The sequence below is a fragment of the Ovis aries genome, chromosome 2 (genome assembly GCF_016772045.2).
Source record: "Ovis aries strain OAR_USU_Benz2616 breed Rambouillet chromosome 2, ARS-UI_Ramb_v3.0, whole genome shotgun sequence".
Taxonomy (NCBI): Eukaryota; Metazoa; Chordata; class Mammalia; order Artiodactyla; family Bovidae; genus Ovis; species Ovis aries.
The window spans coordinates 64,331,234-64,596,534 of NC_056055.1; the positions used below are offsets into that span (position 1 = coordinate 64,331,234).

General features: G+C 39.8%; 1 protein-coding gene across 2 annotated transcripts; it reads right to left on the reverse strand.

The window, feature by feature from the left end:
- Positions 1-16,112: 16,112 nt before the first annotated feature.
- Positions 16,113-144,985, reverse strand: GDA (guanine deaminase). Of its 2 annotated transcripts, none has more exons than XM_027964502.2 (14): positions 144,741-144,985; positions 71,178-71,266; positions 58,316-58,487; positions 50,402-50,489; positions 47,709-47,814; positions 45,648-45,675; positions 44,487-44,594; positions 41,337-41,444; positions 40,013-40,110; positions 36,299-36,366; positions 27,538-27,684; positions 23,939-24,069; positions 21,015-21,042; positions 16,113-20,033 (listed from the first exon to the last, which is right to left on the reverse strand). In XM_027964502.2, exons 1-14 carry the CDS (start codon positions 144,861-144,863, stop codon positions 19,963-19,965), a joined length of 1,365 nt encoding a protein of 454 aa, XP_027820303.2. In that variant the 5' UTR covers positions 144,864-144,985; the 3' UTR covers positions 16,113-19,962. The 2 variants fall into 2 exon arrangements, with proteins under 2 accessions (XP_027820303.2, XP_060265352.1); XM_060409369.1 differs by lacking the exon at positions 16,113-20,033 and adding an exon at positions 20,411-20,613.
- Positions 144,986-265,301: the final 120,316 nt, after the last annotated feature.

The window sequence follows — 265,301 nt, forward strand, 5'->3', positions numbered from 1 at the left end:
ATGGTTTTGGTCACCACCTCCCGTACAATTTTATGAACTTCTGTCCATAGTTCTCAGATACTCTGTCTTTCAGATCTAATCCCTTGAACCTATTTGTCACTTCTATCATATAATCATAAGGGATTTGATTTAGGTCATAGCTGAATGGCCTAGTTGTTTTCCCTACTTTCTTCAACTTAAGTCTGAATTTTGCAATAAGGAGCTCATGAGCTGAGCCACAGTCAGCTCCAGGTCTTGTTTTTGCTAACTGTATAGAACTTCTCCATCTCTGGCTGCAAAGAATATATTCATCAGATTTCAGTATTGACCATCTGGTGATGTCCATGTTTAGAGTCATCTCTTGTGTTGTTGGAAGAGGGTATTTATGATAACCAGGACCTTCTCTTGTTAAAACTCTGTTAGCCTTTGCCCTGCTTCATTTTGCACTCCAATGCCAAACTTTCCTATAACTCCAGGTATCTCTTGACTTCCTACTTTTGCATTCCAGCCTTCTATGATGGAAAAGACGTCTTTTTTGTTGTTGTTAGTTCTAGGAGGTCTTATATCATAGAAATGTTCAACTTCAGCTTCTTCAGCATTAGAGGTTGGGGCATAGATTTCGATTACTATAATGTTAAATAATTTGCCTTGGAAATGAACCAAGATCATTCTGTCATTTTTGAGATTGTACTCAAATACTGCATTTCAGACTCATTTGTTGAATATTCCAATGAATATTCAGCATTGATTTTCTTTAAGATTGACTGGTTTGACCTCCTTGCAGTCCAAGGGACTCTCAAGAGTCTTCTCCAGCACCTCAATTTAAAGGCATCAGTTCTTCAGCGTGCAACCTTCTTTATGGTCCAACTCTCATATCCATACATGATTACTGGAAAAACCATAGCTTTGACTATATGGACCTTTGTTGGCAAAGTGATAGCTATGCTTTTTAATATGCTGTCTAGGTTGGTCAAGGCTTTCCTTCCAAAGAGCAAGCATCTTTTAATTTGATAGCTCCAGTCACTGTCTGCAGTGATTTTGGAACCCAAGAAGTATACATGTATCCAAGTTCTTTTCACATTTAGGTTCTTGCTTCTGCTATCTGCCTCCTGGTGGATGAAGCTGTCTAAGAGGCTTGTGTGGGGTCCCTAGTGGGAGGTTCTGTTTCCTTCCCTCTAGTGGGTGGAGCTGAATCTTTTCCCTCTGGTGGGCAGGGCCATGACAAAGGTTGTGTTTACCAGGCAGCTGTGTGCTCAGAAAGACTTTAAGCAGCCTGCCTGCAGTTGGGTAAGCTGTGTTCTCATCCTGTTGGTTGTTTGGCCTGAGGTGTCCCAGCACTGGAGCCTACAGGCTGTTGGGTGGGGAGGTCTGGACGAGAAAATGGTGGCTTTCAGGAGGGCTTAATCCAGTGAAATACTTCTCAGAACTGCCCCCACTAGTGTCTTTGTAGCCACAGTGAGCCGCAGCCACTCCCCACCTCTGCAGGAGACCCTCCAAAACTAGCAGGTATACCTGGCCCAGGCTTTTATGAGGTCACTGCTTTTTCCCCTTGGATCCTGGTGTGCATGAGACCTTCTGTGCCATCCAGGAGTGGAGTTTCTGTTTCGCCTAATCCTGTGGAAGTCCTGCAGTCAAACCCTCCTGGCTTTCAAAGCCAGATTCTCTTGCGTCTCCTCCTCCCATTGCCAGACCATCAGGTTGGAGAACCTGACCTAGGGTTCAGAATTTTTACTCCCATGGGAGAATTTCTGTGGTACAATTCTTTTCCAGTTTGTAGGTTGTCCACCCAGCAGGTTTGGGAATTTGACTGTAATGTGATTGCACCCCTCCTGCCATCTCGTTGTGGCTTCTTTGTCTTCGGATGTTGAATATCTGTTTTGGTAGGTTCCAGTGTTTCTTTCTTTTTATCAGTGGTTTTCAGCAGTTAGTTGTGATTTGGTGTTTTTGTAAGAAGAGGTGAGCTCACATCCTTCTGCTCCAGCATGTTGTCTCCATCCTTAGTTGGCCTATATTTAAAGCAATTGGATATATAAACATTTGAATTTGGTGATGGTGGACTTTGGGCTAATAGACTTAAGCTGCTGTGAAGAAGTAAACTCAGAGACGGTATGCAGAGCTCACCTTTGGTCCATCTGTATTAACCATGCATTCAATTTCTGACCATGGATATCAGAACATACATCATTCCTGCTGCAGCTCTGACAGTGAGAACAAGGACAGTCCTGGGCAGATGACTTTCTGCCTCCACCTCCTTGCACTTCTGTTCATCCTTTTTTAAACACCAGTAAGTATTGTCTCTCATGACCTTGGAAGAAAGATCTAACATAAAATGGAAGGAAATGGTAGTTTCAGGGTGGAGAGTAAAATTACTGGCAGATCAGGAGTTCTGGGGCTTCGGGAGGAAGGCGCTGAGACAGTGCATTTGATGTGAGGGAAAAAAACATTGCTCTGGGAGATAAGAAGAACTATAGTGGGACCTGTAGTCTGTACTTGCCTACACTGTAGAGAGAACTATTGTAGGCAGTTTTGACTTTATCCAGACCGTCATCACAGCCAACCCCCTGTGTTATTTGCAGGAATCCCCCATTCAGCGTGGTGTACCCCAGCTTCACTGAGGAAATTCAGGATGAAGTCTTCTGACTTATGCCCCTTAGAGAGGAAGGAGCATGTGACATGACCTGGCCCATCAGATGCCCAGGAACCCAGCAGAAGGGCAGGTAGAATCATTCAGCTTGCTGGCATTCCACAATGGCAACAGCACCCAGTGGTGGTCAGCATTGGCAGTGTCCACTGAAAGTGCTGTCATCAGGGCCCTGAACAGACCGTTCCCATTTGGTTGTGGTTCCAGCCAGTGAGACATTGGATAAGGCCTGATTTCTCAGCCTGGTTCTTCATGATGAATTTTTAAACAGCTACCCTTAAATTAGCTCAGGTCAGTTTCTGTTGTTTATAATGGGGAATCCTGATCAATACCAATGACATAGCCTCTTTTTGATCAAGAAGTTGTAAATGTCTACCTCTCTAGGCAAACCCACATCTGTCCTCAAAGCCTTAAAACACAGATCAGGTGCATTTCTTTTTTTTCCCTTAAAAACAAATCCTCTCTAAGATAACCAAGTCTCTAAATAATAATGAGCAGTTTTCATTGCAATAAGTAAATAATATACAGTCGTCTCTTGTATCTAAAGGTATTGGTTCTAAGATCCCCACAGATACCAAAACTGTGGATGCTCAAGTTCCTTATATAAAATGGCCAGCGCAGGTGGCCCCCTCTATCCCTGGGGTCCCATATCCTTGATACAAAGGCCTGACTGTATGTATCAACCTATTATCTTCATGGACAGAAAAAAAAAAGTGAATTAGCAAATGTGAAAACATTTTTATTGACCTTAAGATATAGTCATTTTAGGAAAGCAGATAGTTGACATTGTTTTCAGTTATTGTCACAGCAAGATGCCTGTGAAACTCTTTTAATTGGACTGAGTGGCCCATTAATGACACTTGAGATATATGCAGAGCTTGTCATATACTTTAAAATTCACAAAGGCAGATCAGTTTAATATGCTTTATTCATTTTCTTGGTTGAACACTGGGTTATATCCCAACTGAATGAAGCATCTGATGTACTCCGATTTGCATTCTTGCACACAGCATACTTTCCGATTCCACCTCATTCGCATCACTGTGATTGTGCCAGTTTCTTACACAGGAGGACATCAGTCACATTCACTATCAGCTAAACAGTTTGACCCAAATGACAATAGTAAATCATGCCCAACTTAGACAATTGAAATGTTAGGATTTTTAACTATGACTTGCTTAAGTGAAAGCGAAGTTGCTCAGTCGTGTCCAACTCTTAGCGACACCATGAACTGCAGCCTACCAGGCTCCTCCATCCATGGGGTTTTCCAGGCAAGAGTACAGCTTGGGCAAAAGACCCTTGGTTCTAGCTATCCTAACTGTTCCTCCCTCCCAGGCAACATAATATCAGACACGTTAGGAAGTATCACTCTGCATTGTCTTTGTTAAATTAGTATGTGTGGACGATTATGTATATTTAATTTAGTAATAGAATGTGGATTTGTGTATGATCTCTAATGAACAGCTTATATGTGATCATCAAAACAAAAATGTACAGAAATGTGTGTCAGTAACAAGCCAAAGAGAGTGTGAAATTTTGGATCAGTTTGAAGCCCAAATCAAGAGTGTTCGCTGTTACCTGCCAGCAATTCAAACAGTATAGAAGTATATAAAATATAATTCAGTAACTAACCTGTCTGCTATTTATGCTTTATTGACTATGCCAAAGCCTTTGACTGTGTGGATCATAATAATCTGTGGAAAATTCTGAGAGAGATGGGAAATACCAGAATCACCTGACCTGCCTCTTGAGAAATCTGTATGCAGGTCAGGAAGCAACAGTTAGAACTGGACATGGAACAACAGACTGGTTCCAAATAGGAAAAGGAGTACATCAAGGCTTTATATTGTCACCCTGCTTATTTAACTTCTATGCAGAGTACATCATGAGAAACACTGGACTGGAAGAAACACAAGCTGGAATCAAGATTGCTGGGAGAAATATCAATAACCTCAGATATGCAGATGATACCACCCTTATGGCAGAAAGTGAAGAGGAACTAAAAAGCCTCTTGATGAAAGTGAAAGAGGAGAGTGAAAAAGTTGGCTTAAAACTCAACATTCAGAAAACAAAGATCATGGCATCTGGTCCCATCACTTCATGGGAAATAGATGGGGAAACAGTGGAAACAGTGTCAGACTTTATTTTGGGGGGCTCCAAAATCACTGCAGATGGTGACTACAGCCATGAAATTAAAAGACACTTGCTCCTTGGAAGGAAAGTTATGAGCAACCTAGATAGCATATTCAAAAGCAGAGACATTACTTTGCCGACTAAGGTCCATCTAGTTAAGGCTATGGTTTTTCCAGTAGTCATGTGTGGATGTGAGAGTTGGACTGTGAAGAAGGCTGAGTGCTGAAGAACTGATGCGTTTGAACTGTGGTGTTGGAGAAGACACTTGAGAGTCCCTTGGACTGCAAGGATATCCAACCAGTCCATTCTGAAGGAGATCAGCCCTGGGATTTCTTTGGAAGGAATGATGCTAAAGCTGAAACTCCAGTGCTTTGGCCACCCCATGGGAAGAGTTGACTCATTAGAAAAGACTTTGATGCTGGGAGGGATTAGGGCCAGGAGGAGAAGGTAACGACCGAGGATGAGATGGCTGGATGGCATCTCTGACTCGATGGACAAGAGTCTGAATGAACTCCGGGAGTTGGTGATGGACAGGGAGGCCTGGTGTGCTGCAATTCACGGGGTCACAAAGAGTCGGACACGACTGAGCAACTGAACTGAACTGAACCTGTCTGCCCTCTAATCTTCCTTCCTTGAAGTAAGCAAATATTCACAGCATGTATGTGTATGTATGTATATACATATATATGTGTGCATGTGTGTGTATATATACAGGAAATGGCAACCCACTCCAGTATTCTTGCCTGGAGAATTCCATGGACAGAAGAGCCTGGAGGGCTACAGTCCATGCAAGAGTCAGACATGACGTGGCGACTAAACAACAACGTAAGCTGTGGGGCTGAGGAAGGCCTGTGGGAAGCGGCCCAGGCTGGGATGTGGGTCTGCACTGTCAGGGGCTCCTAGCCCAGTCACCTCAGCCTGAGTCAAGAGCTAGAGAAAATAACTGACGCCCAGTTGTGGGGAAAGCTGTGCTCCTTGGAGTTCCTCTTAGAATGTCCTCCAGCACTCTCTACCAGTGAAACTTAATATTGTGTCAACTGCTAAAAGAAGAACATTTAAAGGGTCAGTTGCATTTTCAAAGATTAGGCAACAAAGGATGAATTTGAGGTTGACAGGCAATAAATTGATAACTGCCATAACTGTACATACTATTCTGCCATTTTGAGTTGTCAATTAGACTAAGAAAAATTCCTCAAATAGAATGGCTTAAAACAACCACTGTTTTATTTTCTCTCTTGAGTCTGTGGGTTAATAAAGCTTAGCTGGAGAGTTCTCCTATTCCATATGATGGCATCTGGGCCTGACTGTGGTCATCTGGAGGCTCTCTTGGGCTAGAATAACCAAGGTGGTTTGCTCACATGTATGACATTAACTGGGATGCTGGAAAAATTGTCTCCCTCTCTCCTGTCTTCATGTAATCTCAGGACTGCATCTGTATGTGGTCATTCCAAATTGTTTCCTTAATAAATTTCTTCAGCCATACATCTTAAATTGTGGCTTAGAGCTCTCTCAAAGCACAAAAGCAGAAGTTTCCAGGCTTCCTTAAGGCTTAGGCCCAGAACCAGCACAGCATCACTTCTACTGCATTCTGTTGATCAAAGTAAGACAAAGGTCTAGCCCAGACTCAGTATATAAGAGGCGTGAATACTGGGGGGCATGGTTCATTAACATCTAGCTTTGGACACTGGCTTGGCCACCTGATTTTTTTTCCTATAAATAGGATTAATACTGCCTGACTCTCAATTACCATCACTTTTGAGGTATCATCACCTAATAATGTTGCAAAGATGAAATAAGGCATGGTGACTGCCTGCTCAGGATGAAAGGAAGCAGGCTCATCAATTTGAAGATGGCACAAAACTGGTGTGCATGTAAATTCTGGTTCTAAAGACTAAGTTGAAAATATGAACTGACTCTAACACCATGCAGTTCAGTAGGGGTTAAGGAAAAGTTCAGTAGTTGGATCTGAAACTCCAGTGATAAGAGGATGATAAGAGGACATAGGACCTAACAGAGCAGTGTGAAAGAGAATTAAAAGTTTAGGTGGATGATAAAGCTCAGTTTTTACCTATAGTGTCATGTGGTTTAATACCAAAAATAGATTAAAGTCTTGTATCTAAATTTTTTTTTAAAAAAGTCCTTAAATATTAGTGGAATATTAGTAGGCATCTTATGCAGAAAAATGTCTGGAAAATGGTTCTGTGGCCTAAAAGTCTCATAAATAATGTATAATACAAAGGTAAACGAAATTAGGTCACAGAATCACCTTCCAACCATGTTGAAGAACTCCTCAAAATCAGTAACGTGCTATTATAAATAGTAAATCTTTAGGGGAAGGGGGACATGGATAAAGGTTGTGGTATTTCCCAAGTTTATTTGGCCACAGAAATGTTTTTTTTCCTGAGGCATCTCCCAGGGCCTGTATTCTAAGGAAACGTACTTTGAGGGATATTGGTCCAGAATGAAGGATTTGATATTTGTATCTTTCTTTGCTGGGCCACTCAAGTTTAAAAACCTACCTTTAATTTATGGCAACGTATTTAAAGGAGGTAATGGACTATCTGGATATTGTTCAGGGAGAGGAGAAGATCTTTTTTTAAAAAACTTGTTATTTTGTATTGGGGTATAGCTGATTAATGGGCTTCCCTGGTAGCTCAGCTGGTAAAGAATCTACCTACATTGCAGGAGACCTGGTTCCTGGGTTGGGAAATTTCCCTGGAGAAAGGATAGGCTACCCACTCCAGAATTATTGGGCTTTCCTGGTGTCTCAGACGGTAAAGAATCTGCCTGAAATGCAGGAAACCTGGGTTCGATCCCAAGGTTGGGAAGATCCCCTGGAGGAGTACGTGGCAACCCACTCCATTCTTCTTGCCTGGAGAATCCCCATGGATAGAGGAGCCTGGCGGGCTACAGTCCATGGGGTCGTAAAGAGTCAGACACGACTGAGCAACTAAGCACAGCACATAGCTGATTAACAATGATGTGATAGTTTCAGGTGAACAGTGGAGGGACTCAGCCATATATATACATGTATCCATTCTCCCCCAGAGAGAGGTGGTCTTGATGATGAAAAGATGAACAATGAAATATAAAATACTGGGGCTGCTTCATCTGGAGAAAAAAAAGTGCTTCAGGGGGACATAGTAGATATCCTCAAATATGTGAAGATTGTCACATGCAGATTGAGTAGCCTTGTTTTTATAAGGGTTAACAATTGAAAGGGTTAACGGGTAGGAAGGCCAGAGGTCCCCAAGCAGCAGGAGGAAATAAACTGCAAGAGGTAGACTTTTTTTTTTCCTTGAAATTTTGTGTAGAGAAAAAAAAAAGTCTGCATAGTTTATTTCCTCGTACCACTTGGGGACCTCTGGCCTTCCTACCTGTTAACCCTCTCACAATGGGATGGGGTAGGCCAAGCGGTTGCAAGGTTTTCTCTGTTCAAGAAAGGATTTTCCAACTTGGAGGTCCAAGAATAGAAAGAGCTTTGAGATGTAGTCTTGAGCTCCCCATCACTCTCCGGGCTTACACAAAGTTGGATCTCCATGGTTGGAGATGTTAAAGAAGGGATTCAGGCTCCAGCTAGCTGGCCAGACAAGATGATCTTTAAAGTTTCCCTCCAAATCTGAGATTCTAAGACTTGACTCTTAATATCCTTCTTGGGACCATCACAAGCACCATTCCCCGTTTCTCAGATGATGATTTCATTTGACTATCTAACCCTAGTAGACGGGTTGATACCTTTAACTGGTAACTGGTTTGCATAAGCCAGAACAAATTTTACGGTTTGAATCATGCATCTAAAATAATTGACCAGACTCTAAGCAGTGCTGGTGAATTTTATTATGGTGAATGTGTAGAACAGTTTGTACTGCATTCCTGCTTCTGAGCCAGCTTTAGTAAGCCCGTGGAAATTCATCATTTTGCAGTATTTCCACAAGTAAGATTCCTTTCCGATGGATACATCTTTGCCTTTTATCTTCTAAGTACCAAATTCATTCAACAAGCCATTTTGGATGTCATATTTTTTTCCTTATGAAATTGCCTTTATTAAGGACAGTAACTAAATTACATTGATATCTATCAAGAATATAATTTTATGTGGGGTCTATTATAGAGTCTGGGTTCAACCTAAGAGATTATTTGTTAATTTCCTTGTACAGGAAAAAATTCCAACTTCCCGCTAGAAAAATAATACTCTAAATTTTCATGTCTTGTTTTATTACTTTATTAAAATTATGAATTTATATTTTTCTGGATATCAAGATAAAATTAATTTAGCCTCTTTTTTCCTCTGCAACTTGACCCTTTTGGAGGGAGGCCTTGTTTCACAGAGCAAACTGTTCAAGTTTTGGCCACTAGGTGGTGCACTGGTTAAACATTTTTCTCCATCTTCTTGGCTCGCTTGCAGTCTCAACTTGAAAAAGACCAATTTGTACCTTGAACCAAGAGGCCAGTTTCATTCACTTTGAACTAATCGTATATATTCTTGCATTTTGGCAAGTTACTCAGTTTTTTTTGGCTCTCTCCCATGTTTACATGTTATTGAACATTTTGTTTGATTTTCTCCTGTTAACCTGTCTCAGTCTTGTCTGACTCTTTATGGACCCTGTGGACTGTAGCCCTCCAGGCTTCTCTGTCCCTGGGATTTTTCAGGCAATACTGGAGCAGGGTAGCATTTTTTACTCCAGAGGATCTTCCTGACCAAGGGATGGAACCCACATCTCATGCGTCTCCTGCATTGGCAGACGAGTTCTTGAGCACTGTGCCACCTGTCTCTTCATGTCAATTTAATTGTTAGGTCAGGCAGAAGAACCTCAGAGACTAGAGGAAAGTTTATTCCTTCCTGACAAAGTGCACACAGTTTGCTATTGTTATTATCTCAATCTTAGTTTTACTTGTCACTTTTAAAAGAAAAGTAGGAGAAGGCAATGGCAACCCACTCCAGTGTTCTTGCCTGGAGAATCCCAGGTACGGGGGAGCCTGGTGAGCTGCCATGTATGGGGTCACACAGAGTCAGACACGACTGAAGCGACTTAGCAGCAGCAGCAGCAGGAGAGGAAGTCAGGAAAACCTGTTCCCCCTCAGAGTGGGAAGTAATCTAGTTGGGGTGTCCCACCTCTGGAAAACTGGTGCTGTCCTATCAAAGACTGCAGAGTCCACTCCATAAGTCACTTGTTTGTTCCCTCCTCTTGTAAACCATTAGAGACATTCAGCTCTTATTGGCATGTAACTGAGAAGCAGGCAGGAGGTGGCAGCCATTTAAGTGCAGAGGATTACTCATAGGTATTTAGTGAAAACATAAAGAATATTAAAAGGGTAATTAGATCAACTAATTGTAACAGAAGCTTGTTTCACCTCACGTGTGAAGACTTTTACCTCTTAACTTGTTGTCAGAAGGGTGTAAGGAACCCCTGATACCTCTCACCCCTCAACTCCCATAGTAGCCTTAGGTAATGTTTGCTAGGATAACAGCTGCCTGAGAAGGAATTTTAAAATTCCATTTTAATATGGCGGACAAGTCTTTATTAAAGAGTTGTGTGATTACCAGAAATAAGTAAATAAAGCCAAATAGGATTTAATAGAATAAATTTAAGGAATTTTATGGGACCCATAACAGGTACACACAGGCCCTATGGGAGCCTCAGCTGAGGGTGAAAACAAGTTATCAAGAGGCCAGCATAGCTGTTCTCCTATGGGGCCACAGTCTCTTGGCTTCTCTGCACAGGTCTGCCCTGTTCTACAGTATCTCTTTATAGACTGAATCTGCCTACTCATCTGGCTCACTGATGGCTTTACACAGCCACTCCCAAGTGAAAGTATATACTCAGCCTCTGAAAATAATCTAGTATAAACCCACTTGGTTTATTTAAGTCTTGAATTATAATTCTAGGAGCTTCCCTTGTGGTTCAGCTGGTAAAGAATCCACGTGCAATGCGGGAGGCCTGGGTTTGAGACCTGCAGTTCTAGGAAGAGATCTTTGGATCTAGCTTGAATCAAATACAAGTACTTGGCCAACTGTCTGTGATGGTGGCGAGGCAGAGTCACAGGAGAGCATCCTGTGTGGAGGAAACGACCGTCACCTTTTGTGTGGGACAGTACAGCAATGGCCACCTGCTGGCAGGAGAACATGTCCAATTTTTTTTTTTCCATAAGTGAAGACTTGACTGCATAAAATTTAGAAATATTTGAATAGCAAAGAATATCTTAAGCAAAATAAGGGCTAAGAAAAGTTACAAAAGAAACAAACAGTTGTAAAATGTCAACTCCCCTAAAATAACCAGAAAATTCAGGATTAAATTAATAAAAATATTACTAAATTTAGCTGGGGGTGTGGTTATTTAGGTCTTTTGTTTGGGGGGGTTGCACTGTTTTTGAAACCAATGAAAACTTGATATAAATATTAAGTAACTTTTATAGATTTCTAATAAATCTCATAGCAGATAGAAATGATCTTTATTATCTCAAATGTCTTCATCCAGTCATGTCAAACCTCTCTCAATTATGGTTTAGTATAGTGGACTTTTTATTTCAATCAAAATAAAGTACTTATACCTTCTGATTCTAGATGATATAAATAAATAATTTTTTGATGATGGCCATTCTGACTGGTATGAGGTGATACATCGTTGTAGTTTTTATTTGCATTTCTCTAATAATTAGTGATGTTGAGCATCTTTGCATGTGCTTTTTGGTGATGTATATATCTTCTTTAGAGAAATATCTGTTTAGGTCTTGTGCCCATTTTTTGAGGAGAAGGCAACGGCACCCCACTCCAGTACTCTTGCATGGAAAATCCCATGGACAGAGGAGCCTGGAACGCTGCAGTCCATAGGGTCGCTGAGGGTCGGACATGACTGAGTGACTTCACTTTCACGCATTGGAGAAGGAAATGGCAACCCACTCCAGTGTTCTTGCCTGGAGAATCCCAGGGATGGGGGAGCCTGGTAGGCTGCCGTCTATGGGGTCGCACAGAGTCAGACACGACTGAAGCGACTTAGCAGCAGCAGCCCATTTTTTGACTGGATTGTTTTTTTTTTAAATTGAGATACATGAGCTGTTTGTATATTTTGGAAATTAATCCCTGTCAGTCATATCATTTGCAAATATTTTCTCCCATCCGGTGGGTTGTCTTTTCATTTTGTTTATGGTTTCCTTTGCTGTGCAAAAGCTTTACAGTATAATTAGTTTCTATTTTTTAATTATTTTCATTAGGAGGTAGATTCAAAAAAGATACTGCTGCAATATTTATGTTAAAGAGTGTTTTGCCTATGTTTTCCTCGAATAGTTCTATAGTATCCAGTCTTACATTTAGGTCTTTAATCCATTTTGAGCTTGTTTTTGTGTCTGATGTTACAGAAGGTTCTAACTTCAATCTTTTACTTGTAGATATTCAGTTTCCCAGCAACACTTACTGAAGAGACTGTCTTTTTTTCATTCTGTATTTTTGCCTCCTTTGTCATTGATTAATTTACCATAGGGTGCCTGGGTTTATTTCTGGGCTTTCCATCCTGTTCATTGATTTCTGTTTTTGTGCCAGTACCATGCTGTGTGTTTTTTTTTTTTTTAATTTGTTTATTTATTTGGCTGTACTGGGTCTTAGTTGTGGCATGTGGAAGCTTCAGTCTTCACTGTGGCATACAGGTTCTTTAGTTGCAACGTGTGGGATCTTTGGTTGGGGCATGTGAACTCTTAGTTGCAGCATGTGGGATCCAGTTCCCTGAATAAGAAGTGAATTTGAGTCCCCTGCATTGGAATGGAGTCTTAGCCACTGGACCACCAGGGAAGTCTTACCAAACTGTTTTTATTACTGTAGCTTTATAGCATAGTTTGAAGTCAGGGAGCCTAATTCCTTCAGCTCTGTTTTTCTTTGATTTCTTTCATCAGCATCTTACAGTATTCAGAGGACATGTCTTTTGATTCCTTAGGGAGATGTATTCCTAAATACTCTTTTTGATGCATTGGTAAATGAGATTTATTTCCTTCATTTCTCTTTCTGATCTTTTGTTGTTAGTGTAGAGAAATGCAACAGATTTCTGTGTATTACTTTTGTGTCCCGTAACCTTATTTATCCTGTAACTGAATTCATTGATGAGCTCTAGTAGTTTTGTAAGTTTCTTGTTTCTGAAAAGTGAAAGTTGCTCAGTTGCGTCTGACACTCTGCAAGCCCATGGACTGTAGCCCTGCCATGCTCCTCTGTCCATGGGATTCTCCAGGCAAGAATACTGGAGTGGGTAGCCATTCCCTTCTCTAGGGGATCTTCCTGACCCAGGGACTGAACCCAGGTCTTCCTTCCATTGTAGGTAGATTCTTTACCATCTGAGCCGTTAGGGAAGTCCCAAGAATACTAGAGTGGATAGCCATTCCCTTCTCGAGCTCTAGTAGTTTCATAATTTTCTTGTTTCTAGTTGTGGACTTTTCTTTCCTGCCTTTACCGTTTGCTGTGAAGCTGATTTGGTGGTGCTGAATTCTTTTAGCTTTTGCTTGTCTGTAAAGCTTTTGACTTCCCTGTCAGATCTGAACAAGAGCCTTGCTGGGTAGAGTATCCTTGTGTGTAGGTTTTCCCCTTTCATCATTTTAAAAAATATCATGCCACTACCTTCTGGCCTGCAGAGTTTCTGCTGAAAAATAAGCTGATAACCATATGGGGTTTCCTTTGTATGTTATTTGTTGCTTTTCCTTTTTTGCTTTTAATATTTGCTCTTTATCCTCTTGTCCATTTGATTACTGTGTGTCTTGGCGTGTTCCTCCTTGGGTTAATCCTGTATGGGACTCTGTGCTCCTGGACTTAGGTGACTGTTTCCTTTTCCATGTTAGGGAATTTTTCAGCTATTATCTCTTCAAATATTTCCTCAGGTCCTTTCTCTCCCTCTTCTGCTTCTGGGACCCCTATAATGAAAATGTTGGTGTATTTGATGTTGTCTCAGAGGTCCCTTAAACTGTTTCATTCCTTTTCAGTCCTTTTTCTTTATTCTGTTCCACAGCAGTGATTTCCATTAGTGTCTTCCAGCTTTCTGGTCCTTCCTTCTGCCTCATTTATTCTGCTATTGATTGCTTCAAGTGTATTTGTCATTTCAGTTACTGTATTCTTCAACTCTGGTTGTTCTTTATATAAACTTCTTGTAACTTCTTGCTATGTACTTCAGTTCTTTTCCCGAGTTTTTGATTGTCTTTACAATCAAAAGTAAAGAGTTCCCTACTGTGAACTCTTTCTCAAGTAGATTGCCTATTTGCAGTTTACTTAGTCATTGTTTTAGGGTTTTATCTTGTTCTTTCACCTGAAACATATTCCTTTGCCATCTCTTTTGTTTACATTTTTATTTGTGCTTTATGTGTATAGTAGCTTAGTTATGTGTCCTGACCTTGGAGAAGTGGCTTTCTGTAAGGGATGTCTTATGTGGCCCTCCCAGAAGTACAGTCTCCTCTCATCACCCAAAGGCCAGGGACCAGGGTCTCAGGGTAGGTTCTGATGTGTTTGTGTACTCCGTTCTGCAGGCTGCAGGATCATAGTTTTCTTGCTTCTGGTATCTGCCCCTTACTGGGTGAGGCTGGTCTAGAGGCTTGTGCAGGCTTCCTGGTGGGAGGGGCTCAATCTGGCCCTTTGATGGGCAGGGCCATGTCAAGGGGCATGTCTAGAGGTGACTGTGGGCTCAAGAAGTCTTTAGGCAGCCTGTCTGCTCATGGGTCTATGTTTCTGCCCTGATGGCTCTTTGGCCTGAGGTGCCCTAGCCCTGGAGCCTACAGGTCATTGGGTGAGGGCAGGTTTTCATGCTAATGATGCAAGCAATATGTCTGCCTCCTGGCAGAGTAGGTGTACTCTCTTCATGTAGGTGTACATCCAACAATATTTCCGCCACCAGGTTTTATGACCCCAGACAGATCCACAGTCACTCTCCTCCCAATTCCACAAGAGACCCTCCAAGACCAGCAGATAAGTCTGGCCCAGGCTCCTAAGAAGTCAACTGCTTTTGCTCTGCGTGCTGGTGTGCACGAGAGCTTGTGTGCACCCTCTAGAAGTGGAGGCCCTGTTTCCCACCATCCCCCACCCCTGTCCTGTGGAGCTCCTACAGTCAAGCCCCACTGGCCTTCAAAGCCAGATCCACTGAGGGCTCCTCCATCCAATGCCAGACCCCTAGGCTGGGGAGCCTGATGTGGAACTCAGAGCTCTCAGCTCTGTGGGAGAATGTGATGTAATTAGTCTTTAGTTTGTGAGTCACCCACCCAGGTAGTACGAGATTTAATTACATTGCAAAGTACACCCCTCCCATTGTCTCATGTGGTTTCATCTTTATGTCTTCAGATGTAGAGTATTTTTTGTGGTAGATTCCAGTCATATGAAATATCAACTATGCTTAAATCAAAGGCAATACTAATCTGAATCTAAAGGGATGAACATTATAGCTCAGCTTTTTTTTTTTTTAATTTTTTTTTGTTGAACAGCAACTCTCCACTGTCCTTTATTTTTTTTATTTTTTATTTTTTTTAGCTTTAGGTTACTGTATTTTATTTTATTTTTTTTAGTTTTTTATTTTTTAAATTTTAATATCTTTAATTCTTACATGCGTTCCCAAACATGAACCCCCCTCCCACCTCCCTCCCCATAACATCTCTCTGGGTCATCCCCATGCACCAGCCCCTAGCATGCTGCATCCTGCGTCAGACATAGACTGGCGATTCGATTCTTACATGATAGTATACATGTTAGAATGTCATTCTCCCAAATCATCCCACCCTCTCCCTCTCCCTCTGAGTCCAAAGGTCCGTTATACACATCTGTGTCTCTTTCCCTGTCTTGCATACAGGGTCGTCATTGCCATCTTCCTAAATTCCATATATATGTGTTAGTATACTGTATTGGTGTTTTTCTTTCTGGCTTACTTCACTCTGTATAATCGGCTCCAGTTTCATCCATCTCATCAGAACTGATTCAAATGAATTCTTTTTTATGGCTGAGTAATACTCCATTGTGTATATATACCACAGCTTTCTTATCCATTCATCTGCTGATGGACGTCTAGGTTGTTTCCATGTCCAGCTCAGCTTAATTTTTAAAAACCTATGTATGGTGACTATTATAGGATAGAAGACACATGTTGGCCCACAGCTAAATATTCTATTTTTTCTACAGTTTATGATATTTCTTTTTTTATTGCAATAGTTTTGGTTTATAGTATTATGTTTCATGTTTACAGCATTATATTTCTACCTCTGTATACAACATGCTTACCACAAAATTTTAGTTTCCATCCATCACCATACAGTTGACCCCTTTCAATCTCTTAAAATTCATGTTAAAAGGAGAAAAACATTGTAAAATGAATCTCACTTCTATCAGACTGACAGAACTCACAACAACAGAAACATATAAACACAGAACCTCATTTATTTTTGTTTGAAGCAGAAAGAGATCACTTAGCACAGGAACAATGAACAAATCATATAAATATTGAGGGAAAATGTTCCCATGAATACATACATGTATATATTCTTAAGAGCAGCGATCAGAAGTTTAATACAATGTAAAGTAGTTTTCAATTTTGAGAAGATGCTTTCTGCCAGACTTTTGAGTAGGAAGTGAACAGGTAAATCAATACCATATATCATCTATGGTTCAAGTCACTTGAATCCTGTGGACTGTGGGAACCATCTTGGGATTTACATTTAGTGCCATGGTTGGCCTGTTCAGCTTTTGAACAGGCCAATTTCACTGTTACATTTCACTCAGTCTGGAGCAGATTTACAAATTAACCCCTCACCTCTGATCTCTCACACTCAGGACTGTAGGAGGGGAAGGAAGGAGGGGCTGAGAGTGAAAACATGCAGGAGACAAATGCCAGGGTTTCTAACATTTGTCAGTTCATTTCTGCACTTCTCCCCATGCTTGAGAGACATTAAAGTGTCAGGGTCCAAAGTCATACCTACAGTGGCTAAATAGATCTGAAACTGCAAAGAAAAAAACCTTAAAAATTTACAGTCCACCAATTGGAAAATTACTTCAAGACACTGCCCATGACACATTTTTTAGTCTACCTTTTACTAACTCAGAACACTTTTAAAAAACAAGCAAACATGTGATTGTTTGCATCATCACCTCTGTCCAGTTGGCTACAGGAGCATCCAGCTCTGAATATCTTCCGTGAATAGCAAGCACAGGGTAGAACTGATACAACGGGCCTTCTAGCTAGCTTTTAAAGCTTTCCATATGCCTGGCTGTGAGGTGAAAAAATGAAAAACAGGAGGAGTCTGGAAGGGAGTAAAGATTTTAAATTCTTCTCACAGCCATTGTTTCCCTGCTGAGATCTCAGTGGTAGCTGCAGACAGGGATATTCAAGAGCACACCTCAGATCAACTAAGTATAACAGGGGTGTTTCCCATCAACTTCCTTCCTCGATCATGCAGAATCCTCACAGAAATAAAAAGAGATCCAATGGGGTTCAATGATCATAATATTAATTTAGAAAGATCTCCTTCTAGCATGAAGGAGGCTTATTCCAAGATATTCTCTTGGATTCTAAAACATTCAGCAATTAAATCAGAAGAAGCTGGGCTAATAAATAAGGAGACAGAGTTTTCTTGGTCTCAGTTTATAATTACAAGGACAACCTTTTCTGTTCTAATCCTACATTTTACTCTCTTTTGAAAATTAAATTTACATTGGCTAATGAGCCTGCTTTTGTGTTCTGGTTGCAAAAATATTTTTAAATGTATGATAGTCTCTACTATCGAATACATTTTTACCTGTTAAAGTATATTGTATTAAAAATCTCATCAAACCCGAGGCAAATAGTGCAGAGTAGGGTGAGGGGGCTGTGAAGATGTTTTAATCCTTCCTTTGCTGTCTGGGAGCAAAATATTCAAAATAAAGTGACAAACAGAATTGACTTGGAATACTGCCTCTCTGCAATTCGAAAGTCAACCCACATTGAGCAAAGGCAACATTTCAAAGTGCAAAACATCTGGGCATGTGTATGTCTAATGCCTGCATTACCACAAAAAGCATATGCAACATTCATGAATACTGTACTTGGGGAAGTAAAACACATAAGTGGTGCAGGGAGCTCAAATTTTAACACATTCTATTTTTACTAGAAAAGAAATGCAGGTCCTAATATATTATCAGGGCTAAAGTTAGCATTTGACAGGCTGGTTGTATATGGCCATTCTTCCTGCTTCTGATGCTACACTTACATTTACTGCACATGAGAGCTAAATCTAAATGAAAACTGATGTTCAGCATCAAAATGTACATCCCTCGGGAAGGTAAAGGGTAGGATCTTTCCAAGGCTAAGAACAGCTTCTGCTGATTAGCAGATCTTGCACATCATCCAAATTCCTTTGCCCACTCATGTGGGTTAGACACTAGGGTAACCAAGTTCCTTTGGCAGGGACTGGGGAGATAGAGCAGAAAACACCTGCCAGCACTAGAGAGAAATGGAATGAGGTTTGGTGGGGCATCTTTGACATGGCTTTGTAGCTAGGAATTCTGGAAACACTGAGACTGAGACTGGAAACTGGGTTTTTACTGAGCTAATACCTCACAACACAAACTCTATAAAACCAAAATTTGTCCTGTCTTTCCGTGTAGTGTATACACAAGTCTGGAAGTGTTTCCCCAGGGATGGGGGGCTGGAGACTGAGCAGATGACTACTGAATTAGCATAACTGTATAAGAATAAAATTTGTAGTACCAGAGAAGAACTCTTCTTCATTCTGTAGATATGGAGTTAGTGATATTACATATAGTTCTCTACTATTAGGTGATAATAGAAGTCAGCTCTAAGCCCTAGGTATGAGTGTTATCATATATTAAGAAAATCTCCTTTTTCTTGTTGGTTTATAGGGTTTGGAGCTAAATGAGAAAAATATAGCATTTAAATAACATTAAATACAGCATTTAAATATCAATATTTCTTAGGGACTTCATCATAAAGTCATAATTTGTTTTTAATTCTAGGTTATAAGAAAGCACACTATATTAGGAAGCATAAAAACACTATTTGTTTGCTGTTTCTAGATGTCTAGTACAGATTAAGTACTAATTAATATAAACATTAGTGGGACATCTAAATATTTTTCATCATCCTAGAATTCTAATGTCTTGAAAATTATTAGGAATTAAAAAGGCAAGATAAAATTGAAAGTAGAGTAATTTCAATATGCAGGGTTTAAAGATTTTTAATAATATCTAATAGGATTTGTCCTTCATTTTAAAGTTCTAGCAGATTGACATGAGTATGAAATTCCCAACAACTATGGAATAGTTCTTTGGGAGGACAGGTCATCACAATGAAACCCCTCCTTTTAGTACTGACACCTCCTGGATGCCCAAAACTTGCCCCAATTTATGAAGACACCAATCTACACAACAGTGCAGTATGGAATTTTTTTCTCTTCTGATAAAAACTGAAGCAATAATAGCATCACAGAGTTATACTCTAAGGTAATTTAAAGTACACAAAAGTACAGCTATTTATGCTATGTAGTTATGTGAATAATATTCCCAAGAGATGTTAAATCTTTAATAACCAACTTCTGTCAAACATTTAAGCACAGAACTATATTAAGACAGCATGTGGCATTCGATTTCTGACATTTCATCCCCTAAGAAGGCAAAGCACAACAATAACACGTCTCTGAAACGCAAATGCCATTAAGTGCAAATTTCCGGAACACAAGGTCAATCTAGAAACACATTTTAAAATTCAACAGATTCACTTTTTTAAATTAGTATGCTCAGTATACAATTTTCAAACACAATCCGAAGTGATTTTCCAATGTTTTTCATAGTCTTAACTTTTTCTCCCTTGTAAAAATATACTCACTGGTTCATTTTCTGTTTTCCAGTTTTCACATTTACTAGCTGAAACTATCTAACCTTATAGGAATACCCTTTTTTTCTCCATATTTCCAAATGTGAAATCGATTTTATTTAAATCCCATAATAAGAACACTACCAGTAATAACATTCCCTTATGTTTGAGCTTTAAAGTAAACCTTAAACAGTTCTAAAAGGAGAAATTTTTAATCCTCCCAACCAGAGCTGAGAATTAGCACAACTTCCTTCAAAAGATTTGTCAAGCGAATACTGTAACTGGACACAGAGGGAGATAGTCACCCCAAGAACAAGGTACTGGTTTTTGACTTCCTAACTCCACCTGGGCATGAGAAGGCACAGAACTGCGTTACCCCAGGAAAACTTGTAGACGCTGAGGGCCTTACACTGAGCTCGAAAAGGGAACCACCTGCTTTCCGCCCACATACACCTCCTCAATATTTCGGTCATCTCCTGAAAGAAACATCAGGAATCATTGTTTACAACCTGAACGGGGAGATATGATCAATAGAAAATGCAGCATCTAATCTGAGGATTAGAGCCTGAAATACATGCCTAGAACAGAATTCACGTAAAGTTGAATCGACCCTCCATCACTGTCCTTTTAGCTAGAATGAGTGGTTTCCATTTCCAGCCCCAGTTGTAAAAGAAATACTTATCTTTACGCCCCAGAAGAATACCCAGCATGGTGAGATGAAGGGTTTGCAATAATCGAGCTTCACAAGAAGTACCACATGTGTCTCTCCCACTCCAAATTCACTTAGAACTCAGAGGTCACTCAATGGCGTGAGAGGAAGAATAGAGTCTTCGGTACTGTTTACTTCTCTCTCTCAGTAAATAGAACTGAATGTGAGTATGTTAAAAAAAAAAAAAAAAAAAAAACCTGGCTTCCCCGGTGGCTCAGAGGCAAAGAATCCACCTACCAATGCAATGGCTTTGATCCCTGGGTCGGGAAGATCCCCTGGAGAAGGAAATGGCAACCCACTCCAGTATTCTTGTCTGGGAAATCCCATGGACAGAGGAGCCTGGTGGCCTACATTCCATGGGGTCACAAAAAAGTTGGACACGACTTAGCAACTAAACAACAACATGTTAAAAAAGCATGCATGGAAAGACTCCACCACGTACTTATCACAAACACAACGTGGTGGGACAGACTGAAGGGTCAGAACAAGTGTAGGAGGAAGTATAGGATGATCTCGTCCTGCCTGCCATTCCTCAAGTTTAGGGTTTAATGCTATGTTCTCAAAGAGCATGTTCATTTCCAATGAACCTTTAAATATTGTACCATAAATGGGCTCAGTGCTAAGGAATGCTAAAAACAATAAGTCTAAGCAAATGATCACACATAATGCTTAACATATGGTATAATATATGTAGAGAGCATACCAAGAGACAAAAGATTTTATTTAGCATAGAGACATATATACCTACCTAGATATAGGAACTTCTGGATAACAGCCTAAAATGAAAAATAAAGATAATAATAAAAAAGAGTATTTTCTGCACTTAGAAAAGCAAATTGACAATAAATTGTGGTTGACAAAACCCAGAAATATAGACATATTTCGCGATGGCAAAAATCTATTTTTATTTTTTCTAAACACAGACTCTTTTTCTTTTATAAATATATATATACAGCCCACAGAGGAGAAAAATGTTGTACATTTCAATGCCCAAACTTATTTATATATTTACATAAAAGATGCTATCTTGATTGTCACTATCTGTTTGCAGTTCCACATGTGAATTTCTTTAGTCTTGCATTCCATATCAAGGAGTTACAGTGAAAATATTTTTAATTTAAGCCCTAAAAAGGTCTTGAGATAAGGTACATAATCCATCCATTTGACAGGTACTGTAATTCCCTCTTTTGTGTACATTAGCCTGGCTGGAACTTAGTCCAGAAATGGACACACTGGTGTCTGTCTATTCCAATAACAGAGCTGGGTAAAGGGGAAGAAATTATTTGTCCCCAACAATCCAGTATTCCAAGTCAAAATGCTAAACTATGGCCAAAAGTACATAACTCTACTCACTGGAACTAGCTTCTATGGCTAATAGTCACTGTCTCACTTAAGCTGGTATCCAATGAACACCCCAAAATCTACTTTTATTAATGAAAAAGAAATGGTCTTTTGCCTAAAAAAATAAAAGTACTGATTATTAACAAATGTTTTCCAATGCCTGAAAGTTCTATATATAACCTTGAAATCTTCAGAGGGAAAGTGTTAACATAAATTAAATAATTTAATATAATTTAAATATTTTAATAAACTCAAAATGGATTAAAGATCTAAATGTAAGATCAGAAACTATAAAACTCCTAGAGGCGAACATAGGCAAAACACTCTCAGACATAAATCACAGCAGGATCCTCTATGATCCACCTCCCAGAATTCTGGAAATAAAAGGAAAAATAAACAAATGGGATCTAATTAAAATTAAAAGCTTCTGCACAACAAAGGAAAATATAAGCAAGGTGAAAAGACAGCCTTCTGAATGGGAGAAAATAATAGCAAATGAAGCAACTGACAAACAACTAATCTCAAAAATATACAAGCAACTTATGCAGCTCAATTCCAGAAAAATAAATGACCCAATCAAAAAATGGGCCAAAGAACTAAATAGACATTTCTCCAAAGAAGACATACGAATGGCTAACAAACACATGAAAAGATGCTCAACACCACTCATTATTAGAGAAATGCAAATCAAAACCACAATGAGGTACCACTTCACACCAGTCAGAATGGCTGTGATCCAAAAATCTGCAAGCAATAAATGCTGGAGAGGGTGTGGAGAAAAGGGAACCCTCCTACACTGTTGGTGGGAATGCAAACTAGTACAGCCACTATGAAGAACAGTGTGGAGATTCCTTAAAAATTGCAAATAGAACTACCTTATGACCCAGCAATCCCACTGCTGGGCATACACACCAAGGAAACCAGAATGGAAAGAGACACATGTACCCCAATGTTCATCGCAGCACTGTTTATAATAGCCAGGACATGGAAACAACCTAGATGTCCATCAGCAGATGAATGGATAAGAAAGCTGTGGTACATATACACAATGGAGTATTACTCAGCCATTAAAAAGAATTCATTTGAATCAGTTCTGATAAGATGGATGAAACTGGAGCTGATTATACAGAGTGAAGTAAGCCAGAAAGAAAAACACCAATACAGTATACTAACACATATATATGGAATTTAGGAAGATGGCAATGACTACCCTGTATGCAAGACAGGAAAAAAGACACAGATGTGTATAACGGACTTTTGGACTCAGAGGGAGAGGGAGAGGGTGGGATGATTTGGGAGAATGGCATTCTAACATGTATACTATCATGTAAGAATCGAATCGCCAGTCTATGTCTGACGCAGGATACAGCATGCTTGGGGCTGGTGCATGGGGATGACCCACAGAGATGTTATAGGGAGGGAGGTGGGAGGGGGGTTCATGTTTGGGAACGCATGTAAGAATTAAAGATTTTAAAATTAAAAAAAAAAAAAAACTAAAAAAAATTTCAAAAAAAAAAAAAAGAAGTGTATAAGACAAAAATGCCTGGATGAATGGGACTGAACCCTATTCCCAGAAACTCACTCTAATATTCCAGGAAATTCACTCAATCAATAAAAAGTAAAAGATTAAGTAATATAAAAATAACTAATGCTATTAACTTCAAATAATTCAGCACTTTTCTTCCAAACACTTCACTATGTTACATTTAATATCACACTTATTCTCATAAGTGGATCAATTTTTAAATGGCAATAGTTAAATTTTAAGAAAAACTATCTCATAAAGAATTATTATTAAAATAAGAACCAGTTTATTTTATATACATACAAAAACATGATAAGAGGGACAAGGTAATGAAACTCACTTTCTTATAAATAAGAGAGTCAATGTAGCATTGTGATCAAGAACCCAGACCCCCAAAATCAGAAAGTCCTGGAATGGAATCCAAACTCTGTCAATTAATTACTAGCCATGAGTTCTTAGGAAATCATTTAACCTTCCTTAAGTCTCACTGCCCCATAAACCACATGGTAATATTAATAGCACATTCCTTCCATAATACGTCTGATAGTTAAACATGATGTATGAAAGTGTGTTCAATAAGTGATAACTATATTATGTTTTCTTAGAGTCAAGTACCTTCAAATATACAAATATATTCAAAATAGAAGTGTTTATTTATACCATTATTGTCATGAAATTATAATAAAAGGATCTAGCTTCCCTTATAGGAATCTCCTCCATTCCATTAAACTGTTTCAGTTTCTTTTTTTTTTTTTCCTATAGGGAAGTTGTTATGACTAGTTCAAGAAAGAAATGCTTTTACATACCTCAGAAATCTCACCAACAAAATCTCCATAAAACAGGTCAATGGGAGAGTCAGATGCTTTGGGGTTGATCAGGAGGGCATCAAATTCCTTACCCACTTCAAAGTTTCCAATCTCTTTATCCAGCCCCAGGACTACAGGGTGGAATAAATTAACAAACAGTCAGTATCTCCAAGCTTTGGACCATGTAAATATCCCAATTTACAAGGACAGAATCTGCCAACATATCACTAGGAAAAAAAAAAAATCAGTATCTTAATAGTGAAGCATTCCAACAGACCACAAGACTTCGATTTACAGAAAGCAGAGCAGGAGAGGGAAAGCAAAATCTGAGAACAGAGGTCTCTTCAACACCCTGATCATATTAATAATTCTTATGATATGTCTGTTTTGACTCTACCAGTGTCCTTCACAGTCCAGCTGGTCTATGATTTCCATTCATCCCTCTAAGAAACATGACGATTGACCTAATATCTTTCTTTTCCTCTCCTATTCACCTTCCAACATTTCAACTCCTTTCCTTCCCCGTTTTATTCTTTTGTTCTGCAAAATAGCTGATGAGATCTACTTTTGTGGCAGTGAAATGAACTTCAAATAAGTAAAAACTAATTATCTTTTTTTTTTTGCATGTTTGTCAATGCAGGCATATCCATCCTAAGTTCCTTAAATGATTTGAATAGAAAAATATTCACTTCTGAAAGTAAATGGATCCTCATAACTCAAAAAAGAGTCCTAGTGCTTTAGGAAGCAGACTAATTTCTCTGTAACCTTAAAGATTTTTTGGTTGCCAGGGAAGAATGGTTCTTTACATAGGGCATAGGTCAATAATGTCTATTGACTTGATCCATCTCACAGCTAGAATTCTTATTCCATGAATAGTGGATGTCAAGGAAGAACATCTCTCATTTTTATGGTTTACTTTCAAAAGATGAGGGTAGCTGGTTTTCCTGGCCAGTGAGGGTATTGAATTTACGCTCCTTAAAGCCAATAATGTGGATAGAGTATTCCAAATGGAAGCATGCATGAAAGAAAGGTCAACTGGAGTGCAGCATTTTGTAGTTGAATTTTTACGTGAATTTTTTTATTCTGTCACCGTCAGAATCCAGTCCTGTGTGAAAATATTAGACAATAACCGCTGCATTATATTTCTATGTATGGATATCCAAAAGTCTTTTGGCAATGCTCTAAGCACACATTTAGAAATCCTGCTTGTTCTTAAATGGCTATTTAAAGGATAACTCATTTATTCTCAGAAAAGAAAGAGACTTTTTAGCCAAAGAATTCTTATAGGAAGACAGAGGTGCAAACATAATTAGAAAAGTTAAAAAGCAGCTGGGTGACTTCTGATTGTGGTGAGAAGAACTGAATGAAATAGAAAGTCACTAGAAATCTTCTCCCCCTTCACTGATTACACTTGACATTTTTCATTTGACACTTGTTATTACACTTAACACTTGTCATTTTTCACTTGACAAATAGCATGACAAACATGAGCTTTTGATGACTATTCAACTTAAAATTATTGTATGTTTAATAGGCCAGATAACCAGGTTCATTTGCCAGGATTTGACAAGGGTGTGTGTGTTGTGTGTGTGTGTGTGTGTGTGTGTTGTGTGTGTGTGTGTTATGTGTGTGTGTGTCTGTTATGTGTGTGTGTGTTATAGCCCCACTACGCCACTATGTCAGGGCTTCCCTGGCAGCTCAGATGGTAAATAATCTGCCTTCAATGCAGGAGACTCGGGTTTGATCCCTGGGCCAAGAAGATCCCCTGGAGAGGGAATAGCAACCCATTCTAGTATTCTTGCCTGGAAAATTGCATTGACAGAAGAGCCTGGTGGGCTACAGTCCATGGGGTTGCAAAGAGTTGGAAATATATATATATATATATATATATATATATATATATATATATAAACTAACTGGATTATTTGTTAGAATCTGGAGAGTTCAGGTATGAACTAACCAAAAAAAGACACAACTACTTTCAGTGAATTGTAAATTGATCTAAATTCACATTATTGCAGAGAGGCCTAACTGTGCTGGTAAGCAACTCAAATGTACTTTAAGAAATGCAGTTTTACTGTCTCTGGAGCAGATGTTGGCTCTGTGAAGGCAATTTATGCATATCTTAATTTTGAGAGTGAATGTAAAGCTAGTAAGAGTCCAGCTTTTAACAGGGAAGCATTCATCTCATTCACTCAGACTCTTGTGGAGACACAAGCTAAGGAAAAGAAATTCTGTAACAGTAACCTCAGAGGCCCAGAAAATAGATCTGAAAGCTGTACAGCAAGGTAGAAATGACTTGTAAGCACCCCATGCCGGCCTGCTCAGATAACAGGATCCTGATGAAACAACTCACAGTCAGCCTAGAATAAAAAAGCATTATTTAAATATAAGTCGTTTACACCATGAAGTTAAGGTGGTAGGACAACTGTGTGAACTCAGATGTGAAAGTGGGGAGTGTCACACTTGTTAAAAGTACAGAACTTTTAAAACTTAGAACTTTAGAAAATGAAATCATAAGACATGGGAAAATGCAAAGCATGTGACCTTTTTCTTGAAATGTTCTTTGTGGCATTCATGATAGCAGAACATTCAGAGAAGAGCCAGGAAGTTTCTATTCCCAGGATACCCTAGCCTCCACCATACTTCATTTCTAAGATCTAGGGTATTTATCATAAATATCAAGATATATTTAAAAATATACACCTGCCTCAAGACCTGTTTTTCTTTCTCAGTAGCTACCTAAGGTTTCATGCTGTGCTTATTATCATCCATCCAGATTATATTACAATACTAAAGTGAAAGCAATACAGTTACCAAGTTCTATTTTTTCAGTAAAAATACAATTACATGTGAGAACTGGGAAAAGCTGATGAACAATATTTGCATATCAACCAGCTGTATTTTTACAACTTTCTCTTTTGAAGGAGGCTTGTAATTAGTGTACTTAAGTATATAAACAAAATACATAGTCTAGGCTAAGATTTATACAGGAAGGAAAAAAAAAGATTTATACAGGAAGATATTGCAGTGGAAAGCACTGACCTGCACTCTGGCATCATATTTTCTAGATTCAAATAATATACCGCAGTGAGGTGTGTAAGCCTCACTCAGGTACCTGGTTGGTAAAATAGAATAAATAGCAATAGTTCTGAGGATTAAATAACAGCATCCATAAGGCATGTTGCATAGTGCCTACCACATGGTAAAAAACCAGTAAGTCTTGGCTGTTATTATTATTACTACTCAGGCCAATAGAGAGCACTTGACGACTTGATGGGAAAAAACTGATTAAAGAATTCATACGCATGTGACCAATACAAGTATCCATTACAACAGTATGATAACTGCATACTGAACGTCTCTTCTGCCAAAAACAAAGAGCTTGCTAAATTAATGATTCAAATCACTCAAATAATGATTCACCACATGCTTAAATGTGTACTTTACTTGCTAAACTTTGGGTATATTATGTGAGATGCAAATCATGAATACATGGATGCCTGCTGATGTCAGCATCATGAACCTTCATACTTTAGCCACGGACATAGATTGGCATGGTTGTACATCGTGTGAGAAAGAAAGAAAATGCTCATTACCTTGGCTGCCTCCAAGAGTAGCTAGTCTGAAGACTTCCTTGAGGGTGAGGCTTTTTGCATTTATCTTATTAATTAAAAGGATATTGGAAACCATCACTGCTCTTCTGATTGCATCAAGCATGGATGATGAATAACCACCAGCCACATCTATTGTAGATAAAATAAACAGTAACCTTATGAGCTGGATTATTAGGTATATTGGGTTTTTTTCTGTTTTTAATGACAGATATTCACTCTAATATACTTCAGAGAAAAGACCTTATCTTCAAGCACAGAATAGACACAGACTAATATTTAAAGGAATTCAAAACTTGCAATTAGTATCAAATTGCACTTCTACTAGTTTTCTAGGGCTGCTGAAACAGATTACCACAAATGTGATGGTTCCAAACAGCAGACATTTAGACTTCTCTGGTAGTCTGGTGGTTAAGACTCAGTGCTCCCACTGCAGAGGCACGGGTTCAGTCCCTGGTTGGGGAACTAAGATCTCACATGTGTGGCAAAAAAAAAAAAAAAAAATTTATTCTCTCACAGTTTTGGAGAGCAGAAGTGTGGCAGGGCCACCATCCCTACAGTGTCTAGGGAAGAAGCTTCCCTGATTTCTCCCAGTTTAAGGGGGCTCCTGGTGTTCCTTGGTTTGTGGCAGTGTAGCTCCAGTGTCTGCCTCCATATTCAAATGGGCTTCTTCCTTCGGTGTCTTTATGTGCCTTTCATTGCTTGTTCTTATAAGGACATTCATCACTGGATTCACCTTAATTCACAATGACTTCATCTTAAGAGCTTTACCTTAATTACATTTGCAAAGATCTTTATTTCAAATAAGGCCATATTTACATGTTCCTGGTCGGTATCTCCTTTTGAGGGAGGTGGTTCAGGGAGCACATTTCAACACAGCACAATACTCAAATGTTCAATAAAGTTAAGAGAAGAAACATCTTCGACTATTCCCTAAACTCTCAGAGAAATTGGTCAAATATGATTATAGATAACATGAGATCTAAAATAAACTCATAGTTCTATGCTCTAAAAACTTGTCCCAACGCTATTTTAATTCCGATGAGGACTTTGAGAATTAAATAGCTACTTCTTTATGATAATTTTTTCAGGAAGAGCTTTTAGAGTGGACTTAAATATTCTGGAAAAATTAGTGTAATAAATGATCAGTGCTGATATTGACAACTATACATTTGTCACTGGCATCATTAGATGAAGAATGAGAGTTTTTATAGTGTTTTAAATAAGTCCCTAATCATAATTAAACTGAAATACTGCCTTTGACAAGAATGAATATAGAAGTTAATTTGTATAAATGTCAAGTAAGCTAACATGTTTTATTAGAGGAAAAGTACATCTATAGCTAATAAAATACACTAAATATTTCAAGAGTTCCTTTTGTCACGTCTTGGTAGACACATATAATTGTTAGTGCCTATGTATATTGCAAAGATCAAAAATAATAGCCCACTAAGTAATCTTAGATTGCAGTTTAATTTTATGTTCAGCTGTCTTACATGTCTTTAGATAAACTTGTATGATTTTTTTGTTTTAGAAAATAGTCATATTTTCATTGTGATTCTTTTGAAAAGAGAATACTGGATTAGAAGGGCCCGGGAATATGAGACCATTAGGAAGCTGCTGCTAAGCTGCTAAGTCGCTTCAGTCGTGTCCAACTCTGTGCAACCCCGTAGATGGCAGCCTACCAGGCTTCCCCATCCCTGGGATTCTCCAGACAAGAACACTGGAGTGGGTTGCCATTTCCTTCTCCAATGCATGACAGTGAAAAGTGAAAGTGAAGTCGCTCAGTCATGTCCAACTCTTCACAGCCCCATGGACTGCAGCCTACCAGGCTCCTCCGTCCTTGGGATTTTCTAGGCAAGAGTACTAGAGTGGGATGCCATCACCTACTCCGATTAGGAAGCTAGTGCAGGAGTTTAAGCAAGAAGCAATGGCTTCTTGTATGCTTGTATGAGGTGTTCAGTTCAGCTGCCATTTCCTCCTCCAAAAAAGATGGTAGTGTGGTAACAATCCAGGGTAGAAAGGACAAGGATAGTAACTATGGGTGGTGGTAAGAAGCCAGGCTGAAGTGGGTGGAGGAGTAGAAGAGTGCCTGGGACACAGTGGCAGTGTGAGTACCTACTCATTGAAGTTTTGCTGGGAAAGGGGATAGAGAAGTGGGGCAGGAGCCAGAAGAGGGTGTCTAATTAACAGAGAGGTTTTCCTCACACCTTTGCTTAAAAGATCAGGAGGTCTACAGAATGTTTGTATGCTGAAGGAATGAGCCAGGAGGGAGGAGGTAACAATGATACAGGAGAGTTACTGGCCAATGGAATTGATTTACTGAGATCAAGGGAGAAGAGAGAGTACAGAACACACTTCAGGGTATGTTTGTTTTTGACTTAGATTGGAAGAGAAATTTTTTCAGCTACAGCAAGAAAAAGAAGAGAAAATGCAAGCAGATGGAGGAAGGTATGTAAATTTAGTGGTGGGAACATAAAGGAAAGGCTTCTGATTGTGTCTGTTTTCTCAATGACTGATGAGATAAGGCCATTAGCTGGAAGCAAAGAGGGTATGATTTGGGATAAAATACACAGGAAGAAATAGGTAAGTCTGTCTTGGAATATGGGAACATATTAGAGAAACATAATTGTCTATTTGGGCCCCGAAGAATTGATGCTTTTGAACTGTGGTGTTGGAGAAGACTCTTGAGAGTCCCTTGGACTGCAAGGAGATCCAACCAGTCCATTCTGAAGGAGATCAACCCTGGGATTTCTTTTGGAAGGAATGATGCTAAAGCTGAAACTCCAGTACTTTGGCCACCTCATGCGAAGAGTTGACTCATTGGAAAAGACTCTGATGCTGGGAGGGATTGGGGGCAGGAGAAGAAGGGGATGACAGAGGATGAGATGGCTGGATGGCATCACCCACTAGATGGACATGAGTTTAAGTGAACTCCAGGAGTTGGTGATGGACAGGGAGGCCTGGCGTGCTGCGATTCATGGGGTTGCAAAGAGTTGGACACAACTGAGCGACTGAACTGAACTGAACTGAACTAAGGGCCACTTAGGATTTGAAAGCAACATTTAAAAAGAAACCACTAGAAAAAATTTTTCCGGCAACATCCAGCTGCTCAACTGTAAACACTGAGAAGGGGAAGGGCTGAGACAGCCAAAGGGGGGGGGGTGGGCTTTTCAAAAGTTATTAAAAATTAAAAAATGATGGAGGGAGGGTGGAAGGAAAGAAAGGAAGGAAAAAGAGAGGGACATGAGAAACAAGGAAGTTCCAAGGAATGATATAGTGAATACTCTGGCATCTAAGATGTGTAGATTAGGAAAAGTATACATGCTTTTTCAAAATTCATTAATCACTGGATTGGAGTCTACAAGTTGATCAAAGAATATTGCTTTTGAATTAACTGAAGTGAATTAGAAGGGTAGGAATTTGTCCCTAGAGAGTGGCATCCTGGCTCCATGTACATTGTTTTGATGAGTTTGTAGGTCTTGTTGACATAAACTTGTTCCATATTTTTTCAGGTTATTGGTTTGTTTGTTTGTTTTTGATAATTTGCTATGTCCTTTTTTTTTGAGATAAGGAAATTTTATACACTCATAATTTTGCTCCCACTTGCCAAATACATCTTCATCCTTTCAACCTTACACATAAACCACAACTTCTTGGTTTCTGTTAATCAGAAAGTAAAATAATTTTTAGTACTTGGGAAGTTCTTTCTTGCAGCCTGTACATTATTTTAAGATTTTATGATAAAATATTAAAGACATTCAAATGATACAGGGAAAATATAATACCAAAATTCAAGGATCTAACAGTTTCAAAGACAGTATTATAGATTCAGGTCCCAGGAACCTCTTCCCAGAGGGAAATACCTTGATTTATGTTGCCATTTTGATCTTTTAAATGTTTATATTGTTGTTTATTAAAGCTGTTAGACCAGTTTAAGACTCATAGTCTGATAGTTTTTTAAAAGGTATTACTTTTAACATTGTACACATTCTGTCATTTTTAAAACTCCTTTACAATTTTTTTCTTATTTCTGTTTTAAACAATTTTAGCCTTCCCTGACGTCCTGTTGTACCATACTTCCCTATACCATGACCCTTCACTTTGGCTCATCACTCATTGAATCATATAGATTTTCAGGTAATTTTTTCAAAGGATTCATGGGGAGAATATTTTCCAAACCTTTGTACATTTGAGAATTTTGTTGCCTTCACACATAAGGGAGAAAATGGCCCAATATAATCTTCTTTAATAACAACCACTTTCTCTCCAAACTCTTGTTCTTGATATTTTGCAGGCCAACAAAAATTGGTTTTTAACTGTTTTATTGATAAATGACTTTTCCCCCTGCCTCAGCATTTTAGAACTTTCTTTTCTTTTCCTTTATAATTAAATATTTTGCCACAATTGGTTCAGTTATGGTTTAGACCTAAAGAGGGTAAGTTCTTTCATTACGATACTCAGTAAGCTCAGAAAAGATTTGTTCTTCAGAGCTCTGATGGTTGCTTCTGTTCCATTAGTTCTGGATCCTTAGTCAGGAAAATCCCATTTGCTGGTGCCATGCTCTCCTATCTTCCACGTAGATTGTTCTCAAACACCCGCTTTTATCTTTGGTCAACTTCATTCTCCACATCACTGATTTAATTTTCCACAACAATAATTCTGCTTCTCATGGCTAGCTACGTGGTTAGTTTGTTTTTTTGTTTGTTTTAACGTAAGGTATCATAAGGTATCATAAAATGCTCAGAACTTGTGTTCAGTTTGATGAATGTTAATAACTATATATAACCATTTAAGTACCTTTCAAAAAACAAGATATTAAACATTTCCCTCACCCAAGCAAGGTCCCTCATGGCCCTTTTCAGTAGTTCCCCTCCCGACCCCCACCCCAAATCTTGGCAACCACTTTTTTTAATTGATGTTTTATTTTTAGCACTTTTTATTGGAGTATAACTGCTTTACAATGCTGTGTTAGTTTTTCACTGTATGGTAAAGTGAATCAGCTTTATGTATACATATATCCCTCTCTTTTTTGGATTTCCTTCCCATTTCACCACCACAGAGCACACCCCAGTGTTCACTGCATTGCTGTTTACAATAGCCAGGACATGTAAGCAACCTAAACATTCATCAACAGAAGCATGGGCAAGGAAGATGTGGTGCCTATATACAAAAGAGCACCACCCAGCCACAAAAAAAGGAATGGAACTGGGCCGTTTGTAAAGATGCGGTTGGACCTAGAGCCCGTCCTACAGAGTGAAGTGAGAAAGGAAGGGCAACACCTCCTAACAAGAAAACTAGTTAGAAAAGCATATCAGGCACTTTGGACAGAATCAAGTGCACATGGCAAATATGGACTTCTACCTGCTTTTGCTTGGCAACCATTTTCTGATTTCTGCCAATGTAGGTTAGCTCTGTTGCTGCTAACCTGGACGATCTGTTGTCCCTGGACTTCATACATATGGAACCATACAGTGAGTGCTCTTTTGTGCTTGGCTTTTTTCACTTAACAAAATGATTTTTAAGTGAGAATGTTTTATCTTATTGAAGTAGAGTTGATGTATAATATTGTGTTAATTTCTGCTGTATGGGAATGTAATACATTCTTTTTTCATATTCTTTTCCAGTATGGTTTATCACCAGATATTGAATATAGTTCCCTGTGCTATGCAGTAGGACCTTGCTGTTTATCCATTCTAAATGTAATAGTTTGCATCTGCTAACCCCAAACTCCCAGTCCATTCCTCTCCCTCGGCAACTACAAGTCTACTTTCTATGTCTCTGAGTCTGTTTCTGTTTTGTAGATAGGTTCATTTGTGTCGTATTTTAGATTCTCCATATAAGCGGTACCATGTGGTACTTGTCCTCTTCCTGACTTCTTCCCTTGGTTTGATCATTCCTAGGTCCATCCATAGAGCTTCAGGGGCATTACTTCAGTCTTCTTTAATGGCTGAGCAGCATGCCATCGTATGTATGTACCACGCTGTTTTTTACCCATTCAACTGTCGATGGACATTTAGGTTGCTTCCAGTCTTGACTATGGTAAATAGTGCTGCTATGAACATAGAGGTGCCTGTGTCTTTTTGTATTATAGTTTTGTGTGGATATATGCCCTGGAGTGGGATTGCTGGATCATATGGCAACTCTTTTTAGTTTTCTGAGGAACCTCTATACTCTTTTCCCTGTACCGCACCAAGTTACCTTCCCACCAAGTGTATGAGGGTTCCCTTCTCACCACACTCTCTCCAGTATTTTTAACAAAATATTTTTGTTTTGTAGATATCAATGATTTGTTCTTTTAAAAAAAAAAAATGCTGAGTGGTGTTTCTTTGTATGAACGTGCTGCATCTGCTAATCTGTCCTCCTGTTAGAAGGTTTTTAAACTTTATTTCCAGTTTGGGGCTATTATTAATAAAGCTATTATAAATATTCTTGTATAAATATATGTGTTTATTTCTCTAGGGTAAATACCCAAAATGGAATTACTGAGTCATATGTAGATGTATTTTCAACTTTAGGGAACTATTCGGCAGTTTCTTATAAAGTGGTTGTACCATTTAGTCTCCCTCCAGCTTATTATTTTCTCGTTTTCAATTTTCTTCTTCCATTTTCAAATTTTCCTTTTCCATCAAAACTCAAGGTCTTTTCATAGGGCCATGTCTTCTTGTCCTCTAGGGATGATAGCAATATTCTGAACTCTTATTCTAGATCCTAAAGTACATGGGAGATATGTTCATTCTCTTATTATTTTTGATACCACTTTCTCTTGTTTTGCAATGGTTTTGTGAAGCATCATGCACGTTTCTCATATTTAACAATTAAGAAATGAGAAAGTTCAGATCTGCCTCTATTTGTTATAGAGTGAATGATCCACTCTTAGACCTACACTCGGCACAATATAAGTTAAACAGTCTTTTAAAGTTCAAAGGAAAAGAACAAGTTTATGCATAAAGGTCATGTTTAGGAAATAGTTGTATATAGGATAGCTATGCAAAATGCATCAGCATCCTCCAAGTTAACACATGAGAATATATCATATTAAATCAAACCTTTAATCAGGAAACCACCATTATTCGTTCCCTTTTAAGCCAATCTTTATTGACTAGTGCAACTTGCCAGGTATCTGCAAACCACATCACATGCATTTTTTTCATTTAAGTCTCAAAACAAGCATGTAGCATAGATATTGTTATAATTATTGTTGTTCTTGTTATGGAAATTAGGAAATGAATCTTTAGAAAATTAAGGTATTTTGCTCAAGGTCTTATGGCTAATAAGTGACAGAGCTCTACAGAATCATTTTAGATCATCACTGTGCAACCCAAAAAAGACTCTGATGCTGGGAGGGATTGGGGGCAGGAGGAGAAGGGATGACAGAAGATGAGATGGCTGGATGGCATCACCAACTCGATGGACATGAGTTTGAGTGAACTCCAGGATTTGGTGATAGACAGGGAGGCCTGGCATGCTGCAATTCATGAGGTCACAAAGAGGTGGACACGACTGAGTGAATGAACTGAACTGAACGGATGCAACCCAAATTCAAGAACTGGAAGTCATGTGAGGAACTAAAGTTGTGGAGACCAAACTCCTTGAAAATCTGAAAGCAACGTCTGAGTTTTGAATTTCTACTAAATTTTCCACTGACAAAAACTCTTGACCACTTTTTTTCTTATCCATTAAAGGTTTTCTGTCAGAGTGAAAACAACTGGTTTCCTACCTTAATACCTGAAACTATATCCAAGTATTACACAATCTTAGTGATTCAAGGCTTAAATTCAAATTTTAAAAAAACCTCAATTGATTTGATTCATGTAAAACTGATGAATGAATCATTTTATTATTGTAGTCTTACCAATATTGTTTGGTATAAAAATTAACTGAGACTTGAGTTGTTGTAAAAAATGATGAAAACCATTATTTTCAATATGCAAACATCCTGGTGCTCTTATAAATCAGTAAGACAAATGAATCAAGAATGAAAAATAAGCCCTTGTGCCCCAAAGCCATTAAAAACTTTTTTTTTAGTTCATTCATATCCAATGATAAAGAAAGGTCATAGTGGATGCCTAGACTTTGGGGCCTGACTCCCTTCCAAAGTGAGCAGCACTACACATACTCAGGAAAAGCAATTCAAATGTACTATGAGAAAAAGGAGACATCACTAATTCATCAGCCGCCTAGATTGTCCTTCAGCCGAGCAAACATCAGACTGCCTGTGGGAATCAGAATCTCATTTTGTTAAAAACTTCTTAAAAGCAAAGCACGTTTTTTAATATATCTCAGAGTTCTCCATTATGGCATAGACTAAATTTGTGTTCACTATTCACAAGGTCGAATAATTTTCTTTTGAGACAGTATTTGTGATGACAGTTATTGAAGACAAAAAACATAAAAATCCAAGCCATTGAAATTTACCAAGAAGGATAAAACAAAAGGAAAAAAAAAGAACAAGGACTCTTTAAAAAGAATCTCTGAAACACTTGAGAAGGGCTTATCCTTTATAGCCCTGTGTCTGAATATAAACATGGATAATGGCTTTCAAGAGGTTAATGCCACCAAATCTTTTCCCTTTGCATATATTTTTTTACTGCTTCCAGCTTCACTATTAGCACAAGATGTGACTGCCAGAAAATAAAACTAAGTTTTTAAAATCATACAACTGTTACTTGAAAAATTATTCACAGTAGAAAGTTATGCACTTTATTAACCACTTTGCCATGGCTCTTAATGGGAAGCTACTAACCTGTTCCCAGCCCTGTCTTCACTCCATGTTTCAGGACCTCTGGCACATTGAGCAGGCCACTGCTGAGCCTGCAGAGAGAGGAGACGGTCAGAACAAGGAGACCCCCACATGGGTCCAGCAAGAGAAGGACGCTAGCAGTAACAATGGTGATATCACTGAAAATTGTGATTCCCATTGTCTCAGCTCTAATGCTGACACAAACACATTAGTCACCTCTGACCTTCTGAGTCCTGGAGTGAAAAAGGATCAAAAACCTTGAGCAGAGCTTCCTATTAGGGGAGCACAAAACAGCAAGAATTAGAAAGGAGAGCAGGGGATTATGTGTAAGGAAAAATAAAAAGTACTTAAATCTTGCAATTAGTTCAATGGTTTTACCGAGTTTATATTTATTTTTCAGCTTTATAAACAACTTATTGACCGGAGATGTATTAATACATCTTTTGTTACCTGAATGTTATTGATTAGAGATATTTCAATATTCACTTATATAACAAATCACCAGCCACAAGCATTAGTTTCTGCAAAAATCCCATGGTCAATAATGTGTTAAGATATAAATGACAAAATTATAGGCTATTTAAAGTATAGAACATGATGATTTGATATATGTATACAATGGGAGAGGATTTCTCCCCATTGAAACATCTATCACCTCACATATAAATTTACCTTTTGTTATTGTTGAGAACCTACAAGTTCTACTTTCTTAACAAATTTTAATTATACAATATGGTGTTAGCAACTTGTAAAAAAATTTTTTTTTCAAGCAGCCCATCCTTCTATGCTAGGAAGTAGAAATTATAAAGCATTGCCTTTCCTCTCCTCCTGGAATCATTTGTTGCCTTGAATGACTAGTGATTTACAAGGGCCAAGAAAGAGGGGTAAAATTGGAAGAGGGGATGCAGGCAATGCTGCTTCTGAGGACAGCAGCAACTAGGACAGATTTCAAACATCATGACCCTGAGCTCAATAGATGTGCCGCCTTTCTAAAGAGGCAAAAACTAAAGCGATCCTCAGAAGTCTGTAAAGATGCAAAGGTCAAAGTGGTTTGCTTGAAAATGCTCGTAACTATCATTTTCAAAGCTCAGTGCACGTGCAAGAAATCTCTCAAAGTTGTTGAAGAAGGAATAGCAGTGACCATTCAAACCAAAACATTAGCCATAAAGAAAAATTTAACTTCAAACCTCAGTTTGCAAAGCTGAGTCATGTTTTCATTTAAGTGTTGCGTAACTAAACTCATAAGATGTTAAATCCTTCCTCTAACTGTCACCAGACCATAATTATGGTCACTAACCTGCCTCTTGAGAAATCTGTATGCAGGTCAGGAAGCAACAGTTAGAACTGGACATGGAACAACAGACTGGTTCCAAATAGGAAAAGGAGTACGTCAAGGCTGTATATTGTCACCCTGCTTATTTAACTTCTATGCAGAGTACATCATGAGAAACGCTGGACTGGAAGAAACACAAGCTGGAATCAAGATTGCCAGGAGAAATATCAATAACCTCAGATATGCAGATGATACCACCCTTATGGCAGAAAGTGAAGAGGAACTAAAAAGCCTCATGATGAAAGTGAAAGAGGAGAGTGAAAAAGTTGGCCTAAAGCTCAACATTCAGAAAACAAAGATCATGGCATCTGGTCCCGTCACTTCATGGGAAATAGATGAGGAAACAGTAGAAACAGTGTCAGACTTTATTTTTTGGGGCTCCAAAATCACTGCAGATGGTGAATGCAGCCATGAAATTAAAAGATGCTTACTCCTTGGAAGAAAAGTTATGAGCAACCTAGATACTATATTCAAAAGCAGAGACATTACTTTGCCGACTAAGGTCTGTCTAGTCAAGGCTATGGTTTTTCCTGTGGTCATGTATGGATGTGAGAGTTGGACTGTGAAGAAGGCTGAGAGCCGAAGAATTGACGCTTTTGAACTGTGATGTTGGAGAAGACTCTTGAGAGTCCCTTGGACTGCAAGGAGATCCAACCAGTCCATTCTGAAGGAGATCAGCCCTGGGATTTCTTTGGAAGGAATGATGCTAAAGCTGAAGCTCCAGTACTTTGGCCACCTCATGCAAAGAGTTAACTTATTAGAAAAGACTCTGATGCTGGGAGGGATTGGGGGCAGGAGGAGAAGGGGACGACAGAGGATGAGATGGCTGGATGGCATCACTGACTCGATGGACGTGAGTCTGAGTGAACTCCGGGAGTTGGTGATGGACAGGGAGGCCTGGTGTGCTGCGATTCATGGGGTCGCAAAGAGTCGGACACAACTGAGTGACTGAACTGAACTGAACTGAACTGAAGATGTACATAGGCAAGATTCTCTATTAGGTTTGATCACTTTACGTCTGAAAACGAAAAGCCTCTGGAACCTCTCAAAACACTCCGGAAATATATTGCCATGGCTGATGTGCATTTCCTATACTGCCACTGACTAGAACTTTTTCATTCACGGAGTCCCCCGACTTCTGACCGCCAGAACCATCTCCTCTCTGCCTGGAGGCTCTCTCACAAAGCTGCAGCCTGCTCTGCCCTCTTTTGGGGAAGGTCTGAAATTGCAGAGACTCCATGCCCCTTCGCCGTGACCCAGAAGCCCTCCACCAATAACTGGTAAGTTTGGGTATAACTATCTCAGCTCCCCAAGCTCTTGGGCAGGGTGTCCTTGAGGTCTACACTGGCTCCCTGAGTATTCCAGGAGGATTAAATTCCAGGAGCCTGTGGTGATGACCTGCTTGGTAATGTGCTCTTTACTGACTTCCTTCCCTTCTCTGTCTCTCCCTACTAAAGGTGCTTTCTGAGATCACCTCCCAAATAAATTACTTGCACATAAATCCTTATGCCATGTTCTGCTTTTGCAAGAACTCAAAATGAGGAAGGATATAAAGTAATCCTCAAGAAAATGAAAATCTAACAGAAACTAAGAAATTTATTGGATGAATATATTAATGATCTACCACAACCTGCCTCTCGCTCTGTTGTGGGTCAACTAACACCAGAAATGAGAGATCCTTTCTGTATGAAATCCTGGAACAGGAACTCTTAGACTAGCATTCATGGGTTGGCATTTTGAGATCCATGAATTCCCCAAAATTAGACGCAGCATTTTCATGTCTGTGGGGTTTTATCCGTGAAGATACAGGCAACTTTCATCTGATTCCCTTATGCATCTACAACTTTCCAAAGGTTAAAAAAAGTTGTAAATAGAGTGTTCTCCATCCTGGGGAATTAACAGTAGGACAGGGTCCCTCCTAAGTGCATCTCGTCAGGTACGACAGCAGGGCATCTACCGAAGGGTGATGGCTTCTGGTGGCACTGCACCATTTCTGGTGGTTTGTACAACATAAAGTAATGGGAGGTCAGTACCCTCTCTTTAGAACACCTGGTTGGCATATGTACTCTTTCGGTCCTTAGCTCTAAATTCTCAGGGCTACTGGTTTTGAACTCTGTTTCCTATTGTTCTCTTTTGTGCAAACTCAGAAATTTTAAGAGATGTGGTGCTCCTCAAATGTATACTCTGTAAAAAATCGCCTCTTTTTAAGTGCTCTCAGTCTCCTCAGTGTAGTACAGACAGGCATCGTTCTATCTAGTTCACATCCCAATAGAACATAACTGCAGAAGAGAGATACTGCAGAAGTCACGGAAAACAAAAGGTATCTGGCTGCTGCGTTGCAATCCAAACATTCGTAATCTACCAGTCCATAATTGCCTACTTACGATAAGTTAGAATTGGGACAATGCGAGATGGACACTCCTCGTTCCCTGAATACATCCAGTTCTTCTTCAGAAAGGTAGCAGCCATGTGCCATCACTGTCTGGAGAGAAGAGCATTCCAGGTGGAGTCTACCACTTCAAAGTGCTAAAATTAGTCCTCACTCACAACCAGGTATTTAGCTGGTAAAATTGATTCAAGAAGGCAGGCACTGCACACATATAAGACTTCTCTTAATGTTTAATCCTGATAATATTTGTGGGTTTTCCTGAATAAGATTTTACTCTTGCAGAATTCTTTTTCTGTCAGTATAAAACCTGTATTTAAATAGCTTTCTTCTTTGGGGAGCATGGTTCAATGACCACAGAATTATCATTAAAATCTTTCCAACATTTGTGCAAATAAAATTAACATGCAAATTGAAGGCTAATTTATTAATCATATGGAAATAGATGTAGAGTAGGGTAAAAATTATGATGTAGCATAAACAAGATCTATGCAGAATATTAACCTTTGAAACCTGTCTGTTCACACAGTCCCTAAGAATTCATTTGCCATAATAATTAAACTTTCCAAGCAGTTCATACATTTCGTTAAAGGCCAAGGCCAGGGGATATATTGCTGTAATGAGATCTCTCCTCACTCATATTAATTTTAATTAACTTAAAATTATTTAATTATAAATATAATACTCATTTTTTTAAAAAAGCAGTCTTAAGAGTGTTTAAAAATGTCAAAAGCCCTCTGCTTTCTTCCTCAGGAAGGATCACTTTTAACATTCAGTGTGTGTCTTCCAGGCAGTGTTTGCTAAGTGAGCATGTACCCACATATACACAAACACACATCAAACAATATCTCTACAATTGTAAGTTTGTATACCTCATTCTTGGTGAATGTTGGATAAAATTCTAATTACCTACGTTCTATAATCTAAACAATTCCCCACTGATAGCCATTTTTTAACTTTCACATGTAATTAACATCCTTATTCATAGTCCTTACAGAATGGATCTTCAGAAATAAACACTTGCTAACTCAAAGAGATACACATTTACGTTCTAATGGATACTGACAAAATGTCCTCGGACCAAATGACATTCCCACCCTCAAAGAAGTTTTTAGATTTATTTACCAGTATATTTAATGATTTATTCATTAGGGATGAGACTTCAGGCCCATTTTTGATTGTATGGACACATGCATGTGCACAGTGTGCACTTTATTTGGGAAATGCATGTGTTACAGAATTCTGAAGATTCCTACTGAGATTTTTAAATTTGGATAAATATGCCCTACTTCATATAGATTGTGTCATGATGTGCAATTTACCTTATTTGTCAGAAGATTGTTTCTATCATACACATCTGTGTAGTTTTTATAACCAGGGTATAAGTTTTCCACAGCTTTAACTTCATCACGATTTTCACTTATATGGCTCTACAAGAAAAGAAATAACATTTTCAGTTTTTTAATGTAAGATACCATTAGAAATTATACTTCGTACCCCCAAATGATGTGGATGGTGTTTACCTTCCTATATGAAATCATGGGTGGTTCAGGTACTTTATTTAAAACAATTCTTATTATATATATATGGCAATGAAACTATGAATATATAATTACATGACCATGTACTATTCTAACCCTAACCCATATAATGCTTTCTAACAGTCTTTTCAAATTTCAAACTATAGCAAGATTAAGTAAAAATAAAAAATACTAATTGAAGAGCGTCAGGAGCCTAGCTATTCATAAGTCACCTGCCTTTTCTGGTATTGGCCATTTTAAAAAAGAGTTCATTGGCCATCAAAATGATAGAGCATGGTTTACTCATAAAAAAGATGAAATATGAATTAAAAAGTTGAATTTTAGCCCAGGTTCTGACCCTACATATGTGTCTTAGGGTAAGTCAGTTGTTTTCTTTGCACCTCCATTTTCTCATCTTGCAAATAAAAGTGTTGGGCAAGATAAGTGATTTTCTAAATTCTTTTAGCTTTTAATGTGTTATTCTTATAAAAATTCATAGATATTCAATATTTAAAAGGTATAAATGAGTTGCCATACAGAATGAAGCAGGGTTTGGGCTCTGGGACCCTGCTCCCATTCTGTCCCCTTTGTCAGCTTCCAGAATGAGTTCTTCTTCAGGAAATAGTTTGAAAATAAGAGACAGCCCTGACATCATCAAGAAAGAGAGTATAAGAATGCACATATAAGCAAACCAAGCGAGTCCTGCCCCCAACACTGTCCTTTCTGCAGGGAACCACAAAACCTGAGATGGTATAAAGTGTTTTTGAAACACGTTGTGTCGCCATACCAACCCCTCACCTAAAACAAAAATCACTTCTGACCAACCAGTGATGAGTATAGTATATGATATAAGAAATAACTCATGAGCAAGTTACTACTTCCAGAAATGGCAATGCCATTTCCCTTCCTTCCAGGAGGTAGAGCATAAATAACCAAATAAATAAAAAATAACAATGGACTAAAAACAGAATGTTCCATCTGAAGAATGAGCTCTCTCCCTGCCTTGAGGAAATCCAGACCACTGAGAAATGGGCATGGACGTTGGAAGAGAGGAAAGGAAAATCAGATGGCTTGTGTCATTTTGATAAATTTGAGTAAATATGCACATATACATGTACATATACCTCCAGCAAGTAAATACTTGATTCTTCTGTGTGTCGATAGGGTTCAGGACACACTACCCAAAATACGGCACCTTGGAATACTGAATATTTTAAGCTGAAGAAATTTGAGAAAATGGTAAAAGTAGGATGGTTCACTCTGATCTTGTTTTCACCCCCTTTTTCCTGAAACAGGTCATAAAACTCTTGTGTGAGAGGTTCCCACCCTATACCTAGAGGAAAGGAGTACCCTTATCTCTGAAGACAAAGGAAACCAAGAAGAACCAGGCCTTGCTAAGTTTTCCCCAGTTTACTATGCTTACTTCATACTCCTTAACCCATCCTGCTCCTCCAGGACTGTACGCTTGTCACCATAGCTAACATAAAAATACTCAGGTATATTTCATTGTGTCTCTGTTTCCTAATGAGGCTCCTGTATCATATAAAATTTATATAAACTTGTGTGCTTTTCTCCTGTTAATCCATCTATGTCAGTTTAGTTTTCAGGCCCAGCAAGGGGCCCTAAAAATGTAAAGGATAATTTTTTCCTTCCCTACAATTGTGTGGGATTGAATAAAAAATTTCAAATATCACAGACCACCAAAAAATAATGGGGAAAGACAAAAATAGTTAATGAACCCTAACAAGATAAATCTTAATAATCCTCCATCCTACAAAATGATAAAGGATCAATGTGTTGCCTTTCCCTGACATGCCCTTTGTTTTTGGATGGTCAACTCTTAAGGGAAAATTTTAGTGCAGGATGTAATGTAGCTCGAATGGAGGAGGGAAGCTCCCAACTCCCAAGTTTAACCCAGCTGGAAGCTTTAGAAAGTGTTTTATTCCTAAATTGCAACCACTTAATGACAAAGTAAGATATACTTTTTTTGTTCCTGACTTTAAATTAAGAAGCTTGGAACAAAAGGGCTTTTAAATCCATTTTTGTAAGGTGGAAATTAGGTTCTTTCTGCTTTTCAAATAATAGATGGTTCCTCCAAAAAGGAAGGACTAGAACACTGAGAAAGTATCAAAAGAGAAACAGGAAAGAAATGCATTAGATGTATCCTATGGAGAGCAGGTAACCAATTTGTCATTAATCCTGCCTGGTTACTTAAGATGTCCTCATCTCTGGGAGCCAGATTGGAGATGACTGAGGGCAAAAGGAACCTTCAGGTTTCTTAGCTAAAATAACAAGTTAGATTTAGGTGATGTCTCTAAGGAACCTTATATCCTATGTTGTTATATCTTGAGGAGATCGTATGAGGCTAAGGGCAGGCTGCCCCCAAAGTATGCCACTCTGGATGTAGATTAATTTGAGCTAAAAACTAATCAAGGCCCAAAAGACTCAGAAGAAGCTTTGAACTTCCTCCTTACCACCTACTTAAGATTGGAAGCCTGTCCCAGGAAAGAGGTATTATCAGAGATACCTATAGTAAGGTGCTAGGTATGTAGACAGGGGGAACCTAGCAAAGCCCACTTGCTCAAAATGGTTCAGCACATATTTGCATACCAAATAGCAACTTTTATTTTCAGTGCCTTATTTCTACTTGAAGCCTGAGATCCCTACTTTCTTCTCAGTCTAGAACATATATATATCTCATCTTGCCTTGCTGTCTTTGGAATCCTCATACTTATGTGGATTTCCTGTGCACACGTAATAAATTTTGTTTTCTCTTGTTAATCTGTTTTATGTCATGCTAATTGACAGTCAAAAGAACTAAAAGAGGAAAGAGGGGAAACCTACCTCTTCCACAGCAGAAGACTTGGAGATTATGAAATTACTGCCAGAATTTAGAGTACAGAGAAGTCTTGCAGGTCTAGACATAGGCACGAACAGGAGAAAAACGCCCACCTGAATGTGCAAATCACGGGCCTTCGCGAGGTTTCCAAGTTCACCCAACAAAGTCTCAGAGCAGGAAAGGGGAAAACGCGGTGTCACTATGGGCTGCACTCGTGGATACTGAAAATCATCAAAAACACTTGGTAAAGAAACTATGGATATCTGAATGTGTAGCATACCCCAAAATGCATTTCATACCACAACATGATTTTATATCTTCATCTCTGGGAACAGTCCTTCATTCCAAGAGTAGTGGATGAGTTTCATGGAAATGGCTCATGGTTGAGGACAAGGAAGGGTATTTCTGTACCACCAAGTTCAGTGGAAGATCCCATCTCAAATGCAAGATACATGAAAGCTCAGACTGAGCGGCTTTTATGAAGAGAATCAGGAGGCAGAGGAGACGTTTCAAAGGAGAGTGCTGGGGAAACTGAAAATAGGGTGGTAGTCTGTTCCCCTTTCTACATCTTAGGGCAGTGGTGAGGCTAAGGATCCACTAAGTTGCATCTAGGTCTCCCAAGATTAGACTGAAAGAAATACTGAGGCGCCCTGTGGTTTCCAATCAGACCTTAAAAAATAGTGAAGGAAGAGTCTGGTTTGCCATCTAAGAGACTGCCCAGCAGAGCCAGAGCCCAGCCTGCTGGGGAGGTGGGACAGAAGACAGCACTGCCTCCACAGGCTCACAACACCAGGGCGCTGTGAAGGGGGTGCCTGGCTGAGGCCTTCAGGCCGCATGACATGCCACACATCTATGGCCCAAGGCACTCTGGCGGGGGCATCTCGGCTGAACACCACCTGTGTTTCAGACCCGATCAGGGGTACAAGAGGCCAGAGCCAATGGTGATATAGCTAACAATCCACACCACAACATCTAGTGGCCACAACCTGTCTATATCAGTGAAGCCCTCTCCCACTTCCCACAGACCCATCCTATGAAATTAGAAGGTCTCAGAGGAGAGGGAGGGAAGACCACTGAGAAAGTTAAAAAAAAAAATGCCTGACTTTACTAAACCGAGTTGATGAGTTCTCCATCAAAACAATTTAAGGTTTTAGGAAAATACTTTTGTATGCATGAAATAAGCTAACCATACAGACTAACCTCTACCAAAACCAATAAATCCTACAGTCAACACAAAGGCAATCCAAAAGTGAGCTAGGAACAAGTTTACTTACATTCCTCTGGAGCATTTCTGATACAAATCTGAAAGAAAACAACAAATGTAACATTAGAAAATTTAGGCATTTTTCAAATCTTTTAAAAGGATAAAAACATGATCCTTATATTTGTCCTAATTTTAATATAAACATTTCTAATGGTGGATATATTTCACCACCACTAATTAAGGATTAACAAGTAGTAATTACTTTGTTCTCTCATTTGTAGTCCAGGAGATGGAGTACAAAATCACAGGGAAATACAGTTTTATCATCTACCATCAGCTGGGCTGTTCACAAGTATTCCCACAGCACTCAGGGCGTTCAGATACATTAAGCTCTGTTTCAGGGAATATCGCCATATGTTTTATGTTCCATGGACATTAGAGTTGTAGGGTCCTATGTACCTGGAGGTGTTTAGAAGCCATGGGCTCTGCACTTTCAGTTTCCCTAAAGTAGAAGCTGCTTGCCCACACAATCACAATGGCATCATTTATTTTCAAAGGCCAGGTCCTACTGGGCATGGATGTTGGAGTAAAGCAGAAAGACTAGGTCAGACATGGTCATGAAACAGGTAGTGACGGGGGTGTGTGATCTTACCAATTATATCAGCGGGGATGATGGTATCTATATGGCCTATGAAATGACTATTTCTGCCTTGGCTGGAAATATTTATGAACTATAGCTTCCTGCCTTCTGGTGTTACTTTGTTTAGATATAAAATGTGAATTAGGGTTCACTATTCCCACAAACAGGGCCTCCCAGCTGGCACTAGTGATTAAAGAACCTACCTGCCAGCACAGGAGATATAGGAGACCTGGGTTCTATCCCTAGGTTGGGAGGATCCTCTGGAGAAGGGAATGGCAATCCACTCCAGTATTCTTGCCTGGAGAATCGCATGGACAGAGGAGCCTAGAGGGCTATAGTCCATAGGGTCGCAAAGAGTCGGACACGACTGAAGCAGCTTAGTACACAGCACATTCCCACAAACACAGATTCCTAGAAAAGTTGAGCATATGGCCAAATGCTAAGGGGAAAATGTATGCTTCCTTCTCTCTGTGGGCACATAGGAACCTCTAAACCACTGTTTTCAGAGGACACGCTTAAGGTAGAGGCCTGGGGAATGGAGAAAAGTTGGACTTCTCAAACTTTGCATCAGGATATATTTGGTCTTCGGGAAGGTATAAAGCTAAAGAATTTTCTTCTATATTTCTTGGATGTTGAGTGTCATACAACTCAGTTCCTTGTGAAAGCCTCAAGGTGCCATGAGAAAGCCATTAAAGAAATGTAGGAAAAGGGCTTCCCTGGTGGCTCAGTGGTGGTGAGTCTGTCTGTCAATGCAGGAGGCACAGGTTCAATTCCTGATCTGGGGAGCAGGATCCCACATGCTGCAAAGCAACTAAGCCCGTGCACCACGGCTATTGAGCCTGTGCTCTAGAGCATGGGAGCCACGACTCCTGAAGCCTGCATGCCCTAGAACCCACGCTCTAAAACTAGAGAGGCCACCAGAATAAAAAGCCTGCACTCTACAAAGAGTAGCTCTCACTCACCACAACTACAGAGGGCCCAAGTGCAGCCATGAAGACCTATCACAGCCAATAAATAAATTAAAGTTATACATATATATATATATATATGTAGAAAAAGTACCTATGGCATCAGTAGCATATCCCCATGTAAAATTAAAAGAATATAACAAAAGCTCATGATCTCAAGCAATAGGATGACCTATAACCAAAAGTAATTTAATGAGCAGGCCACAGACACTCAACACAAGTTTAACCTACAGGAGAAGCCCAGATCTATAATGAAGTAGGTAAATCATTCACTTTTTTAAAAATCCTTCATTTAAAAAAGGGATTTGCTTTTCCTAAAGTATAGTAAGTACCCAGAGGCTTTCAAATATAACTTGATATACAAAAATAGTATTGACATGCAACATTTTCCTAAGGATCAGGTCAATTTCATAAAAGTTAGACAAACATAGTCAATGACGTAAGTGCACATTCTGCCTGGGTTAAAGGGGTTTCTTCTCTCCATCTGTAACTCCATCCATAAGATAAATCAAGATAAACATACCTCTCTGTTTCCTTGATTGATTCCTCAGTGGTTTCTTTGTATTCTGGAACAGCGTCATTCAAATCCATGCAAACTTTGCCCACAAATGCCCGCTGCCCAAATTTATCTGTGAGAAACACAGAATCAATTTCAAGTCATGTTTCTTTCCTAAAATGCACTTTCCTGACCCCTTTAAAAACATTTTAAATTAAAATCATTATGAAAACATAAGTGAGAGTATAAAAGATCATTATATCATTTAAGAACAATTTTTTTAAAAAGCCAGTTAATTCTATAAGTAGTAAAGATTCTCCCATTGGCACCTGACTCCTCTCTGTACACCCAGGACAAAGGATATTATTTGCTTAAGGTCTAAACTCAGATGTGTGCAATGTCCTCTACTATGTGCAAGGTTATGAGGAATATACCCAATAATGTATATAAAGTGTCTGGCACATAGGGCTTAGAAAAGATACTGTCATTATTCTTAACTATAGCAATGCCAGTATTGTTCAGTTCAGTCACTCAGTCGTGTCTGACTCTTTGCGACCCCATGGACTGCAGCACGCCAGGCCTCCCTGTCCATCACCACTCCCAGAACTTGCTCAAACTCATGTCCATTGAGTCAGTGATGCCATCCAGCTATGTCGTCCTCTCTCATCCCGTTCTCCTCCTGCCCTCAATCTTTCCCAGCATCAGGGTCTTTTCTAATGAGTCAGTTCTTTGCATCATGTGGCCAAAGTATTAGAGCTTCAGCTTCAGCATCAGTCCTTTCAATGAATATTCAGGACTGATTTCCTTTAGGATGGACTGGTTTGATCCCCTTGCTGTCCAAGGGACTCTCAAGAGTCTTCTCCAACACCACAGTTCAAAAGTATCAATTCTTTGGCACTCAGTTTTCTTTATGGTCCAACTCTCACATCCATACATGACTACTGGAAAAGCCATAGCTTTGACTAGACAGACCTTTGTTGGCAAAGTGACGTCTCTGATTTTTAATATGCTGTCTAGGTTTGTCATAGCTTTTCTTCCAAGGAGCAAGTGTCTTTTAATTTCATGGCTGCAGTCACCATCTGCAGTGATTTTGGAGCCCAAGAAAATAAAGTCTGTCACTGTTTCCACTGCCAATATTATTACCTGTGGGGAATTTTGCTTAATCCTGCTAGTTCTCAGCACCGAAGAACCTAATGCTTATCAGAGGTGCTAGAGGAATTCTATTTCAGGTAGAAAGTTGATGCTACATGAGGCAGTGGTCATTATTTTAACATCTCTACCTCTGTCGTCAGAGTCTTTCAGAAATCTTTCTACATCTCTCATTCCCCTGTAATTCATTGTAATACTTGGCCATTAGATTAGTCTTCCTTAAATCACCACCTTCATCACATACCTTATCTGGCTCAAAACCTTTTTTGAGTCTTTGATGCATATCTGAATCACTCCACAGTCTGAATCATCCCCTCTGCCCAACTTCTTCCATCCCACCATGCAATGAATCCTTCCCTTTAGTTCAACTCCTTTGTCCCTGGCTTCCTGTATCCTCTATGGACATTCCTGACCCAATATCCATACCCTCATGTCACTTCTCCTGCCTTAAAGGCATTTTTCTCTCTCCTTATCTCCCTTGAAAGTCCAGTTTAAAGGTCCCTTCAAGGAAATCTTTCCAGATGATCTAATTCTGGATTCATTCTATCTCCTCCAAAATTCACAAGATTTACTTTCAGTGTCACACTTGAGGTCTTTGGCATACACTACCTTGGCCTGCAAACAATAGTGTCAGCACATCAGTCAGTGGTATTTACTTGAGCACCTGCTATGTGGTAGGCAATGTGCTGGGTACAAGTTTGGGAATCATCAATCTAAATCCAGTCTCAGCTCTGCTGACTAGCTGTGTGACTTGGGCATGTTTCATAACCTCTCTGAGCATCAGTTTATCCATCTGTAACACACAACATGAATAACTGTCCCAGAAGGCTATTTACAGCTAAACTGAACTAATCCATGTAGAGTGCTTTGCACAATACCAGACATCTAGCAAGAATACTACAGCTGTTACTGAAGTTATTAATCTATACTGTTGTTTAGTCACTAAGATGTGTCTGACTTTTTTGTGACTCCATGGCCTGTAGCCCACCAGACTTCTGTCTATGGGATTTCCCAGTCAAGATAACTGGAGTGGGTTGCCATTTCCTTCTCCAGGGGATCTTCCCGACCCAGGGATCGAATCCACGTCTCTTGCATTGGCAGGCCAATTCTTTACCACTAAGCCATGAAGGAAGACCATTAATCAATGTGTGTACCTACTAATCAGTTAATCCTATCTGATTCCTCAAGGGCAGAGACTATTTTCCATTTTACTGTGTTCCCAGTATCTAGCACAGTGCCCTGAGTCTAGCCAACAGCCAAGAACTATCTGTTGATTATAATAAACTGTGGTCATTGCTAGAATTAGTAAATCTGCTCCAAAAAGCCCTAAATTAATACAGACCTATTTATATCATCCTACAACCAAAAACAAAAAGTAAATAATCAAATTACTTAAACAACAAGAAAAGTTCAAGGGCCACTGTAATACACAAATACCTAGTCACTTGCAAGACGTGCAGTGCTCAAATTCTAGTAATTAAAAAGCAAGGCTGTTCACAAGTATAAGTCCCTGCCATCATGGTCCACCTGTCTGCTTCATGTGCCCGTGAATCATCCTTTTATCTCCTCACCTGTAATTTCCGCAAGAAGCAGTGATGAGTCAGTGTGAATTGTTCCAAAGTAACAAGCTGTGGTTGTTCCATTCTTTAGTGTTCTCCTCTAAAAATAAATCACAAAAACTATGAATTGCCTGTGCCAAGAAAAGTCACACGGCATATACACACGAAGATGGAATTTTGGTTTTCAATTTTAAGCTATTTGTACTTAAAGGAATGCCATCTCGACATGAAACGTAATTAAGGTAAATTGCAAAAGTATTTATATTTAAAAAATGTTAGAACTTTTGATTTCCTAGATTCACAAGGTTCTATGTTGCAGGATTTATAAAATGTGATACTAATTCCTGACTTTTTAGGGTTGTTTATGGATATGCAAACTTTATTGGGAAGGAACAAATATGATTTTTTTTCTAGAAATTACAGGATAAAATTATTCAACCAGCTATGTAGTTCAAACTGGCAGATTGATCACATGTATCTATCTCTCTTCCTCAGGAAATCTCCACTAAAATGATGTAATGGAGTGTAACATTTATTAACCCATGAGAAGAGAGGAGACATGAGTAGAGGAAATATTTTAACATTTTCACAGAAGAAAAAACCTGGAGGCAACTTGGAAAAAGAGAGAAGCATGTGGTTGTTAACAGGGAATTGGCTGAAAGTGTGTATACAGATGATTAAACCTTGGCAGGACTCTTTCCTGTTGAAATCAGCAGTTCCTTGCAAAAGAGATTTGCTCTTTGCAGAAATTGGATAGTATTTAGAGAATACAGGCCCCAAAGGACAAGGTGAGGCACAAGCTGAAAGGAAGAGGCTTAAGTAGATAGGTGGCTGACTCTGGGACCCATGTCACCTTCCCCAAAATGTCAAATGTACTACTTCCACCGGTTCTGGCAGGACTGAGGACTTCTTTCTAGAGAAGATAAATGGCTCTAGAAGATGTCCTCACAATGATATTTAGGATCCACAATTAAAATGGCTATTCACCTCCTTCACTGTTCATCCTGTAATGAAGCTTACCAGGCAACTAGTGTGACCCCATCTTTTTCAGTCAACATCTTAGAGCATCACACTCAAATACTACTGTACATTTAAGGTTCTATGGACACTGGTGGAAAGCTACCACAAAAAAAAGGGGGAGAGGGGAAGGAAGAAAGAATCTGGAAAGAAATGTTGGAGGAAACAGCCAATCTGTAGCATCAGGAGGAAGCTTGACTTTTTTTTTAAAAAATTTGATTAACAATCTCAGAGAAATAAAAGAAGATATCATATCCACAAAAAGAAAAAAAAAGACAAAATGCTGTGGAAATCAGAGAACAGAGCTCTCCAAAAGTAAAAATACTAAAAAATGAAATATGGAAATCAACAGAAGGTTAAATTAGAAGAGAATTTCTCAGGAAAGAAAGATGAAAGTCAAGGATGAAAAGATAAGAAAAATATGCTCAGTCTAGGAAATCCAACATTTAGAACTAGAGTTCTGAAGAAAAAAATTTTCTTTTAAAAAAAGAAATGGAGGAGGTAAAATTGTCTGAGAAATAATATTAGTCTCCAAACTTAAACTACTCATAGAATGCTCAGTTCAGTGAATGAAAACCAGAAACCAAGTAAGGCATATAACTGTAAGCTATTAAGTCTACAAATAAGGAGAAGATACTGAAAGCTTCCACAGAAAGAAAACCATCACAGACAAATGACGGGAATCATAGTGCCACTAGCGTTATCACCAGTGATGCTGAAAGCATAACAATGCCTTCAAAATTCTGGAGGAAAGTTGTTTTATTTATTTTTTATTTATTTACTGAAGTCTAGTTGATTTAAGGAGGGAAACCATTTTTAATGTAGAATTTTATACCCTGGTAAATTATCAGTCAAGTGTGAAAGTCAAATAGAGATATGATTAGATACGAAGCCTTAAATGTTTTTCTGCTTTAGGAGCTTAGGAATTTCCTACAAAATGTGCTTTTAACAAAATGTGAGAGTGATGAAAAGGAAAAGAATTCCCAGGTTGAGAAAATGGGAATTAAACACAGAGAAGCAAAGGGAATCCTCCGATGGCAACAGTATGAGGGATAATCCCATCCATAACGAAACAGAAGAATGGGAAGATTGAGAGAAACAAATCACAACTGATATTGCCTGATTTGTCTGGACACTTGGAAAAGCAGTGATTTACCTGAGTATGGTCTGTCTTAAGCAGAAGCTTTTTTTTCCCCTCTTCTTCTTTTTAAATTTTAAAACATGTTTTAGAGCAGTTTTAGGTTCACAGCAAATTGGGAGGAAAGTACAGAGATAGCCCATATACACCCCCCCCCAACCCCCACACACAGCAGAAGCTTTTTAAAGTGCAGAGAAAAACTACATGGAGTTTTTGCTTCTTGCAGATTATGACCTGTGTGACCTTGAGAAAACTGCTTTACATTCTCAACATCAGTTTCCTCATTTATGAAATAAGTTGACTCTTTTGACTAGAATGGGACTGGGTTAGAAATGTAAATGTCTGCAGGAAGAAAACAATTTGGACTTAAGATAATAGGAAAGAACACACCCTATCCTAGCAGCCTCTACTCAGCTTCAGCCAATTGTTAGAGATCAGTGATGTCGGTTCAACTTGAAGGTCAAGAAAATTAGGAAAACTGGATTTTTATGTCAGTTTTTTCAAATTTTAAGACACTCAGCACATGAAATGCCAACCTAGACAGCATATTCAAAAGCAGAGACTTTCCTTTGTCAACAAAGGTCCATCTAGTCAAGGCTATGGTTTTTCCAGTGGTCATGTATGGATGTGAGAGTTGGACTGTGAAGAAAGCTGAGCACCAAAGAATTGATGCTTTTGAACTGTGGTGTTAGAGAAGACTCTTGAGAGTCCCTTGGACTGCAAGGAGATCCAACCAGTCCATCCTAAAGAAGATCAGTCCTGGGTGTTCATTGGAAGGACTGAAGAACTCCAATACTTTGGCCACCTGATGTGAAGAGCTGAGTCATTAGAAAAGACCCTGATGCTGGGAAAGATTGAGGGCAGGAGGAGAAGGGGACGACAGAGGATGAGATGGCTGGATGGCATTACCGCCTCAATGGACATGAGTTTGGGTAGACTCCGGGAGTTAGTGATGGACAGGGAGACCTGGCGTGCTGCAGTTCATGGGGTCACAAAGAGTTGGACACGACTGAGTGACTGAACTGAGCACGTGAAATAAAATATGTCTGATTGTAAGTAAATGATGTTTAGAACCTGTCAGCTACAGAAAAGGATGCACTAGCTTTCTATCAGAATCATATGCTGAGGAGGAAAGTTAACACCTTGACAGAGGCATCGAATTCAGTCTCCATCTACCAGGAAAGTGCTTGCATCCTGGTGTGAAGTAAAGTGAAGTCACTCAGTTGTGTCTGACTCTGCGCCCCATGGACTGTAGCCCACCAGGCTCCTCCATTCATGGGATTTTCTAGGCAAAAGTACTGGAGTGGGTTGCCATTTCCTTCTCCAGGGGATCTTCCAGACCCAGGGATCGAACCCAGGTCTCCTGCATTGCAGACAGACACTTTGCCGTCTGAGCCACCAGGGAAGCCAGGGCTTAGTGAATATTGCTGAATGAACATATGAGGAAGCAGACCAAACTAAAACAATCAGAGGCATAAAATGATCTAAAATTAGCATTGTTACGTGTATATAACAGGACACAGTATCCTTGAAAGAGGAACAGGCTACTGAGCAGCAAGAGTGAATTAATGACTTGGAAAGTTGGGATACTAGCATTCTCTAAGAATGTAGCCTAAAAGTATATACAGGAATGTCACTGTTTTTTTAAGAAAAGTTACCAAAAGAAAGAGCACATTGGAAGGGAAAATATATTAAGAGCAAGAGAAACGGCGGGTGGGGGCGGGGGGCCGGTAAGAGGCAGAGAAATTGAATGATCATGTGTGCATGAGAAAGATTTATTTCCCAAACTGGAAATGATACTATATTAAAGAACTGAGCTGAAAAAAGAAAGAACAGATCTATAAGTGAAATTGCAGAACATCAACGATGAAGAATATCCTGTAGGACAACAAATTAACTAGAGAGGAAAGAAAATCAGATTTACATTGGTACATTGGATGCTAGTGAGCAAATCAAGAATTCTCTGTAGAGCTAAAGTGCATCATTCAAGAGTCAGAACAAATTTTTGGTAATTTAAGGGTTTGGATTATCACCACTTTATTGGAAAAGATTATCATTGTCTATATTCTAAGAAAATGAATCCAAAAGAAAGACTTGGGAGCCAAATTTAAAACATTTTAAATTTAGGTGGTGGAAAAAAAAATTGGAACTAAAATCTCACATGATATAACACAGGACATGGTGAGGGAGATTCTGTCTTGAAGAAGAGAAGACTAGGTTTCTTATCCTATTAAATGGGAGACTATAGAGGAAAATGATAGGAGACTTGTAACACTTATAACAATCTAATAGATATTTTTTTTAAAGTCATTTTGACAGACAAAAAACAGTCTTTTTAAAAGTGTACAGAATTTAGAGAGATGGTAACGATAACCCTGTATGCGAGACAGCAAAAGAGACACAAATGTATAGAACAAAATCTTTTGGACTCTGTGGGAGAGGGAGAGGGTGGGATGATTTGGGAGAATGGCACTGAAACATGTATAATCTCATATATGAAACGAGTCGCCAGCCCAGGTTCAGTGCATGATACTGGATGCTTGGGGCTGGTGCACTGGGATGATCCAGAGGGATGGTATGGGGAGGGAGGAGGGAGGGGGGTCAGGATGGGGAACACATGTATACCTGTGGCAGATACATGTTGATGTATGGCAAAACCAATACAATATTGTAAAGTAACCTCCAATTAAAATAAATTTATTAAAAAAAACTAAAAACAAAACAAAAAAATGTGTACAGAATAATCATAAAAGTTGACCTTTTGTTAGGTCATAAAATAACAGTGAACTAAGAATGGAGAAGGAAATGGCAACCCACTCCAGTATTCTCGCCTGGATAATCCCATGGACAGAGGAGCCTGGCAGGCTTCAGTCCACAGGGTCGCAAGAGTTGGACACAACTTAGCGCCTAAACCATCCATCCATCCAATTAGCAAGAAAAATAACTACAAAAGTCACATTTACTAACCAGAATAAAATGAAACTCAAAACAGAAGTGTAATCTGACATTTTCTAAATTCTCACCACTTTAAACACCTTTCTAAAACAGGCTTGAAGAAGAGATCAAATGGAAAATTTCAGTTAATTAGTTATGATGACGGTGGAAGTAATACTACCAGACACCAAGAGCACTCCAGCACTCTTGCCTGGAAAATCCCATGGACGGAGGAGCTTGATAGGCTACATATATTTATTTATGTATTTATTTATTTAATTTATGTCATTCAAACACTTAGTTGAGGTATGTGGGATCTAGTTCCCTGACCAGGAATCAAACCTGGGCCCCCTGCATTGGTGGCTTGGAGTCTCAGCCACAGGGCCACGAGGGAAGTCCCTAATTCAAAAAAAAAAAAAAAAGTTAATATGACCATGAGCTTCAAAGCCATTATCAACAAGCCCCTTATCAGATTATACAATTTCCATAAGCTAAAATAGGGGAATAGAGTAGCCCTGACCTCTTGTCTTTTTACCTGGTACTTTAATGATTTGATACCTCTTTGGAATTAACTGAATTCATCTGCTGAATTTTCAATAACCCCATAGAGTAAACATATTCATTCCATTATCCAGGAGAATATGTGCAACCAGTTTGTCTTAGTATATTTACAAAGAATCTCATTCTCCTGTCCTTTGACTCATATTAATCTATATAATATACTGATTCCTGAACTTTCCAGGCTTTCTAGTTCATTCCAGTCCAAAGTCCAATTTGAAATTTCAACTTCTCACCCTATTTGCAATGTTTAAAGGGAGATATTCTAGGACTGACTTATTGGAATTTTTTTTCTTAACAATCTCAAGAGATGTTTGCTAACATATACTTTAAATTATTTTCAGATTAAATTATTACTGTGCAAAACTCTGGGGTCTTGATTGCCTATTTATAGATCCAGGACTGTTTTCTGAGGGAGACAATAAAAAAACAAAACAGAAAATGTCTTGGTTTACAGGTACTGCCTCAGCACCCTAGTTTGCATTTCCACAGGCAATCTTCAGCCTAAGGGACAGATTCTAATTAGCAAATCTCAACTTTCTTAAGATGTCAACTTTCTTAATGGATGTCCATTATACTCTCAGCTCATCCAACTCTTAAAGTCTATGGGCCTGGCTCACAATCAGAAACAGAGGATATGTACACTGAAAATACTTGAGAGTAACACCTGTTTCTCCTATTTTGTACTCACTGACAGCAAATATTTGATTTCCCTCTCTGGTTCAGTTGAAGCCAAATTTGTGACAGATTCTAACAAATGCATGGACCCCCATAGTATACATTTTTCTTGGTTTATTTTTTCCTTTGCTGTGATTTCATGACTCATTTTTCTTCTCTTGTACACAATGCAATTTTAAGATATCTCCAACTCTTTTTAGAACAATGCAAGATAAAAATAAATTTTGAGGATAAAATGATTTGGTATGGTTGAAACGATTCATTAACACAATGCACTAGCAACTTCCTACACAGCTTTAGTCCTTCTCAGTTTTCCTGGTGTCATGTGGATCCATGCTAAATATGTAAAATCCACAATTACACTGAATTTATAACTAAGCAAGACAAATATATAAATGACAACACTTGCTTTTACTGTTCAAGGCTTGGATACTGCAAGATGTGGGAAACTGGCAAGAAGGCTAGGTCACTGTATAAGGCTTATTATATTATCACCATCACAACATTACTTTAAGAGAAAACCCTTCAATGGGTCTAACAAAAATGCAGGAATGCTCAGACTAAGTGTTCTACATGACAAGAGGTAGTGGTTACATAAGATATTTGCAGCTTTAATTCTCAAATGCAGAAGTTATCTCTGGCTGCTGAATTGATTGGGGATGGGGTTGGAGTAGATGAAGGGAGCTGGTTTTCCTCAGAGAGTGAAAGGAAGGGCATTTCAGGGCCTGGAGAATCCCAGGGACGGGGGAGCCTGGTGGGCTGCCAGCTATGGGGTTGCACAGGGTCAGACACAACTGAAACGACTTAGCAGCAGCAGCAGCAGCAGCAGCATTATATACTGGGTTGGCCAAAAAGGTTGTTCATGTTTTTCTGTAAGTTGTTATGGAAAAACCCAAACAAGATTTTTGGCCAGCCCATAGTCGGCACACACTACGGCCACTCTCCTCAGACCAAACTAGCTCCGTAGTTCTCTCTAGTGGGCTAATATTCACCACATTCCCACAGGCCCTGCAACAGGGGACCATCCCAGTTTCCTTCCTTTCAAAGCTACCAAAATAATGTGATATCCTTCTAACTAATTTTAATTTTAGATTTCCTTGGATATTTCTTAAAGTAAATACATATGTTAGGCAGTATTTTAAGAGCTTAACAAATATAAACTTGCTTAATTATCATAACAATCCTAAGAAGTAGGTGCTGTCATTATTATTATTTTTTTTTTTTTTTACAGATGGGGAAAGTGAGTCACAGAACTTTCCAAAGGTTACACAGCTATTCCATATGGTACCCAGAATAGCACTGTGGGTTGGCAGGAGTAAAGGAATACACATATGCATTAAACCCAAATTTAGTTTAAAAAAAAATAGTAATGAGAACCCAGGGGATTTGAGGATTTAGATTCAGGTGTTTCTTGGCTAGTGACCAGCTGTGTTGGTGAAGTGGTCACAAACTCACTGAGCTGCGAAAGAACTAAAAACATCTCTATAGTCCATGATAATCTTAACTGCCTATTTTTAATAGCTTAAATCTGCCCCCAAGAAATGGATGTTTCTATAGATGACTGAATATAATACATCAATACTCATATGCAGGATACTTACAACAACTCTGGTATATACTTCTTCAGCAAAGTCAATGCTCTGGAATTTGTGTTCTGTAGGAAATGTGTACTTGGTCAACCATTCCAAAAGTGGGAGGTCCACATTACTCCCGGCAAAGGAGTACTGAGGGGCATGGATGTGTGTGTCGACCAGCCCAGGCATGAAGAACTCACTGGAAATTAAGATAAGAGAAAAGAATTTAATAACGTCTTTAGTCATTTTCCATATCTTTAAATCATGTTTTCTCTAGACTGTGATTTAATTGTTTATCCTACCCAGAGTAGATGCAATGAGATGAAGAAGTCAGAAAATAAAAATGAAACTCTGCTAGGGGAGACACAGCCCTAAATTGGAATGGCTTGGTGTGAAGTTAACCAAAGAAAAGGGTTTGAATACTCAATTTAGTGAATTAATATATATTTGTTACTCTGTTTCTAGGAGGGAGGGAATCATGAGAATACTTGATCCTCTGTTTTTTATTTTCTTTGGCAGAACTGTGACATATTGAACCCTGGGTTCAGGAAGATAAATTTGGTGGTGACAGGCATGCATGGGGACACTCTTTCAATCTGTCAAGCATGAGAGCATTTCTGAATAAAGGAAAAATATAAGTATGAGGGAAAGAACTTGATCTTTTATTACCTCTAGGTAGTAGAGGAGAGGAGGTCACTCAGTCATGTCTGACTCTTTGGGATCCCATGGACTGTAGTCTACCAGGCTTCTCTGTCCATGGGATTTTCCAGGCAAGAGTACTGGAGTGGGTTGCCATTTCCTTCTCCAGGGGATCTTCCTGACCCAGGGGTCAAACCCAGGTCTCCTGCATTGTAGGCAGACGCTTTACCCTCTGAGCCACCAGGGAAGCCCCTTAGTAGAGGAGAGGAAAAGTCAAAGCATTCTAAGTATATCATTTGTGGAAGGCAGTTTATTATAGGGGTTACATATATACATTCTTGACTAAGACTGCCTGATTTTGAATTTAGGCCCCACCATAAAATGTCACTCCCCTATAATGAAAAGGACATCTTTTTGCGTGTTAGTTCTAAAAGGTCTTGTAGGTCTTCACAGAACCGTTCCACTTCAGCTTCTTCAGCATTACTGGTTGGGGCATAGACTTGGATTACTGTGATATTGAATGGTTTGCCTTGGAAATGAACAGAGATCATTCCGTCGTTTTTGAGATTTCATCCAAGTACTGCATTTTGGACTCTTGTTGACCATGATGGCTACTCCATTTCTTCTAAGGGATTCCTGCCCACAGTAGTAGATATAGTGGTCATCTGAGTTAAATTCACCCATTCCAGTCCATTTTGGTTTGTTGATTCCTAGAATGTTGACGTTCACTCTTGCCATCTCCTGTTTGACCACTTCCAATTTGCCTTGATTCATGGACCTAACATTCCATGTTCCTATGCAATATTGCTCTTTACAGTATCGGACCTTGCTTCTATCACCAGTCACATCCACAACTGGACATTGTTTTTGCTTTGGCTCCATTTCTTCATTCTTTCTGGAGTTATTTCTCCACTGATCTCCAGTAGCATATTGGGCACCTGCCAACCTGGGGAGTTCCTCTTTCAGGATCCTATCATTTTGCCTTTTCATACTGTTCATGGGGTTCTCAAGGCAAAATACTTAAGTGGTTTGCCATTCCCTTCTCCAGTGGACCACATTCTGTCAGACCTCTGCACCATGACCCGCCCGTCTTGGGTTGCCCCACATAGCATGGCTTAGTTTCACTGAGTTAGACAAGGCTGTGGTCTATATGATTAGATTAACTAGATTTCTGTGATTTTGGTTTGTGTGTCTGCCCTCTCATGCCTCTCGCAAGACCTACTGTCTTACTTGGGTTTCTAACACCCAAAAAAGATGTCTTTTTCATTATAGGGGACTGGAATGCAAAAGTAGGAAGTCAAGAAACACCTGGGGTAACAGGCAAGTTTGGCCTTGGAATACGGAATGAAGCAGGGCAAAGGCTAATAGAGTTTTGCCAAGAGAACGCACTGGTCATAGCAAACACCCTCTTCCAACAACACAAGAGAAGACTCTACACATGGACGTCACCAGATGGTCAACACCAAAATCAGATTGATTATATTCTTGGCAGCCAAAGATGGAGAAGCTCTATACAGTCAGCAAAAACTAGACCAGGAGCTGACTGTGGCTCAGATCATGAACTCCTTATTGCCAAATTCAGACTTAAATTGAAGAAAGTAGGGAAAACCACTAGACCATTCAGGTATGACCTAAATCAAATCCCTTATGATTATACATTGGAAGTCAGAAATAGATTTAAGGGACTAGATCTGATAGATAGAGTGCCTGATGAACTATGGACGGAGGTTTGTGACATTGTACAGGAGACAGGGATAAAGACCATCTCCATGGAAAAGAAATGCAAAAAAGCAAAATAGCTGTCTGGGGAGGCCTTACAAATAACTGTGAAAAGAAGAGAAGCAAAAAGCAAAGGAGAAAAGGAAAGATATAAGCATCTGAATGCAGAGTTCCAAAGAATAGCAAGGAAAGATAAGAAAGCCTTCCTCAGTGATCAATGTGAACAACAGAATGGGAAAGACTAGAGATCTCTTCAAGAAAATTAGAGACACCAAGGGAACATTTCATGCAAAGATGGGCTCCATAAAGGACAGAAACGGTATGGACCTAACAGAAGGAGAAGATATTAAGAAGAGGTGGCAAGAATACACAGAAGAACTGTACAAAAAAGATCTTCATGACCTGGCTAACCACGATGGTGTGATCACTCATCTGGAGCCAGACATCCTAGAATGTGAAGTCAAGTGGGCCTTAGAAAGCATCAGTATGAACAAAGCTAGTGGAGGTGATGGAATTCCAGTTGAGCTATTTCAAATCCTGAAAGATGATGCTATGAAAGTGCTGCACTCAATACGCCAGGAAATTTGGAAAACTCAGCAGTGGCCACGGGACTGGAAAAGGTCAGTTTTCATTCCAATCCCAAAGAAAGGCAATGCCAAAGAATGCTCTAATTACTCTACAATTGCAGTCCATGGGGTTGCTAAGAGTCGGACATGACTGAGCGACTTCATTTTCACTTTTCACTTTCCCTTTTCACTTTCCCGCATTGGAGAAGGAAATGGCAACCCACTCCAGTGTTCTTGCCTGGAGAACCCCAGGGACGGGGGAGCCTGGTGGGCTGCCGTCTCTGGGATCACACAGAGTCGGATACAACTGAAGTGACTTAACAGCACCAGCAACACACACTAGTAAAGTAATGCTCAAAATTCTCCAAGCCAGGCTTCAGCAATATGTACACCATGAACTTCCAGATGTTCAAGCTGGTTTTAGAAAAGGCAGAGGAACCAGAGATCAAATGGCCAACATCCGCTGGATTATTGAAAAAGCAAGAGAGTTCCAGAAAAACATCTATTTCTGCTTTATTTACTATGTCAAAGCCTTTGACTGTGTGGATCACAATGAACTGTCAAAAATTCTGAAAGAGATGGGAATACCAGACCACCTGACCTGCCTCTTGAGAAACCTATGTGCAGGTCAGGAAGCAACAGTTCGAACTGGACATGGAACAACAGACTGGTTCCAAATAGGAAAAGGAGTACGTCAAGGCTGTATATTGTCACCCTGCTTATTTAACTTCTATGCAGACTACATCATGAGAAATGCTGGGCTGGAAGAAACACAAGCTGGAATCAAGATTGCTGGGAGAAATATCAATAACCTCAGACATGCAGATGATACCTCCCTTATGGCAGAACGTGAAGAGGAACTAAAAAGCCTTTTGATGAAAGTGAAAGAGGAGAGTGAAAAAGTTGGCTTAAAGCTCAACATTCACAAAACGAAGATCATGGCATCTGGTCCCATCACTTCATGGGATATAGATGGGGAAACAGTGGAAATAGTGTCAGACTTTATTTTTTTGGATTCCAAGATCACTAGAGATGGTGATTGCAGCCATGAAATTAAAAGACGCTTACTCCTTGGAAGGAAAGTTATGACCAACCTAGACAACATATTAAAAAGCAGAGACATTACTTTGCCAACAAAGGTCTGTCTAGTCAAGGATATAGTTTTTCCAGTGGTCACGTATGGATGTGAGAGTTGGACTGTGAAGAAAGCTGAGCACCAAAGAATGGATGCTTTTGAACTGTGGTGCTGGAGAAGACTCTTGAGAGTCCCCTGGACTGCAAGGAGATCCAACAAGTCCATCCTAAAGGAGATCAGTCCTGGGTGTTTTTTGGAGGGAATGATGCTAAATGGAGGGAATGGACATGAGTTTGGGTGAACTCCGGGAGTTGGTGATGGAGAGGGAGGCCTGGCGTGGGGCAATTCATGGGGTCACAAACAGTCAGACACAAGTGAGCGACTGAACTGAACTGAACTATAAAATGGCAGTGGTATATTCAACATATTATTTAACCTTTCTGTGAGTCAGTTTCCCCATATAAAATGGAGATAGTAGTTTCACAATAGGGCTGTTGTGAGGATTGAGTTAGCATTTGTAAATACAGTGCCTTGGTAATGGAAAGCACCAAGAAAAAAAATAGTTGTGAAGATGATATAATACTCACAATAAACACATGAAATAGTACTGTGATCCCCAGCCACTAAAGAGTAAACCTAAATCTGCTGCTGCTCCTGCTGCTAAGTCGCTTCGGTCGTGTCCGACTCTGTGCAACCCCACAGACGGCAGCCCACCAGGCTCCGCTGTCAATGGGACTCTCCAGGCAAGAACTCTGGAGTGGGTTGCCATTTCCTTCTCCAATGCATGAAAAGTAAAAAGTGAAAAGTGAAAGTGAAGTTGCTCAGTCATGTCAGACTCTTAGTGACCCCATGAGCTGCAGCCTACAAGGCTCCTCTGCCCATGGGATTTTCCAGGCAAGAGTACCTGAGTGGGGTGCCATTGCCTTCTCCAAAACCTAAAGGTAGATAAATTTAAATAGCTGGATAACAGTAATCATTCAACTTCAGCTCTGGAGTCAAACAGAGTAAGTTTTTGAGCATGTGAGGCTGAACATATGACATAAAGTACAGAGAACTTATCAGGAAAGTCTATTATGAGGGAGGGGCAATGTCATACTAAGCCTACAAAGTATGACCTCCAAGTCTCCAAAAAACAATTGAACACATGGGATAAGAGCTCGCAGAGTTACAAATGGGATTCAGATCTGACCGTCTCCCCTGATTAGGTAACCGTAGGAGTTGGTGGTAAAAGAGATTTCTGTAGAAGAAGGAACAAAGCTAAAACTAAGCCTTGAGCAGTACCCTCCACTTAAAAGAGTAAGATTGAGGATGAGAAGGCCATGCTCAATCCAGGCACAATCACTGTCAGGAAGATAGAGACTCATGATAGAGAGCTGTCGAGGACAGCAATGAAGGGAAGGACAGTGCCCAGTGTCAAAAACTGCAAGAGTCAGGACCCTGAGAGAGCACTCATTTCCATGCAGTGACTGCAGAGACACCTGATTTCACGTGGGCAAGCACTTCATTACCTAAGTGCTTACCCAGTCCAAGTATGTCTTAGTTACTGTCCTAGGTGCTGACGAGAATGCCATGAATAGCAAAGACAAGTGGAGACAGAAATGACTGGACAAAAACTCTTTGGTAGTAAAGGTTAGAATGGTAATATAGGGGAAGAGTGAAAGTCACCTTTGTTTCCCATGTAGGAGAAACCTGAGCATGTTATGAAGATAGCAGAGATGGAAGAAGGACATAAGGCAGGGGACAATGTCTTCAGAGGCAACAGGGAGTGAGGATTTATCATGTCAAAAGTTTAACTTTCGTCCAGAAACCTAGCAGTCCTTTTTTAGGAAACAAAGTATTATGAAATGCTTATTAATAGAAACATTCACTTATCAAAGGTAGAGTCCAAGATTAATACAGAAAGCAGTGTATGCAGGAATTGTGGACTGTCAGGGCTGTATTGAGATAAGCAGTCCCTGAGCCCAGCTACTCACTTTACAGAAAGAACAAAAGGAAGTTTGAGGGTGGCAATCTCATTAGTGGCCCAGCCAGGCTTACAACTCAGTTCTCCACTCAAGACATCACTTGTAGCTAAACCATCATCATCAGAAGTCAAACTGGAGGCAAAGCAGAGGAGTTTGGAGGCTGAAGCAGGATAAGATGAAAAAGCTCTCCTTTCTCATCCTATTATACTCTTCCACTTTCCTCTTTTCACTTTACTCAATCACTATCCTAATTTCCTTATAAAAATCTCAACTTTCCCCTGATAAAAACCATCAACTTCACATTCTAAATCTGGAGTGCTGGCTAGGCCTGATCAGAACCTGAGGGAAAAGAACAATATGTGCTCCTATGTATATTTATCAGAACATCCACCTGTCTTTTAATCAACTGGAAAATGCTAGTAAAAGCCCTACCCTACAATCAAGACACATGACTCTATTTAAAAGTCTGAGTTACCCAATCTGTCCGCACTCATACAATTTACTACCCTCATCAACATGTCCTGCAGGGGATGTGATGGTTTCAAGGGCCTGGGAACCCCAGGCTGTTTGAAAACCACTCTGCTGTACAAAAAAATGCAAGGGTATGATATAACAACAACATGTTGTACTTATTAAAAATTTTGGTATTTGTTCATTGTGGAGTTTTTGCATTAAATTTGATTTTTAAAAATACTGCAGTACACTATTATTTATCTTGATTACTAAGTTTTTTGCCCTCCCAGCCCTTAAATTCCCGTGTTCAAGGTGAATGCCTCAATCTAATCCTGGCTCTACCATGTCTGTGTGGTCCATGGTCACAGTGTGATCCACTCCCATCAAAGCACTGCTGAGTGCTCCAGTTATAATTTTCATTAAAAAGAAATCCACACCATGCTGATTTAATTTTTTTCTTCCCTTGTCACTTTTCTATGTGTAGTACATATAGGTCTCCTGGAATGTACATTTGTTAGATGGATTTAACTCCAAGAGCAGCCTCATAAAGAGGGAACAAGAGGATATAAAATCCACAGATGCATTCACCTCGATCCATATCCTCAGGACACTCCACCATCCTCTCACTTTCCCGACATCCATCTCATTCACTCCCAAAGCTTCTTGGGATCCTTCATGATAAAAGCATGCAAGAAGGTGACTTATAAATGTCCTTTGTTCTTCAACATATATCCTGGTGAAAATGCTCCAAGAGGAAGCAGATGGTAACAGCAGAGGTGGAGTGATCTCCATGACCACTGATTCATCTGCATGCCTGTTGGCTGCATACTTCTAAGCCCATGAGAGGCAGCAAGGAGAGAGAAGGAGGTAAGAGATGTGAGTATAAATGTAAAGTGTAATAAAACTTTAGGGCCAGTCCCCCGTCTCTCTGGACTGTCACCAGCTTTTCTGCCTCAAAGCCTTAGGGGAAACACAGTTCACAGACGTGCTGCCGTGGATGAAGGTATCTACACCATCTAGGACAATCCTTTGCTAACAGCCCAGGAGACAAGCTCAAAGAGGGGAAGAGCCTGCTTTCCATCTAACAGCTACAAAGCTGTAGGTTGAGGATTCATGCCAGGTGTTCTGATTCCTAATTGAGTGTTCTCAGTACATTATTCTAAACCCTTAAAGTGTTAGTAGAATGAAAACTATTTGGTTGACTTTGGAAGTTTTATTGACTTTGAAAACATACTTGGCCTAAACCCAGACAAAATCTTTGAATTTAAAAAAAGTATTCCCATTTCTTTTTTTAATATGTATTTATTTTAATTGGAGGCAAATTACTTTACAATACTGTAGTGATTTTCGCCATACATTGATATGAATCAGCCATGGGTGTACATGTGTTCCTCATTCTGAACCCCCCCCTCCCATCTCCCTCCCCATCCCATCCCTCAGGGTTATCCCAGTGCACCAGCCCTAAGCACCCTGTATCATGCATCGAACCTGGACTGGCGATCTGTTTCACACATGGTAATATACATGTTTCAATGGTATTCTCTCAAATCATCCCACCCTTGCCTTCTCCCACAGAGTCCAAAAATCTGTTCCTTACATCTGTGTCTCTTTTGCTGTCTTGCATACAGGGTCATCGTTACCGTCTTTCTAAATTCCATATACATTAATATGCTGTATTGGTGTCTTTCTTTCTGACTTACTTCACTCTGTATAATAGGCTCCAGTTTCATCCACCTCATTAGAACTGATTCAAATGCATTCTGTTTAATGGCCGAGTAATATTTCATTGTGTATATGTACACCAGCTTTCCTGTCCATTCGTCTGCCAATGGACATCTAGGTTGCTTCCATGTCCTGGCTATTATAAATAGTGCTGTGATGAACATTACGGTACATGTGTCTCTTTCAATTCTGCTTTCCTCAGTGTGTATGCCCAGCAGTGGGATTGCCAGGTCGTATGGCAGTTCTATTTCCAGTTTTTTAAGGAATCTCCACACTGTTCTCCATAGTGGCTGTACTAGTTTGCATTCCCACCAACAATGTAAGAGGGTTCCCTTTTCTCCACTCCGTCTCCAGCATTTATTGTTTGTAGACTTTTTGATAGCAGCCATTCTGACTGCTGTGAGATAGTACCTCACTGGGGTTTTGATTTGCATTTCTGTGATAATGAGTGATGTTGAGTATCTTTTCATGTGTTTGTTAGCCATCTGTATGTCTTCTTTGGAGAAATGTCTGTTTAGTTCTTTGGCCTATTTTTTGATTGGTTCATTTATTTTCCTGGAATTGAGCTGCAGGAGTTGCTTATATATTTCTGAGATTAATTCTTTGTAAGTTGTTTCATTTGCTATTATTTTCTCCCACTCTGAAGGCTGTCTTTTCACTTTGGTTATAGTTTCCTTTGTTGTGCAAAAGCGTTTAAGTTTAATTAGGTCCCATTTGTTTATTTTTTGTTTTTATTTCCAATATTCTGGGAGGTGGGTCATAGAGGATCCTGCTGTGATTTATATCAGAGAGTGTTTTGCCTATGTTTTCCTCTAAGAGTTTTATAGTTTCTGGTCTTCCATTTATATCTTTAATCCATTTTGAGTTTATTTTTGTGTATGGCATAAAAAAGTGTTTGAGTTTCATTCTTTTACAAGTGCTTGACCAGTTTTCCCGGCACCACTTGTTAAAGAGATTGTCATTCTCCATTGTATATTCTGGCCTCCTTTGTCAAAGATAAAGTGTCCATAGGTGTGTGGATTTATGTTCAGGCTTTCTATTTTGTTCCATTGATCTATATTTCTGTCTTTGTGCCAGTACCATACTGTCTTGATGACTGTAGCTTTGTAGTATAGTCTGAAGTCAGGCAGGTTGATTCCTCCAGTTCCATTCTTCTTTCTCCAGATTGCTTTGGCTATTCAAGGTTTTTTTGGTATTTCCATACAAATTGTGAAACTATTTGTCCTAGCTCTGTGAAAAATACCATTGGTAGCTTGACAGGGATTGCATTGAATCTATAGATTGCTTTGGGTAGTATACTCATTTTCACTAAATTGATTCCTTCAATCCATGAACATGGTATATTTCTCCATCTATTTGTGTCCTCTTTGATTTCTTTCATCAGTGTTTTAGAGTTTTCTGTATATAGTGCTTTTTTTTTTTCCTTAGGTATATTTATTCCTAAGTATTTTATTCTTTTGTTGCAATGGTGAATGGAATTGTTTCCTTAATTCTTCTGTTTTCTCATTGTTACTGTATAAGAATTCAAGGATTTCTGTGTGTTAATTTTATATCCTGCAACTTTACTATATTCATTGATTAGCTCTAGTAATTTTCTGGTGGAGTCTTCAGTTCAGTTCAGCTCAGTTCAGTCGCTCAGTCGTGTCCGACTCTTTGCGACCCCATGAATCGCAGCACGCCAGGCCTCCCTGTCCATCACCATCTCCCAGAGTTCACTCAGACTCATGTCCATCGAGTCCATGATGCCATCCAGCCATCTCATCCTCTGTCACCCCCTTCTCCTCCTGCCCCCAATCCCTCCCAGCATAGGAGTCTTTTCCAATGACTCAACTCTTCACATGAGGTGGCCAAATTACTGGAGTTTCAGCTTTAGCATCATTCCTTCCAAGGAAATCCCAGGGTTGATCTCCTTCAGAATGGACTGGTTGGATCTCCTTGCAGTCCAAGGGATTCTCAAGAGTCTTCTCCAACACCACAGTTCAAAAGCATCAATTCTTCAGTGCTCAGCCTTCTCAGTCCAACTCTCACATCCGTACATGACAATAGGAAAAACCATAGCCCTGACTAGATGGACCTTAGTTGGCAAAGTAATGTCTCTGCTTTTGAATATACTATCTAGGTTGGTCATAACTTTTCTTCCAAGGAGTAAGCGTCTTTTAATTTCATGGCTGCAATCACCATCTGCAGTGATTTTGGAGCCCCCCAGAATAAAGTCTGACATTGTTTCCACTGTTTCCCATCTATTTCCCATGAAGTGATGGGACCAGATGCCATGATCTTCATTTTCTGAATGTTGAGCTTTAAGCCAACTTTTTCACTCTCCTCTTTCACTTTCATCAAAAGGCTTTTTAGCTCCTCTTCACTTTCTGCCATAAGGGTGGTATTATCTGCATATCTGAGGTTATTGATATTTCTCCCGGCAATCTTGAGTCCAGCTTGTGTTTCTTCCAGTCCAGCATTTCTCATGATGTGCTCTGCATATAAGTTAAATAAGCAGGGTGACAATATACAGCTTTGACGGACTCCTTTTCATATCTGCAACCAGTCTGTTGTTCCATGTCCAGTTCGAACTGTTGCTTCCTGACCTGCATACAGCTTTCTCAAGAGGCAGGTTAGGTGGTCTGGTATTCCCATCTCTTTCAGAATTTTCCACAGTTTATTGTGATCCACACAGTCAAAAGCTTTGGCATAGTCAATAAAGCAGAAATAGATGTTTTTCTGGAACTCTCTTTCTTTTTCGATTATCCAGCAGATGTTGGCAATTTGATCTCTGGTTCTTCTGCCTTTTCAAAAACCAGCTTGAACATCAGGGAGTTCACGGTTCATGTATTGCTGAAGCCTGGCTTGGAGAATTCTGAGCATTATTTTACTAGCATGTGAGATGAGTGCAATTGTGCGGTAGTTTGAGCATTCTTTGGCATTGCCCTTTTTTGGAATTGGAATGAAAACTGACCTTTTCCACTTCTGTGGCCACTGCTGAGTTTTCCAAATTTGCTGGCATATTGAGTGCAGCACTTTCACAGCATCATCTTTCAGGATTTGAAACAGCTCGACTGGAATTCCACACCTCCGCTAACTTTGTTCATAGTGATGCTTTCTAAGGCCCACTTGACTTCACATTCCAGGATGTTTGGCTCTAGATTAGTGATCACATCATCATGATTATCTGGGTCGTGAAGATCTTTTTTGTACAGTTCTTCTGTGTATTCTTTCCACCTCTTCTTAATATCTTCTGCTTCTGTTAGGTCCATATCATTTCTGTCCTTTCTTTAGTGTTTTCTATGTAGATGATCATGTCATTTGCAAATAGTGATAGTTTTACTTTTTCTTTTCCAATCTGGATTCCTTTTATCTCTTTTTCTTCTCTGATTGCTGTGGCTAAAACTTCCAAAACTATGTTGAATAGTAGTGGTGAGAGTGGGCACCCTTGTCTTCTTCCTGACTTTAGGGGATGCTTTCAATTTTGCACCATTGAGGATAATGTTTGCGTGGGTTTATCATATATGGCTTTTATTATGTTGAGGTATGTTCCTTCTATGCCTGCTTTCTGGAGGGCTTTTATCATAAATGGATGTTGAATTTTGTCAAAGGCTTTCTCTGCATCTATTGAGATAATCATATGGTTTTTAATCTTTCAATTTGTTAATGTAGGGTATTACATTGATTGATTTGCAGATACTCTCAGGCAAGAATACTGGAGTGGTTACCATTTCCTTCTCCAGAGGATCTTCCCAGATCAGGGATCAAACCCACACCTCCTGCATTGGCAGATGGATCCTTTACCACTGAGCCACCTGGGAAGCCCTGTACCACTAAAGTAGTTGGAAGATAAAATCGTAGTTTAAGTGCTCTTTTGGAGATAGGTCTATATAGTCAAAGCTATGGTTTTTCCAGTAGTCATGTACGGATGTGAGAATTGAACTATAAAGAAGGCTGAGTGCCAAAGAATTGATGCTTTTAAACTGTTCTGCTGGAGAAGACTCTTGAGAGTCCCTTGGACTGCAAGGAGGTCAAACCAGTCATTCCTAAAGGAAATCAACCCTGAATATACATTGGAAGGACTGATGCTGAAGCTGAAGCTCCAATACTTTGGCCACCTGACTCATTGGAAAAGATGCTGATGCTCAGAAAGATTGAAGACAGGAGGAGAAGGGGATGACAGAGGATGAGATGGTTGGATGCCATCACCAACTCAATGGACATGAGTTAGAGCAAACTCTGAGAGATGGTGAGGAACCGGGAGGCCTGGTGTGCTACAGTCCATGGGATCACGAAGAGTTAGACATGACTGACAGATTGAATAATAACTTCCTTATGCACGCTGTCAGAGTTTTTCCTCCCTAAACTTCCTCTCACCTCCCACTAGTTCATCTCTATCATGCTCCCTAATTACTTCCTTTACAGAAGTCATCACTGTCATGCTTACCTATCTGTGCACTTGTTTATGCTCTCTCTTTGCCATGGGCCATAAACCTAGTAAGCACCAATACGCTGTATATCATTTTCACCTCCAGATCCTATTCTTGCACGTAATAAATGCAATAAATATTTGCTGAAGAAGAAAGTGAATGATGGCAGCCACTCATTCTCAAAGTTTCCATCTTTCAACTCCATATTCTCTATTTACCTTCTCTTGCCCATCTCCATCCTCAAAAAAAGAGAAAGACCTCTCTGTCTCTCAAGACAGGTTCTTAGCATTTGAGACTAGTTAATAGCATCAAGTAAAAGGGAAGAAGTTGACTCTGACTTACTGGTGGCTCAGTTCTCTTATTTCACATGACTTGAAGCACCATTCTTTGGCCAGCTTTTCTTGTTGGGATGCTTCTTCCAAAAACACTATCTTTAAAAAAAAGAAAGAAAGAAAGAAAAGAATCATAAATTAATGAACCATGACCATTTGTTGTTATTAAATATCTAAATTTTTCAAGGGACTATACCATAGCTGAGCTAATTTTAAAGGGTATTTGACACCAAATGAGATAGATTAGGGATAAAGACAGAAGTTTGTCTTTGCTTGTCCAGAGAAATAAACTGCATGAAATTTCTCTTTTTCTGCCATTCTATAGATGTAAGACTTCAAAAATTCTAATTTGAAAATACAAGGTATTAAAAATGGATAATTGATGTCTATTTCTACCCCCGCTCCCCCCCCCCAAATGATTAAGGGAAACAATTGTTTACAGAAAGCACCTCAGTGCTGATGAATTTTTGTTAGGCTATTATAGGGAACCCAAGCCCGAAGCACAACAGGAGTACATCGTAGGGCAGTTTATTAACACTGAATATAACTGCATGTGATAACTGCCTGACAATGGAGTCTTAGCATGAACTATGTTGATGTTCTGATGCTAGACATCCATTGTAAAGAGGTCTGCCATATTTTCTAGTATTGTGCATGAAACACTAACAGAATGATCTCTCACATGGGGCTTGTGAGTCCATGCACAATAGGTGAGAAATAGGTAAGATTTACTAACTCTTGGATAGGTCTCAATCCCTCTTGGTCTGGTTTTCCCATCTGCAAACTGAGGCTAACATCAGTACATACTTCACAAAGTGACTGTGAAGATCAAATATTCTTAATTTTAATTAAGAAGTTAGCATATCCCTAGAACATGTTAAATGCTAGATACATTATTTTCTACTATTTATTCTTTTTAAGTAGAGTGTGATTGCTTTCTCTACAAAAGTGGATTGTAAAGCAAGAAAAGACAAGGAAAAATGAAATATATGTGAACAAAATAACCTGTTTTATGCAATAAACATTATTTTCAAATATTTTCACATTATGAAAGTAAATGTTTCATGGAACATGAACTATTGAAAATACTTATAGAAAATGTATCTAAACAGTTAGAAGCAAGACAATATTGTGCAGGAAAGTTTGTGGAATAAAAAAATAAAATAAATACTGACTTCTCTATTCTTTGATGATATCTTTTTATAAAAAATAGGGATTTTTATCAGAAGAGAAAATGAAAAATGTAATTCCTACAAATAAGAAAAAGTAAATTGATGATCCCAAAAATATTTTTGAATCAATAAATCAAAGCAGATATAAAGTTAACTAAAAATCACAAAAACAGAACTTATTAATATATCCCAGAGCTGATCTACCATTTACCATTACCAAAAAAAAGGGAGGGAGGGAGGAAGTAAATATTTGCAAAGTACTACATTCATACATTTGAAACAAATACTTTTCAGGAAAATACAAATGATCAAAATTTACTCTGGAGATATAGGAAAACTGAATGAACCAGTAATTCTGTGAGAAACTAAGGAAGATTACTAACTGTTTAGGAAAGCTCATGGTTCAGAACCATGCTGTCTAATAGAAATAAAATGCCTATCACAAATGCAAGCCACATTTATAATTTTGGCTTCCCTGGTGGCTCAGATGGTAAAAGCATCTGCCTACAATGCGGGAGACCAGGGTTCGATCCCTGGGTCGGGAAGATCCCCTGGAGAAGGAAATGGCACCCCACTCCAGTACTCTTGCCTGGAAAATCCCATGGACAGAGGAGCCTGGTGGGCTGCAGTCCATGGGGTCGTAAAAAGTTGGACACGACTGAGTGACGAATTCAATTCAATTCAATCAAATACCACACTAAAAGCATAAAAGTATAAAACAGTAAAATTAATTTTAATGACATGTTTTATTTATCAACATAGGTAGCCATGGTAAAAGATTATCATGTCAATACAAAATCAACATAAAATTTTTTAATTTTACTTTTTTTCATATTTAGTCTTTAAAATCCAAGGTATGTTTTATATTTAAAATATATTTCAATCTGTTTGATAAATTTTCATTAGAAATACTTCATCTATATATTTTGACTTTACATAATCTACAAAACATAGACTCACATAACCAGGTTGTCCTTAAAAGACTGCAACACTGAAGATAAGTATCAATTTTTAATGAGAAATTAAATTTAAGATAAAGATAAAATTTAAAAGTTCAGTTCCTCAGTCATATTAACCACATTCCAGGTGCTTATTATATCATATTAGATAGCACACATTCAGAGAATTTTACAACAAAGTTCTTTCCAGCTTACAAAGAACATATAATATCTGTGCTAAGAGTTCCAGAGCATGGAAAACAATGGACACCTCTTTATTTCTACAAAGCTACCACAATCCTCATACTAAAACCTGACAATACACATACATATACATAAAAACAGATACACAGAGAATGAAAATTATTATAACCCAATGCCTCTGTAATATAATTATTAAATAAATAATAATAATACAGATGCAAGGGGCTTCCCTGGTGGAGAATACACAACAGAAGAACTATACAAAATGACCCAGATGACCACGATGGTGTGGTCACTCAGCTAGAGCCAGATATCCTGGAGTGTAAAGTCAAGTAGGCTATAGGAATCATTACTATAGACAAAGCTAGTGGAGGTAATAGCATTCCAGCTGGGCTATTTACAGTCTTAAAAACTGACATTACTATAGTGCTACACTCAGTATGTCAGCAAATTCAGAAAACTCAGCAGTGGCCACAGGACTGGAAAAGGTCAGTTTTCATTCCAATTCAAAGAAGGGCAATGCCAAAGAATGTTCAAACTACTGCATAATTGTGTTCATTTCATGTGCTAGCAAGGTAATGTTCAAAATATTTCAAGCTAGGCTTCAGCAGTACTTGAATCAAGAACTTCCAGATGTATAAGCTGGATTTAGAAAAGGCAAAGGAACCAGAGATCAAATTGCCAAAAGTCATTAGATCATAGAGAAAGCAAGAGAATTCTAGAAAAGCATCTACTTCTGCTTCATTGACTATGCAAAGGTCTTTGACTGTGTGCATCACAACAAACTGGAAATTTCTTAAAGAGTTCCGAATACCAGACCACTTTACCTGTCTCCTGAGAAACCTGTATGCAGTTCAGGAAGTAACAGAACTGGATATGGAACAATGGACTAGTTCCAAATTGGGAAAGGAGTACGTCAAGGCTGTATATTGTCACCCTGCTTAACTTCTATGTAGAGTACATCAGGCAAAGTGCTCAGCTGAATGAATTACAAACTGGAATCAAGATTGCAGAAAGAAATATCAACAACCTCAAATATGCAGATGACACCACTCTAATGGCAGAAAGCAAAGAGGAACTGAAGAGCCTCTTAATGAAGGTGAAAGAGTAGAGTAATAAAAGAGCTGGCTTAAAACTCAATATTAAAAAAACTAAGATTGCGGTATAATTGCAGTATCCAGTCCCATCACTTCATGGCAAAAAGAAAGCGGAAATAGGGGAAAATGTGGAAACAGTGACAGATTTTATTTTCTTGGGCTCCAAAATCACTGCAGATAGTTACTGCAGCCATGAAATTAAAAGATGCTTGCTCCTTGGAAGAAAAGCTATGGCAAACCTAGACAGCATATTAAAAAGCAGAGATATCACTTTGCTGACAAAGGTCCATGTAGTTAAAGCTATGATTTTTCCAGTGGTCATGTATGGATGTGAGAGTTGGACCATTAAGATGGCCTAGTGCCAAAGAATTGATGCTTTCAAATTGTGGTGCTAGAGAAGACTCTTGAGAGTCCCTTGGACAGCAAGGAGATCAAACCAGTCAATCCTAAAGGAAATCAATCCTGATTATTCATTGGAAGGACTAAAGTTGAAGCTTCTATACTTTGGCCACCTGATGCAAAGTGCTGACTCATTGGAAAAGACCCTGATGCTAAGAAAGAGTGAAGGCAGAGGAGAAGAGGGTGGCAGAGGATGAGATGGTTAGATAGCATCATCAATTCAGTGAACATGAATCTGAGCAAACTCCAGGAGACAGTGAAAGACAGGGAAGCCTGGCATGCTACAGTCCACAGGGTCGCAAAGAGTCAGACATGACTTAGTAACCTAACAACAACAGATGCCAAAATAATCCCAATGATATACTGACAATAAAAAGCAAAAATATGTTAAAATAATAATTCAGCATGTGTGCAGTATATAAGCCTCAATTACTTCAACCAAGCAAGACACACCTTCAGTGAACTTATAGCTGATGTTACATAGTTATGCAAGGGCCCTACTCCTCAGAGACCATCGGAATAAATCCACCTGCCTTCTTTTCTGTTTCCTTCAGTCAACATGAAAACTTGAATTCACCTACTTCTCAAATATACAGCAGGGATCCCGGTCTATACCATTATCTTCATAAAGCTCTGTTCTAGTACCTTGTTCCTGACCTGCTCCCACCACTCTCCACTCCACTATGACCTCTTGTTACTGCTGCTGCTAAGTCACTTCAGTCGTGTCCCACTCTGTGCAACCCCATAGATGGCAGCCCACGAGGCTCCCCTGTCCCTGGGATTATCCAGGCAAGAACACTGGAGTGGGTTGCCACTTCCTTCTCTAATCTTCTTGTTACTGTCCATCCATAAATAGCAAATTCCCCTGTCTTCAATATCTCCTCTTAGTTTCTGCCTCCTGATAACTGGGGCTCTTCTCTGAGGACATGGCCTCCCCTACACTTCTCAAATGGCAAGTATTCATATATCAGGGTCAGGCAATGAGTTTCCATACCCACGATGGCCATTTCTAAACCATGCTTCCTGCAGCTTTTTGCAAACCTACAAAGCTCCTTTAAGACCTGCTCCTTTTGGCTTTCAAAGCATTCTTCCTCTCCTTGTTCTTCTGCTTTACCAGCCCTTCTCTCATTGTTCCCATCTGTTAATGCCTGCCCCACACTCTTTCTGTCCACTGCAAGCCCTGCCTTCACTCCTTATCATATCAACATGGACAATCCTTTCAAGATCATAGGATTTACTTCCATGAACTCATTTTCAGTGATCTGTTTATGAACACATGAAGTTTATGACCTTCACATCATGGCTACAGCTCGGGCATTTTCATAACCTATAAATGCCCTACCTCTAAAACCACAGAATCACACAACTGACCACCATTTCCTCTTTTTTCTGTCTGCCATTTCAGCTATTCCAAACAATCATCCACCTTAAAAAGCCTTGCCTTTCCTTTCTCCTCTCTACTTTCCCCCAGTCCATCAACTGTCTTCTTTTGCCATTTTCCTTGTCCAACTTGGATTCTATCAGCTATTATTTTATATTTCTTATATCTTTTAATTGACACACATATAGTAAATTTTTAACCCTGACTACAACCAGCCCTACTTCTCTGGGCTGCACCTGAGGAGTCAAGCAGCACTGGGGCAAGCACACCACACTGTAGATGGAATATCCATAGTTATCAAGCTTGAAGGTGCTCCAACCAATGTCTGCACCTTGCTCCCTACGACATTTCTCTAGCCCTGTCTTTACTGTCAATAAAACTGACTGAAGGCGTAAATGCTTATCCACTGATAGATTATTAGAAGTATTTTTTGGTAATAGATTAATACACAGTTTTTTAATAGAATAACTCAAAAGGAGTTCAAAGAATTGAGGGCTATTGGTACAGCAAAACCCATCCCATTCCCATCTTCTTGATTTATGTGAAAATGTTTCTTAGCACTTAAATCTATAAAAGTGAAAAAAATAAGAAAAACATTGATGCTGCTTCTGTTTAATTCTACCAACAAGTAACACTTATCCATAGATACATTATGTAGTTGGAAGAAAAAAACAGCCTTTTTGTACTTTCACATTTAACAAATTACTTTTCAAAACGTGTGATATACTTTTAAAATTTTCCTTATAGTCCCCAGAAATTTAAAATATTTAAATTTATGCACAGAAATTTTATTGCAATGGCTGATCAATAAAAGACTTCAACGTGTAAAACTACACTGTATTAGCACAAACTGTAAGGAAAGGAGAATAGAATTAGTAATTCTAGATGAAAAAGGGTCTATATAGCATTTCAGATTATTAATAAGGAGCTAATTCATGATTTTTAGAGAAAGAGATTAAGGTAGATATCAAATCACTATGTTTTAATTCTATCGGACATATCTTTAAAAGTAATAGCATAGCTTAATTTTAACATGTATATATCTATAACTTGCTAAAAATTTTAAGCTTTATATGTTTCAAAATTTAATAAAAACTATATTTATCAATTTTTACAAATGCAAAAGCATATAGGTTTTTTTCAAAATTTGTTTGGGGGCATATTAGTAAAAAAAAATGAAGAGTATTTCTCAAGTCAACTCATGTTCGAGCTCTCCACCATGATAATTTAAAATCTCCCTCTCTTCAAAACTCTTACTTGCCTTACCCCAAAATATATTTATCAAACATTTGCAATAATTAAAAAATGCAAATAATTTCAAAGTCAGTCAAATAAGGGATTGGTTAAATATGACTAAACTGCAGCAATTAAAATTATCAGTGAAGATATACTTATTGAATTATTCTCAATACAATCTTAAGATTTTTTTTTAAATGCAAGTTACTAGGTAACATATGATAACAATTTTTTTGATAATAGTGTGTGTGTGTAACTGAGTGCTAAGATGAAAAATAAAGCAAAGTAAGTGGATAAAGTATGATGTGTGATGAGATGTTCTCTGAAATATGATGTTTGAGCACAGATTTGCATGAAAGGAATAAACCACTTCATATTCTTAGAAGAACATTCCAAGCAGAGGGAACAGCCAGTACAAGGACCCTGATATGTTCAGTTCAGTTCAGTTCAGTCGCTCAGTCGTGTCTGACTCTTTGTGACCCCATGAATTGCAGCACGCCAGGCATCCCTGTCCATCACCAACTCCCAGAGTTCACTCAAACTCACGTCCATCGAGTCGGTGATGCCATCTAACCCTGAATATGTATATTCGAGTTAAATTTAAATGAGATGCTTGCCCTGTTTGGAAACATCAGGAAGCCAAGTAAGAATACAGTACAAAGACTAAAAGAAAGAGTGGTAAAAAAATCAGATCGAGGAGGTAGCAAGGGGCTTTGTAGGTCATGGCCTTGAGATTTGCTTTTAGGAAACCTCTAAAACTATTTTGGAAAGTGAATGTGGAACACTTATAAAATATCATTGATATTGCCTATATGGGGCAATGGCCCTCTCGTCCTGATGTTACCTGGGCTTATGTGGCCATTCACATCATTGACTCCAAGAGTGCCTATTAAGGCCCATGGCCTTCCTCTTCATAGGCCTCAGTCTAGGTGGGCTGTCATGCAGATACATAAGTCATTAAAACCCAAGTTTCATAAAATCATAGCTGGTACCAATTGGGCAGGAACCTTCTCATCCAACCCCTTGTTTTCCAAATGAGAATACTGAATCCCTTTTGTTAAGCAAACAACTCCAAGTGCACTCTTACTGGAAACAGGGACTATTTAGGATGAATAATAATGAGAATGTCAGAAATATTAAAGCCAAAAGCAGATGAGTAATGACTGTCAGCTAATGAAAAGAATCTGTGCAAGATAGAGGCTTCAAACAGCAGATGGCAAATGTGGGCAAGAGGCTTGTTGCTATGGAACAGAGTAAACTCCTCTTTGGGCCATTGTGAAATAGCTTGGCCATCTAACAAAATAAGGTAATATATATTGCATCACAAAACCCACTCTTAGGCATGTTAATGGGAGACAAAAAGCAGATAAAAATGTGGTATCTCAAAGATTTTTGACACTTTTGGACAGAGATGAAAATTGCCATATTAGCTCGATTCACGTCAAAATGATTAATGGAAAAGAAAGATGAAATGGCACTGCCTTTAAGAAAAAATGTCAGCCTATAAAGGTAGAAACAAGGGAATTTGTGTTATGAATTACCAAAGGATAGCATGAAGGACTTAGATCTTCAGGTACGATATTCTCATTTTACAGATGAGTAAACAGACCAGGATATGTGACCTGTTCAGAGTCACCAGACAAGGCTGGAGTATCTCCTGGACTTGACCCATCTTTCCTGAGATTCTTCCAGATCTCTACGACTGCTTGTAGGGTACGGAGTTAGAGAAGGCGAGGTTCAGAATAAGAATGAGACTGGCACTTTACAGGAATAGATCACCTTTAATGACGTGAGAAGGGGCAGCAATCAGATTAGTGAGCTGCTGCACTTATCTAAGAGTAAGTATATATAGGCATGTATGTGGAAAGCTACTGTCTTAAGGGGGTCTGTTCTCCTCCAAGGTTGTTCGGAGTAGTTGTCTCTTAAATGGCTGGGGCAAGGAATTTTGGAGATAGGCCAAAGGCTGGACCAGCTGGGAGCTGGGCATAATCAACCTAACACCCATTATTTTTTCTTCCAGTCAGAGAGTTTTTTGTTTTGCATAGGAATGATGGGGAGGGCCTGGAGGGGTAACTTTCCTTCACTGCTTCTCTAATATAGTAGAAACCAGGAGTCAGCACACTTTTTATAATAGGTCAAACAGTAAATATTTTAGATTTTGTGGACTGTATTGTTTCGGTTTTAACTAGTTAACCCCATCACTGTAGAGCTAAATCAGCCATAGACAACATGTACACAAACAGGTATGGCTTTGTTCCAATAAAACTTCACTTACAGAAAATGAAATTTATATTTTACATAATTTTCACTTGTTATAAACTATTCTTACTGTCACCCTGCTTATTTAACTTATATGCAGAGTTCATCATGAGAAACGCTGGGCTGGAAAAAGCACAAGCTGGAATCAAGATTGCCGGGAGAAATAACAATAACCTCAGATATGCAGATGACACCACCCTTATGGCAGAAAGTGAAGAGGAACTAAAAAGCCTCTTGATGAAAGTGAAAGAGGAGAGTGAAAAAGTTGGCTTAAAACTCAACATTCAGAAAATGAAGATCATGGCATCTGGTCCCATCACTTCATGGAAAATAGATGGGGAAACAGTGTCAGACTTTATTTTGGAGGGCTCCAAAATCACTGCAGATGGTGATTGCAGCCATGAAATTAAAAGATGCTTACTCCTTGGAAGAAAAGTTATGACCAACCTAGATAACATGTTGAAAAGCAGAGACATTACTTTGCCAACAAAGGTCCATCTAGTCAAGGCTATGGTTTTTCCAGTGGTCACGTATGACTGTGAAGAGTTGGACTGTGAAGAAAGCTGAGCACCGAAGAAATGATGCTTTTGAACTGTGGTGTTGGAGAAGACTCTTGAGAGTCCCTTGGACTGCAAGGAGATCCAACCAGTCCATTCTGAAGATCAGCCCTGGGATTTCTTTAGAAGGAATGATGCTAAAGCTGACACTCCAATACTTTGGCCACCTCATGCGAAGAGTTGACTCATTGGAAAAGACTCTGATGCTGGGAGGGATTGAGGGCAGGAGGAGAAGGGGACGACCGAGGATGAGATGGCTGGATGGCATCACTGACTCGATGGACATGAGTCTGAGTGAACTCCGGGAGTTGGTGATAGACAGGAAGGCCTGGCATGCTGCGATTCATGGGGTCGCAAAGAGTTGGACACAACTGAGCGACTGAACTGAACTGAACTGAAAAATGTAAAAATGGGCAGACAATCTAAATAGAAATTTCTCCAAAGACATATAAATGGACAATAGTCACATGAAAAGATGCTCAACATCACTAATTATTAGAGAAATGCAAATCAAAACTACAATGAGGTAACACCTCACACCAGTGAGAATGGCTACCATCAAAATGGCTACAAAGCACTAATGCTGAAGAGTGTGTGGAGAAAAGAGAACACTGTTGGTGGGGATGTAAACTGGTATAGCCACTGTGGAAAACAGTGGGGGAGGCACCTTAAAAAACTAAAAATAGAGCTACTATATGACCTAGAAGTTCCACTCTTAGGCATATATCCAAACAAAACTATAATTTGAAAAGATACATGCACCTCCATGTTCATAGCAGCACTGTTTATAATAGCCAGGACATGGAAGCAACCTAGATGTCCATTTACAGATGAATAGATGAAGATGTGGTACGTATATACTATGGAATACTACTCAGTCATAAAAAGACTGAAATAACACAACTGCAGCATCATGAATGGACCTAGAGATTATCATATCAAATGAAGCAAGTCAGAAAGAGAAAGACAAATGCTATATGATATCGCTTATATGTGGAATCTAAAATACAACGCAAATGAGCTTGTTTTTGAAACAGAAACAGACTCACAGACATAGAATATAAACTTATGGTTACTAAAGGGGAAAGGGGGTGGGATAGGGATAAATTAGGGACTTGGGATTAAAAGATACAAACTACTATATATACAATAAAAAACAAGGTCCTACTGTATAGCATAGGGAACTATGTTCAATATTCTGTAATAAACCATAATGAAAAAGAATATGAAAAAAATGTTTTTACATATGTATTCAGTTTCATATACATTATATATTCAGTTTCATATATATACACTATATCACTTTGCTATACACCATAAACTAATACATTGTAAATCAACGATACTTCAATAAAATAAATTTTTTAAAATGTAAAACCCATACTCAATTCATTGGCTATATGAAATCAGATAGTGAGCAGGATTTGCCCTGTGGGACACAGATTGCCAACTTCTGATGTAGACTTCTAAAAAGATTCATGCAGGACTTCCCTGGTAGTCCAGTGGTTAAGAATCTGCCTGCCAATGCAGGGGACTCCAGTTCAATCCCTGGTCCGGGAAGATCCCACATGCCATAGAGCAACTGAGCCGGTGCACTGTAAATACTGAGCTGGCACTCCAGAGCCTGTGAGCCATAACTAGAGAAAGCCTGTGCACAGCAATGAAGACCAAGTGTAGCCAAAAACAATTAATTAATTAATTGAATTTTAAAAATTTTAAAAAAAGATTCATGCAAATTAAAATTGTTTAATTTGAAAACCGTCCCAGTGGTTTTATACTAGTATTTCTAAGAAGCTTTATCTTCAATTGGCAATAACTTTTTATGATTTTTCCTTTAATTTCAGAGCCTGATTATTTTGTGTGTGTGCTAAGTTGCACAGTCATGTCTGACTCTTTGTGACCCCATGGACCGTAGCCCAGGAGGTTCCTGTGTCCATGAGATTTTCCCAGCAAGAATACTGGAGTAGGTTACCATTTCCTACTCCAGTGGAAAAACTCTTGGAAAAGTGCCAATTTTGGCTGCCCTATAAGCCCCATGTACATAGAAAACATGCACTTTTTGACAGATGAAAAAGTAACTTTAGTAATTTTTCTAAAATCTACTTGCTTCTGCTGCTGCTAAGTTGCTTCAGTCGTGTCCGACTCTGTGCGACCCCATAGACAGCAGCCCACTAGGCTCCTCTGTCTCTGGGAAAGATTCTCCAGGCACGAATACTGGAGAGGGTTGCCATTGCCTTCTCCAATGCATGAAGGTGAAAAGTGAAAGTGAAGTCGCTCAGTCATGTCCAACTCTTCGCAACCCCATGGACTGCAGCCTACCAGGCTCCTCCGTCCGTGGGATTTTCCAGGCAAGAGTACTGGAGTGGGGTGCCATTGCCTTCTCTGAAACTCTACTTAAGACAGCACTAATGATTCGTTGGTACTTAGTATTTTTTAATTGGGGAAAAAAAGCAACATCCTGGATTGACCAAAAAGTTTGGGTTTTCCATAATATATTATGGAAAAATGCAAACTTTCTGGCCAACCCAATAATAAAAATATTTAAATATACGTACAGTGTGCAAGACACTATTCTATATACTTTAAACATATCAACTCTCTTAAACCTCACCAGAACCCTGTGAGGCAGGTATTGTTACTAGCCCCATTTTACAGGTGAGAAAATTGAGGCACAGAGATAGTAAGTTCCTTGCCCAAGATTACATAGCTGGTAGGTGGTAAATGTGAATCACAGCCAGAAATTGACTGTGAACCACAGTCAGCCTCAAGGTAAGAGCAATTAAATGCTATGCTATATATATATTTAAAACTTTCACACATAAATAAAACAATGCTCCCATTTCCTTTTTCTTTATAAAATATTTTGTAGTCTTTCCTCTTTCTTTCCTTCCCTTATTGTAGCCCAGGCTGGTGGGCCTGCTAGGGCCAGGAATATGGAGGCAGTTGGGGCTCAGGGGATAATCAGGACTGAGAAGGCTAATAGGGTCAAGGCAACTGGAACTGGAGAAGCACAGAGTCAAACAGTCAGGTTAGGTGGACAGAGCTGTGGCTAAAGAGATAGCAATCATGGTAATTACACATGAGGGTAGTAAGTAGGTATGTAAATACATTGTGAATAATGAGAGGCAGGCTTCTCAGAAAAGAGTTTCCAAAAATGGAAAAGGAAGAGGCTAAAACAAACTCTTCTTAGGGAACAATGCAAATAAACAGAGGAATACAATAAAATGGAAAAGACTAGAGATCTCTTTGGGCTTCCAAGGTGGTGCAGTGGTAAAGAATCCACCTGCCAATGCAGGAGATGTGGGTTCAATCCCTGGGTCAGGAAGATCCCCTGGAGTAGGAAATGGCAACCTACTCTAGTATTCTTGCCTGGGAAATTCCAGGAAAAAGGGGCCTGGCAGGCTACAGACCATGGGGTCACTAGGAGTCAGACATGACTGAGTGCACACGTGCACACACACACACAAACACACACACACAGATCTCTTTAAGAAAATTGGAGATGCCAAGGGAAACTTTCATGTAAAGCTAGGCACAATGAAGGACAAGAATGGCAAGGACCTAATAGAAGCAGAACAGATCAAGAAAACGTGACAAGAATACACAGAATAACTGTACTAAAAAGCTCTTAATGACCCAGGTAACCATAATGGTGTAGTCATTCACATAGAACCAGACATCCTGGAGTGTGAAGTCAAGTGGCCTTTATGAAGCATTACTATGAACAAAGCTAGTGGAGGTGATGGAATTCCAGCTGAGCTATTTCAAATCCTAAAAGATGATGCTGGTAAAGCACTGCACACATTATGCCAGCACATTTGGAAAACTCAGCAGTGGCCACAGGACTGGAAAAGGTCAGTTTCATTCCAATCTCAAAGAAAGGCAATAACAAAGAATGTTCATATTGCCGTACAATTGCACTCATTTCACATGCCAGCAAGATTATGCACAAAATCCTTCAAGCTAGGCTTCAGCAGTATGTGAATCAAGAAATTCCAGATGTACAAGCTGGATTTAGAAAAGGTAAAAGAACAAGAGATCAAATTGCCAATATATGCTGGGTCATATAAAAAGCAAGGGGATTAAAAAAAATATCTGCTTCATTGACTATGCTAAAGACTTTGACTGTGTTGATCACAATAAACTGTGGAATATGTGTAATGTGGTCCAGTGTTCCCATCTCACATTACCTGCCTCCTGAGAATCATGTTAACAGGACAAAATGCAACAGTTAGAACTGGACATGGAAAAACAGACTGGTTCAAAATTGGGAAAGGAGCATGTCAAGGCTGTATATTGTCACTCCACTTATCTAACTTATTTGCAGAATTCAGTTCAGTTCAGTTCAGTCACTCAGTCATGTCCGACTCTTTGCGACTCCATGAATTGCAGCACGCCAGGCCTCCCTGTCCATCACCAACTCCCAGAGTTCACTCAGACTCGCGTTCATCGAGTCAGTGATGCCACCCAGCCATCTCATCCTCGGTCGTCCCTTCTTCTCCTGCCCCTAATCCCTCCCAGAATCACAGTCTTTTCCAATGAGTCAACTCTTTGCATGAGGTGGCCAAAGTACTGGAGTTTCAGCTTTAGCATCATTCCTTCCAAAGAAATCCCAAGGTTGAGCTCCTTCAGAATGGACTGGTTGGAACTCCTTGCAGTCCAAGGGACTCTCAAGAGTTTTCTTCAACACCACAGTTCAAAAGCATCAATTCTTCAGCGCTCAGCCTTCTTCACAGTCCAACTCTCACATCCATACATGACCACAGGAAAAACCATAGCCTTGACTAGATGGACCTTAGTTGGCAAAGTAATGTCTCTGCTTTTGAATATGCTATCTAGGTTGCTCATAACTTTTCTTCCAAGGAGTAAGCGTCTTTTAATTTCATGGCAGCAATCACCATCTGCAGTGATTTTGGAGCCCCCCAAAATAAAGTCTGACACTGTTTCCACTGTTTCCCATCTATTTCCCATGAAGTGATGGGACCAGATGTGATGATCTTCATTTTCTGAATGTTGAGTTTTAAGCCAACTTTTTCACTCTCCTCTTTCACTTTCATCAAGAGGCTTTTAGTTCCTCTTCACTTTCTGCCATAAGGGTGGTGTCATCTCCATATCTGAGGTTATTGATATTTCTCTCAGCAATCTTGATTCCAGCTTGTGTTTCTTCCAGTCCAGCGTTTCTCATGATGTACTCTGCATATAAGTTAAATAAGCAGGGTGACAATATATAGCCTTGATGGACTCCTTTTCCTATTTGGAACCAGTCTGTTGTTCCATGTCCAGTTCGAACTGTTGCTTCCTGGCATGCATACAGATTTCTCAAGAGGCAGGTTAGGTGGTCTGGTATTCTCATCTCTTTCAGAATTTTCCATAGTTTATTGTGATCCACACAGTCAAAGTCTTTGCAGAGTATATCATGTGAAATGCTGGGTTGGATGAATCACAAGCTGGAATTAAGATTGCAAGAGAAATATCAATAACCACAGATATGCAGATGATACCACTTTAATGGCAGAAAGTGAAGAGGAACTAAAGAGACTCGATGAAGGTGAAAGAGGAGAGTGAAAAAGCTGGCTTAAAATTCAGCATTTAAAAACAAAGATCATGGCATTCAGTCTTAGTACTTCATAGCAAATAGATGGGGAAAATGTGGAAACAGTGACAGACTTTATATCTTGGTTCTTTATTTTCTTTTCTTCTCCAAAATCACTGCAGTCACTGTGACTGCAGCCATGAAATTAAAAGACTCTTGCTACTTTAAGAAAAGCTATGACAAACATAGACAGTGTATTAAAAAGCAGAGATATCGCTTTGCCAGCAAAAGTTCATATAGTTAAAGCTACAGTTTTTCCAGTAGTTACATATGGATGTGAGAGTTGGACTATAAAGAAGGCTGAATGCCGAAGAATTGATGCTCTCAAATTGTGGTTCTGGAGAAGACACTTGAGAGTCCCTTGGACAGCAAGGATATCAAACCAGTCAATCCTAAAGGAAATCAGTCCTGAATATTCATTGGAAGGACTGGTGCTAAAGCTGAAGCTCCAATACTTTGGCCACCTGATGCGAAGAGCTGACTCATTGGAAAAGACACTGATGCTAGGAAAGATTGAGGGCAAGATAAGGGGTGACAGAGGATTAGATGCTTGGATGGTATCACTGACTCAGTGGACATGCTGCTGCTGCTAAGTTGCTTCAGTCGTGTCCGACTCTGTGAGACCCCATAGACAGCAGCCTACTAGGCTCCCCCGCCCCTGGGATTCTCCAGGCAAGAACAGTGGAGTGGGTTGCCATTTCCTTCTCCAATGCATGAAAGTGAAAAGTGAAAGTGAAGTCGCTCAGTCGTGTCCGACCCTCAGCGACCCCATGGACTGCAGCCTACCAGGCTCCTCCGTCCATGGGATTTTCCAGGCAAGAGTACTGGAGTGGGGTGCCATTGCCTTCTCCGCAGTGGACATAAGTTTCAGCAAATTCTGGGAGATAGTGAAGAACAGGGAAAACTGGCGTGCTGCAGTCCATGGGATCGCAAAGAGTCAGAAACAACTTAGTGGCTGAAAAACAAGACAACCTATGTCATACTGGATTTGAATTGGAGGTATTTGTGTCGACTAGTGATTTTTAATATAAGTAGATCAATAAATAAGTACATGTATGCACACACATATGCAGATAGATCTAAGAAGGATATATATACACACAGGTGTACATACACGTGCACAGGTGTATCTACGCATATACACACACACAGGCTCTGCTTATGGTATGTTACTTTTCAAAAACATCAAAATCCATATCATACCAAATGCTCACACTGGTAATCTGTGGAACACCAAAATGACCAAGAAGAAAAATATGTATGTATGTGTGTCTGTTGATGTATGTATTTCCCAGGTTTATTTGCTAAAGGAGCCTTTAAACAATGACATCCTGTATTAATCAGCACCCCTAATGCTCAGATCTTGGTTTCAATACATCATTCTCCATTAGAAAAACCAGAATGACTCTAGACGTGGAGCAAAGAAAGGGCAAGATAAATCTGGAATAAAACTGTCCAAAAGTGAGGAAGTGCTAAAGATATAACAGGAGCCTCTTGAAGAAGCTCCTGCTAGCCAAATATAGGCCAATTTGAGCAACAAAATATTAAACTAAAACCCAGTGAATAAAATAGAATCTATGAATCTAAATAAATGAATGAAGAATGGACTGCTCTTCCCTACAGTAAAATACATATGGAAGGAATGAAAAAACTAGAAAATGAATGTTGGGGGAACTGTAAAGATGGCGGAGGAATAGGACGGGAAGACCACTTTCTCCCTCACAAATTCCTCAAAGAACATTTCAACGCTGAGCAAACTCCACAAAACAACTTCTGTAGGCTGGCAGAGGACATCAGGCAACCAGAAAAGCAGACCATTGTCTTCAAAAACAGGTAGGAAAAAACATAAAAGACGAAAAAGGAGACAAAGGAGGTGGGGAGGGAGCTCCGTCCCGGGAAGGGAAGCCCGTCCCAGGAAGGGAATTTTAAGAAGAGAGGTTTCCAAACACCAGGAAACACTCTCCCTGCCGAGTCTGTGGCGAGCCTTGGAAACACAGAGGGCAACATAACAGGAAGGAAAAATAAATAATTAAAACCAACAGATTACAAGCCCAACAGTAACTCCCCCAGTGGAAAAGCAGCACAGACGCCTGCATCCACCACAAGCTAGTGGGGGCAGGGCAGGGACGCGCGGGAGGCGCGGGCTGCAGCGCTTTGAAAGAATCAAGCAGGAACGCCCCACGCGCAACCAGAACGATCTAACTTGGGCTAGCAAACCAGACTGTGGGATAGCTACCACGCGAAAAGCTCGAACATAAGACACCACCAGGACCAAGCACAGAACAAAGGACGGAACGGAAAAAGCCGGCTGCAGACCATCCCCCACCGGGGACAGGCAGCCAGAGCCGTAAGGGCTGGAAAGGGGCAATTGCAGCCCCGGAGAGACTTTACTTACCTAACTGCAAGCAGGCTTCTTTGCTAAGACTTCTGGGGGTGCTGGACAGTCACCGTCTGCCTCACGGGGGGTGCCAGCAGTCCACCCAGAAAGCTGAGCAGCAGCGGCAGAAAAGGTGACAAGTCGCAGCGATTGCGCTCGCCAAACTCCTGAGCTACTCGGACCTGGGAAGGGCACAAAGCGCAGTCCCAGCCGAATCTGTGCCTCTGAGGGCTGCCTGAGCACCGAACCTGAGCGGCTGGGACCGGGGAAGTGCACGCAGCCTAGGGCCGGCCCCAGACGGTTCCCCGCTGAGCATCGTAGAGCCGGAGCGGTTTGTGCGCCGCGAGAAAGGACAGGCCAAGCGGGGCAGAGATACTGTGTGCACACGACAGTGCTATTTGTTTGCAGCATCCCCCCTCCCCACAGCGCGACTGAACTAGTGAGCCTAAAAAACCAGCAAACAGAAGAAGTTAAACAGAGGGAACCGCCTTGGAAGTGACCCCACAATGCCCACAACATCAGAGAAGGGCCAGAAATATTTTTACTATTTTTAAAATCATTCCTTTTTTTTTCTCTAACTTTTATTAAATTGTTAAGTCTTCCATTTCTCCTCTAATTTTTATTTCTATAACCTACTATTATTATTTTTTTTTTAAAAAAGGACTTTTTTTTTTTTAAGGCAAACACCATATATAGTCTTTGGATGGTTGTTGGTGGTTTTTTTTTTTTTTAATAATTCTTGTTTTTTTGTTTTTTCTCTCTCTTTTTTTTCTTTCTTTTTTCTTCCTTTTTCCTTCTGCTTCTTTTCTTTAATATTGTATTTTTTTTAATTTTTTTAATTTTAAAATCTTTAATTCTTACATGCGTTCCCAAACATGAACCCCCTCCCACTTCCCTCCCCATAACATCTCTCTGGGTCATCCCCATGCACCAGCCCCAAGCATGCTGTATCCTGCGTCAGTGTGGAGAAACTTTTCATCTTTAACCTAGATGTTTTATCATCGGTGCTGTATAGATGGAGAAGTCTAGAGGCTACTGTAAAAATAAAACTGAAAACCAGAAGCAGGAGGCTTAAATCCAAAGCCTGAAAACATTAGAGAACTCTTGAATTCAGGGAACATTAAGTAATAGGAACTCATCAAATGCCTTCATACCTACACCGAAACCAAGCTCCACCCAAGGGCCAACAAGTTCCAAAATAAGACATACCACTCAAATTCTCCAGCAACACAGGAACACTCCCCTGAGCTTCAATATACAGGCAGCTCAAAATGATTCCAAAACCTCTGATGTCTCATAACCCATTACTGGTCACTCCACTGCACTCCAGAGAGAAGAAACCCAGCTCCACCCACCAAAACTCCAACACAAGCCTCCCTAACTAGGAAACCTTGACAAGCCACTGATACAACCCCACCCACAGTGAGGAAGCTCCATAATAAAGAGAACTCCACAAATTACCAGAATATAAAAAGGCCACCCCAAACGCAGCAATATAACCAAGATGAAGAGACAGAGGAATACTCAGCAGGTAAAGGAACAGGAGAGTTGCCCACCAAACCAAACAAAAGAGGAAGAAGTAGGGAATCTACCTGAGAAGGAATTCCGAATATTGATAGTGAAAATGATCCAAAATCTTGAAATCAAGATGGAATCACAGATAAATAGCCTAGAGACAAGGATTGAGAAGATGCAAGAAAGGTTTAACAAGGACCTAGAAGAAATAAAAAGAGTCAAAATATAATGAATAACGCAATAAATGAGATCAGAAACACTCTGGAGGCAACAAATAGTAGAATAACGGAGGCAGAAGATAGGATTAGTGAAATAGAAGATAGAATGGTAGAAATAAATGAATCAGAGAGGAAACAAGAAAAACGAATTAAAAGAAATGAGGACAATCTCAGAGACCTCCAGGACAATATGAAACGCTCCAACATTCGAATTATAGGAGTCCCAGAAGAAGAAGACAGAAAGAAAGATCATGAGAAAATCCTTGAGGAGATAATAGTTGAAAACTTCCCTAAAATGGGGAAGGAAATAATCACCCAAGTCCAAGAAACACAGAGAGTTCCAAATAGGATAAACCCAAGGTGAAACACCCCAAGACACATATTAATCAAATTAACAAAGATCAAACACAAAGAACAAATATGAAAAGCAGCAAGGGAAAAACAACAAATAACACACAAGGGGAGTCCCATAAGGATAACAGCTGATCTTTCAATAGAAACTCTTCAGGCCAGGAGGGAATGGCAAGACATACTTAAAGTGATGAAAGACAATAACGTACAGCCCAGATTACTGTACCCAGCAAGGATCTCATTCAAATACGAAGGAGAAATCAAAAGCTTTACAGACAAGCAAAAGCTGAGAGAATTCAGCACCACCAAACCAGCTCTCCAACAAATTCTAAAGGATATTCTCTAGACAGGAAACACAAAAAGGGTGTATAAACCTGAACCCAAAACAATAAAGTAAATGGTAACGGGATCATACTTATCAATAATTACCTTAAACGTAAATGGGTTGAACGCCCCAACCAAAAGACAAAGACTGGCCGAATGGATACAAAAACAAGACCCCTCTATATGCTGCTTACAAGAGACCCACCTCAAAACAAGGGACACATACAGACTGAAAGTGAAGGGCTGGAAAAAGATATACCACGCAAATAGAGACCAAAAGAAAGCAGGAGTGGCAATACTCATATCCGATAAAATAGACTTTAAAACAAAGGCTGTGAAAAGAGACAAAGAAGGCCACTACATAATGATCAAAGGATCAATCCAAGAAGAAGATATAACAATTATAAATATATATGCACCCAATATAGGAGCACTGCAATATGTAAGACAAATGCTAACAAGTATGAAAGGGGAAATCAACAATAACACAATAATAGTGGGAGACTTTAATACCCCACTCACACCTATGGACAGATCAACTAAACAGAAAATTAACAAAGAAATGCAAACTTTAAATGATACATTAGATCAGTTAGACCTAATTGATATCTATAGGACATTTCACCCCAAAACAATGAATTTCACCTTTTTTCAAGTGCTCATGGAACCTTCTCCAGGATAGATCACATCCTGGGCCATAAATCTAAACTTGATGAATTCAAAACAATCGAAATCATTCCAAGCATCTTTTCTGACCATAATGCATTAAGATTAGATCTCAATTACAGGAGAAAAACTATTAAAATTCCAGCATATGGAGGTTGAACAACACACTTCTGAATAACCAACAAATCACAGAAGAAATCACAGAAGAAATCAAAATATGCATAGAAATGAATGAAAATGAAAACACAACAACCCAAAACCTGTGGGACACTATAAAAGCAGTGCTAAGAGGAAAGTTCATAGCAATACAGGCATACCTCAAGAAACAAGAAAAAAGTCAAATAAATAACCTAACTCTACAACTAAAGCAATAGAAAAGGAAGAATTGGAGAACCCCAGAGTTAGTAGAAAGAAAGAAATCTTAAAAATTAGGGCAGAAATAAATGCAAAAAAACAAAAGAGACCATAGCAAAAATCAACAAAGCCAAAAGCTGGTTCTTTGAAAGGATAAATAAAATTGACAAACCATTAGCCAGACTCATCAAGAAACAAAGAGAGAAAAATCAAATCAATAAAATTAGAAATGAAAATGGAGAGATCACAACAGACAACACAGGATCATAAGAGACTACTATCAGCAGTTGTATGCCAATAAAATGGACAACATGGAAGAAATGGATGAATTCTTAGAAAAGTACAATTTTCCAAAACTGAACCAGGAAGAAATAGAAAATCTTAACAGACCCATCACAAGCACGGAAATTGAAACTGTAATCAGAAATCTTCCAGAAAACAAAAGCCCAGGTCCAGACGGCTTCACAGCTGAATTCTACCAAAAATTTCGAGAAGAGCTAACACCTATCCTACTCAAACTCTTCCAGAAAATGGCAGAGGAAGGTAAACTTCCAAACTCATTCTATGAGGCCACCATCACCGTAATACCAAAACCTGACAAAGATGTCACAAAAAAAGAAAACTACAGGCCAATATCACTGATGAACATAGATGCAAAAATCCTCAACAAAATTCTAGCAATCAGAATCCAACAACACATTAAAAAGATCATACACCATGACCAAGTAGGCTTTATCCCAGGGATGCAAGGATTCTTCAATATCCGCAAATCAATCAATGTAACTCACCACATTAACAAATTGAAAAATAAAAACCATATGATTATCTCAATAGATGCAGAAAAGGCCTTTGACAAAATTCAACATCCATTTATGATAAAAACTCTCCAGAAAGCAGGAATAGAAGGAACATACCTCAACATAATAAAAGCTATATATGACAAACCCACAGCAAACATTATCCTCAATGGTGAAAAATTGAAAGCATTTCCCCTAAAGTCAGGAACAAGACAAGGGTGTCCACTTTCACCGCTACTATTCAACATAGTTCTGGAAGTCTTGGCCACAGCAATCAGAGCAGAAAAAGAAATAAAAGGAATCCAAATTGGAAAAGAAGAAGTAAAACTTTCACTGTTTGCTGATGACATGATCCTCTACATGGAAAACCCTAAAGACTCCAGCAGAAAATTACTAAAGCTAATCAATTAATATAGTAAAGTTGCAGGATATAAAATCAACACACAGAAATCCCTTGCATTCCTATACACGAATAATGAGAAAGTAGAAAAAGAAATTAAGGAAAAATTCCATTCACCATTGCAACGAAAAGAATAAAATACTTAGGAATATATCTACCTAAAGAAACTAAAGACCTATATATAGAAAACTATAAAACACTGATGAAAGAAATCAAAGAGGACACTAATAGATGGAGAAATATACCATGTTCATGGATTGGAAGAATCAATATAGTGAAAATGAGTATACTACCCAAAGCAATTTACAAATTCAATGCAATCCCTATCAAGCTACCAGCCATATTTTTCACAGAACTAGAACAAATCATTTCAAGATTTGTATGGAAATACAGAAAACCTCAAATTGCCAAAGCAATCTTGAGAAAGAAGAATGGAACTGGAGGAATCAACTTGCCTGACTTCAGGCTCTACTACAAAGCCACAGTCATCAAAACAGTATGGTACTGGCACAAAGACAGACATATAGATCAATGGAACAAAATAGAAAGCCCAGAGATAAATCCACACACATATGGACACCTTATCTTTGACAAAGGAGGCAAGAATATACAATGGAGTAAAGACAATCTCTTTAACAAGTGGTGCTGGGAAAACTGGTCAACCACTTGTAAAAGAATGAAACTAGATCACTTTCTAACACCGCACACAAAAATAAACTCAAAATGGATTAAAGATCTAAATGTAAGACCAGAAACTATAAAACTCCTAGAGGAGAATATAGGAAAAATACTCTCTGACATAAATCACAGCAGGATCCTCTATGATCCACCTCCCAGAATTCTGGAATAAAAGCAAAAATAAACAAATGGGATCTAATTAAAATTAAAAGCTTCTGCACCACAAAGGAAAATATAAGCAAGGTGAAAAGACAGCCTTCTGAATGGGAGAAAATAATAGCAAATGAAGCAACTGACAAACAACTAATCTCAAAAATATACAAGCAACTTCTGCAGCTCAATTCCAGAAAAATAAATGACCCAATCAAAAAATGGGTCAAAGAACTAAATAGACATTTCTCCAAAGAAGACATACGGATGGCTAACAAACACATGAAAAGATGCTCAACATCACTCATTATCAGAGAAATGCAAATCAAAACCACAATGAGGTACCACTTCAACACCAGTTAGAATGGCTGCGATCCAAAAATCTGCAAGCAATAAATGCCGGAGAGGGTGTGGAGAAAGGGAACCCTCCTACACTGTTGGTGGGAATGCAAACTAGTACAGCCACTATGGAGAACAGTGTGGAGATTCCTTAAAAAATTGCAAATAGAACTACCTTATGACCCAGCAATCCCACTTCTGGGCATACACACCGATGAAACCAGAATTGAAAGAGACACATGTACCCCAGTGTTCATTGCAACACTGTTTATAATAGCCAGGACATGGAAACAACCTAGATGTCCATCAGCAGATGAATGGATAAGAAAGCTGTGGTACATATACACAATGGAGTATTACACAGCCATTAAAAAGAATTCATTTGAATCAGTTCTGATGAGATGGATGAAACTGGAGCCGATTATACAGAGTGAAGTAAGCCAGAAAGAAAAACACCAATACAGTATACTAACACATATATATGGAATTTAGGAAGATGGCAATGACGACCCTGTATGCAAGACAGCAAAAAAGACACAGATGTGTATAACGGACTTTGGGACTCAGAGGGAGAGGGAGAGGGTGGGATGATTTGAGAGAATGGCATTCTAACATGTATACTCTCATGTAAGAATCGAATCGCCAGTCTATGTCTGACACAGGATACAGCATGCTTGGGGCTGGTGCATGGGGATGACCCAGAGAGATGTTATGGGGAGGGAGGTGGGAGGGGAGTTCATGTTTGGGAACGCATGTAAGAATTAAAGATTTTAAAATTTTTTTTAAAAATAAATTTATTAAAATAAAAAAAAGAAAGAAAATGAATGTTGGGCAGCCATCACTATAACAAATGATTCCTGTAAAAATCACAGATGAATGTTAAAGCTAGTGGGTGAAAATTTGTTGAAGCATAGGATATTTACATAATTTCAAAGTATCTCCCACAAAATTCAGTTTACAGAGAAAAATAGTAACTTTGTGGTGGATAAATCTGGTATATACCACCTTAACGAAGTGAACAAAGTTACATCAAGAATAATGGAACAAAATCAATGTCATATGCCTCTTCATATAATGCACTGAGCAGAACTCTGCATCATTCCTACCAAAAAATGTATAGCATAGGAAACATCAGGAAAACCCAAATTGAAAGATACTCCTAAAAAAATAAACAAAACTGTTCTGTATTCTTGATGATTATCTGGGACATGAAGGACAAAGAAAGACTTAAGACTTGTTCCAGATGGAAAGTAACTTAAGAAACATGACAATTAAAGGCAATTGTGATTCTGGAGTGGTTCCTGAACCAGAAGGAAGAAAAAAAATATCAAGAATATTACAGGGCCAATGGGCACAGTTTGAATGGATCTGTGGATTAGGTAGTAGCTATATCTATGTTAATTTCTTCATCTAGATGGTTGCACGTGACTATGTAGGACAACATCCTTATTATTTTTTTTTTTAAGGAAATACACACTGACGTATTTAGACTCGAACAGGATATATGTAACTTAGAAAAAAATATGTATGCGTATATGTATAGCTATATATATCTAGAGAGAGTGGGGAAGAACTATGAAGCAAATATGGTAAAATGTTAACATTAGGAAATGCGGAAGGTTATATGTGAGATTTTTATACTATTCCTGTAACTTTTAAAATAATTTTGCAATGACTTAAGTTTAAAAATTTTAACTAAAAAACTTAAACAGTATATTAGTTTAGAAACACAAATACTTAAAAACTATAAGGGAAAGTAAGGACATGATAACATAAAATTTAGGACAGTGATTTCACCAGAGTGGAAGGAAAGAAAATGGGATAGGGAGGATTATAGACTTCAAAGATAACAGAGGGGTTCACCAAGTCTTCATTCATTACATTTCACAGAAACATTATAACAGTTCTTTTCTTATATGAACAAATATATGAGCAAAACCAAATTCTCCACTCATATTAAATGTTATTTTTTTGGACAGCAAAATCTGTATCATATGAAATGCTCACATTGGTAATCTCTGGAAAACCCAAAATGACCAAAAAGTAAAATTACAAGCAATGAGAAAACAGAATGACACAGATGTAACTTTTATAGTATTCAGATGCTTGCACTCTCAAATGATTGTATTTGTCCCTTGTTTTTACAAACAGCAATATGTGAAACAACCGTTACATGCCCCTGATAGTTTGTGAATACTTTGGGGGTACAAACTCTTACTCCCTAATTTATTTGTACCCTGAATTCAGAATTCCTTGATGCCTTAACTAATTTCTGGAATAAGGAATCCACTTAGATGGGTGTTTAATAATTACTAAGCATAGAGTCAAATTCACCACAAATCTCACAGCCAAAGTTATAATACATTTGAATAGCAAAATCATTAAACAACCTAATAATTTCAGCAGCTGCCTCACAAAAGACATCTTCAGAGACTAAGGTCAGCAAGTGGACAACTGAGAATGACTTCAGGAAAAGCACCGACTTTCTTTTGAAAACTGAAAAGTGATATCAACTGATCTTTAAGTTTATCTCAACAGACTTCATAACATACATAGATATGGATAAGAAAATGCAGGCACATATTACTTACACTGACCTCAAAAGCCTGCTCCTTTGATCATTATTTTAAATATAAAATCTGCCTTCAGTTCAGTTCAGTTGCTCAGTCATGTCCAGCTCTTTGCGACCCCATGAATCGCAGCACGCCAGGCCTCCCTGTCCATCACCATCTCCCGGAGTTCACTCAGACTTGGCGTCCATCGAGTCAGTGATGCCATCTAGCCATCCCATCCTCCGTCGTCCCCTTCTCCTCCTGCCCCCAATCCCTCCCAGCATCAGAGTCTTTTCCAATGAGTCAACTCTTCACATGAGGTGGCCAAATTACTGGAGTTTCAGCTTCAGTATCATTCCTTCCAAAGAAATCCCAGGGCTGATTTCCTTCAGAATGGGCTGGTTGGATCTCCTTGCAGTCCAAGGGACTCTCAAGAGTCTTCTCCAACACCACAGTTCAAAAGCATCAATTCTTCAGTGCTCAGCTTTCTTCACAGTCCAACTCTCACATCCATACATGACCACTGGAAAAACCATAGCCTTGACTAGACGGACCTTAGTTGGCAAAGTAATGTCTCTGCTTTTGAATATGCTATCTAGGTTGGTCGTAACTTTTCTTCCAACAAGTAAGCGTCTTTTAATTTCATGGCTGCAATCACCATCTCCAGTGATTTTGGAGCCCCCCAAAATAAAGTCTGCCACTGTTTCCACTGTTTCCCCATCTATTTCCCATGAAGTGATGGGACCGGATGCCATGATCTTCGTTTTCTGAATGTTGAGCTTTAAGCCAACTTTTTCACTCTCCTCTTTCACTTTCATCAAGAGGCTTTTTAGTTCCTCTTCACTTTTTGCCATAAGGGTGGTGTCATCTGCATATCTGAGGTTACTGATATTTCTCCCAGCAATCTTGATTCCAGCTTGTGCTTCTTCAAGCCTAGCATTTCTCATGATGTACTCTGCATAGAAGTTAAATAAGCAGGGTGACAATATACAGCCTTGATGTACTCCTTTTCCTATTTAGAACCAGTCTGTTGTAACGTGTCCAGTCCTCACTGTTGCTTCCTGACCTGCATATAGGTTTCTCAAGAAGCAGGTCAGGTGATCTGGTATTCCCATCTCTTTCAGAAGCTTCCGCAGTTTATTGTGATCCACACAGTCAAAGGTTTTGGCATAGTCAATAAAGCAGAAATAGATGTTTTTCTGGAACTCTTGCTTTTCCATGATCCAGCGGATGTTGGCAATTTGATCTCTGGTTCCTCTGCCTTTTCTAAACCCAGCTTGAACATCTGCCTTAGAGACCTGTTATAGGTTGAATCATCTCCCCCAAATTCATATGTTAAAGTTCTAAATGCCTAGTACCTCAGAATATAGCTATAATTAGAGATGAGGTTTTAATAGAAGTAATTAAGTTAAAGTGAGGTCATTAGGGTAGGCCCTAATTCAATATGACTGGAGCCCATACAAAAAGGGAAAATGCGGACACAGAGACATGAGTAGAGAGAAAATGATACAAAGAGACACCAGGAGAATATGGCCATCAACAAGACAAGGGGAAAAGGCCTGATGTAAAAGATCCTTCCCTCAGGGCTAGGGAGCCAGGCCTGCCACCTCTTTGATCTTGGACTTCTAGCCTTCAGAACCGAAAGACGATACATTTCTGTTGTTTAAGCCACCCAGCTTGTGACCCTAGCAAACTAATTCAAGACCGTATGAGAGAAGGGATTATTTGACTGGTCTAATAAATCAACAAAGGAAAAACATTGCAGAAACTCTGTTTCTGTGTTCCCTGTAAGCACCTCATCTGAGAGGTGATTAAAAAAAAGTACACTAGATGTAACCAAAAAATCAAGACTCTACCATTTACCAGCTCTGTGACCAAAGCAAATCCCATAGCCTCTGACTTACCATTTTTGAAAATATAGTAATATCTGCCACATCTCCTCTTAATGCTATAAAGACAAAATATTTTTAATGGAGATATGTAAAACACTCCATGAACTGCAAGAGTTCTCCATGAAGTATTATGACTAGTGCTAAATTTTGATATAGTAACCAGAGTGGTATTTCAGGAGACAAGTGCTGACTCGGTGTACTTTGATTTCAGAAAGGATTCTGATGACACCAGAAAGTTAACTTTGTTGAACAAGCTCAAAATAGGTAGATTTGGAGAAATTCATATCTGGATGTCAACTTCTACTCAAAGGGCTGATTAACAGGATGAGGGAAGCATGGCTGGAGAGTCTAGAGACATATCACCAAGCTCTGCCCCAGCCATGTACTTATTAATGGCTTATATGTGAAAAGGATAACAATTTGGAAGGGATGGTTTGTTCGCTAGATAAAACAATCAAGTTTTAAAAAGACAGCCACAGGCTAAGACTAATAAGATGAAGCTTAATGGGAATGCAAGTAAAATCCAACGTTAATGTTTAAGGAAAATCAAATACACAAGATAAAGATTATGAGACTTGATAAGAGCAGTGTGGAATAGCTGCCTATAAAAACAGATTCTAAGGTCAAATTTGTATAAATACAAACAATCTTTGTTTTGCATAATTCTCATATACAGAAATTTCAGGTACTGAGGTTTAAATGAGTCCCCCAACAACATGGTTCAAATACCAGTTAACCTGGTATATTAACTGTGAGTGACTGAATAAAGTACAAACTTGGCTTCTCACTCTTCATTCCAGAAATCATTATCTAACATAACAGATGCGAATCATGATCAACAGGCAATCACATCACTTCTTCCAAAGTGTGTGGTGATTGGTCCCTGTGCATCAGTTCATACATAGACAACAATGCATGTAGTTGTATTGCCTCTTTGTCTTCCAGCCATAAACTTACATGGCATTTTACAAAATGAATAATTGATAGGGTGAATTGCTTAACAACGATGAAGGTGCAACACAAAGAAATGAAAAGTGGCAGCACAAACAGTAAAATTTGAATCTAACATAAATGGAGTTATGGAAGAAACAGCTTACCATCAGGAATGCTGGCACTGCCACCATTCAGGATATTCTAGATCTATGGCCCCAGAAGCTTGGCAGAGGTAAATTTAATGACACAAATGAGGATAGTGATCGAAGATGCCTCAGAAGAAACACCAGCAAAAAGCTTATATTAAAGAAACTCTCAGAAATGTATCTCAGAGATATTAATAACATTCAGAGCTCAAAAGATAAAATGGAGGAAGCTGGTCCAAATTTAAAAAGCAAGATGACAATTTGCAAGACAAACAAAAGATGCTCACTCTGTATTATCAGTTCTATGACATGAAAAAGACAAGCATTGTTCAAACTACTCTTGCTAAGTTTTTTTTTTAAATGAAGAAATAAAACACTTTAATTACCTACATTTCTAATGTTTTAAATTACACTATACTAAATGAACACTGGTTTCACTGTTTCTTTCATCTCCCCAAGCATTTAGATCTGAAAAAAAAAGTCTTAATGTTTTAATGGAAGTTTTTTTTTTTTTTTAGATGCAATGACTTTTATTTATTTTTCTGGCTGCTCCACACAGCTTTGTGTCTTAGTTCCCTGACAGGGATCAAACTCACACCCCCCAACAGAAGTTTTAAAAGGTCTCAGAATAATCACAATTTTTCACATTAATTTTTAAGATTACTTACATGATTTCAGCTTTCAGGGTCCTTCTTTCCATCCTGCTTTATTGTACAAAGTGAAGACTACCTTCTTTTACACTTAGCTTGGGGTACTAGCGGATCTTCAGTTGTGGAGGGATGAACTGAATTGAAATGTTTTTACATGAAAATGACTGAAATGTAGAAAGATCTTGGAATCAAAACATGAGAGTAAATTCTGAATGGAATTGACTATTTTGTCTGAAGGAGAAGTCAAGAAAATTGAAAATAATGAAAAGTCAACACATAAAACTGCCATTCTAGAGCAGTATAACTAGCTTCAGTAATGAAGTAGTCAGCAATAGTGTTTTCAAGCTCATGGAGAAGAAGCTTCTAACAATCAGAACTGGATATAAATGGAACTCACTGACTCACAATGCAGTGAACTCCTCCTAGTTGGAAGTGTTAAACAGAGGCTGACTGACCATCTGTCAGAGATGCTGTAGCAGAATTTAGTTCCTACACAGGGTGAGAGGGGAGGTTCCATCCAGAGCTCAGATTCTAAACAGCCATGTGGTGACTTTAAATACGTCCACAAATTCTTACACATTCCTCTCTTCAAGAGGTGCCTCAAGGTTCACCAAACTTAGTAATGTGCTTGGAATGAAGAATTCATGATGCTATGTGACTTCTCAAACTGATAAAAAGGACAGCTTCCACGGGCTCTTGCACTCTTGGATTATTACAATGGGGGAAGCCCTGAGGATATTAAGAAACCCTGGGAGAAGCTCTCATGGGAGGAACCACAGATTTCCTTCCACAACTGTAAGCACCAGCTCACTGTCATGTGAATGAACTTGAACCTTGGAAGTGGATCCCTCAGTTCCAGTCAAGCCAGCAGCCCTGGCCAGCATCTTGACTGAGACTTCATGAGAGATCCGGAGCTTAAACTGCTCCTGCATCCCTGACCCCCCAAAACTGTAAGATAGTAAGTTGGTGTTTTAAGCCCCTAAATTTGGGGAGTAATTTGTTATGCAGCAATAGCTAACAAATACAATCTATTTTGATCTAAACAATGAGGGTGTATTGTAGTCTAAAGAAGCCTGCTTACAGAGTTTTGTTTCTTTTCTGTTTTTTTTCCCCTCCCTATCTCTTTTTAATACACTCAAATGACAATTTCAAAAAAATAGTTTCTATCATTGAAGGGTAAATGATTACCAATAGTATTCTGTTGTAGAAAGTAGAAAAGGAATCTAAAAATAATTCCTCCCACTCTGTCTGATTGTCAGCCCACATTCAAATCTGCTGCAAAAGACTTAACACAGACTTCACAAATAGGTCTTAAAGTGTGCTTTAGCAGGAGAGAATTTCTTCAACAAATTTATCTCTCTGTCAAAAACAATCAATGAAATAAGGTCAAGCCCTTCTATTTCCTTCAAAGTGGTACCATCTGCTCTCCCAAACTTAAAGGTCCAGCCCAGACATCTTCTAAATGGACTCCAGGTTCCAACATCTGACATTGTCCTTGATATCTCATTAGTATCTCTCACAAAGCACTTCAAAGTCAACATATCCAAAACAAAGTCCATGATCTTATTCCTGAATCAAGTTCCTTTCCAGAGTTGTTCTTCTAGAGAATGAGACCACATCAATTTAGGGTGCTATCCAGAAAACTTTGTCACACCGCACTTACGTCCTAGGAAACCATTAAGACCTCAATGGTTTCCCACTGCTTCTAGAGTCAAGAAAGCCATTCAAAACATGGTCTACAGTGGGGCTGGCATCTACTTGCCTCCCAGCCTAATCCCACCTCAGCCAGATCCCACACTCTGTTCCTCCTTCCCCATCTCTCTCTGCTCCACCACACTCGTTAGCCACACTAGTCCCATTTCAGACTCTGTAAGCACCCTGCTCACCCTACCATTGGGCCTTTCCCCCTGCTCTGCATGGAATACCTTTCCTTTCCTCTTGCCGAATTAATCCCAACTGATTTCTTCTATTTCAGTTTAGCTGTTCTTCCTTTCCCAGTGAGCTCAAATTCTTCTCACAATTCCCCCTCATACATATCCCCACCCCCAGTTAACGATTCTCAAAGCACTAGGCATCTACTCTTTAGGAAAATACAACATCGTGGTTATTAAAGGCATAAATCCAGAACCAGGCTGCCTGCCTTCCATCTTTTCTGGTTGTGTAAATTTGGACAAGTTACTTAAATTCTCTTTGCTTGTGTTCCCATCTAAAATGTGGGGATAATAGTTCTGAATATGTGAAAATTCAATGAAACAACATAGGTAAAACACTGATGATAGACACATCACAGACATTATATAAGTCTGAGCTATTGTTTTACAACAGTTGCAATTTCACACATATTGATAATTATTATTTTATTCATATATGTCTTTACCATTAGATGACAAATTCCACAAAGGTAGAAATGTCTATTTTTACTTATTATCATACCTCCACTTCCTGGCATAGTCTCAGCATGTGAGAAATGGTACTAAAGATTTGACAGATGAATAAATGAATGTGATGTAGGGCCTGGACTCTGGAGAACTTTGAAGTGTCACATGAAGGAGCTTACAATTTTTTTTCTAGAAGTTTCTAAACAAGAGTCACACATAAAAATTAACAGAGCAGTGGTTGTAAGGTAAGTTAGGAGGATAATTTAGAGATAGAAAAATCCTTCCTTAGCCAACCATTTGAATGGTTCATCTGGGTGGAGGCAATGGCCTGTGCAGAGAGGAGTAGAGAGAAAAAAGAAGAACCAAGGGAGCAAAATGTTAAGGACCTGCACAAATTGGGAGCGCACTGAATCTAGAGGGAATGGTGAGGATACATAATAAGTACTAAGTCTCTGAATGAGAGAATGAGGACAAAAGGAGAGAACCATTAGAGCCCAAGGAGATGTTGGTTTGGAAGTGTAGAGGAGATGTTGGTTTGGACGCTGGGGAGCAGGATTTGCAGACAGAACTCTCCAACAGCAGATATCAGCAGAGGACTGAAACTCTGGGGGCAGGCAGGTCTGCAGATGGACATTAGAGTCATCTGTGCAAAGGTGAATGTCAACCCCATTCAAGAGACTGATATATCTGGAGAAGAGAAGATGGAATGTGAAGAGCAGACAGGGGAAGCCTGGGGATTTGTGGCTGATTTTAAAAGTCTAGGGACTTCCCTAGAGATCCAGTGGCTAAGATTCCATACTCCCAATGCAGGGGGCCCATGTTTGATTCCTAATCAGGGAATTAGATCTCACAGACTAAGAGTTTGCAAGCCCCAACTAAGACCCAGTATAGCCAAATAAATAAATATAAATATTAAAAAAAAGGGTTTTTTTAAGTCTAGAAAGGTGAGAGGAGTCAGGAAAGGAACTGGAAAACAAAAGTCAGGGAGACAGGCCTGGAGAGTAATGAATGGACGCTCACTCCTATCTACAATTTAAGAATTCAGCTAAAGGGTTAGCCACTTCCTCAGGTGACTTTTCTGACCTGATCCCTCGAGCTAAATAAATTGCTCTTTAGCATTGTTTGCAAGCGTTTACCAATTGCAGTGTGGTAGGTTGAATAATGGCCACCAAAAATATCCAGTTCCTATTCTCTAGAATAGTATTTTGCAGATGTGGCTATATTATGGATCTTGGTATGGGAAGGTTATTCTGGATGACCAGGGTGGGTCCTAAACGCAATTACAAGTATCCTTAGTGGACAGAGGGTGGGGGAGATTTGACAAAGAAGCAGAAGGCAATGTGATCCCTGGAGCGAGATGCTGGCTTTGAAGACGGAGGAAAGGCCCAGGAATCAAGGATGCAAGAAATGTAGCTCTAGAAACTGAAAAATACAAGGAAACAGATTATCCCTTAGAACTTCCAGAGGAAGCAGGGCCTTGTTGACACCTTAATTTTGGCCCACGGGAACTGATTTCAGACTTCTGACTTCCAGAAATGTAAGAGAATCAACATGTCTTGTTTTAAGCCACCAAGACCGTGGTAACACCATAGAAAGCTAATATAAGTGCTTAGCAGTAATGCTCTTTGTCCTTGGTATTTCTGATACCAAAGTGCTAGACACAAAAAAAGCTCAAATAAATGTCTGCAGAAAGGTTGGAAGAAACGAATCAGAAGAAAAAAGAGGGAGGGAGTTTCAAAACAGAGAGAGTGGCTGATAAAGGCCTATCCTTAAACATGAAACTGACAATATGAATACAAAGTAATTGGATAGGGCTGAGCTTTGTGCCAGTCCCCACTCCCCTACTTCCCTCACCCCTACCCAGGCACCAGCAATCCCAAAACAGCCTGGGGCAGGCCACATCCAGCCTGGGCATCAGAGACAGAGGATGATTCTAAGACGATCCCTAACTCCAGCCTTAACTCTAACCCTCACCCTAACCCAGTACAGGGGCTTGAAGGGCATCCGTTCCTCTGAAAAACCATAGGGAGCATCTTCTGAGGGCTGAGAGTGCAGGTTCAGGAACCATGAAGACCTGGGTTTGCATCTGAACTCTGCTTCTTACTATCTAAAAACCCTTGGACAAGTTACTTAACTTTTCTAAGGCTCAATTTCTCACTTTTACAATTAAACTAATAATTCTTCATAAGACTGAATGATGTAATAAATAATAAGTGCCAGGCATGGAGTAAGAATTCAAGAAATGTTACTTTCTGGTTTTGCTAGTTGTATTTTTTTCTGTTAAGTCCAGACAAAGGAGAACAGAGTAAGGCCTAGTCCCATGAAAATTGATGTCTGGGAACGAGGTAAGGGGGAGCTTGTGATCAGAGCTGTGAAGATTCCAGGTGAGGCCATGCTGGTGGCTGGAGTGGAAGGAGGATGGAGGTGCCTGGAGATGGAAGAATTCTGAGATCACATTGTCCACATGATAAACAGGGAAGGGGAAAGTAGTGTTAACTATTGAAAAAAGAATCCTCTTGCTTCCAAATTCCTCTCCATCTAGACTCCCTGCAGCTACCAGAGTGCTTTTTCAACAACAGAGTGCTGGTAACATATCACTCCCCTCCTTTAAAATGTCTTTCATCATCACTTGCAGAATAGAGGAAACTCATTACTAGAAAGCAAATGAAAAGGCTGGCAAAGAAGTAAGGATCAGGAGTCAGCTTATCTGAGTTCACATCCCAGCACTATGCTGTTTGTAATAGTAAAACAGATGAAATAATTTACATGCTCATTCATAGGGAATGGTTAAATAAAGTCTGGCCCATCTCTGCAATGGAAAATTGTGGGAAAGTGAAAAAATGAGGCAAATCTTTATGTACTGGTATGGAAGGATGTCCAAGAGTCATCCTTCAGTATCCACAGGTATTGGTTCTAGGACTCTCAAAGGTACCAAACTCTACAGGTGTTCAAGTCCCATGTATCTTTCGATGAGAACCTGAACATATGAAGGGCTGACATTATACAGCAAAGCATTAAACAGTGCATTTAGTGTACCACCATTTGTGGGGGAAGTGATTATGTAAAAATATTTAAGTATCTGAATACATAAAATATATATATTAGATTCTGTATGTCCTACACAATCTCTAGAAAAATACATAAGAAACTAGTAATAGTTTAGTAATAGTGCTTGTCTTTTGGGAGGGAGACTGTCATGTCTAGAAGATAGGAAGATAGGAACAGAAACAAGACTTGCTAGCCACTACATACATCCTTTTGTAAATTTGGAATTTATCATGTGCATGGAGGGTTTTTGGTTTTTTTTTTTTTTTTTTTTTGGTATATCTTTCAAAATCCCAGTTCAAGCATTTATCACATGTGTAACATTGGCAAATCATTACTAAATCTCATTAGACCCCTGTATCCTCACTCATAAAATAAGAATAAAAATATTCCCTTCCTCATAAAGTTTTTCCTCATAAACTTCCTCATAAAGTTGGAGAAGGAAATGGCAACCCACTCCAGTATTCTTGCCTGGAAAATTCCATGGACAGAGGAGCCTGGCGGGCTATGATCCAAGGGGTCGCAAAGAGTCGGACACAACTGAGCACACACATACATAAAGTTGTTATTGTCATTGAGACAACACGCATAAAATGCTCAAATGAATGCCTGACATAGACTAAGCATTCCACAATGCCAGTGATTTCTGCTTCCATTAATAAGGGGGGTGAGATACTATAAAGGCACAAATAATTCGATGCTACATAAGACTTTTTAGGTAGCATTCTTGCAGGACACTGGGGATGTATGTATCAAGGGTTTAAAAAAAGAGACTAAAAAGAGACTTTAGGCTAAAAGAGAAACAATGAGTAAAAATTATTTAGTAATCTTAGACAAAATGAGATTGTTTAGTAATCTCGGACAAAATGCATGGTGATCCCAACAGTCCCAAGCTCCCAACAGAAGAAAATAAAAATCCTTTCTGGAGGACCATATCTCCGAGCCCACTTCACAGACAAGGAGGAAAGACACACAATGGATCCTGATGAGCCCATGATCACACAATCCTATGGGCAGTAGAACCCTTTCTCTAGTTCAGCAGTTCTGACTTCTGGCCTAATACATTTGTTTCAATATTTAATTCATAAAATTTCCTTTGAATACTAAGCTCCACAAAAATCCAGTTATTAAGTTGTAAGGAATCTGTACTCAGTGAAAGAAGGATGAGTTTTATTTTTCTTTCAGTCTTTACATATGGTCCTTGCTTCCTTCTATATCCTTTATATAGTACTCATGTGTTAGTTGCTGAGTCGTGCCTGACTCTTTGTGATCTCATGGACTGGAGCCCACCAGGCTCTTCTGTCTGTGGGATTCCCAGGCAAGAACACTGGAGTGGGTTGCCATTCCCTCCTCCAGAGGATCTTCCCAACCTAGGAATTGAACCTGGGTCTCCTGCATTGCAGGCAGATTCTTTATAGTCTGAGCCACCAGGGAAGTCTATATAGTACTAGGGAGTCATTTTTGCTGAACAGGATTCTATTAATGCCCCCTCATCCCCCCAAGCTACTGCAATTGGTTCATAACAAGAGCACAGGGATAATTACATGTTTTCATGAGCATAGCATTCACTAGTAAAATCTGTGGGTCTAATACAACTTTACCATTGTATTTTTATGGAAACCAGAGAATGCTATTTGATGTCATATTTCTTAATTTTAAAGGAGGAAAAAATCTTTATGCTTCATTCTGCTTGTTTAAATCACAATTCATTTCTCTTCATCCGATTTGGTCACTGAGATACAGCTGTATGAAGTACCAAGAGCAGCTTCTACTGGAAGATCGGGAACCTTCACCTGTTCTCATAGCTAGAAGATACACTTTTTATATGACTACTTTTTTCTATCATATGTGGTAAAATTTAAAACCTCTTTGTTTCCGTTTCTCTTCTATCACATTAATAACAAAGACCTTCCTATTGCCCCTGGAAAATCAAGTGTTTCACAGTTTCTAATTCCAGTGTGAGGTCACTAGCCTGACATGTTTTTCTGGGTCTTTGTTTTAATCAGATTGACTACATATAGAGTTGGATGAAAGAAGAAAAGCAAAATTTTGGTTCCCTATGTTTCTGCCAAACAGAACTCCCAAGACTTTGTATCTGTGACTAGGAGGAGATCTTTACATTAGTTACATCAGGACAATTAGTCCATCAGGACAATTTGATTTATAAAGCCTTATTTAAAAGTCAGTAAGAACATGTAAAGAAATCACGGTGGCCATCTAGAGAATATACATTCAGAGCAGCCAAAGTAAGTCAAATTGCAGCTCTAGGTCCAAAAGAGTAGATGTAAAAAATAAAATCTGCGTCCAATCAGACATGTTCCATGTGAGTGATATTCCCTCATTTGTCTCTGTTCTCTGCAGTAGCTCTAAATATACCTGACATTAGGTTTCACATGGTTAGCATACTGTGAACTTCATTAAACTGCCTGCTTATTAGCTCAACAAACCCAACTCTTGAAGCTAATAAAATAAATTCAGAACAAGCGCAACTACTGGTCTTGCAAATCCCTCTCCCGCATGAGAATGGCAGCCATGCACTGACACTAGCTTAGTTTTTACAACTCCCAAAGCCAATGCCTACTCCCCTGGTTCCAAAGCTGTGACACGGAACAACAGAACAGCGTCTCTGAAAACCTGAGTCAGTTCAGTCAGTCGCTCAGTCACGTCTGACTCTTTGCAAGGCCATGGGCTGCAGCACGCCAGGCTTCCCTGTCCCTCATCATCTCCCAGAGCCTGCTCAAACTCATGTGCATCAAGTGATACCATCTAACCATCTCATCCGCTGTCGTTCTCTTCTCCTTCTGCCTTCTTTCTTTCCCAGCATTAGGTTTTTTCCTAATGAGTCAGTTTTTCACATCAGAGGGCCACAGTACTGGAGTTTCAACTTCAGCATCAGTCCTTCCAGTGAATATTCAGGACTGATTTCCTTAAGGAGGGACTGGTTTGATCTCCTTGCAGTACAAGGGACTGGCAAGTGTCTTCTCCATCACCACAGTTCAAAACAATCAGTTCTTCAGCGCTCCACTTTCTTTATAGTGTAACTCTCACATCCATACATGACTACTGGAAAAACCATAGCTTTGACTAGATGGACCTTTGTCAGCAAATTAATGTCTCTGCTTTTTAACATGCTGTTTAGGTTGGTCATAGCTTTTCTTCCAAGGAACAAGCATCTTTTAATTTCAAAATCCACAGTGATTTTGGAGCCCCCCAAAATAAAGTCTGTCACTATTTGCATTGTTTCCCCATCTACTTGCCATGAAGTAATTGGACCAGATGCCGTGATCTTAGTTTTCTGAATGTTGACTTTTAAGCCAACTTTTCACTTTCCTCATTCACTTTCATCAAGAGGCTCTTTAGTTCTTCCTTTCTGTCATAAGGGTGGTGTCATCTGAGTATCTGAGGTTATTGATATTTCTCCCAGCAATCTTGATTCCAGCTTGTGCTTCAAATAAGCAGGATGACAATATACAGCCTTGATGTACTCCTTTCCCAATGAGTAACCAGTCTGTTGTTTCATGTACAATTCTAACTGTTTCTTCTTGACCTGCATACACATTTCTCATAAGGTAGGTAAGGTGGTCTAGTATTCCCATCCCTTTAAGAATATTCCACAGTTTATTGTGATCCACACAGTCAAAGGCTTTGGTGTAGCCAATAAAGCAGAAATAGATGTTTATCTGGAACTCCCTTGCTTTTTCAATGATACAGCAGATGTCAGCAATTTGATCTCTGGTTCCTCTGCCTTTTCTAAATCCAGCTTGAATATCTGGAGTTCATGGTTCACATACTGTTGAAGCCTGGCTTGGAGAATTTTGAGCATTACTTTGCTAGCATGTGAGATGAGTGCAATTATGCAGTAGTTTGAGCATTCTTTGGCATTGCCTTTCTTTGGGATTGGAATGAAAACTGTTTACAGTCTTGCAGCCACTGATGAATTTTCCAAATTTTCTGGCATAATGACTGTAGCAATTTAACAGCATCATCTTTGAGGATTTGAAATAGCTCAACTGGAATTCCATCACCTCTGCTAGCTTTGTTGGTAGTGATGCTTCCTAAGGCCCACTTAACTTCGCATTCCAGGATGTCTGGCTCTAGGTCAGTGATCACCATCATGGTTATCTGGGTCATGAAGATCTTATTGTATAGTTCTTCTGTGTATTCTTGCCACCTCTTAATATCTTCTGCTTCTGTTAGGTCCATACCATTTCTGTCCTTTATTTTGCACCCCTCTTTGCATGAAATGTTCCTTTGGTATCTCTAATTTTCTTGAAGAGATCTCTAGTCTTTCCCATTCTATTGTTTTTCTCTATTTCTTTGCAGTGATTGCTGAGGAAGGCTTTCTTAGCTCTCCTTGCTATTTTTTGAAACTCTGCATTCAAATGGGTATATCTTTCCTTTTCTCCTTTGCCTTTAGCTTCTCTTCTTTTCTCAGCTATTTATAAGGCCTCCTCAGACAACCATTTTGCCTTTTTGCATTTCTTTTTCTTGGGGACGGGCTTGATCCCTGACTTCTGTACAGTGTCATGAACCTCTGTTCATAGTTCTTCAGGCACTCTATCAGATCTAATCCCTTGAATCTATTTCTCACTTCCACTGTGTAATCATAAGGAATTTGATTTAGGTCATACCCGCATGGTCTAGTGGCTTTCCCTGCTGCTGCTAAGTTGTTTCAGTCGTGTCTGACTCTGTGTGACCCCATAGATGGCAGCCCACTAGGCATCTCTGTTCCTAGGATTCTCCAAGCAAGAATACTGGAGTGGGTCGCCATTTCCTTCTCCAAGGCATGAAAGTGAAAAGTGAAAGTGAGGTCACTCAGTTGTGCCCAACTCTTAGCAACCCCATGGACTGCAGCCCACCAGGCTCCTCCATCCATGGAATTTTCCAGGCAAGAGTACTGGAGTGGGGTGCCATTGCCTTCTCCAGTGGTTTTCCCTACTTCCTTCAATTTAGGTCTTAATTTTGCAATAAAGAGTTCATGATCTGAGCCCCTGGTCTTGTTTTTGCTGACTGTATAGAGCTCCATCTTTGGGTGCAAAGAATATAATCAATCTGATTTCGGTATTGACCGTATGGTGATCGCCATGTGTAGAATCTTCTCTTGTGTTGCTGAGTAAGAATTGGCAAATTAGTAATCTTACCTGAGTAAAAATTGAGTTGAGTAAGAATTGGCTAATTATTAATCTTGGAAGGACACATAATTGCTTTAGAAGGTTTACTGACAAACTGCCAAAATGCCTTAGGCGTTCTCTTTGGTAAACAAAAAGCCAAAAGCAGACAAAAATTTTATAAGAGACTAGTGAATATATCCTAAGGTTTTCATGTACCCCCAAACATCTGAGTGCCAGTGGTGGTTTAGGTGCTAAGTCATGCCTGACTCTTGTGACCGCATGAACTGCAGCCTGCCAGGTTCCATGGGCTTTCCCAGGCAAGAATACTGAAGTGGGTAGTCATTTCCTTCTCCATGGGATCTTCCTGACCTAGGATTGAACCCAGGTCTCCGGCATCACAGGCAGATTCTTTACCAACTGAGCCACCAGGGAAGCCCTGGTACTGGTACCAGTTCAGCATTTAATTTCTCCCAAATCGGAACTGCTGAAAGTAGAGATCTTAGAACAGACCATATAGATTTACGTCATATGCCCTAATTCCATCAGTTTCTAGCTGTGTGACCTTGAACAAGGCACTCAGACTGTTGGTGACTCAGTTTCCTCATCTGCAAAATGATGATATAATTGTACTTAATTCACAAAGTTGTAATGATTAAATGAGTTAGTATATGTAAAGGTTCAGACTAGTGCCTGGCACACAATATATGCTGCACAATCTTTCACCTTTTTTTAGAAGTTAATCATTTTCTTACTTAATGCATTCCTCAATATTTGCTAAGCACATTCTATCTACCAGATGATGTGTCCAGCCTGGGGCACATCATATGAACAAGCCATAAATCCTTGCCCTCAAGGAATTAATAGTCTGGGGCAGCAGCAACACTAGTAAAAAGAAACTCATCTGAAAGCAAGACATCTTCTCATCATTTTTTTGTATTTGAAATATAGATAACTTGCAATATTATATTAGTTTCCAGGGTACAACATAGTGATTCAATATTTTTATAGAATATGCACCATATAAAAAGTTACTATAACATACTGACTATATTCCCTGTGCTACACATCACATCCCTGAGACTTATTTATCTTATAACTGGTAGTTTATACCTCTTAATCCTCTTTATCTATTTCACCCTTCTCTCCACTCCCTTTATTCTGGCAACCACTCGTTTGTTCTCATATCTGTAAGTCTGTTTCTGTTTTGTTATGTTTGTTTTGCTTTTTTAGATTTCATATATGAGTGAAAGCATACAGTATTCATCTTTCTTTCTTTGACTTATTTCACTAAGCATAATACCCTACAGGTCCATCCATGCTGCTGCAAATGGCAAGATTTCATTCTTTTCCCACTAAGTAATATTCCACTGTATATATTTTTAGCACATCTTCTTTATACATTCATCTATGGATGGGCATATAGGTTGTTTCCATATCACGGCTATCATAAATAATACTGCTATGAAGATTGGGGTCATCAATTTTTCAAGAACACTGGAACACTTTATAAATATGCTAAATGTGGGCTCTTTTCCCAACTTCTTCCTGAGAGGTACTGCATATACAAAAAGAGCAAGAAACTGCATTGAGGTGTTGATGCTGAAGGACAAGATGGGCTCAGTGGTTGATTAGGTGATAACTGGCCAGCATACCATCATGCTTTAAAAATTCAGACATACACCTCCAGAAAATTATAAACATATTCCAAGTTCATCTGAGAAAGTCATACCTATGCTCACTAAGGGCCTGTAATAGTGTGCATGGCAAACAAATCATTAGGTATAAAGGTTAGGAAGAAAAATGCCAAGATTTGGCAGGAAGCTGTATGAAGTATACTTCTTGGCCTACCTTTTGTCATGTCCAGTAACACATTTTACCTGGTAACCACTCAAGGCAACACATTGCTTAAATGTACATCATATACCCATCAAACTGTTAAGTATTCAGATAAATGTACATGAAAAAATTCTCACCTTTCAATAGTTTATCTTTTGGCTGAGGAAATAAAATTTATGTGCAGATAGGAACTAAGAACAATGCACAGAAGCATGTTTCTAAGAACCAAATTAGCAGTATAAACTGAGCTGTGAAAACTCAGAGAAAGGAAAAATCATTAAGAACAAGAAACAGCAGGTTGTTTTTTGGAGGAGGTGATGGGTAAGTTATGAGTTGGGGGATTTAGGGTGTAGACAGAAAGATGAGGAAGCCCAAAGACATGAAAAATGTAAATTGATGTATTTTTATTGTCCTAATTATCACATCATTTCCTTTCCATATATTTTCCCCTGTCTTCTCTATCTACAGTGATTTGGCATTTTTTGAAGAATTCAGTCCTGTCTAGATTACACAGACAGTTTTCCTTATTCTAATTTCAGTTGCCAAAAATCTAGCATAAGTCTTGTTTTTCTTCTTCCTACTTGATTGTCTGGACAGAGAAAGAAAAAAAGGATGATTATTCAGGCATCCATTCATACACATAAGTTTTTCTTACTAATGTTAGTCATTTCAGTTCAGTTCCGTCCTCAGTTGTGTCCTACTCTTTGCAAACCCATGGACTGCAGCACTCTAGGCTTCCCTGTCCATCACCAACTTCTGGAGCTTGCTCAAACTTCATCAAGTTGGTAATGCCATCCAACCATCTCACCCTCTGTCAACCCCTTCTCCTCCTGCCTTCAATCTTTCCCAGCATCAAGGTTTTTCCAAGGAGTCAGTTCTTCACATCAGGTACTCAAAGTATTAGAGTTTCAGCTTCAGCATCAGCCCTTTCAATGAATATTCAGGACTGATTTCCTTTAGGATAGACTGGTTTGATCTCCTTGCAGTCCAAGGGACTCTCAAGAGTCTTCTCCAACACCACAGTTCAAAAGCACCAATTCTTTGTCACTCAGTTTTCTTTATAGTCCAACTCTCACATCCATACATGACTACTGGAAAAACCATAGCTTTGACTAGACAGACCATTGTCAGCAAAGCAATGTCTCTGCTTTTAACATGCTGTCTAGGTTGGTCATAGCTTTTCTTCCAGGAGCAGGCATCTTTAATTTCATGGCTGTAGTCACCATCTGCAGTGATTCTGGAGTCCAAGAAAATAAAGTCTGCCATTATTTCCCCACCTATTTGCCATGGAGTGATGGGACCAGATGCCATGATCTTAGTTTTTTAAATGCTGAGTCATTTATATGTTGTTTTTCTCATCTGGATTAAATCTTCCTTGCACAGTCATCACCAGGGAGACAGGGAGGGGATGAGGTTTTCTTAATTCCCTTAGAGAAGGCGATCAGTTCAGTTCAGTTCAGTCACTCAGTCGTGTCTGACCCTTTGTGACCCCATGAATCGCAGCATACCAGGCCTCCCTGTCCATCACCAACTCCTGGAGTTTACTCAAACTCATGTTCATCGAGTTGGTGATGCCATCCAGCCCTCTCATCCTCTGTCATCCACTTCTCCTCCTACCCCCAAAACCTCTGAGCATCAGGGTCTTTTCCAGTCAAATTCTTCGCATGAGGTGCCCAAAGTATTGGAGTGTCAGCTCTAGCATCAGTCCTTCCAATGAAAACCCAGGACTGATCTCCCTTACAATGGGCTGGTTGGATCTCCTTGCAGTCCAAGGGACTCTCAAGAGTCTTCTCCAACACCACAGTTCAAAAGCATCAATTTTTTGTTGCTCAGCTTCTTCCCAGTCCACCTCTCACATCCATACATGACCATGGAAAAACCATAGCCTTAACTAGATGGACCTTTGTTGGCAAAGTAATGTCTCTCCTTTTGAATATGCTATCTAGGTTGGTCATAACTTTCCTTCCAAGGAGTAAGCGCCTTTAAATTTCATGGCTGCAATCACCATCTGCAGTGATTTTGGAGCCCAGAAAAATAAAGTCAGCCACTGTTTCCACTGTTTCCCCATCTATTTCCCATGAAGCGATGGGACTGGATGCCATGATCTTCGTTTTCTGAATGTTGAGCTTTAGGCCAACTTTTTCACTCTCCTCTTTCACTTTCATCAAGAGGGTCTTTTGTTCCTCTTCCCTTTCTGCCATAAGGGTGGTATCATCTGCATATCTGAGGTTATTGGTATTTCTTTTGGTAATCTTGATTCCAGCTTGTGCTTCTTCCAGCCCAGCATTTCTCATGATGTACTCTGCATAGAAGTTAAATAAGCAGGGTGACAATATACAGCCTTGATGGACTCCTTTTCCTATTTGGAACCAGTCTGTTGTTCCATGTCCAGTTCTAACTGTTGCTTCCTGACCTGCATACAGATTTCTTAAGAGGCAGGTCAGGTGGTCTGTATTCCCATCTCTTTCAGAAGTTTCCACAGTTTATTGTGATCCACACAGTCAAAGGCTTTGGCATAGTCAATAAAGCAGAAGTATATGTTTTTCTGGAACTCTCTTGCTTTTTGATGATCCAGCGGATGTCGGCAATTTGATCTCTGGTTCCTCTGCCTTTTCTGAAACCAGCTTGAACGTCAGGAACTTCACGGTTCACGTATTGCTGAAGCCTATCTTGGAGAATTTTGAGCATTATTTTACTAGCGTGTGCGATGAGTGCAATTGTGCAGTAGTTTGAACATTCTCTGGCATTGCCTTTCTTTGGTATTGGGATGAAAACTGACCTTTTCGAGTCCTGTGGCCACTGCTGAGTTTTCCAGATTTGCTGGCATAGTGAGTGCAGCACTTTCACAGCATCATCTTTCAGGATTTGAAACAGCTCCACTGGAATTCCATCACTTCCACTAGCTTTGTTTGTAGTGACGCTTTCTAAGGCCCACTTGACTTCACATTCCAGGATGTCTGGCTCTAGATTAGTGATCACACCATCGTGATTATTTGGGTCATGAAGATCTTTTTTGTACAGTCCTTCTGTGTATTCTTGCCACCTTTTCTTAATATCTTTCTGCTTCTGTTAGGTCCATATCATTTCTGTCCTGTATCAAGCCCATCTTTGCATGAAATGTTCCCTTGGTGTCTCTAACTTTCTTGAAGAGATCTCTAGTCTTTCCCATTCTGTTCTTTCCCTCTATTTCTTTGCATTGATCACTGAGGAAGGCTTTCTTATCTCTCCGTGCTATTCTTTGGAACTCTGCATTCAGATGCTTATATCTTTCCTTTTCTCTTTTGCTTTTCGCTTCTCTTCTTTTCACAGCTGTTTGTAAGGCCTCCTCAGATAGCCATTTTGCTTTTTGCATTTCTTTTTCTTGGGGAAGGTCTTGATCCATGTCTCCTATACAATGTCACGAACCTCCGTCCATAGTTCATCAGGCACTCTGTCTATCAGATTTAGTCCCTTAAATCTATTTCTCACTTCCACTGTATAATCATAAGGGATTTGATTGAGGTCATACCTGAATGGTCTGTTGGTTTTCCCTACTTTCTTCAATTTAAGTCTAAATTTGGCAATACGAGTTCATGTTCTGAGCCATAGTCAGCTCCCGGTCTTTTTTTTTTTTTTTTTTTTTGATGACTGTGTAGAGCTTCTCCATCTTTGGCTGCAAGGAATATAATCAATCTGAAATCAGTGTTGACCATATGGTGATGTCCATGTGTAGAATCTACTCTTGTGTTGTTGGAAGAGGGTGTTTTCTGTGACCAGTGCGTTCTTTTGGCAAAACTCTATTAGCCTTTGCCCTGCTTCATGCTGTACTTCAAAGCAAAATTTGCCTGTTACTCCAGGTGTTTCTTGACTTCCTACTTTGGCATTCCAGTCCCCTATAATGAAAAGGACATCTTTTTTGGGTGTTAGTTCTAAAAGGTCTTGTAGGTCTTCATAGAACCGTTCAACTTCAGTTTCTTCAGTGTTACTGGTTGGGGCATAGACTTGCATTAGTGTGATATTGAATGGTTTGCCTTGGAAATGAACAGAGATCATTCTGTCATTTTTGAGATCGCATCCAAGTACTGCATTTTGGACTCTTTTGTTGACCATGATGGTCACTCCATTTCTTCTAAGGGATTCCTGCCCACAGTAGTAGATATAATGGTCATCTGAGTTAAATTCACCCATTCCAGTCTATTTTAGTTTGCTAATTCCTAGAATGTTGATATTCATCTTGCCATCTCCTGTTTGACTACTTCCAATTTGCCTTGATTCATGGACCTGACATTCCAGGTTCCTATGCAATATTGCTCTTTACAGCGTCAGACCTTGCTTCTATCACCAGTCACATTCACAGCTGGGCACTGTTTTTGCTTTGGCTCCATCCCTTCATTCTTTCTGGAGTTATTTCTCCACTGATCTCCAGTAGCATATTGGGCACTTACCAACCTGGGGCGTTCCTCTTTCAGGATCCTATCATTTTGCCTTTTCATACTGTTCATGGGGTTCTCAAGGCAAGAATACTGAAGTGGTTTGCCATTCCCTTCCCCAGTGGACCACATTCTGTCAGACCTCTCCACCATGACTTGTCTGTCTTGTGTGGCCCCCCACAGTATGGCTTAGTTTCATTGAGTTAGACAAGGCTGTGGTCCATGTGATCAGATTGGCTAGTTTTCTGTGATTATGGTTTTAGTGTGTCTGCCTTCTGATGCCCTCTTGCAACACCTACCATCTTACTTGGGTTTCTCTTACCTTGGGCATGGGGTATCTCTTCACTGCTGCTCCAGCAAAGTGCAGCTGCTGCTCTTTACCTTGGATGAGGGGTATCAAATCAGGACCACCTCTGAGAAGGCCACCCCTGAGAAGGCTGCCTCAGGGCTACCTTCTGCCTTAGCGAAGGCAGAAGTCCAAAAATGCTTCGCAAGGATCAAAGTGCATTTTACACACAGGAAACATCTCTTTCTATTGTCTCACCTGCTTTTGTTTGCTTTAACTTCAAAATAATCTTAAATTTATAGAAAAATTATGCCTTCTTGCTTGATCCTAAGAAAATGAAAATGCCTTTACTAGTGGCATCCCCAAAGAAAGCAATGGCACCCCACTCCAGTACTCTTGCCTGGAAAATCCCATGGATGGAGGAGCCTGGTAGGCTGCGGTCCATGGGGTCGCTATGAATTGGACATGACTGAGCAACTTCACTTTCACTTTTCACTTTCATACATTGGAGAAGGAAATGGCAACCCACTCCAGTATTCTTGCCTGGAGAATCCCAGGGTCAGCGGAGCCTGGTGGGCTGCTGTCTATGGGGTTGCAGAGTCGGACATGACTGAAGCAACGCAGCAGCAGCAGCAGTGACATCCCACACTTTGAAACAAAAATACTGACTAAATATGAAGAAGCCCAGTGACACTGAGGTATCAAATTACTTTTCTGAAATAAGATTGTAAAGTGATTACTAGGAAAGCTGTAACTACTTCTAAGGAGAACTTGGCAGGGGTTCTATGGGGTCACAGTCCATGGGGTCACAAAGAGTTGGATACAACTGAGCGACTAAGCACAACTACTTCTAAACTCTGGCACATATACGTTTGCCAATGCTTTGGCATCCACTCAAATTTAATATTTGCACATGGGCAATATAAGAATGCCTATGTACCCTTTATAAGCACAAACATTTGTAGAGAAGCTCTCAAATAACTTAACTGGAGGAATAAAACACGTTTAACTTATCTGTATTTTATTACTATTGGAAGCACTTTATGATAAAGTATTACATATTTATTATCTCAAGAGTTGTCTATGATCACTATCTGTATTTCCTTATCTTTTATCCACTCCAAAACCCAAACCAAGCTGTTTGCCACCCTCTCTCTGCACCAAAATAAGTCTTCCTAAGTTCAACAATAATTTCAGGCTATTTTTCCAGTATCATCCCATTTCTACTTCTCAGAAACATGTCACATTTGTTCTACTCCCCTCCATCTTGAACTACCCCCATCCTTTGCCTTCTATGATATTACCTTCTTGTGCTTTTCTCTGACTCACTCTCACTGCAGCTCAACCATTGAAGTTAATCTACTTCCTGTTCTCAATCTTTACTCCATCATCTCCTACTCAAAAATCTCTTCCAGGCGCTAGACTTGCAAGTCGGTACCTACTTAACATATCCATGTAGATGTGACAAGGGCACCTCAACAGAGTATGAGCAGAAGAGACCTCAGGATCTGACTTTTCTCTGTTCCCTAACTCAACGATGTCCACCATATCCATCCAGTTATATAAGCCTGAAATCTAGGAGAAGCTTGTCCCCCACAATCCATATCTAACCTGTCACCCAACCCTTAATGAGTTTTTTGAATCTTTATTGTCTCACAGATGCACCCACTTCTCTCCAAATCTACTACTGCCTACCTGTCTCTTTAATCAGTTCAGTTCAGTCACTCAGTCGTGTCCGACTCTTTGCGACCCCATGAATCGCAGCACGCCAGGCCTCCCTGTCCATCACCAACTTCCGGAGTTCACTCAGAAAGCAAAGGAGAAAAGGAAAGATATAAGCATCTGAATGCAGAGTTCCAAAGAATAGCAAGAAGAGATAAGAAAGCTTTCTTCAGCGATCAATGCAAAGAAGTAAAGGAAAAGAACAGAATGGGAAAGACTAGAGATCTCTTCAAGAAAATTTGAGACACCAAGGGAACATTTCATGCAAAGATGGGCTCGATAAAGGACAGAGATGGTATGGACCTAACAGAAGCAGAAGATATTAAGAAAAGGTGGCAAGAATACACAGAAGGACTGTACAAAAAAGATCTTCATGACCCAGATAATCATGATGGTGCGATCACTAATCTAGAGCCAGACATCCTGGAATGTGAAGTCAAGTGGGCCTTAGAAAGCATCACTACAAACAAAGCTAGTGGAGGTGATGGAATTCCAGTGGAGCTGTTTCAGATCCTGAAACATGATGCTGTGAAAGTGCTGCACTCAATATGCCAGCAAATTTGGAAAAGTCAGCAGTGGCCACAGGACTGGAAAAGGTCAGTTTTCATTCCAATCCCAAAGAAAGGCAATGCCAAAAAATGCTCAAACTACTGCACAATTGCACTCATCTCACATGCTAGTAAAATAATGCTCACAATTCTCGAGGCCAGGCTTCAGCAATACGTGAACCGTGAACTTCCTGATGTTCAAGCTGGTTTTAGAAAAGGCAGAGGAACCAGAGATCAAATTGCTAACATCCGCTGGATCATGGAAAAAGCAAGAGAGTTCCAGAAAAACATCTATTTCTGCTTTATTGACTATGCCAAAGCCTTTGACTGTGTGGATCACAATAAACTGTGGAATATTCTGAGAGAAATGGGAATACCAGACCACCTGACCTGCCTCTTAAGAAATCTGTATGCAGGTCAGGAAGCAACAGTTAGAACTGGACATGGAACAACAGACTGGTTCCAAATAGGAAAAGGAGTCCATCAAGGCTGTATATTGTCACCCTGCTTATTTAACTTATATGCAGAGTACATCATGAGAAACGCTGGACTGGAAGAAACACAAGCTGGAATCAAGATTGCTGGGAGAAATATAAAAAACCTCAGATATGCAGATGACACCACCTTATGGCAGAAAATGAAGAGGAACTAAAAAGCCTCTTGATGAAAGTGAAAGAGGAGAGTGAAAAAGTTGGCCTAAAGCTCAACATTCAGAAAACGAAGATCATGGCATCCGGTCCTATCACTTCATGGGAAATAGATGGGAAACAGTGGAAACAGTGGCAGACTTTATTTTTGGGGGCTCCAAAATCACTGCAGATGGTGATTGCAGCCATGAAATTAAAAGATGCTTACTCCTTGGAAGAAAAGTTATGACCAACCTAGATAGTATATTCAAAAGCAGAGACATTGCTTTGCCGACTAATGTCCATATAGTCAAGGCTATGGTTTTTCCTGTAGTCATGAATGGCTATGAGAGTTGGACTGTGAGGAAGGCTGAGTGCCAAAGTATTGATGCTTTTGAACTGTGGTGTTGGAGAAGACTCTTGAGAGTCCCTTGGACTGCAAGGAGATCCAAACAGTCCATTCTGAAGGAGATCATCCCTGGGATTTCTTTGGAAGGAATGATGCTAAAGCTGAAACTCCAGTACTTTGGCCACCTCATGGGAAGAGTTGACTCATTGGAAAAGACTCTGATGCTGGGAGGGATTGGGGACAGGAGGAAAAGGGGACGACAGAGGATGACATGGCTGGATGGCATCACTGACTCAATGGACGTGAATCTCACTGCAATTACCCTCTAACTTGTCTCCTACAGCAACTAATCTTGGCCTGCTCTAGTCTGTTCTCCACTCTGCATATATATGGTTTGTTTTCATTTATATATACCAACGTATATATCTGTTTTATTCATTTATCTGTTGATGGACACTTAGGTTGCTTCCATATCTCGGCTATTATAAATAATGCTGCTATGAACACTGGGGTGGAAGCCTTTATTTGAATTACTGTTTTTGTTTTCTTCAGCTATAACCCAAGGGTAGAACTGCTGGTAGTTCCTTTTTTAGATTTTTGAGGAACTTTCATGCTATTTCCCACAGTGGCTGTACCAATTTACATTCCTGTCAACAGTGTACTAGGGTTCCCTTTTCTCCACACCCTTGCCAACATTTGTCATTTGTAGGGGTCTTTTTATGATAGCCATTCTGACAGGTATGATTGTTAATATATTTTTAAAATGCAAATCTGATCTATATTCCTCTATCTAACACTCTTCACTGCCTTCCTATTGCCTATGGATAAATAGAAAGGCCTACAAAGAAACTGACGTGGCTACTACTTATCTCTCTGGCTTCATCTATTTCTACTCTATTGTCTATTATAGGTTCCTAGTTCCTCTACCCCACTGGGTCTTTGCATGGCCTTTCCCCTCATTTTCTCTGCCTAGTTAACTTTCATTTAGACTTCAAATTCAACCAAATGTCACTTCCTTAGAGATGCATCTTGAAGCATCTCCTCAAAATAAGCTAGGTCCTCTTGCTTCTTGCCTGGAAAATCCCACGGATGGAGGAGCCTGGTGGGCTACACTCCATGGGGTTGCTAAGAGTCGGACACAACTGAGTGACTTCACTTTCACTTTTCACTTTCATGCATTGAAGAAGGCAATGTCAACCCACTCCAGTGCTGTTGCCTGGAGAATTCCATGGATGGAGGAGCCTGATGGGCTGCAGTCCATTGGGTAGCACAGAGTTGGACATGACTGAAGCGACTTAGCAGCAGCAGCCACTTGCTTCACACCTCCATATCACTCTGCATTTTTCCTTTATAGAATCCATGCTCATTTCATTATTGACTCTGAGTAAAAATAAGGCTGTATCAGCATTTCTTTTGCTCACCATTTTATCCTAAACCCCTCTAAGTCTTTGCTCTTCATCAGCCATTGTCAGTTATTATAAGCTCCAAGTGCACTTAGCTCCACAGGGCTAGTGAGCCTACCTGCTGGAACAGGAGGTTCATATTCCAGGGACCTGGAAAGGCTTCACCCTGTGTTTTGCACTTCAAAAAAAAAAAAAAAACGGGCTTATTCAAGACCATCTTCCACAGGTGAGGAGGGAAACAACTTCCAGGTCAAAGAGCACAAAGTAATAAATGTGCCCCAGTACTGGAAGGCATCAACAATGCTACTTCTTCTGTTGCACCTTCACACACATTGACTACAAACAGCTGAGAAGACTGGTTAACTATTTCCTGTTGACACAGCCAGGACTATCTGGGCATCAGAAGGAATAATGTACAGAGTATAGCAGCCCATTCTATGCATTCTTTTACTCAGAAGCATTTACTGAATGCTGATTTTGGGCTAAAGCATCAAGTACTATGAGGGACTGCTGCTGCTGCTAATAAGTCACTTCAGTTGTGTCTGACTCTGTGCGACCCCATAGATGGCAGCCCACCAGGCTCCCCCATCCCTAGGATTCTCCAGGCAAGAACACTGGAGTGGGTTGCCATTTCTTTCTCCAATGCATGAAAGTGAAAAGCAAAAGGGAAGTCGCTCAGTCGTGTCTGACTCTTTGTGACCCCATGGACTGCAGCCCGCCAGGCTCCTCCATCCATGGGACTTTCCAGGCAAGAGTACTGGAGTGGGTTGCCATTGCCTTCTCCACTATGAGGGGTAGGAGATGGATAATAAGAGCTATTGTTTATGGAGGCTGTACCATGTTCCAGGAATGTACATTATAAGCGGCAATCTACAAGCCATGTTTCAAGTAAATTACCATTTTATGAAGAAGAGAACACTTAACAAACCATAATATAAAACCAAAGGGAGTAACCAGACCTATATAATCTACATTATTCCAGATCCTTAACACAGTCCAAGTTAAAGGCATTAGAGAACTTTATGAGGTCTCAGAGTTCCAATTAGAATCTGCTCTTCAGGGTTCTTAATTACTTACTAGGACATGAAACTAATTATAGCTCCCAGTGGCCAAATACATCGTATTAAGCATCCAAATTAGAAAAACCCAGAGTTCTTATTCAAACAATTATTTGGAAGATATTTTTAGCTGGCTGTACATTTTGTTGATCTTAAAGTGAACTTTCCCAACTTGGTTATCCTGCAGTTAAAAAAAAAAAATCCAAGCACTATTTATCTAACAAATATTCATCTGAGTACCTACTATGTACTGCGAGGAGTCATGAATATAAAAGTGATCAAGTCATGGCCCCTGCCTTTAAGGTTGAGACTCACAAAATAAAGTAAGAGCCACAAAGAGGTGCCAAGCAGAAACTGAGGCACAAAGGAGCCTTCTGCAAACAGAAGGGTGGGAGCAATGTTGGCAATACCCTCACTGAGGAAGCAACATTTAAATTAGTTTCCAAAGGTATATTCAACCAGCAGTTAGAAGATGAGGAAGAAATACAAACAAAGACACAAAGGCATAACGAATATGAAAGGTGGGTCAGTTAGTCAGCAAGGCCAGGCCTAGATTTATCCCACAGTTAAGCAATGTGGAACTATGAAATGACTTTGAACAATAAATGGGTTTTAAAAACTTGCACATGAGCCAGGACTTCTCTGGCGGTCCAGTGGCTAAGACTCCATGCTCCCAATGCAGTGGGCCTGGGGTTTGATGTCTGGTTAGGGAATTAGATTCCACAAGTCACAGCAAGAGTTCTCATGCTGCAACTAAAAAGAATTCCCACATGTCACAACTAATGATCCCGAAGATTGAAGCTGCAGTGAAGACTGAAGATCCAGCATGCCACAACCACGACCTGGAACAGCCAGATAAATAAATTATACATATATATGCAGGTCAGGAAGCAACAGTTAGAACTGGACATGGAACAACAGACTGGTTCCAAATAGGAAAAGGAGTACATCAAGGCTGTATATTGTCACCCTGCTTATTCAACTTCTATGCAGAGTACATCATGAGAATGCTAGGCTGGAAGAAGCCCAAACTGGAATCAAGATTGCTGGGAGAAATATCAAAAACCTCAGATATGCAGATGATACCACCCTTATGGCAAAAAGTGAAGAAGAACTAAAGAGCCTCTTAATGAAAGTGAAAGAGGAGAGTGAAAAAGTTGGCTGAAAGCTCAACATTCAGAAAACAAAGATCATGGCACCCGGTCCCATCACTTCATGGCAAACAGATGGGGAAACAGTGGAAACAGTGGATGACTTTATTTTTCTGGGCTCCAAAATCACTGCAGATGGTGACTGCAGCCATGAAATTAAAAGACGCTTACTCCTTGGAAGGAAAGTTATGACCCACCTAGACAACATATTAAAAAGCAGAGACAATACTTTGTCAACAAAGGTCTGTCTAGTCAAGGCTATGGTTTTTCCAGTGGTCATATAAAGAAACCTGAGCTCCGAAGAATTGATGCTTTGAACTGTGGTGTTGGAGAACACTCTTGAGAGTCCCTTGGAATGCAAGGAGATCCAACCAGTCCATTCTAAAGGAGATCAGTCCTGGGTGTTCATTAGAAGGACTGATGTTGAAGCTGAAACTTCAAAACTTTGGCCACCTGATGTGAAGAGTTGACTCATTTGAAAAGACCCTGAGGCTGGGAAAGACTGAGGACAGGAGGAGAAGGGGACTACAGAGGATGAGATGGTTGGATGGCATCACCGACTCAATGCACATAGGTTTGGGTGGACTCCGGGAGTTTGTGATGGACAGGGAGCCCTGGCATGCTGCAGTTCATGGGTCGCAAAGAGTCGAACACGACTGAGTGACTGAAATGAACTGAACTGAATATTTATCTATATATTTATATATAAACTTCCACATGAATGCATGGTAGCACTGTTAATAATAGGCAAAAGGTGGAAACAATTCAAATGTCCATCAGCTAGTGAATCAATAAACATAATACACTGTATCTATACAATGGATTGTTAATCAGCCATAAAAAGGAATGGTGTTTTAACACATGCCACAATATGGGTGAACCTTGAAAACATTAAACTAAGTGAAAATAGCCATGCACAAGGTCACATATTATATGTGTCCATCTATATAAAATATCCAAAATAGGTAAGTTTATAGAAATAGAAAGCAAACTAGGGGTTGCTAGGCTTCCCTCGTGGCTCAGATGGTAAAGCGTCTGCCTACAGTGCGGGAGACCTGGGTTCGATCCCTCGGTTGGAAAGATCCCTGGGAGAAGGAAATGGCAACCCACTCCAGGACTCTTGCCTGGAACATTCTATGGACAGAGGAGCCTGGTACGTTACAGTCTATGGGGTCACAAAAGTCAAACATGACTAAGCGACTTCACTTTCTTAGGTCAAAGAGTGGGAAGAATATGGAGTAACTGCTTCACAGTTAATGGGTTTCCCTTTAGAGTAATGAACATATTTCAGAACTAGACAGTGGTGATGGTTGTACAACATTGTGAATGAATGTAATAAATGACACTAAACTGTACCCCTCAAATGGTAAATTTTATGGAAAATTATAAAAAGTAAAACAAAAAACATAGTAAACTAATAATACAGAAAGTTATAAAGTGGACCATGAAAATTCTCCTTCACATCCCCAACTCTCCACTCCTACTTTACCAAAGTAAATGTTATTTTGGTTTTTAATTTTAATATTGCCTTCCAGAAATGTGTTTTGTGTGCATATATACAAGGGTGTGGGTGAGTGGAGAGTGCTGTATGATTATATGATGCAATTCTTCAGTCCATTTAAATTTTACTACTGGGAAATCTTGGGTTCTTAAAATCCCTATACATATCCGTATATGTAAGTCTAAAAGGACTCACTCTAAATTAGAATTACCTTATAATGGTTTAGCCTTCAAAGTTTTTTTTTTTTAACCCACGTTATCAATAGCTGGTTGATAAATTGAGATCAATATAGTTGAGTTTTCAAGTAGAGGTTACTAAGAAAAGTTCATTCTGTCAAAATAATGTTTTAAAACCCAATAACAGCCTGAGAAGAGAAAAAGCATTGTGCCTATATAAGCAGGTCTCATGCTGGTGCCAACCTGAGCAGAACCACGATGAGAAAACATGAAGTGTACTTATTATGAAATGGTCTCAGGTAACATTGAATAATTAATTCATAAAAAACAAGTCAGCATGTCACAAGCAGAGGCACCAACTTCAACCGTCAAAAAATTTTGAAAGACAGACCTCAATGAGTATAATTAAATTTAATTTATCCTTTAGAGTCAATGAGTTAGTGTAATAAAGACAATGAAATAATGCTTTCATAAAGGAGAAGGGTGAGGCTTTTTAGAAGGTAGGAAACAATGTCCTAGGGGCTTTGGGGGAGATGATCAACAGCTATTGTTCAATCTTTTTTCTTTTTTGCCACATCACATGACATGAGATCTTAGTTCCCCAACTAGGTCTCCAGCCCTCGGCAGTCAAGTGTCAAGTCTTAACTGCTAGGGAACTCCCTACTGTTCAATCTTTAAAAATGCATCAGAAGAGAAGAATCTGTTTTCACCTTTAATCTTAGAGATTAAACTTGTATTAACAATTTAAGTACAGCAGGCTCCTATAATTTTGCCATTTGACTATCTGAAAACAAATAGCTACACAGTGGCTTTAGGACAGCGAAGTCATCCAGTGTACCGTACGCTGTGTTAGTAGCTCAGTTGTGTCTGACTCTCTGCAACCCTATAGACTGTAGCCTGCCAGACTTCTCTGTCCATGGAATTCTCCAGGTAAGAATACTAGAATGGGTTGCCATGTCCTCCTCCACAATGTACAGTAATTAGATGTTTATTTCAGAGTTAGGATTAACACTCTGAGTCTCAGCTTCCTTGTCAATAAAATAAGGAGAAGTTTTGTCACCCAGGGAAGCAAGTCAAGGGTCCTTAATTTGTATCTAAGCTGTCTCTGTAAAGCAAAAGTGTACCTGTCTTAGTCAAGAAAGATCCCCTGGAGTAGGAAATGGTTACCCATTCCAGTATTCTTGCCTGGAGAATTCCATGGACAGAAGAGCCTGATGGACTATAGTCCATGGGGTCACAAGAGGTGGACACGACTGATCACACACACATGCAAAGAAGCCCACCACTGCTGGTAAACCCCCTATTTGTTGTTGTTATTTTAGTTGCTAAGTCATATCCAACTCTTTGCAACCCCATGGACTGCAACCCACCAGGCTCCTCTGTCCATGGGATTTTCCAGGCAAGAATACTGGAGATAGGTTGCCATTTCCTTTTCCAGGGAATCTTCCCCACCCAGGGATCGAACCTGCATCTCCTGAATTGCAGGCAGATTCTTTACCACTGAACCACTTGGGAGGCCCCATAGCAAACTTTAGAAAACCAAAACTGACTCTATCTTCTAGCTTTTATGTAATTAGAACAGGAGGGCTTAATGACAAGAAATTAATGACATTAATTAATTAATCAGCTAGCAATGGCATAAGCTAGCTGAATTTAAAAATTGGGACAAAGGTGTCTCTATAGCTTATTACCACCTCACAGTAATAAGATCTCTGCCTGCCTGCACCATACTAGTTAGAGCCACTTCTGACCAAACACTGAAGGGCCACATGAGGGCTAAAAAGAGGCATGAACTGCTTTCTGAAAAATTGCCACCTATTTCCACCAGGTAGGATGATAAAAGGTCTCTGTACCCCATAACCTCTTTGGCCTTTTGCTCTAGAAAGCTCTTCTTGCCTGTAATGGGGAGAGGTGATTTTAGAGCATGAGTTCCTCCTTTTCCATTCTCTGGCCAGTGAATAAAGTTTCTATTTGCTGCTAAAAAAAGAGATTTCTCTTTATCGATGAGAATAAAAACCAGGTAAGGAAAGAACCTAACCAGGAATCAGTAACGGTTTCATCTCATAAAGTGGTCAAGAGAATTATGCTTTGTAAAACACTGAGCACGGAACCTAGAATACAATAAGTGTCTAATAAATGTCCAGTATTATTATAGTGGGGCTTCCCCCGTGAGTCAGACCATAAAGAATCCACCTGCAATGCAGGAGACCTGGGTTCTATCCCTGGGTCAGGAATATCCCCTGGAGAAGGGAAGGGCTACTCACTCCAATATTCTTGCCTGGAGAATTCCATGGGCAGACGAGCCTGGCAGGTTACAGTCCATGGGGTCACAAAGAGTCAGACATGACTAAGCAACTAACACTTGCACTTTTTACTTTCTAACATGAGCATTAACACCATCAGTGTTCCTCCTGTCTACGAGTTTATAATCCAGCATCATGAGCTAGAAGCCCAAAGCAATTTAAGATGATTTTAAAAATGTATTTCCTTTTTATTCATCTTGTTGTTTTTCAGTCACTAAGTCATGTCCAACTCCTTGTGACCTCATGAACTGCAGCAGGCCAAGCTTCCCTGTCCTTCACTGTCCCCTGGAGTCTGCTCAAACTCATGTCCATTGAGTCAGTGATGCCATCCAACCATCTAACCCTCTGTCACCCCTTTCTCCTTTTGCTTTCAATCTTTCCCAGCATCCGGGTCTTTTCCAATGAGTTGGCTCTTCATATTGGGTGGCCATAATATTTTAATGCACAACTGCTTCATATAAGAAATGTGCTACTTACCTTTTATGGATCAAACTTTTTAAATCATAATTTAAATATACCATGTAACTCATTTTAAAAGTATCACAAAAAAACCACCACAATATTATAAAGTAATTAGCCTCCAATTAAAATAAATAATTTTTTTTAAGTTAGTATTGTAAAGCTAAAAATTTACCTTGTATTTTGTTTCCTTAGTGCCTGGGATATACAAGAAAAGAATGATACATTGTTCTCCTCTCTAGAGGGGAACTTAAATATGAAAGCCAGTGTGACCACACCAATCTGCATGAGTTGTTCTAGAACAAACACAGCTCAGCGGCGTGGAGTTTCCACTCAGCTGACTTTAGGGAAAGCCTTTCCCAGCCCGGACAGAACAGTAATAACAGTTAGATGTCTGGGATCAGAAGTCAAATATAGCATCGTGTGGTCACAAAGGGAAGCCATGGCCACCGTGGATATAGAGACAAGGGGCTATCCTCATTTAAAAACGAGATGTCTGGAACATCGCTTTTCAAAACTGTAGTCAAGTTCCAAAAGAGCAGCAGCTTTGTCTTACTCACAGCTATAGACCCTGAATAAGAACAGCACCTGGGAAATTATAATAAACACCTAATCAATATCTGGGAGGGAATGAATGCTTAGATCATAAAAGTCTCCAAGAATCCTTGCAGAGTTAAGGAAAGAAAAAGGCTCCAAGTTACTGATATTGGACTTTCCAATGATTGTGTTGCTAGGGCTCATTTTAAGGTTCCCTTAAAATTTGAGAAATGAGGGGGAAAGTAATATTATTTGCACCCAAATGGGTAGGTATATTAATCATTGACAGCATTTAAATAAAGCCTAGACACAGATGTTGAAAAGGTGAAATGATCCTCTTTGAGGTACAAGATTAGAGAATCTAGAGGGTGTTTTTGACATTCAAAAGTCACTGACTCTTTTGAGATCTGATGAAAAATGCATATATGGACATTGAAACAATTGTGGAAAAGGTGAGAGGTTAATAGATGAACTAGTTAAAGAAAAGTATTATGAAAAGAATCTGAGGTTCATTTTGAATCCATCTCTGTTGGCCTATAAAAAAAAACATCCCATCAACTGTTTTGTAAAACATAAGTATCTCCTTCCTTAGATTAAGAAGCACCAGTTTTTCATTGTTTGGGGAAGTTTTGGTTGTGGAAAGGCTGTGGATTGGAAGTACTTTCAGATTTTGATTTTATGGGTACTGAAAATTGAAGAATGTTTTACTGACAAGAACAGAGCAAACAAGGATGAAGGAAAAGATCAAGAAAGAGGTGGCACGGTTTCAACGGAGAAGAAATCAGGGGGAGAATAACAGGAGCGCAGCAGGAGATCCTGGACTTGGTTAGTAAATGAGTCATGGTTTTGCTCTCTAGAGTTCAAAGCCCAGAAAAGAAGGTGGCTAGCTGAGAGTTAAGTACTCAAATGGCTGAAATGATAACCAGGGTATTTAAAATAAAATCCAGAGAAATAATAAATACTAGAGAGGAAACTGGAGACGGCGATGACACCCCACTCCAGTACCCTTCCCTGGAAAATCCCATGGATGGAAGAGTCTGGTAGGCTGCAGTCCATGGGGTCACGAAGAGTTGGACATGACTGAGCGACTTCACTTTCGCTTTTCACTTTCATGCATTGGAGAAGGAAATGGCAACCCACTCCAGTGTTCTTGCCTGGAGAATCCCAGGGACTGGGGAGCCTGGCGGGCTGCTGTCTCTGGGGTCACACAGAGTCGGACATGACTGAAGCGACTTAGCAGCAGCAGCAGCAAGGAAACAGATCTAGATTCAAATCCCAGCTCCATTCATTTCTAGCTGTATCCCACTCAGTAAGTCACTAACAGTTTGTCTGTTTACCTTGCCAACATGGAGGACTTGATCTTAAGTGGTAAATCCTGAAATAAAATGTGAACTGTGGTTGGAATGTGTTGTTTGTGGCTTCATCACTGGCCATAGGATCCAGTTTTTAAGTATATTAAACACATAGCATATAATTCAGCTCAGTTCAGTTGCTCAGTCATGTCCGACTCTTTGTGACCCCATGAATCACAGCACACCAGGCCTCCCTGTCCATCACCAACTCCCAGAGTCCACCCAAACCTATGTTCATTGAGTCGGTGATGCCATCCAACCATCTCATCCTCTGTCGTCCCCTTCTGCTGCCATCTTCAATTTTTCCCAACATCAGGGTCTTTTCCAATGAGTCAGCTCTTCACATTAGGTGGCCAAAGTATTGGAGTTTCAGCTTCAGCATCAGTCCTTCCAATGAACACCCAGGACTCTTCTCCTTTAGGATGGACTGGTTGGATTTCCTTGCAGCCCAAGGGACTCTCAAGAGTGTTCTCCAACACCACAGTTTTAAGCATCAATTCGTCGGCACTCAGCTTTCTTTATAGTCCAACTCTCACATCCATACATGATCACTAAAACCCATAGCCTTAACTAGATGGACATTTTTTGGCAAAGTAATGTCTCTGCTTTTGAATATGTTGTCTAGGTTGGTCATAACTTTCCTTCCAAGGAGTAAGCGCCTTTTAACTTCATGGCTGCAGTCACCATCTGCAGTGATTTTGGAGCCCCTCAAAATAAAATCATCCACTGTTTCCCCATCTATTTCCCATGAAGTGATGGGACTGGATGCCATGATCTTCGTTTTCTGAATGTTGAGCTTTAGGCCAACTTTTTCACTCTCCTCTTTCACTTTCATCAAGAGGCTCTTTAGTTCCTCTTCACTTTCTGCCATAAGGGTGGTATCATCTGCATATCTGAGGTTATTGATATTTCTCCTGGCAATCTTGATTCTAGCTTGTGCTTTCTCCAGCCCAGTATTTCTCATGATGTACTCTGCATATAAGTTGAATAAGCAGGGTGACAATATACAGCCTTGATGTACGCCTTTTCCTATTTGGAACCAGTCCATTGTTCCATGTCCAGTTCTAACTGTTGCTTCCTGACCTGCATATAGGTTTCTCAAGAGGGAGGTCAGGTGGTCTGGTATTCCCATCTCTTTCAGAATTTTCCACAGTTTATTGTGATCCACACAGTCAAAGGCTTTGGCATAGTCAATAAAGCAGAAATAGATGTTTTTCTGGAACTCTTTTGCTTTTTCAATGATCCAGCGGATGTTGGCCATTTGATCTCTGGTTCCTCTGCCTTTTCTAAATCCAGCTTGAACATCTGGAAGTTCATGGTTCACGTATTGCTGAAGCCTGGCTTGGAGGATTTTGAGCATTACTTTACTAGCGTGTGAGATGAGTGCAATTGTGTGGTAATTAGAGCATTTTTTGGTATTGCCTTTCTTTGGGATTGGAATGAAAACTAACCTTTTCCAGTCCTATGGCCACTGCTGAGTTTTCCAAATTTGCTGGCATATTGAGTGCAGCACTTTCACAGCATCATCTTTTAGGATTTAAAATAGCTCAACTGGAATTCCATCACCTCCGCTAGCTTTGTTCATCGTGATGCTTTCTAAGGCCCACTTGACTTCACATTCCAGGATGTCTGGCTCTAGGTGAGTGATCACACCATCGTGATTATCTGGGTCATGAAGATCTTTTTTGTACAGTTCTTCTGTGTATTCTTGTCATCTCTTCTTAATATCTTCTGCTTCTGTTAGGTCCATACCATTTCTGTCCTTTATTGAGCCCATCTTTGCATGAAATGTTCCCTCGGTGTCTCTAATTTTCTTGAAGAGATCTCTAATCTTTCCCATTCTATTGTTTTCCTCTATTTCTTTGCACTGATCTCTGAGGAAGGCTTTCTTATCTCTCTTTGCTGTTCTGTGGAACTCTGCATTCAAATGGGTATATCTTTCCTTTTCCCCTTTGCTTTTCACTTCCCTTCTTTTCATAGCATATGATAGGTATTCAATATTATAGAATGAATGATTAAATGAGTACCAAAAAAAGTAATCTCCAATTCCTGTGTTTTGACAAAAAAAGAAAAACCTCTTAAAAGTAATATCATTCTCAAACCAGAATAAATTTAATCAACAGAATTAACTTCTGAATATTTATATTTTGTGTAACAAAAGTCACTAGAGACAAGATTAAATTATATGCAATACTGTACTTTCTAAAGTACACACAAATATAGTTTAGAAATATTCTCAATAAAGATTGAGACAATTTGTACAACAGTTTTTTATAATGGTTCAGAGAATCCATTGCTTTATTAAACATCTATGAAGCACCTAAATTATTTGCAAATTTCTGTGCTTGATAAGTAGTAGGTTTCTTCTACTCTCTTTCACCATGTGACTAGACTTAAAATCAATTTGAGTGAAAATATACACAAATAAGGTACATGGTCAGCAAGTGTAGATACATACTGTGTAAGAAGAAAAGACAATAAAAGAGACGATTAATAATTAGTGATGCTGAGCATCTTCTCATGTGTTTGTTAGCCACCTGTATGTCTTCTTTGGACAAATGGCTATTTAAGATGCACAAACATCACTGATTATTAACAGAAACACAACTCAAAACTCCAGTGAGGTATCACTCACACCAGTCAGAATGGCCATCAGCAAAAAATCCACTAACAATAAATGCTGGAGAAGGTGTGGAGAAAAGGGAACCCTCTTATACTACTGGTCGGAATGTAAATTTATATAACCACTATGGAGAACACTATGGCAGTTCCTTAGAAAACTAAAAAAGAACTATCATGACCCAGCAATCCCACTCATGGGCATATACCCAGAGAAAACCATAACTTGAAAAGATACATGCACATCAGCATTCACTGCAGCACTATTTACAATAGCCAGGACACAGAACAACCTGAACGTCCATCATCAGAGGAGTAGATAAAGGTGTGGTATGTATACACAATGGAATACTACTCAGACATTATAAGGAATGAAACTTGTCATTTAGAGATGTGATTGGACCTAGAGACTGTCAAAAAGAGTGAACTAAGTCAGAAAGAGAAGAGCAAATATTGTATACTAATACATATATGTGGTGCCTAGAAAAATGGTATAGATGACCTTATTTGAAAAGCAGAAATAGAGACACAGACATAGAAAGCAAACATATGGATAACTAGGGGGGAAAGGGGTGGGATTAACTGGGAGACTGAGATGATACATATACACTATTAATACTCTTTGCAAAATAGATAACTAATGAGAACGTACTGTATGGCCTAGAGAACTCTACTCAAAGCTCTGTGGTGACCTAAATGGGAAGGACATTCAAAAAAGAGGGGATGTATGTAAATATATAACTGATTTACTTTGCTGTATAGAAGAAAACAACACAACATTTTAAAGCAAATATACCTCAATAAAAAATTAACTTTTTAAAAAGAGATGGTTATAAAACAGAGAGAACACTTTGAGGGCAGGGAAGTAGTGAAAAGATTTTGGAGATGGTACTTGAGGTGAGCCTTAGACAATGAGCTTGCACCCAAGTAAAATGGAAGATAAGCAGGCTCAAAACTGGCATACCTTCTAGGAATAGCATTTCTCACTAATACAAATGAATTTAAAATTATTGAACAGTCTCTTATTAGCCTCCTCAACATCCACAAAACTGGATTATCAGTAAAGGCAGGTGGTTCTGCATTTTACTGGCCACAGAAAACCACCTTCACTCCAGGCTTATGCAAATAACTATTAATATTAGGTTCCTCCTTCTTGGTGTTCATCATAACTCCATCAAAAGGACCACTTTTAAGAGGAGTGCCTGGGAGACATGCGGTCCTGCCCATCCCTCTGACAGCCTGAAGCCTATGTCTAGGACAATTTCAGATCAGCCAAGACCTAGGTACCTGGAACACCTCCTACAGTCCCTTCCTCACAGCTTCAGCCCTTCAGAATGGTTTTATGAACCCTCTTCTTCCTGCCACATCTGCAGCTCAAGAGAGGCAATTCTACAAAATGCTACCTTGCACAGGAAAGTTGTTAAGACTTTAATTATAAGACTCAGTGTCCACCTAGGAGAAATTCCCATCTGAACCAGCATCAAGAATAGGTGTGTTTCTCACAAACATGTGGTGGCTAAACAATATGCTAGTAAACAACCATTGGATCACTGAAGAAATCAGAGAAGAAGGAAAAAGAAAAAAAGAAACACCTAGTAACAAATGAAGATGAAAGCATCAAGGTCCAAAACTTACTGGATGCAGCAAAAGCAGTTCTAAGAATGAAGTTCATAGCAATACAATCTTGGCTCATGAAACAAGAAAAGTCTCAAATAAACAACCTAACCTTACCCCTAAAACAACTAGAGAAAGAACAACAAACAAAAGCTAAAGTTAGTAGAGGGAAGGAAATCATAAAGATCAGAGCAGAAATAAATGAAATAGAGACAAAACAATTGCAAAGACCAATGAAACTAAAAGCTGGTTCTTTGAAAAGATAAACAAGATTGATAAACCTTTAGGCAGATTTAGCAAGAAAAAAAAAGGAGAAGAATCAAATCAGCAGTGAGAAATTAGAAATGAAACAAAAGAAATTTACAACTGACTCCATAGATATACCAAGAATCACAAGAGGCTACTATGAACAACTGTATGCCAATAAAATGGACAACCCAGAAGAAACGGACAAATTCTTAGAAAGGTACAGTCACCCAAGACTGAACCAGGAAGAAACAGAAAATATAAACAGACAAATCACAAGCACTAAAACTGAAACTGTGATTAAGAATTGGTGCGTTTCTATGTGGCAACCTGGATGGGGGAGGAGTTTGGGAAAGAATGGAAACATGTACACGTATGGCTGAGTCCCTTCTCTGTTCACCTGAAACTATCATAACATTGTTAATCAGCTACATCCCAACACAAAATTAAAAGTTTGTTGGTTTATTTTTAAAGAATAGTTGTGTTTCCCTTGTGCAACTGCTTTCAGCAATTGCGAATTAGGTAACATATCCTTTCAATACCTGGCACCTAAGAAAGTTAGAAGCCAGTAAGAATGTAAGTCATTTCACAATGCACCTTAATTTATAGTTTTGTTTTATGTCAACAACTAACTTTTTCTTCTCTCTTACATATATAAAAGCATCACCACTTGCCTATGACCTCTGGAACTGCCTTAATTCCTTTCTACAGAAAGGGGATTGTAAATACATGACCAATTAGATTTTTCTTCCTGCAAGTGAGGGAAGTCCACCCTTTATCCATACTAAATAGTCAGATCAACAATAAGAACAGTGACAGACTTTATTTTCTTGGGCTCCAAAATCACTGTGGACAGTTACTACAGCCATGAAATTAAAAGACACTTGCTCTTTGGAAGGAAAGCTATGACAAACTTAGACAGCATATTAAAAAGGGGAGACATTACTTTGTCAACAAAGGTCTGTATAGTCAAAGCTATGGTTTTTCCAGTAGTCATATACAGATATGAGAGCTGGACAATAAAAAAGGCTAAGTGCCAAAGAACTGATGCCTTTGGACTGTGGTGCTGGAAAAGACTCCTGAGAGTCCCTTGGACAGCAAGGAGATTAAACCAGTCAATCCTTAAGGAAATCAACCCTGAATATTCACTGGGAGGACTGGTGCTGAAGCTGAAGCTCCAACACTTTGGCCACCTGTTGCAAAGAACTGACTCACTGGAAAAGACCCTGATGCTGGGAAAGACTGAAGACAAGAGGAGAAGAGGACAACAGAGGATGAGATGGTTGGATAGCATCACTGACTCAATGGGCATGAATTTGAGCACGCTCTGGGAAATGGTGAAAGACAGGGAAGACTGGCGTGCTGCAGTCCATGGGGTTGCAGAGTCAGACACGACTGAGCAACTGAACAAAGTCAGATCAATGCCCATTAAGTGAATGGGCATACCATAGGCCTGCAGGACATCCTGCCTACCACCTCTGTACCCATCAGAACCTCACAAGCAGTCAGCCATGTGTAAGATACACCAATACCTATGCTGCCTCACAGCAATGAATCAACCAGACTGCCAAGACATTTCAGGAATTAACAGACAACTTTATACAAGTGGAAGAACAGCAAATTCCAGTCACATTCAGCAGCACTGCTTTAAGGCCTCGAAGAGTAAATCAAGTTGTGCTTTATTTAAAAATCTCTCTGGAATCAGAAATGTCTTTTTCTAAATTACCACACACAATCATCCACTGCATCACGTCACTACATATCCCCTTCAAAACACTTTTCTGATCGCCTACATTGTGTTAAAAACAGTAAGACAATGTTGAGGAGCCTTAAAGACAATGGAGTGCCAGCCCTCTTCATGACAGGAGGCAGCCAGAACCCCTGGAAACTATGTTAGAAATCAGACAGTCTTGGGTGTGAATCTTGGCCTTGCCACTCACTTGCCATGACTGAAGTCAAACCAGATGACCCTCTGAACCCCTGTTTCCTTATTTGTAGGGTAGAGATGACAAGGATGATGATGATGTCTCATCTTGGGACTGTTGTATAAAGAGTTTGACAGAGTGTCTGACACAAATTATGACTTAATAAATGTTACCTTCTCTCCAGTTCACCTCCCATTTGTCAAAGAATTTTAAATCAATTCAATGAGTGAGAATATTCTATAGAGCTAAGTATAATTAAAGGCAAAAGTGAAATAATCACTTTGTGAGAAAAAAATAATAACCGTGTCCAATATTTGTTGAGCAATTACATTACACATACTATCTCATCTGCCTCACCTCTCCTTCAGTGTGCTATCGTTGTCCATATCTTATAAATGAGGGTACCAAGGCTCTAATATGGTGGGAAATTTTTCCAAATAAGTAGCAGAGCTGAGATTTGAATCCACATAGTCTAACTCCAGAAGCCATGGACTTAACCACCAGGAAAACACTGGTTTGAATATACATGCAAAATTTTATGGAAAAACGAAAAGCAATTTATTTCAACTGGGGGATGGTGGTCAAAGAAGCCATTGGGAAGAAGGAGATATTAGAACTGGGCCTTGGAGAAAGAGCAAGATTTCACTTTGATAGAGGTAGAGTGGAAAAGGGATTTATATAAAGGAGGACTATTCCAGGCTGAGGGATTCGCACCAAAAATGTGGAGGTGTGAAACGATAGGATGTGCTGGGACACAGTGAGAAATTGTCAGAGATAGATATCCCTGACAGAGAAGGCAATGGCACCCCACTCCAGTACTCTTGCCTGGAAATCCCAGGGATGGAGGAGCCTGGTAGGCTGCAGTCCATGGGGTCGCGAAGAGTCAGACACGACTGAGAGACTTCACTTTCACTTTTCACTTTCACGCATTGGAGAAGGAAATGGCAACCCACTCCAGTGTTCTTGCCTGCAGAATCCCAAGGACGGGGGAGCCTGGTGGGCTGCCATCTATGGGGTCACAGAGAGTCGGACGACTGAAGCGACTTAGCAGCAGCAGCAGTAGATACCCCTGAGCTCATAGTAACCCTACTGCTAATTGTAAGCAAGAAGGATGGAGCAGGAGGAAGTGTTAGGAAAGCAGCCTGGGGCCAAATGTCACGCCTGAAATGTCTTCCAGGGGCATTTGGATCTTAGAGGCACCAGAGAGTCACAGGTGGTTGCTGTGATACAGCAAAGAGAAGATACATGACACAACCCATCCTTCAAGAAAGAAACTGTCAATAATGAGGAGGAGGTATTAGAATGGGGGGAGAGAAAATTGTTAGGAGGTTCCTATAATACTTCAGGAAAGACTGGAAGGCTGGACAGGGCCAGTGACAATGGAAAGGGGTGTGCACAAAGATAGCCCAGGGGCCAGTTAGGGGGCCTGAGTACTGATACGGGTGCCTGGGGAGACACTGACATTTTTGGCCAATAAGGAGAAGATAGAAATGAAAAAAAGGACAAAGCAGCTAGCAGTTCTTTGAAAAATAATGTGAGTCTTTGACAAAGCAGTGTAATTGTTAGAGGTGCTTTGAGCTGCAACTGACAGAGAAGTAGACAATGAAGACACTTTGTTATTTCATGGAAGAAGTCAAGGGACTTCTTGGAAAGCCCCAGGAACAGCTAACTGTTCAATGACGTTATTCACGTCTATATATTCAAAGAGGGACTAGGTTGGTGCCTCTGGAAACCTCTTAATTTTTTCCTCATTGACCCAAGCAGTGGCAGCAGCAGCCCCATTCTTTACATGAAAACATCTAATAAATGAAGGACTTCTCTTTCTACATCTGTGTCTATTTTTAGGGAGAAAAATATTTCCCAGAATCCTTTGAGATGACTTCCTGCATGCTGGAATGCCATCACTGACCACTCTTAGCTACCAGGATGTTAGAGAAATAAGTATCCAACAAGCTGAATTATGATTACTGTGGATGGCTTACACCATGATACATCTATGAGCCAAGTATATTACAGGTTATCAAATTCAGAAAGTGTTCATAAGAAAGGAGGGGTTACGTCTACTGAGTGGGTAACCAACAGTGTCTACCATAAGCATTTTGAACAAAGCAATCTGCCTTCCAGAAAATGGGAATTTACAAGAAGAAAATGTGATATTTGGCCATGGACACATGTTTCTAAGGAAAGTGAAGCTCTGATCTGGCAGCCTCAGAAGGAATACCTTATCCTAAATTCCCTCTTCAAGATCATGAGATATTCTGAAGTCTTTAGCTTTTTGGAAGATGGATCTTCACCAGCCTAAGCAAAAGGAAAAGATGATACACAACTACTAGGATTTGTGATTCAGACTATGAGAACTTCTAACAAAGCAAGATGTTGCAGTCTCAGGTGAAATACAACTCTTGCTCCTCTGAGTAGTTATGGAAATTAAAGAACATTGACTCATTCCCTGAACCATGGCTATTTAACTCTTTCCTGCATGTTCAAATCCTATGTGTTCTTTAATGTCCAGTTCAATTTTGGCTTCCTTCATCAAGTTTTTCCTATCACCAACCAATTTGTAGCTCACCATACAATTTAATACATTCACAGACATCTTCCTAATTCTGTTATCAAATTCAGTTGATTTGACCTGAAATAGTTACGAATTCTGTCCACCTCTTTTCATCTCCATTGCTGATAACTGTTTATGTTTACTGGGCATGTGCTTCATTGCAAGGCATTATTCTACACACTTTACAATTATTAATTCATTTAATCTTTTTAACAACTCTATGAGATAAATTATAGTAATCATTTTATACATGCGGAGACTTGGAAATAGAATTGTTAAGTAACTTGTTCATATTCACATAGGTAATAAGTGATACAGATATTACCGAGAAATCATTTCTTAATTGATACATTACACTTCCTCTCTTATAAATCACATCCCATTTCACCTAAACTACTGCAACAGGATCCTGTCAATTTCCTTGCCTGGACTTAACTCCTCTCCATGCAATCTTTATCCTAAAGTTAGAATGATCTTTAAAAAATGCAAAACTTGGTCATGGTAAATTCCTCCCCAAACTTTCTACGCTGTCCAAGATTTTGCCCTGTCTATCTCTCCAGTCTTACCTTGGGTTATCCTTCTCCTAGAACTTTTGATTCTAACCACCTTTATGCTTTCATTGCTTCCTACCCCACAGCCTTTTCACAGGCTATCCCTCTACCTAAAAGGCTCTTCCTTATCTCCGATTTTGCCTTCCCTACCTATTCAAATCTACTTATCCTTCAGAACATCACTGAAATGTCACTCCACACACAGGAGAGCCTTCTTCCCACCTTCAGTTCAGTTGCTCAGTCGTGTCTGACTCTATGTGACCCTATGAACTGCAGCACACCAGGCCTCCCTGTCCATTACCAACTTTCAGAGTCCACCCAAACCCATGTCCATTGAGTTGGTGATGCCATCCAACCATCTCATCCTTTGTCGTCCCCTTCTCCTCCTGCCCTCAGTCTTTCCCAGCATCAGGGTCTTTTCAAATGAGTCAGCTCTTCACATCAGGTGGCCAAAGTATTGGAGTTTCGGCTTCAACATCAGTCCTTCCAATGAACACCCAGGACTGATTTCCTTTAGGATGGACTGGTTGGATCTCCTTGTAGTCCAAGGGACTCTCAAGAGTCTTCTCCAGCACCACACTTCAAAAGCATCATTTCTTCTGTGCTCAGCTTTCTTCACACTCCAACTCTCACATCCATACATGACCACTGGAAAAACCAGAGCCTTGAGTAGATGGACCTTTGTGGACAAAGTAATGTCTCTGCTTTTTAATATGCTGTCTAAGTTGGTCATAACTTTCCTTCCAAGGAGTAAGTGTCTTTTAATTTCATGGCTGCAATCACAATCTGCAGTGATTTTGGAGCCCCCAAAATAAAGTCATCCACTGTTTCCCCATCTATTTTCCATGAAGTGATGGGACTGGATGCCATGATCTTAGATTACCCCACCTTCAGATTAGCTCAAGTTCTGACAGGTCATAGCAGATTCTGTTAATTACTAACTGATCAGCCATACAAGGACAGGGCAGAGTTTGCATATTTCAATCATCAGTGTATTTCTAGCAGTGAGCCCATTCTTTCCCTCAGGAAGCAGTCCACTTTTACAATAAGTACAAGTCTAAGCTTCCTTGCCAACAGTGCATGTTCTTTGAGGTCAGTGACTGTGCCTCAGAGAGGTGGGCTACTCTAGTAAAGAGAATATGGGCTTTGGTTATGTTAATTCAAAACCCATGTCTGGATACATGACTTCTCAAGTCTCAACTTTCCCAATTTTAAGAGGAAATAATTACATTGAAGAATAAAAGAGATACTGAAAGTAATGTACTAGGAAACCTGGCAGCAAATGCTCTTTAGATTGTTCTTCCCAGAGGGTCAGTGGCATGAGCAGTGAGGCTGCACACCAGAGGCCCAGTGGCCTCCCCCACCTCCCACACAATTCACCTTGAGCCAAGCTTCCTTCTCCACCTGTTCACCTGCATGAATACCATCATGTGGAGATATGCAAAAATGCTACAGTGAGCAAGAGGTTAAGGATTTGCTAGGCACAGAGGGAACAGGACAAAATGAACATGGTATGTGCTGAGTATCCACTAAATGACAAGCATTTTCATACATTATCTCATTTAATATTTAGCAAAAGTAAATCTCATTCTACAAATGCAGAAACTGGGGCTCAGAGAGGTTAAATGTCTCACCCATGGGCTTTGAGCAGGTAGGTGGTAGAGACCTGACTTGAACTCAGGTCTGCATAGGATTTGCTCCTGCTACCCCAAGGTAATACCTCCAAAACAATTCTCTTCCTTGCTCTTGCTTTCAGGTAAATGTGCTTTAAAGACCCAAGACATCTTTTACCTGTCTTTAAAGTCAACCTGACCCAGTGGGAAGAATTAAACAATTCAGTAATATGTGAGCACACAGTGTCTCACAATTACCTATCTGCAAATGAATTACACATGCTGGAGCTTCTCTTTCAAAAAGCTACATGCTACTTAAGTAGAAAAACTAACTCAATTCAAAATGCCCAATACTAAATTGTTGACTAGAGAATTTTTTAAATTAACCTAATTTTGAATGAGTTTTAATTGATGAATTAAAAGTAGCTAGTCATTATCATTCTCTGGGCCTAAATGAAGTTAATAAAATGAAAGATTAGGTGGAGAAGGGAGAAGGAAGACAGGGGAAATCGTGTCCCTTCTCTCTGAGATGCTACACAGCCCAGGGCTTGAAATGAAGAACTGAGCACCCAAGACCCCCCACAACTAGTTCCATCACGCAACCTATATACTGAGGTTACCCAACATGCAACCCATCCACTGATGCTGCTGCTGCTGCTAAGTCGCTTCAGTCATGTCCGACTCTGTGCGACCCCAGAGACGGCAGCCCACCAGGCTCCCCTGTCCCTGGGATTCTCCAGGTTGCCATTTCCTTCTCCAATGCAGGAAAGTGAAAAGTGAAAGTGAAGTCGCTCAGTCGAGTCTGACTCTTAGCGACCCCATGGACTGCAGCCTACCAGGCTCTTCTGCCCATGGGATTTTCCAGGCAAGAGTACTGGAGTGGGTTGCCATTTCCTTCTCCAAACCCATCCACTGCTGCTGCTAAGTCGCTTCAATCGTGTCCGACTCTGTGCGACCCCATAGATGGCAGTCCACCAGGCTCCCCTATCCCTGGGATTCTCCAGGCAAGAATACTGGAGTGGGTTGCCATTTCCTTACCCGTGCCCAAATCTCCTGGGACTTTTGTGAATGCCACTTCTGAGGACTTACTCCAGATCTACAGATTCAGATTCTCTGGAAGATGATGCCCAGGAAATGGCATTTTAACAAACACCCTAGATGTTTCTGATTCACCCCAAGATTTGGAAACAGTTTTGGGTGATCAGTAAAAATGCAAAGATCAAGATGATTCTGCCTATTTATTTACTTTGTGGGGATATAATTTTCTGTAAGAACCTTGAAAACGTTTTAATGAATGATATATTTATCCCAGCAACTCTAAAGACCAGGCAGTCCCACTTTCAAAATGAGGGAAATCAAGTCTTAAAATATATGTGACATGTCCACCCTTTACAATCAGGAATCAACCACTCGTACCTAGAGAAGAGGGATAAACAGTTACCAATTCACCAATTAGTGCATTTTATACTGTAAATCTAATCCACTTGATTAACTTACCTTTGTATGCAATTCCTAGTTAATTCTGTCTTGGGGGGGAATGGCATTTTTCTAAATTTATAACTTCAGTATGCTCCTTAGTTACAAATAGCCTCCCTGACTCAACTACTAATTGCATGTTCAGGACACTCTTATTCTTCTGTACAACACCCAGGAAAGGTAAATTTTTTAGATAAATTATTTTCTTTTCTTCCTCCTTACCACTGATTAAAGGCAATCCACTAGCCAATTCTCTCACCTGCTATCCTACCATTTCAAATTTGGAAATGGAAATGTAGATCATAAAAGAAACCTAACTGTTGAACAGATTCTTTGTGATTAAGCAAATACCTCTAATCTTTCCTTAGTTTAGCAGTCTCTCTTCCTTTGCTTCTGGGGACTTGCCTCAAGCCTAAGGGGTCCCTGAAACTTGAGGGTCAAGTACCCAAGGCAACAATTCATTAGCCACGGGCTTTACTGGAGTCTTCCCAATTGGAGGAGCTCTGAGAGTCTCATCACCTTGGAAACACAACAGCAGGCTCCCTGAATATACAGACAGTATAGATTTTTAAGCACCATAAGAAAATAGGGTTTAGTTATCCCCAAATGTAAAAGTCATGATTCAAAACTGTGACTGACTGGGAAGCATCTTTAGTCAGGAATAGCATCTTCAAGCTGACAAGTCACAAATATGTGTACTTTTGCTAACCAAACCGGTAGTTGGGGAAAAGCTCAAAAATATCCCATCTCTATCTTTAATTTTTCTCCTAAAAACGGAATGCTTCCTCTGAAACTGGCAAGGCCACTGCCAATACAATTACCACTGGTGTGTATGGAACACTCAAGTTACCTACGTCTTTGTAGAAATCCTGATTTTTGGAAACAGAAGTGCGAAAGATACACTCATAGAAGACATTTTGAACCTTTTAAAATGGAACTGCTTGTTTTGATGCAAATGGCTGGGGGTGGGGGATGGGGGTGGGGGGCGCGGTAAGGCGGTAAATTTCTCTCGGACTATCCTTTCTAGTATTACAAGTTGTCTAGTCTGGATCATTAATATCAATATGTTGTTTTCTGAATGATCAGATGAATGAAATCAGTTCTTAACTTATTCGAATTCACTGAAAGGACTCAACAACACTGATCAAATGACCCTTCTATTATTTCGTTCACAATACATTCAATCAAATTTACGGAGCGCCTAAGCGATGCTAGGCACTATGCCAGGAGCCTGAGATACAAAAATGAATGAAGCAAGGTGCTAGTTTATTAATGATTTCAAGATTTGAGAGAACACAGCTTCGCTCCCTCTTCCACCGAAGCCTGCAAGGCTGTGGAACCAATCGTACTCTACATCTCCCAGCACCTGGGAACACTTTACTTTCATTCCATCCCACGAACCCAGCACCAGGGCTCCCCCGGAAAGAGCCAAACCCTTAAGTTCAACTCCGCACCGAGCTAACTCCGGGGTCCGTGGCTCCCCGGGCGAGATTCCTCGCACCTGTCCGCCCGCCCGTCGGGGTGCGCCAGACCCCGCACCCGCTTACTTTGCCACTGTCGCTCACACCAAGGAGGTGCTCCCGCAGCACCTCCATGGGGCAGGTCCAGGTGGAGTGGACGAACGTCCCTCGGAAGATGTGCGCCAGGGGCGGCCTCCGGGCGGCACACATGTTAGCGGTGGAGCGCAGCGCGGAGTCCGCGGGCGGAGGAGGGCGCACCGGCCGAACGCGCGGCGAGGACTCCCTGTGGCTGCGGGCAGCTGCCGAGCCGGCACCCGCTCAGGCCTTGGCCTGCCCCCGCTTCCCCGCGCGATCGCCTGCCCCCTGCAGGCCGCGCCCAGGGGCTGGGTTCCTGCCTCCTCGATGCCAATAGGATTTGTCTCCCGTGAGTTGGTTCCAGTCTTTCTCTCCTCCCCTGCTTTAGTTTTTGATACAGTTAACTCTTTGAGTTTCCAAAATCACCGCTCATGTAGCGATTCTTTTAACCCTTGGTGGCTGTCGTCCATGCAGGAGGCCGGAGGTGAAGGGAGGAGCTGGAGGATTCAGGATTCCAGCCCTGTAACTTTAATTGGTCACTGCATCTGCTTTCTCCTCCGCCTTTCTTTCATTGGCACACCCACAGTCACATTTACCTGCTTTCTTTGCCCTTTAAACTCTTAGCTATCTATGGCCCAACTCTGGACCTTTTCAACCACAAGGTCTTACCTGGCACAAGTTCAGTGCCAGGGTGACACGTCTGTTATGGCTGCCTACCTGGAGAAGGGAATGGCTACCCACTCCAGTATTCTTAGGCTTCCCTGGTGCCTCAGATGGTAAAGAATCTGCCTACAGTGCTGGAGACCTGGATTCAATCCTGGGTTGCAAAGACCCCTTGGAGAAGGAAATGGCTACCCGCTCCAGTATTCTTGCCTGAAGAATTCCATGGACAGAGGAACCTGGTGGGCTACAGTCCATGGGGTCACAACGAGTCAGACCCAACTTTCACTTTTCTTTCACCTTACCAACCAGTTTCATTTTCATTTCTGTGGGCTGCAGAATTTGTCTTAACCTGATGTTCTGGAAGCGTGTCCTACAGAACTGCTGGGGTCCCACCACTGGAGGTTAATCTTGACCCCAAAGTTCTTTACTGTACCTGAGGCTAACATTTTGGCCCTTGTGTCCACCCACAAACAACTCCAATTTTTCTCATACCTAAAATAAATGAATCTCTGATTTACTTCCAGTTGTACAGGGGGAGAAAATTAAGTACTCAAGCCAAGTTACTAGAAATGGCAGCGTGGCATGGCTTGGTGGAAACAGTGCTGGATTAGAAATCAAGAGTTTATGGTCCATGCACGTGGGCCTCAGCATCCTTATCATCCTTGTTTGTGAAAATGGAACTTGGACTGGGTGGTTGCTAAGACTGAGACTGAGATTAGGTTAGCAGTCCTCCCCTACAGGGTGCGCACAAAGTCCTCTCCTAAGTTCCTCCAGGAAGAACAACTTGTTTCGACTCAGGACATTTGCTCATGTGGATCCTTCTGCCCCTAATGCCTCCTGCGGATACTGACTGGCTCCTCGTAGTCACTAAGTCATGTATGACTCTTTTGCCACCCCATGGACTGTAACCCACCAGCCTCCTCTGTCCAGGGGATTTCCCAGGCAAGAACACTGGAGTGGGTTGTCATTTCTTTCTCCAGGGATCTTCCTGACCAAGGGATCAAACCCAAGTCTCCTGGATTGGCAGGCAAATTCTTTACCACTGAGCCACCAGGGAAGCCCCTTCTCATCACTGCTTTGCCTCAAATGTCAGCTCTCTCGAGTAATCTACCTCCAACACCAAGCTAACAGCACAACCCTATCCCTCGCAGTTTCTATTGCATTAAACTATCTTGTTTCTGCTTTTGCATTTATCATAGCTAATTTCATTTATCTTATGCTTTTTTATTTATATCTGCTTCCCTTCCGCCAGTACAAACACAGACACACAGAGTAATAAAAGTACCACAAAACCAGGAGTCTTATGCCTAGAACAGTCCCTGGTATTTCTTACATATTAAATGAATGAATGTTTTTTGGGGGGAGCAGAGAAGTAACTTGAGATAAATATCTATTTTGGCTCCTTCATAAAGTATCAGGGTTTCACATTGCCATGTACAAGCAGGCTTTCTCTGAATCTCTGCTTTTATGACCAAGGGGTAGCTTATATAAATGACTCATCCCCTTCTCAATTCCTTCACCTCCTCCTTACCAAGGTGGAGGAGGACCAATTCATGAGGACTTTCTTCGCTTTAGCACTGAAAGTCTCACAGTGCAGGAAACTGTCCCAGGCACACCAAGCTGAGTGATCATCCTGCCAAGAACTCAGATTAAGAAGCCCTGAGATTAGGAAACTGAGAGCTTTGCCCTTGCCTCTGGGAAGTATTGGGTTTCCCTGGTGGTTCAGAGGTTAAAGCATCTGCCTGCATATGCGGGAGACCTGGGTTCGATCCCTGGGTTGGGAAGATCCCCTGGAAATGGCAACCCACTCCAGTATTCTTGCCTGGAGAATCCCATGGATGGAGGAGCCTGGTGGACTATAGTCCATGGGGTCACAATGAGTTGGACACGACTGAGTGACTTCACTTTCACTTTTCACTTTCTGGAAGGCGTCAGCCCTTTCTCCCTGTTGCTTTCTTCTGATTATGCAGACCACACTCCCTGCTTGCAGTCCCAACAGATAGAATACTGAAACATCTTCTTGATCTCAATGCATACACACAAACCTCAGAAAGAAAATAAAATGTCTCGCTGTTACTGTAAATGTGGAATCAATTAAACATTTCTTAAAGATGTATTAGTTTCCTAAAGTAAATACAACTAATTTATTACTTAATGAAAGTCAGCTAAATGTCCAACAATTGAGTCTAGTGAATTAAAATCCATTTACTTAGTAGAATATTATGAAGTTTAAAGAAAAAAATAGGGGATATATGCAACCCTGTGGGAATTCATGTAATAAAATGTCATTTTTTAATTAATTTATTTTAATTGGAGGCTAATTGCTTTACAATATTGTAGTGGTTTTTACCATACATTTACATGAATCAGCCATGGGTGTATATGTGTTCCGCATCCTGAAACCTCCGACTCTTTGCGACCCCATGGACTGTAGCCTATCATTCTCCTCTGTCCATGGGATTTTTCAGGCAAGAGTGCTGGAGTGGATCACCATTTCCTTCTCCAGGGGATCTTCCCGACCTAGGAATCGAACCCAAGTCTCCCACATTGCAAGCAGACACTTTACCATCTGAGCCACTGTTCCATTGTGTATATATACCACAGCGTTCTTATCTATTCGTCTGCTGATGGACATCTAGGTTGCTTCCATGTCCTGGCGATTATGGAAGTGCTGCGATGAACACTGGGGTTCAGTTCAGTTCAGTTGCTCAGTCATGTCTGACTCTTCATGACCCCATGAATCGCAGCACGCCAGGCCTCCCTGTCCATCACCAACTCCCGGAGTTCACTCAGACTCACGTCCATCGAGTCCGTGATGCCATCCAGCCATCCCATCCTCTGTCATCCCCTTTTCCTCCTGCCCTCAATACCTCCCAGCATCAGAGTCTTTTCCAGTCAGTCAACTCTTCTCATGAGGTGGCCAAAGTTTTGGAGTTTCAGCTTTAGCATCAGTCCTTCCAATGAACACCCAGGACTGATCTCCTTTAGGATGGACTGGTTGGATCTCCTTGCAGTCCAAGGGACTCTCAAGAGTCTTCTCCAATACCACAGTTCAAAATCATCAATTCTTTGGCACTCCTCTTTCTTCACAGTCCAACTCTCACATCCATACACGACTACTGGAAAAACCACACCCTTGACCAGACGGACCTTTGTTGGCAAAGTAACGTCTCTGCTTTTGAATATGCTGTCTAGGTTGGTCATAACTTTCCTTCCAGGGAGTAAGCGTCTTTTAATTTCATGGCTGCATTCACCATCTGCAGTAATTTTGGAGCCCCCCAAAATAGTCTGCCACTGTTTCCCCATCTATTTCCCATGAAGTGATGGGACCAGATGCCATGATCTTCGTTTTCTGAATGTTGAGCTTTAAGCCAACTTTTTCACTCTCCTCTTTCACTTTCATCAAGAGGCTTTTTAGTTCCCCTTCACTTTTTGCCATAAGGTGGTGTCATCTGCATATCTGAGGTTATTGATATTTCTCCCGGCAATCTTGATTCCAGCTTGTGTTTCTTCCAGCCCAGGGTTTCTCATGATGTAGTCTGCATAGAAGTTAAATAAGCAAGGTGACAATATACAGCCTTGACGTACTCCTTTTCCTATTTGGAACCAGTCTGTTGTTCCATGTCCAGTTCTAACTGTTGCTTCCTGACCTGCACATAGGTTTCTCAAGAGGCAGGTCAGGTGGTCTGGTATTCCCATCTCTTTCAGAAGTTTCCACAGTTTATTGTGATCCACACAGTCAAAGGCTTTGGCATAGTCAATAAAGCAGAAATAGATGTTTTTCTGGAACTCTCTTGCTTTTTCCATGATCCAGCGGATGTTGGCCATTTGATCTCTGGTTCCTCTGCCTTTTCTAAAACCAGCTTGAACATCTGGAAGTTCACAGTTCATATTGCTGAAGCCTGGCTTGGAGGATTTTGAGCATTACTTTACTAGCATGTGAGATGAGTGCAATTGTGTGGTAGTTTGAATATTCTTTGGTCTTGCCTTTCTTTGGGATTGACCTTTTTCAGTCCTGTGGCCACTGCTGAGTTTTCCAAATTTGCTGGCATATTGAGTGCAGCACTTTCACAGCATCATTTTTTAGGATTTGAAATAGGTCAACTGGAATTCCATCACCTCCACTAACCTTGTTCGTAGTGATGCTTTCTAAGGCCCACTTGACTTCACATTCCAGGATGATGGCTCTAGGTGAGTGATCACACCATCGTGATTATCTGGGTCGTAAAGATCTTTTTTGTACAGTACATTGGGGTACATGTGTCTTTTTCAATTCTGGTTTCCTTGGTGTGTATGCTCAGCAGTGGGATTGCTGGGTTGTATGGCAGTTCTATTTCCAGTTTTTTAAGGAATTCCACACTGTTCTCCATAATGGCTATACTAGTCTGCATTCCCACCAACAGTGTAAGAGGGTTCCCTTTTCTCCACACCCTCTCCAACATTTATTGTTTGTAGACTTTTTGATAGCAGCCATTCTGACTGCTGTGAGATAGTACCTCACCGGGGTTTTGATTTGCATTTCTCTGATAATGAGTGGTGTTGAGCACGTGTTTGTTAGCCATCTGTCTGTCTTCTTTCGAGAAATGTCTGTTTAGTTCTTTGGCCCATTTTTGATTGGTCGTTTATTTTTCTGGAATTGAGCTGCTGAGCTGCTTGTATATTTTTGAGATTAATTCTGTTGCAGGAAGAGGGACCCCTTCCTGGGCCTGAAACTGGGCTCTTGTCTAACACTCAGAATTAAACTGTCTGAGGAGACACATGTGCTGACAAAGCCAGGGATTTTATTGGGAAAGGGCATCCGGGTGGAGAGCAGTAGAGTAAGGGAACACAGGAGAACAGCTCTGGCTTGCAGTCTCGGGTTTTATGGTGATGGGATTAGTTTCCGGGTTGTCTTTAGCCAATCATTCTGACTCAGAGTCCTTCCTGGTCGTGCACACCTTCTTCAGCCAAGATGGATGCAACAGAGAGGATTCTGGGAGGTAGTCAGACATGTGGTGTCTCCTTTCGACCTTTCCTGAACCCTTCCAGTTGGTGGTGGCTTATTAGTTCCATGTTCCTTACCAGGATCTCCTGTCATAAAACAACTGATGCAAATGGTTAGTATGGTGCCTGGCCAGGGTGGGTGGTTTCAGTCAGTGTGCTTCCCCTAACAATTTTTTGTCAGTTGCTTAATTTGCTATTATTTTCTCTCATAATGAAAGCTGTCTTTTCACCTTGCTTATAGTTTCCTTCATTGTGCAAAAGCTTTTAAGTTTAATTAGGTCCCATTTGTTTATTTTTGCTTTTATTTCCAATACTCTGGGAGGTGGGTCACAGAGGATCCTGCTATGATTTGTGTCAGAGAGTGTTTTGCCTATGTTTTCCTCTAGGAGTTTTATACTTTCTGGTCTTACATTTAGATCTTTAATCCATTTTGAGTTTATTTTTGTGTATGTATTAGAAAGTGTTCTAGTTTCATTCTTTTACATGTGGTTTACATGTTAAAGAGATTGTCTTTTCTCTATTGTATATTCCTGCCTCAAGTTTTTTTCATGGCATTTATGCTATGGTTCGGAGAAGGCAATGGCAACCCACTCCAGTACTCTTGCCTGGAAAATCCCATGGGCGGAGGAGCCTGGTAGCCTGCAGTCCATGGGGTCCCAAAGAGTTGGACACGGCTGAGTGACTTCACTTTCATGCATTGGAGAAGGAAATGGCAACCCATTCCAGTGTTCTTGCCTGGAGAATCCCAGGGACAGGGGAGCCTGGTGGGCTGCTGTCTATTGGGTCGCACAGAGTCAGACACGACTGAAGCAACTTAGCAGCAGCAGCAGCATGCTATGGATAAAATCAGGAAATGCCTAGGGCATAATGGCTAGAATTAAAAAGGTGTGCCAAACAATGGCAGTCATTCTATTGACGTAATGGAATTACTAGGAAATAGTGTTTTGATAGTTATTGACATTGTTACAAGTGGTTGATAGAATGACTAATCACAGTGTAGCTTTGAATAAAGTGAATATCCTTAAGAAATCAGATTGATTATATTCTTTGCAGCCAAAGATGGAGACACTCTATACAGTCAGCAAACACAAGACTGGGAGCTGACTGTGGCTCATATCATGAACTCCTTCTTGCCAAATTCAGACTTAAATAGAAGAAAGTAGGGGAAAACACTAGACCATTCAGGTATGACCTAAATCAAATCCCTTATGATTATACAGTGGAAGTCAGAAATAGATTTAAGGGACTAGATCTGATAGACAGAGTGCCTGATGAACTATGGACAGAGGTTCATGACATTGTACAGGACACAGGGATCAAGACCATCCCCATGGGAAGGAAATGCAAAAAAGCAAAATGGCTGTCTGAGGAGGCCTTACAAATAGCTGTGAAAAGAAGAGAAGTGAAAAGCAAAGGAGGAAAGGAAAGATATAAGCATCTGAATGCAGAGTTCCAAAGAATAGCATGTGGAGATAAGAAAGCCTTCCTCAGCAATCAGTGCAAAGAAATAGAGGACAACAACAGAATGGGAAAGACTAGAGATCACTTCAAGAAAATTAGAGATACCAAGGGAATATTTCATACAAAGATGGGCTCGATAAAGGACAGAAATGGTATGGACCTAACAGAAGCAGAAGATATTAAAAAGAAGTGGCAAGAACACACAGAAGAACTGTACAAAAAAGATCTTCACTACCCAGATAATCATGATGGTGTGATCACTCATCACACCAGGCCAGATATCCTGGAATGTGAAGTCAAGTAGGCTTTAGAAAACATCACTATGAACAAAGCTAGTAGAGGTGATGGAATTCCAGTGGAGCTATTTCAAATCCTAAAAAATGATGCTGTGAAAGTCCTGCACTCAATATGCCAGCAAATTTGGAAAACTCAGCAGTGGCCACAGGACCCGAAAAGGTCAGTTTTCATTCCAATCCCAAAGAAAGGCAATGCCAAAGAATGCGGAAACTACCGCAAAATTGCACTCACTCATCTCACACACTAGTAAAGTAATGCTCAAAATTCTCCAAGCCAGGCTTCAGCAATACATGAACCGTGAACTTCCAGATGATAAAGCTGGTTTTGGAAAAGGCAGAGGAACCAGAGATCAAATGGCCAACATCTGCTGGATCATCATAAAAGGAAGAGAGTTCCAGAAAAACATCTATTTCTGCTTTATTGACTATGCCAAAGCCTTTGACTGTGTGGATCACAATAAACTGTGGAAACTTCTGAAAGAGATGGGAATACCAAACCACCTCACCTGACCATATGCAGGTCAGGAAGCAACAGTTAGAACTGGAAATGGAACAACAGACTGGTTCCAAATAGGAAAAGGAGTCCGTCAAGGCTGTATATTGTCACCCTGCTTATTTAACTTCTATGTAGAGTACATCATGAGAAACGCTGGGCTGGAAGAAGCACAAGCTGGAATCAAGATTGCCAGGAGAAATATCAATAACCTCAGATATGGAAATGACACCACCCTTATGGCAGAAAGTGAAGAGGAACTAACAGCCTTTTGATGAAAGTGAAAGAGGAGAGTGAAAAAGTTGGCTTAAAGCTCAACATTCAGAAAACGAAGATCATGGTGTTTGGTCCCATCACTTCATGGGAAATAGATGGGAAACAGTGGAAACAGTGGATGACTTTATTTTGGGGGGCTCCAAAATCACTGCAGATGGTTTTTGCAGCCATGAAATTAAAAGGCACTTACTCCTTGGAAGGAAAGTTATGACCAAACTAGATAGCATATTCAAAAGCAGAGACATTACTTTGTCAGCAAAGGTCCATCTGGTCAAGGCTATGCTTTTTCCAGTAGTCATGTATGGATGCGAGAGGTGGACTGTGAAGAAAGCTGAGCACCAAAGAATTGATGCTTTTGAACTGTGGTGTTGGAGAAGACTTTTGAGAGTCCCTTGGACTGTAAGAAAATCCTACCAGTCCATTCTAAAAGGGATCAGTCCTGGGTGTTCATTGGAAGGACTGATGCTGAAGCTGAAACTCAATACTTGGCCCGGTCATGAGAAGAGTTGACTCATTGCAAAAGACCCTGATGCCTGGAGGCATTGGGGGCAGGAGGAGAAGGGGACGACAGAGGATGAGATGGCTGGATGGCATCACCGACTCGATGGACATGAGTTTGAGTGAACTCTGGGAGTTGGTAATGGACAGGGAGGCCTGGCGTGCTGCGATTCATGGGGTCTCAGTCAGACATGACTGTGCAACTGAACAGAACTGAATCTTCTTAAACAGACGATATGGCCATAGGTCTCCAGGTGACCTGGCATTAGCACTTCTCGGGTAAGTGTTAGTTTTTCCAAGCAGGGCACAATTTCACCTCCTTGCAGCCATGATATAGGCACATCACTTAGGATCTAGTACCTTCAGCTCAGCCACACATCAGGAAATCTTGGCTTCCCAGCTATTGCCTATTCTCTCCCCTCAGATGTGGAGACTCCTTTAAATTGCTAGTCCTCTTGCAATTTTGATGCCCATTCTGTTATGTCTAGGGAAATGTTCTCATGGCTACTGAGGTTTGGAAGAAGCAAGGAGTACAGAGCTTTTATATTCACCTTTGAAACACAGCCCAAGTACACTGCAAGCCAGCCACTTGCTTAATATAATTATTCTGCCCAGGGCTAAGTATGCAACAAATGCTTATTGTGCCTCTGAAGTTTCAAGGAAATAGCACTTTCTATTATTAAGCTCTTTCTGTAGCCCATATTCAATATTCATGCAATATTAGAACTGAAAGAGCATTAGAGTTTATCACTCTTTGTGCATTTCTAGGATCACTGTCAGTCAACCCTCACCAGCTTAATTCATCAAAAGGAAATCCAACAGTGGTATGCACTTTCAGGGCCCTACCCACGCATATCACTTCCTTCCTTCCAGGGAAAACAGACTCTCTATGGCATGGATGCTTCCTGAAGCCCTGGCTGCTTCTTCAGGCTCTTTTCCTTCCAGTTTGCCACATACAATACATCTGCTGTGCTCACGATCTCTCTGCCTGCAGTGCCCTGATACCACTCTACACTGTGCCTGCTTTATTTTACTGCCCACTCTTCCCTGGCTAAATCCCTGGCTAAATACTTCAGCTTAATTGCTCACTCCCACCCCCTTCCAGGAAATCTTTACACCTCCTCTCTTTCTCAGGTGTTAAATGCTCCTCCTCTGAGTTTGTGGGGGTGCTCTAAGTATTCCTTTATCAGTCTGTCTCCCTGAGAAGACTGCTATTTTCCTTATGAACCACATTTTCTTCCTTCCCTTCTGTTTCTGTATCCCCTTAACACAGTGTCTGACCAATTGGAGCTGCTCAAGAGATATAAAAGTTGGATTTCAAATGATGACTCTATTGCCTAATTTTAGTGCTAAAAAATAAAGGGCTAGAGACTTCCCTGGTGGTCCAGCAGTTAAGACTTTCCTTCCCAAAGCAAGGAGTGCCAGTTTGATCCCTTATCAGGGACCTAAGATCCCACATGCCTCCTGGCCAAAAAAGCAAAACAGAAAACAGAAACAATATTGTAACAAATTCAATAAAGCCTTTAGAAAATGTTCCACATTCCAAAAAAAATCTAAAAAAAAAAAAAAAAAAAAAGATGGTATAGTGGGTATGTGCTGAGTGAGTCAGTGAAGTTGCTCAGTTGTGTCCGACTCTTTGTGACCCCATGGACTGTAGCCCACCAGGCTCCTCCGTCCATGGGATTCTCCAGGCAAGAATACTGGAGTGGGTTGCCATGCCCTCCTCCAGGGGATCGTCCCAACCCAGGGATTGAATCCAGGTCTCCTGCATTGCAGGCAGACGCTTTAACCTCTGAGCCACCAGGGAAGCCCATGGGTATGTGCTAATAGTGAGCAATTCATAGACTGGAACTTAAGAATGAGCTTTATTTCATTTATTTAGTTTTCCAACATTTTATTGTGAAAAATTTCAAATGTATAGAGAAGTCAAAAAGCTTCATTTCTTAAGATCACATTTCTCCTACTTCAGATGCAGCCAAGTGTTTTCAAACTCACTAACAACTGGACGGGACCAGTAAAACTGAAACTCTAACTGTCTGAAGAAAAGAACAGGAACATAGTATGATCAGTTACGACATTTTGATCATCTTCTCAGTCTAACTAAACTGGTAGCTGGTCATTCTTGCTAGATGAAACTTGACTGTTTTAAAAAGCTTTCTCTTTTACACTCTCATTTGAACCTCACAACAACCCTATAAAGTAGGAAGAGAATGTATTTTAACAATTTCAGAGATGAGGAAACCAAGGTTCAGTGTGGTTGGCTTGACTATCCAGTTAGTATAGAATAGAACTCGGTTTTTGCTCATAATCCTCATGCATTGTCTCATTACGGTAAACTGTGAAGGATTTTCCATTCAGTTTTGCCATGGTTCACTTGGTCCCTGCACTGTGGACTATCATCTACAACTTTCACTTTGTACATGGCTTTTCAACAGTTGCCAGTGACATACAGATCTACTCTGAAGAAAAACCAAAGGAGAAATAATGGACCTCTAGGAGAAGAACAATCCAATCTGTATCAGTCAGTAAAATGATTTAGTCCAAATAATTCACACTTTGAAGAGGCACAGCGAGTGAGGGGCAGGCAGGTTAAATGAAAAGCCACTTTTCTCTCCTATCTGGGAGAGAAGTTGTCATTGCACAGTGAAATAAATGCCTGCCTATTTTATTTATTCTTTTTGTGTAGCTAAATCTATCAGTTTCCATGGTGCCCCATGTTCACCATGGAAACTCTGACAAACTCGTTATGCTTTAGGAAAAAAACACATACACCGAAAATCTGAGATGGGATAAATGCACTCCTTTTAAAACTGTGTTCTTCTGAGTAGGAAGCCTTGATGGATAGCAAATTATAATGATCTCGATTTTTCCACTTCTAAGTGGGAATAGAGTTTTGCGTACACATCAAAGGAGAACCCTTGATCCCCCCAAATTACTTTATCTGTGTGGCAGTAGTTATGTCTATGAATATTTCACTTCTGCTTTTACTGGCAGCAGATACATGACTCAGTCCTTATTTATCTGATTTTTATGAGAATATGGTACTAGTTCCTAATTTCTTGTTTGTTCAGAAATTTATATTATGATAGGCAACCTGCTAGGCTCTGTGGACATGAAAATGCATGAAACAGACATTGTCTTGTCCATATGCAACTTGCACTAATCTTTTCCTCCATCACCTCTAGGAGTAGGAATTAATTGTGTTCATAGTGTTACCATAATATTTCCCTAGTGTGATTGACAAATTACATATTGTCATATATACCATATTCAGTTCAGTTCAGTTCAGTCACTCAGTCATGTCCGACCCTTTGCAACCCCATGAATAGCAGCACGTCAGGCCTCCCTGTCCATCACCAACTCCCAGAGTTTACTCAACCTTATGTGCATCGAGTCAGTGATGCCATCCAGCCATCTCATCCTCTGTCATCCCCTTCTCCTCCTGCCCCCAATCCCTCCCAGCATCAGGGACTTTTCCAATGAGTCAACTCTTCACATGAGGTGGCCAAAGTACTGGAGTTTCAGCTTTACCACCAGTCTTTCCAATGAACACCCAGGACTGATCTCTCCTAGGATGGACTGGTTGGATCTCCCTGCAGTCCAAGGGACTCTCAAGAGTCTTCTCCAACACCACAGTTCAAAAGCATCAATTCTTCGGTGCTCAGCTTTCTTCACAGTCCAACTCTCACATCCATACATGACCACTGGAAAAACCATAGCCTTGACCAGGTGGACCTTTGTTGGCAAAGTAATGTCTCTGCTTTTGAATATGCTATCTAGGTTGGTCATAACTTTCCTCCAAGGAGTAAGCATCTTTTAATTTCATGGCTGCATTCACCATCTGCAGTGATTTTGGAGCCCCCCAAAATAGATTCTTACACTGTTTCCACGGTTTCCCCATCTATTTCCCATGAAGTAATGGGACCAGATGCCATGATCTTCGTTTTCTGAATGTTGAGCTTTAGGCCAACTTTTTCACTCTCCTCTTTCACTTTCATCAAGAGGTTTTTTAGTTCCTCTTCATTTTCTGCCATAAGGGTGGTATCATTTGCATATCTGAGGTTATTGATATTTCTCCCGGCAATCTTGATTCCAGCTTGTGCTTCTTCCAGCCCAGCGTTTCTCATGATGTACTCTACATAGAAGTTAAATAAGCAGGGTGACAATATACAGCCTTGACGGACTCCTTTTCCTATTTGGAACCAGTCTGTTGTTCCATTTCCAGTTCTAACTGTTGCTTCCTGACCTGCATATGGTCAGGTGAGGTGGTCTGGTATTCCCATCTCTTTCAGAAGTTTCCACAGTTTATTGTGATCCACACAGTCAAAGGCTTTGGCATAGTCAATAAAGCAGAAATAGATATTTTTCTGGAACTCTCTTGCTTTTTCCATGATCCAGCGGATGTTGGCAATTTGATCTCTGGTTCCTCTGCCTTTTCTAAAACCAGCTTGAACATCTGGAAGTTCACAGTCCATCAATAGATGAATGGATAAAGAGGCCATGGTACATATATACAATGGAATACTACTCAGCCATGAAAAAGAAGAAAATAATGCCATTTGCAGCAACATGAATGTAACTAGAGATCATCATAGTAAGTAAAAAAGATAAAGAAAAATACCATATGATATCACTTATGTGAATCTAAAATACAACAAATGAACCTACCTATTAAAGAGAAATAGAATCATAGACATAGAGAACAGCCTGATGGTTGCCAAGGGGAAGAGTACTGGTTGGGGTTGCAGATGTAAGCTTTTATAAACAGAATGGATAAATGACAAGATCATACTATATAGCACTGAGAACTATTGATACATTCAATATCCTCTGATAAACCATTATGGAAAAGAATAGTTTTTAAAAAGAATGTGTGTAAGTATATATATAACTGAATCACTTTGCTATACAGCAGTAATTAATACAATATTGCAAATCAACCACACCTCAACAAATAAATAAAAATTTTATAAAAAACTAGGATAGAGAATCGTTGACATGACTGCACACATTTTGGGGAATTATTTGTTAATTGTTAATTGTTATGCCTTGAACTAAATAGTTTATTTTATACATATTCATTATGCCACATCAATGACTGAGACAAAGAGGATTAAGTGAATATTATTTAGGTGTTAATTCTGAAGACCACAGAAAAAACTTGATTTTCCTCAGGAATATCAATGAACAGCTCAAGTGGCTTGAGCATGGTTCTGAAGTTAGGAAAATGCTGGTCCCAGGTAATGATATGCTAGTCAATTTACTATAACAGCTGGTGCATGCCTATAGAGCCCATGATTCTAGAAGCCATATCACATTTGGACTCTACCCTAGGAGAAAGCCAAATATTACCATAACATCCTTAGAGCTCCTTTAGATATGGAAATCAAGTGCTAACTGAAACTCAAGTTAAATGATATAATAATGATTTTTTTAAAGGAGAAAAAGTTCTAAAGAAGTCTTATAGTGGTATTTGAGTGTATAAAGTTAAACTTAAATGTCAAAAATTCCTCTGCAATTTTTAATATTACATATAAATGAAAGAACTTACCATTTATGGTCCATATGAAATGCCAAAGTCCTTTCATTATATCCATAACAAAAATCTAGTCCTAATGAAAGAAAAATTTTTTAAATATCTAAGAGAAGCAATTCTTCTACTTCCTTTTATAAGTTTGGTTTGTGTTTTCAGAATTGTTTGTGCAATGGAATATAATAGGGACTCAGTAAATGCTAATTAATGTTTTATTATGTATACTAAAACCCCAATTCAGGCTTCCTCATTATCTCTTTGCCCCACCCCACCCCCCAAGCATTAAAATTGTCACAGTGTACATAATACTATAATATGCCAAGAAAAGAAGAAAATGTAACTTGCGTTTAGGTCACGTATGGATGTGAGAGTTGGACTATAAAGAAAGCTGAGTGCCGAAGAATTGATGCTTTTGAACTGTGGTTTTGAAGAAGACTCTTGAGAGTCCCTTGGACTGCAAGGAGATCCAACCAGTCTATCCTAAAGGAGATCGGTCTGAAACTCCCATACTTTGGCCACCTGATGCAAAGAGCTGACTCATTTGAAAAGACCCTGATGCTGGGAAAGATCGAGGGCAGGAGGAGAAGGGGACGACAGAGGATGATATGGTTAGATGGCATCACTGACTCAATGGACATGAGTTTGGATAGGCTCCGGGAGTTGGTGATGGACAGGGAGGCCTGGCGTGCTGCCGCTCATGGGGTCTCAAAGAGTCAGACACGATTGAGTGACTGAACTGAACTAACTAAACTGAAGTAAAGACTATGAGTTGAAAGTGGCAGAAAATTAGTTCAAAATTTTAAGCCAGAGAGTATATTGTCTCACATAACCAAAAACATAATTTCACTGGCTTCTGGCAGAACTTGATTGCAGGTTTAATGTCCACAGCACCCAGTTCTTTCTCTCTCCCTCCCTCCTTTCCTCCCCCCTCACCCCCAACCTTCCATACCTCCTTCACACAGACTCAGTTCTCTGGCATCTCTTTCCTTATGGCTACAAGATGGCAACAACAGCTCTAGACTTCATACTCTCTTAAATTCAAGTTATGGGGAACCCAAGCAACCTTCCAAACAACAACTCTTCATCATATTTGCCCCCGTTGGACCAATGTCCAGTCCCACAGCAATCACGATAGAAGTCAATGTGAGATGTTATGCCTTGAACAACTTAGGGGTTGGTTGGAGGCAAACCCACAAGTATTAAAAATCTGTGTATAAACCAAGGAAACCAGAATTGAAAAAGACACGTGTGCCCCAAAGTTCATCACAGCACTGTTTACCTAGATAGGATATGGGGCAATGTAGATGTCCATCGGTAGACAAATGGATAAGAAAGCTGTGGTACATATACACAATGGAATATTACTCAGCTATTAAAAAGAATACATTTGAATCAGTTCTAATGAGGTGGATTAAACTGGAGCTTATTATACAGAGTGAAGTAAGTCAGAAAGAAAAACACCAATACAGTATCAGTTCAGTTCAGTTCAGTTACTCAGTTGTGTCCGACTCTTTGCGACCCCATGAATTGCAGCATGCCAGGCCTCCCTGTCCATCACCAACTCCTGGAGTTCACTCAAACTCATGTCCATCGAGTCGGCGATGCCATCCAGCCATCTCATCCTCTGTCGTCCCCTTCTCCTCCTGCCCCCAATGCCTCCCAGCATCAGGGTCTTTTCCAATGAGTCAACTCTTTGCATGAGGTGGCCAAAGTACTGGAGTTTCAGTTTTAGCATCATTCCGTCCAAAGAACACCCAGGGCTGACTTCCTTCAGAATGGACTGGTTGGATCTCCTTGCAGTCCAAGGGACCCTCAAGAGTCTTCTCCAACACCACAGTTCAAAAGCATCAATTCTTCGGCGTTCAGCTTTCTTCACAGTCCAACTCTCACATCCATACATGACCACTGAAAAAACCATAGCCTTGACTAGATGGACCTTTGTTGGCAAAGTAATGTCTCTGCTTTTCAATATGCTATCTAGGCTGGTCATAACTTTCCTTCCAAGGAGTAAGCGTCTTTTAATTTCATGGCTGCAAAAACCATCTGCACTGATTTTGGAGCCCAAAAAATAAAGTCTGCCACTGTTTCCACTGTTTCCCATCTATTTCCCATGAAGTGATGGGACCAGATGCCATGATCTTTATTTTCTGAATGTTGAGCTTTCAGCCAACTTTTTCACTCTCCTCTTTCACTTTCATCAAGAGGCTTTTTAGTTCCTCTTCACTTTCTGCCATAAGGGTGGTATTATCTGCATATCTGAGGCTATTGATATTTCTCCCAGCAATCTTGATTCCAGCTTGTGCTTCTTCCAGCCCAGCATCTCTCATGATGTACTCTGCATATAACCAAATATACCAAAATGCCTAATTCCAATTCACAGAACTGAGTCTGTGTGAAGGAGGGATGGAAGAAGGGGAGGCAGAGAAAGAAAGAACCGTGTGCAGTAGACATTGAACCTGCAACCAAGCTCTGCTAGAAGCCAGCGAGATTATGTTTTTGGTTATTCGAGACAGTATATTCTCCTTTGGCTTAAAAATTTGAACTAATTTTCAAAATGCCTAATTCAAATGAGCCACAACAAAACGCATTGCTTTGATCATTTTCTGGGTCAAACTTTTACTTGTCAACCTTAAGGTAAAGTGCTAGAGAGAGGGGTGGTAGATCATGCCTGGTTCATCTTTCTTAATATTCCTAGATATATTAGGATAAGGGACAATGCCCATAAAAATAACATATGATGAAACTATGGAAAGATGCAATGATATTAATGTTCCACAAGACCTAACAAAAACTGTATAAATTTTCGTTCTTCCCCAATCAACTGAACATGGGTGATTATGTTATGATGGTAGTTTACTGTGCTAGGTAGGTTACCACTTCCTGCCCTTACCTAATCCCCTGCCCTCACCTAATCCCCTGCCCTCTCATTCAGTCACCAAACATTTGTTGAGAATCTCCTGTATTCTAGGCACTCAGGTAAGCCCTGGGAATCCACAGGTTTAAAAGAAAACTTTTCACCTTTACAAAGCTCACAAAGTAATGGTGGAACCAGGCAGGAACACAGTTTAACTGTAATAAACCATATTCAGGTCTGGATCTTCTTCCCTCAACTTCTAAAATCCCAACCATCCACCACAGAGCTCTGTAAGGACTGGCTCTGCCTCCTTTACCACTGTAGCCTCAGTGCTTAATACCTGGCAAGGTGATTTGCAGATGTTTGTTAAGTGCATTAAGTGCAAATGGACAACACATAAGACATAAATATTTAAGAAACTTCTACTTATTACTGTCTCAGAAGAGCAAATAGGCACAGAGAGAACTGGGTCTGGAACAGTGATTCTCAACCAAGAGAGGTCTGCTTCCTAGGGGCCATTTGGTCATGCCTGAAGACAATTTTGGTTGTCACAACTGAGGGGTGCATGTAGTATGTAGTGGGTAGAGGCCAGAGATGCGGATAAACATCCTACAATGCACAGGTCAAAGGATTATCTAGTCAAAAAATGTCAATAGTGCTGAGGTTCAAAAACCTTTGTCTAAGTAAGATCATCAGCTATAGTATCGTAAATGTCCAATGATCTTTGAGCTACTAGCAGTAATTATGGAGTCACAGAAAATGAGAGAGTTGAAAATGATCTTAAAGTTCTCAGTTCCGTTCAATTCAGTTGCTCAGTCATGTTCGACTCTTTGTGACCCCAGGGACTGCAGCACACCAGGCTTCCCTGTCCATCACCAACTCCCAGAGCTTGCTCAAACTCATGTCCATCAAGTCAGTGATGCCATCCAACTATCTCATCCTCTATCATCCCCTTCTCCTCCTGCCTTCAAACTTTCCCAGCATCAGGGTCTTTTCTAATGAGTCGATTCTTTGCATCAGGTGGCCAAAGTACTGGAGCTTCAGCTTCAGCATCAGTCTTTCCAATGAATATCCAGGACTTATTTCCTTTAGGATTGACTGGTTGGGTCTCTTTCCAGTTCAAGGGACTCTCAAGAGTCTTCTCCAACACCATACTTCAATTTGACTCCAATCCCCAAATACTAATAATAGAATCATTTCTTTTATATAAATCTTGGAAGATTGTCCACTATCAATATTCATGAGCAAAGAACTCAGTTATTTGAGCAACAACCATTCATTTTGTTAGTTTTAATGTTTATTTTATATATTACATTGAACTGAAAGTTGTATTTCAAAGCATCACACAATTTGTCCTTGTTCAACTTTCATGAGGATAAAATAAGAAATAAGTACTACCTCCCACATGACAGCCCTCCAGAATTTGAAATGGTGGTGATTGTCCTAAGCCTTTTTCTCCCTCACCAGATTCATCATCCCAGTATTCTTCAAGGCAATTAAAAAGAATGGTGAAGAGTATATTCAAAAATATTGGATGTGGAACAACCAGTGAAATCTAAGATGTCTTTAGATGGTTCAGAAGATGGTTTTAGCTATCTCACAGACACTGTGTTAAACAGCATTGAATTACATATAATTATAATGAGAAAATTACTTCTACTTGAATTCTTCAATTCTTCTCAAGTCAAGCAGACCTTCTCATTTTGGTTCTAAAAGGCTTAGTAACCTTGCCAATTTCACTTTTTAACAGAGAAAAGGAGACCTCAGAGTTAGAGCTTTCTGCAGGCAACAACAGCTAGCATCCAATATCCTTTTGTTTATAATGTACTTATGTTTCTTCTTTCTTCTTCCTCACGGCAAGGAGTGCTAGTTTCTCTTTTATAGATGCGGCACAACTGATTTCTCATTTATGGTTCTGTATAGGGTTTTCCCCGGAGAAGGCGATGGCACCCCACTCCAGTACTCTTGCCTGGAAAATCCCATGGACGGAGGAGCCTGGTAGGCTGCAGTCCATGGGGTCACGAAGAGTCGGACATGACTGAGCGACTTCACTTTCACATTTCGCTTTCATGCATTGGAGAAGGAAATGGCAACCCACTCCAGTGTTCTTGCCTGGAGAATCCCAGGGATGGGGAGCCTGGTGGGCGGCCATCTATGGGGTCGCACAGAGTTGGACACGACTGAAGCAACTTAGCGATAGGGTTTTCCCAGTTAAATAATTGCACTTATTTTTAAAAGTGAGATTTTTTTTTCTTAAAAACATGAGTTAATTATGATACTGATTTACAGACTGGGCAAAATCAATATGGGTACCATATGTTATATCTGAAAGTTGGGGAAATAATGCAAACCATGGACACAGAATCGAATGGATGAGTAGCCTGGTTTTGACTCTACTACCATTTGTTTGTTAGGTGATTTTGGGTAAGTTATTTTTTTGCTTCCAGTTTTATTTTCATATAACTGACATACAGCACTGTATGAGTTTAAGGTGTACAATATGACGATTTGACTTCCATATATCATGAAAGGATTACCAAAATAAGTTTAGTGAACATCCATTATTTCTTATACAAAGTTAAAGAAATAGAAAAAAAGTACTTTCCCTTGCAGTGAGAATTCTTAGGTTTTACTTGCTTAATAATTTTCATAGATAACATTCAGCAGTGTTAATAATATTTATCATGTTGTGCATTAATGTCCCTTGATGTTGTTCAGTTGCTAAATTGTGTTTGACTCTTTGCAATTGCGTGAACTGCAGCACATCAGGCTTCCCTGTCCTTCACTATCTCCTGGAGTTTGTTCAAATTCATGTCCATTATATCCCTAGTATTTATTTATCTTATCACTGGAAATTTGTACCCTTTGACTGCCTTCTCCAATTCCTGCCCTTACTCCCAGCCTCTGTTAATCACAAATCTGATCTCCTTTTCTATGGGTTTGTTTGTTTTTGAAGTATAACTAACCTATAACACTATGTTGGTTCCTGTTATATAACATGCTGCTGCTGCTACTAAGTCGCTTCAGTCATGTCCAACTCTGCGCAACCCCATAGACAGCAGCCCACCAGTTAGTGATTCACTATCTTTATACATTCAAAATGCCTAGGTTATATTTAGCCATTTGAACCTCAGTTTTCTCATATTAAAATTTAGATATATTAATACACATTTTGTTGATTTATTGTACTAATTGAGACTATGCATGTAAAATGTCCAGCAAACAGTAGACATTTAATAAATGTTAATTTTTTTCTCCTCTACTCTTACCTAAATCCATTCATTCCCACCCCCAGATAGCTCCCTTCAGAAGTTAGAGCCCTTTGGGAGCCTGATGTGGTGGTGTGGCAATTAGTTTTAGAGTTAACAATAATCTGAGATCAAATATCAGCTTTACCACAAACAGCTTATTAACCTCTCTAGGTTCAGTTGCTATAGTCTTCTATGAAAGTGTTTCACAGAGATGTTGTGAGATTTGGATGACAGCAAGCATATAACCTGGTATATAGTAGGTCCGCAATAAATGTGTCTGTTGCCTCTGTCTGGTCAATACCTCATTTCAAGGAAGACACCTGTAACTGTCAGAATATATTTTTTTTAAATACAACAATAAATACATTGAAACTTATCTTCCTTGATCTGAACAGAACACTTCTATTATTTCAGTCTAAGTTTACACCTGCTCCATTATCACACATATCTTGTTATTTAGACATACTATGATTTTAAATCTTTCTAGTACTCTTGCCTGGAGAACCCCACGGTCGGAAGAGGGATTCCCATAAGGATAACAGCTGATCTTTCAATAGAAACTCTTCAGGCCAGAAGGGAATGGCAGGACATACTCAAAGTGATGAAAGAGAAAAACCTACAACCCAGATTACTGTACCCAGCAAGGATCTCATTCAAATATGAAGAAGAAGTCAAAAGCTTTACAGTCAAGCAAAAGCTGAGAGAATTCAGCACCACCAAACCATCTCTTCAACAAATGCTAAAGGATCTTCTCTAGACAGGAAATACAGAAAAGGTTTATAAACTTGAACCCAAAACAACAAAATAAATGGCAATGGGATCATACTTATCGATAATTACCTTAAATGTAAATGGGTTGAATGTCCCAACCAAAAGACAAAGATTGGCTGAATGGAATCAAAACCAAGACCCTCTATATGCTGTCTACAAGAGACCTACCTCAAAACAAGGGAAACATACAGACTGAAAGTGAAAGGCTGGAAAAAGATATTTCACGAAAATGGAGACCAAAAGAAAGCAGGAGTAGCAATACTCATATCAGATAAAATAGACTTTAGAATAAAGGCCGTGAAAAGAGACAAAGAAGGACACTACATAATGATCAAAAGATCAATCCAAGAAGAATATATAGCAATTATAAATATATATGCACCCAACATAGGAGCACTGCAATATGTAAGGCAAATGCTAACAAGTTTGAAAGGGGAAATTAACAGTAACACAATAATAGTGGGAGACTTTAATACCCCACTCACACCTATGGATTGATCAACTAAACAGAAAATTAACAAGGAAACACAAACTTTAAATGATACAATGGACCAGTTAGACCTAATTGATATCTATAGGGCATTTCACCCCAAAACAATGAATTTCCCCTTTTCTAAGTGTACACAAAACCTTCTCCAGGATAGATCACATCCTCGGCTATAAATTTAGCCTTGGTAAATTCAAAAAAATTGAAATCATTCCAAGCATCTTTTCTGAGCACAATGCAGTAAGATTAGATGTCAATTAAGAGAGGTGGCAAGAACACACAGAAGAACTGTACAAAAAAGATCTTCATAACCAAGATAATCACAATGGTATGATCACTCACCTAGAGCCAGACATCCTGGAATGTGAAGTCAAGTGGGCCTTAGAAAGCATCACTACGAGTAAAGCTAGTGGAGGTGATGGAATTCCAGTTGAGCTATTTCAAACCCTGAAAGATGATGCTGTGAAAGTGCTGCACTCAATATGCCAGCAAATTTGGAAAACTCAGCAGTGGCCACAGGACTGGAAAAGGTCAGTTTTCATTCCAATCCCAAAGAATGCACAAACTACCACACAATTGCTCTCATCTCACACGCTAGTAAAGTAATGTTCAAAATTCTCCAAGCCAGGCTTCAGCAATACGTGAATCGTGAACTTCCAGATGTTCAAGCTGGTTTTAGAAAAGGCACAGAAACCAGAGATCAAATTGCCAACATCCACTGGATCATCATAAAAGGAAGAAAGTCCCAGAAAAACATCTATTCCTGCTTTATTGACTATGCCAAAGACTTTGACTGTGTGGAGCACAATAAACTGTGGAAACTTCTGAAAGAGATGGGAATACCAGACCACCTCACCTGCCTCTTAAGAAATCTGTATGCAGGTCAGGAAGCAACAGTTAGAACTGGACATGGAACAACAGACTGGTTCCGAATAAGAAATGGAGTCCGTCAAGGCTATATATTGTCACCCTGCTTATTTAACTTCTATGCAGAGTACATCATGAGAAACGCTGGGCTGGAAGAAGCACAAGCTGGAATCAAGATTGCCGGGAGAAATATCAATAACCTCAGATATGCAGATGACACCATCCTTATGGCAGAAAGTGAAGAGGAACTAAGACCCCCATTGATGAAAGTGAAAGTGGAGAGTGAAAAAGTTGGCTTCAAGCTCAACATTCAGAAAACGAAGATCATGGCATCTGGTCCCATCACTTCATGGGAAATAGATGGGAAACAGTGGATACAGTGGCTAACTTTATTTTGGGGCACTCCAAAATCACTGGAGATGGTGACTGCAGCCATGAAATTAAAAGACGTTTACTCCTTGGAAGGAAAGTTATGACCAACCTAGATAACATATTCAAAAGCAGAGACATTGCTTTGCCAACAAAGGTCCATCTAGTCAAGGCTATGGTTTTCCAGTAGTCATGTATGGATGTGAGAGTTGGACTGTGAAGAAAGCTGAGCACCGAAGAATTGATGCTTTTGAACTGTGGTGTTGGAGAAGACTCTTGAGAGTCCCTTGGACTGCAAGGAGATCCAACCAGTCCATTCTAAAGGAGATCAGCCCTGGATGTTCATTGAAAGGACTGATGCTAAAGTTGAAACTCCAATACTTTGGCCATCTCATGCGAAGAGTTGACTCATTGGAAAAGACTCTGATGCTGGGAGGGATTGGGGGACGGGAGGAGAAGGGGACAACAGAGGATGAGATGGCTGGATGGCATCACCGACTTGATGGACATGGGTTTGGGTGGACTCCGGGAGCTGGTGATGGACAGGGAGGCCTGGCACGCTGCAATTAATTCATGGGCTTGCACAGAGTTGGACATGACTGAGCGACTGAATTGAACTGAACTTTATAGGAAAAAATCTATTTAAAATTCCAACATATGTAGGCTGTACAACACACTTCTGAATAACCAACAAATCACAGAAGAAATCAAAAAATGCATAGAAACAAATGAAAATGAAAACAGAACAACAAAAAACCTATGAGGCACTGTCAAAGCAGTGCTAAGGGGAAGGTTCATAGCAATACAGGATTACCTCAAGAACCAAAAAAAAAAAAATCAAATGAATAACCTAACTCTACACTTAAAGCAACCAAAAAAGGAAGAAATAAAGAACCCCAGGGTTAGTAGAAGGAAAGAAATCCTAAAAATTAGGGCAGAAATAAATGCAAAAGAGACCATAGCAAAAATCAACAAAGCTAAAAGCTGGTTCTCTGAGAAGATAAATAAAATTAACAAACTATTAGCCAGACTCAACAAGAAACAAAGGGTGAAGAATCAAATCAACAAAATTAGAAATGAAAATGGAAATCACAACAGACAACACAGAAATACAAAGGATCACAAGAGACTACTATCACAACTAAATGCCAATAAAATGGACAACTTGGAAGAAATGGACAAATTCTTAGAAAACTATAACTTTTGAAAACTGAACCAGGAAAAAATAGAAACTCTTAACAGACCCATCACAAGCACGGAAATCAAAACTATAATCAGAAATCTTCCAGCAAACAAAAACCTAAGACCAGACGGCTTCACAGCTGAATTTTACCAAAAATTTAAAGAGCTAACATCTATCTTACTCAAACTCTTCCAAAAAATTGCAAAGGAAGATAGACTTCCAAACTCATTCTATGAGGCCACCATCACTCTAATACCAAAGATGCCACAAAAAAAGAAAACTACAGGCCAATATCACTGATGAACATAGATGCAAAAATCCTTAACAAAATTCTATCAAACAGAATCCAACAACATATTAAAATGATCATACATCATGACCAAGTGGGCTTTATCCCAGGGATGCAAGGATTCTTTAATATCCACAAATCAATCAATGTAATACACCACATTAACAAATTGAAAGATAAAAACCACATGATTATCTCAATAGATACAGAGAAAGCCTTTGACAAAATTCAACATCCATTTATGATAAAAATCCTCCAGAAAGCAGGCATAGAAGGAACATACCTCAACATAATGAAAGCTATATATAGCTTTTATAAAAGCTACATACCCACAGCAAACATTATCCTCAATGGTGAAAAATTGAAAGCATTTCCCCTAAAGTCAGGAAAAAGACAAGGGTGCCCACTCTCACCACTACTCTTCAATATAGTTTTGGAAGTTTTGGCCATAGCAATCAGAGAAGAAAAAGAAATAAAAGGAATCCAGATTGGGGAAGAAGTAAAACTCTTACTGTTTGCAGATGACATGGTCCTCTACATAGAAAACCCTAAAAACTCCACCAGAAAATTACTAGAGCTAATCAATGAATATAGTAAAGTTGCAGGATATAAAATTAACACACAGAAATCCTTGCATTGCTATACACTAACAATGAGAAAACAGACTGAGAAATTAAGGAAACAATTTCATTCACCATTGCAATGAAAAGAATAAAATACTTAGGAATATATCTACCTAAAGAAACAAAAGACCTATATATATAGAAAACTATAAAACACTGGTGAAAGAAATCAAAGAGGACACAAATAGATGGAGAAATATATCATGTTCATGGATTGGAAGAATCAATATAGTGAAAATGAGTATACTACCCAAAGCAATCTATAGATTCAATGCAATCCCTATCAAGCTACAAGGGTATTTTTCACAGAACTAGAACAAATAATTTCACAATCTGTATGGAAATACAAAAAACCTCAAATAGGCAAAGCAATCTTGAGAAAGAAGAATGGAACTGGAGTAATCAACCTGCCTGACTTCAAGCTCTACTACAAAGCCACAGTCATCAAGACAGTATGGTACTGGAACAAAGACAGAAGTGTAGATCAATGGAACAAAATAGAAAGCCCAGAGACAAATCCATGCACCTATGGACATCTTATCTTTGACAAAGGAGGCAAGAATATACAATGGAGAAAAGACAATCTCTTTAACAAGTGGTGCTGGGAAAACTGGTCAACCACATGTAAAAGAATGAAACTAGAACACTTTCTAACACCATACAAAAAAATAAACTCAAAATGGATTAAAGATCTAAATGTAAGACCAGAAACTATATAACTCCTAGAGGAGAACATAGGAAAAACACTCTCTGACATAAATCACATCAGGATCCTCTTTGACCCCCCTCCCAGAGTAATGTAAATAAAAGCAAAAATAAACAAATTGGACCTAATTAAAATTAAAAGCTTTTGCACAACAAAGGAAACTATAACCAAGGTGAAAAGACAGCATTCAGAATGGGAGAAAATAATAGCAAATGAAGCAATTGACAAAGAATTAATCTCAAAAATATGCAAGCAGCTCCTGCAGCTCAATTCCAGAAAAATAAATGATTCAATCAAAAATGGGCCAAAGAACTAAACAGACATTTCTCCAAAGAAGACATACAGATGGCTAACAAACACATGAAAAGATGCTCAACATCACTCATTATCAGAGAAATGCAAATCAAAACCACAACGAGGTAGCATCTCATGCCAGTCAGAATGGCTGCTATCCTAAAATCTACAAACAATAAATGCTGGAGAAGGTGTGAAGAAAAGAGAACCCTCTTACACTGTTGGTGGGAATGCAAACTAGTACAGCCACTATGGAGAACAGTGTGGAGATTCCTTAAAAAACTGGAAATAGAACTGCCATATGACCCAGCAATCCCACTTCTGGGCATACACACCAAGGAAACCAGAATTGAAAGAGATACGTGTACCCCAATGTTCATCGCAGCACTATTTATAATAGCCAGGACATGGAAGCAACCTAGATATCCATCAGCAGATGAATGGATAATATATTAGTAAACATACACAATGGAATATTAGTCAGCTATTAAAAAGAATACATTTGAATCAGTTCTAATGAGGTGGATGAAACTTGAGCCTATTTTACAGAGTGAAGTAAGTCAGAAAGAAAGACACCAATACAGTATACTAATGCATATATATGTAATTTAGAAAGATGGTAACAATAACCCTGTATGCAAGACAGCAAAAGAGACACAGATGTATAGATCAGTCTTTTGGACTCTGTGGAAGAAGGTGAGGGTGGGATAATTTAAGAGAATAGCACTGAAGCATGTATATTATCATATGTGAAACAGATTGCCAGTCCAGGTTTGATGCAAGAGACAGGGTGTTCATGGCTGGTGCACTGGGATGACCCAGAGGGACGGGATGGGGAGGGAGGTGGGGGATGGTTCAGGATGGGGAACACATGTACACCCATGGCTGATTCATGCCAATGTATGGCAAAAACCACTACAATACTGTAATTAGCCTCCAATTAAAATAAATAAAAAAATTTTTAAAGAACCCCTATGAATAAAAAGGAAAGAATACTGTATGAAAAGATACACACACACACACACACACACACACACACACAAAGAATCCACCTGTCAGTGACAGGGATACAAGTACAATCCCTGGTCCAGGAAAATTCCACATGCTGAGGGGCAACTAAGGCCATGTGCCACAACTACCGAGACCACACTCTAGAGCCCATGAGTTGCAACTACTGAAGCCTGTGCACCCTAGAGTTTGTGCTCCACAACAAGAGAAGCCACCACAATGAGAAGCTCAAGCACCACAAGAAGAGAGTAGCCCCACTTCGTGCAACTAGAGAAAGCCCATGCATAGAAATGAAGATCCAGCACAACCAAAATAATAATAATAAATACATAAATAAAATTTTTAAGAAATGGGCCAGTCTTGCCAATGAACAGCTAACTCTGGATACTGATGTAGAAAAACAAAACAAATGGAGTAGGAATTCTTTTTTAGTTGACATTGTCTTTTCCTAAACTATAGAACCATGTGATTCCAGAGAAATCTCACTCAACTGAGAGGTAACCAAAAAGAAACCCAAGCTACTGGACATCATGGATGGATGTGATCTGGACCAACCACATTCTTCACCAAAACCACAGCTCCTCCAGGGGAGTCTGGTCAACTGGGACATCTTCAGTTCTATAATAACAGCACCAGTATTGCAACTAGGCAAAATCTTCAAGCAGAAGCTCTTCTATTCTTGGTATGTCTCATAAATATTAATTCAATTCTATATACTTTTATACCCAACTTCTTTCCCAAAAGATTCTGAGGCAGGATTTATACACACTCAGAAACCCATAATAAAAACCAAGTGCCTTCCTAGAGCACAGTATGTATAATGCAGTCTTTGGAAATGTAAAATTGGGTTTTACAATCAGCCAAGGAGATGGGCAAGACAAGCATTGTACTTTGCATTTTTCAGATGAAGGGAATAAGATAAACAAACATTAGATGTTCTGTTCAAGAGGGATGGGATGGGGAGGGAGGTGAGAGGAACGCTGGTTCTCTAAGATCCTAGGACCTTTGGCAATTAATTTAAATTCTCTCCATCTCCCTATTTGGCCTTTTATTTGAGCAACCTGTTTTAGCTGCAAACTGGTGTTTATCCTTATTAGCTGAGCCCCTTCCCTTGGCTCTCCTCTTATACTCTTTTTCATGGACTTCCTGCTCCCCATTATAACAATGATTTCCACTCTAGACAAGGAGTAAAGAGAGAATCTAATTGGTTATTCTATGGTAAATGAGAAATAGAGGGAGAGTTTCTCGTGCAACCAAACACTAGTTTCCTAAACATGGAATGAAATGATGGTAACACAGTCCTGTGATAGCTCAGATTCCAGTGTAATGGGATTTAAGACTGGCTAGGGCTTCCCTTGTAGCTCAGTTGGTCAAGAATCTGCCTGCAGTGCAGGAGACCCAGGTTTGATCCCTGGGTTGAGAAGATCCCCTGGAGAAGTAAATGCCAACCCACTCTAGCATCCTTTCCTGGGAAATCTCATGGACAGAGGAGCCTGATGGGCTGCAGTCCATGGGGTCGCAAAGAGTTGGGCACGACTGAGAAGGCAATGGCACCCCACTCCAGTACTCTTGCCTGGAAAATCCCATAGACGGAGGAGCCTGGTAGGCTGCAGTCTATGGGGTCACTAAGAGTCAGACATGACTGAGCGACTTCACTTTCACTTTTCACTTTCTTGCATCGGAGAAGGAAATGGCAACCCACTCCAGCATTCTTGCCTGGAGAATCCCAGGGACGGGGGAGCCTGGTGGGCTGCCGCCTATGGGGCTGCAGAGAGTCGGACAGGACTGAAGCGACTTAGCAGCAGCAGCAGCAGCAGAGAGACTAACACTTACTTACTCAGTTCTCACAGCAGGCTCCTGGGCTTGTCTTGAACCTTGCATTTAGGCAGCACTGCAATATGCAGTGCTACTCTGAACCCCATTCATAGAGTTACAACATTGTTGATTATAGTGGAATTTAAACACTTTTGAGGACTATATTTCTATGAAGTCAGTTAATATAACAGGAAATAAGAGAGCTTTTATAACCCCCCTTAAATTGTGACCAGTATGAAAATGAATTCTGCCCATGGGAAATCAGGATGATGAAGGCCATGGAATTTAAAAACAAATGACAGGAAGTAATTTATTTGTGGGCTAAGGTCACTTGGCTAATCTAAAAGGAAGCATTCTCAGCTTGACATTCCAAATAACACTTTTCACTTTCCTGCATTGGAGAAGGAAATGGAAACCCACTCCAGTATTCTTGCCTGGAGAATCCCAGGGACAGAGGAACCTAGTGGGCTGCTGTCTATGGGGTCATACAGAGTTGGACACGACTGAAGCGACTTAGCAGCAGCAGCAGGGATGTCCAAGCTATATACATTGCTGATTTTTAAAACAGAAAAGAATTCGTGTAAAAAAGCTGACATGCTGGAATCTGCAAATAGGTAGATACTATAGATGGAGTCCAGAAAAGAGAAAGCTCAGAGACTTCTTCCTAAGCAAAAATTACTTCTATTATTAAAGAAGAATAGTTCTGAAATTGATGATCACACAAGGGGCACCCAGCTTCCTCTTTTTCTTCCCTTGTTACACTTTGTCCTTGGAAATGATGGGCCCTATCTCATAGCCAGGCATAATCATACAGGGCTGCCCTGCATAATGGGGTCTCATAAGTCAGAGCCACAAATCTACATACCTAGGACAGGTACAGGGATATCTAGTTGGGGATGTGGTGATAGGAGGTAACAGGATTCCAGGAACTACAATTATTTGGATCCAGCAAAACTCTCAGTGGTCTGAGAATCTCTCAGTGTGTCTAGACTACTGTGTCCCTATGGGTCATTCTTGGCATCCTATTCTTGAGACAAATCTGCATCCTCTTGACTGATTTGTAGATCTTCAGAATGATTTAACAATAATAAAACTAGGCTTGGATTCCTGTGCATGTCATTTACTGTCAAATTGATCAAGGGAGAAGAGCTGTTGAACACACTCTGTATTATGTAAAGCCGTCTGGCACATCAATTCCATCATTTCTATCTCAGTATGTGGCAATGCTTTTTCCCTGTTTCTAGCAACTAGCCTATGACATGCTCACATTCCTTCTACAGGATATGATTACATCCTGTATTGCAGGCAAATGTTCTCATATTGGTAAACTCTCTTATATCCAAATTTATCTTCCACCCACTTTGGTCAAGCACCCTCAGAATCCAGTCCCATGCCTATTTCCCCAGTTTATTAGTCTTGAAATAAAAGACTATAGGAGTACAGTTCTTTTTCTCCCTTAGCAGTTCTAGTAGGTCCTTGGCAGAAGTATTTTGTGATTTAATCCTAGTTACTGACCTGGTGATTGGGAGAGGAGATGGAGGAGATCTTGAATGAGTACAGAAGATTAAATTTAAGCATCAAATGTGTGTGTGTGTGTGTGTTTGTGGATGTGTATCTAACCCTTAACACAGAGGTTGAGTGGGACATTTTTGCAGGCTTCGGGGGGTGGGAGTTCAGGATAACCTGGAGATTAAAGATTCCTGGGGGCGAGGTGAGGGGGAATCAACAGAGATACAGCCATTCCTTGTACCAGAGGCCCACTTTTCCCAACCCTGGCATAACAAACCTGCCTCAGCTACTCTTACCATTAAATCCTGGCCTTGGTCCTCATATTTGGACCTCTTACCCTCAATTTAAGATGTAAGAGCTTTTTTTATGTTTCCAGTGAGGCCCTCTGGTCTTTACACTTGGCATTTAATTGTTGATAAATCCATCTCAGCTCTTTCATTACCCATTTCCAAGACATCAGTGGAACTTGACAATGGCTAGACAGTCCACTGTTCCTGAGATCACTATTTTCCTCTTATTTCTCAAATGCCTGACACACAGCATCAGCCAGCACATCCCCTTCCACTAGTAAGCCCCCACTGGTGAAACACCGCACAGCTGTCTGGGCTATGTGTGTTCAGCACCAGCGACAGCACCTGCAGCGGCAGCCAGGAGAAAGTGATCAGCCCCAAAATGCCATCTTAGTGTCTAACCGGGGGACCAATCCTGGTGCCTGCTGTCACAGCTGGGAATCACTGAATGCAGACCCTGAGAAGGAGTTTAAGAAGTGCTCTTGAGATCAACACCTATGGAAGGAACCTAGGGAAGGAACCAGATTGAACTCAGGAAAAGGCTGAATTTCCATGATCATGGGGCCCTCTGGTGCTAGTACAGATCCGAGTTGAGGGGTAGGGGGGGTAAGTCTATACTTCTCAGGGTAATTAGTCATTAGATGGGGGCTGCCCCATAAATGTGTCATGTCCTGAGGTAAAGTTTTCTTCCACTACAGCAGAAGGTTGTAAGCACTATCTTTTGACAACTGAAGAAATAGATCCTCATTCAGAAGAGGGATCAGGGTGCCCTATCACAGATCCACCAAACATACCTTTAATCATTATAAAATTATTTAATCATTATAATGATTAAAATATATTTAATCATTATAAAAACATGCTGCAGCTTTTATAGTTACTACCATGTGACTCATAAGGAAATTGAAACATAAAAGTTGAAAAACAATTATCTCAAGGACACATAGTTTTAGAGACCATGCCCTCTCTGAAACAACTGCTTAATCCTGCCATTGTAATCCCAAGGTCACTATAATGTGATATGAATGAATATAACTGTGTTCCAATAAAAGTTTATTTATAAAAGCTGATAGTGGACCAAATTTGATTCACAAGCTATAGTTTTCTGACCTCTGGTTTAGAGTGTGCTAGAGCTAGGCCTTGAAAGACAAGTAAGGTTTCTTTTCCTTTTTTTTTAAGCGATAGACAAAAGAGCCTCTTGATGAAAGTAAAAGAGGAGAGTGGAAAAACTTGGCTTAAAACTTAAAATGAAGATCATGGCATCTGGTCCCGTCATTTCATGGCAAATAGATGAGGAAATAACAGAAACAGTGACAGACTTTATTTTCTTGGGCTCCAAAATCACTCTGGATGGTGGCTGCAGCCACGAAATTGAGACGCTTGCTCCTTGGAAGAAAAACTATCATCTACCTAGACAGCATATTAAAAAACAGAGACATTACTTTGCCAACAAAGGTCAGTTCAGTTCAGTTCAATTCAGCCGCTCAGTCGTGTCTGACTCTTTGCGACCCCATGAATCACAGCACACCAGGCCTCCCTGTTCATCACCATCACCTGGAGTTCATTCAGACTCACGTCCATCGAGTCAGTGATGCCATCCAGCCATCTCACCCTCGGTCGTCCCCTTCTCCTCCTGCCCCCAATCCCTCCCAGCATCAGAGTCTTTTCCAATGAGTCAACTATTCACATGAGGTGGCCAAAGCACTGAAGTTACAGGTTTAGCATCATTACTTCCAAAGAAATCCCAGGGCTGATCTCCTTCAGAATGGACTGGTTGGATCTCCTTGCAGGCCAAGGGACTCTCAAGACTCTTCTTCAACACCACAGTTCAAAGCATCAATTCTTTGGCGTTCAGCCTTCTTCACAGTCCAACTCTCACATCCATACATGACCACAGGAAAGACCATAGCCTTGACTAGATGGACCTTAGTCGGCAAAGTAATGTCTCTGCCTTTGATTATACTATCTAGGTTGCTCATAACTTTTCTTCCAAGGAGTAAGCGTCTTTTAATTTCATGGCTGCAATCACCATCTGCAGTGATTTGGGAGCCCAAAAAATTAAAGTCTGACACTGTTTCCCATCTATTTCCCATGAAGTGATGGGACCAGATGCCATGATATTTGTTTTCTGAGTCTTGAGCTTTAGGCCAACTTTTTCACTCTCCTCTTTCACTTTCATCAAGAGGCTTTTAGTTCCTCTTCACTTTCTGCCATAAGGGTGGTGTCATCTGCATATCTGAGGTTATTGATATTTCTCCCGGCAATCTTGATTCCAGCTTGTGTTTCTTCCACTCCAGTGTTTCTCATGATGTACTCTGCATAGAAGTTAAATAAGCAGGGTGACAACATACAGCCTTGATGTACCCCTCTTCCTATTTGGAACCAGTCTGTTGTTCCATGTCCAGTTCTAACTGTTGCTTCCTGGCATGCATACAGATTTCTCAAGAGGCAGGTGAGGTGGTCTGGTATTCCCATCTCTTTCAGAAGTTTCCGCAGTTTATTGTGATCCACACAGTCAAAGGCTTTGGCATAGTCAATAAAGCAGAAATAGATGTTTTTCTGGAACTCTCTTGCTTTTTCCATGATCCAGCGGATGTTGGCAATTTGATCTCTGGTTCCTCTGCCTTTTCTAAAGCCAGCTTGAACATCAGGGAGTTCACCGTTCACGTATTGCTGAAGCCTGGCTTGGAGAAATTGGAGCATTACTTTACTAGCATGTGAGATGAGTACAATTGTGCGGTAGTTTGAGCATTCTTTTGCATTGCCTTTCTTTGGGATTGGAATGAAAACTGACCTTTTCCAGTCCTGTGGCCACTGCTGAGTTTTTCAAATTTGCTGGCATATTGAGTACAGCACTTTCACAGCATCATCTTTCAGGATTTGAAACAGCTCCACTGGGATTCCATCACTTCCATGAGCTTTGTTCGTAGTGATGCTTTCTAAGGCCCAGTTGACTTCACATTTCAAGATGTCTGGCTCTAGATTAGTGATCACATCATCATGATTATCTGGGTCGTGAAGATCTTTTTTGTTTAGTTCTTCCATGTATTCTTGCCACCTCTTCTTAATATCATCTACTTCTGTTAGGTCCATACCATTTCTATCCTTTATCCAGCCCATCTTTCCATGAAATGTTCCCTTGATATCTCTATTTTTCTTAAAGAGATCTCTAGTCTTTCCCATTCTGTTGTTTTCCTCTATTTCTTTGCATTGCCACTGAAGAAGGCTTTCTTATCTCTTCATGCTATTCTTTGGAACTCTGCATTCAGATGCTTATATCTTTCCTTTTCTCCTTTGCTTTTCACCTCTCTTCTTTTCACAGCTATTTGTAAGGCCTCCCCAGACAGCCATTTTGCTATTTTGCATCTTTTCCATGAGGATGGTCTTGATCCCTGTCTCCTGTACAATGTCACGAACCTCCGTCCATAGTTCATAAGGCACTCTATCTATCAGATCTAGGCCCTTAAATCTATTTCTGACTTCCACTGTATAATCATAAGGGATTTGATTTAGGTCATACCTGAATGGTCTAGCGGTTTTCCCTATTTTCTTCAATTTGAGTCTGAATTTGGTAATAAGGAGTTCATGATCTGGGCCACAGTCAGCTCCTGGTCTTGTTTTTGTTGACTGTATAGAGCTTCTCCATCTTTTGCTGCAGAGAATATAATCAATCTGATGGTGTTGACCATCTGGTGATGTCCATGTGTAGAGTCTTCTCTTGTGTTGTTGGAAGAGGGTGTTTGCTACAACCAGTGCATTTTCTTGGCATGTATGGATATAAGAGTTGGACCATAAAGAAAGCTGACTGCCAAAGTATTGATGCTTTTGAACTGTGGTGTTGGAGAAGACTCTTGAGAGTCCCTTGGACTGCAAGGAGATCCAACCAGTCCATCCTAAAGGAAATCAGTCCTGAATAGTCATTGCAAGGACTGATGATGAAACTGAAGCTCCAATACTTTGACCACCTGATGTGAAGAATGGACTCATTGGAAAAGACTCTGATGCTGGGAAAGATTGAAGGAAGAAGGAGAAGGGGACAGAGATGAGAGGGTTGGATGGCACCACCGACTCAATGGACATGAGTTTGAGCAAGCTCTGGGAGTTAGTGATGGACAGGGAAGCCTGGTGTGCTGCAGTGCATGGGGTTGCAAAGAGTCAGACATGATTGAGTGACTGAACTAAACTGAACTGACAGATGGAGGGCATTGCAATTAAGGAAAAATCTATGGTTTAGTTAAGAGTGGCAAAGCAGGTAGCACAAGGTTCATGAAGCAGGGGTGTGGTGGGAAGAGGTAACAGCTTAAAGCCATGGTTAAAGCTATTCATTACTCTAAACTCAGTTAATAGGTCACCTTTTCTGGAAAGCCTTCTTTGACCACTCCCAGTAGATTTATGTTCTCTTATCTCTGTATTATCATCATGCCTTACACAAATTTAGAACTTCAGGTATATTATACAGGACTGTAAGTGCTTAGGTGAAAGTCCCTGCCTGGACTATGGCCTCTCGAGGGCAGGAGCCATGTGTTATTTATCTTTGCACCCTCAGTGCCTGTCTGGGCACAGGTACTCAATAAATATAGAATGAAACAAAATGAGTTTACTGTACTCTCATGAGTTATCCATTAACCAGGATCTCCAGGGCTTAGTGTCATCATTTCTGGTGTCTCTGCTTCCCTCATGTACTTGAAGATGAGTGTTTTGTGGCTCAGATCATGAACTCCTTATTACCAAATTCAGACTTAAATTGAAGAAAGTAGGGGAAACTGCTAGACCATTCAGGTATGACCTAAATCAAATCCCTTATGGTTATTCAGTGGAAGTCAGAAATAGATTTAAGGGGCTAGATCTGATAAATAGAGTGCCTTATGAACTATGGACGGAGGTTCGTGACATTGTACAGGAGACAGGGGTCAAGACCATCCCCATGGAAAAGAAATGCAAAAAAGCAAAATGGCTGTCTGGGGAGGCCTTACAAATAGCTGTGAAAAGAAGAGAGGCAAAAGCAAGGGAGAAAAGGAAAGATATAAGCATCTGAATGCAGAGTTCCAAAGAATATCAAGAAAAGAAAGCCTTCTTCAGTGATCAATGCAAAGAAATAGAGGAAAACAACAGAGTGGGAAAGACTAGAGATCTCTTCAAGAAAAGTAGAGATACCAAAGCAACATTTCATGCAAAGATGGGCTCGATAAAGGACAGAAATGGTATGGACCTAACAGAAGGAGAAGATATTAAGAAGAAGTGGCAAGAATACACAGAAGAACTGTACAAAAAAGATCTTCACGACCCAGATAATCATGATGATGTGATCACTAATCTAGAGCCAGACATCTTGGAAAGTGAAGTCAGGGGGGTATTAGAAAGCATCACTACAAACAAAGCTAGTGGAGGTGATAGAATCCCAGTAGAGCTGTTTCAAATCCTGAAAGATGATGCTGTGAAAGTGCTGTACTCAATATGCCAGCAAATTTGAAAAACTCAGCAGTGGCCACAGGACTGGAAAAGGTCAGTTTTCATTCCAATTCCAAAGAAAAGCAATGCCAAAGAATGCTCAAACTACCGCACAATTGTACTCATCTCACATGCTAGTAAAGTAATGCTCCAATTTCTCCAAGCCAGGCTTCAGCAATACGTGAACGGTGAACTCCCTGATGTTCAAGCTGGCTTTAGAAAAGGCAGAGGAACCAGAGATCAAATTGCCAACATCCGCTGGATCATGGAAAAAGCAAGAGAGTTCCAGAAAAACATCTATTTCTGCTTTATTGACTATGCCAAAGCCTTTGACTGTGTGGATCACAATCAACTGTGGAAACTTCTGAAAGAGATGAGAATACCAGACCACCTGACCTGCCTCTTGAGAAATCTGTATGCAGGTCAGGAAGCAACAGTTAGAACTGGACATGGAACAACAGACTGGTTCCAAATAGGAAGAGGGGTACGTCAAGGCTGTATGTTGTCACCCTGCTTATTTAACTTCTATGCAGAGTACATCATGAGAAACACTGGAGTGGAAGAAACACAAGCTGGAATCAAGATTGCCGGGAGAAATATCAATAACCTCAGATATGCAGATGACACCACCCTTATGGCAGAAAGTGAAGAGGAACTAAAAAGCCTCTTGATGAAAGCGAAAGGGGAGAGTGAAAAAGTTGGCTGAAAGCTCAACATTCAGAAAAAGAAGATCATGGCATCCGATCCCATCACTTCATGGGAAATAGATGGGGAAACAGTGGAAACAGTGTCAGACTTCATTATTTTGAGCTCCAAAATCACTGCAGATGGTGGCTGCAGCCATGAAATTAAAAGACATTTACTCCTTGTAAGAAAAGTTATGAGCAACCTAGATAGCATATTCAAAAGCAGAGACATTACTTTGCCGACTAAGGTCCGTCTAGTCAAGGCTATGGTCTTTCTGGTGGTCATGTATGGATGTGAGTTTGGACTGTGAAGAAGGCTGAGCGCCGAAGAATTGATGCTTTGAACTGTGGTGTTGGAGAAGACTCTTGAGAGTCCCTTGGCCTGCAAGGAGATCCAACCAGTCCATTCTGAAGGAGATCAGCCCTGGGATTTCTTTGGAAGGAATGGTGCTAAAGCTGAAGCTCCAGTACTTTGGCCACCTCATGCGAAGAGTCAACTCATTGGAAAAGACTCTGATGCTGGGAGGGATTGGGGGCAGGAGGAGAAGGGGACGACCAAGGATGAGATGACTGGATGGCATCACAGACTTGATGGACGTGAGTCTGAGTGAACCCCGGGAGATGGTGATGAACAGGGAGGCCTGGCGTGCTGCGATTCACGGGGTCGCAAAGAGTCGGACATGACTGAGCAACTGAACTGAACTGAACTGAACAGTTGAAGTAATAGTACAAAGTGAAAGTGAAAAGGGAAGTCGCTCAGTCGTGTACAAAATGTTACCCAAAATCTGGCATGAGAGCTACTGACTAGTTCTTTAAAAAATTGCAGAAATGAAGATGTCCATTATGGATCTCTCTGTATCTAGCAGCTGAGCAGTGCTGGAGTTACTGTAAGGAGATACCCCATGTCCAAGAGCAGAGAAGCCCCAGAAAGACCATAGGTGCTGGAGTGGTAGCTGCACAGCATTGGAGCAGTGGCTGCATGGTGCTGGAACAACTTTGACGAGCTACCCCACGTCCAAGGACAAAGAATAAACCACAGCAAGACTGTAGGAGGGGCAAAATCACGTTTAGAATCAAACCCCATACCTACCAGAGCTCAGAGGGCTCAAACATACCTTGTGTGTACCAGGACCCAGACACCCCACAGAGACTGAGAGAGAACTGGGTTTGAGTGTTTCCTGAGGAGGTATGGGTCAGCAGTCAACTGCTGCAGGGGCAGGGGCTCTAGGTGCAGTAGACTTAAGTATGGCATAAGCCATCTTGGAGGAGGTCACAATTAACCCCACCATAGAGCCACCAGAACTTACACACTGGAGAAACAGACTCTTGGAGGGCACAAACAGAACCCTGTGCACACCAGAACCCAGGAGAAAGGAGCAGTGACCCCATAAGAGACTGACCCAGACTTGCCCGTGAGTGTCCAGAAGTCTCTGGCGGAGGCATGGGTCTGTGGTGGCCTGCTTCAGAGTTGGGGGCACTGAGTGTAATAGTGTGTGCTTGGGAAATTTGAAGGAGGCTGCCATTATCCTCATTACCTCCACCATAGTTTGCCTCAGGTCAAATAACAGGGAGGGAACACAGCCCCACCCTTCAACAGAAAACTGGATTAAAGATTAACTGAGCATGGCCCATCAGAGCAAGACCCAATTTGCTCCTCAGTCAGTCTCTCCTATCAGAAAGTTTCCATAAGCCTCTTACCCTTCTCCATCAGAGGGCAGACAGAATGAAAACCACAATCACAGAAAACTAATTAATCTGATCACATGAACCACACCCTTGTCCAACTCAATAAAACTATGAACCATTCTGTGTAGGGCCGCCCAAGCCAGACGGGTCATGGTGGAGAGTTCTGACAAAATGTGGTCCACTGGAGAAGGGAATAGCAAACCACTTCAGTATTCTTGCCTTGCAAACCCCATGAACAGTATGAAAAGGCAAAAAGACAGGATACTGAAAGATGAACTCCCCAGGTCAGTGGGCACCCAATATGCTACTGGAGATCAGTGGAGAAATAACTCCAGAAAGAATGAAGAGACAGCCAAAGAAAAAACAACACCCAGTTGTAGATGTGACTGGCGATGGAAGTAAAGTCCTATGCTGTAAAGAGCAATATTGCATAGGAACCTGGAATGTTAGGTTCATGAATCAAGGCAAATTGGAAGTGGTCAAACAGGAGATGGCAAGAGTGAGCATCGACATTTTAGGAATCAGCAAACTAAAATGGACTGGAATGGGTGAATTTAACTCAGATGACCACTGTATCTACTATTGGGGGCAAAAATCCCTTAGAAGAAATGTAGTAGCCATCATAGTCAACAAAAGAGTCCAAAATGCAGTACCTGGAAGCAATCTCAAAAATGACAGATTGATCTCTGTTCATTTCCAAGGCAAACCATTCAATATCACAGTAACCCATGTCTATGTCCCGACCAGTAATGTTGAAGAAGATGAGGTTGAATGGTTCTATGAAGACCTATAAGACCTTCTAGAATGAACATCCAAAGAAAGATGTCCTTTTCATTATAGGGGACTAGAATGCAAAAGTAGGAAGTAAGAATACCTGGAGTAACAGGCAAATTTTGCCTTGGAGTACAGAATGAAGCACGGCAAAAGCTAACAGTTTTGCCAATGAACTGGTCAGAGCAAACACCCTCTTCCAACAACACAAGACTCTACACATGGACATCACCAGATGGTCAATACTGAAATCAGACTGATTATATTCTTTGCAACCAAAGATGGAAAAGCTCTTGGTGCCCAGGTGCCCACTAACCTGGGGAGTTCATCTTTCAGCAAAAACAAGACCAGGAGCTGACTGTGGCTCAGATCATGAACTTCTTATTGCCAAATTCAGACTTAAATTGAAGAAAGTAGGGAAAGCCACTAGACCATTCAGGTATGACCTAAATCAAATCCCTTATGATTATACAGTGGGAGTGAGAAATAGATTTAAAGGACTAGATCTAATAGACTGGGTGCTTGAAGAACTATGGACGGAGGGTCATGACATTGTGCAGGAGGCAGGGATCAAGACCGTGACCAAGAAAAAAATGCAAAAAGGCAAAATGGCTATCTAAGAAGGCCTTACAAATAACTGTGAAAAGAAGAGAAGCTAAAGGCTATGGAAAAAAGGAAAGATATACCCATTTGAATGCAGAGTTCCAAAGAATAGCAAGGAGAGATAAGAAAGCCTTTCTTAGTGATCAATGCAAAGAATAGAGGAAAACAATAGAATGGGAAGATCAGAGCTCTCTTCAAAAAAATTAGAGCTATGAAGGGAACACTGCATGCAAAGATGGGTAAAATAAAAGACAGAAATGGTATGGACCTAACAAAAGCAGAAAATATTAAGAAGAGGTGGCAAGAATACACAGAAGAACTATACAAAAAAGATCTCCATGACCCAGGTAACCACAATGGTGTGATCACTCACCCAGAGCCAGACATCCTGGAATGTGAAGTCAAGAGGGCCTTAGGAAGCATCACTACAAACAAAGTTAGTGGAGGTGATGGAATTCCAGTTGAGCTATTTCAAATCCTAAAAGATGATGCTGTGAAAGCACTGCACTTAATATGGCAGCAAATTGGAAAACTCAGCAGTGGCCACAGGTCTGAAAAAGATCAGTCTTCATTCCAATCCCAAAGAAAGGCAATGCCAAAGAATGCTCAAACTACTACACAATTGCACTCATCTCACATGCCTGCAAAGAAATCATCAAATTCTCCAAGCCAGGCTTCAACAGCATGTAAACCATGAACTTTTTCCAGTAGTCATGTATGGATGTGAGAGTTGGACTATAAAGAAAGCTGAGCACCAAAGAATTGATGCTTTGAACTGTGGTGTTGGAGACAACTCTTGAGAGTCCCTTGGACTGCAAGGAGATCCAACCAGTCCATCCTAAAGGAAATCAATCCTGAATATTCATTGAAAGGACTTTTGTTGAAGCTGAAACTCCAATACTTTGAACTGACTCACTGGAGAAGACCCTGATGCTGGGAAAGATTGAAGGCAGGAGGAGAAGGGGATGACAGAGGATGAGATGGTTGGATGGCATCACTGACGCAATGGACATGAGATTGAGCAAGTTCTGGGGAGTTGGTGATAGACAGAGAAGCCTGGTGTGCTGCAGTCCATGGGGTTGAAAAGAGACACAGCTGAGTGACTAAACTGAACTGAAGTTTTAAATATTAGTGAGATATAAACCTTCTAGAAATATCTGTTTGTTTTTTTTAAACAGCTCTCATCTACATAAATAAGCCATTAAATGAAATAAAAAGATCTATAAAGACTTGAACCCCACCACACCCAACCACTCCTATTCTTTTCTTTTTCTGGCTTATTTTAAACTACTGCCTTTATCCTATAAATAGATGAATAAAAAACCTACTTTGCATCTTATTTCAGAAATATGCTCACTTGCCAAGGTGAATACAGGATTAAAGGTAATTTTACCTATGCGCTATAGTGGCTTGTTTAACTCTCTTTTTCTTAGTGCCTGCTCAGTGCAGTGCACTGGGGAGATGCCAGAGCCCAGGGGAAATACTTTCAAGCATCACCCAACAGTTTCCGGCAGGCAATAGTCATATTAGGTCAGGAAACTTCCAGGGACAGAAATGATGTGGCTTAAGAATCTCCCATGTTGGTGGCCACAAGAATCCTAGTGTCAGACTAACATGACCTAGGGTCTTTCAGTATTCAACTCATTATGCTAATTCCCCTGCCCTACTTTAATGCTCACCAAGTAACTCTCTGATTAAGATTTAGCATCTCATATAGATTTCACTAACAGATATTCGCTTTTGTAGTCACATTTCTCACAGTTAAATACCCTAATGTAGTAGATTTTAAATGGCATCTACTGTGAGCTAGGTAAAGTATTAATCTGTTTCCCTACACCTGGGAAATTCCAAGCCCCTAGCAATATCACATCAGTAGAGCCATAGGGGTGAAGGCCAGAATACAGGAAGATGGCAAATATACTGTGACGGATGCCATGAGTCCCGCATGGGTCCCAACAAGTAATTTGTCTTCTGTGACTCCCTGACTTCATCCCATGTGCCAACAAGTCCTAACTTGGTCTGGAAGCAGAGAGGTGGTGATTAATGCTACCTGAGGATTGTGGGCAAAGCGGGAGGATGCCCATGGCTGTGGAGGTAGAATGTGGAAAACAAGCTCACGGGTGTCCTGAGACCAGCATGCCTGGAGAAGTGCAGCAACCAGTGAAGACTCCAGCTCTGCCTGACTTATTCTCTGACTTACTCCTGGGGAGAAGCTGCTGGCCTATTCTATTGAAAGTTTGAATAATTTTTAATCAAAAGAAAGCTAAATTTGTTATAATTTTATTTCATTTCTCACTGCCTGATAAGGACATACTTCAGATATCCTAGAAGGAATTCCAGTGAGACCCCACCTAATCTGAGAAGTGAATTTCTATTATCCTGGTTGTATTTTTTTTCACTGTTTTATTTTTATTACCATGTACTGCATTCTACAAATGAGTTAGTTCAGTTCAGTTCAGTCGCTCAGTCGTGTCCGACTCTTTGTGACCCCATGAATCGCAGCACGCCAGGCCTCCCTGTCCATCACCAACTCCCATAGTTCACCCAAACTCATGTCCATCCAGTCAGTGATGCCATCCAGCATCTCATCCTCTGTCATCCCCTTCTCCTCTTGCCCCCAATCTCTCCCAGCATCAGAGTCTTTTCTAATAAGCCAACACTTTGCATGACGTGGCCCAAATATTGGAGTTTCAGCTTCATCAGTCCTTCCAAAGAACACCCAGGACTGATCTTGTTTAGAATGGACTGGTTGGAACTCCTTGCAGTCCAAGGGACTCTCAAGAGTCTTCTCCAACACCACAATTCAAAAGCATCAATTCTTCAGCACTCAGCTTTCTTCACAGTCCAACTTTCACATCCATACATGACCATTGGAAAAACCATAGCATTGACTAGACGGACCTTTATTGGCAAAGTAATGTCTCTGCTTTTGAATATGCTATCTAGGTTGGTCATAACTTTCCTTCCAAGGAGTAAGCATCTTTTAATTTTATGGCTGCAATCACCATCTGCAGTGATTCTGAAGCCCAAAAAATAAAGTCTGACACTGTTTCCACTGTTTCCCCATCTATTTCCCATGAAGTGATGGGACTAGATGCCATGATCTTCGTTTTCTAAATGTTGAGCTTTAAGCCAACTTTTTCACTCTCCTCTTTTACTTTCATCAGGAGGCTTTTTAGTTCCTCTTCACTTTCTGCCATAGGGTGGTGTCATCTGCATATCTGAAGTTATTGATATTTCTCCCAGCAATCTTGATTCCAGCTTGTGCTTCTTCCAGTCCAGCTTTTCTCATGATGTATTCTGCATAGAAGTTAAATAAGCAGGGTGACAATATACAGCCTTGACGGACTCCTTTTCCTATTTGAAACCAGTCTGTTGTTCCATGTCCAGTTCTAACTGTTGCTTCCTGACCTGCATATAGGTTTCTCAAGAGGCAAGGCAGGTGGTCTGGTATTCCCATCTCTTTCAGAAGTTTCCACAGTTTATTGTGATCCATACAGTCAAAGGCTTTGGCATAGTCAATGAAGCAGAAATAGATGGTTTTCTGGAACTCTCTTGCTTTTTTGATTATCCAGCGGATGTTGGCAATTTGATCTCTGGTTCCTCTGCCTTTTCTAAAACCAGCTTGAACATCTGGAAGTTCATGGTTCACGTACTGCTGAAGCCTGGCTTGGAGGATTTTGAGCATTACTTTACTAGTGTGTGAGATGAGTGCAATTGTGCAGTAGTTTGGGCATTTTTGGCATTGCCATTTTTGGGGATTGAGATGAAAACTGACCTTTTCCAGTCCTGTGGCCACTGCTGAGTTTTCCAAATTTGCTGGCATATTGAATGCAGCACTTTCACAGCATCATCTCCAGGATGTGAAACAGCTCCACTGGAATTCCATCACCTGCACTAGCTTTGTTTGCAGTGATGCTTTCTAAGGCCCACTTGACTTCACATTCCAGGATGTCTGGCTCTAGGTGAGTGATCACACAATCATGATTATCTGGATCGTGAAGATCTTTTTTGTGTAGTTCTTCCATGTATTCTTGCCACCTCTTCTTAATATCTTCTGCTTCTGTTAGGTCCATACCACTTCTGTCCTTTATCAAGCCCATCTTTGCATGAAATGTTCCCTTGGTATCTCTAATTTTCTTGAAGAGATTTCTAGTCTTTCCCATTCTGTTCTTTTTCTCTATTTCTTTGCATTGATCGCTGAGGAAGGCTTTCTTATCTCTTCTTGCTATTCTTTGGAACTCTGCATTCAGATGCTTTTATCTTTCCTTTTCTCCTTTGCTTTTCACTTCTCTTCTTTTCACAGCTATTTGTAAGGCCTCCTCAGACAGCCATTTTGCTTTTTTGCATTTCTTTTCCATGGGGATGGTCTTGATCCCTGTCTCCTATAGAATGTCATGAACCTCCGTCCGTAGTTCACCAGGCACTCTATCTATCAGATCTAGGCCCTTAAATCTATTTCTGACTTCCACTGTATAATCATAAGGGATTTGATTTAGGTCATACCTGAATGGTCTAGTGGTTTTCCCTACTTTCTTCAATTTAAGTCTGAATTTGGTAATAAGGAGTTCATGATCTGAGCCACAGTCAGCTCCCAGTCTTGTTTTTGCTGACTTTTGCAATCTTTTGCTGACTTTGGAGATAGAGCTTCTCCATCTTTGGCTGCCAAGAATATAATCAATCTGATTTTGGTTTTGACCATCTAATGATGTCCGTGTGTAGAGTCTTCTCTTGTGTTGTTGGAAGAGGGTGTTTGCTATGACCGGTGCATTCTCTTGTCAAAACTCTATTAGCCTTTGCCCTGCTTCATTCTGCATTCAAAGGCCAAATTTGCCTGTTACCCCAGGTGTTTCTTGACTTCCTACTTTTGCATTCCAGTCCCCTATAACGAAAAGGACATCTTTTTTTGGGTGTTAGTTTTAAAAGATCTTGTAGGTCTTCATAGAACCGTTCAACTTCAGCCTCTTCAGCGTTACTGGTTGGGGCATAGGCTTGGATTACTGTGATATTGAATGGTTTGCCTTGGAAACGAACAGAGATCGTTTTTGAGATTGCATCCAAGTAGTGCTTTTCGGACTCTTTTGTTGACCATAGGTGCTAGGCAAAAAACTGAATCGGGCTCAAGCCCTGCCTATATAAAGATGCTGGTTGCCAACTTGTCTCACAAGACTTTTATGAGGGTTTAGAGCTGGCTTGACAACTGATAAAGAACTCCTACAAGGAGCTGTCAAAATCCTAATGCAAATAATCCCTCTAATTATACCACTGGCAATGTTAGTCGTGTCCGACTCTTTGTGACCCCATGGACTGTAGCCCACTGGGCTCTTCTGTCCATGAAATTTCCCAGGCAAGAATCCTGGAATGGGTTGCCATTCCCTTCTCCAGGGGATCTTCCCAACCCAGGGATTGAATCCAGGTCTTCAATATTGCAGGTAGAATCTTTACAGCCTCAGCCACCAGGGAATTATATCAATATTATAGGCTTATCACATGCTATATATATATATACACACACACACACACACAAAAAAAAACTACATTGGAAAGCTAATAATGACACCTATTTTCCATTGTTGTTGTGAAGACAATGTATATAAAATGCCTAGCACATGGTAAGTGCTCCAAAAATGGTAGTAGTTTTTAATTACTATCATTACTATTGCAATTAGCAAAGAGACTGCCCATGTAAAGCAGATCTTTCAGAATGGCAAGAAAGCCATCCAACACACCCCAACCCTGCCACAGTGTACCACTCCAATATGTGAACCCCTTATTTAGGAGAACATGGAATGGTAAATAAACACATTTGTCATTTTCCATTCATTTAGTCATAGAGATAGCTTTGTAAATACATCAAAGATGATATGGGTGTAATAGGCAGGTAGAGAGGTTGCCATACCACTCTCATTTATCTTACCTAGTCACTTGTAAGCCAGTTACATTTATTAACTTCTGATACAAAGTTATTTTCCATTTATCAAAAGTTGTTTCTCTGTGGAGATGCAGGTAACTAATAACAAAAATCCAGTTAACTGTTAAACAGGAAAATCTGAAAGTCTCTGTCTCAAGTGAATCCATCAAGAAAGATAGTTGTTAGAATTGAGAGACAGGATTCAAAAAGTCCTCTCTACTAAATGGTTTGCAGTTACATGTAGATTCGAAAAAGAACAATCAGGCCAAAGTAAAAGATAAACAGATATATAATGAGGAAAGTCATCTAACATCTTTTGAAGGAAATGACTACTTAGACCATAAGCTGACAGTGACAGTGCCTTCTTTTTACACAGAATGGTGGTGCATAAGAGGCCAGCCTCATACACCACTGTTTCATTTGATCTGATGTAGGCAGATAACCTGAGAGAATGCCCAAGCATGAGCCTAAAAAGGAAAGAACAATTAAACCTATAGACATGTTGTAGATTCTTCTAGGAAAGATTTACTTTCATATCTTTTTTGGTGTTCATTTCATAAAGATTTATTTTCCCATCAACCAGTTTAAATTTAAAAACCAACCTTCATTCCACCTAGTTCAATGTTTTTTGTTTTTTTTTTTTAAAGGACATAAACTGTACTTCACTCCAACATGAAAGAAAGTGATAACAAGTGCCATGAAGTTTTTAAAAGATCAGTCTAAGTCAGACAATAAATGAATGAAAATTTAGGCTGCAACATAGTTCCCAGTGACTTTGAACAAGACAGATGGCCAGTTTGAATCATTAGGATCACAGAGAATTTTTTATTCTGGAAATTTCCTAGGAATGACTTTGTATGCTCTCCTTGAATTGGCCTATCACAGGCCAACAGTTTGTTCAAAGAAAGACCCAAATACTCTTAGAAAACATCAGGCAGTTATACAACAAACTTAAAACAGGGAGTAAAAGAACTAATGAGTTCCTCACTATCTTCTAACTGGACAAGCAGATGTGGACAAGCAGATGTGGTCAGACTTAAGGCTGAGATGCCATTGGCCTATCACTACACAACATTTGGGAAGTTTATAAGTCACCAACATTTCTTAGACAGCCCAGCACAGTGTCTGGACTATAGCAGATTTATCTTCCTTAAAAAAAAAAAAAGTTTATTAGATGACTGGATGGCTAGGCAGACAGGTGGACAGATGGCTGGTTGGCTGGCTGCCTGGCTGGATGGATGGATAAATGAACTAGGTACTAAGGAGCCCAGTAGAATCCTGCAATGTGGGAGAGCTGGGTTCGACCCCTGGATTGGGAAGATCCCCTGGAGAAGGGAAAGGCTACCCACTCCAGTATTCTGGCCTGGAGAATTTCATGAATGGTATAGTCCACGAGGTCGCAAAGAGTAGGACAAGACTGAGCAACTTTCACTTTCTTTTCTTTCAGAGGAAATATTACTTCTTAAGAAATGAATCGCCAGTCTTTTTTCGATACAGGATACAGGATGCTTAGGGCTGGTGCACGGGGATGATCCAGAGAGATGATATGGGGTGGGAGGTGGGAGGGGTGTTCAGGATTGGGAATTCATGTACACCCATGGCGGATTCATGTCAATGTATGGCAAAACCAATACAGTATTGTAAAGTAAAATAAAGTAAAAATAAAAATTAAAAAAAGAAAAGAAATACCACTTCTTTCAGCTGGGTTTATAAAATCAAGTAAATCAGAGTCAGGATACTTTAAAGGTCCCTCCCTTATTGAAAAACATTCCTGAACTTGCTCTTTATTTTCCTAATTCACAGAAAAGCCATGTCCATTATGTATCTATAATTTTCCTTTAAGTTATAGTTGAGAATTAGGACTTTGGGTAGGATTGGGACAAAGACATTTCTAGGGTCTAGAAAAAATGAGACTTGAGCCCATTCATTCTTAGAACACTGAGAAATCTAAGTGCTTTGAATTCAAGATATTACCCTGCCCTGAAATCTCTCTCCCACCTTCACCCGAGCAACACTAATGTTCATAATTCTGCCATGAACCTGCTGGTAAATCTTGCTGTTGAAAAACATCTATATCACTACATAATCTATATCACTATATCCAGAGGAGAAACATCTATATCACTATCGTTGAAAAACATCTATATCACTAAACTTCCATATCACTATAGGAATCTTTTTAAAATAGATTCTTTTTAAAATAAAATAGATTTTCTCCAGGCTGTCAAAAATCTATATAGAAGAAAATGCTTCAAGGAGAGAGCTGGCAACAGAGTCAAAAGCTACTACAAGTCAGGTTGTGAAGATGACTCAGAAGAGCTTCAGGCTTTATGAGAATGCTATTGACAATGACGCACAGGCCAAGTTGCAGTGGGTTGAGGTGTGAGGACAAGTCTTTCTGTCTACAGTGCGATAGAAACTGAGTCCAAGAGAGTTTTTCAGGGACAAAAAAGGGCAGAATAACAGAAAATTAAGATATAATCTTGTAATCAGACAGAGTTTGGTTTGAATCTAAACTTTACCACATGTGTGTTACATAATCTTAGCTGGTGCTTAAACTTTCTGAACTTCAGTTACATCATCTGCATAATATGGAAAACAATATCTACCATACAAAGAGGTTGAAAGTAACAAGCTAATAGATTCAACTCTCTGCCCAATGCAGACTGCTGAGTAAATTGGGAATTGCCATTTTATTAATGCTATTCATGTGCTACTTGTGAACTGAAATGCCTATGGTTGAAGTTGGAGTTGAAGATGTAGGAAAGAAAGCTAATTTGTGGAGTATAGTCCTGAGGAGGCAGGGGAAGATGAGATACAATAACAGATAAAGGAATTCACTGTAGGAAGGAGAGTGAAATGGTGGGTGCTAAGACAGATAAATCTGCAGTTTCAGCGGAGCAAAATAGTCATTTTCTGCCTGATGCAAGTGTTGATGTATTAAGGGACAGGTTTGTGAAAGCACAGGCTTGATGAAAACAAGAAAAAATGTAAATATCTATCATGGAGAATCAGTGAGTTACCTGGAGGCTGCTGATGAAGTTAGGCCACAAAAAAACATGTTGCTGCTGGTGCTGCTGGTGCTGCTAAGTCACTTCAGTCGTGTCCAACTCTGTGCGACCCCATAGATGGCAGCCCACCAGGCTCCTCAGTCCATGGGATTTTCCAGGCAAGAACACTGGAGTGGGGTGCCATTTCCTTCTCCAATGCAGGAAAGTGAAAAGTGAAAGTGAAGTCGCTCAGTCATGTCTGACTCTTAGCAACCGCATGGACTGCAGCCTACCAGGCTCCTCTGTCCATGGGATTTTCCAGGCAAGAGTACTGGAGTGGGGTGCCATTGCCTTCTCCGAAAAAACATGTTAGGGAATGTGAATCATGTCTTAGTGATAATAAGTTTATTTATGCTTGTTATTTAGAGAAGGCAATGGCACCCCACTCCAGTACTCCTGCCTGGAAAATCCCACGGACTGAGGAGCCTGGAAGGCTGTAGTCCATGGGATCGCTGAGGGTCAGACATGACTGAGCAACTTCACTTTCACTTTTCACTTTCATGCATTGGAGAAGGAAATGGCAACCCACTCCAGTGTTCTTGCCTGGAGAATCTCAGGGACGGGGGAGCCTGGTGGGCTGCCATCTATGGGGTCGCACAGAGTCGGACACGACTGAAGTGACTTAGCAGAAGCAGCATGCTTGTTATTGGGCATAAATATTGTGCATCAACTGAGTCATGCTAAAAATGTTATGTTTTTACAAATGGCTAATAAACACATGAGAAGATATTCAACATCACTCATTATCAGAGAAATGCAAATGAAAACCACAATGAGGTATCATCTCACACCGATCAGAATGATGGAAAGGATGTGGAGAAAAGGGAACCCTCTAACCCTCTTACACTCTTGATGCGAATGCAAACTGATACAACCACTATGGAGAGGCCTTAAAACACTAGGAATAAAATTATATGACCCAGCAATCCTACTACTGGGCATATACCCTGAAGAAACCAGAATTTTAAAAGACACATGTACCCCAACATTCACCACAGCATTATTTATAATAGCTAGGACATGGAAGCAATCTATATGTCCATCAGCAGAGGAATGAATGAAGAAGTTGTGGTATGTATACACAATGGAATATTACTTGGCTACAAAAAGGAACGCTTTTGAGTCAACTCTAAAGAGGTAGATGAACCTAGAGCCTACTATACAGAGTGAAATAAGTCAGAAAGAGAAAGACAAATACCATATATTAACACATATATATGGAATTTAGAAAGGTTGTACCAACGATCCTATGTGCAGGGCAGCAAAGAAGACACAGATGTAAAAAACAGACTTTTGGACTCAGTGGGAGGAGAGGGTGGGATGATTTGAAAGAAGAGCATTGAATTACATGTACATTACCACATGTAAAACAGATAACCAGTGTGAGTTTGAAGTGTGATGCAGAGCACCCAAAGCCGGTGCTCTATGACAACCTGGAGGGATGGAGTGTGGAGCGAGGACTAGGGGGGCGGAGTGGCAGTTCAGGATGGAGAGGATACATGGATACCTGTGGCCAATTCATGTTGACGTGTGGCAAAAACCATCTCAATATTGTAAAGAAATGATCCTTCAATCAAATAAATTTTTTTAAATGTCATGTTTTATGTTAATGGTGACTTGATTTGCTTTTCATCTACAATGACTGACAACAAAACAAACAAGAAAAGACTCCACTGCTTCTTAACAGCCCTTAACATCATTCAAGTGCATAAAGATGCTGTTTTGCTTAAAGCTTAAGAAAAAATGCTGTACATCTTTGAAAAAAGTATAGCTGTTGCTCATAATTATTGATATGATTCATACATCCTATTGATAAGTATGCTTAACTGCTCTTTAAATAGCACTGGCAAAGAGAGAGAAACAGAAAAGCAGCTTTTTAAAACATTAAGTTTCTGCTTTTGAGTATGAGATTTGCAAAGTCTAGGCTTAACTTCAAATACAATAGATTAAATTTTGAGGGTCATAACTAAAGGATATGATTTCACAGTTTATACAGACATTTGTGACTCTTCTTGGTAATTTTTAAAATATCATTTAAAAATCTGCTGCAGAAGTCACAGTGGGAAAACATCTCACAATCTGCCATAAAAATACTGCAAAATGATTATTTATGTTTAGTTTGATTGATAAAGTATATATCTTTACCAAGCCATTATTAGAAAAATAAAATAATATTTGATTCAGTTCAGTTCAGTCACTCAGTCATGTCCGACTCTTTGAGACCCCATGAATCGCAGCACGCCAGGCCTCCCTGTTCATCACCAACTCCCGGAGTTTACCCAAACTCATGCCCTTCGAGTTGGTGATGCCATCCAGTCATCTTATCCTCTGTCGTCCACTTTTCCTCCTGCCCCCAATCCCTCCCAGCATCACGGTCTTTTCCAATGAGTCAACTCTTCGCATGAGGTGGCCAAAGTATTGGAGTTTCAGCTTCAGCATCAGGAGTAATCAAATGGAGAGAGTTGCGCTTTTTTTAATCACTCAAACGAGTGATTCTTCTTCCTTCCTTCCTTATTAAAAAACAATATACATTAAATATAAAAAACATAAAAAAGAATCATGTATATTCCCATCATAATTAAATAATTAGTGTTCACTTTTTGTTGTATATACTTTTCTAGCACTTTCTCTTAGCATTTTAACCATATTTTTTTAACAAAAGGGATCAAGCTATTTTAAAACCTTTCTTGAGTTGATAATATACTTTTACCAGCACCTTCAATGTTATTAAATAACCTTCTGCAATGTTTTTTATTAGCTGTTATCATCTAGGTGTGCTAACCTTTAGAATACTAATCCCTTAAACATAAGAAGGGAAGTGAAATGCAAAGGAGAAAGGGAAAGATATATTCATCTGAATGCACAGTTCCAAAGAATAGCAAGGAGACACAAGAAAGCCTTCTTAAGTGAACAATGCAAAGAAATAGAGAAAAAAAAATGGAATGGGAAACACTACAGATCTTTTCAAAACAATTAGAGATACCAAGGGAATATTTCATGCAAAGATGGGCACAATAAAGGACAGAAATGGCAAGCACCTAACAGAAGCAGAAGAGCTTAAGAAGAAGTGGCAAGAATACACAGAAGAATAATACAAAAAAGGTCTTAATGACCCAGAAAACCACTATGGTGTGATCACTCACCTAGAGCCAGACATACTGGAGTATAAAGTCAGTGGGCCTTAGGAAGCATTACTATGAATAAAACTAGTGGAGGTAATGGAATTTCAAATCCTAAAAGTTGATGCTGTTAAAGTGCTACACTCAATATACCAGCAAGTTTGGAAAACTCAGTAGTGGCCACAGGACTGGAAAAAGTCAGTTTTCATTCCAATCCCAAAGAAGGGCAATGCCAAAGAATGATCAAACTACTGTACAACTGTACTCTTTTCACATGCTAGTGAGGTAGTGCTCAAACCTTCAAGCTAGGCTTTAACAGTACCTGAACAGAGAACTTTCAGGTGTTCAAACTGGATTTTAAAAAGGCAGAGGAACCAGCGATCAACTGCCAATTTTGCTGGATCATAGAAAAAGCAAGAGAATTCCAGAAAAAAACATCTGCTTCATTGACTACACTAAAACGTTTGACTGTGTGGATCAAAACAAACTGTGGGAAATTCTTAAATAGATGGGAATAGCAGATCACCTTACCTGCCTCCTGAGAAACCTGGAAGCAGGTGAAAAAGCAATAGTTAGAACCCGACATGGAACAACAGACTGGATCAAATTGGGAAAGGAGCATGGCAAGACTGTATATTGTCACCCTATTTACTTAATTTCTATGCAGAGTACATCGTGTGAAACGCTGGGCTGGATGAGGTACAGATGGAATCAAGATTGTCAGGAGAAATATCAATAACCTCAGATATGCAGATGACACTACAATTATGGCAGAAAGCAAAGAGGAACTGAAAAACATCTTTATGAAAGTAAAAGAGAAGTGTGAAAAAGTTGACTTAAAACTCAACATTAGAAAAACCAAAATCATGGCTTCTGGTCCCATCACTTCACGGCAAATAGATGGGGAAACAATGGATACAGTGACAGATTTTGCTTTCCTGGGCTCCAAAATCACTGTGGATGGTGACTGCAGCCATGAAATTAAAAGACGCTTGCTCCTTGGAAGAAAAGCTATGATCAACCTAGACAGCATATTAAAAAGCAGAGACATTACTTTGCTGACAAAGGTCTGTCTAGTCAAAGCTATGGTTTTTCCAGTAGTCATGTATGGATGTGAGGGTCGGACCATAAAGAAGGCTGAACACCGAAGAATTGCTCCTTTTGAACTTTGGTGCTGGAGAAGACTCTTGAGAGTCCCTAGGACAACAGGAAGATCAAACTAGTCAATCCTAAAGGAAATCAACCCTCATTATTCATGGGAAGGACTGATGCTAGAGCTCCAATATTTTGGCCACCTGATGGGAAAAGCTGACTCATTAGAAAACACCCTGATGCTAGCAAAATTTGAGGGCAGGAGCAGAAAGGGATGAGATGGTTGGATGGCATCATTAACTCAACAGTCATGAGTCTGAACAAACTCCAAGAGATAGTGAAGGATGGGGTATCCATGAAGTCACAAAGAGTCAGACAGGACTGAGCCAATGAAGAACAAATGCTAAATGTTATTCCTCCACTGACTTTTTTTTCTCATTGAAGCTGCAAATTACAATGGGAAAAACATCTTTATAGATGATTCTTGGTTTGTAATTCTTATTTTTTTCATATAAATTCCTAGCAACTTAATGCCAGGTTAAATACTATGCTTACTTTGTAAAATATCTGTATATTAAGGCATTAATATACAGAGGCATATTAGTGACCATTCAATAAATATTAGATACATATTTATTCAATTATTAGGCAATGGTCTAGACAACAGGGATATTCAGTGAAACAAATATAGTCCCTGTACTCAATAGCGCTAAGGTCTAGTGAAGATGGAAAATAAACAACCCTTTGTCACACACTGCTTAAATGACAACCAGAAAGGATGCAGCTAGTTACAATATCACCATCAGTATATAAGAATGGCTATTTTCTTATATACCCACCAACCTCTGAAAAACATATACTTTCACTTCATTGACTACACCAAAGCCTTTGACTGTGTGGATCACAACAAACTGGAAAATTCTGGAAGAGATAGGAATACCAGACCACCTGACCTGCCTCCTGAGAAATCTGCATGCAGGTAAAGAAGCAACAGTTAGACCTGGACATGGAACAACAGACTGGCTCCAAATAGGAAAAGGAGTACATCAAGGCTTTATGTTGTCACCCTGCTTATTTAACTTATATGCAGAGTACATCACGTAAAATGCCAGGCTGGATGAAGCACAAGCTGGAATCAAGACTGGCAGGAGAAACATCAATAACCTCAGATATGCAGATGACACCGCCCTTACAGCAGAAAGTGAAGAAAACTAAAGAAACTCCTGATGAAAGTGAAAGGGGAGTGAAAAAGTTGGCTTAAAACTCAACATTCAGAAAACTAAGATCATGGCATCTGGTCCCATTACTTCATGGCAAATAGATGGAGAAACAATGGAAACAGTGGCTGACTTTATTTTTCTGGGCTCCAAAATCACTGCAGATAGTGACTGCAGCCATGAAATTAAAAGACGCTTGCTCCTTGGAAGGAAAGTTATGACCAATCTAGACGGCATATTAAAAAGCGGAGACTTGACTTTGCCAACAAAGGTCCATCTAGTCAAAGCTATGGTTTTTCCAGTGATCATGTATGGCTGTGAGAGTTGGACTATACAGAAAGCTGAGTGTCAAAGAATTGATGCTTTTGAACTGTGGTGTTAGAGAAGACTCTCGAGAGTCCCCTGGACTGCAAGGAGATCCAACCAGTCCATCCTAAAGGAAATTAGTCCTGAATATTCACTGGAAGGACTGATGCTAAAGCTGAAAGTCCAATACTTTGGCCACCTGATGCGAAGAACTAACTCATTGGAATAGACCCTGATGCTGGGAAAGACTGAAGGCAGGAGGGGAAGGGGATGACAGAGGATGAGATGGTTGGATGGCATCACCGACACAATGGACATGAGTTTGAGTAGGCTCCAGGAGTTGGTGATGGACAGGGAAGCCTGGTGTGCTGAAATCCAGGGCCACAAAGAGTAGGACATGACTGAGCAACTGAACTAACTGAACCTCTAATATCAAGCTTAGGAAAAAAAAACTGCCTGGTTTGATGAGTGAAAATGTTTCTCACACTAATTTGCATTCCTTTGATTAGTAGTGAAGCTGAACATTTTTCATATTTTTATATTGCACTGATGTATTTTGGGGAAAATGCTGCTTTAAAAATCTGTGCAATTGTTTGGTTTTTTATGCATCTCCTAGCTTTTCATTTTTCTTTTCATGAAATTTCTCAGCTCTTTAGAAATGAAGCTGTAATAATTAATAAAAGCATGTTTATGGTGTATGACTTCACAAAGCTCATTCATCTTTATAGCACCATAAGAAAGCCTGAAGGATGAGTTTCTATACGGCTCATATAAATGTGCATTGTGATCAATTATAGAGGTATTTAACAGTACTAAAGAAACAAAAGAGAAATCAGTTTTCTTTCTCTCAATGCCTTAATTTACATTCTAAATATCTTTCTCCTACAAGTGTATTTTCACTTCTATTAATTCAACCAGTATTTTGTGTAGTAGGTAGAACCCTAGAATCAGTCTATCAGTGTGGGATGCTGCCGCTGCTGCTAAGTCACTTCAGTCGTGTCTGACTCTGTGCGACCCCATAGACAGCAACCTACCAGGCTCCCCCGTCCCTGGGATTCTCCAGGCAAGAATACTGAAGTGGGTTGCCATTTCCTTCTCCAACGCATGAAAGTGAAAAGTGAAAGTGAAGCTGCTCAGTCGTGTCTGACTCTTAGCGACCCCATGGACTGCAGCCCACCAGGCTCCTCCATCCATGGGATTTTCCAGGCAAGAGTACTGGAGTGGGATGCCATTGCCTTCTCCATCAGTGTGGGATAGTAGGCCCTAAAGATTGTTTGCTGGCAATCATTTCTCCCCCTTCTTTTAAGTTCACAGAACCCAATTTTGTTTCATTTTCTACTCCTCAGGGAAATTGAAAGTCGCTCAGTCGTGTCAGACTCTTTGCAGCCTCACAGACTGTAGCCTGCCAGGCTCCTCTGTCCATGGAATTCTCTAGGCCAGAGTACTGCAGTGGGTAGCCTTTTCCTTCTCCAGGAGATCTTCCCAATCCAGGGATCTAACTCAGGTCTCCTGCATTGCAGGTGGATTCCTAATGTCTGAGCCACCAGGGAAGCCCTACTCCCCAGGGGAGATGACCCTAAACAGCCTAACTGATCACATTTACCCCATCCCTTTTTCCACAGTCATTGGTTTGGGTCTCAGCATGTGACACATTTTTAGCCAGTGAGTTGAGGGAGAAGTCTGCTGGTAACCTCTGTGAAAGTTTTCCTCATTTTTACAAAAGAAAAACACAGAGGGACTTCCCTGGTGGTCCAGTGGTTAAGACTCCATGCTCCCAATTCAGGGAACATGGATTTGATCCCTGATTGGGGAACTAAGATCCTTCATGCTACCAAACTAGTACAGCCACTATGGAAAACAGTGTGGAGATTCCTTTAAAAATTGCAAATAGAACTGCCTTATGACTCAGCAATCCCACTGCTGGGCATACACACCGAGGAAACCAGAATTGAAAGAGACACATGTACCCCAATGTTCATCGCAGCACTGTTTATAATAGCCAGGACATGGAAACAACCTAGATGTCCATCAGCAGATGAATGGATAAGAAAGCTGTGGTACATATACACAATGGAGTATTACTCAGCCGTTAAAAAGAATTCATTTGAATCAGTTCTGATGAGATGGATGAAACTGGAGCCAATTATACAGAGTGAAGTAAGCCAGAAAGAAAAACACCAATACAGTATACTAACACATACATATGGAATTTAGAAAGATGGCAATGATGACCCTGTATGCAAGAAAGAAAAAAAGACACAGATGTGTATAGTGGACTTTTGGACTCAGAGGGAGAGGGAGAGGGTGGGATGATTTGGGAGAATGGCATTGAAACATGTATACTATCATGTAAGAATCGAATCACCAGTCTATGTCCGATGCAGGATACAGCATGCTTGGTGCTGGTGCACAGGGATGACCCAGAGGGATGTTGTGGGGAGGGAGGTGGGAGGGGGGTTCATGTTTGGGATCGCATGTACACCCATGGTGAATTCATGTCAATGTATGGCAAAACCAATACAGTATTGTAAAGTAAAATAAAGTAAAAATAAAAATTTTTTTTAAAAAAAGGAAAAGAAAGAAAAACACAGAAAAAGACCATCTCTTCTCATGTTGCCAATCACTGGCGCATCTGCTTACAGCATCTAGAACCGTGAGTACCATCTTGAAATCAAAGCCACCGTGTTGCAGATGGCTAAGCAGGAAGCATGAAAAGAATCTGGACCCTTGATGACATCACTGAGCCACTGAATAAATTAACCCTGCATTGAAGCCTTTCCTTGGGACTTCTTCACATGTTTCCTTATTGTTTAAAACACTTGAGTTTCACTTGAGTATCCTGATATTTGTTGTCCATGATATCCTAACTGAAACATTTTGAGCTGAACCTGCAACGCAAGCTTAAGAATGTTACTTCACCTCTCCTGAGTTTAGCCTCTTCATTAGGAGAGAGAAACAAAGAAAAAGACAAAAATTGTTCTGTATATTTCAAAGCATCATTTTATAAATGCAAAGTCATTTTATCATTAAAAAAATAGAAAATATGTACTCTGGAGAAAAATTTTTGGAGATTGAATTAAATCTTTAAAAAAAAAACAATATTCTGGAGTAGAATCTAAAAGAGAGTGGATATATGTAAATGTGTAACTGATTCTATTTTCTGTACAGCAAAAACTAATACAACACTGTAAATCGACTATATGCCAGTAAAAATTAATTTAAAAAATAGTATTCTATCTTTATTTTCTCTTTTTTTTTTTTTTTTTGTGGAGTAAAAAATCTCCTCCAGGCTCTGGTTAGGAAATAACTTGATGAGATAAGTCATATATTCATAAACTAAATAATGATTATGAATAAATGTTTGGTTCTGAATGAGAGTCCTGCCAAATCAGAGATCCTGGATGACAGGAAAGTTGGGTAACCTTCCTAGAGTTGTAGGGTCATAAGCCAAGTTTCAGTAGGAGTTTGATAAATTTCTAAAAAGAAATGGGTAGAATATTCTAGGCAGGTACCTTGCATAAATAAGAGTCCAGGACCAGGAATAATTATGGTGAATGAACAGGCATCACAAAGCATGCTAGCCAGACTAGAATGGAGATTTCATTAAGGGTGATGGTTCTAAAATTAGGATGTATGGACCTTGAGGATCATATATATATTCTTAGAAGTCTTCGAGTTTTCAAAGACAATTTTTACACTTAATGTTTTCATTTCAGAGATAATCTAAAATATTAGCTTAAGTATATGTAGATCATCAGGATAGCCATTAATCTAGTCACCGTTACATCATTATGGGACCTACTTTCATATTTGTGTTTATAATCTCACTCATCTAAGAACTTCTGGTTCAATAAATAAAATTATGCTTTTTTTATAATGAGGAAATATTCAGCTGTATGTTTATTGTTTCCTTTCCCTTTTTCAGCACACAGCTGTGTGTGAAGGTTATTAGCCTCTGCTGTGTTTGGGTGTGGCTGCATGACTGTGCAGAAATTATAGGTGCTGTTTACACTCTGGACCCACATAAACACCCACTTTCCTCCCTTAGCACTTATAGCCTTTGTTCTCTTTCCCTATCTGCCAGCTGAACAGGAAGACCACTGAGGACAGAAGACAGGTGGAGCCACACAATGGAAGGAGACCCGTCCCTGACAGGCTAATACGGAAGGCTGCCTGACCAGACTGTGAGTGAGGAGCGAACTTTTACTAAGTTCAGTAACTCAACATTCAGTTACCTGTTGTAGCTGATAACACTATCCTTAGTTAGTACACAAAACTCTGAAAAAAGAAAGTAGACCGAGCTCTAAACCATCATGTTGCATAGCAGTAGTCTAGATTTGATGAACCCAAGAGAATCTGCTTTCTGGTACCCTCTAGATCAGTTTGCAATAGTTTAAGAATCATTTTGCAAGGCAGTTAATATAAAATGACTACATTTTAGTTTCACATTCCAGAGATAATCCAATCAAATATTCTTTAATGTAGATTTCCCAGAAGGCAGAATGCTAAACTTACCTTCAAGTAACTAAGATAATTTACACAGAGTTGTAACTGGCCCCATTAAAATTGGCATCTGAGCATCTCTCACTGCCTTGAAATTATTAATAACATTCTAAACATTACATTTATATGAACAACCCATTGATATAGACTCTGATTATCTACCATAGTGATTAGCAGATACCTTTTGATATTTTTAAAGCTAATCTGGGAATTTAGTTTCAGTAGAAAAGCACGTTCTGTCATGTTAATGCTATTAATTTAAATTTTATTGGTTCTGTAATTTTCTTGGTATTAATATTTAATTTGTAATGTGGCTTGACTTGAGGCTTATGTAAGAAATATGGGCACAAAAGGTACATAGTTAATAAGTATTTAAGTTTCTTATAGTAAAAATAATTTGTTGTATTCAAGCTTCTTGTAATAAAAATTATTTATGTCAACACTGAATCCACATGAGGTTTTTTGTCTTTTGTTTTTTTAAGGAATATGTTCACTCAGTTTGAGAAGCACTGGACTAGATCAACTCTAAAATCTTTGGCACTTAGCACAACTCTAAAATCTTTCATTTCATTTTAAAATGAAAACAGTGTAAACTGGGCATTAGCAACAAAGGTCTGTGACAAGCCCACTCAGCTTGAACCAGGGTTCTCATATTTACTAGTTGTGTGGCTTTGGGCCAGTTGTTTAGCCTCCTCAAAAGCTGTAACTTAGCTGAAAAGTTAGAATACTAATTATTGCCTCTTAGGATTATCCTGTGGTAGAGCACTGGCGCACAATAGTAGCTATTACTGTCATCAGAAGAAGACCTGTCCATGTGCATTCTCCCCCATTTTCAAGCAATTCAGGCTGGCTGTTATTTATATTTGCATAAATCTCTGATTTTTTAAAAATTCTATTGTATTGAAGGTCTTGGCTTATTTAAGAGAATTGTCCATATTTTATAATTTTGTAGTGTTAAATATAAGTTAATGATCCTAACAGCCAAAAATGCTAAGCTTCTACATATAAAAAACAGACTTGGGTAATCTTAATTTGGAAGTATTTTAAACCAAATTAATTTCATTTCTTAGAGGAAAATAATAAAGATAACAAATGTTCTTTCTAGTATGTTAAACTATAACCCATAATTTTTCTTAATTCTGGCTGACTTCCCTCATAACTAGCCCAAGTTTATAAATCAGGCAAATTCAGAAGCCTTCATTTAAAAAATCCTTCGTTTGGGGGGATGCTTGAATGTGTTGTGCGGAATTGCCATTCTATTAATATACCAGTAATGGATCAACTCATTCTCTCTTAACCTGGGTTCACACTATAAACTGGGCACCACAGAAAAGAAATTCTAGCAACATTGGAGTGAAACTAATCAGACTTTTATATACAGAGCTATCTTAGCTGGCACAAATAATAATTTAGTTTCTGTAGACACTGAGACATCAAGAAAGCATAGAAAAGAAAGAAGGTGCAAAAGGAAGGCATGAGCTGTCCCCTAGAGTGATGAAGACCGAGGAGTTCTTGTCTGTCTGGAACATTCTGGGGATACAAGACATTCTTCCTCGACTAGAGGCATAATCCTGTATAATTTCTTGTGGACATCATGAGAGACCCAATGCTGAGTCCTCTTGAGAGCTCATAGTGAAAACCCACTGGCATTAGTAAAAGGCCTCCTATCAGAAAAAGTTCTTAGATTGTAGTAAGGGAATACTTCCTTTAGAAAACTGAGTTCAGACCCTGTCAAATGCACAGAACTGGTTAATGGAAGGCACACAGTAGCACACCATGCTGTGCTACAATCACATTTATCTTCTGTGGAAACCAACTCTTAGGGCTGGTGTCCTCAGTGGAAACCAACTCTCAAGCCTGGCTCCATTTCACTCCAGGGTAACCCCAGGCCAAATAATAGGCAAGTTTTATATTACCTTAAATTTATTAAATGCAGGCAGCTTCCACTAGAGTCTCAAGTACCACCAGCTTAGGTGGGACTACTTGGACAGACAGAGAGTGATACAAGGGTAGCAATCAGTAGGACTTTGGAATGAGAGACAGATCAATCTAAATCCCAACTCAGCTGCTAAGAAACCCAGTTACCCTGGTATATTACTTGACCTTTCACTCAGCTTTCAAGTCCTCCCCTGAAAAATATGGATAAAAATGTTTACATGACTATTTTTCTTGGGATTAAATGCAATAAAATACAATGGCTCTTTGGTTTCAAAGAGCCAAAATATGAACAGTACTCAATAATTGTTCATTCCTCTCCCTCCTGTCTATCTTCCTTCTTTAGCTCCCTCTCCACTCTCTCTTTCCCTCTAATTCGCCAACATTTTCTTTCTCAGTATAAACCTGGTGTACTTAGGTCAATTCACTGATCAATTGTTATGGAACCTACAAAGTGCCAGGCACCTTGTTAAGTGTGTGAGCTACACAATGTAAAGGAGGTTTTTGTGTAAACAAATGTAGCATCATGATTTATTGATATTCTACTGCTGTAAGTTGATAAGCACATTTAAATTGTGCAATGGTTTATTTGAAGTCTCAAAAGTTGGACCCAAGTTTCTATTCTTAAGGGCTAAGCTTTCTCTTCCTTCTTAAGATGTCTTTGTTTTTCAAAATCCAGGCAGAGGGATGCAAAAATCTAGATTGTCTGAAAAGGAAAATGTTCCAGAGTTTGAAGAAGAGGAGTGGCCCAACTCCAGGAAGAAGTGGGTTCCCCCAGACTACCAGGAGAAAGGTGTGATTCCACCACTGGTGAGAACCTGCTTCTGCTCTCACACTGTACCCCAAAGATGGATGTCTCCTTACTGAGCACCATGTCCTTGGAAGCCACAGTGATGTCCCAAGGCTGAGTGGGACAGACAGAGTATGTGCCTAGAGCAGAGGAGCTCCCTGCCTCTAAATGGGACTGGGAGTATCCCAAAAATCCCCAACATAGCTTTGTCCCATACTGTAAGTTGTACAAGTTAGGAGTGTTCTCCACCACAGGAAGAGATGGGGATGAAGGCCCTAAAAATCAATAATTGTGTGTCATGGGAAGGAATTAAGAAGTCTGACATCCTGTGCCCAAAGTTTATGGAACTGCTCAAGGCATTCTCAAATAACCATCTTCACTGTATCACATGCTACACTGATAGCAAGATCAAAGCATCAAATTGAAATTTATATAATTGTCACTCAGCAATTTTCTATATTATGGATGCTCAAAGAAGGACATCACCAAGGCAGAGATGAAAAACCGATGGCCCACTCTACCCAGCTTGGTTTTAGTCTACAATATTTTGAAAAATTAAAATTCTAAATGTATAAAAGTAGAAGATTTCAAATAAAATACTCATTTCTGGCTTCTCTGGAGTGGTTGGAATATTTGGAAATGAAGACCTATGTTCCATCATGACAACAATTTTCTGAAGGTGAGTAATGAAAGCCAGTCTTTACCACATGTTCTTCAGTTTGCCAATCTCCACAACTCCCTATTATCTCCATGACACTAAGTTCAATGAGCAGAAGCCCTTTCTTCCTTATACCTACCTCACCTCACTCATTTACCTGACAACTACAGATGTTTGCATCTGTGACTCCCAGAGCTATCAAGGAAAGCTCATAAAATGGAGATGACCAGGCAGACAAAATGAGAAAGATATTCCAGAAAGAGGGACAACCATTGTAAACAGGCAGATATGTGAGAATAACTTTCATGGCAAAATGAAGCTGAAGAGAGTAAGAAAAGGAAGCTGAAGATGATGCTGGAGAGAGAGAAAGTCAAGACTCATTGTGAAGGGCACTGTTGGTGATACTAATGAGATGAGAAGCAATGAGAGCTATCAAAAATGTTTAAGCAGAAAAATTAAACTATCATGCTTGGGATTTAAAAAATCACTCTGTTGGCTGTGAGGCAGATGGATTAAAGCAGAAAGAGGTGAGAGTCAGAGAGGCCAACTTGGAGGAACTTGCTATATTTTAATTTCCAAGGATGATAAAGATCCAGATTGCTGGGGTTTTTTTCCTTCATTCAGAAAATACACAAACCAGATACTCTGGCCACTTCTACCTAATAGAAGACTCTTAAGAATGAGGACATGGTCGATTATTTTATTCCAATCACCAGCATATGCTGCAAGTGAGGAAATGAAACAAATACAAAAATTGGGCTTAGAACTACTGGAAAGAAAATGGCAGACTCTCTTGGTTAGCTATGTAACAGGCATTCTCTCCTTTCCAACTATTTTGTCTAGGTTGCAAAGTGCTCAGTCTCATCAGATGAATCAAGACTGACAAGTCATTTATGACAATCTCATATTGCTCTTACATTGGTCTAGGGTGGGCTTGTAAACTATTCTAGGCAATGAAAAATAGGAAGTCAGCTAAGGTCTTCTTGGAAAGGCCTGCTAGAAAAGGTACATGTGGAGAGAGTCTTTTATCCTTCTGTGTTTTTTATTCTTCCTTTGGTTAAACACGATGCTTAGAACAGCTGCTGCTATCTTCTGCTTGTGAAAGAAAGCCAGAGAACTGCAAAGACATTAACTTGTTCATTAAAAAAAATTATTGGGCACTTACTATTGCCAGGTGTCCTAGGCTTTAAGGATATACTAGTAAATAAAACAGACAATCTTACAATAGACATTCATCCAGAGCACATTGTAGAATGGAAGATATTAATGTCATTTTTGTTTAGGACATTAGAAATACTTACTTGAAGCTCAAAGCATTCTAACTGATATAAAAGGTTTTACTAATATTAAAAAGTTAATGATGTATCTAAGGTGAGCACAAGCATATATTGGTAACTCGCTCAAATCCTTAACCCCGAGGTGTATTTGTCTGTCACTTAGAACTTATCCCCTCCCACCTGCCCCAAACACACACTAAAGAAAGCAGCAATGTTTTTCATGGCCATCTGGTACAGAGAAAGGAGTGATGTGGAAAAGAAGGATAACAAAATGTCTACTATCCACTCTACCTGACGGGGACTACCTGTAAAGAAGCTGGGGTGATAAGCGAGAGCTAAAGCATTATGATGAGAAGCCTATGAGACACACTGCATACACAATAGCACCAGGTATCAAATTGCTACTTAGATAGAAGCACATGTCCCCAGTCTATGCACTGCACAGGGTGACATTTGGCAGGAATGTTCAGACAGCTGTGGAGCAGGATTGCCAGGAAGCAGTATTCCCACTGAGGGTCCTGGTCACAATGGCTGTGCTAAAGAACTACAATACAAGTAGCAACACAAAATTAGAACACATGCAGATCTTTTCTGAGCTCAAATGAGATACCCATGAAATTGCCAAAAACTTGGAGGTGAGCTGAGGTCAGAAGCTCGTATAATCTATGAGGAAGCTAAATTTGGGCCTTAATAATGCAAAAAAGCAAAATGGCTGTCTGAGGAGGCCTTACAAATAGCTGTGAAAAGAAGAGAAGTGAAAAGTAAAGGAGAAAAGGAAAGATACAAGCATCTGAATGCAGAGTTCCAAAGAATAGCAAGAAAAGATAAGAAAGCCTTCTTCATTGATCAATGCAAAGAAACAGAGGAAACAACAGAATGGGAAAGACTAGAGATCTCTTCAAGAAAATTAGAGATACCAAGGGAATATTTCATACAAAGATGGGCTCGATAAAGGACAGAAATGGTATGGACCTAACAGAAGCAGAAGATATTAAGAAGAGGTGGCAAGAATACACAGAAGAACTATACAAAAAAGATCTTCATGACCAAGATAATGATGATGGTGTGATCACTCACCTAGAGCCAGACATCCTGGAATGTGAAGTCAAGAGGGCCTTAGAAAGCATTACTATGAACAAAGCTAGTGGAGGTGATGGAATTCCAGTGGAGCTATTTCAAATCCTGAAAGATGATGCTGTGAAAGTGCTGCATTCAATGCGCCAGCAAATTTGGAAAACTCAGCAGTGGCCACAGGATTGGAAAAGGTCAGTTTTCAATCCAATCCCAAAGAAAGGCAATGCCAAAGAATGCTCAAACTACAGCACAATTGTACTCATCTCACACCCTAGTAAAGTAATGCTCAAAATTCTCCAAGCTAGGCTTCAGCAATACATGAACCATGAACTTCCAGATGTTCAAGCTGGATTTAGAAAAGGCAGAGGAACCAGAGATCAAATTGCCAACATCTGCTGGATCACGGAAAAAGCAAGAGAGTTCCAGAAAACCATCTATTTCTGCTTTATTGACTAAGCCAAAGCCTTTGACTGTATGGATCACAATAAGCTGTGGAAACTTCTGAAAGAGATGGGAATACCAGACCACTTCACCTGCCTCTTGAGAAACCTGTGTGCAGGTCAGGAAGCAACAGTTAGAACTGGACATGGAACAGACTGTTTCCAAATAGGATAAAGGAGTATGTCAAGGCTGTATATTGTCACCCTGCTTATTTAACTTCTATGCAAAGTACATCATGAGAAACACTGGGCTGGAAGAAGCACAAGCTGAAATCAAGATTGCTGGGAGAAATATCAATAACCTCAGATATGCAGATAACACCACCCTTATGGCAGAAAGTGAAGAGGAACTAAAAAGCCTCTTGATGAAAGTGAAAGAGGAGAGTGAAAAGGTTGGCTTAAAGCTCAACATTCAGAAAACAAATATCATGGCATCTAGTCCCATCACTTCATGGGAAATAGATGGGGAAACAGTGGCAGACTTCATTTTTCTGGGCTTCAAAATCACTGCAGATGGTGATTGCAGGCATGAAATTAAAAGACACTTACTCTTGGAAGAAAAGTTATGACCAACCTAGATAGCATACTCAACAGCAGAGACATTACCTTGCCAACAAAGGTCCGTCTAGTCAAGGCTATTGTTTTTCCAGTGGTCATGTATGGATGTGAGAGTTGGACTGTGAAGAAAGCTGATCACCGAAGAATTGATGCTTTTGAAGTGTGGTGTTGGAGAAGACTCTTGAGAGTCCCTTGGACTGCAAGGAGATCCAACCAGTCCATTCTGAAGATCAGCCCTGGGATTTCTTTGGAGGGAATGATGCTGAAGCTGCAACTCCAATACTTTGGCCACCTCATGCGAAGAGTTGACTCATTGGAAAAGACTCTGATGTTGGGAGGGATTGGGGGCAGGAGGAGAAGGGGATGACAGAGGATGAGATGGCTGGATGGCCTCACTCACTCGATGGACGTGAGTCTGAGTGAACTCCGGGAGTTGGTGATGGACAGGGAGGCCTGGCATGCTGCAATTCATGGGGTTGCAAAGAGTCGGACACGACTAAGCAACTGAACTGAACTGAATGTTCTATAGATCTCATTTTTACCCACTGGTTGGTGATTGGGGGACATTCAGTTTACCCTGCAATATTATAATTAAGGGAAATGACTGCTTTTCTTTACTTCATTATTTTCTAATTTACAGATAGCTCTTTTCTGTTCCTCAAGTTAAAATTCCCTTCAAAAATGTATTAATTTATAAAATACTAGATCTTGAGAATCTCAATAGAATTTAATCTTTTTTTTTTAGGGATTAAACACAAGTTTTTCATTCAAAAATATGGGCTATAGGAAATTTAGTTAGAGAAGATGCTCTGGAAAACACTGGAAGTTTATTAATGGTCAGAGGCTTGAAGTTTGTTTAACTGGTGTGCTCTTAGAGAATTTAAAGACACTCTGGGCTTCTCTGCAGTTAGAGCCCATTTGCATGAGTATATCTGAAGCTCGCCCATTCCCTCCTATCTTGGTGGGATCCTAAGTTAAAAGCATTTGCATCAGGTCACTGGCCTCTTGCTCTTCTGTAGTTCCCTGCAGGGGTTACAGTGTAATGAATTTGCCTACCTGTTGATCAATTAGCATTCTGTGAATCTTCAGTGCATCCTAAAACCTTGTTAAAATTCAGCAAATATAGATGGACTCCATGCTGATGAGTCATCTCTCCAAGTAGGTGTCCTTGCTGGCACAGTTAATAGTTTCAGGCTCCCTGTGTCGAACTAAGAGCCTCCTCCTTCAATACAACTGATCACCATCATACTGAAGGACTGTGAAGAGTAACTGACACTTTGTAGTCATAGAAGAGTCCTAATAGCTAGGTAAAGAAAAGGCACTTCATTAAGTACTTCAGAAATGTCAGATTTCATTTTCACAGGAGCTGTATGAGAATATGAAATGTGACTTTCACTTACAGATGAGAAAACCAAGGTTAGGTGACATGACCACGGTCACACAGGTAGTAGGGGCCAAAATACATATGCCGTTATTAGGGACTGCTTGTTTGTGCTTCTCTACCCCCGAATTCATATACTGACGTCCTAACTCCCGGTGTATTGGTGTTAGGAGGTAGAAGCTGTGGGAGGAGATTAAGCTTAGATAAAGTTATGCAGGCAGAGCTCCCACGGTGTGATTAGTGCCCTTATTTGAAGAGGGAGAGACACCAAAGCTTCCTCCCTCTGTCATGCGAGAACATAACAAGAAGGCTGATGACTGCTTCTGCTGCTAAGTCGCTTCAGTCGTGTCCGACTCTGTGTGACCCCATAGACGTCAGCCCACCAGGCTCCTCTGTCCCTGGGATTCTCCAGGCAAGAGTACTGGAGTGGATTGCCATTTCCTTCTCCAATACATGAAAGTGAGAAGTGAAAGTGAAGTTGCTCAGTCATGTCCGACTCTTTGCTATCCCATGGACTGTAGCCCACCAGGCTCTTCCGTCCATGGGATTTTCCAGGCAAATGTACTGGAGTGAGTTGCTATTGCCTTCTCCAGTTGATGACTACAAGCCAGGAAAATGGACCTTACCAAAACCAGCCCATGCTGATCTCAGACTTTACAGCCTTCAGAAATGTGAGAAATAAATGTCTGTTGTTTAAGCCACCCAGTCTATGGTACTTTGTTATAGCAGCCCAATCTGACTAAAACACTCAGGATGGCTGAGCTTGTGTTTTTCGCCCCTATGCTCTTTCAGTTCAGTTTAGTCACTCAGCTGTGTCCAACTCTGCAACCCCATGACTACAGCATGCCAGGCCTCCCTGTCCATCACCATCTCCTGGAGCTTACACAAACTCATATCCATTGAGTTGGTGATGTCATCCAACCATTTCATCCTCTGTTATCCCCTTCTCTTCCTGCCTTCAATCGTTCCCAGCATCAGGGTCTTTTCCAATGAGTCAGTTCTCCACATCAGGTGGCCAAGGTATTGGAGTTTCAGCTCCAGCATCAGTCCTTCCAATGAATATTAGGGACTGATTACCTTTAGGATTGACTGAATGGATCTCCTTGAAGTCCAAGGGACTCTCAAGAGTGGTCTCCAATACCATAATTCAAAAGTATCAATTCTTCAGTGCTCAGTTTTCATTATAGTCCAACTCTCACATCCATACATGACTATTGGAAAAACCATAGCTTTGACTAGATGGAACTTTGTTGGCAAAGTAATGCCTCTGCTTTTTAATATGCTGTCTAGGTTGGTCATAACTGTTCTTCCAAGGAGCGTCTTTTATTTCATGGCTGCAGTCACCATCTACAGTGATTTTGAAGCCCCCCCCAAAAAAAGTTTCTCACTCTTTCCATTGTTTCCCCATCTATCTGCCATGAAGTGATGGGACCAGATGCCATGATCTTCGTTATCTGAATGTTGACCTTTAAGCCAACTTTTTCACTCTCCTCTTTCAATTTCATCACGAGGCTCTTTAGTTCTTCTTCACTTTCTGCCATAAGGGTGGTGTCATTTGCATATCTGAGGTTATTGATATTTCTCCCGGCAATCTTGATTCCAGCTTGTGCTTCCTCCAGCCCAGCGTTTCTCATGATGTACTCTGCATATAGTTAAATAAGCAGCCGTGACAATATACAGCCTTGATGTACTCCTTTTCCTATTTGGAACAAGTGTGTTGTTCCATGTCCAGTTCTAACTGTTGCTTCTTGACCTGCATACAGATTTCTCAGGAGGCAGGTCAGGTCGTCTGGTATTCCCATATCTTTCAGAAGTTTCCACAGTTTGTTTGTGATCCACATAGTCAAAGGCTTTGGCATAGTCAATAAAGCAGAAATAGATGTTTTTCTGTAATTCTCTCACTTTTTTGATGATCCAGTAGATGCTGGCAATTTGATCTCTGGTTCCTCTGCCTTTTCTAAACCCAGCTTGGACATCTGGAAGTTTTTGGTTCATGTACTGTTGAAGCCTGGCTTAGAGAATTTTGACCATTACTTTGCTAGCGTGTAAGATGAATATAATTGTGCGGTAGTTTGAGCATTCTTTGAATTCCAACAAATATAAAAATATACTTTGCACTCTTAGTCCCAGGTGCCAAATCCAAATTTTAAAAGTTAATTGAAGCTCAAAATTAATACTCCTAAATCTCCTGAAATGATTTCAATTAAATAAGACTGGCTCTTGAAATACAATAAAAAGTACTGACACTGAAAGAAGGAAAATATGTCTTTTAACTTAATTGTTAAAATCCCCCCAACTATATCCTGCCCACGTAATTCTCAACTAATAATAGCCTATTTCACTCAGCTTCAGCAAAGAATATGGAATGCTGTAATCCACATGTGTGTTATTTTGTTGCATATGACTGCAAACTATAATTAGCAGATATCTTCTTCAAACATCAAGTCAAACATTTTTGATAACTTTTTTCTTGCTTACAGAAAATTCAGCTTTTAAAAACATACTTTCTTTTAAAAAGGGGCAAGGAAACAAACCCTGTTCTATCTTACATCACGATTTTACTTTGAATCTATCATCACATTTGCTAGTTCTTCTTAAATCTTGTCTGAAATAGGTGTGACTTGAAGCAAAGAATATACTCATCATAACACAAACATCAAAGAAAAACACATCAAAGACAGTAACATCAAGAGAGGGTCACGTAAGAACTAAAAACAGACTCACTGGATTTAAAGACCCGAAGATTATTGGTGACTTTGGCAAGAGTCATTTTGTTATTGATGAATGTTGGGTACAATTGCACTGGGTTAAAAAACTATAATACCTTCCTAGAGTGGATGTTCTGTAGTGGTTTAAAAGACTTGAGGTGCATCTACAATTTCTAAGTTAGAAGTATGTCTATGAGAAATGTAAGTCACCAAATAACATGAATAGCATGATTTCATGTTTGCAATGGAAAATACCAGTGGATAGAAATTTGTGTGGGTATTGATATAAATGTATAGCTTTATTTGTATTTTTTTTAATTGTGTGAGAGAATTATGAGAAAGAACACATACTTGTGCTAGAGACTTTGAGGCCCCTAACCAGCCACAGGATGATTCCACACAAGCTCAGACTCAAGCAGATGATGTCCCACCAAAAGAGAATGCCTGTGATCTTTCCAAATTCTGCCTTGTGGATTCTCAAGAGAGGCCATGGAGCCTTGCCAACAAGAGCCCAGTGAGTGAGCATCTCCATGAGAAACAACCAATAGGGAATAAAAGCTAATGAACAGGACTTCCTTGGTGGCACAGTGATTGGGAATCTGCCTACCAATGCAGGAGACATGGGTAGGTGTCTGGTTCATGCATGATCCCTGGTCCAGGAAGATTCCATATGCCCGGAGCAACTAAGCCTGTGTACCATGACTTCTGAGCTTGTGTGCCACAGCTACTAAAGCCTATGAGCCTGGAGTCTGTGCTCTGCAGTGAGAAGCCACTACAATGAGAAGCCTATGCACCGCAACTAGAGAAAGCCTGACTGCAGCAACAAAGACCCAGTGCATAACATGAATTTACCATTTTGACAATTAAGTACACAATTCAGTGGCATTAAGTACATTCAAACTGTTGTGCAACCAGCACCATTATTCATTTCTGTTTCATCATCTCCAACATAAACTCTCTACTCAAAATCCAGGAACTCTCCATTCTCCTCTCCCCCTGTGGGAACCTCTGTTTTTTCTGTGTCTGTGAATTGGTCTATTCTAGGTACCTTGTATCAGTAGAATCATTTAATATTTTTCTTTTGTGTCTGGCTTATTTCAATTAGCATCATGTTTTCAAGGTTCATCCATATTATAGCATATATCAGAATTTCATTTATTTAATTTAACTTTGAATAATTTTTGCTTTTTTAAAATATCGAGATATAATTAACATATAACACTGTGTAAGTTTAAAGCACACCATGTGTTGATTTCTACATTTATATCTTGCAATATGATTACCACTGAAGTGTTGGCTAACATCTCCATCACTTCACATAACTGTCATTTCTTTTTGTAGTAAGAACACTTAAGATCCAGACTTGTATCAGCTTTGAAGTATAATATTCTATTGCATGTATAATCTGCATTTCATTTATGCATTCATCTATTGATAGACATTTGTGCTGTCTTACCTTTTGGCTATTGTGAATGACGCTGCTATGAACATGAGTGTTCAAGTATCTGAGTCCTTGTTTTAAATCTTTTGGATATCTATACCCTTGAGTGAAAACACTAGTCATAACATAACTACAAGTTTTAATTTTCTGAGGACCTGTCAAACTGTATATTTCTAGATTCTAGCGGAACTGACACCCAGAATCTTGATAATGTTCCATGTATTGGCTTTTCCTTCTTTCCTGACTCTTTCTCCTGCTCCCTGTGACCTTTCACATGGAGTACCTACACCAAAGTCCTGCAAGCCTTTATCTAAGCCTCTGTTTATAGGGGATCCCAAGCTAGGACAACACTCATCTCTAAGGGTAATTAAGTCTGGGATTTAGATTGGAAAAGGAGAGACATTCACCTTTTAAAATTTTGTGCCTGTATCACTTTTGTCTTTTTGAGTGTTTAAGGTTATAAATAAGAAGTCACAGAATCACAATTATTCTATTCTTGTGCTGCTGCTGCTGCTACTAACTCGCTTCAGTCATGTCTGACTCTGTGCGACCCCATAGATGGTAGCCCACCAGGCTCCTCTGTCCCTGGGATTCTCCAGACAAGAACACTGGAGTGGATTGCCATTTCCTTCTCCAATGCATGAAAGTGAAAAGTGAAAGTGAAGTCGCTCAGTCGTGTCCGACTGTTCGCGACCCCATGGACTGCAGCCTATGAGGCTCCTCCTTCCATGGGATTTTCCAGGCAAGAGTACAGGAGTGGGTTGCCATTGCCTTCTTTGTATTCTTGTGAAACATATATAAATGACTAAATAAAGCACAGATTGGAGGACAACAACAAAATGGGAAAGACTAGAGATCTCTTCAAGAAAATTAGAGATACCAAGGGAACATTTTATGCAAAGATAGGCTCCATAAAGGACAGAAATGGTATGGACCTAACAGAAGCAGAAGATATTAAGAAGAGGTGGCAAGAATACACAGAAGAACTATACAAAAAAGATCTTCATGACCCAGATAATGACGATGGTGTGATCACTCATCTAGAGCCAGACATCCTGGAATGTAAAGTAAAGTGGGCCTTAGAAAGCATCACTATGAACAAAGCTAATGGAGGTGATGGAATTCCAGTTGAGCTATTTCAAATCTGGAAAGATGATGCTGTGAAGGTGCTGCACTCAATGTGCCAGAAAATTTGGAAAACTCAGCAGTGGCCACAAGCCTGAAAAAGGTCAGTTTTCATCCCAATCCCAAAAAAAGGCAATGCCAAAGAATGCTCAAACTACTGCACAGTTGCACTCATCTCACACGCTAGTAAAGTTATGCTCAAAATTCTCCAAGCCAGGCTTCAGCAATACGTGAACCATGAACTTCCAGATGTTCAAGCTGGTTTTAGAAAAGGCAGAGGAACCAGAGATCAAACTGCCAATCTGCTGGATCATGGAAAAAGCAAGAGAGTTCCAGAAAACCATCTATTTCTGCTTTATTGACTATGCCAAAGCCTTTGACTGTGTGGATCACAATAAACTGTGGGAAATTCTGAAAGAGATGGCAATACCAGACCACTTCACCTGCCTCTTGAGAAACCTGTATGCAGGTCAGGAAGCAACAGTTAGAACTGGACATGGAACAACAGACTGGTTCCAAATAGGAAAAGGAGTCCGTCAAGGCTGTATATTGTCACCCTGCTTATTTAACTTATATGCAGAGTGCATCATGAGAAATGCTGGGCTGGAAGAAGCACAAGCTGGAATCAAGATTGCTGGGAGAAATATCAATAACCTCAGATATGCAGATGACACCACCCTTATGGCAGAAATCGAAGAGGTACTAAAAACCCACTTGATAAAAGTGAAAGAGGAGCAAGAAAAAGTTGGCTTCAAGCTCAACATTCAGAAAACGAAGATCATGTCATCTGGTCCCATCACTTCATGGGAAATAGATAGGGAAACAGTGGAAACAGTGTCAGACTTTATTTTGGAGGGCTCCAAAATCACTGGAGATGGTGATTGCAGCCATGAAATTAAAAGATGCTTACTCCTTGGAAGGAAAGTTATGACCAACCTAGACAGCATATTCAAAAGCAGAGACATTAGTTTGCCAACAAAGTCCATCTAGTCAAGGCTATGGTTTTTCCTGTGGTCATGTATGGATGTGAGAGTTGGTCTGTGAAGAAAGCTGAGCGCTGAAGAATTGATGCTTTTGAACTGTGGTGTTGGAGAAGACTCTTGAGAGTCCCTTGGACTGCAAGGAGATCCAACCAGTCCTTCCTTAAGGAGATCAACCCTGGGATTTCTTTGGAAGTAATGATGCTAAAGCTGAAACTCCAGTACTTTGGCCACCTCATGCGAAGAGCTGACTCATTGGAAAAGACTCCGATGCTGGGAGGGATTGGGGGCAGGAGAAGAAGGGGATGACAGAGGATGAGATGGCTGGATGGCATCACCCACTAGATGGACATGAGTTTGGGTGAACTCCGGGAGTTGGTGATGGACAGGGAGGCCTGGCGTGCTGCAATTCACGGGGTTGCAAAGAGTCGGACACGACTGAGCGACTGAACTGAACTGATAATTCTTACAGGTTTGTGCCTCTAGAGCAAGTAGGAGAGTTTTAAAGCTAACATTTTAAAAGACTCCTAAGTCTTGATCCAAGATTTTGATCTGACTTTGCCCTCAGGACTGGATCCCTGAGGACTCTGCTCTAACTCACATTAAGATCTGAGGTGTCAGTGTTCTCACTTTCAGTCTACACTCTTTTCTGTCGTCCATCTTCACCCCACTTTTCCTCCAAATATATGATAGCCCCTGGCTTCACTTCTTCCCCAGTTTAGTCTTGACTCTCTGGGACTTTACTTCAACCATTATTGTGGTATCATTTTTTATACCCTTATCTCAGTATGGCAGTCATCCTCTAATTTCTAACCTGATTTAATCCAAATATTTGCCTCCATGCTGATTAGGACTGCTGGAGAAAATGTCTTAGTTTCCTTAATGATATGGCAATGGAGCTGCTAATCTTGGCAGCTAATTCGTGTTTAATATCAACAGAATCTAACCACTATGTAACAAGGCTATACTGAATTTCTCACTCTCAGTCACTCTCCCAAATACTCACACTCACACTTTTACCAGATTTCTTTGATCTATGTTTCACAAACGTTGAAATTTTTAGATGTTAAATCATTTTCTTATTTCAAATAATCTATAACATATCTTTGGAGAGCTAAAATTTACAACATGCTTTGTAGATGCCAAGTACTGTGCTACATAAATATGATAGCTAACATTTATTGAGCATTTATTATGATTATATATCATAATAACTCACATCTACTAAGCACTCAATAAATGTTGGCTACAGAATGATGAACCCAAACACAGATGTTTGTAGATATGGTGTCAGAAACTAAAGGAATTAGTCCAAGTGTAAGAGCCCATACACTTAATCTCTACTTTCTTCCTTATATCCTTTCTACATATATTTTGGTCTAAAATCCTTAATATCAACAACCCAGTGAACTAGTATTGTACCGTTATTGCTTCCTCCTTATGAATACTTGTCTATTTATCTGTCTACATGCATATATATGTATATGGGCTTCCCCAGTGGCTCTGCTGGTAAAGAATCCACCTGCCAATGCAGGAGATGCGAGAGACTTGGGTTCAATCCCTGGGTTGGGGTGATTTCCTGGAGAAGGAAATGGCAACCTCCTTCAGTATTCTTGCCTGGGAAATCCCACAACCAGAGGAGCCTGGCAGGCTACAGTCCATGGGATCACAGAGTCAGATACAACTGAGCACACATGCACACACACACACACACACACGTATCTTTGAGAAATCCACCGTCAAGGCCATGGTTACAGAGTTAGTGACTAGAAGAGTCAGAAATTAAACACAGATCTCTGACTCTGAGTCCACAATTAGAACGTTACACATTGCCATCTTTGTTGCTTATGCATAGCTTTATGCATAGCTTTGCTTACTGCACCTATGATATTGGGATTTATAGAAAGAAATATTATATATATTTGGTCTTCCTCATTGTTCCTGGCATAGGGCTCTTAAAACTTTGGAATTTCCCAAGTGATGAGAGTAATAAAGTTGCCTTTTGTGATGTTAATGAGAGACTTTTGGATTCACCTGAGGATAATGGCTGGCTGCTAGGAGAATCAACCATGTGATTAGAGGGTTAGAATTTTTAGTCTTACCCCCTGACCTTTGGGGAGGAGAGAGGGGCTGGAGGTTGAATCAAATATCACTGGCCAATCATTTAATCATGCCTATGTGATAAATCATTCATGCCTCTCCAAAAAATAAATAAACAGAAACCTCAATTAAATAGAATCAGGAGACCAGAAAGGGAAGGTTTCACACCCTGTGATGACAGCAGAGCCCAACAGGAAGAAGACAGATTCATCTTCTTTCCTGGCAAGGACTCAACCAATAAATATCGAAGGTCTCTGTTTACTAAGTGAAAGTTGCTCAGCCATGCCCAGCTCTTCACGACACCATGGACTGCAGCCCACCAGGCTCTTCTGTTCATGGAATTTTCCAGGCAAGAATACTGGAGTGGGTTGCCATTTCCTTCTCCAGGGGATCTTCCTGACCCAGGGATGGAACCCAGGTCTCCAGCACTGCAGGCAGATTTTTTACTGTCTGAGCCAGCAGAGAAGCCCATTTAGATTATAATCTAATTATAAATTAGATGATCATTTCAGGAGCTTCAACATCTGATTAATAGGAGTTCCATTTTAAAAAAAGAACAGAGAAAACGGAGCAAAGTATCAAAGAAAGAATACTAGAACATTTCCTGTAGCTGAAGGTCTTACATATCAAGGTTGGAAGATCCAACAAGTGGGTAGCCAATACATGAAAATGAGAACTATAGCACTTCACTGCGAAATTTCAAAATGCCAGGAGTAAGTGTGTCTTTGACACTTTCAGAAAGAAACAAATTATGTATTAAGTGAAACAGCCTAGAAGTCAGAATGACACTGAACTAGGATAATGGAACAAAGCCTTCAAAATTCTGAAAGAAAATTCTCTCCCACTGAGAAATCCATATCCAGGCAAACGATAAACGTACATCAAGTGTAAGAGTAGAATGTTGAAAGTTCCAGATTTAAGAGATCTCAAAATATTTCCTCACTTAGGGATGCTTTACCAAAAACCACTGTAGCACGCGCTTCTCCAAGGGACTAAAATAAGAGAGAGGACAGCGCAGGACATGGAGGTCACAGGCACTCAGCAGAAGGAAAACCGCAGAGGACTGCAAAGTCCCAGCTGTACTGCTGTGCTTTAGGCCTAGAAAGCAGCAAGAGCTAATAGGAGCAAGAGCCCAAGCAGAGAACAAATGGAATTTATAGGTAGTATAGGTAGTATGAAGCATCTATAGTGTGTATATATATATATATATATATATATACTATAGATTTGCTTACACATATGAGTAAACTTAGAATGATAGCCATTGTTGCATATTTATAGTAGAAAAAGACCAAAACACAGTTGAATGCCATTAAGTGGGATTTTAGTAATGGTTTATCCCCTTAACTGGAAACTCTGCAGTCATTTAAAAAGGATAAGATAAATATGTTCAGATAGGAATTGGTTTCCTGAATATATTTTACGCATAAAAACAAACAAACAAGAAATAATGAGTAACTTGTAGGCTTCTGATAGAGTTTTGCCAAGATAATGCACTGGTCATAGCAAACACCCTCTTCCAACAACACAAGAGAAGACTCTACACATGGACATCACCAGATGGTCAACACTGAAATCAGATTGATTATATTCTCTGCAGCCAAAGATGGAGAAGCTCTATAGAGTCAACAAAAACAAGACCGGGAGCTGACTGGCTCAGATCATGAACCCCTTATTACCAAACTCAGACTGAAATTGAAGAAAGCACGGAAAACTGCTAGACCATTCAGGTATGACCTAAGTCAAATCCCTTATGATTATACAGTGGAAGTGAGAAATAGATTTAAGGGACTAGATCATATAGACAGAGTGCCTGATGAACTATGGAATGAGGTTCGTGACATTGTACAGGAGACAGGGATCAAGACCATCCCCATGGAAAAGAAATGCAAAAAAGCAAAATGGCTGTCTGGGGAAGCTTTACAAATAGCTGTGAAAAGAAGAGAAGCAAAAAGCAAAGGAAAAAAGGAAAGATATAAGCATCTGAATGCAGCGTTCCAAAGAATAGCAAGAAGAGATAAGAAAGCTTTCTTCAGCGATCAATGCAAAGAAATAGAGGAAAACAACAGAATGGGAAAGACTAGAGATCTTTTCAGGAAAAATAGAGCTATCAAGGGAACATTTCATGGAAAGATGGGCTCGATAAAGGACAGAAATGGTATGGACCTAACAGACACAGAAGATATTAAGAAGAGATGGAAAGAATACACAGAAAAACTGTACAAAAAGGACCTTCATGATCCAGATAATCACAATGGTGTGATCACTCATCTAGAGCCAGACATCCTGGAATGTGAAGTCAAGTGGGCCTTAGAAAGCATCACTACGAACAAAGCTCATGGAGGTGACGGAATTCCAGCGGAGCTATTTCAAACCCTGAAAGAAGATGCTGTGAAAGTGCTGCACTCAATGTGCTAGCAAATTTGGAAAACTCAGCAGTGGCCACAGGACTGGAAAAGGTCAGTTTTCATTCCAATTCCAAAGAAAGGCAATGCAAAAAAATGCTCAAACTGCCGCACAACTGCACTCATCTCACATGCTAGTAAAGTAATGCTCAAAATTCTCCAAGCTAGGCTTCAGCAACACATGAACCATGAACTTCCTGATGTTCACGCTGGTTTTAGAAAAGGCAGAGGAACCAGAGATCAAATTGCCAACATCTGCTGGATCATGGAAAAAGCAACAGAGTTCCAGAAAAACATCTATTTCTGCTTTATTGACTATGCCAAAGCCTTTGACTGTGTGGATCACAATAAACTGTGGAAACTTCTGAAAGAGATGGGAATACCAGACCACCTAACCTGCCTCTAGAGAAATCTGTATGCAGGTCAGGAAGCAACAGTTAGAACTGGACATGGAACAACAGACTGGTTCCAAATCAGAAAAGGAGTACATCAAGGCTGTATATTGTCACCCTGCTTATTTAACTTCTATGCAAAGTACATCATGAGAAACGCTGGACTGGAAGAAACACAAGCTGGAATCAAGATTGCTGGGAGAAATATCAATAACCTCAGATATGCAGATAACACCACCCTTATGGCAGAAAGAGAAGAGGAACTAAAAGCCTCTTGATGAAAGTGAAAGTGGAGAGCGAAAAAGTTGGCTTAAAGGTCAACATTCAGAAAACGAAGATCATGGCATCTGGTCCCATCACTTCATGGGAAATAGATGGAGAAACACTGGAAACAGTGTCAGACTTTATATTTTGGGGGGGCTCCAAAATCACTGGAGATGGTGATTGCAGCCATGAAATGAAAAGACCCTTACTCTAGATAGCATATTCAAAAGCAGAGACATTACTTTGCCAACTAAGGTCCGTCTAGTCAAGGCTATGGTTTTTCTAGTAGTCATGTATGGATGTGAGAGTTGGATGTGAAAAAGGCTGAGCACCAAAGAATTGATGCTTTTGAACTGTGGTGTTGGAGAAGACTCTTGAGAATCCCTTGGACTGCAAGGAGATCCAACCAGTCCATTCTGAAGGAGATCAACCTTGGGATTTCTTTGGAAGTAATGATGCTAAAGCTGAAACTCCAGTACTTTGGCCACCTCATGCGAAAAGTTGACTCATTGGAAAAGACTTTGATGCTGGGAGGGATTGAGGGCAGGAGGAGAAGGGGAGGACAGAGGATGAGATGGCTGGATGGCATCACTGACTCAATGGACGCAAGTCTGAGTGAACTCCGTGAGTTGGTGATGGACAGGGATGGACAGGGTCGCAAAGAGTCAGACATGACTGAGCGACTGAACTGAACTGAACTGTAGGCTTCTAGTTTTTTTGTTTTTTGGTTTTTTTTAAGAAGCAAGGTGTGGATATACACAGACATATGCTGACTATTTATACAGAATTATCTCTTGAATGTTACACTAGAAATTGATAACAAAGTTTACCTGAAAGAGATGGGGTCAAATCATGGTTTCACACCCTACTATCTCTTTTCCAGTTATCCTTCAGTAATAGAATCTCAGAGTATAACTAACCTATCGGCTGACTTGAATAAAGATGACATTTGCCAGTTCTCTTTGCAAACAGGTAGCCAATGTTGTGTCCTTCAGAAAGGAGCTATGCTGTCTTCTCCTCCCCCATTTCCTCCTGCCAGCCAGACTGTTGACCTGCTTCCTGGAACTCAGGCTTCTTACTTAGAGCGTGAACGAAAAGCCACCTTTTGACAAGAACAAAGCAACCAAAAAGAGTCAAGGTCCCCGTTAATGGTAGCCTCACCACAGCAGCCTTGGACTGCTTACCTTAGAACTTTGTTTACTTGGGAGAGAAAAAAAAAATTCTATCTTAATCTAGATTATTAGTATGTAGGGATCTGTGTCATTCATACCTGAAGCTAACCCTAAGTGATTCAGGAAGGCAGGCTAGGTAGAGTTGGGGGTAGGGGTAGGGGGTGGGCCCCTATCAATGAGTCCATTTTAGTTTAAGAACATGCCAGAGTGTGGACAGTGCCATGAACATCTATATAAAGGACTCTACTTTATCTTGAGTTCCTCCAAACTTTCAAGGCTGTTGGGGCATCTTCATACCTTAGGATTATCACAATTTCAGGATATTTTATTCATTTAAAAAGCCTAAAAGCCCATATGATAGACCAAATGATTTTTCACTGAGTATTCTAGCTGTGAGACTCTATGAAAATAAGAAGTGGGTACGTGCATGTACGCAATGTGCAAAGGAAGGAGAGGACAGCATTCATTTTAGCACACCTCAGTCTCAACTGGATTCTTCCTAATTACAGATATTCTAAGGCTGAGGCTTTTTATACCATCATAAATTAAGTTGTTTGTTACTGGATCAATTCTTAGCTGGAGTCATTCCAATGCCCTGCTAAGAGAAGCAGCTATCTGATTTAATTTAGGATGTGCTGGCAAGACTGCCAAACATCAACAAGAACTCAGAAACATTCTTAAACTCGAGGCACGATACATAGCAATGATGTCAATAATCTCTTTGCTTTCAATATTTATTTATGGATATTGTTTTAGGAAAGTCAAAGGAAAGAAAGTAAATGCTGAGGAACAGGATGTCTTCAATGTCTCTGTGGATTAAAATAAATTCTTTTCATATTTGTCATGTTATACACCAGTCCCAAATCCTAGCTGAACATCAGAATCATCCTGAGGGACTTTAATACAAAATCTCAGACTCCATATCCCAGCAATTCTGATTCACTAGATCTGTCTTAACCTAAAGCTCTATATTTTTTTGAGCATTGCTCTGGTGATTATGAAAGTTGAATTCTTGCTCTGCGTTTGGGATTGATGCTTTTGAACTGTGGTGTTGGAGAAGACTCTTGAGAGTCCCTTGGACTGCAAGGAGATCCAACCAGTCCATTCTGAAGGAGATCAGCCCTGGGATTTCTTTTGGAAGGAATGATGCTGAAGCTGAAACTCCAATACTTTAGCTACCTGATGTGACGAACTGACTCATTAGAAAAAACCCTGATGCTGGGAAAGATCGAAGGCACGAGGAGAAGGGGACAACAGAGGAGGAGATGGTTGGATGGCATCACCGACTTGATGGACATGAGTTTGAGCAAGCTCAAGGTGTTGGTGATGGACAGGGAAGCCTGGCATGTTGCAGTCCATGGGGTTGCAAAGAGTCAGACATGACTGAGTGACTGAACTGAACTGTATTTAGGAAGACCTAGCATAGATCAGTAATTTTAAATGTCCAATATGTGCTGTTAAGATGATTAAAAAAAGACAGTTTAGGCAATACAATTTTTTTTTCTTTTGGCCATGCCGCCCAGAATGTAGGATCCTAATTCCCCAATCAAGGATTGAACCTGTGCCCTCTGTATTAGAAGAGTGGAGTTATAACCACTGGACTGCTAGGGAAGTCCCACGGACAAATTTTTAACACTTCATGAAGTAGAGAGTCTCCACACTCAGGAATGTGGAGAATTGAAATGTGTGGCAGAAGGAAGGAAGCTTCTCTAGGATGAAAAATAGGGGACAAGGAAAATAAGGAATGAAAACATCTGATTGGCTGGGGTTACATAGGAATAGGACACCACTTGTGTTATTGGCGATCACAAACTGGTTGTTCAGATGGTCTGCCTTCTGGGCTGATGGAATATTAATAAGAATATAAAGGCTAAAAGTTCATTTTGCTGATATAGTTTCCCAGGATCAGTGGTCCACAGTCTACCAAGAAAGGTTCATGAGAGTTCAGTGTGACATTTCTACCTTTTGATCAACCTCTGGCCAAGCATGAGGTTTGATCAGAGATGATGCTGAAGGTTATTCCAGGTTATAATTGCCTCTTTGGTATACATTTTTCAGGAGATGATGTCAGGTTCATTATCCTGATGTTGTCTTTGTTCCTTGGATCTTTTTATCCTTCCAATCTGAAAGAGACCATTTTTTGGCTGGCCAACAGCTATGTGCAAGCTTTTAAAACCCTTGAGAGAATGCTACTGAACCAGGGAGGTAATTATTATTAATAGTAAAAGTATTCCTAAAGGTGCTCTGAGGTAGGGTCTCCATGAACAAAGCCAATGAAAATCAAATAAATCAAGAAATAATCCTGAAGAGGGGGATACTTCTGTAGACCAGTTGGCCTGTGAAGGAAAGCAAGAATATGCTGTGCCAAAATACATCTATTTGTCAGGAGGATTATCTTGAGCTGGTTATTTTTAAGAAACAGAAGACATAGGAAAAACTCTGAAAATGAGTGAGCTTCCTTTTGTAAGGGAAATTTATGCTTAATAGGGAAATCTCCCTTTTAATCTCTGGGAGTTGGTGATGGACAGGAAAGCCTGGCGTGCTTCAGTCCATGGGGTCACAAAAAAAATATGACTCCTTCTATGTACCAGGAAGGGAAAGATGACTAAATTATAAGAAATGCATCAGTGGAGAAGGCATTTAAACCTGTATAGCAACCAAATTTTTGTTTTCCAAACTTTGCTTGATAACCTCACATAATTGCCACCCCTTTCTCCCAAAACCTTCTTTTGGCTGTAGCTGGAAATGTATTTAAGGTGGTGGTCTGGGCCATTTCTGGGCCTTATATAGTTTCTTGGGTATCTCCTATGTGTACAGGAGGTAAATATGTTATAAAACTTCTGTTTGCTTTTCTCCTGTTAATCTGTCTCTTATAACAGGGGGGTCTCAGTCAAAAATCTAGAGGGGTAGAAGGAAAATTATTTTTCTTCCCCTACACCTGTTTCTGCATTTTGTGTAGTTGAGTCTCCACGTCCCAAGAAGTGTTTATCCAGTAAGCTTGTTCCAAAGAAACTGAAGCACTGAAAATCAGAGAGAAGTTTGTGATGGGCAGAATAGGATCACCAGCATCAAAGCAAATCCAGGGGTGCTAAATGCCTTGTCAGGCACAAGGATGTGCACTACTGGCCCTGTAACTATATGCTCGTACAGTCTAGAAATCACTAGCATTGCCTTTTCTGCAGATTCAGAAACACTGTGCTCACATAATTTTTCTTATTTTTGCTTCTTTTTTTTCCCCAGCTAATCATTGCATTGTTGTCAGTCCAGTATGTCCATTGGGCATTCCACTACCTGTACTGTCTAAGAAGGCTATTCAAAGAGAAGTGGTAGACGGCAGACAATAAATAGAAAAGAGGATTTTCCATCAATTCTATAATGTCATGGCTTCCTAGTCACACCAGTCACACACGAGTCCCCTTAAAAACAAGTTCCCCTGCTAAGCCTATGATTAATCTCTCTATCCATAATTTTATGCCCTTTCTTGTCTTGCCCCTGCTCCTATCAAGACTGAGAAAAAGCAAAGAAAAGGGGGGACTAAACCAAGCAGGACCCTGCAGGGCCTTTCCAAGTAGAAAAACACTTCTGTGTCCTTCATTCCTTGTTTGTGGAAAAAGACTTTAGTCTCCTAGGCCTTCCCCAAATTCCAAACAGCAGATTCAAGCTGTTAATAACTAGACAAGTGAAGGAATGCAGAAACAGAGGGAAAGCAGTCAAGGAAGAAAAGAAATCATAGCTTAAACAATAGTTCAGCACTAAAATAGAGTCACAGAACTTCTAGTTCCTCCTTAAGGGATACATGTAACACAATTTTTTTAGTTGTTCTGTAGAAATTGATACCTCGTCCCCTGCTCCCCACCCCACCCCACTCCACCCCCCATGCAGGTGGAGAATGGTGACTGCAGGCTGACCACAAGGATGTATACTCCAAACTGGTTGAAACCAAAAGATTGACAGTTAAGATTCCCAAAATGCCACCCTGTTACCTCACCATCAACCAAATAGAAGAATGTCCATGAACGGATCATCACATTGTAAAACTCACGCCAAGTGTTGCCTTTAAAAATGCTTTCCTAAAAGCCACAGGGGAGTTTGGATCTTTTGAGCACTATATTCTCCTGGCTTGGCACCCTGCAATAAACACTGTGCTTTCCTTCATCACAACCCATGTCAGTACACTGGCTTTACTGTGAGTCAGTCAACCTGAGTTCAGTTCTGTATCAGGGTCATTGTTTTACATCAGTTCTATGAAGTTCAAGAGATAACATTTGTCTGTTGCTGCTGGAATACTCTTACTGACCTAGAAGACAAAGCTGCTGTGAAATTCCCCCTCCCCCACTGAAGTCTAGAGTTACACTCATGTGATGCCACATGCTGGGGGCAGGGGTGGGGGCGCGGTGGGAAGTACTTTGTAATTAGTCCACCTGGGGCAGTCAGCATGGTCCCTAGAAATCTAAAAGAATAATACAAGTAATTAGAAGGCGGTTTCTGTTTTATTTTCATCATGAGCTGGCAATTCTAAACAATGTAATTGATAAAATACTCCCCTCTGAAAATATCTTTTTTTGGTCCAAATCCTAAAAAATTGTCTTGGGTTGGCTGCGTCAGCATCATTTGAGAACTTGATAAGAAGGCAAATTCCTGGAGCCTACATCAGACCAATTAAACCACACTAAAGGGGTGGTGAAATAATATTTGCTCACTCATTTTTTTTTTAAATGAAGTACCTGTGGTGCGTAACTGAGAAAGATCACTGTGTGACTCTTGAGATGCATTGGAAATTTGCTCTGGACACCAGAGAAGCCGACATTTTAAGTACTTCCCCTCAGCAGGTGTCTCATTAATCTCAGCCTTCTAGATACACTGTCACACAGGTAAGACATAATGTTGCTGTGGCTTGGATTTAGTTTGTGTCCCCCAAAAAGATAAATTCAAGCCTAATCTCCAGTACCCCTGAATGTGACTTTACTTGGAAATAGTGTCTTTGCACACATAATCAGGTTAAGGTGAGGTCATATTGAATTAGGTTGGGCCCTAAACAACTGCTGGTGTCCTTCAAAGAAGAGGGAAATTAGAACAAAGACACAGGGAAGAGGCCATGTGAAGATGGAAAGAGAGATTGAAGTGATGTGGCTACAAGCCAAGGAAAGGCCAGGACTGCTGGCAACCACCAGAAGGAAGAAGAAAGGCAAGGGAAAATCCTCCTCTAGAGCCTTCAGAAAGAGGATGGCCTAGTCAACACCTTTTTTTTTTTTTAATATATGTATTTTTATTTATTTATTTATTTGACTGAGCTAGGTCTTAGTTTCAACATGAAAACTCATCTGATGTGGGATCTAGTTCCCTGGGCAGGGATCAAACCCAGGGCCCCTGCATTGGGAGCACAGAGCCTTAGCCACTGGACCACCAGGGAAGTCCCTAGTCCACACCTTGATTTCCAACTTCTGACCTCCAGAACTGAAAGAATAAGTGTTTGTCATCTTAAATCACCAGTGCATGCTTAGTCATTCAGTCACGTCCAACTCTTTGTGACCCATGGACTGTAGTCTGCCAGACTCCTCAGTCCATGGGATTCTCCAGACAAGAAAACTGCAGTGGATAGCCATGCCTTCCTCCAGGGGATCTTCCCAACCCAGGGATCAATCCCAGGTCTCCTGCATTACAGGCGGATTTTTAACTGTCTGAGCCAGCAGGGAAGTGCCCTCTAGCCACCCAGTTTGTGGTAATTTGTTACTGCCGACCTAGGACACTAACACACTTGGTAAATAAGAACTTTCAAAAACCAGCAATAAATATGTGCTAAATGAATGGCAAGAACACTAAAGTGTTAAGGCACCTTGGAAGAAATCTAATCTTGTTTTTCAGGCCATATACACAAATTCACCCATAAACCAAAGACTCTTGTGGCATCTCTATTAGTCCATCAAACAAATCCAGTGAGGGGTAGTACAAAGTGTCCCCAAAATACATCTCTTTAACATAAGGATTGTCTTGAGCTGATTATTCCAAGAAACAGCAAATCCAAGAAAAGCTCTGAAAACACAGTAGAAGTTACCCTTTTGTAAGGGAAATTTACATTTATAAAGAAAATCTCCATTTGTAAGTATGTTTCCCTCTCTGACATGACATGAACTTGGGCAAACTTTGGGAGATGGTAAGAGACAAGGAGGCCTGGTGTGCTGCAGTCCATGGGGTCACAAAGAGTCAGACACGACTAGGTGACTAAACAACAACTCCCTCTCTGAACCAAGAATGAAATGATGACTAAATCATAAGAATCTCATCAATGGAGAAGAAATTTAAATCTGCATAACACATCTTATCCTTATTTTTCTGGTATCTTTCCATTACTGGCTCCCCTCTCAATCCAAATATCTTTCTTTTGTCACTAGCTGAAGATGATATTCAAAGTGGTGTCTTAGGCTATTTAGAGGAGTTAATCAGTTTTCCTGAGATCTACCGTGACTATAGGAGGTACACGTTATTAAAATTCTGCTTGCTTTTCTTTTTTTAACCTGTTTTTTCTTTTTACTACAGGGAGCCTCCATCAAAGACTCAGAGGGTAGAAGGCAATTTATTTCCCTTCCTTATGCCAGGAAATGGTGTATTTTCATGCCACTTCTCCATTGAAGGTATCTTTGTAACCAAGTTGACTGTGGGCAAATCTCTTTAATGTCAGCCTTATGATGGTATTAATGATTTTTCAGCCTACCTGTTATTCTTGTCAAACAATAATCAGTACTGAGGCTTCAAAAAACAAAGAGGGTTCTTTGGGGTTTTAGGAATTGCCATTTGGGTAAATCTGAAAGAGTGTTCCAGGGAAGAGAAAGGGTCAGGGGCTTATCAAAGCTAAAGCCACAGATTGTTAGAGTTGGCTGGCAAGAATTATGACTGATTCTGGGACTTTCCAGGTGGTCCAGTGGCTAGGACACCCCGCTCCCAATGCAGGGGGGCTGGGTTGAATCCCTAATTGAGGAACCAAGATCTCACAAGCCAGGCAGCATGGCCAATAATGATGATAGGAATAATAATAATAATTTGTAAAAACAAACAAACAAACAATGAAAAAGGCAAGGAAGCTATTGAAGACCACCAGTGTTGTGCCAAGTACTCATGAGTCAATCTAAATTAATTATGCCAGGCTAAAATAGATTTCAGCATCAATACGTATAATATCTTCAATGAACTGAAATACTTCATGTATGTTTAAAACCATGAGTCAATAATTATACTAAAACCAAATTGATTGGTAACCTTTAAAAGAGGCCAGGAGAATGTCTAGTTATTTTGAAATCTGATAAATAAAGGGACAGAATCAATCTTTCCCACCCTCCCTATCCAGGCCATATTACAAGATAACCAAATAGTTGATGAGGGGAAGTTTCTCTGTATAGAAGTATTCTAAAAGGTAAATGAAAAAGGAATGATAGAATTGTACCACCATTTTGTAATCTCTACTGAAAGTCACAAAAAGAAAGACCCTAAGACGTTGTTTTTCTCATGACAGAAAAACACACCACCAATGAAGTAGTGTCAAAAAACAAAAACAACAAAAATAAAATTAGAACTCTAACCTGAAGCATATCAAGTCTATTGATTTAACTGTCAATTTATACAAAATACAGTAAATAAAGAAATATTTTAAATTTACCATGGAGATGCAATTTGCAGAATCTACATTGTGGGAAACTATAAGATAAACATCAAAAATATTCAAGAAAAAAAAAAGAAAGATGTAGAAAGGTACAACAGATTAAAAGAAACAATAAAGCAATCAGTCATTGGCAAACTATGGACCTTCTTTGGATTGTGATTGAAAAAAATGTAAAATAAAGTTTTTAAAAATAGGGCAAGCTATCAGTTCAGTTTAAACATTTCTGTGATAATATTGCTGAATTATTCTAAATTTGTTTCATGTGATGATAATGGCATGGGTATGTTTTAAGAAAAGAGTTCTTATTTTCTAGAGATACATGTTGAAATATTTACAGAGGAAATTATATGAAGTTCAGGATTTACTTCAAAATAATCTTAATGAATGAAGAGCTGAGGAAATATAGATAAGAAAAGCATGACCATACATTAATAATTTTTAAGATAAGTGATGAATACATTAGATTCATTATACTATTTTCTCTACTTTTATTTATGTAGATTCCTTAAAAAATTGCAAATAGAACTGCCTTATGACCCAGCAACCCCACTGCTAGGCATACACACCGAGGAAACCAGAATAGAAAGAGACACATGTACCCCAATGTTCATCGCAGCACTGTTTGTAACAGCCAGGACATGGAAACAACCTAGATGTCCATCAGCAGATGAATGGATAAGAAAGCTGTGGTACATATACACAATGGAGTATTACTCAGCCATTAAAAAGAATACATTTGGATCAGTTCTAATGAGATGGATGAAACTGGAGCCAATTATACAGAGTGAAGTAAGCCAGAAAGAAAAACACCAATACAGTATACTAACACATATATATGGAATTTAGAAAGATGGTAATGATGACCCTGTATGCGAGACAGCAAAAGAGACACAGATGTGTAGAGTGGACTTTTGGACTCTAAAGGAGAGGGAGAGGGTAGATGATTTGGGAGAATGGCATTGAAACATGTATACGATCATGTAAGAAACGAATCACCAGTCTGTGTTCGATGCAGGATACAGGATGCTTGGGGCTGGTGCACGGGGGTGATCCAGAGAGATGATATGGGGTGGGAGGTGGGAGGCGGGTTCATGTTTGGGAACTCATGTACACCTGTGGCGGATTCATGTCAATGTATGGCAAAACCAATACAGTATTGTAAAGTAAAATAAAGTAGAAATAAAAATTTTTTAAAATAATAAATAAAAAAAGAAATTTTCTAAAATAATACATTTGAAAACATGAATAAGGAGTTGGATGAAACACAACTGGTAGAATCACAGAACTCTAAAGTCTCCTCATTCTTATCCCTTAAATGATCAGGTTTTTGGTGATCAGGTCTTATGCATCTTGGTAGACTGCTTTTGGCAAGTGACTGAAATACAGTTATCAATCAACAAGTGCTTCCTGAACATTAATAACCACTGTAACATCAGTTCAGTTCAGTTCAGTCGCTCAGTCATGTCCGACTTTTTGCGACCCCATGAATCGCAGCATGTCAGGACTCCCTGTCCATCACCAATTCCTGGAGTTCACCCAAACTCATGTCCATCGAGTCAGTGACGCCATCCAGCCATCTCATCCTCTGTTGCCCCCTCATCCTGCCGCCAATCCCTCCCAGCATCAGAGTCTTTTCCAACGAGTTAACTCTTCACATGAGGTGGCCAAAGTATTGGAGTTTTAGCTTCAGCATCAGTCCTTCCAATGAACACCTAGGACTGATCTCCTTTAGGATGGACTGCCTGGATCTCCTTGCAGTCCAACGGACTCTCAAGAGTCTTCTCCAACACCACAGTTCAAAAGCATCCATTCTTCAGTGCTCAACTTTCTTCACAGTCCAACTCTCACATCCATACATGACCAATGGAAAAACCACAGCCTTGACTAGACAGACCTTAGTCGGCAAAGTAATGTCTCTGCTTTTGAATATGCTATCTAGGTTGGTCATAACTTTCAAGGAGTAAGTGTCTTTTAATTTCATGGCTGCAATCACCATCTCCAGTGATTTTGGAGCCCAGAAAAATAAAGTCTGACACTGTTTCTACTGTTTGCCCATCTATTTCCCATGAAATGATAGGACCAGATGCCATGATCTTAGTTTTCTGAATGTTGACCTTTAAGCCAACTTTTTCATGCTCCTCTTTCACTTTCATCAAGAGGCTTTTAGTTCCTCTTCAATTTCTGCCATAAGGGTGGTGTCATCTGCATATCTGAGGTTACTGATATTTCTCCTGCCAATCTTGATTTCAGCTTGTGCTTCTTCCAGCCCAGCATTTCTCATGATGTACTCTGCATATAAGTTAAATACGCAGGGTGACAATATACAGCCCTGTCGTACTCCTTTTCCTATTTGGAACCAGTCTGTTGTTCCATGTCCGGTTCTAACTGTTGCTTCCTGACCTGCACACAGGTTTCTCAAGAGGCAGGTCAAGTGGTCTGGTATTCCCATCTCTCTCAGAATTTTCCACATTTTATTGTGATCCACACAGTCAAAGGCTTTGGCATAGTCAATAAAGCAGAAATAGATGTTTTTCTGGAACTCTCTTGATTTTTCGATGATCAAAAATGTTGACAATCTGATCTCTGGTTCCTCTCCCTTTTCTAAAGTCAGCTTGAACATCTGGAATTTCACGGTTCATGTATTGCTGAAGTCTGGCTTGGAGAATTTTGAGCATTAATACTAGCATGTGAGTTGAGTGCAATTGTGTGGTACAGTATTCTTTGGCATTGCCTTTCTTTGGGATTGGAATGAAACCTGACCTTTTCCAGTCCTGTGGCCACTGCTGAGTTTTCCAAATTTGCTGGCATATTGAGTGCAGCACTTTCACAGCATCATCTTTCAGGATTTGAAATAGCTCCACTGGAATTCCATCACCTCCATGAGCTTTGTTCATAGTGATGATTTCTAAGGCCCACTTGACTTCTCATTCCAGGATGTTTGGCTGTAGGTGAGTGATCACACCATTGTGATTATCTTGGTTATGAAGATCATATTTGTATAGTTCTTCTGTGTATTCTTGCCACCTCTTCTTAATATCTTCTGCTTCTGTTGGGTCCATACCATTTCTGTCCTTTATTGAGCCTATCTTTGCATCAAATATCCCCTTGGTGTCTCTAATTTTCTTGAAGAGATCTCTGGTAACACCAGTAGCACGCTATTACTCTGGTCAAATTTGTTAGGTGCTCTACAGATTTAGAAGGCTTCTGATTTTGTTCATAATTGTTAGCAATTAAATAGCTCCTGGTAATCTTCCTGTGAGTAAAACTGGGTACACTCACAAAAGTGTCACCCCATCTAGGTGTTTCTGCTAAGTAGTCCCCAAAGTAGCATTTGTATGATACCTCAGCTTTTAACAGACTTGTCCACTCAAGTGTCCTATCTTACATGTACCTCCCAGAAATAACTGAAGTCTGGGCATTGTTCTTGCTGAAGTTTCAAGGCTCTGGTCAAATGTTAAGCTTCCAAAAGTTTTGCTCCTAACTCCGTGAATTTGAGCACTGCTTACTATTAATACACAGTGGTTAGCGGAAAATAAGAGGAAATACAGCCAGTACCTGAGGAAAAAAATTATATGGAAAATAAAACCTAAAATATAAAATGATAGGCTAAGTATGTGTTTCTAGAATTTTAAAAGAAAACGTGATGTCACTATTATAATCTAAGCAGGTTTGCCAAAATTCCTTTGTCTAGTTGACAGGAATATGCAATGGGATGCTGACAATCTAAATTTAAAAGAAGAAAATTTACATGTAGGAGAAATTATTTAAATTTTCATCCACCTGAAATTAAATCTTATTAACAAGAAATGGTTTGCAGGGAGTAGAATGGAGATGTTATAAAGATATCTATCTGTGTTTCTGAAGGACCCTAACAGCAGCAGCAGATGGGACTGAAGAAAGCAGAAGGCCATTATCGAAGCTTTAATTCATCTGGTGACTTTGAAATACCAAAAACACTGAAGATGAAGCATTATGAAAAATATCTTGGCTTCCTCTTTCTAAGATACTCTTGGCCACTGAATTGGTGTTCAGGAGAAGACATCTGCTTGTAGGTGATGACTGAGAAATGGAATAAGTATAGGGCATAAATCTCCCGCCCCCGATTCCTTACTCTGCCAGCCATTACTAGTACATGTGGGTGTTGATTTGCTAGCTGTCCCAGATTTCAGAAAGGCAGAGATGGCTTTCAGCTAAAATTAGTGTCTTGAGGATACATTTAACTACCTTATATTCTATCCATGTTTTCTACTGAAATAACCTATAGTTATCATAAATAGAAAACATAGCAATGCTGGTAACTAACAAATGAAGGAATCTTTGCTACATACCATAAAGATGAGACCATAAAGAAAAGACCTATCACTCCAGGTTTCTTTGAAGTCTGGAAATTAAATGAAAAGAGATCTCAGCAAACTCTGACTGTGACCTTCATTGTAGTAGCAAGGTCTGGAGGTAATAATAGGCCATTGGTGACCTTGTAAGGGCCTCATATGAACCATGCACTGCATGTCAGAGCCACAAGAAGCAGAGACCTTGGGGTCCTTTCAAATATCTTACACTGCAAGGAGATGCAACCAGTCCATCCTAAAGGAAATCAGTCCTGAATATTCACTGGAAGGACTGACGCTGAAGCTGAAACTCCATACTTTAGCCACCTGATGTGAAGAACTGACTCGTTAGAAAAGACCCTGATGCTGGGAAAGATCGAAGGCAGGAGGAGAAGGAGACAACAGAGGGTGAGATGGTTGGATGGCATCACCGACTCAATGGACATCAGTTTCAGCAAACTCCGGAAGATGGCGAAGGACAGGGAAGCCTGGGGTGCTACAGTCCATGGGGTTGCAAAGAGTCGTACACGACTGAGCGACAGAACTGAACTGAACACTGAAAATGGAATGCCATGCTGGCAACAAATAGAAAGGCTGCCATAGTTCTCTCCAAATAAAGGCAACTCTGCCAGAGAAACAGTGGGATTGCAGCTAACTTTAGGTTTAGTTGGTCTAGAACTTCAAACCAATATTAGCTCTAAAAGCATTTAGACCACCAATACTGGACAAACCTTGATTTTTCGATTTAATTCAGTAAATAACTGAAAATAGGAAAAGATAGCACAAGTCAAAAAAGATATTAATCTGAGTAATGATCTGGGTAATGAGATTAAATATTCCTGTATGAAATTTTGGAAATTCACTGATTAGTTGAAGAGGATTTTGCATACTGAACACAAGAATAAACAGTTAAAATGGAGAAAATCTGAGATCAGAAAAGACTAAGAAAATAGAAAACTTGGTTTTTCAGTTTCAAACAAATCAGTGAATTGGAATCCAAGCCACTAGACTATTCTCTAAATCTGTGGGTCTGTTCCTTTTCGTTATATGCACTAGTTTGGGGTTTTTTTTAGATTCTACATATATGTGATATCAAACTATTTCTCTCTCCATCTGACTTATTTCACTAAGCATAATACCCTCTAAGTTCATCCATGTTGTTGCAAATAACAAAATTTAGTTGTTTTTTTATGGCTGAGTAGCATTCCGTGGTGTGTATGTATATATAGAGAAAACACATATATATAGACACCACATCTTTTTTATTCATTTATCTGTTGGACAATTACATTGCTTCTATGTCTTGAATATTATAAATAATGTTGCTATGAACATTGGAGTGCATGTATCTTTTTGAATTAGTATTTTTATTTCTCTTGGATATATTCCAGAGTGGAATTGCTGGGTCATATAGTAGTTCTAGAAACCTCCATAGTGTCTTCCATAGTAGCTGCCCCAATTTACATTCCCACCAACAGTGTATGAGGGTTCCCTTTTTTCCACATCCTCATCAGCATTTATTATTTGCAGGTTTTCTTGATGATAGTTATTCTGACCATTCTGACAGGCGTGAGGTGGTATCTCATTGTAGTCTTCATTTTTATTTCTCTGATTAACAATGTTAAGCATCTTTTTATGTGCCTGTTGGCCATCAGTATGTCTTCTTTGGAAAAATGTCAATTCAGTTCTTTTGCCCATATTTTTAATCAGGTTGCTTTCTTAATGTTGAGTTGTATGAGCTGTTTATATGTTTTTGGTTTTGTTTGTTTTTTAATTTTTATCAAAGTATAGTTGATTTACAATGTTGTGTTTCAAGTGTACAATAAAGTTAATCACTTATACATATACATATACATATACCCACTCTCTTTTAGATTCTTTGCCCATATATGTTGTCTACATATTCTGGATATTAACTCCTTACTGGTCATCTAGTTTATTTTATTTATTTATTTAAATTTTTATTTTTACTTTTTTTTACTTTACAATACTGTATTGGTTTTGCCATACACTGACCATCTAGTTTATTTTAAAATCCTCAGTATATATATGGTAATATATTTGAAATTCATAGGAGAAAATATAAATTATAAATACATATAAAATACAGATTATAAAAATTTATTTCAAAGGAGGAAAAGGCTTAAGTGTTTCATTTTTACAAAAGAGATTTAAAAACAAGTAAGGCAACTCGCCTAAAGTTATACATTTTATAAAAGGCAGAGCATTAATCTGAAACTTCATAGCATCTAAAAAAAATATAAGGCTTCTCAATTTATTTTAAGAACTTCCATAATGTTGACAGTAAATCTGACCAGAATAGAAAACACACACACACACGTATACTATGTAGATTAATTTCACATAATATAGATGGAAAAAAGCAGAAATAAAACACAGGAAACTGAATGCCTGTTTAAAATAATAATACACTATAACAATATCTATTTTAGTAATGCAAGATTATTCACTCTGAGGAAATGTATAATATTATAACAATATATTAAACAAAAAAATTCCATGATAGTTTTGATAGATTTAATATATCTATCAAAGGCATTTGATATAAATCAACATTATTTTATGATGATTTCTAAACTAAGACATTATTTTAAATTCACTTAAGAGGTTTTTTCCACCCCCTCTCAAAAAAGCAATCAGAACCATAGTCAAGTATAATTTAGATGTATTTCCATTGACGTTTGGAATATTTGCTACTGCCCTCAATATAAGGACTAAAGTGAAAGTTGCCCAGGCATGTCCAACTCTTTGTGACCCCGTGGACTATACAGTCCTTGGAATTCTCCAGGCCACAATACTGGAGTAGGTAGCCTTTCCCTTCTCCAGGAGATCTTCCCAACCCAGGGATCGAACGCAGATCTCCTGTATTGCAGGTGGATTCTTTACCACTGAGCCACAACGGAAGCCTGAATACTGGAGTGGGCAGCCTATCCCTTCTCCAGCAGATCTTCCCAACCCAGGAATCGAACCGGGGTCTCCTGCATTGCAGGCAGATTCTTTACCAACTGAGTTTACAAGGGAAGCCGCCAACGGCTAAAGCAGTAAGACAAAAAAGAAAAAAAATGCACAAAGAATTGACTACTAAAGGGATCATATTTTTACAACTAAAATAACACATGTTAACCCTCCTGACCCCCACCCTCATGTTTCTTATAGCCTTTCAGCCTTGTGAAACATAAATTCAGGGCACAAAATAGCTGCTTAATAAGTTTTGCCAAATTCTTGATGCTCTCATTTGGCATTCAAGAATTAATTCCTATAAATAAGAGTATAAAAATCCTCCCTAAACTAGAAACTAATGTTCAGCATTATAGTTTAACCACGAATCTTATATCAGATTAAGGATACTATGACAGAGAGAAGTAAAGATTCTCATATTGGTTTTCTGTCTGTGATTAGGGTGGAAGGAAGATGCAGAAGAAAGAAAAAAGGAGTGATGTGGTCAGATGGCAACTCTAGAGTTTCTCTCTCTAAGCTTTGTTCACTAAAGTGATGGTATGATATGAATGGAGGTCACCATGCAGGGCAACAGGTTTGTTTTCTATTTGGAATTCTAAGAGAAACCCAGGCAGGAGACTCCATGTCAACATTTGGCTGTTGGGTAAAACTGATATAGATAAGACAGACAAAGCTTCTACAGGATTCTATCAAATACTGTATCTGTGCATATGTGCTAAGTTCCTTAAGTCCACCTCTTTGCAACCCCATAGACTATAGCCCACCAGGCTCCTCTGTCCAAGGGATTCTCCAGGCAGGAATACTGGAATCGGTTGCCATGCCCTCCTCCAGGGGATCTTCCTCACCCAGGGACTGAACCCAGGTCTGTTGTGTCTCCTGTATTAGCAGGAAGGTTCTTTAGCACCACCTGGGAAGCCCAAGGCAACTGTATCTGACTTAGTTGAAAGACATAATAAAAAAAGATGATATCAAACCGTGAATTGCAGGCCTTTCCTGACAGTCCAGTGGCTAAGACTTTGAGCTCCCAATGCAGGGGGCCCAGATTCAACACCTGGTAAGAGAACTAGATCCTACATGCCACAAATAAGACCTGGTACAGACAAATACATTTTTGAAAAAATGAGATGCTTATAAAATGTTCTCTAATTTCAGAGAGGTATAATGTGAAAAAATACTAATACACAAATTAGAATCAACAAAAAAATATAATAACACTCTAAAGCCTTTACATCAGGTCATATCTCACTAATTTTAGCAGCTCTTGTCCCTAAATCAGCCTTGGCATATAGTATGTGTTCAATAAACACTGATGGGAAAGAACGGAAGGGAAGAAGAGAGGAAGGAAATTGTGACTTGCCCAGCATCTGAATGCAGTCCTTAAAATTGTACATTATCTTCTTCCCTTCATTCTTTTAAATTCTAAATTTAGTTCATATGCTTGACTATTTCTGTTCTAACCAGCTCAGACACAGTCACAAGTTCTTCCTACAGGAAACTTTAGCTTGCCCCATTGTCTTAAATCATCTGTGATCCTAAGTCTATTTTCCTTTCTTCTAGTTTGGCCCTTTCAACTGTCCAAAGCAGACCTCAAAAATTTGTTTCTTCACACAATTCCGGGGCCAATTATGACAAGTGAAAAGCAGAAGAAAAAAACTGACCACAAGGAAGACATCTAAGGATAGATGGCACTTGAGCTGTCTTGAAGCGTAAGAGACAATCAGCAAAGTAAGACAGGTAGAGACACAACAGCCTCTCAGATGATTTCAGCATTCAGTGTCAACAACTCAAAATGCTAAAGACAATATCTAAACCTCTGATTGCTCAAAAATACAGCTTTTCATAATTATACTTTATAATTTATGTTTCATGTGCATGAATGCACAATGTGATTTCTTCCCACAGCTAGACTATCATTAGATAAGATTTCTGAAGGCAAAGTCTAAGTGATTGAAAAAGTGCATATTTAACAGGTGATTGTCTAGCTATTTATAGCAGCAGTTGCTTTGACCCAACAGACTGGCAAATATTCCCACTCTTGGAAAATGCCACAGTCCTAATTTTTCTTCCTACCTCTCTAGCTTCTCCTTTTTGATCCTTTTAACTTGCATCACCTATTCCAAATTACAGAGATTTGGAGTGACCTCAAAATTCTTTCTCTAGCCCTCTTTGCTTATGTTTTTTTTTTTAATTCATTTTTTAAAATATTTATTTCAACCAGGAATTGAACCTGTGTCCCCAGTACTTCAAAGCAAACTGTTAACCACTGGGCCACCAGGGAAGTCTCGATTTTAAAATTTTGAAATATTGGATAAATTTTAAAGAATATATGACATTTTGCAAGTTAGATGAAGCTTAATGATAAAACCAACCAGGACCAGGACTAGAGAGGGACCAAGTGAGACATTTTTTCTTTCAGTGTGAAATTTAAGGGGGCACCAAAAAATTCAAAATCAGGATAAATAATATTTTAATGCAATATTTTAAAAATCAAAGTTAATGTGAAAAATCCCATGATGAATAAAATATGACACTTTTAGGAAAAGACAGTAGTAAAATTGATCCTGTAGTTTTACTGCCTCACTTGGCTCACCCTAATACAAGCCCTGCTTCCAATATAATTTGAAAAACCAGATGTTTGACCTGAGGGTTGTGGTTTGCCAATTTGATTTTTTTAATATAGTATTAAAATATGATTTATCTTGATTACTTTTTTGACACTCCTTAAATTTGCACTTGAGGTGAATTCTGCACTTAACTTCTGCTCAGTGGCAGCTCTGCCTGCTGCCCAATTTATGAAATGGAAAATGTCTTTCAGTTTTTTGCTTGTAAACTTTATAAAATCTAAGTGTTGGGGCTTCGTTGGTAGCTCACTAGTAAAGAATCCACTTGCAATGCAGTGGACGGCCCGCAATGCAAAATAGGAGGGTTCTATTCCTGGGTTGGGAAGATCCCCTGGAGAAGGAAATGGCAATCTACTCCAGTATTCTTTCCTGGGAAATTGCATGGACAGAGGAGCCTGGCAAGCTATAATCCATAGGGTCTCAAAAAGTCATGAATTAGCAACTAAGTCATGACTCAGCAACTAAACCACCACCACCAAACATTATAAAATATTACTATATTCCTCTAAGCCATTCTTTTTTTCTTCATTTAATATTAAGTTTCAAATAGTCCTTCATGCTTAGGTGAGCAGCTACAGTTCACCCTTCGTGAGTTCTCCAATGTCCCACCCTATGACAGCATCTTCATCTATCTGTTTTCCTACTGATGGATAAGTGGGTTGATTCCAGTTACTTGTCGTTACAAACCTTGCTTCTGTAAACATTCTTGTACATGTCTTCTGTCTACAGGCCGAGAGGTTCTCTAAGCCCCAGAATGTACTCCTGAGAAGAGAATCTCTGAATCATATAGTATGTACAAGTTGAAATTTACTAGAGAATACCATGATAAAGATGAAAGTTGCTCAGTCATGTTCAATTCTTTGCGACCCCATGGACTGTAGCCTGCCAGGCTCCTTTGTCCATGGGATTCTCCAGGCAAGAATACTGGAGTGGGTAGACATTCCCTTCTCTAGGGGATCTTCCTAACCCAGAGATTGAACCCAGGTCTCCTGAATTGCAGATTCTTTACTGTCTGAGCCACGATCCAAAATGCTTACACCAATATCAACTATCACCACCAACAGTTTCTGTTGTTCCTCAGACCCAGCAGAATACAATGTTATACAATTCAAAAATTTTTGCTAATGTGATATATTATTAATGTTTCATTTGTATTTTCATAATAATGAGATTGAACATATTTTATATTCATATTTCCTCTTTAGAATGCCTGCTTAGGCATTTTGCCCAATTTTATATTAAAATTTAATAGATATAGCTATTCTAGTACATATGTATTATATAGATTATATTTAACACATCTAACCAGTCAATCCTAAAGGAAATCAACCCTGAAATATTTATGGGAGGGACTGATGCTGAAGCTCCAATACTTTGGCCATCTGATGTGAGGAGCCAACTCACTAGAGAAGACCCTGACACTGGGAAAGACTGAAGGCAAAAGGAGAAGGAGGTGGCAGAGGATGCAATGGTTAGATAGCATCACTGACCCAATGGAAATGAATTTGAGCAAACTCTAGGAGACAATGGAGGACAGAGGAGCCTGGCATGCTACAGTCCACAAGGTCGCAGAGTCAGGTACAACTTAGCAACTGAACAACAATAATAAATAGTAATAAGTGCTGCTGTGCTGTGCTAAATCACTTCAGTCATGTCCGACTCTTTGTGACCCCATGGACTGTAGCCTGCCAGCCTCCTCTGTCCATGGAGTTTTTCCAGGCAAGAATACTGGAGTGGGTTACCATGCCCTCCTCCAGGGGATCTTCCCGACCCAGGAATCGAACCCACATCTCTTACGTCTCCTGCTTTGGCAGACGGGTTCTTTACCACTATTGCCACCTGCGAAGCCCATATAGTAATATATGTGGATATAACATACATGTATATTTTGTTGGTCTTTTAGTTTTTTCAGAAATTCTGTATACAGTCTGGATATCAGTCTTTTGTTGTACGTGTTCCAACGTCTTCTCTAAGTTTTCAGCATGTTTTTATTATCTTTAAGATATCTTCTCATTTACAAAAGAGTCTTAATTTTTATGTAATAACATTTATCATTTTTATCTTTTATTGTTAGTACTATCACTTCTTGCTTAATAAATCATTTCTTTCTCAGTCGTCATAATTTTCTGTGTTTTCTTCAAACAGTGTTAAAGTTTTGACTTTTACATTTAAGGCTTTAATGCATCTGGAATAGATATTTGGAGATCATGTGAGGTAGGGATCTGATTTCAGTTTTCTCAGTGTGGATAACCTATTGCTCCAGGAACATCTCTTTAAAAATCACTCCTTCCCCATAGATCTTCAATGCCACATCTTCCATCTATTGGGTTTCATTCTATATGTACATTGATTTCTGCTCCATCGGTCAGTTTCTTTTATCTTTGTGCCAATGTCATGTGATCTTTTACAGTATACTAAAACATTTATTGGAAATAAATTTGAAATAACTTTATATCTAATTGTCACATCTCCTCATTCAGCTTTTTGTTTGTTTGTTTGTTAAAGAGTATCCTGATTATTTGCCCTTTTTAGTACCAATTAGTTAACTTCCATCTAAAAAACCTCTGGGGATATGACATTGAATCAATTTCTCAAGATACATTTGGCAGAAATTGAAATTATAATTGTTTTTGTCATTAGTCTGAACATGTTACATCCCTCCATTTATTTGGTTGTGATGGCCCCCAAAAGATATGTCCATGTATGAACCCCTGGAACCTGTAAATGTGACCTTATTTGGAAAAAAAAGAAAAGGTCTTTGCAGATTAAAGAACTCAAGATGCTGTCACCCTGGATTATCCAGGTAGGTCTTAAATCTAATAGCAAGTGTCTAAGATACAGAAGAGAAGACAGACACAGAAGACAGGCCATGTGAAGGCAGAGGCAGAAACAGAATTTATTCAGCTGCAAGCCAAGGGACACCCAGAGCTACCAGAAGCTGGAACAGGCGAGGAAGGATTCTCCTCTAAAGCTTTCAGAAGGGCTGTAGCCCTGCTAACATCTTGATTTTGGATGTCTGCCAGAAAGAACTGTGACAGAATAAATTTCTGTTATTTTACTCTACTGATTTGTGGTACTTTGCTATGGCTGTCCTAGGAAACTAACATACCTTTAATAAAGTTATACAATTTCTTCATAGTGACCTTCTGTCTTTTTTTTTAATTAAAGTATAGCTGATTTGTAATATATTAGTTTCAGGTATACAACATAGAGAGTCAATATTTTTATAGATTATACTTCATTTAAAGTTATTATCAAATAATGGCTATAATTCCCTGTGCTGTACAACATACTCTTGTAGCTTATTTTATGCATAGTAGTTTGTATCTTGTTTTTAAAATTTTCATTGGGGTATAGTTGTGTAATGCTGTGTTAGTTTCAGGTGTGCCACAAAGTGAATCCGTTACACATTTATAGATCCACTCTTTTTTTTTCTTTTAGATTATTTTCCCACATAGGTCATTACAGAGTATTGAGTTCCCTGTGCTATACAGCAGGTTATTAGTTATCTATTTTGTATATCAGATCAGTTCAGTTCAGTTCAGTTCAATCGCTCAGCTGTGTCCAACTCTTTGCGACCCCATGAATTGCAGCACTCCAGGCCTCCCTGTCCATCACCAACTCCTGGAGTTCACTCAGATTCACGTTCAACGAGTCCTGATGCCATCCAGCCATCTCATCCTGGGTCATCCCCTTCTCCTCCTGCCCCCAATCCCTCCCAGCATCAGAGTCTTTTCCAATGAGTCAACTCTTCCCATGAGGTGGCCAAAGTACTGGAGCTTCAGCTTTAGCATCATTCCTTCCAAAGAAATCCCAGGGCTGATCTCCTATAGTAGTGCACATATGTCAGTGTCAGTTTCCCAGTTTATCCCTCCCCCTACTTTATCCCCTGGTAACCATAAGTTTGTTTTCTATATCCATGGTGCTACTTCTGTCTTGTAAATAAGTTCATTTGTTCCGTTATTTTAGATTCCACTTATAAGCAATATCATATATTTGTCTTTCTGTCTTTCACTCAGTATTAGTCACTAGGTCCATCCACGTTGCTGCAAATAGCATATTTTGTCCTTTGTTATGGCTGAGTACTGGGCTTCCCGGATGACTCAGTGGTAAAGAATCTGCCTGTCAAAGCAGAAGACTCAGGAGACCCAGGTTCGATACCTGAGTCAGGAAAACCCTTAAGGAGGAAATGGCAGCCCACTCCAGTATTCTTGCCTGAAGAATCCTATGGACAAAGGAGCCCTATAGGGTCACAAAAAGTTGGACATGACTAAGGATGCATGCACAATATTCCATCATATATAAGTACTTCTGTTGTATTTATTTCCAAATTCCTTATCTTTAATTGCTATTTGTATAAATGGCATCTTTTAGAATTTATGTTTATTAGTAGTTTATTGATGATATTCATGAAGGCAGTTAATATTGGGGTATTTTATACCAAGAAATTTTGCTTAAAACTTTTCTAAAAATAAACATTTCAACATTTTTTTATACTCTTGCACACATGCAAGAAAAAAAAAGTTCTTTTTAGATCAATTAAAATATTTATTCCTAATAAAGAAATTTCCTAGGAAAAGAAAATGGGTTAGATATAGAAGGGAAGAACAATCTGGTTGAAGGTCAGTAGATCCCTGATAGACAGCTGATAATCCCAGTGACAGCTGTTTATGTCACTAGTTAACCAGAACAAGTCCTCATTTCATCAAAATTCATTAGAAACTGTCATAACCATTTATTAGACATGCTAATTTTTCCCAGGAGAGTGCAAATTACATATAATCTATGAGAGGATTATGTCCCAGACCATTTTGCCATTTATGCTGGGACTGTCAATCCAACACACAAACCTTCCAGCTTCTACTTTCTCTCCTCTCCAATGTGTTCTCCAACATGAAGCCCTATTTTAGAGTACAATTCTTAATCTAATCAATCTACTCCTAATTGCTAGCAAAATCCCACTGGTTTCAGATAGACACCAAAATTTTTAAATGGCCCAAAAAGCCTTCTCTTCTAAATCCCACCTCTCAACACTCTTGCCCTACTGCTCTGGGCTACAACTACAGTGGTTTTCTCTCAGCTTTTGAGAACCAAAGTACTTACTTGTCTGGTCAAGCACATCTATTATTTAAGCTATTTCCTCTGCCTGTAATCTTCTTTCCCTCCCTTCTCTCCTAGACAACTCATCTCCATCCTTCACAGCTCAGGTTAAAGTCACTTCCTCAGTCTTCCCTAATACATCATATAAGGAATAAATTATCTCTCCCTGCCAACACTCCTGAGCTATTTTCCTATTAATTTTTAAATTTATGTCCACTAAAATTCAAAAATGCATAGTCTTGTAACTATGATGACAAGCAAGTACAGAATACTTTGATCATCTCCCCAAATTTCTTAAGCTATCTTTCTGTAGTCAGTCCCGCCCCTTTACTTCAAACCATGGTGAGCACTATAGTCTTGTCTTTTCCAGAAGCCATTTAAACTGTACCAAGGACTATAGGGACAGGGGAGCCTGGTGGGCTGCCGCCTCTGGGGTCGCACAGAGTCGGACACGACTGAAGCAGCTTAGCAGCAGCAAGGAATATGATTTGATAGATAGAGTGCCTGATGAACTATGGACGGAGGTTCGAGACATTGTACAGGAGAGAGGGATCAAGACCATCCCCATAGAAAAGAAATGCAAAAAAGCAAAACGGCTGTCTGGGAAGGCCTTACAAATAGCTGTGAAAAGAAGAGAGGTGAAAAGAAGAGAGGTGAAAAGCAAAGCAGAAAAGGAAAGATATAAGCACCTGAATGCAGAGTTCCAAAGAATAGCAAGAAGAAAGACTTCCTCAGTGGTCAATGCAAAGAAATAGAGGAAAACAACAGAATGGGAAAGACTAGAGATCTCTTCAAGAAAATTAGAGATACCAAGGGAACATTTCATGCAAAGATGGGCTCGATAAAGGACAGAAATGGTATGGACCTAACAGAAGCAGAAGATATTAAGAAGAGGTGGCAAGAATACACAGAAGAACTGTACAAAAAAGATCTTCACGACCAAGATAATCACGATGGTGTGATCACTCACCTAGAGCCAGACATCCTGGAATGTGAAGTCAAGTGGGCCTTAGAAAGCATCACTACAAACAAAGCTAGTGGAGATGATGGAATTCCAGTGGAGCTATTTCAAATCCTGAAAGATGATGATGTGAAAGTGCTGCACTCAACATGCCAGCCCATTTGGAAAATTCAGCAGTGGCCACAGGACTGGAAAAGGTCCGTTTTCAATCCAATCCCAAAGAAAGGAAATGCCAAAGAATGCTCTAACTACCACACAATTAAACTGATCTCACAAACTAGTAAAATAATGTTCAAAATTCTCCAAGCCAGGCTTCAGCAATACGTGAACCGTGAACTTCCTGATGTTCAAGCTGGTTTTAGAAAAGGCAGAGGAACCAGAGATCAAATTGCCAACATCTGTTGGATCATGGAAAAAGCAAGAGTTCCAGAAAAACATCTATTTCTGCTTTATTGACTATGCCAAAGCCTTTGACTGTGTGGATCACAATAAACTGTGGAAACTTCTGAAAGAGATGGGAATACCAGACCACCTGATCTGCCTCTTGAGAAACCTGTGTGCAGGTCAGGAAGCAACAGTTAGAACTGGACATGGAACAACAGACCAGTTCCAAATAGGAAAAGGAGTCCATCAAGGCTGTATATTGTCACCCTGCTTATTTAACTTATATGCAGAGTACATCATGAGAAACTCTGGACTGGAAGAAACACAAGCTGGAATCAAGATTGCCAGGAGAAATATCAATAACCTCAGATATACAGATGACACCACCCTTATGGCAAAAAGTGAAGAGGAACTAAAAAGCCTCTTGATGAAAGTAAAAGTGGAGAGTGAAAAAGTTGGCTTAAAGCTCAACATTCAGAAAACGAAGATCATGGCATCTGGTCCCATCACTTCATGGGAAATAGATGGGGAAACAGTGGATACAGTGTCAGACTTTATTTTTTTGGACTCCAAAATCACTGCAGATGGTGACTGCAGCCATGAAATTAAAAGATGCTTATTCCTTGGGAGAAAATTTATGACCAACCTAGATATCATATTGAAAAGCAGAGACATTACTTTGCCAACAAAGGTCCATCTAGTCAAGGCTATGGTTTTTCAAGTGGTCATGTATGGATGTGAGAGTTGGACTGTGAAGAAGGCTGAGCACTGAAGAATGGATGCTTTTGAACTGTGGTGTTGGAGAAGACTCTTGAGAGTCCCCTGGACTGCAAGGAGATCCAACCAGTCCATTCTGAAGGAGATCAGCCCTGGGATTTCTTTGGAAGGAATGATGCTGAAGCTGAAACTCCAGTGCTTTGGCCACCTCATGGGAGGGGTTGACTCATTGGAAAAGGCTCTGATGCTGGGAGGGATTGAGGGCAAAAGGAGAAGGGGACAACAGAGGATGAGATGGCTGGATGGCATCACCGACTCGAGGGACGTGAATCCGAGTGAACTCCGGGAGTTGGTGATGGACAGGGAGGCCTGGCGTGCTGCGATTCATGGGGTCACAAAGAGTCGGACACGACAGAGAGACTGAACTGAACTGAAGGAAATATCAGCCTTATTATGCCTATGACTTCTATCATTCAGAATAATGCAACTAAGATCCATTTGTGTTTACAAATACCAGTAGTTCGTTACTTTTTATTGTTGAGTAGCATTCCACTGTATAGATGTACTGCAGTTTGTTTATCCATTCACCAACTGAAGGACATCTGGCTTGCTTCCAATGTGAGGCAATTATGAGTAAAGTTGCCGAAAACATTCACATGTAGGCTTTTGTGTGAACATACATTTTCATTCCCTTGGGTAAACACACAGGAGTGAGATTACTAGGACATAGGTTAAGTGTATGCTTATTATTATAAGAAACAACTGAACTGTTTTCCAAGACACTGCCATTTGGTATTTCAACCAGGAGAGTTTGCAAGTTCCATGTGATCTGTATCAAGCCATTACCTGAGATTGTTAGGCTTCTTTCCCTTTTCTTTTAGCCATTCTAATAATGTATGCTGGTATCTAATTATTATTTCAGTGAGCATTTTCCTCATGAGTAATGATGGTAAGCATCTTTCCATGTGCTTATTTGCCATCTGTATATCTTCTTTGGTGAACTGACTGTTCATATCCTTTGCCTATTTATTTATATTGATAATTGGGCTGTTTGTCTTTCACCATTTAGTTTTAAGAGTTCTTTATTTACTTTCTGAATACAGGTTCTTTTTCAGACATATAATTTACAAATATTTTCTCCTAGTCTGTGACTTTTTACTTCATTCTTGTAGCTATCTTTTGGAGAGCAAAGGTTTTTAGTTTTGATTAAGTCTAATTTATCAGGGTTTTTTGTTCCTTTTATTTTTTTTTTTTTGGCTATTCCATGTGGCATGCAGAATATTAGTTTCCTGCCAGGGAAGTCCCAGGTTATTTTGTTTGTTTGTTTTTTATGGATAATGTTTTTGGTGTCTAAGAATTCTCAATTCACAATCAAAGATTTTTCTCCTATGTTTTCTCATGGAAAGTACATATATTTTGTTTTATATTTAACTCTATGATGTATTTCAGTTAATTTTTGTATGAAGTGTAAGGCATGGGTTCATGTGATGTTTTTGCATGGATATGTAATTGTTTCAGCATCATTTGTTGAAAAAAAACTATACTTTCTTGACCTTTATCAAAAAGGCCACTTAAACTATTGACCACATAAACTATTCTGTATGATTTCTAGTCTTTTAACAATTTAAGATTTGTTTTATGAATAATTATATCTCTAAGCAAGTGTTCCTTGTGTCCTTGAAAGAGTTCCAAGTCTCCTATATCCTTGATGATTTTCTATTTCTTCTATGATTACCAAAAGGATATATCTCTTGGTGTTACTGTTTTGGTAGTTGCTATAGTGATTGTAACACACAAACCTCTCTTAATCTACTTAGAGCTAATATTTTGCCACCTCAAACAAAATGTAAAAGCTTTCCAACCACATGGACCCTTCACTCTTGCTTCTTTATATTATAGTCATCATATGTACTACAATGAAAACCCTACCAAACAATGTTACACTTTCTGTTCAACTGTCACATGTATTTAAAGATCTTTAAAAAAGAAAAACAGCCTATACACTCAAATATTTGCCATTTATTTATGTTGTTTTTCCTGTATTCTTGAAGTTCCATGTTTCTCCCAGGTATCATTTCCCTCCAGTCTGAAGAACTTCAGACTTTCAGCATTTCTTTTAGAATAAATATCATGCTGAAAATTCTGTTTTCTCTTCACCTGAGACTATCTCCATTTTGCTTACATTCCTAAAGGACATTTACTTTTGCTGGTTGTAGAATTCAGGGCTGACAATCCTTTTCTCTTAGTACTTTAATTATATTGGTCCACTATCTTCTGGCCTTTTATGTTTTTCTGATAAGAAATCCACAGTCAAATCATTGTTTCATTTTTGTATTCTACTTTTTATTGATTAATTTTACTAGGAGTTTGTCAGTTTTATTAGCACTTTAATTATTTTTAAGAGCTTTCTAAATTGAAGTGTAGCTGATTTACTTTTCAGGTGTACTCTTTTCGGTTCTTTTCTATTATAGGTTATTACAAGATATTGATGTTCCCTGTGCCATAGGCCCTTGCTGTTTATCTATTTTGCATATAGATTCTTGTTGTTTATGTATCTATTAATTCCAAATACCTAATTTATCCACACCCCTTATCCCTTTGATAACCATAAGTTTGCTTTCTATATGTCCATGAATCTGTTTTGTAGATAAATTCATTTATGTCATATTTTAGATTACACATATAAGTGATATCATGTGGTATTTGTATTTCTCTTTCTGACTTACTCACTTGGAATGATAATCTCTAGGTCCATCCATGATGCTACCAATGGCATTATTTCATTCCTTTTTATGGCTGAGTAATAATATTCCATTGTGTACATATAAATATATACACATATATGTATATATCACACTACCTTATATATATTATATATACATATACAACCTCTTCTTTACCCATTCATCTATTGAAGGACACTTAGGTTGCTTCCAAGTCTTGACTATTGTAAATAATGCTGCTATGAACATAGGAGTGAATAGATCTTTCCAAATTAGAGTTTCCTCCAGATATATGCCAGGAGTGGGACTATAAGATCGTATGACAACTTTATTTCTAGTTTTTTGAGGAACCTCCCTACTGTTTTCCATTATGGCTGTATCAATTTACATTCCCATCAACAGCATAGGAGGGTTCCTTTTTCTCCACAACCTCTTCAGCATTTGTTATTTGTAGATGTTTTGATGATGGCCATTCTGACTGCTGTGAATGATACCTGACTGTAGTTTTGATTTGCATTTCTCCAACAATTAGCAATGTTGACCATCTTTTCATGTGCCTGTTTACCATCTTATCAGTACTTCTAAAGAATCAGCTTTTAATTTGTTCATCCATTCAGTCCATCTTTGCCTTCCATCTGCTTTCTGCTTTAGTCTTTGAGATTTCTTCCTTCTGCTTTCTTACAATTTATAGCTTTTCTCTTCCCCACTCCTTAAGTTGAATGCTCATCTCATTTCCAGTCTTTCTTCTTTTCCAAAATAAACAGCTAAGGGATTTCCCTGGAAGTCCAGTGGTTACAACTCTATGTCCCCAATGCAGGGGATATAGGTTTGATCCCTGGTTAAGGAACTAAGAGCCCACATGCTGTGTGACCAGATAAATAATACACTTTTTAAAAAATCAGCTAATATGTTTTCTCTAAGTTTTAAAGGTAAATATGGAGAATTCCCTGGTGATGCAGTGGTTAGGATTCTGCATTCTCACTGCTGAGGGCCGGTTAGGGAAATAAAATGGAGATAGTCTTGTTCAGGCTTCAGAGGCAAGAGAGCAGAGCAAACCTCTGACCTTGCTTCTGATCTACCAAGATACTGCCCTCACTACTGCTCTACCAGTCACATCTGCTACGAGCGCTGGCTGAGAGGCACCATAGATAGACAGAGTGTGGGTCTTGGAATTTGTGGAACCCCTGGAGGGGGTCTGGCCAACCACTCCTGGGACTTAACAAACTTCCAAGATACAAAGAACAAAGCAAACAGCATTGTAAAAAAAGATTAACATAATACCAGACCTGCAGTTTTGCTTACAGACTGATGACATTATCAGTTTTTGTCCTGGGATTATAATCCAGAACCCCAAACTGCTATTTTTGAAGTCTCACCTACAGAGCAGACACGCTGCCTGGGACCTTTTCCCAGTTGGAACTCCAGATATGCTATGACATGGGACTTTTCAGCACTGTTTAAGTCTGGATATTGGTCAAAACCTAATTTGGTGATATATCCTCTGCTGTTTCTATTACTATTTCCTTTTAATGTTAGTATATTGTAAGGAAGCTAGATAATTCTCTAATAAATACTGGTATTATTTATTTGTATAGCACGAGTGGCTTATTTATTTAACCAATCCTTTGAACCTGAAATGAAAGTAAAAACTTTCAGCAAAACAGGGCCCAAGTTCAATCCCTGGGGTCAGAGACTAAAATCCCACAAGCCACACAGCACGGTGCTGTCCCACAGCACAGCAAGGTAAATCCAGTTATGTAACACTCTCATGACCTTTTAGTTCTATTATATTGTCACTGATACCTGAGATATTTAGAAGGCTAATTTTGAATTTTATATCACATGTTTTTAATTTAGCACTTTGCTTTTGAATGCATTAGTAAGAAAATGAGTTCTATAGGATACTGATTCTTTGAAATGTGTCAATATTTATGTTATGGCCTAATAAGTAGTCTGTTTTTAAACTAAAGGTTCTTAAAAAGAGACACATTCTCCAATTATTAAGTACAGAATCCTATATTTGTACTTGAGATCAAGAATGTTTTGTCTTTAAATTTTCTGTCTACAGTGATTTCTGTCTTCTTGATCTATCAAAAACTGAGACATACTTATTAAAATCTCCCACATGTTGTTCAGTCAATAAGTTGTATACAACTCTTTGCAACCCCACAGACTGTAGCATGCCAGTCTTCCCTGTCCTTCACCATCTCCTGGAACTTGCTCAAACTCATGTCCATTGAATCAGTGAAGCCACCCAACCATCTCAACCTCTATCACCCCCTTCTCCTCCTGCCATCTATCTTTCCCAGCATCAGGGTCTTTTCCAATGAGTCAGCTCTTCACATTAGGTGGCCAGAGTAGTGGAATTTCAGCTTTAGCCTCAGCCCTTCCAGTGAATATTCAGGACTGATTTCCATTAGGGTTGACTGGTTTGATCACCTTGTAATTCAAGGGACTCTGAAGAGTCTTCTCCAGCACCATATTTTGAAAGCATCAGTTCTTCGGTGCTCAGCCTTCTTTATGGTCCAACTCTCACATCCACACATGAGTACTGGTAAAACCATAGCTTTGACTGTATGGACCTTTATATATGCTGTCTGCCTTTTAATATGCTGTCAAGGTTTGTTATAACTTTTCTTCCAACAAGCAAGCATCTTTTAAACAAGGCTACAGTCACCATCCGCAGTGATTTTGGAGCTCAAGAAGATAAAATCTGTCACTGTTTCCATTTTTTCCCCATTTACGTGCCATCAAGTAAAGGTACCAGATGCCATGATCTTAGTTTTCTGGAATGTTGAGTTTTAAGCCATTTTTAAGCAGGGCAAAGGCTAACCGAATTTTGACTAGAGAACACACTGGTCAAAGCAAACATGCTCTTCCAACACGAGAGATGACTCTACACATAGACATCACCAGATGGTAATTACTGAAATCAGATTGATTATATTCTTCACAGCTGAAGATGGAGAAGCTGTACACAGTCAGCAAAAACAAGACCAAGAGCTGACTGTGGCTCAGATCAGGAGTTCCTTATTGCAAAATTCAGACTTAAATTGAAGAAAGTAGGGAAAACCACTAGGTCATTCAGCTATGACCTAAATCAAATCCCCTATGATTATACAGTGGAAGTGACAAATAGATTCAAGGGATTAGATCTGGTAGACAGAATGCCTGAAGAACTATAGACAAAGGCTCATAACATTGTATAGAAGGCAGTGACCAAAACTATCTCAAAGAAAAAGAAATGCAAGAAGGCAAAATGGTTGTCTGAGGAGGCCTTACAAATACCTGAGAGAAAAAGAGGAGTGAAGGCTTTAAAAGAGAAAGGGAAAGAAATACCCAACTGAATGCGGAGTTCCAAAGAATAGCAAGGAGAGATAAGAAAGCCTTCCTAAGTAAACAATGCAAAGATATAGAGGAAAACAATAGAATGGGGAAAACTAGAGGTCTCTTTGAGAAAATTAAAGATACCAAGGGAATATTTCATGCAAAGATGGGCACAATAAAGGACAGAAATGGTATGGACCTAACAGAAGCAGAAGAGCTTAAGAAGAGGTAGCAAGAATACAGAGAACAACTGTACAAAGTCTTAATGACCTGGATAAGCACAATGATGTGTTCACTCACCTAGAGCCAGACATTCAGGAATATAAAATTAAGTGGGCCTTAGAAAGCATTACTACAAAAAAGCTAGTGGAGGTGTTAGAATTCCAATTGAGCTATTCCAAATCCTGAAAGATGATCCTGTTAAAGTGATGCTGCACTCAATATGCCAGCAAATCTGGAAAACTTAGCAGTGGCCACAGGACTGGAAAAGGCCAGTTCAATTTCAGTCCCAAAGAAGGGCGATGCCAAAGAATGTTCAAACTACTGTACAATTGCACTCATTTCACATGTTGGCAAGGTTACGCTCAAAATCCTTCAAGCTAAGCTTCAACAGTATGTGAACTGAAAACTTCCAGGTATACAAGCTGAATTTAGAAAAGGCAGAGGAACCAGAGATCAAATTGCCAACATCTTTTGGATCATAGAGAAAGCAAGGGAATTACAGGAATCTACTTCTGCTTCATTGACTGTGTGGATCACAACAAACTGTGGAAAATTCTTCAAGAGATGGGAATACCAGACCACCTGACCTGCCTCCTGAAAAATCTGTATACAGGTCAAGAAGCAACAGTTTTAACCAGACATGGAACAATGGACTGGTTCCAAATTGGAAAAGGTGTATTGTCACCTTGCTTATATGCAGAGTATATCATGTGAAATGTCGGGCTGAATGAAGCACAGCTGGAATCAAGATTTCTGGAAGAAATATTGATAACCTCAGATAGGCAGATGATACCACTCTAATGGCAGAAAGTGAAGAGGAACTAAAAAGGCTCTTAAGTAGAATGAAAGAGAAGACTGAAAAAATTGGCTTAAAACTCAACATTCAAAAAACTAAGATCCTGGCATCCAGTCCCATCACTTTATGGCAAATAGATGGGCAAAATCTCCCACTATGATTACATATTTGTCTATTGCTTTTGTTTGATTATTTTAGCACCTACCTATTATCTATATACTTAATATATTTGGAAAATATATTATTGGAAGCATTCAAACAGGACTATTTGTTTGAAAGTTTTTATTATTATATACTAATCCTTTAATGTTTGTATTATATATTTCTTCATAATCTAGTCAGATATGATATGTACCAGATTTCTTTTGATTATATAACTTGAAATATTTTTCCATTCTATCTTAACCTTATTTTGTCCTTATGTCATAACTGTATATCTAATTAACAATATACAGGTATGTTTTTAAAAGCTATTCTGGGGACTTCCCTGGTGGTCCAGTGGCTAAGACTTCATGCACCCAATGCAGGGGACCTGGGTTCGATCCCTGGTCAAGGAATTTGATCCCACAAGCTGCAACTAAGAGTTTGTGTGTTGTAACTGAAAGATCTTGCATGCTCAACTAAAACCCAGGGTAGCCAAATAAATAAATAAAAGTTTTTTAAAAAGCTATTCTGACAATCTATAATTTTCAACTATAGAATTAAGTCCATGTAAATATAGTGTAATTACTGATGTATTTGGATTTATTTTTCCATAGTATTTCAAGCTTTCATTTTTTCTGCCTTTTGTTTCTTGCTGTTTTTCTCCTTTTTTCCTCCTTTCTCCTCATATTTCCTTCTTACATTTAAATTGACTATAGATATTTTTCTCATTCTTTTTTGTCTCCTATTGGTTTGAAAGATACACACCTTATCTCTATTTTCTTAATCACAAGACTATAAATGGTCACTTAGCTTAATAGAAAATAAAATTAGTTTCTATCCACCTTACAAACAAATATAAAAATGTTGGAGTGCTTTAATTACAATCCCCTTACTTATTATCATGAAACTGTGGTACTATATTGTAGCTTTATCTTAACTTTTGTTTACATATTCCTATATGCTTACCATAATCTTCACTCACTATTTTATCTTACATTTCAGACCATTTTTGAGGATCACTTTCTCCTTCTTCCTGAAGTACATCTTTTAGAAATTGCTTTGGGCACTTCTTTGGTAAACTCCATTTTTCTATTACTGAAAGATTTTTAATTAATCTTCATTCTTGAAGATTACGGGCTTTCCAGGTGGCGCAGCGGTAAAGAATCTGCCAGCAATGCTGGAGACCCAGGTTTGATCCCCGGGTAGGGAAGATCCCCTGGAAAAGGAAATGGCAATCCACTCCAGTATTCTTGCCTGGAGAATTTCATGGACAGAGGAGCCTGGCAGGCTATAGTCCATGGGGTCACAAAGAGTCTGGACATGACTGACTAACACTTTCATTCTTGAAATATAATTTTGCTGAATATACATACATTCCAGGTCCTGGTAAATTTGCCTCAACACACTGAAGATATTACTCCATGTCTTTTGGGTCCTACTTTTTAGAGGTCAAGTGTCAATATCACTGTCATTCCTCGGTTTATGAAATGTCCTCTCTCTCAGGCTATTTTTAACATCTTCCTTCCATAACACAATCCTGAAAAATCATGGCTTTTAAGAAAGTACCAACCATTAACTTCTGAAATTGGTTTTCACATACTCTAATATTATTTCCTTTTTTAACTTTACAGTCTTTTTTACTTTCTTACTTATCCTCCCTAATGTTTAATCTCTGTCACATTTTTCACATCCTTATATTTCTAGGCAGAATTCTGTTTTTTCTTTCTATTTATTTTTCAGTTCATTAATTCTCACTTCAGCTTGAATTGCCTGCTCTCGAACCCTTCCAATATGTTTTAACTTTTATTTCCTTACCTAGAGGGCAAGTTGTATGAGGTCAAGTATTTTTGTTTATGTTCATTGCAATAAAACCTACCACTAGTGTCTGGTGTGTGTGTGCTCAGTAGCTCAGTCGTGTCTGACTCTGCAACCCATAAGATTTTTTCAAGCAAAAATACTGGAGTGGGTTGCTATTTCCTCCTCCAGGAAATTTTTTCAACCTAGGGATCAAACCCGTATTTCCTGCATCTCCTGCATTGGCAGACAGATTCTTTACCACTGAGCCATCTGGGAAGCCCCACTACTGAGCTATCAGGGAAGCCCAGTATCTGTTTTATGACACTAAACATTTAATTTATGATTATATGTTTTATTCCTGGAAATTCAATTTGGGGTTTTTTTCAATCTATTTGTCCAATTTGGTAGTCTTTTATTTCTTTGTCAGATTTTATTTCCTCCTTTTATTTTGCTAAGCAATAACATACATTTCTATATTCTACAGCTAATCATTTCACATTTTAATATCTGACCATTCTAATTCTGCTTATTGTTTCCACTACCCTTGTTCAACATAGCTCATTTTCTTGTGTGTTTTAAATTTGCATGTGCTCAGCATCACTAGTCACTAAAGAAATGCAAATCAAAACTACAATTAGGTAGCACCTCACACCAGTCAGAATGGCCAACACGAAAAAGTCTGCAAATAACAAATGCTAGGGATGGAGTAGAGAAAAGGGAACTCTCCTAAACTGCTGTGGGAAAGTAAGTTGGTACAGCCACTATGGAAAGCCATGTGGATGTTCCCAAAAACCAAAAGATAAAGTTGCCATATGATCCTGTAATCCCACTCCTGGGCACATGTTCAGATGAAACTATAATACAAAAAGATATATGTGCCCCAATATTCACAGCAACACTGTACACAATAGCCAAAACATGGAAGCAAACTAAATGTCCATCAACAAATGACTGAATAAAGAATAAAGAAGATGTATTCTTTATTCAGTGGCTGCGTGGGCACAGGAGGACCTAAAGGAGGTATCCCACGTTGAAGGTCAGGAAGGACGGTGGTGAGGAGATATCCCTCATCCAAGGTAAGGAGCAGCGACTGCCCTTTGCTGGAGCAGCAGTGAAGAGATACCCCACACCCAGGGTAAGAGAAACCCAAGTAATATGGTACGTGTTGCAAGAGGGCATCAGAGGACAGACACACTGAAACCATACTCACAGAAAACTAGTCAATTTAATCACACTAGGACCATAGCCTTGTCTAACTCAATGAAACTAAGCCATGCACTCGGGGCAACCCAAGACGGGCAGGTCATGGTGGAAAGGTCTGACAGAATGTGGTCCACTGGAGAAGGGAATGGTAAACCACTTCACTATTCTTGCCTTGAGAACCCCATGAACAGTATGAAAAGGCAAAATGATAGGATACTGAAAGAGGAAATCCCCAGGTCAGTAAGTGCCCAATATGCTACTGGAGATCAGTGGAGAAATAACTCCAGAAAGAATGAAGGGATGGAGCCAAAGCAAAAACAGTACCCAGCTGTGGATGTGACTGGTGACAGAAGCAAGGTTCAATGCTGTAAAGAGCAATATTGCATAGGAACCTGGAATGTCAGGTCCATGAATCAAGGCAAATTGGAAGGGATCAAGCAGGAGATGGCAAGAGTGAACGTCGACATTCTAGGAATCAGCAAACTAAAATGGACTGGAATGGGTGAATTTAACTCAGATGACCATTATATCTACTATTGCAGGCAGGAATCCCTTAGAAGAAATGGAGTAGCCATCATGGTCAACAAAAGAGTCTGAAATGCAGTACTTGGATGCAATCTCAAAAACAACAGAATGATCTCTGTTCGTCTCCAAGGCAAACCATTCAATATCACAGTAATCCAAGTCTATGCCCCAAGCAGTAACGCTGAAGAAGCTGAAGTGGAACGGTTCTATGAAGACCTACAAGACCTTTTAGAACTAACACTCAAAAAAGATGTCCTTTTCATTATAGGGGACTGGAATGCAAAAGTAGGAAGTCAAGAAACACCTGGAGTAACAGGCAAATTTGGCCTTGGAATACGAAATGAAGCAGGGCAAAGACTAATATAGTTTTGCCAAGACAATGCACTGGTCATAGCAAACACCCTCTTCCAACAACACAAAAGAAGACTCTACACATGGACATCACCAGATGGTCAACACTGAAATCAGAATGATTATATTCTTTGCAGCCAAAGATGGAGAAGCTCTATACAGTCAACAAAAACAAGACGAGGAGCTGACTGAGGCTCAGATCATGAACTCCTTAAATTCAGACTTAAATTGAAGAAAGTAGGGAAGACCACTAGACCATTCAGGTATGGTCAAATCCCTGAATCAAATCCCTTATGATTATACAGTGGAAGTGAGAAATAGATTTAAGGGACTAGATCTGATAGATACAGTGCCTGATGATTTATGGATGGAGGTTCGTGACATTGTACAGGAGATAAGGATCAAGACCATCTCCATGGAAAAGAAATGCAAAAAAGCAAAATGGCTGTCTGGGGAGGCCTTACAAATAGCTGTGAAAAGAAGAGAAATGAAAAGCAAAAGAGAAAAGGAAAGATATAAGCATCTGAATGCAGAGTTCCAAAGAATAGCAAGAACAGATAAGAAAACCTTCTTCAGTGATCAATGCAAAGAAATAGCAGCAAATAACAGAATGGGAAAGACTAGAAATCTCTTCAAGAAAATTAGAGATATCAAGGGAACATTTCATGCAATGATGGACTCAATAAAGGACAGAAATGGTATGGACCTAACAGAAGCAGAAGATATTAAGAAGAGGTGGCAAGAATACACAGAAGAAATGTACAAAAAAGATCTTCATGACCCAGATAATCATGATGGTGTGATCACTCATCTAGAGGCAGACATCCTGGAATGTGAAGTCAAGTGGGCCTTAGAAAGCATCACTATGAACAAAGCTAGTGGAGGTGATTGAATTCCAGTTGAGCTATTTCAAATCCTGAAAGATGATGCTGTGAAAGTGCTGCACTCAATATGCCAGCAAATTTGGAAAACTCAGCAGTGGCCACAAAACTGGAAAAGGTCAGTTTTCATCCCAATCCCAAAGAAAGGCAATGCCAAAGAATGCTCAAACTACCGCACAGTTGCACTCATCTCACATGCTAGTAAAGTAATGCTCAAAATTCTCCAAGCCAGACTTCACCAGTACATGAACCATGAACTTTCTGATGTTCAAGCTGGTTTTAGAAAAGGCAGAGGAACCGGAGATCAAATTGCCAACATCTGCTGGATCATGGTAAAAGCAAGAGAGTTCCAGAAAAACATCTATTTCTGCTTTATTGACTATGCCAAAGCCTTTGACTGTGTGGATCACAATCAACTGTGGAAAATTTTGAAAAAGATGGGAATACCAGACCACCTGACCTGCCTCTTGAGAAAGCTGTATGCAGGCCAGGAAGCAACAGTTAGAACTGGACATGGAACAACAGACTGGTTCCAAATAGGAAAAGGAGTCCGTCAAGGCTGTATGTTGTCACCCTGCTTATTTAACTTCTATGCAGAGTACATCATGAGAAACACTGGACTGGGAGAAACACTGGACTGGAATAAACACAAGCTGGAATCAAGATTGCTGGGAGAAATATCAATAACCTCAGATATGCAGATGACACCACCCTTATGGCAGAAAGTGAAGAGGAACTAAAAAGCCTCTTGATGAAAGTGAAAGAGGAGAGTGAAAAAGTTGGCTTAAAGCTCAACATTCAGAAAACGAAGATCATGTCCTCTGGTCTTATCACTTCATGGGAAATAGATGGGGAAACAGTGGAAACAGTGTCAGACTTTATATTGGGGGGGCTCCAAAATCACTGCAGATGGTGATTGCAGCCATGAAATTAAAAGACGCTTACTCCTTGGAAGAAAGGTTATGACCAACCTAGATAGCATATTCAAGAGCAGACATTACTTTGCCGACTAAGGTCTGTCTAGTCAAGGCTATGGTTTTTCCCATGGTCATGTATGGATGTGAGAGTTGGACCGTGAAGAAAGCTGAGTGCCGAAGAATTGATGCTTTTGAACTGTGGTGTTGGAGAAGACTCTTGAAAGTTCCTCTGACTGCAAGGAAATCCAACCAGTCCATTCTGAAGGAGATCAGCCCTGGGATTTCTCTGGAAGGAATGATGCTAAAGCTGAAACTCCAGTACTTTGGCCCCCTCATGCGAAGAATTAACTCATTGGAAAAGACTCTGATGCTGGGAGGGATTGGGGGCAGGAGGAGAAGGGGACGACAGAGGATGAGATGGCTGGATGGCATCACTGACTCAAGGGACATGAGTCTGAGTGAACTCTGGGAGTTGGTGATGGACAGGGAGGCCTGGCGTGCTGCGATTCATGGGGTCGCAAAGAGTCGGACACAACTGAGAGACTGAACTGAGCTGAACTGAAAGAAGATTTGGTACATTTATACAATGGAATACTACCCAGCCATAAAAAAAGAATGAAACATGGATGGACTTAGAGATTATCATACTAAAAAGTGAGATAAGTCAGAATGAGTAAGATAAATATCATATGACATCACTTACATGTAGAATCTTAAATAAGACACAAATGAACCTATCTACAAAACAGAAACAGACTTATAGAGAACAGACTTGTAGTTGCTGAGGGGGAGAGGGGAAGAGAAAGGGATGAACTGGGAGTTTAGGGCTGGTATTCAAACTATTATATTTAGAATGGAGAGTCAATAAGTCCTAATGTAGAGCACAGGGAACTATACTCAGCTGGTGATGAGCCACCATGGAAAAAAATATAAAAAAAAAAACATAGCATATGTGTATAACTGAGTCATTTTGGTATACAGCAGAGATTGGTACAACACTGTAAATCAACTAAACTTCAACAAAAAAAAAAATAAATAAATTTTCTTGAACTTTGTGGGAATTCTCTAAAGCCCAAAGCAAAGGGAAAGTCCTCTAAGGAGTATTTGTGTCGGTTTGCTCTGTGCCTGAGGACACCAGCATCTCCTTTAAACTACAGTCCCTAGCCTATCATTCCTAGAACCGTGGAAATAATATAAATTCATCCAAATATGAAAAATATTGTTAGAGGAGATGGTTCTTTTCTTTAACCTCCCTCCAGTACCACACTCAATATTGCTGTCTGCTTCTGAGATGGGAGTTTTCTTTTTTTAATTCACCCTTTACCTAAGAACATAGCTCTTTCTTTTTTTTAATATAAATTTATCTGTTTTAATTGGATGCTAGTTACTTTACAATATTGTATTGGTCTTGCCATACATCAGCATGAATCCACAATGGGTATACACGTGTTCCCCATTCTGAATCCCCCTCCCACCTCCCTCCCCATACCATTCCTCTGGGTCATCCCAGTGCACCAGCCCCAAAGGGCATCATGCATCGAACCTGGACTGGCAATTCATTTCACATATGATATTATACATGTTTCAATGCCATTCTCCCAAATCATCCCACCCTTGCCCTCTCCCACAGAGTTCAAAAGACTGTTCTATACATCTGTGTCTCTTTTGCTGTCTCGCATACAGGGTTATCGTTACCATCTTTCTAAATTCCATATATATGTGCTAGTATACTGTATTGGTGTTTTTCTTTCTGGCTTACTTCCTGGATTTATGTAATAAATCTATGACCTGCACTGACCCAGTACTTTGTCTCCAATATCCCTTATGTTCCAAAGCTCTAGACCACCCATACCCAGCGGTTTCAATATATGCAAAGGATTCAAGGCTCATTTGTTGTCTTAGTCTACTCAGGCTGCCATAACAAAACATCACAGACCGAGTAGTTTAAACAATTTACTGTCCCACCGTTCTAGAGCCTAACAGTCCAAAGTCAGCGTTCTAGCAGATTTGACTTCTGGTGAGGACCCTCTTTCTGTATTGCAGACAGCTGCCTTCTCACTGCCTCTTCAGGCTGAGGAAGTGGGTAGAGGAAGTCAGATGTCTCCAGTGTCCTCTTAAAAAGACACTAATCCAGTCAGATCAGAGTACCACACTTCCAACTTCATTTAGCTTTAATTACTTCCTCAAAGGCCGCATCTCCAAATATAGCCACACTGGGGCCTGAGACTTCAAATTCAATATGAATTTTGGGAGGACATAAATACTCAGTCCACAACATTTGCCTCCAGGTTCTCCTGTTCCTCTTTATTCCCAACCTTGGTGAATTTTCATTAATTTCTTATAGGGAGTATTTGATTATTTCAAAAGGCTTTTTTTATTCATTGTTGTTGAGTATTTTTAGATGTCACGCAGCAGACATGGGTTTCAGAATCTCTAGCTTTACATATTGCCAGAAAAAGTCCTCTCTTCTCTGTGTATAATCTTGCAATAGGCAGTGCTATCCAATTTCATATACATGCTTCAAATAACACATCAAATTTATACTTCTAGCCCTAACTTCTCTCCTAAGCTTGAGATTCATTGCCAGCTGCTACTTGTAATCTTTACTTAGAAGTTTATAAGATATTTAAAACTTAATGTATCCCAATCAGAACTTATAGTTTTCCTCTCAAATCTGCTCTTCCCTGATTTCCCTGTCTCAGTATATATGAAACACCAAATTACTCTAGCCAAAAAACCCAGACATCAACCTTGATTCCTCATTTTCCCTTCCTTCCCACATAAGTTGAAGTACAAGTCCTTTCTTCCCTATTTTCAACCTAGAGCCTCATTCTGTCCCCTGTGCTCCACCTTCTTATCCACCACTTTTGTCCAAGTCACCATAATGTCTCATTTGAGTACTGCTATCACCCCCTAAGTAAGCACCCTGCTTCTACACTAACCGTCCTAAAACCAGACTCCACAAAGCAGTTAAAGTGATCCTTTCAAAATGCAAATCACATCACATCTCAAATAATTTAAAATTCTCCATTTGTTTCCCATTACAAGTCTAACCTTCTCATTGACGCCTAAACGAGGCCCTAAATGTTATAACAAGTGCCCATCTCTCAGAGTTCACCAAGTCTGTGTGCCCCTGCACTCACCACACCTGAGCACTCTGGATCTCTATTTCTCAAATCACTTAGTTCAGTCCCATCTCAGGGCCTTTACACCTGCTGTTCCCCCTGCAGGAACACAATTCACTATGATGGCTGTTTCACTGGGTTCTCAGCTCAATTGCCACCTTCTTCCTAACCCTGCTAGATAGTTGTCATTTGTTCCTCCAAACATAGTGT

Coding starts and splice junctions, on each gene's coding strand:
- GDA (XM_060409369.1), bottom strand. CDS start 144,863: ATGTGTGCCGCCCGGAGGCCGCCCCTGGCGCACATCTTCCGAGGGACG. Junction 71,267..144,740: donor GTGTGAGCGACAGTGGCAAA/GTAAGCGGGTGC, acceptor TTTTTTTTAAAG/ATAGTGTTTTTGGAAGAAGC. Junction 27,685..36,298: donor GAAGACAGGGCTGGGAACAG/GTTAGTAGCTTC, acceptor TATCTACAATAG/ATGTGGCTGGTGGTTATTCA.